The sequence below is a fragment of the Aythya fuligula genome, chromosome 1, assembly GCF_009819795.1.
Source record: "Aythya fuligula isolate bAytFul2 chromosome 1, bAytFul2.pri, whole genome shotgun sequence".
Classification (NCBI taxonomy): domain Eukaryota; kingdom Metazoa; phylum Chordata; class Aves; order Anseriformes; family Anatidae; genus Aythya; species Aythya fuligula.
In genome coordinates, this window is record NC_045559.1 from 150,530,091 (window position 1) to 150,817,394 (window position 287,304).

The 287,304-nt window shown below is 38.0% G+C and overlaps 1 protein-coding gene across 2 annotated transcripts; it reads left to right on the forward strand.

Annotated features, from left to right (window-relative positions):
- Positions 1-9,233: 9,233 nt before the first annotated feature.
- On the forward strand, positions 9,234-240,058 carry NALCN (sodium leak channel, non-selective). 2 transcript variants are annotated; one of them, XM_032197441.1, is made up of 44 exons: positions 9,234-9,473; positions 17,961-18,107; positions 20,463-20,645; positions 40,199-40,282; positions 41,900-42,039; positions 44,779-44,907; positions 61,508-61,662; positions 97,329-97,471; positions 97,585-97,689; positions 100,478-100,564; positions 131,791-131,922; positions 138,812-138,979; positions 143,739-143,930; positions 150,894-151,031; positions 154,494-154,568; positions 184,885-185,021; positions 186,686-186,827; positions 198,695-198,768; positions 205,989-206,090; positions 206,531-206,600; positions 210,293-210,384; positions 210,530-210,652; positions 212,913-212,969; positions 213,340-213,460; positions 213,559-213,690; positions 215,472-215,639; positions 216,809-216,913; positions 217,632-217,738; positions 219,638-219,758; positions 219,844-219,942; positions 222,860-222,953; positions 223,485-223,591; positions 223,997-224,071; positions 226,822-226,941; positions 228,049-228,117; positions 229,836-229,984; positions 230,680-230,773; positions 231,610-231,742; positions 232,257-232,372; positions 233,954-234,111; positions 234,806-234,956; positions 237,065-237,214; positions 237,885-238,002; positions 239,471-240,058. In XM_032197441.1, the coding sequence occupies exons 2-44, from the start codon at positions 18,000-18,002 to the stop codon at positions 239,662-239,664; spliced, it is 5,217 nt and encodes a 1,738-aa protein (XP_032053332.1). In that variant the 5' UTR covers positions 9,234-9,473; positions 17,961-17,999; the 3' UTR covers positions 239,665-240,058. The 2 variants fall into 2 exon arrangements, with proteins under 2 accessions (XP_032053332.1, XP_032053340.1); XM_032197449.1 differs by lacking the exons at positions 9,234-9,473; positions 17,961-18,107; positions 20,463-20,645 and adding an exon at positions 38,841-38,881.
- The last annotated feature ends 47,246 nt before the right edge of the window (positions 240,059-287,304 follow it).

Genomic DNA, 287,304 nt, shown 5'->3' on the forward strand with positions numbered 1-287,304 from the left:
GCGCAGCCAGATGGTTTATTTTGATGTTTTAAAAGTGGCCCGTGCGCAGATGTGAACGAACTGTCTCGGTCTCAAAGCTCAGGCACCGTAAATATTTGAGGTATGCGTATCCCCACGTCCTTTGATAGATGGCTGTTTGGGATAAGTGCTGCGAGGCTGTCAGGGAAACATGCACGGCTGAGGTGTTGTCTGTAGGGACTACAGAGAGGACAGGATGGGTGATCCCTAGAGGCCCGGGGCTGAGTGGCAGCAAGCCCGGGCCTGGGTGCCAGGGCTACCTGCTGGAAGCCTCACCCTGTGCCATGCCATGGGCTGGCACCTGGCTGGGTGACCCTGAATAAAACATCCTGAGCGAGCTGAAGCACCACACCTCATTAAAACACAGCACAGTGCTGCATCACACCAGTGGGTGGTTTGGGAAGTGGCTTAAAACTAAGCTATAAGGAGGGAGGCGCACTCAGAACGAGTGAAATTTGGCAGGAATGGCCACACACATTTCTTTGGAAAAGTCATGCATAGAGGAATAAAAAAGTCTCTTCTATGAGGAGAAGCTGAGAGATCAGCTCAGCCTGGAGAAGAGGAAGCTCAGGGGGGATCTCGTCAATGTCTATAAATACCTGAAGGGAGGGGGCAAAGAAGATGGGGCCAGGCTCTTTTTAGTGGTGCCCGTTCACAAGACAAGGCAATGGGCACAAACTGGCACACAGGAGGCTCCCTCTGAGCACCAGACAGCACTTCTGTGCTATGCAGGTGACAGAGCACTGGCACAGGTTGCCCTGAGAGGCTGTGAGGTCTTTTGCTTGGAGATCTTCAAAAGCCACCTGGCCATGGTTGTAGGCAAACTGCTCTGGGTGGCCCTGCTGGAGCAGGGATTGGACCAGATGGCTCCCAGAGGTGCCTTCCAACTTCAGCTGTCCTGTGGTTATCCGGCTGATTGCCTGATACTTCTCTGATATGGAAAGCTCTTAAGGAAACAAACTTCCACCATGTAAGATGGTATGGCATAGGTGTCCTGATCTACGCATCCATATCTGCATTTTTGAAGTAGGCAGGTTCACAGAAGCTTTCACTGGTTCCAGGGCCTGAGGCAAAAGCTGTCCGTAGCTTTCACAAAATGAATAACTTTTGGTTTATTCTCATATTAAATATCTGGTATACCACAGATTATACTGTTCTGGAAACATTTTAAGATTTGGTTAAAAATCCTTCTAGTTAGATGCTGCCTTTCCCAAAAGTGTAATTAGGCCTAACATAGTAAACTCAAGTGTACAATTCCCAGGATTACTGCTACCAGACCTAGTTCTGCTAGTGCTTTTCCTGTGAACAGTAAGTCAAACAATTGACTTTGCTCTGCTGGTCTTATACATGCCAAAAGAACTGTTTTTAAGTTCAATTTGGGGCCTGTAAAGTCCAATTTTTAGACAAGAATGCATTCAATAGAAACATATTTTCACTGAAACATGAAATAAGAGGTTGGGAAAAAAATGTTCGAGACTAATAGCAAATATACATTCTTACTTCCTGAAGATATAAAACCAAACATGATTCCAACAGACTATTTAAACATAAAACTTCTGCCTTATTTTAATAGATTACCTTGAAGCTATGGCCTGTAAAACTTGCTGTCTACTTGTAGTGTGCTATCCTCTATATGACACATAATTTTGCCCTGTAACATGAACAAGAATATTTAGGAGGAAAAAAAAAAATCTTATAGTCCTGTATATAGCTGCTTATTGTATACTAATTTTGTAATAATCTTGCTGCAATAAATGTATATTTCCCATTGCAAATATGTTACAGAATTTTCTCATACAATGCTGATGGTAAAAATCTTGTATTAAGTCCAATCTACTGGTTTCAGTCTTGCAAATTGCTTACCATTGTGCTAAGTTCTTGCATCTGACTTTGATGGATCTAGTGAAAAGGTAAGTAAATTGGCAGGCTTTTATTTTTGACAATCCTTGAATTTTGAAGTCCATGCTTAATGCAGTAGTATGTGCTCTGTGTAATAGTTTTTCAAATTTATCTGTAATGTTACAATAAGAAAAAAATCAAATGGCAGCACTTTTAAGAACAATGTAGTTGTCAGAAATCATACTGCTAGAAGTCTGGAGTTACAGAGGAATAAATAGAAAGCTTTGCATTTTAAACAATAGTAATTCCCTTTTGGCACTAAATTTATCTTTAATCCACACACTAAAATGTTGCCATCTGTTCGTCTTCCTTCTTTTTTCCTGTGCAGACTGGTGGTGATAGGTGTGTGCAAGACCTTCGAGCAGCCTGCAAACTGTAACTTCAAACGTACAAGGAGAAAACATCTGTCATGATATGTTGACCTTATCACTTTCTTATTTTTTATTTATTTACATCTGTCAGGGTTTTAAGCAATACACGCATTTTGGCTGTGGATCTTTTGATTTTGGAGAAGGCAGTTAAAGAGCCCAAGGGTGGAGTATTTAAAATGTGCACCCAGAGCTTAAGTTTAGTAATTGCTTTCATATGTGCTTGCCTCTATTACTGTATCTTAGTGCTTCCTTACTGGATTTTAACCTTTGCTTGTGTCTATTATTTAATCTTTTAAGCTTAGAATGTTTGTGTGCATGCACATATATATATACATATATGCATATACATACACTATGTGCATATATGTACAATGCATGCATATATGTGTACTATGTGGTCTAAGAGGCTCCCAAACAGAATGTAAAATCAATTCAAAAGGAATCAGTTTCTTTCTAAATGAGAACCTGACATGCTGTCATGAGGACAGCTCACTTCCTTTCAGCCACTCCTGTATGTAATCTTAAAGAGCTTTGTTCTTTTCTGGATAACATACACCTACACTAAGTACAGTATTCATAAAATGCTAGCTTTCCTACACATTGGAGTTTCAAACGAAGGCTTTAGACCTGTAGGTGCTTGGTACATGTACACTTAACTCTTTGTAATATCACCACCTGCAGAGAAAAAAAGTAGAGAAGAGAAAATCAACACAATGCTGAGGAGGAGGAGGAGGAGCTGGAACATACTGCTAATATTGAACAGCCTTCTGAAAAGTAGGCAATAGGTTTAAGTAACACTTGTCAGACAAGAAATGTCTTCAAATAAAGACATGGAACCAAGAAAATATGTGCTGCTAAACACACCTACACCTGAACCTCAGTTTAAGTCTATCACTATTAGTGTTCTTATTAAAAACATACAGAATCTGGTATGGATTTTTCTTTTTTTGGAGGCAAGCAACATCGTAACTGTCACTGTGCCAGAATTTTTCCAGTGTTCATTCTAACACTGGAAGAGATTGTGCAGAGAGGTTGAGGAGTCTCCCTCCTTGGAGATATTCAAAAGCCGTCTGGACATGGACAACTGGCTGTAGGTGACCCTGCTTTGAGCAGGGAATGGACACGATGACCTCCAAAGGTCCCTTCCAACCTCAACTACTGAGTTGATTCTGACACTGATTACATACTCTGCTGCTAAATGAGATTTGATTTGCTGCACGGAAGCAGATGGACTCTTCCTACTCTTCTATTACAGCCTCTTAGTGGCCAGCATAATTTTGCTGTCACTTTAATGAAGGCATTAGGCAAACCAAAATTTCATGCTATTTTTAAGTGTTTGTTTGTTTGTTTTTAATAAAACAAAACAAAACAAAATGTGCATCCAGTGAAGAGTTTAAGCTTAAAATATAACTGGAGACCACCAAAATTTGCAAATACTGTTCCTGTGTTTCCATGGATCCCAGTATAGTAACACCACCAGTTTTTCTATGAGGAGACTTTGCGGAGGCATTAACTTCCACAGCATTTTTCTAAAATTAACAAGAAGTTGAAAATCCCACATATCACACAAGTTATTACTTCTCTATAAAACCTGTAATGAGGAGATTTGGAAGCTCTCAGTGATTTTGCATCACTTCTGTCACTGAAACACCATCACTAACTAGACAGCTCTAAAGACCTAACCTATGACAAGCCACTTTAGCATCTGCAGACTAAAATACTTGATGAAGATAACTGAAATCTGTCGAAATTAAACAGTTTGGAAATACACTCAGCTCTTGAGATTCATTGCTGTAGTAGCCGATGGCAGCCTTGGAGCTGAGCAAGAGACAGAGGATGCCAGAGCTGTGCAGAGCAGAAAACCTTGTCTTCATTTTGCTGACATGAGATGGAATCTGGGACAGCTGATGGTACCACACAGGGAATAGAAATAGCTTTTAGAGTTATAGGATCAAGGTTAGAACAAGATTAAAGCTGCACTGGCCTGAATGTTGCTGCTCTGAATAGTAGTGAATATAAGCTATCCAAACAGTTCATAGGTCAACATTAATCAAGATGTTATTGTTTTATACTCTAGTGTAAAACCTTAGCTTACTCTTTCAGCTCCTAGTCAAAACTTTAAATAGTAGATAGGTCTTGTGTTTGTTTAATGTTTACAAGCTAATTCCCCAAAACAGCAGCAGTACTCTGCTTTTACAGAGGCCTTACAGCAGCATGAGATTTTTAAGCATGAGCTTGCAAGACAGCTCAGAATGCCAGAAAAAAACAGCATGTTTAAAACAAACAAACATACTATTACGTTCTTAACCTTTTTGCACCTATTTTAGAAAGCAAGTCAAGGTCTGATGCAATCCAAGCTAATAATATGAAGCATTCTTGAAGAGGCCAAGAAAAGATATAAATGGACATTTTTTGGACATTTTTTGACATGAACCCTCACTCTGTGGTCACACCACATCTTATTTTTCAAAGGGACTATGATACTTGCTGCTGGGAATCTTGAAAAATCTAAAACAGTGTCAAATACAGTAAAAATAACAAAACTATGCATTTTGTATTTTTTTTACTAATTACCAGAATTAATTATATAATGAATAGTTCTTGTCTCTGTGACTGAAGAGTTGTTCCTAGGGAAAGTAAATTAAAAAATGAATATTGCTGACTTCTTAGGGGAAAACAGCAGCATCTCAGGTTTACATCTGAGGTGAACATATACACATCAAATTCTCCAGGCAACAGCAACCCCTCTTGTATGGTTTCAGTGCTCAGTCACTGGGTTCTGCAGCTTGTTATTAAACCAAAAAAGAAGGAGAGACCAAAATGAAGAGAAAGTGGGGTGTGACTAGTATTGCCCCTCTTCCACATACTAAGCATTTTTGAAAAGCAAGCCATATATATACACAGTTGTAGATTTAAGGACCCTACTTAAGGTCTGAAAATGTGAAAAGCATACTTTGTATAATCTATTTTGGTTCTTCAATGTTGACACTGGTCACAGACACTTAAGAATGGAAGTTTTGCAATCCTTCCCAATCAAAATCTCTCATGAATACTAGCTGACCTTCTCTACCAGTCATTAGCCTGATGTTGCTCTGTGCTGATTTTTGTTATAGTCATATGGTTCCAAGTGAGAGCACCTCTCAGCCTGAGCCATACTGAGCAGACAGATGGAGGAAAGCCAGACAGCTGTACCACTTTTAATCAGGCGGAGCCCTGCCATGATGCTGTGGTGCTGCTTTGCATGTGCAGAGCAGACTTAAGATTTCTGGAGAACTTTGTGGTAACAGCCATTAAGATGACTAAGCACTTCGGGTGCTTTGGGGTGAGACAGCAACAAAGCAGGAATCTAGCACTTTTTGACTGTTATCCCATGCCTAAATGATTAAATCTTCCTTTGGGTCTGAAGTTTAATTCTGAATTTCTAAATGACATTTTATGACCTTTTTAAAAGCTTAACCATCATTTCAAAATGAATATTTCATGAATTCTTTTACTCATTATGGAATATCTGAAATCTGATCAAGCAGTGAGTTCTTTTCTAAGTGGTAAATCAAATTCCAACAATAGCATTTCCACTAAGCTCAGCTCCTTGGGATAGTTTCTTTTTTTCTTTCCCTAAAAAAAAAAAGCTTAAAAAAAAAGCTCTTCAGCTCCTTAAGATATGTATGAAAAGTGAGAACAAGAGATGTACAAATAAAGCTCAAATACATTCAGAAATAAGACTGTAATTTCACTATTTCTAACGTGGCTTTTCCCATTTTCAACTACATAAAATACACAAATTGCTGTGGAAATGTGTATTTATATAGATATCAGCAAATGAGAGAGTAGCAATTGGATTTTATAAAACAGAAGAGTTGGTGCCTAGCATTAGTGCTTTCCCTTCATAACAGTTGCTCTTTCTCACTGAAAATGGGGAATATGAGATGTCCATTACTTGCCTGCTTTGGCGTACCCTATTAAAACCATGACACTATTTTTTATCTTTATAGATAAAAACTCTTTAGCTTGAGTCAGCTGCATTCCATAAAATAAATAAATATATAAAAATAAACCATGGGGCTTGTGGGCTAAACAAATTCTGCAATGAAATACATAAAACAAAGCTTTTATTTTCTCCTTGAGACCTGCCAAGAGAGCAGGCCTAGAAAACTTTGGTTTCACCATCACCTTTTATCCAGGAAGACCTTACTGTGTTTTCAGATCATGTTACAGAAATTAATAAAGTGATAGGTAAGGCTGAGAACTGTCACCTTGAATTCTCAATATCAGTCTTCTGGAATCTTCTACAATTCCATTTTAAATGGAAGTTTCCTCATGGCCAGATTCAACTGTGTTGAAGTTTGAGGAAGGAATAAGAAAATTCCTTTTTCTATTCTAGATTTAGAGAGAATAAAAGTAAATACTTACTAAGATATATCTTTCCTTTTGATGTATTTCACATTACAGTAAAGTTATATCTTCTACTTAACCCTCAAATTCAGTCCTTATATGTACATTTTTAGCTTGCCCTTTAAGTCAATGAGAACTTTCTAAATCAAAATAAAACCACGCTGTAGCCCCAAATATTAAATGTTAGCATGGATTTTAAATGGCAAAATTCGATCAGCAACTTTATAAATATTTACATTTTCCACTTTATACTCATACAGTAATATGTGTAACTTAATTTTTAAATGTTCATAATTGCTTTTTCTGTGGCAGTCATGAAGGTAAATTTGTGGTGAATTACCAAATCAAAAAAGGGCTTTTTCAAGCTAACAGTAGACCTTCATTTCCTCCACAAATCTTCAAATTAAAGATATTACTATTTTTTCCTCATGCATAGCAAGCATGTCAAGGTATCAAGAACTAAACCCTTTTTCCAGCAGCAGCACCACCTGATGCAAGTCATGCTTATAGACAGATGACCCAGAGAAACCAAACTTCTGCTGAAAGCATTGGTCTCTGTTAACAGCCTGCAGTTCACAGAAGCTTCGTATGGATAAGGAGGGCAAACTTTAATGCTGTGTTACCAAATCTGATCCCAGGTTAAAGTGTGAAATAAGTATGGAAATTTGTATTCTGTACTACAAACTATATGTCAGGAAACATCCCCTTTTAGTTGGCACTCATTAAACTGCATGTAAAATACTGCATCCAATTCTGAGTCCAGATGTTAATACACTGGGGTAATGTGAGTTACATGCCACCAAGAGGGCTTGTACTGGAGCACTTGCCCCATGTCTGAAGGAGCAGTGTTTGTTCAGCCTGGAGAAAGGACGGCCTTGGGGATACCTCAGAGCGGCCTGCCAGGGCCTACAAGGATGGTATCATGAGGATGGAGTTGGGTTCTTTGAGATGTATGAGGGGAGGAGGAAAGACAGCAGACAAGAGGGTCCAACTGGATGTTAAGAAAATTAATTCTTCTCAATGAGGACAGTCAAGCACTGGAACAGTTTGCCCATAAAGGTTGTGCAGTCTCGGTCTTGGGAGGTTTTCAAGGCCCAACTGGATAAAACCCTGGTGTGATCTAATAGCTGAGTTGTTTTCAGCAGATTGGCCAGACAAGGTGGCTTCCCAGGGTCCCTTCCAACCTGAATTGTTCTATCACGTATTATTTTTCCTAGGCCAGTATGTCCATAGAAAAGCTCCGGCACAAAATCACATCTGCTAGCAAATGCTGATTTCTTTTCTTTAGATATAGCTGCTATGCTTCACTTTTTGAAAATGTCACTTTTCATTCACAAGATGCTTTCACCACCAGCATAATGCTGCCTAGCAACTTATTCCAACTAATAAACTATAATAGAGGAAGAGACAAAATATGAAGAGTATTATTTGTAAACACATTTATTCCTAAATTGATCTGCTTTTTTTTATTTATTTTATTTTATTAGTTATCAGCTGGCTGCTTGCTATTAAAGACACTAGTTCTGTGAACACTAAAATTAGGTGCTTAAATTTACTGGAATTGCTAATGTTGTTAATGCGGGACATAAGCACCAGCAGGGCTGCATCCATAATCCTGAGGCCAGCTCCCTAACTGGCTTATTAGTTTTTTGTTGTAAACATCAAATAGATATAATCTAACGGGACTTAATGCAATTTATGCCATATGTTTTCCTTCTGTTTTCTGTGTTATTTTGCTAGGGGTTTTGTTTTTAAAATACTATTCCATGTCTTTAATACTATCTTCACAACAACTGTATTTGCAGGATTACCTCTTTGCCTTCACTAATTTTACAGGCCCCAGGAAGCTATGAGTTTGTCTAATATCACACCAACTACAATCATGTAAAAACGAAACAATAATATACTGAAATTTAGGCTTTTTTTTTTTGGCCCAAGAAGATAAAAATACAGATTGGAACATGGTGACTTCACACATAGAGGCAGTTTCCCAAGTACTTATGAACTTATTTAAGGTATCCCTTTGCTACTTTATGGATGATGCTACTTTGTGAATTTATTTTACTGTGGAGCTCAAAACCCAGCTTTTATTTGGATCTTCAGTAACCTGACAAGGAAGAAGACCACCTAGTTGATGTGACCATTGCTGTAAACTGTGTGGTCACAAAGAAGTGCGCACCTACTAGGAGAGCTCTGAGATGGACACATAAGGTTCCTTACCAAAATAAACAACTGCCATAGTACTTGATGACCATGCCAAGCAAACAAACAGAAGCAAAAGAAACACAAAGCCAACATCCCAAGCCCCACAGAGCTGCTGCACAGACACACTTGGATGCCATAGTGCTGCTTTCTCCTGCTGCTTCTTGCCCAGCTACTGCTTAGTTTGAGCCCCTAGGAAGCATCCTGGCCTCCTTCGTACTTCCTTCACCCGTTATTCGTCTCGGGGCTCGGTGAACAAAGCCAGCCCCCCACGCCAGAACAGCTGCGAGGGGCCGAGAGGCAGCGGGCTGCATCCCTCTTCCAGGCTGCGCCTTCGCTCTGCGTGAGGACACCGCCGGCCGCCTCGGCCGCCTCTCCCCTCGGCACCTGCCGATGTGAGGCACCCGCCTGGATCTCGGCGGCGATTCCCCCCCTTCCCTTCCCTTCCCATCCCTTTTTTTTGCCGCCCCACCCGCCGCCGCTGTTGCCGAGAGACCGAGGGCGGCCGCCGCCGGGGCCCCTCCGCTCCCCGCGACACCCCGGGGCCGGGGCCGGCCCCTCCCGACCGCGCCATGAAGGCGGATGCTGGCGGTAGGTGGGAGGCGGCGGGCGCGGCCGGCTCGGTACGGGGGTCCCCGGCTCCTCCCCGCTCCCTCCCCGGCCCCCCTCCCCCGAGCACCCCGGGAAGACCGCGGCGACAGGGCCCCGGCACCGAGCCCCGGGGGCCGCGGCGGGCTCGGGGCCGGGGGAGCGGCCCTCGGCCTGGGCAAAACGAGCCCGGGATCGGTGCCCGGAGCGGCTCCATCCGGGGGGAGCTGGGGGGGACGCCGGGAGGATGGCCGGGACCCCCCGCGGGTGGTTTTCGGGGGGAGATGCTGACCCCGAGGGAATCTCCCCGGGGTTAACGCGCAGTTTCAAGGGCCTCGGGTAGTTATGTGAATGGAGACCTGCTTATTATTATTATTATTTTAATTATTTTTGTCTACGTCTTTTTGTTCGAGTGCTCCTGACGTCAAAGGCGCGTTTGTAGGAAGAGCTGAGCTTTCTGGTGGCCTTTAGCTACGAGCGTGGCTTTTAAGTTAGCTGAGGTTTCTTCAGTTACCCATCCTTGCGTTCAGAGTCACTGATATATAGGAAATATTCACAGTGAGAAAATACAAAGTGTATGCTGTTTGAGTCTTTTGTCTTTCACATCTTCAATTTCCTGGTTCATTGCATTGTCCCTCTTTTCATTTCCTTCTACAGCAGCCTCATCCCACCTGCCCCCTATGTGACCAAAAAAAAAAAAGAATACCTATTAAAAATGGACTAATTTTTACTGTATAAATCACAAGAAACTTCAATGGAGGGAAAAAACAAATACCACTTTGAGCTGATCTCTCAGGCTGCTAGAAGACTCCGGCTTTCTGCAACTTCATGAGTATACCTCTGGGAACATTTAGGAACAGCTAGGGGAATCATTTCCTTAACTGTTTTAGCTGGGTGCTGTGTTCTGAAATGAAATATTAAAGCCATAACAATTACCATGTCATTTGTTATGTAGTAATGTAGATCCATAGTCTTTTTGTTTGGCGTGTCTTTTTTTTGTTAATCTGAAATGTGGTCCACAACAGATTGTTCCCATTTGATATACGTTTCCTGGATATACAACCTTCTAACATACAAACTCTGCTTTGACTTCCACCTTTTGGGCATTGCTGTTACCATAGACACCATGTGGCATTCATCCAGACCCAGATCATGAGCCACGTAGATCTCGAGCCTGAAACTTTCTCCACGAGAAAGTAGTATCAAGCTGTGTTACAGGCGGTAATAATGGGCTACTGGACCAAATTCTGGAAGAGGTGCAAAGTCACTGATTTTCCAGGATAAGAATCTCTTCTTAAGAAGTGTCATGATGAGCTAGAACTATTATTGGATTCCGGGCTTTGGGGTTTTCCTCCCCTCATGGTATTCAGGCTGTTGAAAACAAAATTTTATCCATGTTTATGAGAAAAAGAGAAGTGTTCACATTCATGAAATAAACTTATTTTTACTGTGTTACTAATTCAGTACTTCCATGGCTGGAGAATTACTTGGTTTTCCTGTAGATTTTGAGCATGAAATCTTTTTTTGAAGTAAAAAGCAAAATCAGCCAAATATGCCAGTTATATGTCAAATCACATTTTAATTCCTTTTCAGTCTTTTTCTGTTCTTCGTTTTATTTGAACCTCCATTTGAAGTTCCATGTATCAGGTTAAGTACTAGTAAATGTCTTATTTTTGATGATACTACCTCTAGACGATGCTTGCAAATTACATTGTTACTACTAGTTTCTTTTTGTTTTCCTTTATTTTCTATGATCTTTTCGTCTTTCATCCCTGATATTTTTCCCTACTGTGAGAATACTCAGGCAGTGGAACAAGATGCCCAGAGAAATTGTACAATCTCCGTTCTTGGTGGTTTTCAGGACCAGACTGGAGTAACCTGAGTAAACTGTAGGCTTGTCTGACATCTGACTCAAGCACCCTTGGGCAGGAGATTGAACTAAAGACCTTCTGAGTCAGTCTGTGATTCTATGTTCTCAGTTTTCCAGTATAATTTTTCCCAAAAAACTTTCCCAAAGTTTGGCCTTTTGTTCTTGGCCATTACATTCAGTGTTGTGTTTATGGAGATAGCAGTACAATACCAAAGGTTGTGGCTGCAACTTGTGGGAACTGTCCTGCAACAATGAGAGTCTGTATCACAGGCCAACTTTTTTTTTTTTTTTTTTTTTTTTTTTTTTAAGAAAAGAAGATGAGAAGGAAGAGTCCTGATTGTGTTTTAAGGATTTCCAGCTTAAAATACATGGGTATTAACAGTTTCTCTGGAAATTCTTAAAGTAGTATATATAAACAGAAGAATTTGGAAAAGGAAAATCATCTAGAATATTCAATTTTTTTAAATAATTACTTTAGTAAAATTGTAACAAGGCTAAAAGTAAATAATCACTGTTTATTTTATTTTTTAATGTATCAATTTAAACTCTGAAAAAAATGTGTATACAAGGTTCTAGGCACTGTAGTGTGTAATTAGTAGTACAACAAAATCCCAGCAACATTAAAATAATCACTTAAGCAGGCATCTGCCTACAGAGATGCTCCTTTCCACCCTTTCGTCTTTCTGGGAAGGGTGCCCTCAACCCTTGCTTTAAAATCCTGCAAACTGTATCTCCTGAAGCATTCATGGGAGGTTAAAGAATGTGGGATCTTTTAAAAAGGGTGGGTTGCTCACTGAATCCTCTTGAAGATTGGTCTTCTCTTGCTTTCACTGGGGGCTACAGTTGCCACTTCGCGATGAGTAGACCACAAAAGCTAATCCCAGAATATTGTTCTTGTAGTTTTTCTAGCATGGTTCTTACTAAGCTCATTGATGCATTTCTTCGTCAGCTTTTAAGGATTTTCATATAGACAACATTGCAGTAGATTAGTCATAATGTAGCAAGTGATAGGTAGGTGGCCTCCCTATTTGTTTGTTTTTAATGCAATTTCTTAATTGAAAAATGTTAAAACACCAAACTTTGTATAAAGATATGAAGTTCATTATCTGTCTTTATCACAATACTGTGAGCATGCATAGGTTCTTCAAACTTGTGTCTTGTGGTTGTGGAAAGGCTTAAACGGATTTGTCCCATGACATTGTGTGGTAGTAGTGGTAGTCTGTATATCTTGTTCATGAGAGCTCTGCCTTTACATGCAATTTGATACTTGATTCTGCCTGATGATTAGGCCTGAATCATTTTCACTAGGTCTGAGAGGAAGAACTTCATAAGAAGTAAATATGGTGTGACACTGTCCTTAGCTGCAAATAATACGAGACATGTTGGGAGCAAAGAACTAAAGCCTGGACACCTGTCTGTTTTCACACTAGATGCTCTGAACACTGGTGGCCATCAGCAAACATTAAGCTTTCCCTGGCTGTTGAACCCCAGTATGATCTTTTTGGCCAGGGGTCCTGTTAGTATAAACAAGCTGTCACCAGCTGTTCTTTCCTACTTGTATCCAGATGATTTGAAATTGTGAATGCAACTACTTACTAGGGTATTTCTTTCAGTAGACCTTCTTTGTGAAAAATGCTGTTTGTTTTTAATAAGTACTGAAGTTTGATCAGCTATTAGGTGTAAGTTGTATTTAAATTAGTAAGGGAGATCTTTTAGGGCATTTTATCAGATGAAATAACAATACAACATGAAGAGAAAAATTATTGACATAAGCTTTTCTTTGAAACTAGTTATGAGTTAATAACATCCATAGTGGTATGTGCCATGTGATTGTATCAATTGGAATCCTGTCTTTACCCTTATAAACTTAAATATATCTGTACTATCATGTCTATAATTTGCTCACTTCAAATGTTCTGGTACATGAAAGCAAATCCTGAAATACCTTGCACATGTAAATACACCAAAAAGGAGGGATGGAAGTAAAAGTTGGTACAGCAACAGGGACAGTTTGCTAAGAGGGAAAGGAAAAAGGCTATTGAGATAAAAGAAGGAGAATTTATATTTTTCCTATAACTGTAGTACAGTGAAGAGCAATTTCTTCCTTAACATCATCATGCTATTTGAATGTGTGTCAATGCCCTCCCTCTGCCACTCATTATATATTTGGCAGGCTTTAGATTTTATAGACAGTAAAAAGTTCAAAGCTAATAATTTTCTAACAATTTTAGGAGTCGCTTCGTGTGTCCCAGCTCTGGGAAGAGTTGGAATTGGAGCTGACATTTTCAGACAAGAGAGAATTTGCATTGAAGGGAGTTCTTGTAGGTGGCCAGCCATGGGAGGACCTTCAGTCAGTGCTCACACAATCTCAGGTGACAAAGTCAACAGACTGAGACAGAAATATGTTGGAAACCAGACATAGCTGATGCAAAGGATTTGTCTAATTTTTGAACTCTCTCCATAAAACTTAGATGGGTATATCTACTTTATTTTTCTCTTTATTTTTTTTTTTTTGGTAAAGTCATTTTTCTACTGCTTTCTTAATCTACCAGAATTTATAAGCACATTTTCTTGAGTTTGTAATAGAGAATGCTTGAGCAGAATATGCTGTATGCAGTGAATTTCTTTTTTCTTTTTTTCTTTTTTTTTTTTTTACAGACAACACACAGATTTCTCAGGTTTTGATGTTGTGTAGGATCAGCTACTTTTTTTTTTTTTTTTTTAATTTGTCTTTTGATTTTTGTAGGAAGTGCAAACTTCCATTAGCAGAAGTGTCGTAATGGCTAGTGTGTCTATTCTAGATCTCACAAACTGGGATTAGACTTTCTTCAGACTTTTTCTTTCCCTTAAGTGCACAGTGGGACTTGAGTTTACCAGTTATTGTGCTTGAACAATACTCACATTTAACCATAAGCTGAAAATGTATTGTGATGCTGATATTGTAGTGATCTAGTTTATTGTCTAAAAGTTTAGTTCTGAGATAGTGTAGTAGTTGTTGAACATGTTGAAGTTCAGAGGAAGAGAGGGAGAGCAGGCTGACCAAAAAATGGATCAGAAGGGGCACAGTGCATGATTCATATTCTGTTTTCTTCCTGTATTTTTTTATTATTTTTTTTTACATCTTAAAATAGGGGAGAGTTTTAAAAGCAAAGAGGCTACTTTCCTGCCTGAGTAGGTTGACACCTGTGCTATAGATTTTCATTGCTATTGTAAAGAAAATGCTCCAAAGAAAAGTGATGTGGGTGTAGCCCTTAAAACTCCATGGTATTTTCTTGTCTCAAAACCTGTCTTTGTCCCGCACCCAGTATTTCTTAAAAACTCCGGAGCTAGAAATATATCCTAGGGAATGCATTAAGCCTTTCATGTTAATAACAGGTTGTGATCAAAGAAAGACCTAACGATGTATGTCGGAATCAATGTGGGAACTGCAGGGGTGGATTTATAGTCAGGGTTAGGGAGGACTGCAGCCTCCCCATTAGCACAGCTTGGTGTGGTGCTCGCTGCACGTCACATGCTGCAAGGAGTGCCTGCACAGCTCCCTTCCTCCCGTTCGTCTTTCAGCTAGTTCCCTCTTAAAAAAAAGGTGCAAAAGGGGTTGTAGGCCACACGTTAAACTTCTTCAAGTATATGGACCAGAGTGCAAAGCACCAGGCCTTGTGTTCTGCTGTAACAGACACATGTAAAGCTGTGGGTTCCCTGGAAAAATGTAAGCAGTGTGAACAACAACAACAACAACAACAACAAAATGCATAAAAGCTTCAGAGCAACCTTATTATACTTTTGAATAATAATCTTGCTAAAGACCATTTTCAGAAGATTCTTGACTTGTGGTCTTTATTGTGGTGTGTTTGTCTGTTTGTTTCATGGGCATTTCTGTGCATTTCAAGTAGAGAAATAAACAAGGTGGTTCTTGTATTCCATAAATGTTTATTCTCTTCTGTTAGATTTATATGTATGGCAATTCATTCAAGGCTACTGCATAAAAGGAAGAATTCTGATCTCTTTAGTTGCAACACTTAGGAATGTGAACTGAATCCATTATTAACAGCTAAAGTTCATGTGTCCATATCAATTCCAAAAATAAAAAAGTTGGTGTCACTGGATAGAAGGGTAGATGTGAATTTCATTGGAAGGATATGGCTCACCTTCCCACCTATCAGATGTATAAATAAGCAATTATTTGGTAATTGTCTACTCTCTACCCCAAAAGCTTGTTAAAGTGTCATCTTAAACCAAAAACAAAGAAAGAAACAAACAAAAAACAACAACAACAAACAGTAGTGGCTTGTCTGTGTTTCATATCCTGAGACTTCTGAGACTTTTTTCATAATTCTCTTATTGTTTGTACTTACCTTATTCAACCTCTATTTATTTTTGTGTATTTTCTTAAGAGTTTATTAGGAAATGCAGAAAATGGAAGCATAAAATTAATATTTTATTGATTGAATAGCTTTTGAGTAACAGTTTACAAACGAACATATGTGCAGGAAACATTTTAGATTTTGTTTTCCAAGGTCTCAAAAAATGCAGCTCCCAAGAAATTGCAGTAAACTTACCACTTTACTAAATGTAGCCATTTTAAATCTTCGTGACCTCAAAAAAATACCAACAGCTCCAAGGCTTTGAGAGTTTCTAGTTATGATTTGGTCCAAATAGAGAAAATGGGTCGGTACATTAGGCTTGGAAATAAATAGGAGAAAGCAGTAAAAACTGATCAAGAGAACTGAGTGATGAAATCATTTATGGGAAGGAAGTGGGAGCATGGAGCTCAAGCATGAGTTGAAGGGGCATATGGCTTGTATGGGTATGTTTGCAACCCCCCATTTGTTAGAATATTAATCTATAATGTTCATTTTACAATATTTGCATATATTTAGTGTTACCTTATCAGTTCCACTTCCACTTGGTGCTGTGATTCACTGTCCAACACAAATAAAGGTGTCAGAAGTTGCCCCTTATTTTGTGCCTTTATATCATTTGTGTTTCTTTAAAAAAAATAAAATACTGTGTAACTTCAGCTCCTTCAGCTGGGATTGTCAGTGTAGGACCTCAACCCTATTGCTTTTGGGTCTGTCCAGACTCAGACCAATGGTCCAGACTTGGCTTTTAAATATTAGGCAGCAGATAGGAGAAAGGTGCGTGCATTCAAGTCATGATGATGACACAAACATCATGCTCAGGAGTTTTAATTTACTGACAGATATGAAAGAGGAAAATCCAAAAACGTCACAGAAGCTTGAAAGGAGGCCTTTACGTATGGAGAGACACCATGGGAGAAAGCACTCTTCTGAAAATAGAGCAAGGGAATTACTGAGATAGGAGCTGACCTCTTGAATCTGAAAGAGGGAAAATAGAGTGGCAGTAGACTCTGAGGGAGTTGGAATAGCATGAATAGGTTGTTTGTCATGATAGCTTAAAGAAAAGACAGCCAGGGATGAATAGGTGCAGAGTGGACTTGAAGCAGTGGCTGGTGTGGTGGAAAGGCCAGTTGAGACAAAGCACCTGGGCACTTCCATACTCTTGAACCTCCTGCTTCTTCCAAGGACAGTCTTTCTGTCACTCATGCTGCAGTCATCACCATGCCTTGAGATACCTGATGGTCAACTTGTAGCTTTCAAGTATTTTGTACTAGTTTTGACAAACTTTTTGGAAATATAGTATCACCTATGAACCAGACTTGGTCCAGGGTAAAGATTCATGACAAGGCCCAAGATCCTGCTTTCTCCTTCCCCCTCACCTTCCTGAAAAAAAAGCATCCCTAAGAGACTGCATTTCATGAAAGACAGTTCTTGTGCAAGTCCAGTGCTCCCTGCTGTGCTGTTACTCCCTGCGCATATTCATCTCTTTGCATTTATTTTGATTCTGAGACTCTTGCCCTGTGTTTGGGGGAAAGTTGATGCTAATATTTAGCTCACCTTAGCTCTCGTAGTGCATCTGGTGGTTGCTGCTTTGAGTACTGAGGTGTGCAGAAGGCTCAGCCTCTGTGCCAGCAATGTTGAAACTCAACCTAATCTTGGGGAAACAGCACATTTTCCTTTGTGCTCCCATGTGCCAACAAAAGCCCCAGAGAAAACCAACTGTCCCACCGTTGGATAGATAATTACTGACATTAAAGAAAGGTATTAGAAAAAATGAATGTTAATAGTAGAAGTAAGTAGGAAAAAGACTTCCAATTTCAGTAAAGAACAATAAAATCTGTTGGCTACTTGGCATTGCCTGTTTGCCTTTGGCTTATTGGGCTTTATATTAGCCTAATATAATAAATTGAAATGTCACCATTAAATTAAATGGCTTCAGGAAATCCATCCAATGATTTCTTTCAGTTTAAGTTCACAGCAATAGCTGCCTTCGCATATTGGTCAAAATTTTCTGCCAGTGCTGCTAAATTGTAGTAATTGGGTTGTATACCTTTATGTAAATTGTTGTAAACTGAGAGTCATGTCAGTGATTTATATAGGCAAGGCTTTTTAATAAAATGAAGATCCTGTTAATAAATACCAAGTCCCTTTGCCATAAACCCTGAATGCTTTAGGTTATTTATAAAGCTGTTCAAAAGGGCATTATAAAATGGTTTCAGTGAATTAATATCTTTTCTCTTTTTTTTTTTTTTTTCTCCCAAGGTGGTTTCATGATCATAGATAACAAAAGTTAACTTCAGGATGCTAAAGAGAAAACAGAGTTCAAGGGTGGAAGCCCAACCAGTTACAGATTTTGGTCCTGATGAATCTTTGTCAGACAATGCAGATATTCTGTGGATTAACAAACCAGTACGTATCTCTTCCTGTAGTCGCTAATTGTAAGTTAAATGTAATTTCTGATGTTGAAATATGACTTCTAAGAATGGTTATGAAATAGGTGTTTGTCAGAGACAAATACCAAGCTGTAGTTGCTGATCTACCAGTTCATTTCTAACAAAAAGTCCAAAACTAAATACAAAGGTGGTTTTTGGTTGTTACAAAGTGATGGGGATGATCAAGCAGTGTTTTTCAACATTCATCTACTGACTGCTTTTTTATTAAGTAGCTATCCTTTCAATGTATCTGTTTCCTAACGTTTATTGAAATTAGAAGTTTGTAAAGTGAACTTTTGAAGAGAATGTCAAAAAGAGCACTTCATTGCTAAAGCACTGGCCAGCAGTTTCATTTTGACTTGAAAGTTTTTACTTTCAAATCTCCCTTTTTACATCCCTTATGAACATAAAAGTGTATTTTGGTTGTTTAGTTTCAAGTTCAGCTCATATTTTTCTAGTATCATTTCACCTACAATGTGCCTTAAAGCAATAGATAGGTGAAGAAGTGTCTGTCAACTTGAAACTGGAGATTGTTTCATTGGGAACAGAGTTATTAACAGAATGTGCTGTATTAAGAAGATACCTTTACCACGTAAAGATGGTTGTTATGATTAAATCACATATTCAGCTGTCAGTGAGCATCCGGGATTCCTGTGTTTTGAATGATTCATGGTTTTGTAGAGAAGGCATTTTTGTTCTTCTCTCAAAGGAGAGCAGAATTCTTTACTTTGTGAAAGCAAAAAGTCAAATATTCTGAAATAAATTAATACATGTTATTGGCATGGCATTCGTTTAATTCAACTATCATCTCATTTGCAGTATGAATCCCAGATCTCTAAGATTCACTTCTGAGTTTTAACACCTAAATCATTTACAAGACAACACCCATGAATTAATTATTCATGCTAAATAATTTAAAATAGAATGTTCCTATTGAATGTTGTAATTAGCTCAAAATGTCATTGCAGAAAGATACGCTGAGTTATTTACATATGTTTCTCAGTGCACAGCATTCAGCTTTTGGATGGAATCATTTTTTTTCTTGTCATGCTGGTATAATAGTTGCATATTGCTTAGCAAGTATAATATTAACATTTAACTATGGCAGACAACACATTTATCTATAAGCCACACTTTACTACTGATGTTATTTCTTTTCAGTTTAAACAAGGTTTGAAACAAGGCGGGTATAAAAGGGACATAAGAAACAATACATCACATGCCTTCCACTTCCAAATTATTAATTTGGGCTGAGAAACAGTAGAGCTATTCAGTTTAGGTCAAATTTCATTACATTTAGGTGAGCATATGGTGAGTGTTAAAACAGGTGGGTTTTCTTACGGCTTCTTCATATTGAAATGTTCGAGTTGGTGTAAATGAGTGTATAATTTTCTTTTGTTTGATGAATTTTATTTTTTTTTGCTTGCTGAATTTTTTTTTTTTTTTTTTTTACAATAGACATGACCTTATCAGCTCTGATTCATTACACTTGTCTGGCTTTAAAGATGTTTCAGTGGTGTTTTGATATAAAAGAGAAAAAAATCCAATGCTAAACCCAGGTACTGATACATTCTACCTTCTCATTAGACCTCCCACTGTGCCTGGCACTGAATATAGCCTTATTAATAAAGACTGTTTTGAGATTGAGACCTAAATAGTCATAGAAATGAACTGTTCTCTTACAGCAACAAAACTTCTTTGGAACAAAAGGGAATCCTGATATTAAGAAGTAGCTTTCTTTGACATAGTCTTTTTATATTTATTCATTTCATAAATGGAAGGATGATTTTAATCCCCGTGCCTCTCTTCATTTTTTGAATTGTGAACTAAAAAAAAAAAAAAAAAGTTAAATATAAAATAAGTAAATGAAAAATCAGTTCATCTAAATGTGAATTTTTTTTTTCCACAGATATTTTCATTTAATATATTCCCCCAATTTATAACATCAACTAATTCTACTTATTGTCTGCATAAAATATAAAATACAACAAGTTGTCATTTGAAAATAAATTGGACTGCAAAAACTGCAAAGTAGGAAGGATAGTATCCTGACTCTCAGTTTCCTGGCTCTTGAAACTTGGTTTATGAATTATGCAACCTCCCAAATTAACGAATAATTTATTTTTTGTTTCATAAAATCATGAGAGCTTATTTTTGAGATGAAGACCTTAAATACATGGATTATTATGTAAAAGAAAACTGCAAAAGAGTGTTTACAAAAAGTGCCCGTACAAGTTACGAAGGCTAAATATTTGAGCTGTTTTTGAAAATTAAAACAATCTTGCAATGTCTTGGTTTTCTTGTGTTGTTGTTGTGTTTTTTTTTTTTCCAGTGGGTACACTCATTACTACGAATCTGTGCCATAATCAGTGTTATTTCTGTTTGTATGAACACTCCAAAGACCTTCGAGCATTATCCTCCTCTCCAGTATGTGACATTTGCTCTTGATACTCTATTGATGTTCCTTTATACTGCAGAGATGATAGCAAAAATGCATATCCGTGGCATAGTTAAGGTAAGCATTTTAAAAATATTCTACATGTGCTCAAGAAAATGGATCTGAATATGTTCTAGTGACATTTGATCTTTGTTAACTTCTTACTTTTCTTTTTATGATTGTTTTTAATGGCAGGCAATGCCATGGCATATAAACAGAAAAGACAGGATGAGAAAGATGGAGCTTTGCTACCTATTTAATCCCCCCTAAATTTATTACCAACATTCATAATAATGTTTTCCTTCTAAGGAATGTTTCACATTCAGTTCAGAATGTGTGTTCATGTATGTTCATGTATGTTCAGAAACATACATTTTCACTGTATTATTATAAAAAAAACGAAAAGCAAAATGAACTGCATATACATTAATAAGGATCTTTTGTAAATGTCTGGAGATGCATATTTGGATATATGACTGATTTTAATTTCGCAAGCCTGAATGTTTTGTTGTGTGGTTACTTTGTTTAAAGAAGAAAATATGTTTTAACAGTGAGCTGAATGAAAAAGCTATCTTGCTTTTCCACATTTTTTTCCTTAATATAAAGAACACTGGTAAACAAATATTTCTCTTGTCATATGTTTACTGTTGATATTGGACTAACTTTTATTAGTAAATATGATACAATAGAATATCAACCTGCAGAGTTTTTCAGTGGTCATCATTATGCAGTATTACTTTGCTGATTGTTTCCAGTCTTTAGTGAAAAAATATGAATTTGGCTTACATATAGAAAAAAACATCTGTGGTGCTTATCAACAATATAATTTTGTAACTACTGCACAGAGTAGATAATCAGTGTTATCTTTCCCTTTCACTACTGAAAGGTCTTGATGACTCTAGAGACATCTTGGGTTCCACTTCATTCTTAGTTAGTGGGTGGCATTTTATAATAACTATATTAAAACTTATAACTATATATATGATAACTGACAAACTAGGCTGTTATATCATCATATATAATGAATATTAATAGCCAAAGTTAAAGCGACATTAATGTTAGTATTTAGGAAATTACTGAAATAAGATGATTCTAAGAGAATATTCTCAAGTTGTTTAAAAGCCAAAGCAATCCTTTGTGAAGTGGTATTTCTGGTGTTGTGAAGTAGTACTTCTGGCCACAACCTGTACTCTCTTATCCAGAGATGTCCTTTAAGCAGGTGAGTACAAGGACACATAAGCTCACAAATAGGGAGGTAGTGACCACTGTGAGCATTTGAACAGTGCAAGAGTAATGAGTTATTATTACAGCTGGTACAGGCTTTGCAAAGAAATGGGCATGTGAATACTAGAGCAGAGAGAGGAAGGGACAGCCAGCAGTGTAAATTTTGTACAGAGTTGATTTCTTAGTCTTTGTGTATGGAAATACCAGCTTCAGTCACAGTAAGCACCTATGGGCAATGGCTACCAGAAGTCATCTAGACCAGCCTGCTGCCCAGAGCAGGTCCAGTTAGATGACATTGCCCACGGCTGTGTCCACATGAATCTCAAACTCCTCCAGGGATGGAGCTTCCACAAGCTCTTTAGGCAGTCTGCTCCAGATTTGATCATCCTCATGCAAGAAATATTTTTTCCTGATAACTAACCAGAATTTTCTGAGTTTCAACTTGCTGTATTGCTTCTTGTGTTACCATTTTGTACCTCCAAGAAGAGTTTGGGTCCATCTTTGTATTTTGATGATGCAGCTGTGGACAGCAGCAAGGTCTCCCACTCACCTTCTCTTTTGAAGTCTGAACAGTGTCTTTCACCCTCTACTCCTGCATCATGTGCTCCAGCTCCCCAACCTCTTTGGTGGTCCTCTGCTGGACTAGCACAATTTCCTTTCTGTGTTTCTTGCACTGGGGAGCCCAAACCTGGACTTAGCTCAAAACTGGAGTTGTGGATGTGGTCTTAGAAGTGCTGATTAAAGGGAAAGGATGACTTCACCAGACCTGCTGCCTATGCTATTAATGTGAGTAGAGCCTAACTGTAGGAGAACAATTTGGGCTTGTATTATGTACAGTAAACTTCATAAAACGGTAATAGAATAGGATTAGCCTTAACTTGTTTCAACTGTCAAATTAGAACTTTTTGAACATGCTATCCGAGTGTTTCTTTGAATGCTAATCAATGAATAATCCATTTTTAGTGAATTATTTGACTCGCTCTTGGGGTTATTGATTCTAAGGAAAATGTTGGTTCTATTGTTAGTATTGTAATTCTACCAAGAAAGTAATGATCCATGGACTTACAAAGATAGTAGCAATCAAAGTAAAATACGGCACTGTTTAAAAGCCTATTAACATTTGTTAAAGATATTTGTATATGAAACGTCTTTATAAAAGGGAATTTGTTTATGAACTGTGGTTCTAATTTAAGTGCACTCAATACTTTTCATAGAATCACAGAATGGTTTGGTTTGGAAGGGACCTTAAAGATCATCTAGTTCCAACTCCTCTGCCATGGGCAGGGACACCTCCTACCAGACTTGAACACCTCCCACTTGGTCTTGAACACTTCTAGTAATTTTAGGTTAAAGAATCATGCACTGCTATGTGATTCTACTGAATTTTACCATCAATCAGGATTGCTGTAAAGGCCCTTGGGTTTGAAATGCTAACAAACTTTTGAACCTTGACTAATGCAAAATTTTAGTCCAGAGAGAAATCTAATTTATGGAGAAGGTAGGTACTACCCACTTAAGTCTCAATTAATAACAATGTGAGTATAGCTGAGCTAAGAAGATTTTTGAAAATATTAAGTCATGTCTAATTAACACCTTCTGAGGAGAAGTTTTAAATTTCCTTCCTCTGATTCCCAGGGGGTTTTAGAAAAAGAAAGTAGTTTCTGAGAAATCTAGCCTTTCCTCTGTAAAAAGTTTCTCTTTACCTATGTGAACTAAGTGGCAAAATAAAGTGATACATCCATCAAAGTGCTTTATTACCCCAAAAGGAAAGTTAAACTGAAATGTTGCTGTGACATTGTGCCTTTTATTACTCTTGTTTCCTCCTGAATAATTCTTAGTGTGCTAGCAAAGTCTATTTAAATTTAGGGCTGCCTATACCTTGTGAGTAATGGTTGTTGCTTGTTCCGTTTGACAAGACAATTGATTCAGTCAGGGGACTTTCTGAATTACAAAGGCACTGCTCATATTGATATCCACCACTTACAAAGAAAATATACACTGACATGCATTTAGGCAAGGGGCATGAAATACAGACATTAAAGAAACCAGAAGATGATAGTATAGGAAATATATGCTATAGGATCTGAGGTGCTTTTTTTTTTTTTTTCAAAAGAGCATATAGATATTTATTACCACTATTATACAGTATTTGCTTCTAATTGGTGTTACACTAGATTGACTCTTTTAGAAGAATTAAAATGGGCATAAAGGTGCAGTCTAATGGATTGTATTCTGTATATAGGCAATACTTGGGAAGAAATGACTGAAGGGCTTGAGATGATATTCATGTTATAGTTTGGGGGATAATAGGCTATTTCTACTTGTCATAATTTTAAACAGATGATAATAACATGTCTGTCTTTACCGTAGAAATTCACCTCTGAAAAATGAAATACAGGACATAATTTCTTACTAACTGAGGTCTTCTAAAACACAAAATTCTAGGATAGTCTTCTATAATGCGGCCAGCCAACATTAATAAAATATATGCACAAACATCAAACCAGCTTGTAATGGTTTGTAAGAATTAGACCAAAACAGGTTTTTTTTGTTTGTTTTTGTTTTTGTGTTTTTTTTTTTTTGTTGTTGTTGTTGTTGTTGTTTTTTTACAATATACTTTGATACTTGTATTCTAAATTATGTTCTAAACTGAAGGATGAAGGTCTATGTTAGAAATCTCTGTCAAATAATATGAAACTTCAGGAAAATACCGTGTACACACTATTAAATCTATTTCAGATAGATTTGAAATAGAGACTAGAGAATAACTTTCAGGTATAATGCCTGGCCTCCAGCTAAATATTTTGATGACATTAGAAGATAGGTGTTGATTACTTAGTCAAGTAAGTTATTCAAATAGTTTAAAAAGAAAGTATGGTCACTCACTGTTTTGATTTATGCATAACCTATTAAGGTTTTATGAGCAAATAATTTTTAAGGTGGATTTCAGTCATGAAAATTTGTTGTAATAAATACAAGAATATTTGAATATTGTTTTTAAAAAAGTATTGTCTTCCTAGATATGCATGTTTTCACATTTAAAGATTCTTTTTTGTGCAAACTTTATGTGTAAATCTCACATTTTAAAGATTTTAAAGTAATGTAAATTCTGTGAATTAATAGATGTGACTTACCCACATGAATATTTTTGTAGAAATAACAAAGGAAATATGTTAGCAGATGCCCACCAAATTGTAACATGTTTTAAAAAGACCTAATATTTTAGAATTTAAAAATTCTGATTTCTTTGAAAGTCATTGAAGAGATGAAAAATATTAATGGTAAATATCACAGACATTCTACACATTAAAAAAGCTACGGATTGTGTGAACCAAAAGGGACATTTTTATAAAACTGTGAATACCGTTCTTTTACAGTTAGTACATACATATTACTTCTTTATCTCAAATCTAGAAACATTAATATAAAGGACAGCTCTGCTTCAGGGGTGACTGAAAGTAAAAATTAGGGCCAGGATATCTCTTTGACTTGTTAAAACATAAAAATGTGATATGCAAGCAAAGACAGGGTGTTAAAGCATAGAATCCATGGAATTTAACAAAATCAGATGAATGTGAATTTTAGGAATAGGAATGTTTTAATTGAATGAAATCAAACTTCTCTTTGTAATCATTGCTGTCAATAGAGTCAAAACAGTAGCTATCACTGTCATGGACAGAAGGTTTCCCAGTCTCATGGTGTCCAACCTCATCGTTCGGTCAGCTCAGTGAAGAATTCAGACGTGTTTCAAGAGATTGCTTAATTAAATTTTGGTTCTGATCCTCTCATTTAAGATCGTCTTCATGGTGAAATGTTTTCCACAGCTACGCTTAGGTACATCTGCTCAGAAAAAATACAGGCTAAATCATAATCTCCTGAAACACAAAGTTCCATTAGTACTCAGGTGGCCAAGTAACACTCTGTCTTATCAGAGATTTAGCAGAAGTCAGGGATGTCTTTTATGATGGTACAGTGAACAGTGATAGGTTTTGTTATCAATCAGACTCTCACAGAATTCATTTACTTCTTTGGCAATCAGCTTTTTATGTTCTAAGTAGCATTTTATTTGATCAGAAATGTTACTCGATGTTAATTGGAGTTTATCAGGACACATAAAATAAGGTGATTGCCAGAATATCCAGATTATGCAGATTTGCAGACCTAGGTAAATTGGGGTAAGTGACTAACCTCTGATCTGTTGGAATCAAGAAACTGGGACTGTTACAATGAGCTGAAAATTATCTTATTTTCTGCAACCACTGATTTAGATTTGTATAAAAAATCCAGAAATTAAACATTGTGCGCTACCATAATATATATATATTTTTTTTTTCTGTGAGTGAAATTAGTTTTCTAACGAATAAAGGCATTTTTTTGCCACCATATTCCCACACTATGTATTAATGTATAAAATGTAATAAATTTAGTGCAATAGTAAAAGTTACTGAATTCAATTTCACATCTCTTAAATTCAGAATTACACTTCCTTCAATTGATCATAGATTTTGAGTTTTATTTCTCAGACTGTAAGTATTGTTCAGTGGTTCTTTGGTTCTGATTTATTTTGTGTCTCAGGCTCCTTGGTCAGAAAGAGCCCTGCTATAAATCAGCTGTGTCAAGGAATATTAAAACTGTTTAAAAGAAAGCAGATCAGTCTCCCCCACTGTATCTTGAATAAGTTTTGAATTGTGCTCCCCATTATACGTAGTTTGTGTCTTCTTTGTAACTTACTGATTGATTGGCAGGATTCTGAGAGCACCATGAATTCACTAATGTTTGTAGCTGCTGAAAATAGTTTGTGAATGAACTTGTAAACTCACTGACAAGACTTGCAGTCCTGTCGAAATGAAGCTCACATTATATATGCTGCTCAAATGTCACTTATGAATATGGCTGTATGTGCATTACATAGGTCTGTTCACTGGTTCAGGAAAAGTTTCCAAAATGATCTGCACATTGGAAAAGGAGGTGGGGTGGAATTGTAGATAGAGAATTGAAAGGTAAGTCTGAAACATTAAACAGACGTGGTATTGGCTCAGCATTACTCTTAGAAAAGAAAGCAGGAACCCTAACCTCAGATGGAAGGACTTGGTGTTTCTTTTAATGTGTGATACAAAAATTATCTTTTGCTTTCTAATAAACTGTCTTCCAAAAGTCATATCACATGGGAATGAGCAAGGTAGGGATACCTTACTTTAAAGGTATATTTTCTTTATTAGAAGTTTTTACTTTCAGACTTTGTATGAAGAGAGAGAAAAATACTTCAGGTAGACTGCTTGCATTAGACATAATTACCCTGTTGGCATTTTAAATTACCAAAGAGGAAAATGTGCCAAAGTCTGAGAAGGTTCGAGGAAACTGTCTAGGTTGCAGAAGAATTCATGTCCATGGCAAGAAAAAGAAACCAAGGAACAGATGTCTCTGCTGACAGTTCTGCCTTTAGGGAACAAGAGACGAATGGAGATGGTTTCACTCCATGGACACTGTAAGGGTATGTGGAATTATCTTCACTATATCCCATACTCACTGCAATTTCTAATTGCAATCACAATGGTATTACAAAATCTACGCTGAAATCTTGTTGTGACAAGCAGGCATGGTTTACTCTGTCCCTCTGCTAAAAGAGTAACACTTCGAAATAGAAGGTGTGAGAGTTCTCTCTCTTCTGTCTGTTAAAAAAGTGTAGTTGTCACCTAATTTAGTACCATCATGCTGAAAATAAGAAATCTTATACAGAATTTAATAGAAACGTCTTTCTTTTTGCTGTGTACTTGTGACACATGCCAGCTAGCAAAGGAGATTATAGAGAGTCGGAAGTAATGGTCCATGACATTTTCCCTATTGTTAAATCAATTACATTCACAGCAAAACTTTTGTACTGACTAAAGAAGTTGCAAATTGGATTTGTCAGACTTTGTTTCAGTAGCAATGGATGCCATTCACCGACTTCAGTATTCTTGCAAGAGTTTGAAGGAAATAGTTGCATCATTAGCTTTCAGCACTGCAAATTCATACAGGAGCTTAAACAAAGCCTGATCTTCTCCCAGCTCCATCACAGATAGGCTGGAGCTGTTTCCCTTGTTAAGTAGTACAGCCAGGATCCCTCCTTAACTGAAATCAATGGCTTTCAGCATGTCACATGTTCCCAGGCAGCATTAGCTCTGTGAGGACAGCACGTTTTCATCATCATTTTTCTGACGGGTGCTTTGGTTGCTGTAGTTGCTATCTGTCAGCTCCAGGTGAGAAAAGCATGGACAGAGCTGGCTGGAGCCTTATCTGAGCCGTGTGGACTCGCTGTTATATTTGGTTCTCTGCAAACACACAGCTTTCCTCCTCCAGTACAGGCAGCGTGAGGTGGAGCAGGCACTTCCACAAGGTAATGAAATACTCTGGTTGCCATGATCAAAGCTGGGATCTGCCATGGTTTCCAGGGGCAGCTGATGGCCACTTGCCCACTCTTTCCTTTTTTCCATCATCTTTGCTTGCATGAAATAGTTTTCACTTCTTAGTTTTAGGGCTTAAAATAGAAACACATTTAGTAGGACTCATCAAAGCTAATTTGAGGGTCTGCAGTAATTAGCTGTTTGTGTCCAAAATAGACTCTTCTGAAAGGTAATTCATCTGACCTGTTTTTCTCCATTGACTATAAAGGAAGCTTAAGGGTAACAAGTCTGGATGGTAGCACCTAGCCTTTAGGTATCTCACAGTGAGGGGTTAATGTAACTCATTATTTAGAGATTTGTTGTTAATGGACAAAGGGCACTACAGAAAATATCCAGACAGCTGGGTGCCAGCTTCTTCTTTAACTCCATGCCATTAACTCATTTATGCTTAAATGAGTTTCTTCCATAATCATCCTCATTCAGAAGTTTTTGAGTTATGGATTACTTATGTGTACTATACCTTATTGCAAGGACCTTTTTTAACCTTCTTTTCAGTATTTCTAATATTAAGCAATCCACCTTCAGCTAACAAGAATGGAGAGATTACAAAATGAATGTAATCCTTCTGATAAATGATGGAAATGCTGATTGAATTATAGTGAAACACTGTCAGCTTGCTCACCAGCTTTTAATAACTTGGTCAGGTCAGTCTGTGCTGTGTTACAGACTGAAAACAGAAGATGGAAATTCCAAAATTAATGTTCTCTGTGTCTTTAGATAAGCTGTATACTCCATGGCATACAAATGAGTTGAGGATCGGGAAGTTGTGTCATTTTCAAAGGTCAGGTAATAAAACAGAAGATAAGGTTCCTGTCATCCCGTGTCAGCACACTCTGATGGCTTGTGATGCCTGGTGGTGAGAGCTCAGTCGCAGGACGTGCACATCACAAATGGGAGCAAAAGCTCAACCTGGAAGACAGGGATACAACCAGTGAAATCACTGGTGGGGATGAGAAAATGCTGAGATGCTTTGATTAAAGTGTAATTCGGCAGAGGGGAAAAAATAGAGAGAACTGCTTGCCCTTCACAGTAAAAAATCTCACAAAGCAAACATGAAAGAAAGATCCAGTTAACCTGAGATTTGAGTTTCCCCTTTGACTCTATGACTTGGGACTATAAGTTGAATATTATTTGTCCTTAAGAATAAATTATTTTACAGATGTATATTAAAAATCAGAATTCAGTACTATGTATAATGCTGTTGGAAACCTAGATGTGTAGTACAGGTCCTATGTTAGTCTGTTCTGGCAAACTGTATATTATTGCAAATTGTCTTAGCATTAAAAATACTGGAATATCCAGTTAAACATCTGTGGCAGCTGTGATCAATAGTCCTCAAATGTTATTTCATGACACTTTTGATATCCATTACTAGAATAAGACTTTCAGTCCTGTGTTCATCTGTTGCTGTCTTGCTAAGCACGTCTGTCCATTGCAAGGACATCAGTTCCCAGTCTATTGGGATCCTGTTGCTAGCAAAATGCCCTGATGCTGTTTCCAGTCACAGGAAATTAAAAAAATTAAAACTGATTATCATGAGGAAAACAAATAAGAAGTTGCCTGCAGCATGCTGCCAGGTCAGTGTCACTGCTTGTGGGCCAGGGAAGGGTAGAGACCACTGCTCTAGAATATACGCACCTGTTTCTATGGTTACTTGTGCCTGTTTTTGTCGGAGTGTTTATTACAGGAACATAATGACTCATTACACAGTGGGGCTTTTTGCACAATTTTTACGTTTGAGTATTAGAAAATCAAAGGCATTTAAATTACTTGCTGAACTTACAAGGGCAGTATTTCTAAAATAAAAATGGCAAATTCTCGAACCAGTCAATGGGTGACAGAAATTTTTAGTGAGAAATTATTTGGGAGTATGGATTAACATACATGTCCAGTGTATTTAGTGACTTGCCACAATGATCATAATTTAACTTCGAAGTTGCTAAAAAAAAACAAAAAACAAAAAAACTAACTTTCATAATATATTTTGAAATGCTCTTTCAATATACAGACCAATTAGATGGACAAAACTACAAAACTTTACTTTTCAGTGATGTTATTTTTTTCCCTTTTTTATAGCAATCTCGAGGATTATTTTACTCTTTTTATTCATGAAAGCAGCTATCATCAAGGCACGCTGCTAGTCTATCAGTTCATATCAGGATAGAATGATACAAATACGGGGATAGCAGTGAAATCAGCATACTGATTAACATTTTATGTATTCAGGTCAGATGAAAGTGAACTTTATCCCTAATGTGCCATTCTGTGTTGCAACTTGCATTTTCAGAGAAATGTGCTATAATTAAACAATATCTTTTTTATTATTATTTTATGCACATTTCTGTCTTTAATTCGAGGGAATAAAAGAAGCCATCAAGAAAAATCATAATGGCATCCAAATCCCTATGGAAGTGAATAAGACCATTTCTGTGAAGCTGTACTTCCATTAAAAAAAAAAATTAAAAAAAATGGGAGGGTTTTAAGGTAGTAAGCTGAATGAAAAAAAAAAAATCATTTCAGAGTATAGTGTTCACTGCCACTAATGAGAATTTTGAAAATACTGCTTTCTTATGGCTATACTAAGATTATCATTTCCGTAAACTTTTTCTGGTCTTTTAGCATAAAATGGCTTCATCAGCTTTTAATAATGTTAATTACCGAATAATAAAATCCTCTGTCTGAAAATTGCCTCCTCCTTATCTACCCCAGCTTTCATCATTGTGGTTCTTTTTTGTTGAGGGAGATCTGCGAATGATGGCTATAAATGTGGGTTTTGTGATGTGAGATCAGACCATTTGCATATCAAGTCTCTTGGCACAATGTCCCAGCAATATCTGATGATTCAAAGTGTGAGCTTTCACCTTGAAACGTCGCATCCAAACCGGTACATTGCATCCACTGTGAACTGGGAGCTGTGGGAGGGCAGGATCCTGCTGGCTAAAGCAGCTGTCTTGTTACCAAACACTTCAGCACAAGAGCATTTAACACTCATCACCCTCTCAAGGCTTCAGAGTGCTTCCAAACACGCACGTGGAGCTGGATGTAGAACTGGAGTCTGCCCCAAAGAACTGGCATCTTGAGGAGGTTGTCCTAGAGGCACAGAGTCAGAGCCAAGTCTGAACTGGAAAGGACCTATGGAGATTGCAGCAACCTCCAACTGAAAGCAGGGCCTTCAGTTGTGTTTTCCAGGGGCCTGTGAAACTGTCTTGAATATTTCCAGGAAGGGGAGTGCTAGCACACATCTGGGCAGCCTGTTCCAACGTTTAATCATTCTCACAGTGTAGATTTTTTTTCCTATGTACTTCCTGGAAACAGTGATTGCAGTTCCATTGAAGGGGAATTGTATTAATACTGCTCCTGATTACCCACTTTCAGAGTTGGTGAACCATTAAGACATCCAAGGGAGCCGAATCAGCTCGTAAGGCCATACTTACGGCACTGGATACAGTTCGCTAATGAGCAGATGGAGAGGGAAATGAAATTCAGGCTTTCTGTGTAGTAACCCATGAAATCTCTCTGCAGGGCATGTTAGCACTCAACAGCTGTGGTGGAGTGGTGTCCTGAGAAAGCAGCCGTGTAATACACCTGTGGAGCTCCTACATGTTCTGTAGCCATACCTGCTGTTGGGCATTGATAGGAACATGTTAGTCCTCTGTGACTATATGGTATGACAGTGCCTGGCAGTTCTGGATGTTGGACTCTCTGAATTACTTATCCTTCAGCTGAATTGAGGTGCCATCTGCTGATTTTGTTTATGAGGGAGGTGTGTTGGGCTATTTCTTTCCAAAAGGAACTGGGGGTGCTGATCAATGCCTACCTAAACATGAGCCGGCAGTGTGCTGAGGTGGCCAAGAAGGCCAACGGCATCCTGGCTTGTATCAGGAATAGTGTAGCCAGCAGGACCAAGGAGGTGATTGTCCCCCTGTACTCTGCTCTGGTGAGGCAGCACCTCAAGTCCTGTGTTCAGCTTTGGGTTCCTCAGTAAAAGGACATCAAGGCCCTGGAGCATGTCCAGAGAAGGGCCATGAAGCTGGTGAAGGACCTGGAACACAAGTCTTGTGAGGAGTAGCTGAGGGAACTGGAGTGGTTTGGTCTGGAGAAGAGGAGGCTCAGGGGAGACCTCATTGCTCTCTACAGCTATCTGAGAGGAAGCTAGGCGGAGCTGGAGATCAGCCTCTTCTCACAGCTAGCTAGCTATAGGACTAGAAGGATTAGTCTCAAGTTGCACTGGGGGAGGTTTAGCTTGGAAATGAGGAGACATTTCTTCTCAGAAAGAGCAGTCAGGCATTGGGATGGGTTGCCCAGGGAGTCCCTGGGGGTGTTCAAGGAAAGGTTGGACATGGTGCTTAAGGACATGGTTCAGTGGGTGACGTTGGTGGTAGGAGAATGGTTGGACCAGATGGTCTTGGAGGTCTTTACCAACCTTAATGATTCTGTGATTCTATGATTGTTCTGTGGAAATGGTCAGTCGCTTTGAAGCCTTTTGTACTTGAGGAAAAGAGCATTGTGTAATGTTTTCATGTCTGTTTCTGTGTTGTGTTTTTAAATTTTCATCATCAGTTTTGTTTTAAAACAGCATTTGTTAACTCCTCTCAGGTTTTTGTTTGTTTTACAGCAAATATGGTTACAGGATTTTTAGCAAGCAAAATGGTCCTTGTGTGTGTATTTGAAAGTCTTGTTTCTTAGTTCACTATAAATACATGTATTGTTTCTTGCTTTTGCAAATTCCGTATTGCCATTTGTTCATGACATAGGTCACTGATTCAAATGAAACTGAACTGCATTTTTTATTGTCTTTCTCTGAACAACCCAATAAAAATTCTATTTCCAATTATTTTTTTTCTTTTGTTTTGTTTTATTGTTTTTATTTTTATTTTGGCTGTCAGTAGCAGCAAGTGAGATGATGAATGGTAGAGCTCAAAAACCTCCCATTACAATATAAAAAGTGAAGTACTAAGTTTGGTGAAATTAATTACATAAATTAACAAAATTCAAACCTTAAAAATGCATCTGAGACTTTTTTAATGAATGAATTGGTCTTACATTTTCATGGGTAATATCTGAAATAATCAGAAAATCTCAACTAATCCCCTTTATATCTTTTTAAAAATTATTTATTTTATTTTATGGCAAATGATGAAGTAGTCTTTCTGTAGTGATTATAGCTTTTTTTTTTTTTTTTTTTTTGTAATCGTAGATTGGAACTGTGTGCGTTCTATGTCTGTAACATATATAGAGTCACCTTGTAATTCAAAGGACAGCAAGAGCTGTGCTTCCATTTTTTATAAATAGAGTAGCTTTGTTTTGTTTGTTGTAACATCAACACATTTTTTCCAAGATTTTTCTAGTATAGAATACAAGATTACTGTACATAGTACAATACGTGTTATCACAGAGGTAAATCATGCACTAAGTGATGTGTTGGAAGCATTTGATGATGGAGCAATTCAGTGCAATACACAAGTAGGTACAAATTGAACTTGTGTAACTCCATGATGATAAAGTAATACTACACCCACTATAAACATTTAGAGTTACATTTCACAATTCTAATTTTATTGGCTGGTCCAGATGAACAGCTGTTATGTGAATGTATTTTAGGATATATTTTAAAGAAGTTCCTGCCTTGGGTAATGAAGACTTTTTTTCTTAGAAAAAGACATACAGAAATAAGAAGTGGTGGCCTCATCTTTTATTGTTTCTTCTTTACTCAAATACAGACTTTTTAAAAATAGATTTTGGTTTGTTCGGAAGTGATACTATCACTATTGCAGAGGGATAAATTGGAAGTGACCACCCATTTAAAAATAAGCCAGGCTTTCATTGGTTGTCAACACAGATAAGCAATCATTCTCAATTTCTTTCCTTTCCTGCATGGACCATCATTTTAGAGTTCCACAAGTACTTTGTGTTAAAGGATGACTAGTACATAATTTGCTAGTTTTTACATAGTAAATTTTTTTTTTTTTCTTTTTTTTCTTTTTTTTCAAAACACAGAGTAAAAACAGAGTAGAGGCTGGGCTTTGAGTGGGTAGTGGATCTGGGAGTCATATGCTTGTCTGCATTACCGCCTAAGCCAGGGCAGTTTAGGAACTGCAAAGCTCTGAAGAAGAGAGAAGGGGGCTGATGTTTGACACATGAGCTGACTGGAGAAGTCATTTTATTTGGGGGACAGGAGAGGAGAATTGAGAACAGAACTCAGAGACAGCTTTCCTTCTTTGCTAGGCTTTATCTCTTCATTTTCTCATCTGTGTAAGGGCAACATTGGAAGTATGCGTAAGTCTAGGGGCTGGGCTGGGTTTGTCCACATCATTCTGCTACTAAATAAACCTGTGAGCAGCAGGTTTTAACAAAAGGGGAGAAGTTTGGATTTGAGCCAGAGACATAAGGGGTGTATGTGTGCACATGGTGGAGTAGGAATTGGAGTTCGATACCCTGCATGTGTGTATTTTTATTTGCCTCTGCAGAGGGGAGAGAGGTTATGCAAGATGATCCCTTGAGATCTGTTTTCTTTCTCTGTCCCATTCCCTCTTCATTGTCCTACAAGTGCTTGTGTACAGTGAGGAAACGGGGAGGGAAGATGATTCTTCTGTCCCTGACTCAGCTCTGCCCTCTGTTCTGGCTTGCTCTTTTTGTGTTATAATGAGCACAGTGGAGGGGGGAAAAACGATGCTCCCATTTTCTCATTACCTCTATACCTTCTATTTCCTCCTGTGTATTTATGCTGCTCCTAAAATGCCAGTAAATGTCAGCTTCCATCCCTTAATGCTTATTTGTAGTGCTACACAAAGTAGCCCGCAGGGTGATCTGAAAAATTTGCTAGTGTTCTTGATGTGTTTTATTTATTGCCAAAACATGCAGGATCCAGCAACCATGATAGAATAGCAAGCTAGCTGGTTTTTACTGAGCTTGCTGGTCTTGTTGCATTTGTGCCATCTTTCAGCTGTCCTGTGTCAGAGACTGTGAGGAAAAGTGGGAGAATAAGGTTCTGCTAATGACAGAGCCAAGACTACAGAACTGCTTTCCAGAGCAGATGATGATAAATCTGATTACTATCAGAGCAAATGTCAAGTCACTTCTTTTTTGTTTCGCTTTCCCACAGAGGCAGCTGGAAGAGGCAGGAGGAGAGGATTCAGAGAACAGGTTGTAGCAGTGATGAGAGAGAAAAAGAAATTCCCAAAGGCAAGCAGAGAGGCAGAGGAGGCATTTCACTTGCAGTGATTTGTCCTGCAGCCTTCCTGAGATGTTAAAAGAGAAGCAGGGCAGAAGTGACCTAGGCGATAGACTGCTCTATAATCTAGCTAAGCTGTCTCCTTTGCCACTCAGGTCCTGAAATTGCTTAACAAAATCAGCAGGCCTAATCAATCTTCTGGGAGGCTGTTTTGAGCAATTCAGATGTTGATTTCATAGAGCAATTTGTCTTCTGCAAGGTTGACAACACAATAAACTTTTATTAACAAAACAGCAGTCTGGCCAATCTTCCCTACTGGTGGACACTAAAATGCAACGGCTTTCATGGTATGATTTTCTCAAGTGTGATATTGATCCCAGCTATGGTTCTATCAGTATTTTATATTGGCTTACATTTCTGATGAGCTGGATCTAATAAAGTGTGGGGTTTTCTTCGGTGAATGTGTTTAACTGCTGTTTAGGGCACATAATAATGTCAGTTGCTACTTTATCTGCAATGTGGTGGTTACAACTGAGAAAGTGTGTCTTTCTGTATCTCCATGCTGTCATTAGTTTATCAGTATACCGAGTGAAAATCAAAAATGAAGAAATGAGCTAATATGTTGTACTCCCTTGATGTAAAGATGCTAAAATTGGTCAAAAAGTGGTGAAAAAAAGGAGAGTGTAGGGAGGGGATCTGTTTCTTTATTCTATTTTCAAATACTTAAAGGAACCCTAAGACCTTATGCTGAATTTGAGGTATTCTTCCTTAGTTAAGGCAGCATTGACATGGTAGGACTCATTTACATTCTTACAGGGCAGAGAATATTGCAATTACAGACTGTTATGTCAAGCTTGCCTGTTCTTTTGGGATGTCAAATTTCAGATTAATTCAGATGAGCATCTCTGAGAGAGAAGCAAACCTCTGATTCATTCCACATGGAGTGTTTACCAAGAATACCATTTACATGGTTGTGTACTAGCCTCACAGCGGCACTGGCGTAAATAAATGCTGAGGGAGAAGCTGGTAGTGTTATTAGGAGAAACTGTTTGGGAAGACCAGGAAGGGTGCTTGCAAAGTAATGAATAGGCCTTTAATTAATGAAGAAAAGATTGATCCATCTAGCTAAGCTTTATTGCTACTTTGGACTTGAGATTTTTTGAGGATCTTAAAATGCTTTGTGTTTAATAGGTGTTAGCTATTAAGCTAGCTGTTAGCTAGTCCACTGAGTTCAAGTGGCACCCCTTAGTTTGCCTGGCAGAGACATTAAGTGAGGGCATGGCTTACTGCACAAAAGCCTTCTAAAGGCTGTCCCAAGCCTGTGGTCATGGACTGTGTAAGTGAACTTGCATCCACTGCTCTGTCAGGAGGGATTTTTTTTGTCTGTAAGTGTGCTGGAGAAGCTTTCATTACTTGCTGTGTACATTAAAGAATCCAATGTCCACTGCAAGCAATAGGGAGCCAGCAACTTTAATGGCTTTAAGAGGTTTGAAATAGTCTCAGCATGAGGTTTTAGCCTACAGTACTAATTCTTCATCTTTTGCAAATATTTGTACCACATTTCAAAGGCTTACAAACCGTGATGTAAATAGTATACAATAGCGCATTCACAGAAAAATGCTAAAACTACCTTACAAATAATTTTCAGACTGCAGCAGTGCAGCAGGCATGATGAAAAAAGGGTGAGGAATTAACACAATCTTAGGTGAGAGGTAACCACATGTATTTAAATTTCCTATATATGTATTCCTTTCCTGGAACAGAATGCTATTGTCTTCATGAGTGTAGTATTTGAACCCAATAACAAAGGTGGAACAGAGTGAATGAATCTCACTGTTCAATGCTATTAATACATGAGTATTAGCCTGTGTTTAATCTGAATTAGATTTTCATGGAACTAAGTAGCACCAAAAGTTAGTATCCAGATTCATAGTAAAAAGTATATTCTGATTTTCATTTTAAGCATGTTATGATCCTGTTTTAAAAATAACTTCAACAGCAAATAACAAACAAACCATAGACCTATACACAGTATAATCTAATTAAATATTCCCCAACATGTCCACTGTCAGCCAGATGACAAACGTGAAAAGGGTTTAGTCAAGGCATGTAAAGCAAATAGGACCTGAACCTCTCCAAAAATGAGTAGTCTCTGTAAATGTAATTCAGATGCCATAGGTTTCTGTGGGTGATCCAGTGAAAGCCCAGCTCAATGGGAGGATGAGTTGGGGGGGAAGCTGGCCTGGACTGGCACTGAGAAGCAAGGTGGAGAAGCAGTGTAAGTAGTGAGAAGACTGAAAAGGGTCATGACATCCTCCTTTGTAAGGAAAAGGATCAGAGCCGATTCAATCATGCCACATGTATTGTGGAGAGAAAAAGCAATTTCTAAAAAAAGATTTGGCTTTTAGTGAGTGCTTGAGGGATTATTCAGAGGAGGGTGAATACAGGAACTAAGTTCCTGCTAAGATCTGTATAGCATAACTCAGGTAAAACTTCTTGCTTTACACAAATGGTGCTGAAGAGAAGACAAGCAAGTTTCAAAGAGTTCTTCAGCTAGAGAAAGACCAATCAGCATCTTTGTTCATAGGTGCAACCGAAGGACTCAGGCTGCATGCTGAAACACCACCGGGGATTTGTGTAGTAAGTGGGAACAGGGATAGCTTGTGTCCGCTTCGTTGTTACTGAACATAGCAGCTGAAACAGCTACGTTTGTTCAGCCCCAAGTGAAGAGTTTCTTTGTTCAGAATTTACCAGGGAACTAAGTACTCTCTTCAGGAAGGACAGGTTAAAATTATGATGCACAAATTCTGTTATTTCCTGATTTGGAGTCTTTCTTCTCATAATTCTTAGGTGGAGGAGAACTTTAAGGTCCTTATTTGCTAGAAAACCTATCTGAAAAGCATTAAGGTTCTCCGTCCTTTATTTCTGATTTGAAAATAATGTACTGTATTATTCTCATACCTTTCCTTTTGTTCACTTCTGCCTTAAATAATTTTTGCAACTGAGATAAAACAAACAAAGAAAACATATTTTATCTCTATTTACACAATACATCTTGCTGTCACCTACTGCAAGGAATGATAAATCCTTTTTAGGAGAGTGTATGACATTGAAAATATTACATTAAAACAAAACTTCTTGTCCGCGCTTTTAGAATTGATGAAAATGCTGAGACATTTAAAAGCAAGCACAGGTTTACTGAAATAGCTATCTCTCAGATAGGAAACAATGCATATCAAGCCAGGAATCACAGAACAGGCAAAAGTCCAGTAATGTCTTCAAGATTTTTGAGACCTGACAGATCATTTTCTTTCAGTTATATCTGTGACAAGTGGATGCAAAACACTGTACCTGGAAGAACACAAAATAAAGAAAGAAACCAGAGAGTGTATAAGGCAGAGGAGGGCATGTTCAATCCGTTGTGAGAAACCTGATTTGGAAAGTGGAACAGGAACATGGTGTTCATGTGCCCTGAGGTATACTACCAATGTCTCTGCATACATTTTTACTGCTATGTAACATAAAACTGGATTATTCACATTCCTTAGGTCTAGTCTCATCTTACCTCTTTTTTAGCAAGCTGCATCTGAATGCATTTGCTCTACAATTTCTTCTATGCTCTGGGTGGTACACAGAGCTCTATAACCTTCAGACAAAATCTACCTAAAAGTGTAGTTTTTTGTTTGTTTGTTTGTTTCAGTTCAGTGTTTGAAATAAAGTGTGAGCCATTAGCAGTTTTTATATTATGTGGTGGAGACAGTGTTCTGTATGTCTTTGGGAGTGACGTGAGATGTCGGGATACCTAAGCAAATAGGTATCCCCATACCTCTTCAAACTGGAGCAGTGCAGTATGGAAGAAACTGAGCTTTGCTGCAGTATTATCCGTGCTGCCTTTTAGGAGTGGTCTCTGGATCGAACTATCTCCAAAAGCAGGCTATGGTCTTATTTTAGAGAGCTGACTGAAGAAGTATAAAACAGAGACAGAGAATGGGTAGGAAGGCATATGGGTGATTGAGGATGCAGTGCTCAGTTTTCTGTCCTGAGTCTCTTCTATTCAGTGGTGCAAAGGTATATATACTCTGAATACCTTGTGCTAGACAATAATTGGAGTGCTGATAATATCAATGATAAAAAGTTCAACGTGCAGCTTCTTACTGAAGTTAAAAGAATGATTTATCATTTAGAGATAATATGGAGCTTCTCAAGAGTCTGAAAAAAAATTGAAAGCCTACATTGTGATGAGATAGTGATTACTTTCTAGTGTTTTGTAAATGGTGGGACTAGAAAAGTCTAGAGCATGAAAAATAATTTAAAACTTATGAGAAATGAATGTAAAATTATACTGAATTGATTGAAGCTTTCGAAAAATACTGAAGTAACTGAATGGCATAATACTAGATTGTATTGTACAGATTGTACTAGATTGTACATTTTACCTTCCTGTGCAAGCATCACTTATTAGGCAAGACGGTGGAAAAGCAAGTCCTGTGTTCATTTTTGTGTGTGTTTTTTGATGTATGTTGAAGTAAAAATAAAAGGTTTCTTAATAAGTTCTTTTTGACACAAGCTGAAGAGAAGTGCTGCACAAGACTGAAGCTACCATTTATTTTTACTCACTAGGTGTGTTTATATGTTTTTACTAACACTGGGCTTTTGGAGTCTGTCAAAAGTGGCATTTTAAAAATGGTACGGAGAAGACTTTTCTTTCTTCCAAGAACTTTAATTTGTGGTATTAGTAAATCCTGACAGTCAAACAACAACAATAAACCTCTCAGCTTTTTTCTCTCTCGTAGGGTGATAGCTCCTATGTAAAGGATCGTTGGTGTGTGTTTGATGGATTCATGGTCTTTTGTCTTTGGGTGTCCCTGGTTTTACAGGTACTTATTTCAGTTACCTTTTTCAATGAATAGGTATTTGATTATGGAAAATATGTGGCACAGACAAGTAATTATGAGCTGTGGAAGAATGGGTGTATAGGGGTCAAATTATTTTTGATGTTGAATGTTGAATTCAATAGCACCGTAATTGCACATTGCAGCATATCTACAGTAACAGTAGAATTTATCTTTTAGTATTTATCTTGATTAATTTTTATCACTGAGAAGTCATTAACAATCTGAAGCTTGCTACCATAAACTCTGCATAATCAAAAAGGAGAGAGAAGTATCTTCAGAGAGCCATTTGTCCCTTACACATTATGACAGTTGTGCTCATCTCCTTCCATTGAGTTCGGCTGGATGTAATGACGATTAACATAGGTAACTAAAGGGAGACTGATTCGTATGGCAGATATTTGCAATTTTGTAGGCATATTGACTGGGTAAGTGGAGGTTGGGTCACACCCAACAAAACCTTTTCCATAATAGAAGATAAATATAAAAATATAACAAAAAATATAAAAAATACATTTGGAAACAATGTGATAAGTTTCCATAAAGTAATGAACTCAAACTTGTTGCAAAAAAATGTATGGCCTGTTAAGGTACAGGTCAAATTGTGTCCCGTAAAAAAATTGGTCCTTAAGCCAATTTTTTGAATGAGAATAGATCAAGGACGGTGAGATTTGGCCTTTAATAATATAAGGACTGTAAAAGGCCCATTGAGATTGCCATTAGACAAAGCTTAGCCATTTCTGAAAAAAATTAAGATACGTTGTCATTTTCTGCTTTATACATAGTGAAGACTTTGGTACGTCGTGTATATGTGTACAGTCAAGATAGGCTGTTACAGATAAGCACCACAGGTTACCCAACCTCTGCATTGTCAGGTTCCCCCTCCATTTTCTTAGTATTTTGAACAAATACTAAATTAAGCAGTAACTCTCAGAATGGAGACAAGGGTAAAGAAAAGATATTTTTACCCAATCATTAAGATAAATAGTCCTTCTGGAGTGCCTGCCTTGTCAAAGTGTTAAGGAAATGTTTCCCTAATCTGTGGCTTGGCTGAGAAATTTGTGTCCTAGGTAGAGCCATAGGAGAACATGTGCAGTTTTCTCATGCTCTTGGAATTAAATGGAGAATTAATAAGTGTATTGCAATGTGTAAGGCAATCAGAATGTATCTACTTTTATGTAATATAAAAAGCCTTGGTGGTGTGCCTCATTATCAGATACTGATTTCCATAATGGAAAATGTAAATTATTCACTTTTAATAAAGTTGTGGGAAGTCTGTGAGGTAGCACTAGCACACATGCATGCCGTTTACACGAAGTTGCATGCTGTTCTTGAGTTATTTGAGATAGAAGCATTATGAACGTAGGCAGAGTATATTTTTAGAATTTCATTAGGATAACTTAGAAATGGATTAAAGGATTTATTAATACTTTTCTTTTAAAAAACATGTTTAAAATGAATCATAAAGTGTACCAAGAGATGATTGAAAATTAAAATGAAAATAAAAATCATATATAGTGTTCGTAGTTTTAAAAATTGTGTAAGTACCAAGAGGAACAGGACAGAGTTGTCAAAAAAAAACATGCTTCTTTTCTTTGGTAGGTGTTTGAAATTGCTGAAATAGTTGATCAGATGTCACCTTGGGGCATGTTGCGGATTCCAAGACCACTCATTATGATTCGAGCATTCCGGATATATTTTCGTTTTGAGCTGCCAAGAACCAGGATAACAAATATTTTAAAGTAAGTAAGTCTGTGTTATCTAAAGAACCACAGACTCAGAACACTGAATAAGAAGCTCAGAGAATGACTCTTAATGCTTAATGTGCACCCGAGTTGTAGTTCTGGCAAAAAAAATCTTGCTCTTTTCTATATTTAAGGAATGATCAGGTTTCTATAAAGTGATCAAAAATGACAGGTATTTAAATAAATCTTAAATCATTTTGCTAATAATTGTAGACAGCAATTTTCAACCAGTTGGAGTAAATTCTCTTCAATTAGTGTGAGCATATAATAATCAAGGTGAACAGCTATGTAGTTGTATTGGTGTATGTATACAGACACATACAAGCATACACTCATAAGTATATTCTGTCCAGCATATAATGGTAAAAAACACTTAATGGTAATGTGAAAGGGTTTCTTCTATTTATTTGATGTCAACTTCGTCATCTCATCTTGCCTGTGCAATTCATTAGATACTATTTTACGAAACCTAGACTTTCTACATTTGATTTACTTACTTATTTTTATTCTGTTCTTTGTAGTTTACAGCTGTTTTAATTACTCTAACTTAGTTTAGAAAAAAATGTGGCTTTTTTTTTTTTTTTTTTTTTTTGACACAGCTCTGGCACAGAGCAAGAGATCAGTACCAGGAACATTCTAATGGAGATTAGGCGGAAACAGAGAGTGTTTCGCTACTGGAAGGAGGGCCAGGCGTCATGGAAAGAATACAGGGATGCTGTTCGTGTTTGTAGGGAGAAAGTTCGAGTGGCCAAAGCACAGCTAGAGTTGAAGCTGGCTGTGTCTGTGAGAGAAAATAAAAAGGGTTTTTTTAGATATGTAAATGGAAAAAGGAGAACTAAAGAAAACATAGGGCCGCTCCTTGATAGGGAAGGTCTCCTCACAGACGATGACGTAGGCAAAGCAGAGACGCTTAACGCCTTCTTTGCCTCTGTCTTCAATGCCGATGATGGGCTTCGGGACCCAGGGTGCCCTGAGCTGGAGGACCGGGACGGTGGGGATGACAAACTCCCAACTGACCCTGAACGTGTGCGGGATTTGCTACTCCACCTGGATCCCTACAAGTCCATGGGTCCGGATGGGATTCATCCCCGGGTGCTGAAAGAGCTGGCGGATGTCATTGCGGAACCTCTATCAATTATTTTTCAACGATCCTGGGAATTTGGAGAGGTCCCAGTAGACTGGAAGCTGGCAAATGTTGTGCCAATTTTCAAGAAGGGTCAGAAAGAAGACCCTAGCAATTACAGGCCTGTCAGTCTCACGTCAGTGCCTGGTAAAATCATGGAGAAGTTGGTTCTTGGACTCATTGAGGCGCACCTGGGGGACAAAGCAGTTATTAGTCCCAGCCAGCATGGGTTTGTGAAGGGTAGGTCCTGCCTAACTAACCTGATTTCCTTTTATGATAAGATCACCCGTATGGTGGACCAAGGGAAACCAGCTGATGTGATTTTTTTGGACTTCAGCAAGGCTTTTGACACGGTTTCCCATAGGATCCTACTGGACAAAATGTCCACCATAGAGCTAAATAAAAACATCATACGATGGGTGAGCAATTGGCTAACGGGCAGGGCCCAAAGGGTTATGGTAAATGGAGCTGCGTCAGGCTGGCGGGCGGTCACCAGTGGGGTCCCTCAAGGCTCCATTTTAGGGCCGGTACTTTTCAATATTTTTATAAATGATCTGGATGTAGGAATAGAGGGTATTTTGAGCAAGTTTGCTGATGACACCAAACTTGGAGGAGTTGTGGACTCAAGTGAGGGCGTAAAGGCCTTACAGAGGGATCTGGACAGGTTGGAGAGCTGGGCGATCACCAACCGCATGAAGTTCAGTAAGAGCAAGTGCCGGGTCCTGCACCTGGGACGGGGAAACCCTGGCTGCACGTACAGACTGGGCGATGAGACGCTGGAGAGCAGCCTAGAAGAGAGGGATCTGGGGGTCGTGATAGACAGCAAGTTGAATATGAGCCAGCAGTGTGCCCTGGCAGCCAGGAGGGCCAATCGTATCCTGGGGTGCATCAAGCACGGCATCGCTAGTAGGTCAAGGGAGGTGATTGTCCCGCTCTACTCTGCGCTGGTGCGGCCTCACCTCGAGTACTGTGTGCAGTTCTGGGCACCACAGTATAAAAAGGACATGAAACTGTTGGAAAGTGTCCAGAGGAGGGCTACGAAGATGGTGAAAGGCCTTGAGGGGAAGACGTACGAGGAACGGCTGAGGTCACTGGGCCTGTTCAGCCTGGAGAAGAGGAGGCTGAGGGGAGACCTCATCGCAGTCTACAACTTCCTCGTAAGGGGTTGTCAAGAGGCAGGAGACCTTTTCTCCATTAACACTAGTGACAGGACCCGCGGGAACGGGGTTAAGCTGAGGCAGGGGAAATTTAGGCTGGACGTCAGGAGGGGGTTCTTCACAGAGAGGGTGGTTGCACACTGGAACAGGCTCCCCAGGGAAGTGGTCACTGCACCGAGCCTGTCTGAATTTAAGAAGAGATTGGACTGTGAACTTAGGCACATGGTCTGAACTTTTGGGTAGACCTGTGCGGTGTCGAGAGTTGGACTTGATGATCCTTAAGGGTCCCTTCCAACTCAGGATATTCTATGATTCTATGATTCTATGAGTTTTGAGGACAAATTTTCTGTGGGCTGAAATACTCCTCTGTGTGTGATCATACTTTCTATTCCGCAGTTTTTCAGAGGTGTCTTCACATTGCCTGGGCACTCAGTGTGCTGTTTCTCTTTTTGCCAGGCGTTCTGGAGAGCAAATCTGGAGCGTTTCAATTTTCCTTCTCTTTTTTCTCCTCCTGTATGGAATCCTGGGGGTGCAGATGTTTGGAACTTTTACGTACCACTGCGTGACTGATGACACACAGCGAGGGTAAGTTGGCCTGGGTAGGCATAATGTGAGGCCGTTCTTTCAGTGCATATGTGTATTTTTAGTTAGCATCATTGTGTGTAAAATGGAATTAACAGGCTAAAAATGGTCCACCAAAATCAATTCCCCAGGATTTTTTTTGAAAAAAAAAAAAAAAAACAAAAAGAAAAAACACAAACAAAAAAACAAACAACATGAATTTAAAATGGAACAAAGATGACAAATGGTTTTGAACACCAGTCTGATTTAGGGGATGAGTGTGTGGGGATGTGTGTGGTTAGAGTATAAGTGAGAGAGATCAAGACAGTAGGAGGACCTTTAGGAGGAACATTGCTGTTTGTGGCTGAGTCAAGTCAATGATGTTTCATCAGCTTTTGCTGTATTCTCCTATCTTTTCCCAGAATGTCTGGGAATGGGGCAAGACTTAAGGTAAAGGGCAGAACTTTCCACAGAATCTCACACCCTTGTTGGGATGAGAGGTTACTGGGACCTGATACTCAGATGTAAAGCTAAAGATCCTTTCTACCCAGCCTTTTGAAAGTGCAATTAGTATTTTACACTGGTTATCAAATGTACATCATGTTTTTGATTCAGCACATACTTAAACAAAAGGGCAACTTGAAGCACAGTATATGTAGCCTCTTGTCATTGGGATGCCTCATAGGATTACAGTTAAGTATACGCTTCTTCGTCCTGTTGAGTTGACGGCTTGGATGTATGCTTGACCACCGTTGTTCTATTGCATCTATTTCTTTGTTGCTTCTCCTTCTTTGGATAGGGAAATGTTAGCTCTGGAGTTGAAGCCTTTGCATTAGTCAAAAGTGTATCCTCTTATTTCTGTATTGAATTTGTCAGAAAGTAAAATAAATAGAATAGACATTATAAGAAACTCAAAACACTGCTTAATCTGCTACTGTGCTGAATAAAAAATCAGACTGTTACAAAATAGCATGTTAAAGATTTTTCTGAACTAGGATCTATAAACTATCAAATTCAAAATGAGATTATTAAAAGTGGCAAATATAAAAAAGGTTACAAAATTACTTGTGAACATGTTAGACGTTACATGATGCTTTGTTAAAGAGGTGATTGTATTTTGGATATTTTCTTATGCATTGAGTGTTACATTGTATGGTTGTTTTTCACTTAGAAAATGAGATATTTTATTCTGACTTTTTCTCATTTTTAAAAGAAAATCTTTATAGCACTTTTTTTTTTTTTTTAGTTTCCCATAGACATGGGAAAAAATCTTTGTGAAAAATGTATTTGTAATATCTGTGATTCTGTGATTTACCTATGTAGTTTGGGAAAACAGGAAATAGGGTTGATAATACAGGAAATATCATACATCTTGAGATACAGGCTTGACGTCAGGAGGGGGTTCTTCACAGAGAGGGTGGTTGCACACTGGAACAGGCTCCCCAGGGAAGTGGTCACTGCACCGAGCCTGTCTGAATTTAAGAAGAGATTGGACTGTGCACTTAGTCACATGGTCTGAACTTTTGGGTAGACCTGTGCGGTGTCAAGAGTTGGACTTGATGATCCTTAAGGGTCCCTTCCAACTCAGGATATTCTATGATTCTATGATCTTATTGCTTCTATCAGAGAATGTAGCCTTTCATTGAATTCAATTGAAAAAGATAAAATGGGACATTATAAGGTGTGGTTTTGATACAAAATAATGAGTCTATAATTTTAAGGTTGCCCATAATTTTAGTTTCTTCTGTATGTACTGGGTTGCTCTCTGAATACTGCATTATTGAAAAATAATGGGAAAGTGGTTATGGTTCAATTTTAGGTTGTTGAAAAGATGAATTACAGGAAAAGGTTAAAATGGTCAAATATCCAGTACAGAAAATAAATAATAATAATAGGAGCCAGTCTAAAATGTGTTAAAGATGTAAAAGTGAAGTATGCAGAAATAAAGAAATGTGAGACCTGAAGTTGAACATCAAGTCTAGACTTAACTCCTTGTTCTTTCAGTATCATCGTGTATTTATTTTTAGCTCTTTATAAGTTAGGCATCTAAAATAAGTTCTGTTTTAGATACCTAGGATAGGCATCTTCAGAAAGTAATTAATCCCTTTTGCCTTTTCCAAAACTGACTTCTAACTTTAAATGGCTCCTATGTTTGTGTATGAGGAGTACAGTTACATTGAAAACCACTTTTTCCCTTGATTTACTCTGACAGATGAAGGATGCTCACACAATGAACAATATCTTTTTTTCTTTTCTCCCTGACATGTGGATTCACACCTTACTTGTGACACACTGCTCATTCCTACTCTGAAAACACTTATTTCTTCTTCTTTCTGTAAAATTCATCATTATGCTTTGTGAACGCTTAAACATATGTGATTGTTTTTCATTCTAAGGAATGCCAGGCAGGAACTCTGGGTGGAGTTAGTCTATCCCCTCTTCACATAAGTCAGGACTGGCCCTAGCAGAACTGCCTGCATAACTTTTCCGTGGACTGGAAAAATAAAAAGAAGTAACAGTTGTACTGCCAAAAGAGGACAAGTTGGAGGCTGGCACTGGTGTCCAGAATGTTCTTAGAAAGAAGGCATCACTCCACCTCTCAACAGAGGAGAGTTTATTAGCTTTGATGTAGTAGAGCACAAAAGCATGAAAATTACCAAGAAAAATCTGACTTCTGTCTTTGAGGTTCAGTTTCTCAACTTCATAGTAAGGCTTCCCTCAAAATTTGAGTCTGGCTGTCTGTGTCTCTCTACCTCAGGTGGTTCTGTTCCACGCCATGGAGAATGGCCAGTGCTGACTGTACTTGGCATTGAATAACTTCAGAGACTAAAGCATAGCCCCTAATGAGTCACAGCTGTAAACACTCAGTATTTCTGCAAGCCAGATCTGAGGCTCCCAAGTCAAGCTTTGAAAATGAAAAGCACACAATTAGTGGCCACCTTTGAGAACTTACATTTCGTGTAATTTATCTCGTACTAAGCAGAATTGTATGGCAAGAAAAGCAAGGGTAAAATCTAATTACTGAGGTCAAGACTCATCCATTTTAGAAAGCAGTCTTAGTAAGCCTTCTGATTTATACAGGAGACAAGCATCTCCTGCAAATGGCATCTTAAAATCTTGCTATTCCTTCCTATTTGAAAGGACGTGGCAGCCTCATCAGACACTCATTGCCTCTTTGACTGCTGCAAGTTCTTTTATCTTTCCATCCCTCTTGACGCCCACACTCCCTGACCTCCTGTCTCTCCACCTCCTCAGTCAGTTTCTAATGTTAACTCTGACAAACAGAAATACTGGAGTGAGCTAACTGCAGTCTTAAGTTTTTCATTCCATCTGTGAAATCAGCAAAATCCGACTTCCTTCCAAAGGCTGAAAAGTTTTTTTGTTTGTTCATTTTATAAGTCCTTTTTTTCCCTCATTTGTGTGATCTTCTTTATTTTTCCCGACTTACTTTTCTATATGGGGAACACTGTCACCTTCCTAGGCAACTCTCTAACTCAGTGTTCCCGTTGTGATTATTACTTATCTTTTTTAAAGCTCTTCTGTTACAGCTTTTTCCTGATGATTTCTCTGACTGGTGTATCTGTTTTCTGCCAAGGAGTGCTATACTGCGTAGACTTCCTTATCACACATCTTCTTTGGGGGCAGTCCCAGACCTGAGCACAGCCTGGGAGAAGAACTCACTGAGAGAAGCTCTGCAGAGAAAGAATTTGGGATTCTGGAGGATGAAAGGCTCAACACAAGCCAGTGGTGCATAGGCTGGTTCAGCCCAGCAGGCCAACTGCGTCCTGGGCTGCACCACCAGAGGGGTAGCCAGCAGGGGAGAGAGGGGGTTGTGCCCCTCTGCTCTGCCCTGGTGAGGCCCCACCTGGAGTGCTGCGTCCAGGGCTGGGGGCCCAGCACAAGAAGGATGTGGGGCTGTTAGAGCAGGTCCAGAAGAGGGCCATGAAACTGATCAGAAGGCTGGAGCACCTCTCCTGTGAAGGAAGGCTGAGAGAGCTGGGGATGTTCAGCCTGGAAATAAGAAAGCTCAAGAGCGGCTTCATTGAGCCTTTCAGTACTTAAAAGGAGCTTATAAAAAAAGATGGAGGGGGACTTTTTACATCAGCAAATAGTGATAGGACAATGGGGAATAGTTTTAAACTAAAAGAGGGGAGATTTAGATTAGATGTTGGGAAGAAATTCTTTACTGTGAGGGCAGTGAGACACTGGCACAGGTTGCCCAGAGAAGCTGTGGATGCCCCATCCCTGGAGGTGTTCAAGGTCAGGCTGGATGGGGCTTTGGGCAACCTGGTCTGGTGGGAGGTCAGTCTTCAATCAGCTGATCTCCTACTCTAATGGCAGGTGTCTCTGCCCATGTCAAGGGGGTTGGAACTGGGTGGTCTTTAAGGTCCTTTCCAACTCAAGCCATTCTATGATTCTATGATTGTTTCTTGAAAGACATACAGTATGGTTGTAATGTAATATATAGACAATTATCTATATAATTTGATACATTATAAGCAGTTTGACAGGTCTTTTTGTTATATCTGCAACTAGTTTCAAAGAAGTGAACAAATGTGGGGAAAGTAGGTTGTTTTCCCAAATCTACCCTATTTTATTCTTGGGCACCTTCAGTGTACAAAAGGTACTTCCACAAGAACATGTTAGAGAAATTATTTCAAAACCTTTTCTTTGGCTCTTTTAGAGAGGTTTATAAATCTTCACAGACATACTACTAAGTGTTTTCTTTATTTTTATTACCAAGTTATGTTTGACTACACAAAAATACTTTTGTAATGTATGATTAGATTATATTTATTCCACAACAGCGTATTTTCCTTTTTATAGGGGAAAGAAAGCTTTCCCTCAGTGAAAGGAAGGAGGTTAGCATGGCTAGAAAACATAAAACATACCTAAATTACCTAATTCTCCAAACTCACTCTTTAAGGTCCTTTATTTATACTACCAGTAGGATATGGGATGAGTATTGCTGTAGACCTGTCTGCCTTGTCACCATGGCAGTCAATTTAAAATCCTTCATGCAAGGTTCAAAGTAAGAACTGACCAGGAAAACAGATAAGAAAAATAATTACCAAGTAATAAAAAGATCTAAGAGGTTCTTGTCATCTTTCCCTCTATCTATCGATAGCCACCAACCCCCCCAAAATGTCAGAAAACAGCTTCAAAGACACTGGAGCTTAAAGCTTACCACAATATCTAATAGAAGAAATAAATATGTTTAAAAAGAACAAAACGGATTTGGGATAATGTCTTACATCAGCAGTGGGAAAATAAGTATGAGTAAGCAATCGAGTTTTGGAGAAAGGGGAAAAAGCAAAAGCCAAACTTGAAAAAACAACATAACAAGACTTCTTTAACAGGGCATATTAATTTGTTGGTGCAAATTAAACAACCAGCACTACTTTATTATTGTGTTTGGGGTTTATTGAGAATCTTTGTAATGGTAATATGTCTGGCATTTCCTCAGGGAAAAGAAAACTGGAAGAAATCTTGTTTTTTCCAGGCCAGATGTTATTTAGACCCTAACCAAAATCAAGACAAATACAGCATCAGACTAAAACAGAACTAATCCTATTCAGATGGGATCCTATCAAAAGGTGGAAGACAATGTTAAGGTGACGGCCAGTATAGAAACCCAAGAAAAGTTGTCTTCATCCTCATTTTCAAAGGGCGCATGATTTCTGAGCACAAGTCCTGATTTTGACCAGAACAGTTGAATAGATAGTTATCCAAAGCAATTGAACTTTGATTTCTTTCATATAGGCTTCCCAGAGCTTCTGTTTGTCCAGCTCCACCTGAGCCTACCAGAGGGTAGATCCCGCTAGACCTGCTGTTCATGAACAGAGAAGGACTGGTGGGAGATGTGGTAGTAGGGAGCTGTCTTATGCAGAGTGACCATGACATGGTAGAGTTCTCCATTCTTCATGAAGTCAGGAGGGTTGTCAGTAAAACTGCTACCTTGGACTTCCAGAGGGCAGACTTCAAACTGTTCAGGATGCTGTTAGGGAGGGTCCCTTGGGAGTCAGTCCTGAAGGGCAGAGGGGTCCAGGAAGGCTGGACGCTCCTCAAGAAGGAAGTCTTAAAGGCTCAGGAGCAGGCTGTCCCTGCATGCCATAAGATGAGCCAGCAGGGAAGAAGACCAGTGTGGCTGAACAGGGAACTTTTGCTCTGTATTTGGGAGAAAAAGAGAGTTTATGTTCAGTGGAAGAAGGGACGGGCAACTCAGGGAGAGTACAAGGAGGTTGCCAGGATATGAAGAGGAAAAATCAGGAAGGCCAAAGCCCAGCACAAGCTCAACCTGACCACAGTGGTCAAGGATAACAAAAAATGTTTTTATAAATATATTAATGGAAAGAGGAGGGCCAAAGAGAATCTCCATTCTTTACTGGATGCAGTGGGGTTCATGACGACAGAGGATAAAAAAATGGCTGAGGATCTTAACACCTTCTTTACATCTTTCTTTACTAGCCAGACTGCATATCTTCAGGGTACTCATCCTCCTGACCTGGAAGTCTGGGACAAGGAGCAGATGAAACCCCTCATAGTTCAGGTAGAAACAGTTAAGAGACCTGCTGCTCCACCTGGACTGTCAGAAGTCTATGGGGCCAGATGGGATCCACCCAAGGGTGCTGGCAGAGGTGATTGCCAAGCCACTTTCCATCATAAGTCAGCGGTCATGGTCATCTGGAGAGGTCCCAGATGACTGGAGACTTGCTAATGTTACGCCCATCTACAAGAAGGGTCGTAAGGAGGAGCCAGGGAACTACAGGCCAATCAGCCTGACCTCGGTGCCAGAAAAGGTGACAGGAACAAGGTGCCAGGAACAGGTCATCTTGAATGCAATGTACGCGGGACCACCAGGGGATCAGGTCCAGTCAGTGTGGGTTCATGAAAGGCAAATCCTGCCTGACTAACCTCATTTCCTTCTATGACTGGGTGACCTGCCTGGCGGATGAGGGAAAGGCTGTTGACGTAGTCTACCTAGACTACAGCAAGGCCTTTGACACAGTCTCCCACAGTGTTCTCCTGCAGAAGCTGGCAGCCCATGGCTTGGACAGGTACACTCTTTGCTGGTTTAAAAACTGGCTGGACGGCCAGGCCCAGAGACCAGTCACCAGTGGTGTTCCCAGGGGTCAATGTTGGGGCTCCATTCTCTTTAATATCTTTATTGATGACTTGGATGAGGGAATTGAGTGCACCTTCAATAAGTTTGCAGACAACACTAAGTTGTGGGGAAGTGCTCCTTCTTCTTCCACCTGAGGGCATCACTTAAACATTAAAGGAGGAGATCACTTAAACATTAAACATGTAAATAAGTCTAATTTGATTCCCTTTGTTGAAGTGCAGATTCATGCAAGCTAGATAGATTTGTTGTTAACTCTTCATTTCTATTAGCACTAATATTGATAGCCTTCTTTGTTGTGTGAATTCCATTTATTCATGTTGTTTTAATTCCTATGAAATGTCTTGCATTAACATATGTACCTTGCAATTGCTATTTGAATTCAGTTCCCTCTTGAATGATTGTAGCAGCCACAAAGATGTGCCATCACAGAGTTGTTATGCCATATGGCATTTGGTAAAATTTCAGTATAAGTACTGATCCATGCATACTACACATGAAAAAATCCACACTGGAACGTTTGCATTGTCGTTTTTGAGCTCTGCTTTCTCAAGACTGAGTGTACAGCAGTGTCCATAGGAAAGAGTTCTTCTTTTAATGACTTTTCTGTGGCTAACTTTGGTGGCCTTGTTAGTCTGAAGGGTAAGGATGAAGTGAATTGAATGAGATTTTCTCTAATTTTGGTAACAAGTGATCAAACCAATGGACTGGCAAAGCTTTTAAGTAGCTGCAATCATTCTGTTCTCATTCACATGGTGACAGTGTTGGCTTTGGATAATGTAAGAGATCTGTCATAAGTACAGAGTCATCTGGTTTTGATGTCAGCACCAGTGTTAGGAACCTAAATGCCTTGAATTCCCTTTCTGGCTTGTGGAGAGAGAGAGGTACTTCTGGAATATTATGGAACCCACCAGCCTCCAAACCCTTGGAGGTGTGTTTCAGTCTCTTCAAAACTCACATGAAGTGAATAGTAATAGATAACATCAACGACACAGTTTGTACACCCTTACTTAGGTCATGTATGAAATGAAAAAAGCAACAAGCCCAATCAAATCAGTGTTTAACTAGTAGTATTGCTTTATGTAGTAGGCAGTTTGATTTAATCGTACCTTATGACTGATTATGGGTGGAAGAGAAAGGGAATAAAATCAGTATTTAAGTTAATTTATGAAATAAACATAAACCATTTATTTTTTCTTGAAAAGTTGACCAAAGAAGCAAAATAAACTACCAGTTTTGTCTATAAAGATTCAAGCTTTGACACTAGCAGACTATGTGAAAACTACCAAAAGATAACGAAACCTGAAACTGAACATGGAAAAAAATCAATAAAAAATCAGAACTGAATGACAAGATATAAAAATCTATGTATTGTGGGGTAAATATACTGAAAGACAATGTATTAGCAGGGGTGAAATATTACAGTATCTATACTTCAAATTTATAGTCAGAAGAAATTATTGGATCATCTAGTCTGATTTCATTATGTTTCTCCTGAAGGGAGCTTTATAGCTTGCATCTGATTCTAGTGTGTGGCTTGTAGGTAGGCATCTATTCTTGGTTAGAGTAGGAGCAGAAGAATGCTTTATAAGCAAGGGAACTTTTTAGTTTATATCAGAAACTGTTCCACCGTTAAAAACTATGTTCCTAATTCATCATCTTAATTTGCCTGGTTTCAGCTGTTAGCTTTCTATTCATGTTACACCTCTTTATGCTAGATTACACAGAACTGTAATTCCCAGTACTTTCCCTGTGTGAATCCACTTACACAAAATAATTTAGGCACCCTTCAGTATGCTTTTTAATGAACAAGCATTATGTAGCTCTTTAACTCTGTTGCTGCTAAGCATGTTCTTTTCTCTCATTTTCATATTTCTATACTCTTCCCTTTAATTTAAAAAAAAAAAAGAATATAAACAAAAAAACTGAGCACAATATTGATCATAATTGGTGTGAGTGCAATGCAGAGAGATATATTAATTCATTATTGTTCTGATTGTACAGCCTGGGAAACACTGGCTCTTTCTTGCCATGATCGTAGAATTGTGGAACAGTTTGGGTTGGAAGGCACTTTAAAGATCACACAGTTCCAATGCCCCTGCCATGGAACTAGAGTTCCATGCCACTAGAGTAGGAGATCAACTGATTGAGGTTTGACCTCCCACCAGACCAGGCTGCCCAAAGCCCCATCCAGCCTGGCCTTGAACACCTCCAGGGATGGAGTATCTGCAGCTTCTCTGGGCAACCTGTGCCAGTGCCTCACCACCCTCACAGTGAAGAATTTCTTCCAAATATCTAATATAAATCTGCCCTCTTTCAGTGTAAAGCCATTCCGCCTTGTCTTATCACTACACTCCCTGACAAAGAGTCCCTCTCCAGCTTTTCTGGAGGCCCCCGTTAGGTACTGCAAGGCCACCATGAGGTCTCCCCAGAGCCTTCTCTTCTCCAGGCTGAACAACCCCGACTCCCTCAGCCTGTCTTCCTGGGAGAGGTGCTCCAGCCCTTCAGATTATCTTTGTGGCCCTCTGGACTCATTATTAATACTTCCATGTACTGGGGTTCCCAGATCTGAATGCAGTGCTCCATGTGAGGTCTCTGGAGAGCAGAGTAGAGGGGAAGAATCACCTCCCTTGACCTGCTGGCTACAATTCTTTTGATGCAGCCCAGGATGTGGTTGGCTTTCTGGGCTGGAAGCACATACTGATGGCTCTCATCAACTAGCACCCCCAGGTCTTTCTCCTCAGGGCTGCTCTCAATCCATTCTCCACCCAGCCTGTATTTGTGCTTGGGATTGCTTCAGCCCAGATGCAGGGCCTTGCACTTGTCCTTGTTGAACTTCACAAGGTCCACACAGGCCTCCCTCTCAAGCCTGTCCAGGTCCCTCTGGATGGCATCCTTTCCCTCCAGCTTGTTGATCACACAGTACAGCTTGGTGTCATTAGCACAGTTGCTGAGGGTGCACTCTATCCCACTGTCACCAACAAAGATGTTAAATAGTGCCAGTCCCAACACTGACCCCGAGGAACACCACTTATTACTATCTCCACCTGGTCACTGAGCCATTGACTGCGACTCTTTGAGTTTGACCAGCCAGCCAATTCCTTACCCGCTGAGTGGTCCATCCATCAAATCCATATCTCTCCAATTTAGAGACAAGGATACCATGGGGGACAGTGTCAAATGTCCAAGTCCAGGTAGGTGATGTCAGTTGATCTTCCTCTATCCACCAGTGCAGTGGATAAAAAAAATATTGATAAAATAATATCAGAAGTGATGTATTATTAAAAATTATGAGAGGATGCCCTATTATATCCCCTTGTTTTAAACTCTCACATAGCATCTATATTCTATAACATAGCATTCCTATCCTCTTTTATCCTCTTTATTCTGTAGGTTATAAGACCTAACATTTGCTGTCTGTGATCCTTCCTGTGTAGCTTTGTATTTGTCTGTACTAAATCACATTTTGTTTTATTGGATTCAGGTAACCAAGTGATCCCAATAACCGTATTGCCTTGTCCTTATCGTAATTTATGTTTTCTATGCCTCTTCTTGATTTTATACCTATTTCTCCCTCATTGATTATGGTAGATCATGGTGATCATTTCAATAGCAAGTATTTCTTAAGATGTTGATTAATCATTTTTCAGCCCCTTTATCCTGTGTTTTATCAATACTATATAATGCCAACTTTTTAACCAGTTGTGTTATTGAATTAATCACTTTACAAAGTCTAAGCTAGACAATTTCATTGGGCAAATTTGCAGTCTTATCAAAATCATGCTAGTATGATGATAATTATTTTCTGTATTTGATGGTGCTTGCCTTTAATTACATTCAAGTTCTTTACTCTTTATCAATTAGACTGTGTAACAGCTCATTCTTTCTTTTGTCTCAGTTGATGTCAGGCTAGCCAGTCATGCTGCTTGTCCTTTAATGGCATATTAGCATTCTTCAGGGATTCCCCTGCTATTTCAAGTTTTATTAAAAATTAATAGGGAGATGAGAGATGCCCTCAGTTATTTGGGCCTGTTGATTTGAATATAATTATCCCTAGCAGATGCTATCTAATATTCTCCTCAGTTACTAAATCTTGAGAAGTGAAATCTGTGTTTGCCAAGTTAAAATGTAAAAATATGGCATGTTGCCAAAGCTGAAACGTTGTGCTTATACTGTCCGTAAAGTCATGAGTCCTTGAAGCATGCACTATTTTATTTTTTAATGTAATAAAAATAATAAATAAATATCAGAGACAATCTGTTACCAGACAGCTTAGAGAGCTTTATGGTTATAATTACAGATATAATTATGAGAAACATTAAATATGGATGATGTTTTCACACTTACAGTTTAAAATATAAAACAGATTTTGTTCTCTGATTAAAAACGGGAAACTGGTTCTGTAAATATGGTTCATGATGACTTTAGACCTGAGTTTGCCTGAAAGTAAAATGTAACATTAAAAAATTACCCTTGGGAAGGTCATAAAATATCAGAGGGATAGTGCCTAGACATATGTGTAATCCTTAAAGCCAGCAGGGTACTCTCTAAAATTTCTTTATCTCTCACCAGTGATTTTGGATGATACTGTAAGTGGATTATCTAGAACCTGAAATGACTCCAGCAGCAGCGTTGTTCTAAGCTGCAATCTTTTTCTGCAGAAACAGGAAGATCTAGTGAATAAGATTTTCAGTAGAAATTGATTACAGCATGACTCCCTGCTTTTGAAGTTAATGGTTATATATGTCTCTGACTTTGGTGACAGACGGGTTAGCTGACAGTGAGTGTACTTTGAAAAGATATGCTCAATAATAATCGTAAACTACAACTGTGAATGTTAGAAATATCAATATTACTGATCTATATATTAATATCTACCTTGTTAAGCAGAGGCCATAGTGTGATAAAAGCTATGAAAGCGGTCAAGAGAAAACTTCATGATAGAAACAAAATTCTTATAAAATAATAAATAATTTATAAATATTGTTACAAAATATTATTACTCTAACTACTGTGCAGGAGTGCTGATGTTATTGTTTGGTCCTTCCATAAAAAGAGCAGTGGTGTAAGGAAGTAGTCTAGGAACCATCTGTTAATAGCAGTTGTGTGTTCAGAGCTCCCACTGGAGGAAATGGAATTGATTGGGTTAGCACAGTAAGAATTCAGGTATGGATTTGGGAAACAAGTTACATTTAAAAGGGCAAACTGAAGGGATGAAAGGGGGCTTTTGGCTTTTGTAGTAGGTACTTAGATTCTTTTCATGGTCACCAAGAAAAACAAAACAAACAAACAAAAAACTTAACCCTTTTCTCCTTTATTTTTTTTCACAAGGAGACAGCTAAAAAGCAAGCACTTATCCTTTTAGGTTTCCTATCTTTCAAATTCCCAGAGTCTCTGAAAACAAAAATAACTTAGAATATCAAAGAAATATTTTAACTGCCTAGTGATAACAGCAACTGTACATTGGCTTGAGCTGTCTGACCTTTTAACGGGACATATTCTAAGTAGAAAAGTTCATATAAGTGTTCTTTCTATGAAGTGTTACTGGTATAAATTGGTCATAGGAACCTTAATCTCAAATTTCCTGATTTTTATAAGATTACAGCCATTAATTATAGGTATACCAGGAGTATTTTTTTTCTATAATTTACCTTCTTTAAGGAAAGTCTCTTGAGTAGAAAACTAGGCTCTGTGATCTAAAACTGGAGGATGATATAAGGGTAAAACAAACCAAGACTGATGAGTTGGTTTATTGACCATAGGAACCATCATTTTTTGACTTTGAAGGGTTTGAAGCAGTTATCCATCTGTAGTCATTCAGGACTGGACCCAGTATTGACCCTTGGGGTACTCCATGTTGAAACCTGGGGTACCCTTTAGCCTGCAGCCTTGAAATGCCTGTTTTTAGTGTGGAGAGAATTGTTCTTGTCTAACATAGAAGATCGTTCAGCTGCAGGTAATTCATATTTAATTATTGAACTCTTTACCTAATTCACTGTTTGGAGCAATATTTTTATACCTTATCAATAATTTTTTTTTTTTCTGTAATTTTCTGGGTCTGGAAACTGCATGAGTAAGTTGGTAATTTCAATTAGCTTTCTGGTGATATCTTTAAAAAATAATAAAATACCAGAATAAACAAAAGACTTTTTTTTCTTTTTTTTTTTTCTTTTTTTTTTTCTTCTCAATTTCTGTTGAATAGATGCCATAGAAAAGGGGCACATGTACTGCCTCAAGTTCTTCTTGAGATATGTACACCATATGCAGTGCATATGTAGTCAGGAAGCTCTTCAGGCAGTTAAAAGCATATCAGAGAAGTGCTCTCATGTCTTTGGCAACAATCTTGGTATTGATGGATTCTGATCAAGCAATGTGGAGTCAATTATCTCCTGGTGTGTACTTTGCATTCCTGTGCTGAACTACTTTCTCAGCTCATCTATTGGATTGATGCTGTACTCCACACACGTTGAATACCATGCAGAGAAGTACTCAGTATATTAGGACTAATTGTTTCTTCACATTGCAAGTATATATAATTTTATCTAGGCACCCTATTCAGCAAGGTATTTAAGTACATTGCCTAGCAGAACTTCTCAGATGCTTGATGCTAGTTATGTGCTGAATCAGCACGTCAGTCTTTAGTTAATGTCAAGTATGGTCTATGAAGGTGTAAAATATTTTAAATCATGTTGTATTGGAAATGACTGGTGATATTATAGCCAGTTCTAGATTAGCAGTCTAATGCTGTCTATTCCATGTAGACTAATCTATTCTTATTGCTATCCTGAACCACAACATAAACTGCCTAGTGACACTTTTTCTAACAAGCCTATACCTGTATAGGTACAGGTACTATAATCAGAGATTCCTCCTTTTTAGTATAAGTCATACCTGGTGCATGGAAACCATTTTTTTTCTGGAGATTTGAAAACAAAATACAAAAAGTGACTTGAAAACCATACAAAAGTGACTTTCAGGGTAGTCAGGCACTGGCATAGGTTGCCCAGAGAAGCTGTGGATAACACCATCCCTGGAGGTGTTCAAGGCCAGGCTGGATGGGGCTTTGGGCAACCTGGTCTTCTGGGAGGTGTCCCTGCCCATGGCAGGGGGTTGGAACTGGGTGATCTTTAAGATCCCTTCCAACCCAAACCATTCTGTGATTCTATGAACTTGGTTTAAATGAACCCCTTAAAACGAGTGCTTTGCATTGTAATGATGGAGCCAGCAATACTTTTAATAATAAGCCCTCACACAGCTAGCCTTTTGAATCTGAGGGATTTTCTAATGCAAACCATAATATAAAATTCATTAGGTACCAGTAGCCTGGGCTCTGCATCTGCCTGAGCCAATGAATTAATTTACATTTCTGATAATATTCATAAAATGTTGTCTTATGATAATCCTATATTATAATGGCTTTTGTATCACAAACCTGAAGTATTTAAAGCATACAAATGGGTATGAATTAACACATTCTAGTATAAAAAAAATTAAGGTGCCCAGAAGAAGTTCTGAATCCTTGAGTGATGTATGCTAAACATGTTTACAAAAATGGAAATGGGTACACATGTGCCTGTATATCTATCTGTCTTTCTAGTTAAGCAGATAGCAAAATTTTTGGGGAGTCCTTTATAGTGCTGGCTGGAGGCGTTTATGTGTCTGTGTGTTCATCTATGCAGATATGTGTGGCTCTCAGGCATCATGAAGAAATAGCTACAGAATGGGTGCAGCCACTGTTCTCTGTATTTGTAATTGCCTAGGAAAAATTGTGTAGGAAGCTTTAGTTTCACACTGACAGGTTTATAGTAATCTATTGCTATCGCATGCAGTGCATAAAGGCAAGAAAAATAAAGTAATTATGACTCCTGTTCACCCAATTTAGCTGTCAAAATGCATCTGTGAGTTAGATTAAAGGAAGAGGACTTTCAATAAAACAACAATAAAATGCTAATTATACTAAAAGGCAGGCTATAAATTTCACCTGTTCTGTGGACAAATAAGATTAATTAAAGTGATGAATTTTAAGGCATTGGTCTGGAGCCTCAGGATAACGGGGTGAATACTACAAGATTTTCTCTGTAACTTTCAGTAATTCATTTTAAGTGTTTTTATATCAAAAGTCTGTGCTGTGACTAGAAAGTCAAAATCAGCCTGAACATGAATGGAGAAATGCTACAGACTGTTTTTTTCCTCAGACCGGAACTCTCCCTGATTAGCTTTCCAAGTCTGATTCAAAATTGCTCTGGGACTGAGCCAAAAATCAGGATTTCCATTTGTTGGAAGAGAAAGTACAAGCAGGGAGAAAAATGATGTTGCTCGCTTGTGTGCCTGTTCAATGCAGTTGGAGCTGTCATATTGCAACCTTACTTCTCTTTGGTTTACCCAGTTGGCTCGTAGCACAAGTAACGTGAATCCTTACTTATGTGCTGTGCTGCTTTGTGGGCCCTAGCAGAAACCTGCTCAGAATGAATTTTCATTGCTAAGGTGTACCTTTTAACTAAACCGCTTCTTGGGAAATGGGATGAGCAGGTTTTAATTCTCTCTCTTCCATATTTACTGCCATTATCAATGGTGTGCTGTGAATGCCTATGAGGAGCCTGAGCTTCTCCTTACAGAAGTTTGTGAGTACTTCTTGTGTATATGCCACAGATACAGACCAGGGAGCCACAAATTTGTCCTCCCTCACCTTTTAACTTTAAAGTCTGCTTGCACTGGAACTACCTAAAATCCCATTGTAGTGCAGCTTGACAGAGCCTCTTCAATAGCTCACACAATGTGCCAGAGGAGCAGGGAAGACAAGTGATGCTCAGCATCTGGCAACAGTGAAAAATGGGAGGCCTCTCACTGGCTAGCACACTGTGTTGCAGTGCTGTCTTTCCATTTTTCAGTGTTATATTTACCAGCAAAAATCAGTTTGAACCAGTTTGAATATTTTTTTATTTTTCCACCTGTTTTACCAAACCATTATTGGTGTTGTGAATCACATCTGTTTCAGTCGCATCAGTACTTACACTAGATGTGTAATGATTTGACTTTTTCTGTGATCATGGCTATATGTGTGCAATATGAAGGATTTAACTATCTGTGGTAGAACCCTGGCCCAACCAAGGTACAAGAAGCTAACACATTCTTACATGGAAGACAAGTCATTCACAATGATCCTGTTAAAAGATGTCAAAGCTAGCTCAGCTAGTGTCTGTGGAACTCAAAATCACATTTTTCCCTAGATTTGAACACATTCTCAGGATTTCCAAAGGTGTCTGAAGCAGTTAAGTGTCCAAATTACATGAAAACACAGTTGGAACAGCTCTTATGTTAACTTTTGTATGTCTTGAAGACTCTCCATTTTTGTTGAGGTCTCTAAGTATTAGTATGAAACTTCTGTTTATATTTGTACTGTCATTTTATAGGTCTGAAGTCACTTTAGCCCTCTTGCTTTCAAGCATTTAGTATTACTCTGAGCTGAATTTATGTAACACCGTAATTTTGTATTTTTCACAGAAACGTAACCTGGAATAATTTAGCTATCCCCGACACCCACTGTTCCAGAGAGCTAGAAGAAGGTTACCAGTGCCCACCTGGATTTAAATGCATGGACCTTGAAGATCTGGGACTAAGCAGGCAAGAGCTGGGCTACAGTGGCTTTAATGAGATAGGTCTGTCCTACTGGTAAAATCCATTTCAGTATCCATTTAAAAATGTTTATGAAATGAGTAGAACAGATAGCTCATGTCTGTGCTGAAAAGATATCAAATGCAATCAGTATTCTGCTCAAGTAGAGCACATGCCAGAAAGAGAAGCTGTGCTATTTGATTTGGAATGATGAAGTTATCTATTTTTACATTGCTTGGGTTCCCAGGATTTAAATAACTTTAAAACAATGTCTTTATTTAAAAAGAGTCAGCTGTTGATTATCACCAATATGCAAATGTGATGACTAATTACTGTGATTTATTTATGATCCATTTTAGAGTATATATTTCACCTTATTTGTCTAATTTTAGTAGTAATTCCTATGCAAAAAAAGAAGAAAAGAAGGAAAAAAAAAAAGGAAAAAGGAAAAACACACAGAATTACTTGGTACTAAAGTTATCCTCTCAGTCCTAAGGAGGAGGGGGAGAAAGTGAGATCATATTTGTCTGTGACAACCTGGATCCAAACTGCGTTAAGTCAGAATAGCATTCAGTAAAATGACTGAGAGTCAGACAGATAGATATTGTACTACCAGTGCAATTTTTCTCCTGTGAGAAATACCTCAGAATGACCAGCACAATGCACTCTGCTAGTTGGCACGCGTCGTGCCATCCCCACAGGGAACACAGAGCAGTAATTCAAGAAAGGTGGCAACAGTACAGGCATCTGTGGCAGGATTCATATCCGAATGGAAAATGTGCAGGTTACCCTATCAGAAAATTGTGGTTATCTCACATTTATTTAACAGACAAAGGTCCAACAGGAGCCTGCAGCTGAACATTTTCATGAGTACAGGTAGGGAGTTCCTTTCAAATGAAAAAGCGTGCCTACAGGCCATATTCTTTCTGATGCCTCTCTCTTACTGATAAGCTTATACTTCGTTTTTCCTGGCTTGAGCTCTAGACAGTAGACTGTTATCGTGGCCTCAGATGAACTTGAAGGTAATAAAAAGGTTTACTGATGGAATGACTACAATCCAAAAGGATTTTTTTGAGAACTGAAAGCCCTTGCAGCTGAAATTACTTCAGTTGTTTCCCAGGCCACTTAATGTACACAATGAGCCAGAGACTTAAAAGAAGTAGTCTCCTATTATGACAGGTACTCTGTGATACCAAAGAATTTCTGAAGAGAAACTGCCATTTCTGTCCTCTTTTTTTTTTTATCCCTTTCTGAGGAGAAAAAAAAAAAAAAAATGATTTCAACAAAGTTGTATTTTGTTTCTTCCAGAAGCCATGAGTGTAACAGTTGTACCAGTACTGCTAGCTGTATAGCAGTACCTGTAGTACCTACCTTTTGTATGAAATTTTTCTTCAGTGGATCGCAAAGGACAACCTTGTCTGATCTGTCAGTCAACCGTCAGATTCTTAAGTCATAGTGCCATGCCTGGGTAAATATGAGCTGAGTTTACACTAGAAGCTAAAAACATCCATGTGCAAGTTCTCTAGTTCTAGTATATCACCAGAAGAATTATGCCTTAGATAGATTGAAATCACCCTTCTTATCTTGATGTACAAAATCAGTTGTGGCATTGAAGGCTGTTATTCTAGCTGCCTACCTGGTCACTAGGGAAAATAGTTGCAACACCTTAGATAAGCTTAGTTATATGGATGATTTGAACAAGGCTGAGTGCCTTGTTCAAAAAATAAACATTTTTTAATGATGGCAAGGCATCCAAAGGAAACCAAAGGTTGGCAAAGACAGGTGAAATAATTTGTCCAACAGTGCCTTGATTGATAAAACAGGTTTAAAAAGTGGCTGAAACTCCATTCTCCTGAGGCATAGTCCTGTGCTTTATTGATAGTCATTCTGACTGCTGTGTTTGAAAGCCCAAAGGTTGCTAATAGATGTAGGAAAATTGTCATTAATACACTGTTTTTGTCTAGATGTTGCTAATCAGGAGATAAACGCCTCTCAGTACAGTAGTCAGAAATTGACAATTGAAAGCTGATTGCTAAACTTTAAAATACTGGGTAATTTACAGCAGCTTTGCCACAAAAATAAGCCTCCTTAAATTAGGAATGTTAAAAACATGTTAATAACCAGCAAGTTTATCAATATTTTATAAATCTCCATTTTGTGATGTACCTTTATATGTAGTTAACAGGTAAGTAATGAAGTAGATCTTTCCTGTGTAATTACAGTATTTTATTGTGTACATTCATTGATGTTTTATTTCTGCATATTATTATATGCAGCCTGTCCTGTTGGTTCCTGAAATATATCATTACAAAAATCATAAGAGCATAGCAGTTTGGCAGCTACTGTATAATTAGTGCCACTTAACTTGCAGTATATAAGTACAAGTTATGAATATTTGAAAATTTCTCTTCTTTAAACAGAAAGGGAAAGCTTTTTTACAATTTTATTATGGGGTGAAAACCACACTGTCCTAATTAGATATAATTTAATTTAAGAGTTTTTTATACTGTAAGGATATGCCAAGTAAGTAATATATTTGGAAAATCCCTGAATTTTCGCCATACTCTGTTCCCACTTTTACAAATACCTCGGCTTTAAAGAGATGAAAGTTGGAAAGATAGCATAAGTTTTGGTACTTCAGAGTTTCCAGGTTTTCTATATTTGATTTTGACATGTTATATTTATCTGTTTTATGTATACTTGTTTGCATACATGTATTTTTTAAGGAAGAACATAGTTATAGATTATTAATAAATAGTACTTGAAGTCATCTTGTCAAGATAATCTAGTCTATCTGCTTTCTTTCTGAAGCAGACAATCTTTCCAGGCAATCTATTGCACTGTTTCATTGTCTATACTCATAGGAAGAGTTTCCTAAAGTCTAACCTGAATCTTTCTTTCTGTGCCTTAAGATTGTAATTTTTCATTTTATTCAGTATGGACATAGATAAAACATCAAAAAATATTTTCTGCATGTCTGAAGACTATCATTATGCCTCTTCTACCCTCTACGGAAACATAGGCAATGTAGTTTTACATGTTTTGGACTTTTGCTATATGACTTAAATACTATGCATTAAATTATTCTTGTTGGCCTTCTACAAGACTTTCTCCAGCTGATTCACCTCTTTGCTGAAGTGCAGTACTGGCAGAATATTCCAGTAAAGCCTTTACTTCATGTATTTTTAAGCTTTATTACAGATTCTACATCCCAGTGAGATGTTTTCCATGTTCACAACAGCATGATGTGGGTGATTCATGTGTTTTTCTGGTTTGTTACAGCCCTTGTGTCCTTTCGTAAAAGCTGCCATCACTGTTTCCCATCCTGTATATTTACTTTTTTTTTTTTTTAATGTAGAACCTTGCACTTGTACTCTGTTGAATACTTTCTTTTTTCATACTATTTCTTCAGTTTGCTAAGATCTTTTTGAGTTTTAACTCTTTCCTCCTGAATACTTTCAGTACCTCTTAAGTCTATTTTTATCTGAACACTGATGCTTATAATTTATTTATTTTTCTATAATTTATCAACTTGGTCAAAAGTAAAAAAAGTAAATAACCCAGATCAAGAACAGAGTGATGGAACCTCATTTGATAGTCTTCCATTCTGACAATGTGTCATTAGTAGCTGCTTATAAGGTTACTTAGCAAAGGGTTTTGCACCCATCACAGAACAGTTAGTTTCACCTAGCCATGTTTCTGTATGTTGTCATAGTGAGACAATCATAGAATCATGGAATGGCCCGGTTTGGAAGGGACCTCAAAGATCACCCAGTTCCAACCCCCCTGTCATAGTCAGGGATGGCACCCACTAGATCAGGTTGCCCAGGGCCCCATCTAACATGGTCTTGAACACCTCCAGGGATGGGGCATCCACGGCTTCTCTGGGCAACCTATTCCAGTGCCTCACCACCCTCTGCAGAATTTCCTCCTAACATCTAATCTAAATCTCCCCTCTTCTAGTTTAAAACCATTCCCCTTGTCCAGTCATTATCTGATTGAGCGAAGAGTTGCTCTCCTTTTTTTTTTTTTGTAAGTTCCCTTTAAGTATGGAAAAGCCACAATGAGGTCACCCCGGAGCCTTCTCTTCTTTAAGAGATGTTTTAAAAAACCTTTTAAAATGAAGATGCAGAGGACTGAATGCTTCTCCTCTGTTTATAAAAACTGCTTCCGTTTTGTGTTTGTATAGCAGTAATACAGTAAGATTTGTGCCATAAGTTCTCCAGTGCCTACAAAACGTCAACGTGTATTAATATTATAATGCTTAGGCCTGATGTTTGTGATAATTTTTCAAACATGGGCCACATCAGCATGTATCTACAGCTAATGCCTCTGTTTTTCTTCAAAATACGTATTTCTAGTTAGGATGTAGAAGGAAATTAAAAGCACTGATCGGTTTTGATGAATTTACAAGTGTAACCTCTAATGAGAGTGAAGTTATTAAAAATCGGGGCAGTTCTGTTTGGCTACACCTCTAGAAAAGTTACAGGCAACAGTTATGGAGGTATGTTTTAGACCTGTTTATGAAACCAGCAATGAATGAAACATGGAGCAGAAAATCGATTAGTTAAGGCCTCAGTACCCAAAGTCCCTTACTCTGAAGTTCTGAGACAGGAGGAAGTAACAGCAGAGAAAGAGTAATCTGCCCCCTAGGTAAGATGGTTTGAGATACATAAGGTTCCAGCTGATGGGAGGCTACAAGGAGTTACTGCTTTCTTATAGGAAGTTGCTCAGGAACTCAGTAGAAAACCAAATACTCTTTCCAACAATTTGACACACAACTTGACTTTTTAAGTAGGTGTTGCTCCTATGCAATGGGAACCTTCATGTTAAATTAAGTCTTTTATCCGTCAGGATGCCTGAAATGTTTTTTGAATACTACCTGTGGGGCTGAGTGGGAGTAAAAGAAAGGGTATGAATGAAAGGCTTGGCTGACTGTGTGGATGTGGGAGGCAAAACTCCTTACTACTGACTATACCTGTATAGTACTGTCAAGCTCTTCTCTTTCTCAGACTTCTTAGCTGCTTTTGATTCAGGCTGCTATAAAAAGGTTGACGTTTGCTTCACATTAGTGCAGCATTCAGCCTTGACTCCCACTGAGAGCATCAGGTGCATTCACAGTTGGCCTGTTTCTTCTTTCTGATTTTACTCTCTTCTTGTCTGTGTTTTTCTTAGCAATGTTTAATCCCATAGGGTGTAGCTGACAGCATGACAGTACCATGAAGTGTTCAAAAATCTTGGGGTAAATATTCAGAAAAATGACCATACCATGACAGTACCATGAAGTGTTCAAAAGTCTTGGGGTAAATATTCAGAAAAATGACCTTTGTTCTATGAATAAATCCCAGTTACTGTACAATTCATTGGGCACGTGATCATATTTGTGCAAGTATTTTCACCTGATATATCTCAAAAGCATAAATATAATTGTTGAGTTAGATAAGAGCATGGAAGACTTGGCAGTTGGGGAACTATGACAAGTAATTCTGCCTTCCATGTCACTGTCTGAGTGTGTGTCTACATTCAGTCAATTACAGCAGGAATTGCTGTCAGGGCCATGCTAAGAAAATTGGTATGGTTGTCTGCTTGGATGCTGCTGGAAAAGGTGCTGTATAAGCAGAAAAGTACCAGGCCCTACCCTGTTGCTGGATCTTGGGCAGTTTTTATCCTTAGCTATGCTTTCCATACAATGCAGATCCTTTTGCATTCAGATTTTTGTAAAATCTGGCTAGTGATCATTTCACATGTCTCATGGGTGCAATCATCTGTAATCATCTACAGATGTACACTTGCAGCTACATTACCAATTTTACTCTTCACATAATCCTAGAGACTTACTTTCTCATGATTTACAGTGCTTAACATATTCTCAAAAGGAAAAGAAATTTCAGAGATGCCTAGAAGTTAAAAAATACTCTGCGAAGGAAGGGAAAGAAGTTTTATGCTATGAAAGATCATTCTGAGGAGAGAATCAGATCTTATTCTATACTCTAGCACCAACAGCCTATTTGTTATTTGCTAGGGCCAATACCCTACCAAATGATAATAATTACCTCCATTACCTGTGGAGAGTGTTTGCCAAGACTACCATATTAATGTCCATTTTACGGATAGGAGATAAACACATACATGTTGCATCTCGGAGACAAATAATAAAATTTCAATGGTAAGGAGTGCTTCAAAGCACACATAAGAAAGTTAAACCTGAATTAAACATTACTCACAGTAACAATGAACACTGTTTGATGGTACAATGAGCCAGCAAAATCGTCTCATTTCATGGGCTATAAAACAGCAACAGAGCTTTAGGTCTCAGATATTTCACATTCTTATTATAAGGACTTTTCCCTTATAATATGTGACCCAGAATTTACATATTCTTGTCTTGCCAACAGTAGTCTTTTTTTTAAATTGGTAATTAGGAGTAATATATGTCATTGTGAAAAATGTCTGCCATGAATAGCTTAAAAGTGAACCTAATTTAATATTTGTTAATGGAAATATCATTGTGGGGCTGAAATCAACTTCCTCCATTCACTTACAGCTATTGTTTTAATAAAAGACTTGTAAAAGGATCAAAATAGCTTTCTGTTTAGCCATTAATTGGAATTTTATTCACCAAATGATGGAGTTACACTAGTTTCAGGTGTGACCAGCAGGTCGAGGGAGGTGATTGTCCCCCTCTGCTCTGCCCTCATGAAGCCCAACCTGGAGTGCTGTGTCCAGGTCTGGGGCTCCCAGCACAAGAAAAATGTGGATCTCTTAGAGTGAGTTAGAGAGTGTGTAACAGGTTTAAATTAAAAAGGCACAGCACTTAAAATGGAAGAAGAGTAGGGTGCCATTAGTTCTACCATTCAGAAGGAAGGAATTAGGGTTAAGATAATATGCCATGAATCTGGCTTTTGCACCTCACTCTGCCACAATCAATTAAATATATTTTCCATGAGATATTTCATGTTTCTGAAAGGTTGTGTGTCTGTCTGTAGGGTTGGAATTCCTAGAGGCTGAGTTGTGTCTTGGGTGGTGAGGTGTGATGTTCACATGAAAGCCAAACTGGAAAGGGAGGAAAGGCTCAAACCAGCCTGGAAGAAAAGCTGAAGTCAGCCCAAATCTCCACTTAGGTACTCCTGGAAACAACAAGCATTAAAAGCTACAAGTCCATTTGCTTGTGTGGACACCTATATCATAAATTTGGGTGCAGAAAACTCAGGAAAGCGAGGAACAAAGACACAGTGACTAGAGGGATTACTATAAAGACCTGCTTTTTGTCATTCTTTCCTGGAGTTACGTCCAGTTTTTCTCCACTGAAAGTGGTTTAAAAGCACCTTCAACATTTAGGAGGCTGAATGCTAACAAGATTCAGCAACATAAAAGAAAATATTGAAAAATCCAACTTGCTATTCCTGCTGACACTGGATGAGGAACAGAGCCTGTTACTGGTGACAGAGGCTGATGTTTTCTTTTCTCCATCACTCACCCACCTGACGAAGCCATCTTGTCTGTTGGGGGAGGTATTAGCAACTGCTTGGTCTTTCCTGACATAGATGAAGGAGGCAGCTGATTATGAGTGTAGTCTTGGGCAACTACTTATTTTGCCCACTTTGAGCTTTTCAGGTCTGTGAGGAATGGTTAACCTCAAGTTAATGAACAGAGTAAAAATATTTGTGGGTTATTTGTTCAAAGTAGGAAATTTCGATAGTCAAAAGGATTACAAGGGTGTTTTCAGCCGCCTAAGCCGCTTTCCTCCCACACTGTGCTTTCACGCCAGCAACCCAGCTTGAATGAGAGCAGCGTTGTTTTAGACAGGCATAGAGGGCCAGAAATGCAGAGCAGTATCACCACCGCAGCCTGAATCCCTTGGCTCTGAGTCTGTTGGTATCTGGGATAATAAAAAGCAATGAGTGGATGTAATTAAGTCAGAGTCTCCACTTAATTGTACCAGTCAAAGGCAGAGCTTTTAGGAAAACCACTGGCTCAGTAATGATTTCATCAAAACCTGGGGTCAGACTTTTATTCTATAGATAATGTGTACATTTGATAGTATGTATTGATTCTTAGTGCTCCATTTTATCCAAGCAAGTGCATCACACTATTAAATACTTTGATAAACAAGTCTAATGCCATTCCATTTATATGGCTCTTTGATTCAAGTGCTTGCATGTGAAGAGCCTAATAATGAGGCCTTCATCCATGACTGTGACCTGTGTGATTATTGTGTGGTAACATGACAAGTGGTAACGATGCTAATGTATAAAGGTGCCAGAATGTAGTTAGGGAAGCTATAGAGGGCTTAGAGATAAAAGTCGTATTTTCTAAAGGTGAACCCAAATGACTTAAAGCATGCCCCAATAGTCCACTGACTGAGAAACCTGTGAAAACCATTATTTTAAATATGGTGGTAGGTTTTTGTTTTTCTTACTGGATTTCCTACCTAGACCTACCTTGCAGAGAGCAATAGGGCCCTGATCCCAGGTGAGGCACTGTTGTGCACAAAACAGCCTTTGCTCAAGGAATTTCATTTAATTTCTTATTCCCATTTCATTGCCGTAAACTTCTTATCACTGATTTAGGTATTGAGAAGCGAAAAAGACACTTAGTGAAGGGAAAATACCTTCCCTCCTTCTCCTGTCTCAGCTTCAGTCAGCACACCTCTCGGGCCAACATCCTTGTCCCCAGCCCCTGCTTTCACCGCATGTGAGGTGAGGGGGGGCACTGATTCAGATTATGGATTCAGAGTAGCTTCTTTCTTGCCTCTCTTTGTTTTGTACTGTTCTTCTGTTGTTCCTTCTTTATGCATGTCCTCTGCTTCAGAATGAGCTTTCAGGGGTGGCCATGCTCTTGCGTGCCGCCTGCTGCCACAAGCCCTGCAGACACTGCTACCTAGCTAAACCCTGGCATGTAAATAAACCTATTTTAGACTTAGACTGCCTTTGAATAGGCAGCTTTAGCAGATGATACATCTTTTTGGTGACCACGAAGGACTAAGGAAAGTGGTTTGATTGCCCTGTGTACAGAAGATCAGAACAGTTTAGATTCCTTGTTGTACTTTTCCTCTTGGGAAATGATTTGAGTTACAAGGATGTGAGCACTGTGGGCAAGGAGCCATGGCTGTGTAAATGAGGTAAACAAGTTCAGGTTGTTCCTTAGGTAAAACAAACAAGGTGAAAGGGAGTAAACTAATAAATCCCTCTGTAGGCCTAAGGCACAACAGTGTTTTCACTGCATACAGCTTCTTAAGGACTTGCATACTAAGGCCATCTTTAGTTTCCCATCAGAAAGAGTTTAATGATAGAAGGCCTTAGGGGTTTCATTTTTGTTCTGGGGTTTCTTTTTATTTAGCAGGAAAAGTATTTATGCAATACAGTGACTGTAAGTTGAACATAAACAAATGTAATTTAAGAAAACGAAGTTTTTTTTATCACTAATTTTCACTACCTATAGAAATGACCACCAGGAAGTCCTGAAGTGAAAACACTTGGTATCTTTCCTAAACCCATGCCAAAGCCCAAGCAGAATGTACTTGTTTTGGCACAGGAATTACTTGATGAAAATCTCAGCCTTTTTGTTTTTTTTCTTTCTATGCAAATTAATATTAAATTCTTCTAGTTTAGTTCTGAATTAAATCATCTCAGAAGTATCTTTGGGTCTATATATTATTTAGCTGGACAGTTTTGTCTAAGTCCTGTGTGTTGCTAAGAAATTAATAACCTCCAGTCATAGTATAGGAGGAACGGTCATTGTCCTTTGCTTTATTTTCCCCTAGTTATTCTGACACTTTTATTCTCTAAACAAAAGATAACAGAAGATAAATAATACCAAGCAACCATGGTCATCGGTAGTGTTTTATTTCATTATAAATATCTGTGCTGTATTTTAGCACTTATATTCGTGAGTGCTGTTTGACTTTACTCTTAAGTATACATTTTTTTCTGTTCTCCAAATATTTCTTAATGATTCTAAGCCTGTTCTTCCTTCCTGCATTTTAAAGAAAATGTATATGTACATTATATTCAGTTTTTACAAAATATGAAATAACACTTTTTGACACAACACTCCTCTCTCTTCATGATCACCTTTAATGCCATTCACTGTTTAGCCACTCTTCCCCTTACTGAGGGTCCAAACTGAGTTTCCATAGAGTCTTGGCTTCAGAAAGTGCAATAATGACCTTCTTTCTACAAGGATTTTGCCCACTAACATGCTATTGCATTATGCTCTTCAGCAGAATGTGTAATTCTAGCCATCATATGAGTGAGATTCTGAAAGTGTCAGAATCTCCGTTAATCTTATTTTATGCTGTTTTGTGTTCTTTGTTAATATTATATCTTTATACAGACTACAGGATACATAGTATCTTCTAGATCAAGTTTTCCTCTCCCAGAAATCTTGCTATGTCACGTCCAGATAGCATTTTAGGGAATCTTGTCATGATCCAAAGTTATTGAGGTATATTTTCCTTGATGTTTTTTCTCAGAACTTCAGATTTTTTTATTCTGTTTGCCAAGTCGTGACAGTTTTGATGCCTTGTTCATGTACTGCTTCTCATACTTTTATGTCACATTGCACAGTAAAGCACAGTGTAACAAACAGCACCCTGCAGATGACAGCAATAAGCTTTTTCCCGCCACCCATCTCCACATTCTGCAAAGTGAACGTTATATATTAATCCCATTTCTTCCCATTTTGAATGAGAAATATTAGCAAGAATATTAAAATTAGCCACAAAAATCTCCAAGCAGGTCACCAATCCTATACTTCTTATGGCTGTGTTGTTGAGTAGTGCTGTGGTGGTCTTCCAGTGGAAGGATATCCTTATACTAGTCACTTGTCCCCCTTAAATGAATGGTTATAGTTTATTGCTACCTGTATTTTAGCCCAGCTCTGAAAGGAGGTCTCTGTTTTGTTCAGATATTATGTTTGTAGCCCTTATAATCAAAATACCAAATTTTAAGTCATTTCTCAGTTTCAAGATGACTGGCTAGAAGCAGACTAGTTTTAGAAATACAGATAGCGTCTATATGGAGCTTTCTCCTGAGCAGACACAGAGTGATTGGCCCATACTGGTTGACTTCCTTTGGTCATAATTGGGTTGGTTGTCCTTTGAAAATGACTTGCTCCTGCAGTCTGACAGGACAGGGTTAAATACCTTCTGTAAGCTATCTACATAAATGAATATCTCTGGACATTATGCTTTGAAAATATATGTACTGAGGCTTATGAAAAGTAGACAAGTACATGTAATTCACTATTTCTTCTTGACAGAGATGAGATATATCAGTTACAAAGTATATGGGGGCTAATAGTGGGTCTAAGGTGAGGGATCATTAGCTGTGTTTAGCAAAAATTCTGAGACACATAGCAAAATTGTTATTGCTATAGAAGGACTGAAAATGCCTTTCAAACCCGAGGGCTTGATGAGCCTTCCACAGAAGAGGTATACTTTGCAACAAATCTTCAGTTTATTTCAATTTTGTTCTTTAGTATGACAATTCCACTTTAAACAGGCAGTGTCCTTTTAAAATAGAGGTTCTCTAATGTAGGTCAGTTAAATTGCATGGATTATAGATGCATGTGGAAAGGAGAAAGCCAGTCATTTTTCACTTGAAGGGAACACAATGCCAAAGATCAGACACTTATCTGGGAGTGTGTTTCTTGAAAATTTTCAGTCTCTTCCAGGCTCTGAAATGTTTTGTGTGTGATGTAGATTAAGTTTTATCAAGGAATATGCTAGTAAAGAGCCTTTCATGAGGAAGTTTCAGCTGATTAGAAAGGACTGTATCTTAAATACCCTACAAGTAAATAAGTGGCCTGAATTTGGAGTAAAAAAAATATATAGTGGGATGCTCCAGCTAACTCTATTAGCCATTCAGTGTTTCTGTGTACTTGCCACTTTCCTCAGTGATGCCATTTTAGTTGTCTCATTAATTAAGACCTTTTCTACTTTTTTTTTTTTTTTTTTTTAATTAATGGCTCATAGACACACAACAAATAGCACAAATAATAGTTCTGTTACACTAACAAATGGTTTGTGGGAAGTCGTAAGAGTTTTGGGAACTTAAAAGTAATTTGATCAATCCTCCAGAATTTTAATTTATTGCTGTGTTAATCCCACAGTAATTGAGTCCTGCATTAAACCAGGCAGTCAGGTGAAACTAATGTGAATAGATTAGTACAGTTGTCTTGTACTGACAGTCGAAGAAAACTTTACTGCTGCTAAGAGAATTTGCTGGAACACACTTCCCCTGGCATTCCAGGGTATTAGGTGTTAGTTTCAACAGCCAAGTAGTTGGCTTTGTAAGGGGATAAAACAACTTTCCAGAAAGACTTTCCAGAAAAATGTACTTTTTTTTTTTTTTTTTTTTATTCTGATCTCAATTTTGTTTGTAACCATGGGTCTTTGCTGGTGTCCATCCTATTCTGCTATGTATAGTTTGATATATCACTCATGTCAATATAATAGTACCGTACATGGCACACCTGTGCTCTGTGCCTTGTTCTTTCTTTTATTCTCTTTTGTACCTGGGAAGGATGAGAGAATGGTTTGCACAGTGAACCAAAATGTTTTGGTTAGTTTTCATTTTGAAAGTAGTTGTTTTTAAGTTTTCTTTCTAATATGCCTTCTGATAAATATTTGTGTGATAGGGATGGTGGTGTTAAAAAAACATACTTGCTGATGTTAAGTTGAAGACCATAAACCGTCACTGGTCATAAGGTGAAGGGATGGAAGAGAGAAGTCTTATGAGAAGGTTTTAAGAAAATGAAAGTAACTCTTTCCACTGTAACTTATATCAATCACCTCTTATCAATCCCTTATTGACATGGAACTTCATGCACTGTTTCTTAATGTATCTCAAACAGTATAAGCTTAAATTCTGTGTAAGTAACTTTTTCCCTGTGATTACAAGGAGACCACAAGTAGAATCATAGAATCATAGAATATCTCAAGTTGGAAGGGACCCAAAAGGATCATGGAATCCAACTCCTGGGTCCACACAGGACCACACAAAAATCAGACCCTATGTCTGAGAGCACTGTCCAAATACTTCTTGAACTCCTGAAGCTCAGGGCTGTGACCACAGCCCTGGGGAGCCTATCGCAGTGCCTGAGCACCCTCTGGGTGCAGAACCTTTCCTTAACACCTAGCCTGACCCTCTCCTGATAGCTCCATTCCTTTCCCTCGGGTCCTATCTTAAATCTCTTAAGAAAGTTCATTGATGTTCTGCAGAATTTCACAGTTCATTCCTTCTCCAATAAGCATGTAAACTATGATGACATCCATCTCAGTCCACTTAGTGGAAGGAAATCTCTTCCTATCCAGCTTTATGACACTGAACTGCATTTCTTCATGCAACGTGGAGTATAATAATGAGAACACATACAATTCAGTAGAGATCACTTGTACCAGCAGTAGTGCTGGCTTCTTACTAAGCTAGCTATCCCTTCCCCTGCTGCCCTATGGCTTTGTGTCTCAAGAGGGCTTATTTGCTCCAGCATATGGTTTTAAGGAGTCCTGGAATGGAGACTGCTGGGGAATGTGGTGCTGGTGACATTGTAACTGGCTGGACCCAGGCTCCCAAAGGGAGCCTCTAGGAAGCCTTCACATTGTGCTGCCTGAGAGTCTTCTGTGTGTTAGTACCCACTAGTGCCAGTTAGGAGTTAAATGTAGTGCAAATACTGTTTCCACAGATGCCCACCTCATGTTTACTTTCTGCTGCTCCTGCTCCAGCACAGCAAAGCCTCCCAGTGTGATTCTGAGATGATATGTACTCTGTGAAGGCAGAGGAGGATATTTGCTTTTGTACTGCTGCTATGGTTTACTTATAATTCCTATGGGAACCATAAGTTAAACACTCAAGTCTATTATCTACAGTGACATTTCTTGTTCCTGTAATGCAGAATGCTAACCAAAGGGTCAGGTAACTTTGAGAAGCTAAATAAAGCAACCTGGGAGCATGCATGATAGGCATGTTGTGGTCAAAGGGAAATAAATACACATCTTCTTAATGAGGATTTACTAAGAAAATTAATAGAAATAGCTTTTTCAAAGCAAAACAGACCTTCTGTCCCATCAGTGCATGAGTTCTCACTCATACACTATGCATGGGAATTTAAGAAAGACTTGTGTCAACCAGTAGCTGTTTGTGCATGGATAGCTGCTCAACAGCTCACAGTCTGGCAAGGAAAGAGAACAACAGGAGAAAATAAAGGAGTTACAGGTGTAACAGCAGTGTGCACTGCCCTGAAACCCAAGGCATGACTGATTTCAGCCGCAGTATGGAGCAGAAAACTCTTAGCCAATGGGCAAAGCGTGGAGTTAGGCAATTAGAAACCTGTCATTCCATACCAAGAAAATTAGATCCTATCAGTGTAATTATCAGTCCATGCCATTAAGACAATATAGCTCTGCATAATGAAAGCTGCAGTTACTGGGTAATAGAGGTAATTGTTTTCTCAGTGGAAGATTTTCACTTTCAGACAAGAGCTTCAGTATGTGACCACTTTACAAGCTTTGACCTTCAACACTTGCATAAAGCATGGGACATGTTGTTTTACTTTGCCTTCTGAGATTTGATTATTTTATCCTAAACAGCATTTTTGTGAAGCTGATTGAAATAAGCAAAAACTCACTGTGAATACAATCTGTGATAGTCATGCAACATTCCCCTCTGCTATTGTAATTAGAGTGATTTACCAAATCATCTTTGATTTAAGATTTGATAACACAGGGCCAGATTGCACTTGGCTTTCTCACTTCTGCTAGGGAATAAGGGGGAATAATGCAATTCCAGAAAATCTGGATCACAGATGGTCACTCTAGAGGGGGTAGCACAGAGATAGCAGAAGTTTAGGTGTGAATCTTCAGCACATCTGTGATGACTGGCTTCACGTGCTGCCACTCTGTATTGCCCTGTGGCAAATGTGTCTATTTACTGAAAAATACCTTTTTTCGGTAAATAGTGCACAATCTCAATTTGTTACTCTGTAACTCAATATCTAAAGATCATATGTTTCTTTTCCTAAGTGTCTTTTCCCTACTGTTCTTGGTTACCTTCAGTAGCTCCTGTATCGTACTGTACAAACTGTCATTAAGATGTCCTGTGAATAAATTCTTGCACAATATCTATTATGCACTGTATTCAGAGAAGACCTTGGTTGCAAGCTAAAAGATTAGTATAATACTTTGTATCCATTGTGAAAATGGATATTCTGTAATATTCTGAAAATAGTAGTATTCTGAAATACTACTTCAAATAACTGTAAGACTGCAATTCCAGTTCCTGTCCTCATAGGAATTGAAATAGAATAGAAATCACTTGAAAGAATAAAAGCATGTGAACTAAGAACATTACATACTGTATGTATTCTTTACATTGATCATAAATTCTGGTTGTGATCAAACTGGGAGATAGATCTTGCAAAATCTAGTAGGTGATCTGAATAAATACGTAACACATCTAATGAAAAATTTAATCTAATGAAAAATTGCCACTTCTCTATTTTTCTGTATTTGGGGCACAGTGCTGGGAAATAGATCTTGATTTCTTTGCCACAGGGACATTTTTGTGCTGTGAATTGTTTGGATATGCAAATAGTTGTTATTCTTCCTAAAATCTCTGTAGTCATTTTCAATGGTCAGGGTTTCAGTGGCACAGGCAGCTTTGGATGTTCTCCCTAGTACTTAGCAGTATTGAAGACTTTTTGAAGACATGCTATTCCACCTCCACCAAAGGTGGGACAGGTCACCTTGGAAAGTGTCAAGATGCTTCTACTCCCATACTGTAATCAGCATTTTCCACTCTCATCTAAACACTCCTTTAAAAGGTTGTCTTCTACTTTTCCATCAGAACTGCACTACTGCCACATAGAGGGTTACCATAATGAGCAGCACTTTGCCTCATTTTAGACCACAGTTTATGCCTACTAAAAATACATAATTATTGTGAACCCTTCACTTAGGAATCTTATTTCACATCTGAAAAGGAGTAAACCACACAATATTATCACCTTTTTATTTCCTTTGTGAAAATTGCAGTAACTAAGCTCAGAATTTTGGCACTTAATTTAAACAGCTGCAATACGTGGCACAGGTTTCCAGCTAAGTTATATACTTTTATAATTAATGAGACTGGAAGAATTAAAATAACTTATTGCAGATATTTCAAAAGAAGTGAAAACAGCAAATTTCCTGTCAGAACACCCTGTCGGTCACCAGTGGGGCATGGTCATACATACAGCACAGATGCTATGTCAATGTGTACAGGAGAAAAACCTTCAGTAAACTATTCTATTTCTAGAGGAGCTGACTATACAGCACTGATTCATCTTGGCAGAAGTTACCCAGGGGCTTACAAATTTAAGTAAAATAGATTAGTCACAACAGGACTTCTATATGTCTCTTCTGATAAACTGTGGTATTATTTTCTTTTAATTACCTGCCTGTGGCAGGTTTTTTTTTTTTTTTTTTTTTTTTTTTTTTTTTATAGCGGTATGTGTACTACTTACATATCTTTCTGTATTAGTCAACTTTGCTACACCCTAGACATAATATTTTTCTTACATTTGCTTTTCATCTGACATTTCTGTATTTTTAGGCATTGCACTTACAATTCCGAGGCTAATTTACAATTAATTAAATATGTTTATTATCGTCTCTCAAACAACAAAAAATTCAGTTGTATTTAATCCTCTTCTCTGGAACAACCTCTATTTTTGTTTTATTTTTCATATTTTATTTTTTTTTTTGCAGTTCATATATAATCACAGTTCTGCCATTGCCTGTATTTTTTTTCTTTCTCTCCTCAGTATCTTATATAGAACAATGGACCAATAATGGTGATTCATAGAGGAGTAGCAGCAGTGAATGGAAATTGCATATTATGGAAGCCATTTAATAAGTCATCTTTCTACGATTATCATAGCATAGACATGGATATGTATCCCACTGACATTCACATATCAAGATGATAAATGGTCTGGAAATAGCTAAGGTTGGTGACTGAGGTAATTGGGGTGCTAAATTCTCACAGAGAAATTCTGAAGAAAGTTTGGAGTACTGAGGGAGAGTACTGTTTTTAAATAGTTGCTCTTGAAATCTTGTAGGATTCATTTATTTCACAATCAGATTAGTCTTTGCAGTCTTTTACCTGGTCAATCTTTTATCCAGTGAAGAATGCTGTTTCTGCTGTGCAAAGCTGGTTAACCTGCTCTACAGTAATTTCACAAGCATCTTAATCCTAATCAAAATAGACTATGTTAGCTGCTTCACACCTATCTGCTTTCTGTCTTTTCTCTTCTCAAATATTTTGCCAGATTTGTCAAATATGATGCTTTATGTTATCATACTACACTAGTTAGTCTGCATCAGCTTGTCTTTCTCCAGATGCTTTCTGATTTCAATCATTCCTTAGAAATGCTATGAAATCCGTAACACATATGCTTTTAGGGATATGCAAACTCTTGGTATCTCCAAGAGCTATGATTTTTTTTTTTTTTCTAAAATTATGTTTAGTTCCTTCTGGTCCTTAAGCAGTCCTTCATTTCAGTTAAATATTATAATCAGCAATAGATTTTACCCACTATGCTGACCGCAGTTTTGCGACTAATAAGTGTTCAAATGGTTAGGGCTGCTGTAGTGAACATTCTTGACTAAAACATGGGAGATAGTATTACTTTTTAAAGTAATTCGTGTACTGTGAAAGATGCAGGATTGCAGCTGTGTCCACAGTGTCCTCAGGCACAATGGGGAATGTGTGATTTAGGAAAAATTTACTCTGGAGAATTTCAGTGCAGTTCAGAGTAAACGGGTATTTTGTAACAACATCATTTCCAGTACCAAAGAGTGACCTTCTCTAGCTGTTGTGTAGTACCAGCCCCATTGCTGAGAACCTCCACAACAGAGCATAGTGTTAATCCTTCCTGCAGAATCTAATTAGATGCATTCTTAGAAATTTCCCCTGTCATGAAGCCAATGAAAGTGAAATAATTAACATTTTTGTATTATTTGCTAATTAAGGGTTAGGCCTGCATTAATTTGGAAAATATAAAATAAAACAAAACAAATAAACAAAACATGGCTGTTGAACTCAGAGGATTTTTCTTTGGGATTTATATCATCACACTTACTGATATGAAAAACATCGCTTTTCATGACAGTGCAACACAACTGGAAGGACCCTTGGTGGGTAATGCTATTGTCCACTCCTTCTCAAGACTACAGGGAACTGTGCCAAATAAGCATTGTTCATAAAAATGTCAAGTCTCAGCTGGAAAACTTAGGAATGGAAGAGGCAAAACAAATGAAAAACACTTTCAGGACTTCATTTCCTTAGTGATTAGAAAACACCTGCAATACACTTATCTCATATTCATGGCCACTTGTTCTAATGCCAATATTGCCTTTTACACTTCTTACTATGGCTGGAGACAAGTGTGTAGTGATACTTTCCCTCTGTATCTTCTGTATTATGGCAACCTGAAATTGGGAACTTCCTACTATTTACTAGAGGTTGTATTTGTCTTTAGGTACTTAGCCATATGTCATTCGGATGTGTAGCACAGGTGAGCCATACAATGTGACAATGTGTGAACTGTAGAATTCAGACAGAGACAGGATTTACACTAACAAAAATAATCTATTTGGTGTTGATTTTTGGTCCACAAATAACACAATATAGTCACAGAGTCACAGTCACAGAGGGGTTGAGGTTGAAGGGACCTCTAGATACCATCTGGTCCAAGCCCCCTGCTCAAGCAGGGTCACCTAGAGCACATTGCACAGGATCACGTCCAAGTGGGTTTTGAGCATATCCAGGGAAGGACACACCACAACCTCTCTGGGCAACCTGTTCCAGTGCTCTGTCACCCTCAAAGTAAAGAAGTTTTTTCTCACATTCATGTGAAACTTCCTGTGTTTCTGTTTGTGCCTGTTGCCTTTTCTGTTGGTGGGTACTAATGAAAAGTGTCTGGCCCCATCTTCTTGACATCCCCCTTAAGGTATTTGTGCACATTGATAAGTTCCCGTCTCAGCATTCTCTTCTCCAGGCTAAACAGGCCCAGCTCTTAGCCCTCCACTGCACTCTCTACAGGCTCCATGTCCTTCGTGTACTGTGGAGCCCAGAACTGGACACAGTACTCCAGATGTAGCCTTACCAGGGCTGAGTAGAGGGGAAGGATCACCTTCATCAACCTGATGGCAACACTCTTCCAGTAGACTCTTCCCATATTGACTGACTCATGTTCAAACTGCTCAGGCCTAGTGCCTCCTAGAGCAGAATGGTTGTGTATCCACTTGTACAGTGGTTGGTTTTGATCCCCACTGGGCCATCTTTATGAGTCATCTTTATGGCCCCAAGACATAACTAAAACATTTTATGGAATTGTTCAGTGACAAGTTCCTGTGAACATTGTGTCGCTTTCATGTTGCCATAGCCCACCAGGGTTGTGGTTTCATAATCCAGTATTGAAGGTATATATTGCATGAGGAAATGCCAGCCTATGGAGGATGTTGAAGATGTGAGCTTATTTGGAATTGTGCTAAGGGTATGTATAGGCTGGAGGGAGCTACACAGAGTACAGGCACATCCATGGGAACACATCAGGGAACAGGAGCCACATTATTTGACAACATAAGTGCTGTCAGAAGTGCTGGTTTGCAACACACTGAGGCTGTGGTTTGACTTCTGTTATGACTCATAGTACAGATTGTTTAAGATGAGGCAGGGTACGTGAATGTCTTACTGTCAGAGTCACAGAGGTACGTGGTACTGAATTTACACCAGCTTAATACCTCTATGTGGGAGGTAAGAGACCAGACAATACCTACTCTGGCTGAAATTGAGGTACCAACAGACAATACATGTTGCAGTGTGCAAGCTTTCATTTCAAAATGAAACCATTAAAAATTAGTATTTTTTTAACTGGCAGTACCTTACATCATGGTGCTTTTACCATAGTATTCAGAGCCTTACAGACAGATTAAATCACCAAATCACGGCCTGAGTGGCATTTTATTTATTCACAGTGTTACTTTACATTCCTGCGCCCTAACCTGTGTAAGAAAAATAAGGTTCCTTTGTAAGCTTAACACTTCGCTTCTGCCAGATGATTCACTGTTAGAAATGGGATTCACATGAGTGTTTTCAGCAGAAGTCAGATCTACAACCCATGACTCATGAATGCTTCCCATAGGAAAGAAAAAAAAGAAGGGGATACTTACTGAAGAATATGATTTAGCCAGTTTAGAAGTAGTGGAACTTGGCTCTATGCCATCACTCCTACAACTGTTTTCCAGATGAAATGTAAATACAAGCTGCTTTTTGCACTTTGTACTCTGCTTTAATTTGTAGGCTTTATGTGCAGCATTTGGAGAAATCCAAGCATATGAAGGGCTATGTCAACACCTGATGATTAGGGTCAAACAATTCATTTTAAAGTCAAGAGAGGCTTGATTTTTGTTGTTGTTCATTTTATTTTATTTTATTTTATTTTATTTTATTTTATTACCTGTCAGAAAGCAGATTAAGTTTCATTCTGTTAGCTTCCCAACAAAAATATTTTGAAAATTACTTTTTTTTTGTCTTGTAAAGAATACGACATGCTTATGGTCATGGTCAACATGCAGATTTTGATGAAAAGGCAATGAGCAAGATAGTTTTTTGTTATGCAACTGCATAGATTTATATGTGGCAATTTTTATTTCTTTGTAGGAATCTTAGTTGTTTACAACTACAATTTAGAGAATAATGTAACAATACTAATATTTGCCACTTCTATTTTTTTTATTTTATTTTTCTTTACTTACTATTGCTACGTATTATTTTTCTTATACTATGCTCCCACTCAAAGAAAAAGACCTCATTGGACCAGTCCTGAACAAACTCAATTTTCTTTATGCACATTAATATCACTTTTTTATAATTACTGAAGATGAGACTTTGTTCTGGGTTTACGTGGCTATGAAAAACTTGAGAGGATTACCTTTCTTTTCCTTTTCCAGCCTTAGTTTCCATAGTGGTTTTTTTTTTGTTTGTTTGTTTATGATAGATCAGTAGAAAATGGCCTTGCAAAGCTTCCTTTGCTGTTATGGCAAATCATGGTATGTTAGACAAGGAAGCCATATGCTTGCTAGGCCAAATAATTTGAATTGTCAGCACCATAGAGAGAAGCTGGATAGCTGTTTGAAGCCATTAACTATAACAGTTAAGAAAAATAATAATAATTTTTGAAAATTTTTAGTCAGCAAAGTTCTTTATCATTTGAATTCCCCACAGATGCAGGTTTCATTACATGCCTTTTCCATCTTTCGTTCATTGTACAGATAATAATTTACAATATTATCAGGTGACTGGAAGTAAATACTTTTCTTTTTGTTTTGAATGTTGCTGTCAGGATTGAGTATGAGACCTGGCTAGGAACAAATTTGATTTTAACTAGCTTTATCACAGAATCACAGAATCACAGAATTTCTAGGTTGGAAGAGACCTCAAGATCATCGAGTCCAACCTCTGATCGAGGAAGACAATAGTTGCAGGTAAAGGGGCCTCAGTCCCAGATGTTCTTTGTGAAACAGAAATCTTTAATGCTGAAGAAAAAAAATATATAAATAAATAAATAAATGAAGAAAGCTACTTTGAGCCTCAAATCTATTTGAGGGTCCAGCTCGTTACGTGGCCTCTCCAAGATTAAGTCACCTCTACTTACCATCACTCTTTACAGATACTTATCTCATCTGCTTTTAAACAGCTCTTTCCAGACGAATTCTACAGTTCTCTCAGTTATTTCAGTGTTTGCTATTAACTACTAGCAGTTTTTCCTCTCTATTTCTGACCCAGGCATGTTAATCCTGCTAAAAGCATTTAATTGGTACTTCTGCAAGTTCCTAGGGAAAGTTGAAGAAAAAGGTTTTAATGCCAGAACAAGACAGATCTGCCTAATGGTCAGTTTTGAAAGCACACTTTTTTTGAGATTTTCTGTTGCATTCATCTTCATTTAGGAAGCCCATCTCCCAGATGCTGTAAAATAAATGGGTCTGGAAACAGTCGTGCTTTCTTCTCTGATTGCATCTTACAGAATCAATCTCTAGCTTTATTTTTAATGTGGCAGGCAATTTAATAAGTTATTTGAAAACAACATATTGATCAATCTACTATTTCCCCAACATCTTTTGTGTTTTCCAGGGACTTCAGTTGTTGAATTGCAGAACCAGAGATCTAATCCTGTCTTTACAAAAGGAATGCTAAAATTCCACCTGGCTTCAAGCACTGGCATTTGGGCCAGGACTAAAAATTTAGAACTTGTCTCCATCAGCATCTCAAAGAATCAGACTAGTTTTAGTTATCGGAACATCAGCTCACATGCCTGACTTTGGGCAGTGCAATTCTAAAGTTGTGAACATAGGTTTCTCTTTAAAAAAAAAAAAACACACAGGTTTGTTGGCAGAGCTTCCAAGTTAGGATCAGGATTTGTTTCCTGTTCTGAAAAACATGGGAACATAACAACATAAAACCCTATCCAAGCCATGGTAGGACCTGCAGACAAATTACTGAGGATAACAAGCTGTGTTGATTATAAATGCCAGCAGTAGCTGTTCTCATGTATGCTTTTACTCCAAAGTAAATGATAGATAATTAGAGGTGCCTTAGAGTTCAGTGAAGGGAGTGGGTAGACTTCTAGACATCTTTTTCAGGTCAAAGTGGGGAAAAAAAGTAGTCACAGAAAAGAAAATGACATTTAGAACATCATCCCCGGATTTACACGTCACTTGTTTGTGCCTTCATGTCCAAAAGCCCTAATTTCATTGCACCAACTGAAAATTGCTTTCACATGGAGAATGAGGTCTGTTTAGCTCATCTATTGATAAAACGTTGTTGGGGGTAGGTCTGATCTGTATTTCTTGGAAAACTCTTTCACTGAGCAATGCCAAAACTCATTTTTTTCCACACACAGTCCCTTTTTTTCAAACCACGTGTTCATGTGGCTCAGTACAAAATGCCATGTTTTCCTCTTTAGCAAAAAGCTTTGAAGAAAAATATGTTAAATATCATAGGTCTACAAGATATTAAAGCGTCTTTGAGTCAAAGCACAGAGCTGACACGCATATACACAGAGAATAAACATCTTTCCAGCAAAACTTTATGCTGAGAAAAAAGAGAAGGCATATCTGAGAAAAAAAAAAAAAAAAAAAAAATCATTGATTTGACAGTGAAAAGTTCAGGAAATTTCTCTTATGGGTGTGTTGAACTATCTCCAGTAGTGCATAAACATCAAAAAGGGTTTCTGCAGAAGGAGATAATATTGAAAACAAGGTTTAAACAGAGTGTATTAAAATTTTGAATGTTCTCTCTCTTCCCAAATACCTGGCAGTTTATAGAGCTATTCTTGCCAAAAGGTTTTGATTTTCATCTCCAAATAAAACTGGTAGCTGCTTAGTCTATTAGTGCTAGTCTTGCAAGAATTCTTTTGATAACCAGTAGATCTCTGGTCATGCAAACACTCTATTTAAGACAGTCAAGAATAAAAGGAGTGAAATGTTACATGAATTATTCTTCTTTTCAAGTTAACTTTTCATTTTCTGAAGGAGATCTAAAAAATAGTTGTCTATTCTTGCTGGCATCTGTGTATATTTTTTATTAAATAAATTTGGGCTCATTCTCTTTGAACATCCAGCTAAAGAACAAAAATTTTGAAAATCTAATCCCTCTTTTAAAATCAGAAACCTTTAAGTTACAATCCCATTTTAAACATTCCTCCAGTTTTCTGAGGAAGATCTTAGAGTCTCTAAATTATTATATCCATCTCTGAAATGGGATTAAAACTACACTTAGCTCACAGAGGTGCTGTGGGGTTCAGTGAGCTAGCAGCATACTAAAACACTTCTCCCTGTCTGCTCCTCCTCCTCCTTAACACGTTAGACTAGTGGACAAGCTTCTTTCTCTCACATCAGCAGAGTAAATTCTTTTACCTCCAGTGGCATATAGCAGATACCAGGGAATACTCTTCAATGGCTAAATGGGTCATTGAATGACTCTTTTGTTGTGTTTTTTTTTTGTTTGTTTGTTTGTTTGTTTGTTTGTTTGTTTTTTGTAACAGTCACAGAGCTCCTTTCTGCCGTTTGAATATTTTGTCTCCTCAGATAACACTAGTCTTTTAAGATGCATTTAGCACTGTATATTTGTTCCTGTTACTCAGATGTGTGGAGGCTAATGAGATTTCTAACATGTATCTGTTTTATAATGCCTCCTTGGCTTTCAAGCCTCTTTACAAGCTTTACTGTTGGTTTTTTGTTTGTTTTGTTTTGTTTTTCCTTACAGAAATGCACTGAGCTAAGTATTACTACTGTCTTATTTCTAGCCACCAGTAGTGTGTGTGTATATATATATATATATATATATATATATATATGTATATATATACTCAATAGTGAGTATTCAGCAGATCTTGCTAGTTGGGCTCTTCTACTGTTGTCATTATTCTCAGGTGAAACTTATGAAAATAAAAAAAAAAAAAAAAGAAAGAAAGAAAGACTTGTTCGGACATACACTATACCTACAGCAAGGGGGAGATGCAATTAAATTAGGATGCTATGGGGAAGCATCTTCAAACACATTCAGCATTGGCCTGATTCATATCTGATTTAAGATGATGGCTGTTCTATCACTGATTGGAGGATGGACTGAATTTCATGCAACTGCTTTTGAAAATGTTATCTTTGAAAGAGGAAGGGGCTGATCTTTTCATTATATCTCTGATTATATCATCAGAGAAATGCATACATGTACAATTCATAAGCAATGCCCAGAGGAATCACTGAATGACACTGAAAGAGAGCTTTAGGGCAGAGTCATAGATTTGTTTGTCTAGATTCCTTTAAATTGTTGAGTCTCCTGCTCTATGATAAAATAAATAATATAGCCTTCAAAGCTATTGAAATGATACACTGTGGAATTTTGTCCTTGAATACCGTCCTGTGTACTTAACCTGCTGTTACTTATTATCAGACTGAGCAACCACTTCCCACACACAATCAAAAGTATGGGTTCTTGTATAGTAAATTAAAAGCTCTCTTTGGTTCACCTTTGTCTCTTTCAGCCTCTGCTGGGTGTGTGGAGGTTGTTTCCTTTGTTAAATATTTGTACTGTTGTGGGTGGTGTTTTTTTTTCTTTTTAAATTGATGATTGGTTGGACAGTTCGAAACTTCAGGATAAAGGAGTTGCACTGCCACTGGAAATAATGAAACATGTTGTCATGGAGGTCAAATAAAATACACTGCAGTAAGTTTCAAAATCACTTGCAAGAGCTTTTATAGCACCTCATAGACATGATCTTCTTTTCTTCTCTTCCATACCAGCCTACTTCTTCTATAAGGCCTTTTGTCTTGAGCTTCTCTGATTCTTCGGTTATTGTTAATGTAAATACTACATTGTTAATGCTCCACTTAGGTCAAGTAACTTCTTGTAAGCCTTATTTCCCAAACATGCACACAATTTTATGCACTCTGTGCGTCACAAGCACCCCCAGTTATTATTCTGTTCAGCTGAATCACTTAAGCATGTTTTCAGTAGCTCCTACATTTTTTCTTTTAGTGAACTTTTTCTGCTTTCATCCATTTTCATGCTTTCAAGACAGTTGCTATCAGTTGGCCAGCCTGAAGACACGATGAAATAATTACTCATATGTAAAATGTACAGTCATGGTTCTTATTTAACTCTGCTTTTGAGTAAAACATAATCGTGGTCACGCTAGATATGGAAATATTTCTATAATATGTGTTCTGCGGTCTCATTCTTCCACACTTCAATACGTGACTTCTTTCTGCTTACAAAGCAGGTGCATTTTTTATTAGTTAAGCAAATTAGTTGACGCTATGATACATGCTATCTTTGCTGTTTCATGACTGCTCTTAAAATGAGTTGGATTACTCTGACTATTGGAAAAAAAAAATAATGCAAAAAGTGAATGGTTTTGATTGACAGTATGAAAGTAAATGCTGAATTTACATGCCTTATGTCAAGAAAGATTTGCATACTTAGTTTTCTCTCTAACAAAGGAATCCATCACTATCTTGATTTTAATAGACATTCCTAATATTTAATATATGACTGAATGACAATCCAAATACATAATGTCTGTAGCATGAGCATTCTTTGAATTTTCAGGTTTAATATGATAACCCTTTATGTGTTTCTTAAATTTTAAATGTAACAATGTGTGATTTTCTGAATGCTTGGGTTTTGGACTGTCACTTTTACTGTACAGTTTTAGAGGCATCTACATACATAATGTATTTTAAAAGAAGAAAAAACAGTCCTATAAAAAGATGGCACATTTTCAAAGGAATAAGTTAATATAAATTATAGAGCTTCTTCTGTTTAACATGTTTTATGTTACACTATTTTGTCATAACATTTACTGTAGCAGTCATTTTCTCTTCTGTGACTGTACTTTAAATCAGAGGCATTTCATTAGAAAGACTGAGGTGGTGGCAGGCCCATCTTCACAGAATTTGTCAGTTTTAAAAGCAAGGCCTAGGGTTTTCTGTATTCTTGCTTTCTAGGTCTGAAAGTGATTTTTATTAGTGTTTGATAGGGAAAAAACATATTCAGTTTTAGTACTCCCTGAAGCCAGCTGCATGAATCCAGTCCAAGCTGCTTGTCCAAGCATGTGCCTTGGAGTGCCTGGTCTTTGCTGGTGACCCTGACTCCTCTGTGATATTCCATGGGGTTTATCAGGATAGCACACCCAGTTATATGTCCACCTTGAAACTGTTCCATCTTAATACTGCACAACAGATGTTTCTCCTGAGAGGAGGATGGGTTTTGCATTTGGCATAATTTCACCGTGCTTAGCTCTAGACTACTCTCCTGGATTTCAAAAACCCTAAAGGACCAGAGCCTGGAGGCCAGGTGGACTCTGCCTTGGGTTTCAGGTAGCACTGGATGCCTGTCAGGGACAGGTGAGTCGAGCCCTCAGTCAAAGCACAGCTACGGCAGTGTCCTACTTCTAGGCTTCAGCCTCAAGTTCTGCCAGTGCTGCTGAGGATGGGAGCGTAGGGATCTGGGAGAAGCTGCCTCCTTAAAAAGACTCTCTAGGGAGAAGGAGAGGTGGGAGTTGTTGACTGTACTGCAAAGCTTCCAGGTAGTGGTGTGCGAGGTGTGAGCAATTCACAGTTCAGCATTTCCTTGATCCTCATCAACTGCCAGTACATTTTTGAAAGTTGCCACACACAAAAAAGCTGTGATTCTATGAGAGTGTATATTAGCACTACAGCTGTGTGACTGCAAAAAGGGGAAAGCAGACTGTACTTATGCACATAAAACCAGCTTTTGAGCTTTGCTGACATTCTGGATCTCTATTTGCCAGTTTCTTCATGACCATTTAGATGAGGAGCATTTTAATTAAAAAAGTGTTAAAGAAAAGCAAATATGAATGCTAGTCTGGTTAAATATCCATAAATATTCACACCTAAAGTCATTTTGAAAAATGATTGTCTGATTTACACCATGGACTTGTTTACAAATGTAAAGTAGATTTTAAAACATAAAATATTAAAGCAGGGAGCACAGACACTATCACATGTAAGATATTAATGGTACAAGTAAGTATGAACTGCAAAGCTCCTATTTACCCTGTGCTGCCAATATATATGCAAACATTACTACATTAATATTAGCAAGCTAACACTTTGCAATAGTGAACAAAGTTGTATTTGCATGTGCTGTGTAATTGTCTAAGTCTGTCCATCAAAACTTTTGCTGAAAATTGTCTGACTTTCTATCTTTCCATCACCAGGTCTGTAGAACAAATCACGTTGATTCTAGCACTTACATTTGCAGTGTTTCATCTCCTTATTTGAAGAATCAATAACATCAAGAATAAACACCAGTAATTCAAAGTTACTGCACTTCCATGGGTTAAATACTGCGTTCAGACTGGGAATGGTGTGGGTTTTGTTGTTGTTGTTGTTGTTTGTTTGTTTGTTTGTTTGTTTTTTCCTTCTATTGCAAATCAGTGCTCTGTACAGGTTCTGTTTTGCCATCTTTGCCACAGCTCAGTCACACATAAATCACAGTGGGCTTGAGGTTTCAAAGGAGGAGCTGGGTGTTGGTATAGTTTGTTTTTCTTCCATTCCTCCTCATCTCTACTGGCTGGCAAACTACCTGATACAAGTTGGTTTGGGAGAGTAAAAAGGTCCGGATGGCTCACTCAGAGACAAGCAAGAAACCCCATTAAGCCGTACAGGATTTGATCTTTTTCACAGTGTCAGTCATATCTACTGTCTGCTTCCCAGAAGTGCAAAAAATTTTGTCATTGCATTTCTGGGCGATTTTTACTCCTAATTTCACCAAAGCAATAGGGTAAGATAGCTGGAAAATCCTGACTGCATGCAATGCTTTACAAATATGTTAATGCTGAAGGATGACACATAAACTAAAAGCTGGCTGGTCAGTGGGAATATCCACGTGTTCATTTTAGGACCATTCAGCTTCATGATTTCATCAGTGAAAGTGAGCAGGGACAGAAACCACGTTGGTAACATTTCTGTAGCTAGGAGAGAGGTTGTTCTTTATGGGCACAAAACCATCCTAAGGAAGGATACCTTTCAGGATTCAGCACAGCAGAGATAAATTAGCACCAGAAGGTTGCTTCGTTTTGCCGGGAAATAGAAAAATCAATCCTTTTGCTAGCTCAATGGGAGGTTATCAGCCTACACGGTCTGGGGTGGCAGCTTAGCTGCTGCCTGATGTTCCAGATGTGCTCGAGGTGCATGATCGCCATCTAGTGGATATTATAACACGACGAAAACGAGCGTGTTCCTATCTGGACACGGGCGTTTCACGGGTGAAAACATGTAGTATTGTAAGCTTTTAATAAAAAGTATGCATTTTTACTTGCCTACAGCTTCCTCATTAAAAAGAAAAAAATACAAAATAAAACCTTTACCATTTTTTTTTTTCAAAACTGAACTGTTCTTGCATCTGTCTTAAAGGAATGGTGAATGTTTTATATCCTTTTGTTTTTCCTAACCATGCAATATAGGAGTCTCCTGCTAGAGGCTACCCAGACCACTAGAGGTTTGTCTCACGGAAGTTCACCCAGTTGGTGCGGGTGGCCTCCCCTGTACATTTTCTTTCTCAGCAGCTTCACAGCAAGGCACAGCAGAACTGAGAAAACCCTGATGTAGTGATCCAACACAGCCAGTAAACATAGAATACATACGCAGAAAATGCTGGAGCTAGTGGTGTTCCATATATTAGGCTTTGTTTTTGTTTTCCACCTGGAGTGGCTACAAATGCCATAGGGCATAGGTATTAATAAAGGACTACATCTTGACACAGTTTATTCTTTTCCCTTATAACATGAAGTTTTGAATCTTGAAACAAGAACATAGAATAGAGTTAGGAGGAAAGTGTTGTGTTTCAGATCTGGTAAATTTTGCATATGACGTTTTAGTTCGGCTCCTTTAATTCTGTAGTCTCGAAGTGACAGCCTTAGTGCACTCCCTTTTTGCTGATGTCCATGCACAGGATGAGCTGATTATAGCAAGATCTGATGTCACAGATTGTGGTGGTGTCACAGAGGCTCAAAAGAGAGTAGGAAAACCTGTATTTTTGTAAAATATATATAAGTATAAAATATACTGTATAGAATAGAATCCCTGCATAATGATGCTATTGTTCTCTTCTGTCAAGTTTTGTTTTTTTTCCATAAATAACTTTTCCTTAGGTATTTGAAAATCATCAACCATGTGCACTTGTAATTTTAATTCCTTTTTCTTTTTTTTTTTTTTTTTTTCTCCCCAGTACACTATTCATCTGCGTAGCATGGAAGAGCCAGGCAACTTTGCACTCTGTTAGGCATGAAAACCAGTAAAATTTTCTTCAATTATAATAATTTGTAGTCATTATAATCATTTGTCCTTTGGGTGGTAAAGCAACAATTCTTTCTCCATGCCCCTTCAGGCTAATGCTCCCAGCTGGTGGATTTGAAAGAAACTTATGTATGAAGAAGGCATAAGCTCCCTACATTTCAGTGCTGAATGCTTATATACCTAAATGAGCATAACTAGTAGTGATACAGTTTTTCCTCCTGATTACTGTCTTTCTTCTTTAAGTTATGAAACAAATGAAAACTTTGCACAAGTTGAGCAAGATTCTTTTTTTTTTTTTTTTCCCCATACTTCATTAAATCTTTCATTTTCTGGACCTTTTCTTTTCTTTTTGATAATAACCATGTGCAGTTGTAGAACATTTCCCAAGGTAGACATATGTATTGGTTGTATAAAAGCAGTCTTTTGAGTCTGACACAGATTGTGATATTGATGTATTTATTTGGATCCGTGTATTGAGAAATGTTTTCCTTCCTTGTTTTGATGAACCATCCAACTTGGTTAAAGGAAGTATTTTATTGTAACGTAAAAATGTGGAATGTATTGGATGAGTTCAAACAAAATCACTAAACCAGAAATTTCCAAGCATATTCCTTTATTTCACCTCTGTTCTCATCAGAAAGTTCCTCATAAATGACTTTAATCTTTCTTGCCACCAAGTTTTAGCCATCTACTGAGACACACAATAGGAAAATTATCCTAAATATTTTGTCAATATTTTTGTTTACTAATATTTAACAATATTGTAGATGCAGCTGTTGAATTCCTAGTCCCAAATTTGGTGTTACCCATGCCTGCATGCCTTAACTGTGCCATTACAGTCTTGTGTTTAACCATCTTTAGAGGGTGATATTGGTGGTAGAGGGATGGTTGGACCAGATGATCTTGGAGGTCTTTTCCAACCTTAACGTTTCTCTGATTTTGTGATCTTTATGGCCCAAAGCATTTTAATGACTGAAATGTCTCACTGACACCTATAGTTAGATTAGATTAATCTTGATTAAATGTCTAGAACGTTGACAAGGGATGGCCATATTTTACAGTAAATGGGGCCTGTTGTGTATTCAAATGGCTAGGCTCTGCAGGTTTTCCAAGCCCTGATGCCCATATTCCTTCTTGACTTGCACAACTACACGAAGTCCTCCATTCTCATGTGCCTTAACCATGGGACTTCTAGCACTATGTGGTCAGGGCTTAAGCCCTCTGAACTAGTAGAGGAAGACATTGTGTCACTGATGGACAGAATACTGACAAATACTGACACCTATGGAAACGGAGAATTTTGCTGTTTGATGTGAGGCATAAGTTAAGTTTCACAAATGGCTGCATTGCCACCTCAGGTTGTTTTGTGATGTATCCTACTGTCACTTAAAACTCATAGTGAGAAGAACAGAGCTGCCACGAAAGGAGAATCTTTTCAATAGCTTATGCATTTGCTTTGGGAGAAGAAGTCTAGAGACTCACAAAGAACAGAGTTTGTTGCTGACTGTCTTTAAATGGATGTAACTTTTAGAAGAGCAAAGAACATGCAGTAATGAAGTTGTTAACCAAAGGAAAAAAACAAACAAACAAACAAAAAAACACTTTTGAAAGCAAAATATTTCATTGTTTTGGATCCCTTACTGTCATGCCTTTATTCTACATCCAGATGAAACAGCATTTTTAGAGGTAATTAGCAGCATGATTCTTGGCATTGATTTTGAAAGCAATGTTTCCTTCTAGTCACACACATTAAGTAAGAATGTGTCTTCTTAGGGGCAATTGCATTATAATGGTTAAAGGAAGTGTTTTATTCCACATACAAATATGTGGAAGGATTGCCTTAAGAACACCTGTACCAGGTACATACAAGGTATGCTATTACTCTAATGTCATATATAAACACATCATTTCAAATGGGTTAATTTTGCATTTTTGTCCATTCACTGTGTTGCCTTACTGTGGCAGATGGCCCAGTGTGTGTGTTATAAATACTTTGCATGACATCCCCGCTATTTTACTAATCTTCACTGTGACTTTCCCATTGGTAATGACTAATTACAGTTTCCTAGCCAGCAACTTTTAATAGATTTCTTTTTTTTTCTTAATCTCTGCCTGTCCTTAACAGCACTGTTTTGTTCAATAATTTAATCAGTTCAGCAACAGTATAATATTAGATAATTGAACCATTACTTTCTGAATTTTTGAAATGCAAAATACCCATGAAGTGATCACTGATGAATATTTCAGTATTGATAGAGACCATACTCTTTTCTGAAGAATCTGGAATAGTTTTGCTATATATGCTTGATTGCTTTTTCTTTCCTCTTCATTTTTTTTTTTTTTATTATTATTATTTATTTCTGTCCATTGGTCCTGAGAAGCACATGCAATAAATAGGAAGGAATTCAATAACCAAAGGAATTAATAGACTGGATTAACATTTTTGCCTACCCACTGTGACTATATCAACCACTCTACACCTATAGATCAAACTAGCAAGTGTTTACAAAGAGATTCCATTCAGCCTTGTCTCCTCTTTTCAGTTAAGATCCATCCATAAAGGAGACTCCCTAAGGGAAAAATACTTCCAGGTTCGTCCCACCTGTGTGTGGGATCCACATCAATATGTGGATGGTACAAATGTAGAGGGATCGAGAAGTCAGCTGGTTCCTGCTCAATATCTCCATGTCGCTAGCAGCTGCTGTGTTTTGCTAAGGGCAGCACTCCTCAAGCTGTTCTTCTCTCTTTTATGAAGGATTGTTCATGAAATGAAGCATGGAGCAGAGTTAAAAGGTGACTGTAGGACAATTCTGCAATTTCACAGCAGTTTGTGAGATTTCACAGTTTAATTTCACAGTTTAATTTTGTTCCTTCTCAGGGTAAAACCAAGAGATTTAAAATGTACGTAAATGGAATAGAGCTAAAAATCCAGTTTTGGATTAAGACCTGATTGTTTCCGACCTGATTGTTTCCATGTGGGACACTGGATTACTGCCGTTCACATCGCATGTCTACCTAAAATTGAAGGAGATTTCATGCCAGAACTCTGCAGTTGGAGAGAAATTGTGCCTTTAACTCCATTCTGTGCCAGTCATATTGAATAAAAACTCTTGTTCCTGGAAGAGTCTCCTGCTTTTAAAGGACCTCCACAGAATCAGATACAGCTCTGACAAGCATTGTGGCTTTGGAAAACACTAATTTTGATGACATTTCATTCAAATGGTGAATGCTTTGGCCTGCTCCACTCCTGTCTCATTCTCTCCTTTCACCTCTGCTCCACCATATACATGCTGTTCTCAGGATGTGCACAAGACAAGACCTGCCTGAAATGTTGAGGAGTAGGAGTACAAGATGAGCATGAGTGCTGTGATGAGGACAGGTATGAGAGGAGGAAATGCTCAGATGGGTCAGATAGTGTGCGAAGCATAATCAAATTGGTACTCAACATGGAAACAATGCAACCCTCTAGGAATAGATATATCATATGAGAAACCAGGGTGAAGGAAATTTGGTCTAGCTGTAAAGGAAGGAAAGGATGCTTGTCTGCTCGAGGCATTAGATGTTAGCATCAAGTTAGAAAGTCACTGCTGTATTGTTTCTGTGCCAGTAGGGTAAATCAAGACTAGAAATTTTCATTCCTAATCTTTTCCCTTCAAAATAATTACCGTATCACATAGACTTTTTCTTTTAAGCAGTCTCCTCTTTCTTTTGCCTTAGCTTGCTTGTTTCCTTTACCTGCCAAAGAATACTTCTAATTTCTGCAGAGGTCCATGCTGGAGCTCTCCAGTAATTCCACAAAGAGCTCTGAAAACAAAGAAGGTGCATTCTCCCCTATCTTGCCTGGCACAGGAAGAATCAGTGTTGTATAGACAGACATCCATTGGCAAGATCTATTTAAATGCAGGTCATGTATTTGGTCCAATTTAGGTCTAACCATGATTCTCTGTAACACTAGCTACATTATTTATTTACTTGTCTTTATTTATTATTACGCATTTATTTCCAGGACTACATAGTGAGAGGAAGGAAATCAATTATATATAACAGTTGTGCAAACAGTCCAATTTTCTGTACTTAAAGAGGACCAAACTCTTTCTCATTGTAACTCATGACAAATTTATCATTGAATTTTGGAGACACTCACTTTAGAGTGTATTAGCAGATTTAGCACTTTCCAATTACTGAGACTTTTTAAGTATCTCTGTTTTCAGTAAAGCGAAGCTGATCTATCATCTCTTACTGGCTTCACATAGGGAAAAATTAATAGGTAAGAAAAGTGATCTCCAACAAGTGTTTTCAATCATATCAGAATATTATTTCTTATAAAAAAAAGCTACGAAAATCTCTACTCTCCATTTATTTCTGCATATTTCCCTAATTTCTATCTTTTATAGACTAATATAGACTAATGTAATAGACCTATTATTCTGTTCCTTTTAGGTGGCAAAAACAGAGAGGAGGATGAGCAGTATGTGGCATTTCTTTATTTTATTTTATTTTTATGTATTTGAGATTTTGAGACCTACCCCTTCTCAAACCTTTTGTGTCTTATAGACTTGCCAATAGCTAACTGATGGAAGGGATGAAATCAAAATCAGAAGTGCTTAAATTTAGCTGTTGTGTAAAAAATGTTGTCAACTTAGATGGGAGTTGCGTTGTGGCTGCCAACAAATTGCAGCCTCTAGTCTCTGCAACCCCAAAGCATAAAAAATAAACAGATACTTCATTTTCATCAATCCAGCATCCATTTCTATAGAATAAAGGGCTGAAGGTCTGATGTTGTCTACGTAGTCTTTGGAATAATAAAACAAGGAGACCAGATGCATTATCCCCTGGTGGCAAGTGTAGCTGTGTGTGGGTGCTGCCAGCTGAGTGCATGTCCAAGCGTGCTGCAGTTAAGACTCACCATTCGGTTTGCACACCCTGGTGCCCATACCAAAAGGCCATCTAAGTCTGAGCAGCCCAGCTCCCTTTGAGTGGAGAAAATTTCTCTTTGCGTTGTTATTGTGAACTAGGCACAAGCATTTATTGCACAGTTATTGCACAGGCACAAGCATTTTAGCATCCCATCCAATACAAGTAACTAGCTCTTATTTTGCTAAGCATAATGTTTGTTGAGCCAAATTACAGCTAGTGGTGGAACTGAGAGAGACGTGCATCACTCAGCATACTTAAATCTGCTCTATAGTCTGCCCTGCACTTTGCAGAGTATCTGTACAGACCTTACAGTGGTTTCCACACACATAAACCCCTCATAACTTTTCTTCCCCCTTTCCAGAATGTTATAGTAAGATCAACTTAAAAATACTTTAACAGCTTTTAACACAGAACATCTATGTTAATGCAACTGTCATGGCTACCTGCCCAAGCTTCGACATCATTCAGTAGCTTCTTGCAGACACTTAATGGCACTGACTAGTATCAAGCACCATTTTGGTGTATTGCTGCTTGTTCAATCTTGCTTGTATTAATAGTGATTCCTTTCACCTACTGAATGTTGATCCTGATAGTTTTAATTAAATCTGCCTTTTCTCACAGGTGCTGCTGAAATCACAAGAGGGGAGAAATTCTACCTTTGGAGACATTTGCATAGTCCCAATGAACCCATCTAAGGGATTATGTATGTGTGTCCAGGGAGAGAATGGAGTCTGGTCTGATATAAAATCAATTCATATACAATTGCAGAAAGAAGAAACGTAGAAATGCGCCTGAAATCTTCTCTTTGAAGTGGGGAGAGGAGGGCTGATATCCTTCCGAGAAAAGAAAAATAGATAAAAGATGATTGTTTTTTAATATTGAAAAAGTTCAAGGGGCTTAATGGCAAACATTTTCATTTTTCCTTAGGCACAAGCATATTTACTGTTTATGAAGCTGCTTCTCAGGAAGGCTGGGTGTTCCTTATGTATCGAGCAATCGACAGCTTTCCCCGATGGCGTTCATATTTCTATTTCATCACCTTAATTTTCTTTCTGGCCTGGCTTGTGAAGGTACTGAAAAATTTCTTCTTTTAAAACTATCTGAAAAGCAGATCTGAATGAATTTCTTCTCTTTTCTGCTTGCCGAGCTTTACGTCAGCCATTCTTTCTTTTCCTTTTTATAGAATGTTTTCATCGCAGTTATCATTGAAACATTTGCAGAAATTAGAGTGCAGTTTCAGCAGATGTGGGGATCCAGAAGCAGTACCACTTCAACTGCCACCACCCAGGTGAAGTACCCAAATACTGAGCTTCTTTGGGAGCTTGATTGGTTTTAGTTTAGGAATTAATAATAAGCCAAAAATTCCTGTGAATTATTGTTTCATCCCACTAGGTTCAATTTTACTTCACTTTACCTATTACCACTTATATTTTAAAGTTGATATATGTATTTTCATATAAAATTCTGTTCTGGGGGATTTTATCCTACTAGACTTAAAAAAAAACAAACAAACAAACAAAAAAAAACAAGAATGGTAAAGACTTTAAAGTGGTTCTCTGGGTGTCTGGGTATGATATGGAAGAGTTTCTATTTTCTTTTAATTAAGATAAAGTTTTTTGTTGTTGTTGTTTTTCTTTTTCTTTTTTTTTTTTTCCCTCATGTCATTGGAGGGTTTGGAATTAGGGTTGTTAGTGAATATCACTTTCTGTGCTAAAGAAAAAGAGCTGAAATCACAAACTGTATCTAGAAGAAGAGAGGTCAGAGTGTAGCTGAAGTGTCTGGGGAAGTGAGTCCTGGAACTGAGAAGATCATGTTGAGAGCAAAGAGGAATGAGGTGTTAAGGCAATGAAAGAGCAGTGCTGAGATTTGAGGTTGCCAACCTCAACCTGCATTTGAGAACCTGGTTATAAGATAATGGGTGGGAAGAAGCTATGACAGGAAGCTTGGATTGTGTACTGTGAAAGACCCACTACAAAAAAAAAAGGTGGGCTAACTTGTTGAGATGTTAACTCTCTCACTTATTATTCTGAAAATCATATTAGGTATCCTGAGTGTACAGGTGGTCAGGCTTTTCCAGGCAGGTGCTGTTTGCCATCTGTGAGGGACCAGTACAAACTACCGGCAAAAAGCCCTTAGGAAGCTAGATAGGTGATATACGAATGAGGAAAACTGTTATAACCACTGTAGCTAGAGATTATTTGTTTTCTTAAACCAGGGGATTTAAGCACCTTCAAAAATATTTATTAAATATTTTCTGATATACCTTTGGATATTCTTGTAAACCTTGTGTAAATCTATTCCCTTTCTACTTGCTGCTACATTTTTGGCCTCAAATAGACTTTGTGGCAATCATTTCTACTCTACCTACTGCTTTTTCAAAGCAGGCTTGGTGATACCAACTTAATGCCACATAAAAAAAGGACTTTTCCACATCATACATACTTTACCCCAGGGATGTTATGTTTATGTCATGGGACAAATACCTCAATCATATAGGCTTAACCTACATACTCTGAATGAGGAGCTGGTCTATATATGGAAATTCAAGAAGCAGCCAATGCTAAAGAATTCCAAGAATAAGAGAAATTCCCATAATAATGTCATTATGCTGAACAATATGAACATGTTGAATATAAATAGAATCATGTGAAATAAAAATGGTATGTATGCTGGAGACAAGTAAATGGTTACTTTGCTTCTTGAGTCACTGGCTTAAAGAGACATAAAAGAGTCCAGCCTACTGAACTACAAAAAAAAAATAAAAAAAAATATATCTTTTTCTGTATTAAGAAGGGCAGAAAATTTCTCACAGAATTTCTTGTTCAAAGCACCAGATGCAAGTTAAAAACCTTGACTATTTTGTGCATGAAATAACCTTTAGAAAGAGCAACGGGATCTTGTTTTCCCACTTCATAAATCATTGATCTAGTCCCAAAACTTAGTCCTATGGAAAAGGTCTGAGAGTCAAAGAAGGGGGCTCTAGAGAAGGATAGAAAAAAGGTTCTTGGAAAGCCCTCCAGCACTGCACACTAAAGCATGGTACAAAGAAGAATAACTCAGTGCTGATCTGAGTTAGCAACTCTTCCTAGTGCTATGTAAGGACTTAGCAGCATCACAACTATAGTTGTGTGACATTGCCCTCAGTTTAATGAGCACTTCTCTCTGAAGGGTTTTTAAGATTTAGCCTTGCTGTGGTGGCTGTGTTACTGTGTAGAAGTAACTTTTTTGGTGTTGGGTATCAGGAAAAAGGTGGGAGTAAGACGGGAACTTCTCCACACTTCATTACATAGTACATGCAGACTCTCAGGTGACATTTAAAAATGGTAGAGCTGTTCATTTTCTTTCAAGGACACCTTCAAGGACAGTGTTAATTACTTCCAGATATGATTTCTCACCCTTCCTTAAGCCCAGCAGTCTACATGTTTTATGTCCTAATTTCTGGAAGGAAAAACAAACAAACAAACAAACAACAGAATTAGTAAAATTTGAGTACCGCTGTGTTTATGAGATTTTTTTTTCCATTTACATCATTTAGAGCTGGCATATCATTCAAATATTTACAGCAATTAAGAGCTTTGGATAACAGTACAGAAGAACTGAACAGCTACTGTTGATATGCATCAGTGCAAGAAAAGCAAAGTCTGATCCTTGGAGTAAAATAATTTTGGCAGTAAAAAAGATGAGGGTTGTCTCTTGTTTGCAAATGCACCATGAAACATACCTGTAGGTCACAATGTGTTTGTGTTTCCTTAGGATAAGTTTACTGAGTAAGAAATTTATTCTGAACAAGTACCACCATCTAATGATACTGATCAGAGTTGAATTGAATTAGTTTCTATGTTAGGACTAACAGAGACATTGTGTTTGATGTTATCTGTGTAAAATTCAGAATCTATTTATGTTGGGAAAAAGAGCACGTGTCTTTTCTTCTGCAGAAAAAAAAAAAAAAAAAATCTTTTCCCCTTTTATTTTAAATTAACTATGATCAAAATGTATGGAGGCCCGTAAGGGGAATATATTAGACTTCAACAGTATTTATCAGTACAACATTTCTGACAACTATTTTCCTTTTCAAGATGTTTCATGAAGATGCTGCTGGAGGTTGGCAGCTTGTGGCTGTTGATGTGAATAAACCCCAGGGCAGAGCTCCTGCATGTCTACAGGTATGACATTGCTTTTTAATAAATCACTGTGTGTAACCAGCACCACTCAAATGTTGGCATAAGGAGACTGTGGTGAGAAATAGCAGCTACAATATTTATAGTCATAAATTGTTTTAAATCTATTGCTTTCAGCAGTGTAGGCTTGTTCTTCAAAATCACAGATTGGCAAAAAAAAAGATGTACCACACCCAAAGTGAGAAGATTAGAAAAATGTGTTCCTTATAAATGGTCTGTACTCAGAGCGTTGTGTCCTCATAAGAGAAAAATTATATATATATATATATATTTAATTTAAAGTAACATAAGTAATCCTCCTTTACCTATCAAAATTTAGGTACAAACCAAGTTCACTCCCAGGTTATTCTCAACAGAAATGCTTGTTTAGTAATTACGAAATACAATAACATAGAACAAGAAGCCTGACTGATCACATTAAAAACAGAATTCCTTCATTCCTCTTGAAAATAGACTTACTGAAGTAGGGGAAGATGCATGTAGGTAGTACGCCATACAATGTTTCAGACTTTGAGATCTAATATTATCACTTGGATATGGATGAATTTATAAAAATGTGTCCTCATTTTTTAAATAATTCTAGACTAATATAGGTAATGTTTTTATATATCCATTTTTATTAGAACACATTGTACAGTAGCTCAAATTTTTATTTGCATGTTAAATAATGACACTTTTGAATTAAACAAACTTGCTTCAGAGTAGAAAACCAAACCTACTCTAGCAACATGATAGCTTGATGGTTGATGGCAGTTTTGGTTATGTTTGGTTTAACATGTAAACTAAAATACATGTACATGTTGGCAGCATGTACTCTGCTGAACGGTAAGCTTTCACATATGTTTCATTCACTCCACAAGCTGTTCATTCTCAAATTTCTCTGTTTTGTCAAACTACTGGCATATATTTAATTATAGCATATGTTTTAACTGATGACTCCTTTTCGCAAGTTTAATTCTTGTTTTTGAAAGCAACAGAAATATCATTCTCAAGTAACAGTCTCAGGTATGTAGATAAAATGTAGCTCACAATGAAAACTCCTCCAGTTAGAATCACAGAAACATAGAATGGTTTGGGTTGGAAGGGACCTTAAAGATCTCCCATTTCCAACCCCCTGCCATGGGCAGGAATACCTCCTACCAGACCAGGCTGCCCAAAGCCCCATCCAACCTGGCCTTGAGCACCTCCAGGGATGGGTTATCCACACCTTCTCTGGGCAAACAAATGTTTGATGATGAATGTTAGGATAGCATTCTGACTTACCTGGTCTTCCTTTGCCCATTGTATTGCATTTGCACCCCTTTGGGGTATCATGTGAATGCATGGTAAAGTGTGTTCCAGGAAATGTAAACCTCCTGCATTAGTGGGTGCTGTAACAGTATTCTTGCAACTCAGCTCACAGTTCTCATCCTTCTTACCTTTGTCAACATCTGAAGGCTTTCCAGTAATCTAGGACCTTGCTGGATGTGAGTGACAGCCAAAGGAAAATGATGCCTTAAAATACTATTTTATTAGGATAGTACCCCCCAAATGCTTTATTTTAATGAAACAAAGACAAAAATACAGAGCAAAGAAAGCAAAATCTCAAAGTCTAGATAAACATACACGCCTTTATGCATCTCACCATGTGTTATTCTTTTAGTTCTATCAGTCCAAAAGTAAAAAGAAAATAGGCTTTCTAAAAAATCCACGTATTTAAAGTCTTTGCAGTATTTTGGAGGTGTTCTGAAGTCCTTACTGGGTGCATGAAGTCCTTTCTGAGAGATGTGGTTGTTATTTTTTATGGGTTTGGGTGGCTTTTGCTCCTTAAAGGGAACATGATATATAAATTTGAATCTGGGAAAGAGTTAATCAGATTGGAGAATATAAGTCCTGCCTTTGGCTTACATTCAATTCATATGCATTCTTCTGATCTTTATTAGTTAAGTATGTTGTCATCCAATATCCTGTGAAGGATGGAATTCCCAGAAAAAGGTACTCGGGATTCTATAGTTCTATATCATTTTAATTAAATTTCTTAGTAAGCTTGATTTTATTAATTCCTCTCTGGGCTCTTTAAGTATTACTGCCCAAAATGTATAAGGGTATGCTATTAAAAGTTCTCTTTTAATATGGGTGTTGGTCTGTGCTTTGGAGAAACTCTACTTATTCGATGTATTCAGTAATTTAGAATTTACTGCTTCAACAAACTATATTGTGCATTGGGAGAGGAAGTACCCTAGCAGCTCAGGAAAAGGAGCAGGACTCTGGAGATCTGGGTTCAGTTTATTGGCCAAGCACAAATTTCCTGTAGACCTTGAGAAAGTTATTCAGTAGGTGTCATTGCTTTGCTTCATGTTTGTTAAAGTGGTAAAGTGTATCCATCCCAGGTTTGGCTACTGTGGTGTTTAAACATACTGACTATTTGAGAGGCACTTCAATAAGAGGGGATGTGCCATCTAGGTAGGTAAATGGATAGAGCCAGCTCTCTAAAGCTGTGAGTGATGGGAGAAAGAATGATGTGATGTGCGTGCTTTAAGTATCATAAAACCTTTCTAATACAGCTTTTACAAGTCACTTTACGTGCACTAGTTGGATCTGTCAGGTTTTAGTAGTTTTACTTTTGTACAGCCATGCTTACTCTCAAAGACCAGTTCAGGTGTTTCAGCCTGGCAGGCCTTGCTATCTTAGGTATAACATTACAATGGCATGTAGACCAACACAGGTCTGGTGCTATTCTTGATCTAATAATAATTCAGACAGAAAGACCATGCAGAGCTATTGTAACTTGCTTCATCTCACTCAAACGTGTCATTATTGAACCAAATTGCCCAATTAGGTAAAATGAAATCATCAGTCTTTATACTTCTATCACCACTGATCTGCAAAAAGAGGATTTCAGGCAACTTTTGAGAGAGGCCATCTTCCTCTCTGGTGGTTGAATGGCATACAGGCAGAACAGAAACAGCATGTATGTATAGATCTGGAATGTGCACTTGGATACAGGAGCATAGCAGTTAAAAGTGGTAAGACTAAACCATGAGAGATGGGCAGAAAAGATGGGTATTAATCTTGTATTTTAGAAGAACCTTTAACTCAGACACATATCTGCTAAGTTTTCTGTATTTTTTTAGAACTGCCTGGAAGTAGAAACATGAGAAGTCAGTAACAGTAATGTTCCTGATTTTGATTTACAAATCTAACCTAATGTGGGGCAAAAAGGCATTTATTTCAGTATAATGTGTTGTGTTGGTTTTTTTTTTTTTTTTTAATTTATTTATTGCATTTTTCTTTCAAGTGTTCCCAAAGGTGCTTTGTGGTCTTTTGTTGCTTGTTCTCACTGCTCCCCAAGACTGTCATTGATTTTAAATATTGATTTTCTTTTGTCACTGAAAAAAAATCTTTGTGTTTTCCATTTCAACATGTACCATTTGGCATGAATGCATGCTGAGGCTCCCACATTGCCACATTATTTTGCCGTTGTTGATATTACTTTAACACATTGCAGTGTGTTAGAACTTCCTGCCTACCATGATTTACTCCTACGAGCACGGTAGGAAGCTCTCAGTTCACAAACAAAGAAAAACTGAGTACCAGGTTCCAAAAAAAAGCACTAAAAATCTTTGGAGATGTATTTACCCTTTAATATCATGTTAAAGGCACATGTTGTTTTTTTATTATTATGATTTTATTATTTTTTTCCTGCTTGTTTTAGAGGCTCTTGAAGTTTTTATTATTCCTTCGCTCTCTTCTAAGTCCCCAGAGACTTGTGTATGTATACTGATTTAAAGAACTGGGAAATTTCAACTCACATGTTGTTCCATGAAACTGGTTGGTATTGTAGTACCAATAAATGACGTCTTCTGTCTTCTCGGTACTTGGATTTGTAATAAACAGAGAAAGTCTGGAAATGTGTTCCTGTGGAAAACAATGAGAAAGACAATAGTTCCATGTTTGTGCTAATATTTGGGGGTATTCTGTCCAACAGAAATGAAAGACAGCTGGAAATTGAATGCCATTTAGAAAACGCCAGGGAGCACTGTGTGTAATGTGTAAGCATGAATGGAAATGGTCACCTACTCACAAGCTGTGTGTGCACTTATATTGTGATAGTAAAATCTTTCACAAATTAAAGATAGCTTATTCACTTTTAATCATAGGCACTGTCTAGGGAAGTAGAAGGTCACAAAGCTATGATCTGAACAAGCAAGGGGCATTATTATGATTACAGTGCTCTTGAACGTATGATTAATGTCAGAAATTTAATCATGTCTTTTTCCCTCAAAAAAGTTATTCCTTTATGCTGTGTGTTTTTATCAGGATGGTTGTATATATTACAGAAGTTTGGAGAACCTTGAAGGGGTGGACAAAGAAATCAAAAGTAATATAGGAAGACAGAAAACATATGGAGGGTGGAGAAGACATGATTAGAAAAGCAGGAACTGAGTCTTTTAGCAGTTTCATAATGGATAAATGTGAGAGAAAAGTGAGACAAAACAGTATTTAGGGATTTTCACTGCTGGAGTAAGAAGAAGAGCACAAATGGGTTTTCTCCTCTTCTTTTTTATGGGACGCAATTCTTGGTGAACCAGAAAAGCATGTTAGTCTATTTATGTACTAATCTGCCCTTTACTGTAACTTTGGGATCCAGTAAAAGGTATGCCTACTCACTCCTATTCTCTTCTTATTCACAAAATGCATATATAAATGACTTTCCTTCAATTAACTGAAGTCCTGTCTTAGAGTGGAAGAAAAATGTTCTCCTTCAGTTGGATAAAATGAACTTTTGATTTGATTGAGTTCATTAACTTATTCAGGTGCTGATTTAATTGATTCCAAATCCTAAACTGCTGAAACTCTTCATTAAAAAAGAAATAATCTACCTTTTTCTATGCCTTATTCTTGCTTAGAAAATCTAGAGAATGCATCAATTAACAGAAGCTTCAATAGTTTGGTGATGTGCTTGGCACTGAAACAGCAGTGAAAAATAGCCATATTAGTTTTACAGGGGAGACTCAGGAGCAGAACATGCAAAGTGCAACGTAAAAGTAAGCCATTAACATTCTGGTGAGGTAAAACAGGGAAAAAATGAGATGGAATGTAAGACTGTGGGGAAACTAAAGATTTTGGCAACAGAACATGCACAAATAAAGTCCAGTCCCACAGTACCATCCTACCTTCAGCTGCATGTAGGAAGATAGTAAATCCTGGGCTTTATGTAAAAAAGAGACTCCAAGTATTCCCCATTTGTTCATAGAGTGTGGGAAGAAGATATGAAACTGTGGAGCAGAGGGATAGAAATTCTATCATCTGGCTAACTCTCAGACTCTGGTTGAGAATTCACAAAACAAAACAAACAAACAAACAAAAAAAACACAAAAAAAGTGTTCAATGTGTGCTCAGTTTCAACTTTATGACATGACACATGAGAAGTTCAAGCTGTGGCCATCCTCTGCTGCCTGCTCCCTCTTTTTCCAGGGTAATCACAGTAGCAATGGCTACTAAAGAGGCAGTGAGTTTTATCCAGGTTTATACCACAGTTCACTGTCTCATCTAGGAATGTAAACTGGCATTATCCAGTTTCCGTTATTGAAAGAAGTTATGAATTCAGACAGCTGAAATTCAGACAGTCCATTTAACCGGAGGAAGGAAGGACTGGACAGGCCAACTATAATGTAAATTAACTGCTATGCTGTTGAGAACCACTATTATTTTCTAATATGAATTCATGGAATCATAATGTCTTTTAGATTGGAAAGGACCTTCAAGATCATCAAATCCAACTGTCTGCCTGACCTACTGAGTCCCCTCACTAAACCTTGTCCTTCAGTGCTACAAAACGGGGACCTTTCACATATTCAGAAAGATTGAGGATCCCATTTTTAAGCAACATCTTTAAAGAAAATCCAATAGCACTGGAGGATCAAACAGTTTTGCCCAAATACAGTTTTTGCATGGTTAAGTTTGCCATTTTTGACTAAAAGGAATCTGAAAAATAATAAGCCTCATAATGTAGGTATTCAAGTGCTCATAAAACTAACAGACAAACAATGCATTCGTCTTATCTTCAACAATCGCCATTACTAGAAATAGGCATATACAGATCATCCTTCTCTGAGCTTCTGGATACCCATTTATGCCCTCAATCTCTGTCTTGGACTTCAGCAATCATTCATTTAGGGACTTCCTGGAGTGGATGTTAAATTTAGGCCATTATATTTAGTATCCATTGATGGATTTGTCGGTTATAAATTTGCCCAGCCTTTTTTTGAACCCATTTATCGTTTTGGCCTCCAGAACAACTTGCAGGAATAAGCTACATAAAGTAACTATATAGCATTTCAGTTGATTACAATTGAGGAATTTGATTTTCCTGAGATTACTCAGAAATAGAAAAATTTTAGTACAAACATTATTGTTTGTAATTTTGAGATTGATGCTATTTATTTTTTTCTATGAAATTAAGTATTTGAAATTCCCTTCCTTCCTTCCTTCCTTCCTTCCTTCCTTCCTTCCTTCCTCCCTCCCTCCCTCCCTCCCTCCCTCCCTCCCTCCCTTCCTTCCTTCCTTCCTTCCTTCCTTCCTTCCTTCCTTCCTTCCTTCCTTCCTCCTTCCTTCCTTCCTTCTTTCCCTGCCTGTCTTCTCTCTCTCTTTTCTATTTTTCTTTTTTCTTCCCTGCCTGCTTGCCTTCTTTTCCTTTGTAACCATTATAACTAAGCACATTAACAATGACTTAGAGACATAGTTCTTCTTTGTTCTTAGTTTCTTCTCCTTAGTTTTCCATTTACTTCACCTGTCTGTTCTTGTTCATTGCAACTGAAGTAAATCACCAGCCACAGTTCGTAGCAATCTAACTGCAGAAAATAAACAGAAAGAAGGAAAACACATTACTGATTTCCCTGTTCTACATTTGAACAGATAGATTTCATGAACATGAATTCCTCAGCTTGGACGTGTAATTTTCCTGCAGACTTAGAGTATCAGAATCCCATCACAAATACAAAACAGATAGGAGTTAAACTATGATTTAGGCTTATGAAAGGATAATGGTTTTCCTTGGCAGGATTCTTTATTAGAGGAGGGCCTGCTGCAGCAGAAGACATGGTCACATGAGGCCCTTGGCATCTGCTTGGGAGATTTAAAATGGAGTATTTGGAATTTCTCTGAGGCAGTATGTTTTAAAAATCTTGGTATCACAGACTTAAGAAAGCTTTGGCTGACACTTACAATCAGTCAAGATCTCTGAACTTCTCCTTATTTTTGGAAAATCTGAGAGTAGAACCTTTTGCGTAACCCTGATTTCAAATGGGGCCCCAGAAAAACTGTATGCTGCAATGAAAAGATCATTTTATATATATATATAAATTTTGACTCTCTTTTGCATAGGCATTGACAGTTCACCCATAAAGTGGCATTAGGTAGTGACATTCAGCCCTTCCAATGCTGTGGTCAAATTAACTAGCAAGAAATCTCACATGCTAAAGATATGCAAGTTGTTATAATATTTTTTAAAAGACTGCTCTGGGTGTATGCTTCTTTTTTTAACACGAGTATTTTTGCTGTTATTTGAGCAGGCAGAGGGGGACCATTTTTTTTCGCGTTCTTTTCAGTGATGGACTTCAATACAGCCTGTAGTCATAATTTGCACTTACAATTTGAGGGGCACATCAGTGTCAGTAGATTATAGAAGCTATTCAGTAATGCCACTAAAATTAAAGTTCAGCTGAGTTTCCTTTAGAAAAAAATATTTCTGGGGTTAAATATGTCCAGTGTTTCAAATCCCATCAAATTGAAAACAGGTATTTAAATTGTCATGTAGCTTTTTTGTGTTTAGCACAATTACAGCAATCAAATTGTTGGAAGCAGCAGCAGCAGCAGCATGACTTCCTTTAGAGCTGTAACTCAGATGACAAATCTGAGCAAAGTGGAAGACTGCAGAGTGTTAGAATAAAATTAGCAGGGATTTTTTTTTTTTTTTCATAAGAGTTGTTTTTGACCCATTATTTTCCGTATTTCTCAAAGAAAGGTCTGTTTTCACTAGGACTGCATAGAACATTGGGTACTACGGCTCTATAAATTGGTAGATTTAAAATCTGGGTTCTTTATAGAATTTTGAAACTTTAAAAAATATCTCTGCAGTGTCTTTTTATTATTGTTGGGTTACTCAGTAGTCAGTGAAGAGAGTGATTCGTATCATGAATCCGAAAGTGAATTTTCTATACACATGCTGGGGGTGCTGAATTGCCTCTTGTATTGTCTTCTTCTTGCCTCTTCATTTCTACAGAGAGGTTACATGAACTGAGTGGCCTTCTTAGCTCCTATGAGTAATTCGGGTGAATCTGAGCTAAGCAAACAGCTCTTGGTAAATCCTGAAATATCTAAGTGTCTATTTCATATTCATATGACAAAAATTATCTTCAAGGTTTCCTAAACATATCTAACCTCATAACCACACTTCTCATAAGTATTTTTATGAGAAAAAGTTTTTGCCTTATCATATTCTTAGTATTCTGAACACTGACTGTAAATTCTCTGAGAGCCAGCAGGGTCCTGATTCATCCCCCATATCCTTAAACCCTTAGCAGGTGCCTTTGTTACGATCATAGAGGTACAGGGTCCTCATACAGCCAGTGGAGGAAAATGGGCATTGCCAGAGGGCACCTGAGGATCTGACTCTGGTGGTGTCCATTGCTCTACAGACTGCATCCAAGTGGAAGGGCTTTACTTTCCTATTCTGGGTGTGCCAGTGGTTTTAGGATAAATCTGTAAAGCCAAAGTCTGTACCTCCATTTTCTCCAGTACTTCATAATAATCTGTTTTTAGAGTCTGTGTGTCCTTGGAAGCTTAGTAAAATTTATATAGTGCAAAAGCAGAAAAGCTTTTTCTTAGAAAAAAAACAAAAAGTTACTATTTCAAGCTCTATCTCACAAATAAGCTTTTATAATATACAGTCCTGTCTTTTTTTTCTTTTTTTTTTTTTTTTTTTTTTTTTTAGAGGGGACAGCTTAATTACCACTGAGCAGTGCGAATGCATTGGTTCTTTAAAGATGTTGCTTCAAACACATCAAGATCATCATAAGGGGTGTGGTTTAGTGATGTAAATTGGTAGGTCAGGTTGATGGTTGGACTTGATGATATTGAAGGTCCTTTCCAACCTAAATGCATCTATGGTTTTACATATTTATTTTATTTTATATGCAGATTTAAAGCAAAATCGAGTCTTGTTTCTGGAAGCATGCCTACTGAATTTTCATATGTATTTTGCACCTATTAAATCCTACTGAAAACAGTAAAAGGTACCTAGAGCTTTGAGAATCTTTTTTATATGTGTGATTTCATTGACATGAATGCAGTTATTATATAGAGAAGTATTTGCACAGTCATATCATGGTAAAGTCTATATCCTTTATGCTTTGTTAATCTTGAAGTTCACCAGCTGGAGAGAAGCATCTTCAGCTGACCTATGCATTTTTACAAGCTAGAAAGCTGCAGTTCAGTGTAGTTAATTCAGATCTTCGAGCTGATTCCCTCACAGATTTGTTTTCCCTTCCTAGGATTCCCCTTCCCTCCTACACTTACCTCAGATCTTTGAAAAGAGGGGCTTTGAGGTCCAGGAGGCAATGGAAATGTGGCATATGGAGGAAGGCTGACTTGCTTGGTGTTTACTGTATGTAAACTGAGAGCAAGTGTTTGCAGCCATGATTTGGTATAGATGTACTTTGACTTCTAGCCTGAGATTTAGTTTGATGTTCAGGGTATTCTGCAGTCTGAGGTCTTTTTTATTGTCTGTTAATTTAATTCTTTCATATTAAAAAAATATATAGTTTATGTTCTCATCTCAGAGGTTTTGGAAAATTTATAAAACTCAACTGTCACAATAGGAGTGCAATAAGGATGTCACAGTAAGGATGGATACCTAGCCCAGAGGCTATCTGGACTGTGCCTTTCACACTTGCTTCTCTAGAACAGTGTAGTCATGTCCACTGTACACTGTACTTGGCCCTTGTTCTTTTCTGAACCCTGTGGCATCCTTCTGTCCTTCTGGTGCAAGTGTTTCTCCATGCGTTTTTCATTTCTGAGTGTCTAAGATGTTAGGAAGGTTATGTTGCAGCTCACCAGAATGGTAATTCTGTGGTCTGATGCTGAGATCAGGCACCACGTACCAGTAGGTTTGGTATTGGGGTGAGGGAGGTGGGTCAAAACTGAAGATTTCTGTGACAACAGAAGATTGAACAGAATGGAGGGAGCCATGGTTGCTCTCAAAGAGAGCTAACTGAAGAGGCCTGAACCAGAGCCATGCAGCCAGCTAACAATTAAGCATGCTGGTCATGGTGGTCAGTTTTTGAAGTTGTGTCTTGGCTTTCTTCCATTTCATACAGCAAAAGCACCAGCTGGTACTAGAGAATTAATTTTCCTCAGATGAAAGCTTTTTAACAAACTCTTTCATAACATGGGTAGGATAAAGCATAACACTTAGGCATGGAAAACAAGAATGCCTGGTTGTTAATGCTGAGTATTTAAAAGGAGTGAGTAGAGAAGACATAAAGCTATTCTAGGGTAGAGCAGAGTGTACAATATATGATACGAAGGATGTATGACTAAGAGTAATTAGGAAACAGAAAATGTATGGTAAACAATTAATGTTGTAGGCTGTCTGAAAGAGTTTGTGTGGTAATAGGGAAATGCCCTCCTATGATTCTTGTCAGGCCAGGCTGGAAAAAAGGCTAGAAAATAATTCTTCATTGGTAGGGATAAAGGTTTGATACAATGGAAAATTCTTTTACTTTCTTATAAGATAAGAAAGATAGAAATGAATCACAAAAAAAGTGGCACTCAATTATGTTGGATTTTTTTTCCCCAGGTTTGCCTGGTAGCCATGATAAGTTTCCTAAGGAAATTCCACTTTGAATAATTGAATAAAGCCTGAGACTTCGTACTTTAAGTGCAATACATTATTTTGCTATTAATGCCACCTGTTATTTATAATGTATGTGTTGACATTTTATTAATTGCCCTGTGCTCAAAGTACGTTCAAATCATACCATTTGCTCTAGCACAGACTTTTCAGAAAAGTTAGACTCAGGAAAGCAGATACATACACTAGCAGGCTTGATTTCAGAATCTGTCTCTGCTAATCTCTGCTAATATAGCAGAGTTGGCAGTATGTGTGCTGTGCTCCTTTATTTCTGGCCTCCACTTTCCTCTGTAGGATCCTACATATTCAGAGGAGGAACTGGAACACTAATTAGTGAAAGCTGACTGTACACTCAATTCTCTCCTTCATGCTATCTTTATCTGCATACACTTTTGCCATCCAGTCTGTTATTCTGTTGGCTCAGAGCTATCGTCTTGGATATCTTCTCAGTTTTCTAAGATATCTTCTAAGCCTTTTCTCTTCTGCTCAGAAACTGCCTCTCACTAACTACTCATAGTTGTTTGTAAGAGAAGCCTTACTATTTTTACCCTAAGTCAGTCAATGTCATCCCATGCCCAAAGTAAGATTTTCTGGTTCTACAGAGCTTAGAAGCCACCACCAGTAAATCCATCCACCAATCCTTAATCTCTCTTTTTTTCCCATAGCCTTCAGTCTATACTGGCTGTCCTTAACCAAGTCTGATAAGCCTTCACTGTTCAGACCTACTTTCCCTCATCCATTTAGTTGCTGCCACTCAAGCTGAAGTCTTAAAGTTGTACATGCTTCACTCTTTTACTGAAAACAGTTACTGAAACAGGGCAGAAATAAAGCAACTTTAACAAAGCAACTGAGCAACTCCATTATGGATGAGCAGTTCCATGCTCCACCTCTGGAGGATAATCTGAATCATTTGTTCTGGGCGTCTTTATTTTTCACTGTGTGCAGGCTAGTTGTATGCTTCATGGAGCCAGAATAGCTTCTGTACTACTACTATACTGTACTCTTTTTTGTATTGATTAACCCTTTCCTATTAAATCAAACAGTATTTTGTTTGCTGCTAGGTATTGAGTAGACTTTAGCCCTACCTACCTGTAGTATAAGGTCAGAATACAGCTGTTATCTCAGCACCGTTTGCTTGTTGTTGTACCATTACACTCTAATAGCAATCATTCTACTAAGCACACTCAAAGAGAAGCTTATTTGAAAGGGAAAATTTAGCAACGATAAATTCTGCAAACCAAACTGTTTTTCCTATATTTGTACATTAACTCCTTTAAGTAAACTTCCCACTTTTCTGAGCATTGCTCAGTTTCTTTCTGAGTTTCTCTCAGTTCAATAAAATGACTTTGTTGAACAAAAGATTGAAATTCACCAAAGCAATTTAACTAAATGCCCCACTCAACTATTTGCATGGCATGGCTAGTCTATAAACCAGAGCTGTTGCAAGGCTGCCTTCTGTAAAAGACAAAAAAATAAAATAAAAAAAATACAAGCCACCTCCTCTCCAGGGACTTGTTTAAGAAACAGCAGTAACGCCTAAGGAGCAGCAGCAATTTCTGCCATGACCCGACCATGACAGCAGAATATTTCCAGTAGCACTGAATTAAAGAGAGGGTAAGAGAAAAAGAAAGGTGCTATGGCACTAGTAAGGCATAACCATAATGCACAGCCACCTGTAACTCACTACTCAGCTCTACTTTGGAAAAGTGTGGCAGGACATGGCAGGCAACACACTAGCAATTCATATTTTCACCCTATTGAGTCAGATACTTATAAAATGTGGAACACAGTAGTAATGACAGGCTAGAAAAAGTTTCTGGCAGCTTGGTTAGCATCACAGAGTTTCAGCAGATGCAGACATTGAATACAGTTCTCTAAGAAAGTATTGGCTGCCTTAGTTTGAAGCCATCCTTCTGGTTATGCCATTCTCTGCCTCACTCCACCACGTTTTACAGGGGTTTTCATTTACTGAGGTGGATCATACAGCTCATTCAAGTTCACTGAAAAGTTTGGAAACTTTGTTCAGCGCTTTAGTGACCATGTCGTTAAAGATTGAGTTATAGCATGCACACACCAGACGTACACGATCTTAATTCCACCATTTTATAACTTTATATCTTTGGAGATTTAATACTGTTCTGTTGTTCCCAGATTTAATTTTAACAGGAAGAAAATTTCAACGAAACCTATTGAGCATATAGGTCTGTCATGGTTTAACCTGGCCAGCAGCTAAACACCACACAGCCGTTCGCTCACCCTCCCCGCTCCCTCTCTGGGACGGGGGAGAGAAATGGAAAGTGAAGCCCGTGAGTTGAGATAAAGACAGTTTAATAAGACAGGAAAATAATAATAACAATAATAATTAATAATAATAATAATAATAATAATAGTAATACAATGATGATAATAGTACTACTACTAATAATGTGTACAAACAAGTGATGCACAATGCAATTGCTCACCACCCGCTGACCGATGCCCAGCCTAACCCTGAGCAGTCCAGCCACCCTCCCCCGGCTAGCCACCCCTATATATTGTTTGACATGATGTCAGATGGTATGGAATACCCCTTTGGCTAGTTTGGGTCACCTGTCCTGGGCCTGTCCCCTCCCAGCTCTTGCTGCACCCCCAGCCTGCCCGTTGGCAGGACAGAGCAAGAAGCTGAGATGTCCTTGGCTTGGTATAAGCACTGCTCTGCAACAATTAAAACATTGGGGTGTTATCAGCACTCTTCTCATCCTAAGCCAAAACATAGCATTCTACCAGCTACTAGGAAGAAAATTAACTCTGTTCTAACTGAAACCAGGACAAGGTCCTTATTTTGTCTCCTGAATATGTGTAGTTTATTCAGCAAAAATTCAGTTTAGCAAACATAGGCATATGTTTGAATCTCATTAAAGCCTTTGAAACGTGTAAAGATTTTGTACCCTAGTCCTCTTATTGATGCCATTGGGATTGTTTGTGGAAAGGTAAGCATGCAGGCATGGATGGGAGACTGGCTTACACTATGTCATACACTATGTCTTATTTTGTATTATTTTTTTTTTTTGTGGTATATTTGTTTTATTTGTGTGCTTCGAGTGAGAAGGATTCCCCTGAGAGGAGAGCACTGACCTGTTTTCAAGGATGCCACAGAGCACGCTTCAAATGGAAATGGTTGCAAAGGATGTGGATAATGTCAGGCAAGGCATCATTCCATTAAAGCATTAGGATCTTGCAACTTATGCCATGAGACTTGGAGGTGGCAGTGAGCAAGAATCCTCAGAGAGGTGATAAGAAATTTCCTGGGGAATAGAGCAGGCTGAGCAGAGTTTATTGCAATTGAGAATGTCATTGAGTTCACTAAAACAAAGCCTGGAACAATGATCTGTCTACAAGGACACTTGGACAAGGAGAGAGCCATCTAAGAGCCTTTTGAATTCCTATGATTTCTAATCAAGTTGTTTTGTGTTTTGTTTTGTTTCATTTTTCCTTTTTTAAAGAGTTAACTTTCTACTTTTCTTTCAAGTAAAATACAGACTTTTTTTTTTTTTTTTTTTTTGTCATTGATGGTAGTATTGCTTAAAAGCTTTTTGGTCTTTTTAGGGCAGATTTCTCTAAGGAAAAGGTCTGAGTAGATCCATCACAAAAGGAGTACTGAGTTGGAGTCAGTCAACAAACCCTTTAAAGAGAAAACTGATACAGAATACAAAGAGCTCTAGGATTACCTCAAGTGAACATTATTTTAAAGAATGAAGTAAAGCAGTTTAGCTTCAAACTAAACTTTGTAAGAATAATATACAATATTTTTTATTAGAAACAGCTTTCATTCTCTGTTCAAAATTCTATCCCCAAATCAGCTTCATCTGGAAACTATTCTACGGTAAGAAAAATTAAAAAACAGGTACAAAGACATCAACTTTGGCTTGCAGGTCTTTCATTTGAGTGTTCTGAAGCAGGTTGTTATTCACTGAACAAGCTGCAAAAGAGGATGATTCACTGCTTTTGGTCTGGATTTCTGAAAGGAAATTGGTGGGGAATTCTCAGTGTTTTGCCATGCTAAATAGAGCCAAGTGACAGTGTTTAGAGACCTTGTTCTACCTATTCCTACCCTATCCCTCAGAGAAGAACATCCACTGAGGAGGACAGGGTGTGTGGCCAGTGCAGTTTTTTCCACCCTCTCTTCCTCCAAATTTTCTCTCTTTCCATTTGGGAGAAGCGCAGAAGATAAATAGTAGAACCCTGGCATTATCAGACACAGCAAGAGCTGTGCCACCAGTTGCAGTGGAGAAGGATTTCATCTCTAATGTTCTGAATATACAGTATTGTTTTGGCAGTCATTAAAAATTGGTTGAAATAGATTGGAATAAATCAGATATCAGACAGTCTTGAAAACAATAAAAATGCCATAAACCCGTGAGGCAAAAGGGACGTGCTCTAGGGGGGTATGGGAGAAACTAGCTATTTATTTCTCCCAGCTATAAATATGATGAAAAAAGGAAGTTCCTTAAATTTACTGTAGCTATAAGAAATTCATTTTCCTGCATATCCTTAATCTTGAACACATTTCTACAGTACTGTCTAGTTCTTGGAATTAATGATGTTCTGTACTTTAGCGATTCCAAGAATTGTTTTGTACTTACTTAATTTCTTCAGAGGAACTTACATGCTTAAATCCTCTGGCTGTTTGAAAATCTTGATCTCTAAGACTATTCCAGATGTGAGTCTGCTGTGTTTTCATAAACCAGTAAGAAGCTTATGATGAGACATTTTAGTGGACATACAGAAGACATAGTAAATGCTACAAACTCTTTTCGGTGGATTGTGATTATGCAAATGTCTTAAGCTAAAAACATTAGGAACTTGCATCATCATTTAAATTAAAGGCCAGTAATACCAGTGGGTATATATGAAACAGTGTAGTTAGTCTCACAAATCATTTGGAAAATTGTCTGTAATAATACGAACACTTAGGTTCCTTAGGCACAGAATGGAAAAAAAAATAAATTGTAAATGTATACTTTGTTTCTATTCATTATTAATCATGACTATATAGCGAGTAAGATTAACCCTACTGGCTGTTTAAGAGAAGAATAAGCTTTGTTATGCAAAGAGTGAACAATAGAATTTAACTGTGGTTTACAAAAGGTTGTGGGTGGGATAACATTATTTGAAATTGTAAATTAGCAACATTAACTGAAAATTAATTTTAAAATTACTTAAAAGTCATATGGGTGGGAATGGGGGCAAGGATAGATATTTATGGATAGATATTTATGTTGATACAAAGGTTGTACAACAAAGGTTGACATAGAAGGGAATGGAGGTTTTTTTTGCCAATTTTCTGACAATTAAATGTACTGATCAGACTTGATCACCTTAGGCACTCTTATCATTAGCAGAAAGAAATCTATGGAAGGTGATTCATATAATTTGAAGATAGTAATTGATAACAGCTCAAATTCCAGGTGATTTAAAGGTGATTTGAAGTTCCAGCTATATTCACTCTTCAAATACTGAACCACGTACTGAGCCGACACATTTTCACTGGGCCTTACTCTTCATATATTAACAACAAGTTTTTGAGCATATTCTAATTTGCAGGCACACAAAATTTCATCTGTTAGAAATAAAGCTATAGTTTGCCAAAGCTGAAAATTGGACACATATGTCTGTATAGTCTGTAATTCATAGGTATTTAGAATGGCATATTAGCTCAGCATGCTACAATATGACAGTGACAGCAATTCCCTCTAAATAATTTGTAGAGGCTAAAAGTACACTGGGAGTGTGTATTTCATGATGTCTTACAAACAGTTCTTCAATTTTGCATGTATTTCAGTGGCCTTCGGTTTTGGTAAAGACAAAATAGCTTTCTTAATACCTGATATAATCAAAATCATATAAAATACATGCTTATGAAATAGCTTGAATTTCTATATTTTCCTGTTTTTCAGAGATGACTGTATACATGGAAATACTATTGTATTGTATATATCAGTGTGACCTTTTATAAAAGAGCTGTAGATCTTCTTCCTTGGAAAAATAAAATCAACTGAATGATTTTCAAATGAGAAAACATAAATTTGCAGAACTTGCAGCAATATTGTCAGATTTATGTTATTAGCTTGTTTTATCATTTAATTACAGCATACTTCCTCTTTCCTCAAGTCTTATGAGATACCTTATAATTCCATTGAGAATTATCAAATAAGAATTATATGCTACAAATATAGGACAACAGAATTTTCCTATCAAAGGATATTCCTTTGTTGCTCCAAAAATGTTTGATGCTAACATTTTTAGAGAAACCCTTTGAAGTTAACTTCAATGGAAACTCTTACCATTCAAACTAGAAGAGATTTAGTTTACTAATTAGCTCCTTCATTTTGATTTAGTATATATCAGAATCAATTCACAATTATAGATTATTTTTTAATTAAACTTTTTAAAACAGCTGTGTATGTGCTGATGCCAAACTTTCAACCTGCCTTTCTCTTTTATTTAATTTCTTTTCTTTTCAATTCCCACCTTGATTTAACATTCTGCATGTTTAAGCAAACAGTACACTCACCAGCTGAAAAGCAAGAAGTCTCATGTAAATTCTTATCCTGGAATGAGTTACACTGTCCACAAATGGCAGTTCCTGTATCATTGCCATCAAGGTTACATCAGTACTCTTAACAAGCTCACTATGGTTCTGAAAGCTTTGTTCTCCTTTGCTTCAGTTCTGCTTTCCTGTCCTTCACATGAAGTGAGGATGAGATTTTTTACGTTCCACCCCATGTACTCTCACACCAGGTAAATATTTGTGCAATGACAATTCATGAAGGACATATGGGAATAATTTTTTAAAGGATGGGTTTTAGGGAGAAGAGCATCATAAGAGCTATTTTGTATTTTTTATGTATTTTCTTTTTACTTAAACAGCTTTTTCCTATCCATGTTGTTTTTGTGTATTGAGGGTACACCCACAAAATTTATTATTTTCATACAAAATCACACATTACCTTGGGTGTCTTTACTGCTTTCTCAATCCCACTTATTTTACTGTAATCTCATCCATTTCTAGCAGCATTCTGCAAAGCGGCTCTTAACTAGGTAAAACTGACATTGTTGCAAATAGGGTCTATCTGCAGCTAAGCAGACATGCAGAACCTGTGCTCAGCAAACTAGAAGAGGCAAATACAGTTCCAACAAGTTGCGATGGTGAAAAGAGTCCAAAAAATGGAATTGTACACCCCTAAAAATGGTCTCCCAGCCTTTGAAACAAGACTTACCTCCATTTGATCCATCTGTTGATTTGCCTTTTGAAGGACCTACTGGGTTTTCTGCAATAAGTATGACCATAGTTATGACACTGTGTGGTATGTTTATCTCTTTTCATATGTCATCTACATTTTTAACTCTTCTTAATCCTATTTGGAAAAACAGTAAGAAACATGGGAATAATATGCAGGTTTGGGAAATACTATTTTTCTTTTTTTTGGGGGGGGGGGGGGAGGTAGCAGAATGATTTTCAAAGAGGACTGAAATTTGGATTAATGATGGTTTAGATTATTAGGCTTGAGACAATCTTAACGTCTTTTCTCTCTTTTCTTTAAATAAAATTATTAAAATAAACACTATAGAAGACAGCAACATTGAAAATGACCATTATAAGTCACTTCTGTGTATCGTTACAAAAATGAGGAGCTATTGTGCAACTCATTCAATTACCAAACTATTTTTGTGTGGATATTGAACTAAATTTGTAATGATGAACTACAAAATAACCAGAAAGCTGCAGTCTCCCATGTCTTATGATTCTCGCCTCATCAAGATTCCTGTGTGGCCCAGTCCAAATCCAACCTTAATTCCATTAGCGTAGATTTAACATATTTTTATTCTGAAATGCTGTTGTATTTCATCAAGGCCACATTAGTTTGAGTTGCCTTTCCATGCCTACACCTCCAGTTCTACATTAGTGAAGGGAAGACAGATTTCATAGCTGTAGCTCAGTAGTGGGTGTAGCAGGTGGACGTGGAGAATGGATTCCTTTTAAGAAAAAGGAAAGGGCATAGGCAGTCACTGCCTCTTGCCCTACAAATTAATGGCAGTCAAAATCTCTGATTAGCTCTGCTGTCCCCTGACTAAAGGTGACAGAGCCTATAAGTAGTCAGCAGTTTCCCACACTACTCCAGTTCGGTGAAAATACTCCAGTGACTCTTCTGTGAGTTATATTTTGTTTGAATGCAAGCTGCTTTATTAGAAAGTAGGTTTTGAGTCTGAGTGCAAATTCTTATTTCATTCTAATTATTCATCTGATCACTTCTTTAATGGAGCATTTGATTTATTTCAAAGTAATCTCTGCTTTTATATGTAAATCACAAGTTTTTGAGAAGAGTGTGGTAATTAAATTATGCAAGGAAAATGCAAAGAAAAACTGTTCTAATCAAAAGGTGGAAATTCCATCAAAATGTTTTATATTTATTTATACAGCCAAGTAACTCATTTTAGAAAAACATTATTTTCTAAAAATGAGATTTTCAGTAGCATGCTGCTATGGATATGTTCTCTATTTTTCCCCTCCCATACCTGAGTAACTACTTCTGAATGTTCTAAACCTTTTTGTATGAAGCAGATGCATGTGTGTTTTGAAACATATCCACTGTGTGCTGAATTTAATTCAATTACCAATTTCCCGACACAAAAACTTCTCCCACAGTGTGAAGTTTTATTGCTTCATTTGGGCACATAAACACTGTTATATAAAGGTGATAGAGACCAGAACCTGAAGCGTTTTAAGAAAGGTAACTATTGCCTGTCCAAACTATATAGTACTCTGTGTTCCTAAGACAAGTAAATATAGCAACCCAGAAGATTAATTAACTGTTAGGCAGGGCATTGAAATCTGAAATCAGTAATCAGTACAAATGAGCAGCACAACCCAGGAAAAGATTTTCATTAATTCTGGGTAGAATTGCGCAAATTTGGTAGTTTTTGGTTAGGAAGAGAAGTTCTCAAAGAACTGAAGTATTCTTGTACTGCTAGTGCTGTCCAAGTACTTCTGTAAGTTTTAAACAGCTTGACCATCTAAGAGCTATGAAAAAGCACTGAAATTTAGCTCATTAAAGAATTTCAAAACACTCATGCTATAAGTGTTGTAGTAAGATAAAAAACTGTAATAAGACCTATGAGAAGATAAGTAACTCTACTTCAGTTTGGCACTTTTCCATAAAGGATGGGATTCCCAGTCTTTGTCTGGGAAATTCAAATAGCATAATTCAATAGTAGTAAAAAGAAAACCAACTTAAAAAAAGTTCCTTGAGGATCTGCTTTCTAAGAAGCTCATTTTTATACTGTTTGGAAATTATGGCAGCAAGATCTCTGAAGGGGGAACTAAATGCATAAACACACATATTTTGATACTGGAAAAGAAGTTATTCAGAGGGACATATTTATTGCTGTTCCTATATTAGACAGCCTTTGAAACATTTGGGTATTATTTCTGCTTTTTCATCATCACTTCACCACAGAACAGGTGGGTTCCAAATTCCTTACCTACTCACTCATCACCCCTGCAATTTGGAGGAAAGTTGAAGCACATGTGATAATCAATTACTAGTCAAAGTGAGAGTTGATATGTTGCCATAGGAGTGATCAACATTTTATGTACTACTGCTTGCCTATGGTACAGCTTTTGAATAATGGCAAATAGATTTAGTCTTAGAGATGGAGCTGTCCTGCATAGTAAACAAGACATTTTTATGTTGTTGTTGTTTTCCTCTTTGTGGTTAAAATATTTTCAAAATAAAAGTATACAAAAGTAGGAATTGTCAACATTATTGATGTGCGTGAAATAGTACCTAAAGAGTGCTCTTAAAGTACCTAAAGAGGACCTAAAAGAAAGCAGGAGAGGAAAGCTTTGTCAGGGAGTGTAGTGATAGGAAAAGGAGTACTGGTTTTAAACTAAAAAAGGGTAAGAAATTTAGATTAGATATTAGGAAGATTATTTTTTTTCCTATGAGAAAAAAATGGTGGTGAGGCACTGGCACAGGTTGTCCAGAGAAGCTGTGGATGCCCCATCCCTGAAGGTGTTCAAGGCCAGGCTGGATGGCGCTTTGGACAACCTGATGTAGTGGGAGGTGTCCCTGTCTATGGCAGGGGGTTGGAACTGGGTGGTCTTTAAAGTGCTTTCCAATCCAAACTATTCTATGATTCATGATATGTAGAGGATTCAGAAACAATATGTAAATACAATGTTGTATAGCAGATTCTGAAGCAACTTGAGGTTTCAGAGAAAATTAGAAAATGTAGATTAAGAATGTGAAATGCATCCATTATAACACGGCCAACAGAGCACAGCATCAAAAATTAGCTAGAAATTTGGCCTACTCTCTAAGTGTGTATATATATACAGACACACATATAGAGATGTGTGTACATACTTTTCAAAGCACATTTATGTGGACATATGGTGTATTAATCCATAATGTAACGTGGTGGGAGTGTTAGGTTGGGTCTTTACCTCTTCCTGCATCTGACATTAAGTGCATTTACCACTGTGCTTTTAAACTAATTCAGATATCTAAGCTACTGTTAAGAGAGCAGTGATAATTTGAAAATGTAGATTTTTTTTTTATTATTATTTTGAAAGGAAAAGAAGCTGAAGGCTTTATTTCTGAAAGTACTATGGTGCTAGGAATCATATGAATTCACATAGGACAGATGGGCGATTAATTATATCTTGGTAAAGTACAGGGTCCTCTTCATTCCTACAGCTTAGATGAAGAGACTGGTAATAAACCAAAAATTATTTTGGCCTGTTTTGTTTTATTTTTTATAAAATAATTCTTTTGACTCATTGTGTTTGCTGAATTGAACAGTGTTGCAATGTTTAGAAAAAAAAAGAGTTAAATTTCTATTCATCTTCTGTCAGTTCTGTTTTGAATTTCAGAGCTTTAAGAAAATTACTGGTGAGGTGATGATAGACTTACTAAGAGTTTTAAAATCTGAGAGGAAGGTAACAATCCTTATGCATTATTGTTGTCATGAACAATTTAAGTAGTATTTTTAGGTTTCTTTTATGTTGCAGCTGCAGCTTTCCATTTCTCTAAGTCAGATTGCAGGCACTGAAAGGCTGCTTACTTCCTCTGTATCTTTTGCAAAGAAAATGACATATCTGCGCTAGCTGATTTATAAACTGGTGAGGAGGAGGAGGTTCATTTAGTTTCAAAGAAGCCATTATTTCATGGATTTTTAGGGCAGAAGAGTCACCATTTCTCTTATTGACTGTTCTCGTGGAAGTTTGTGGAAGGAGAAAAGTGGCTACTGTTAGTGGTAGAATATCTATACTACTGCTTTACTCTGTTATTACAGGAATTAACAGAATGCAGCTTGTCTGAAAAAGGCATATGCAACACTCTTTTGCCCTGTAGCAAAAATAAGGCTTTGGCTATCGAATCTAGAATGTGGAGGAAAAGAGTATATAATTTCTGACAGAAACTTTTCCCTTTAAAGTTTGGTTAATTGTAAGTCATATCTTACAGGTTTCCATTTCTCTTCAATAAGCTTTCCGCCATTACTTCCATTCATTTACTTCCTAAGTGCATATTCTCTTTCTTCTTGTTTTACTGACTTTACTTTGTTTCTTTGACTAGAATTCTGTTCTCTTCTTTTTAAGTACATTTTTATTTTCATCAAAATTTGCTGAGCAAAAGAAGACAGGAAGGTCTGGTACAATATGACAGATTCATGAACTGCTTGTATTTTCAAACAATTCAGTGAATTGCTTATATTAAAATCCATTTTGATTATTGGAAGATAGACCTTGACAACTGCTGAATTTTGTGTAATTTTAGCTACAAATAATCTGAAAGTGATATGTGTTGCCTTAAAAAATGTATTATGATAGCATGAAAAGCAGGACTGCGCTTGCATATTGGAGCACATATTTGCATCTTCTGGTATGTCATATTGTCCTGTTCTGATATGATGCCATTATTCAATAATACTCCCATTTGCAGCTTATTTTGAGGCCCCAGAAGTAGTACACCATGTAAAAACAAATAGATCCTCAACCTTTACGTGCTGATCAGATAAGGTAGAAGGTGGAAAAGAGAAGCACGGTAAAGTGAAATGCGTATAATATTTTTCAAGCCAGGGCAGTTTTCTGTCTACACTGTTCTTTCTGCCAGACTAGAGTCACCTCTGCAGCAGCCAGATATATAGTGTTTATGGAAAGGTTTCTGACGGCATATTCTAAAGTTATTACTTGTTCTGTGGGATTTTGTCCTTCCTTGAATATCTCCACATCTTCTGCATTATCTCCTACGACTGGGAACAAAGGTTCTCCATGATGTACAAGATCATCTTTACGTTACTAGAGTTTTCAAGGAGATTTGCCATTAGACTATTGTACCTGAAAGGGTCTTTATATCCATCTCACTGCCCTGAAAAGTCCTCTGCCTTCATGAAGAATGCTAAAGCAACCATTTCCGTTGCCTAAACCGGTGAGGAATTGTTCAATTCTCACTTCACTGGGACAGGCAGCTTGTATTTGAAAGGAGGGACTACCTCCCTGCTTTCACCGAAGTTGTGAATGTCTGAGCTGAGATTTTCTTTGCACTGTCTATAAGCCATCCCTCTCAGTGTCTTTCAAATTCACCCTTCACCTTGTTTCATCAATGAAGTTAGATTACTTGAATTTCTCTAGCACTTTGAAGTTCCTCTGCAATACAGATGATATTTCAGATCTACAGTGGTTTATAACGCCCTACATTGATGTATAACTGCATCCGTGTAAGATATTAAGAAGTCTGTTCCCTTAAAATTTGTGGTTAATGCTTAATAATTCCCATAAATGTACAGATTGCAGAGCATGAGAATAATTTGCTAAATTCTCCTTACAAGCATATCTTTGTCAGGCAGTCATAAAGTAGGTTGAAAGCAAAATGGTTTATAGAATTAGTTACACAGCTTGTAAAATGCTCTACAATATTCTGCAAACAAAAGGGAAAATTTCCTGCAATTTCACAATTTTGTACTTGCTCAGATGGCCATTAACCAACAAGATGAAAATCAAATTTATCCTATTCATGCTATGAATTATCTATGATTAGCAGTGTATAGAATGTGATTTTCTAAAGCTCCTTTCATAGACAAGGTATCTTCCAGCACTTCATTAAAAAAAAAAAAAAAAAAAAAAAAAAAAAAAATAGTTAGAGAAATAAAAAAAATAAAAAAAAAAAAAAAAAAGAAAGAAAAAGATTAAATAAACACCACAAGTATAATAAACCTGTACAGGATCAAACCTTGTTTTTTTCTTTAAAGATGGAGTCTTTACTCAGCTACTCTTAGAAATCATGTTGCATAGAATCCTAAAAGTCAAGCTTTCTTTTTGTTATGTCTAGACTTCTTGCAGGACCTGTACCTTATAATAGACTCTGAGGCATATTACGTCTCCTGCTGCCAATATCAAACCAAAATTTGCTAGCATCTTGAATGACCATTTCTCATGTTCCTTTCTTAATTTTGCACATACATCTTAACCTGTCCCTATTGTACAAAACACATGATCCCTCTATATGTATTTTGGTGTTGTGGGTCAAGCTCTGAGGAGAATGCCAAAAAGTATGAGAATTCACTGATAATGCTTTTTTTTTTTTTTTTTTTTTATTTGACTTACTGTTTTCTGTGCTGCCGTAACGAACTTGAGTAATGTTCTGTTAGCTTTTCTGAACAAGGCTTTTGTATTCTGTGATACTCACGTAACTCCAGATAGTGGTGCTCTAAGAAAAGTACCAGGTACCATAAGACTTAAAGAGCAGTTACAAATTCTAATGGCACCACAAGTTCCCAGTGGTGCTGCACATGGAAATGAGCTAGAAGTCATACTGCCTTCATGCCACTGCATTAGCGCAATCTAGGCTGCAAGAGGCCTGTGAGCAAAAAAGATTGGAGTAGCATAAATGTAACCTTTTCAATCACAATAACTATTTTAAAATATAAAAATAGAAACTCTTTTGTCCACATGTAAATAACAACTTTCATAAGCCAAAAGTTATTCCAGCTACCTGAACGGGTTGTGTTCCAGTAGGCGTGTGTAGACATTAGTACAAATAATTCACAATGCCACTGTAGTGATAGGTGCAAAATTAATCACAATAATCATGTAGCTAATGTACAGTCTTTTGATAGCCATATCTGCAAGCTTTGCTGGAGTATTTTAGCAGGACCTAGCTTCCTTAAGTAAATGGCAAAAGCTAATGAAGACAAAAAGGGAGTAAACAGCTTGCCCAAGCCATCCTATTAAAACATGGGAGGAGGAGATGCTGATGTTTTAGGAAATGTTAAAGTATATCTAAAATACAAAGGTAGAACTGTATTTTTCCTGTTGATGGATACAACCTTTGAGAGTACTAAGTTAGGAAAAAGACTGCATATCCATACAGAAAGTTATCAAAGTATTTTAGTTAAATGATGTTTACACTGCTCATTAATTTATCTGTTACTTTTAAGAGCTGCCAGTCTGACAATTACGTCCTCTGAGCTTTTAACACATTAAATGGCTTGTTTTAGCAGAACTTTTTCTGTGTATGAAATTGTCACCATGTCTTGCTTAGTAGTAATAAATGTAAGGATTTTGTACGTATTTTGTTTATTCTTCAAGCCAATTTGTCATCAGCGTTTTTTCCTTAGGTCATCACCAAGAGTTAATTATTGTCAAATGCAGTATGAATTTCCATAAATCTGAACTAAAACCATTGCCCCCTCTGAAGACACCTCTTTCAAGGTTTCACATGATAATATTGAGCATTACTGGCTTGGCCAGTTTTGAGCTAGTAACATCAGGGTAAAATAGTCCACATGTTACTAGTAGGTCAGTCAGACCCTAGAAGTTTGCAATGCATACCTCTTCACTTGGTAAGTAAGGTCTGTTATAGACTTGAAATAAAAATGAGATGTAAAGGATGGTGGTATAAGGAATGACCTGATACAAGTAGAGCCCCCAAAAGGTGTTTAGCATCAGGAAAATATACTTCCATTTCATTTAGTTATTCTAGTTTGGATTGTGACTGCATTTTGCATGGAGTGCTGCTTTCCTAATTCAGGGCGTATATGGCTCTAGCTGTGTAAGGTGGCAGATGTCTGTGGATATCCTCCACGAGAGAGCTGGCAAAGGCCAATTTGTGTCACTCATCCTCCCTCTGCCATGTAGGAAGCTGGAAGGAGTATTAGAGCAGTGTACTATGTTCTGACACTGCTGGAGTGACAAAAGCCTGCTTTAGGCCCACGTGTGGTAAAGCTCTGTCAGACTAAGTGACTCAGGTATTATTCTCTAGTCAGCAATTCATTTCATTGCTTACTTGATCTTTTGGGTGAATCTGCAATGTTAAATATCTGGGGGAGGGGGGGGATTTGTTTTGTTTGTTTTCATTTAGAGTGCCTCAGCTGTAATAAACACATTCTTAATGCAAAGAAAAAGAAAAATGTAGAATTTTAGAAGGCTTTTCTGCTCTCATGAAATTCCAGTCTACTCACAAAGCAAATGTTCAACTCCCTTGTGTGTTTCCAAACACTGAAAGAGTTTGGATTGCCAAAGGGTTGTCCTACACTGGTTTTGAGGGCCCTGGAAGTATTAATGCCCTGTGCCATCCACATTTATCACACTGTTGTCCTGGACACTGAGAACCGTCATCCTGCATGAAGCCAGATGCTGGCATTAGAAGTGACTCACAGTAGATGTAAGAAATTCTTCACTGCTGTAGCTGACTGATGGCAGCAACAGGACATTTCACTTGAGACTGCTTCAGCACAGCTAATCGTACGTCCAATTCAATATTAAACTCAATTTTCCCGTCATGCAACAGGCTGACAGCAACATCAGAATATTTCTCTCATCTTATTCCTGCACAGTTTAAGAAACGTACATCCAAGGGCTGAAAAAGGTCAGTAAATTAAACAAGAACAAAACCTGGCATTATGTCTCTTTCAAGTTTGCAAAGAGAATTTTCCATGGCTGTGTGCTCTGAAAAGGGCTGTACTCCAAATGACACACTGCTAATCTGGTGATCCAAAATAATTTTTAAGGCTTGGGTAAGTGCTGTGGGCTAAATTCAGCTTTTTCTTACACTTCATTCCAAATGTCCTACAGAAATTTGTAAAGAGACAGTGAAGACTTGTGGTCAAACATTACAATAGAGGTGCAGCTGAGCCACTTCAAGGGTACAAATCCAAATTAAATTCTGTGATGCAAAAAGAACAAAATAAGACAGATGAAAGTAGGGGGGAAGCTGGGCACAGTAGGTGTGTGGGCTACATTGATCTCCTAAGGATATTGCAGTCTGTTGCTGAGAGGCCAGCAGGAAGGAAGCTTATCATGTATGGTGTTCATGACAGGTGAGCAGCTAGATTTTGCAGTGCTAAAGAAAAAAATAAGAAAGTAGCCCATTCAATGTTTCAAGGCACAGTAATAAATATGTCATAAAGGGTCACACAGCTAATGTAAATCCAGTTATTTGTTCCTCCAGGAAGAATATTTTGTGCTTGTATATAATGAGCTTATATTCACCTTTGATACCAAAAAGTTATAATAGAATATGAAGCCACAGGATGCATATATGGTGCCCATGAGCAGCCCAGTCCTGGGATTTAAAAGTAATGAGTTTCTGGTTCGGGTCTCCTCAGCATAGTGTTTTTGCTGTGCGTGTGCTCACATACTTGCGTCTTGCAGGCCCTTTGGGCTTTCTGTCTTTCTGCTAGCAACAGGCTGCTTCTGACATTGCCTGCCACAGCCATCTCCTAATCTCCTGCCTCATCCAGGTGTTGCTGCCTTTATATAGCCAGTGCATAGCTTGTATCCTGTCTGGACCTCTTTCATTATTATCTTGGTGCTAAATTGTGATATGCAAACATAATACTGTTAGCTAAATTGTCTACTTTCAGTTTAGCTGAGAGGGGAAGGCAGCATTTAGTAACTGACAAGAAGCTTTATTGAATGTTACTGAGCTTATTATACTACTGTTAGCATATTATTTACATTTTTGCATTTTTTTTTCCAGAATTAAATATAGCACTGGAAAACCTTTTTATGAGTATCCCAAGATACAGACTGCAGACTGTAATGAGAAAATATACATGATTATACATGTATACCAATACCAAAGTGGTTTATGTATGTTTATTCTTCTTCTAGTACCATTTTTCTTTCCTGATTTTGTTTTTGCTTTTACAAAGGGAGAGAAAAGTGCATTTTACAGCCTGATCTACTATTTTTTTTAGCAAGTCCTGTCACAATTGAGACAGCATACTTTTTGTTACTATGAAGGAAATTTTGACACTTATTAAAAATACAGTGTAAAATATGCAGAGAGACTAGCTGTTTAGAACTTGTGTGAAATAGAAATGTAACAGATAAGATGCTACCTGTTTTGAATCATACACTTAAAAAAATGCATGCTTGAAACCAGTAGTCATGTCTTTTATTATCTTATCCTGATAGCATGCCTTGTGCTTTAAAAATAAAAGCAAGACCTCATTTAGCCACTCGAGTTTTAGAGACTTCACTGCACTTCAGGCATTGTTATTAGCCAAGGCTTGTTATGTACATTTCTGCCTGTCAGGCTTTATCTCCTAAGCCTCCCTTTCTTGGTGGGAATACATAAGCATTTTTTGTGCCACTAGGGTCTAAAGAAAGCCAGTTGGAATTAGTGTTGAACTGTCCTCCGTCTCCAATGTTAACAGTGAATCACAGATTAAATCCAGATGTTAAGATGGCAAGAGGCACTCCTGTTAGCTGAATGCATGCAACTGTGCAAATTCTCCACTCCACTGCAATTTAAGTGGGATCCAAAGAGAATGAATTTTAGCAAGTCTGCTAAAACTCTGAACAACTGCTGGTCCTTGCAGTCTTCCATATATACTGTACTGTGTTCTAATTTGACCACCAAAAACAAACAAACAAACAAAACAGTAGGTAAAACACAGTAGGACTGTAGTTAAGTCAAGACCTTAAGCTCCTGGCAGGGTTAAACATAAAATGTAAATATGTCTTTGTCAACATAGCCTCAGCTCACTGAAGACCGAGTTAGTATTTTACAAATATGTGTAGAAGTCTTCTAACAGTTAATATATCCTTACAAATGTAAATGTATATGTTACTTACTTCTACTATAACATTTTCACATTCACAGACCCCCATATTTTTTTCTGGGGCATTTTAAGCTCCCTGATATTTGTAGGAGGTGCAACACAGCAGGGAGCAAACAATGCAGTAGATTTCTGGAGTGCTGTGGTGGTAACTTGCTAACACACAGGCTAAGGAGATGATGATGGCAGGTGTTCTGGCTGGACCTCTTACAAACGAAGAGGAACTGGTTGGGTTGTGAGGGTCAGAGCAGCCTTGGCTACAGTGACCACGAGATGTTGGAGTTCAGGGTTCTGCAATGAGAGAATAAAGCTAAAAGCAAGGCCACAACCCTGGAGTTCAGGAGAAACTTACTCTGTTTGGGTATCTGCTTGGAAGAATTCTGTGAGATACAGTCCTGAGGAGGAGAGTCTAGAACAGCTGGCTGATTTTCAGGGATCTTCTGCAAGTTTCAAAACGTTTCATCCCCAGATGTGGGAAATCAAGCAAATGTGGCAGAAGTCCCACGTGGATGAACAAGTAGCAGCTGTCAAAACTCATACATAAAAGGAAGCACACTTGAGGTGGAAGCTGGACCAGGTATCCCATGAGGAATACAGAGCTGCTGTCTGAGCAGAGATGGGGTACTGCTACTATTGGGCAGAGATGGGAGTCAAAGCCCACGTAGAGTTGAATCTGGAACATGAAGAGCTTCCATGGGTACAACAGCAGCTAAAGAAGGACTAGGGAAAATGTGGGCCTGCTGCTGAATGGGTTAGGGAAGCTGGTGACATGGAAACAGATGAGATACTTTGTGCCTTCTTCACCTCAGTCTTGATGGGTAAGACTGACCTTCAGGAAAACCAACTCCTGAAACCCATGAGAAAGTTTGAAACCATTAGTGGAAGGGGATCGGGTTAAGAAACATCTAAACAAAATGGACATACAGAAGTCCATGCAATCTGATGGGATACACACATGATTACTGAGGGATCTGGACAATGTTCTTGCAAGGCCACGCTTCGTTCATTAACATCCTCTTTAATGACTTGGATGATGGCACAGAGTGCACTTTCAGCAACTCTGCAAATAATAGAAAACTGGGATGAGTGGCTGATCAACAGATGGTTGTGTTGCCATTTTGCCATTCAAAAGGTCCTTGTTAGGTTGGAGAACTGACCCAACAGAAACCTCAAGATATTCAACAAGGGGAAGTGCAAAGCCCTGCACTGAAGAAGGAATAAACCAGTATAGGCTTAAGACCAATCAGCTGGAGAGCAGCTTAGCAGAAAAGTCCTTGCAAGTTTGAAGGGACAGGTTGAACGAGTCAGCGATGTGCCACAAAGAAAGCGAACAGCTCTCTGGGCAACATTAGGAAAAGTGTTGCCAGCAGATTGAAGGAGGTGATCCTTCCCTTCTACTCAGCACTGGTGAGGCCACACTTGGAGTGCTGGGTCCAGTTCTGGGCACCTCAGTACAAGAGAGATGTGGACATACTGGAGAGAGTCCAGCAGAGGGCCACAAAAATGATTAAGTGACTGCAACACCTCTCCTGTGAGGAAAGGCTGAGAGAGCTGAGACTCAGCTTGGAAAAGAGAAGACTTGTGGAATCTCTTGAATGTCTATACATACCTGAAGGGAGAATGCAAAGAAGGTAGAGCCAGCTGGCTTTCACTCTATTCACCACCACTCTCTGGGCCCAGACATCCAGACAGTTTTTAACCCAGCAGAGAGTGTACCTGTACAGGCCATGGGCTGCCAGCTTCTCCAGGAGAATACTGTGGGAAAATCCCATGTCACTTGTCTTTCTTGGAGTAAAGGCGGTGATGAAGATAGAATTTATGTTACTTGATCCTGAACAACAAGTCAGTAAGATCTGCATGAAGAAATCAAAATGGAGTAGTAACCAAGGGGAACTGAGTAGTTAGAAATATGGTTTAGGCTTTAAACTTACTAAAGTAATATATATCACATTACATCATAAACCTCCAGTAAGAAGTCAGTTGGCAAATAACAAACTGAAAAGTAAATATATATATATAATCTTGCATACATAAACCAGCTGAAGCAATATATTGGAATATTTTTAAAGATTAATAATTTAGAATTGTGTAAAAAAGCTATATAAAACATATTATTATAGCTGATTGTATTTTGACAGTATAATAAAGCTTTATATTGCATGTGGTTGAGTCACTTCGATGATAAAATTTTCTTTTTCTTTTGCAGAAAATGATGAGGTCATCAGTGTTTCATATGTTCATACTAAGCATGGTGGCTGTAGATGTGATTGTTGCTGCTAGTAACTACTACAAAGGAGAAAATTTCAAGAGACAGTATGATGAATTTTACCTAGCTGAGGTGAGTATGCTGAAACAACTATCTAGATGTTTTTCAAGATAAGCTAAAGTAGAAAATGTGAATGTCAAGCACATTTAAGTACGTAATTTTTTTATTCCCTTAAGCATTCCAAGAATTCTTTGCTAACTTGTTCAAGTTCCTCTGTCTGACAATGTCTGACAGCCCTATTTTACAACCTTTTGAAAGGTAATTTCCTCAAACAAAATGTCAGTGGTAATGAGCTGAGGCTTAAGTATAACATTTGCAGGCAATGCATGGCTGCTGAGTTGCTATCTTTTTGCACCAGGACTGTAACATCCGTAAGAATTTAACTTTAAAAAATGGCAAAACTCTGTCTTTAAATATTGTATTTCTTTCTAAATCATCTTTATTTGACATATATGTGTCTTCAAGATGGTCCTTGAGCATAACCAGAATAGTGTTGCGAGTAGCCTAGCTTCAGTAACCTCAAGAGCACAATGCAAAGGAACATTTATTCAGTCTTAAATTCAGTGAAGGAGAAGGATGTGCTCCTGAACCAGTGTAGCAGAGGAAAACAGTTTCTTTTTACGTGGCGTTTTGGCTGAGAGCCTGCTTGACTCTTTAGTTTGTCAAAGATATTGCTGTAGAGCATGTGCTAAAGTGCCTAGAACATTGCTTACATGACTTTTTAGTTTTTTAGTTTAGTTCAGTTATCAAAATAAATAAATAAATAAATAAAAGTTTTGAATTATGTGGTAGTAATATATAGGTATAGTTTCAAATACATTTTTTTCCCAAATCAAGAGTGAAATCAGTACTGTAGCATTCCTTATCAACAATACTTAATTCCATGAGCACTATGAATGGTCACTTTATCTGAAGATAAAGCTACCACTGCTGAAATTCACTGAGATGGGTTCTCTGAAGATGCTGATCACTGTTGCCTGGATTGTACATGTCTAGCTGTGTGGTTACTGCAGTTCCCCTGACTTCAATAATTATTACACCGTCCTTTGGAGCCAGAGGGTCCAGTTGAAAAGAAGATGCCCTGAAAGTAATTTATGGCCTCGCTTCCTGGGGCTGACATTCTTAGGCTAGTGCACTTGACAGCATGTTTTGACTTGTGATTCTGCTGCCTCTGGTATTGCCTTCAAGGCTGACAATGACAATGGCAGAAGAATTGCAAGTCGAGAAGTTTGATGGCTTGTACTCCTGGGGTTTTAAATGTCTAAATAGACTTGTGAGTCATGCTCAAGTGCTCAACTTTAAACCTGGTAGTGCTTAACATTATGGTGCTTAATGCATCTCATTGTTTTAAGGGAGGTTGAGTTGGTACTCATTTTTAAATTTCTGTTAGTTTTAGAATTTGTGTGTGATCTCTTAAGGTCCTACAAAGCAGAAACCACCAATTCTGAGACAAAAACATGAAAACAAGGAAAAATTAAAGGTAGCACCAGAGTCCAAGCCCTCAAAAGAGTGCAGGTTGCATCAGTACTGAACCATTTCAGCAGTATATCCCATACTGCTGATCAGCAAACGGTAGGACTCATCAGATCTCAAATATGGGATTCACCCTACATCTCAGAAAAACAAGTTCTGGCTTAGTTTCACTGTTTAGAACCAGAATACCAGTCAGAAGGTAGCTAAGTGGTGGCTTCATATTTTCAAATTATAATCAAGACTAAACAACCTCCTCCCAAAGAGTTATGAAACTACTTTGTTCCAGACATTAAACAAGTTCTTAAGAAAAGCCCACACATTTAACATACTGAAATTATCTCAACTTTTAGACAGTTGTCATAGAAAGAATAATTGTGAAATGTGTTAATGTATTATCTTTATTTTATCTTGAGTTCTGAGCATATTCTAAAAACAACATGAATGTGAAAGAATATGATCCTGGGAATAAGATGTTGGAATAAAACCAACAAAGTCTGGATTCTCTTATGATAACCCCTGCAGGGTTGACAATATTTTCACTTCATAGAAGTGAAGACAGTGAAACTCATTTTAATCTCCAGGACAAAACGAGTAATTAAATCAGCATTAAAGCCTGAGACCATGAACTTTTCATGGAAGGCATTTTTTCTTTATGCCCAGGATACAGCAAGTGGAGTCTGGATTCTTAACAAAATAACTTTAATTCTATTTATATTCAAAATAGGAAACGCTGCATGTGCTATTTCTATTTTGGCACTGAATATATAGTATAATTATGCTTTTATTAATCAGTGCTAGAAATACTCTCTTCCACGTCTATTTGAAGTCTAGGTTTTGGGCTTTTTTTTCGATAGAAATACTTGCCAGGGTTTTATACTTCAAAATGAGTGTATTGTGTAGATTAGTGTACTAAATTTCTGACCTATGAACAATGTCTCATTTTCTTTAAGGATACATTTTTCTGTCTCTGCATAGCTTAGATTGATCAGAATACCAATTTATTAGTGAGGAAGCTGTCAGAAAAATAATTTGCTTATATTCTACGTGTTTACTTTTCTATAAGCTAAAGTAGTCTGGAATAGGGAAAGGTATTCTGCTGATCTGTAAGGCATACTTGTTTGTTGTCCATTTGGCTTTTGTTTCTTTTGTTGTTTGTTTTTTAACCTGTGATTCTTTCACTATAGAACCTATAAAAATCAAATAACAACCCCCTAGTATTTTATGGCAGGTGGTATAAAATGCAGCATCAGAAGAGCCTAAAAAATCCTAAGAAACAGGAGAAACTGATAAGGTGGTTTCATTTCCTACTCAGTTATTGTGAATCTTATTATTCACAGCACAGTGTGTACAAATAAATTGTTTTTAAGAGCCTTAAAAAGGCTGCATACTCAAAGAATGCAGACTATTCCACAGTGGCTGTGTTGTTTCCTTGGTGAGGGAGACTGGTTCGTGCAGGATGCACTGCTGTTGCTTTATATTTTTCATTAAACTGGTCTGGAGAACACTTTCCCTTCAGAGACAGCTTACCAGAGCAGCCAACAGCAGTGAGGATTCCCTTTGCTTAAGGAAATAGCCAGACAAGTTAAAGCAAACACATCCAGCAGATGCCTTTTCCAGAAGTCATCCTGGAAGCTGCTGGCTTAAGGAGCAGATGCGGTCTAAAAAAGTAGATTCATTCTCATGGTCACAAGTTGTAGTGGCCTATAAATGCACTACTATGTCCATTTAAACTAAACAGACAAGCCTAAGTTAAGTTATTGAGATATTCAGTACCAAGAAAAAAATCCTGCTTTTTTGTTGTTGTTGGAAAAAGACAGTCTCAAAAGAAAGCAAGGCAAAGGTGAGGCAAAAAGAGGGTAGAAATGAGTTCTAAACCCAGGTCCCATTGGTTGCATGATTTAGTATATTCAGTAATAAATAAGAATTTGGGATGCATTTCAACTTAGATACATCAGCCCTGCAAGGAAAACAAAGAGAGACTTTTAACAGGATGAGTCAAGAAAACAACATAGTATGTGAGAACTTGGAAAGAATAGAACTCCAAACTCATTTTAGTAGTTGTGGCTGAGGATGTTGACTTTACCTGCTCAGCACCTAGACAGAATAGTGCTGAATATTTGTCTTTATGCCACTGCATAAACTGCATGTTCCATCAACGGAGGCTACACATTAGAAGTCTTACCAGGCACAGGTGGGATTCCTACAAGTACTGTTTTAAAGGGCCTGAAAATTGATGCATTAACACCATAAAGCTTCCAGGTGGCTGGGTGGGAGGCAGCCCTCAGAGAGCAGCCAGGTCGTTCCTCTGTTGCCTCACTTGCCTTCCACCCTTATTTCATCATTCAGAGCAAGGACAACCAGGCGTTTTGGCAAAGTTTGTAAACTGGTGGAAGGTGGCCACTCATGTGTTACACCTGTTTTTCCTGTGCAGGTCTGTTCTGGTGTCTAAGGTGAATCTGCTTTTCCCCTGTCTCTACAGCAATGGAAGGAGTGATTTCAGTTTTTAAAAATGTCTGTAAAATTGCATTGCATTTCACACCTAAGAAAAAGTTCTACTCAGATATTCTCAATCTTCTCCTGTAATTAATTACAAGGAAGGAAAAAAAAATACAAGCTCTGTCAGCAGGAAGACAGGTGTATAAATGTAATCAGATGTTATGCAAACCATTTGATACATTTTTAAGTGCTAGTGGTTTGAATTCGTTTGACAAGCATGTAAAATGCAAATGATCCCGCCCACACATTTTTAGAATAAATTAAAATACACTTAACATCATATTTGTTAGTCTTGTCCCTAATGGGAAGGCTATGTACTCTGAAGTATGTATGGTGTATTTAAATAGTATTGTTATTCCACCTGCTCTGAAAGTGAATTCCAGCAGCTTTCTACTCCCCGTTCCTAATTTGCCCCCCTTACTCTTTTAAGACTTAATTAGATCTGTTTTACTTTAGAAATGAGCTTTCATTTTAAAATTTTTGATATAGCATTTTCCTTGTGTTTTAGATTGGGATTTTCATGTGGAGGAGTAGTTTCTTCAGATTTGGCATATTATTCTCCTGGAGTTCTTTGAACTATAAAGGCTGAAAAAATAGGTAGATACATTCAAGAATATGAGCATCTTGTGTACACTAATGTGTGTATATATGAAATCACACAAATATTTATTTGCAACAGTTGTTTCCTAATTTAATGAAAGGTTTGGAGGGCTATGAAGCATTTTGCCTTGATTTAATCATTCAGAGGATATTTGAAGACTGGTAATTGTTTTGAATGCCTTGAGAAAGCCATGTAAGTATAGATGGTAGCACCACCCATAAACAGCTATATGGTCTAGAGGAATTAGCATAGGACATACACTTCAGTGTTTGATTTCCATCATTATTCCTTCTTGTGATAGTCCTGTACACATAAAATATGTATATTTTTAATTATCTGTCTCAAAAACAACATCTTTCATGTTGATAAATGTATTTTTGATGGACTGATTTTAAATAATGTAAGTACATAAGGCAGAATCCCAGAGACTGTGACTGTCAGATTCAGAATTCAAATATTAGTCTCTAATTTTGTTACCACCTACCAAATCCAATAAGCCTCAATGCGATCAGTTAATCTCTCCATCTTTTGCCATAACATTCTGTAATAAAAAAGACTAATAATACTTTAGCTCAAAGAAGGCTTGAGCTGTACTTTGTTAATGTTTGCACAGCACTTGTAAATTATTAGTTGTATATAGATACCACCTAATGTTATTTTAATGGCTCCTTTATGCCCCGAAGCGTGTTAAGGGTCAGAGAGCAAAGCTGCTGAGAGAAGGAAAAACATCTTTTCCGTCTTGGGTTTCTTGGCTGCTGGGAAATGAGGGAGAGAATATCTCAGAGTATGTAGAGAAGTAAATGAAGAAAACAAGTGAGAAAGAAATGTGTCTAGCCAGGATGGTTTTTGTTAATGAGAGAAGAAAGAGAGTAAGTTTTGAAGATATAAATCTATACAGAATTGTCTCACTTTTTTGAATATCATGCATTTCACTGTGTAACTATTTCAGGAAAGGCCTCTGTAAGAACCCCACGGGTTATCCTTTTTTTTTTTTTTTTTATCCTATCCCTCTGCTCAGCTTCTTTTATATCATCTCTTTTTTAAAATTGTGAAAAAAATATGCCAATTCTGGATTGAGCTTGAATTTCCTCTTTTTTGTTTTTGTTTTAATGATTAAGTCCCATCATCCTTTTTTTTTTAACCTGTTTCAGTTGTTTTATTACTATGGAAGTTTTTGAAAATTTGAAGTAGCAATTTTGATCTTACCAATGTATATACATATCTTAAGGGAGGTTGTTAACACGATGGGGGCAGACTCTTTTCACTGGTGCCCCATCATAGGACAAGAAGCATCGGGCACAAACAGAAATACAGGAAGTTCCATCTGAATATGAAGAAAAAACGTTCTGTACTGTGAGGGTGACAGCACTGGAACAGGTTTCCCAGAGAGATTCTGGTGTCTCATTCTCTTGAGATACTCAAAACCCACCTGGACGTGATCTTCTAGGTGACCCTGCTTGAGCAGCGGGGATTGGACTATATGATCTCCAGAGGTCCCTTCCAACCTCAGCCATTCTAGGATTCTGTAGTTTTCAAACAAGACACCTTCTAACTTTGGTTTCTTAGATCTCCTAATTTTTTTCAGACAGCTTATATATGTTGCTTCACATTTTGAAAAAAAATCTCTTCAGGTTTTCCTTCTTGTACATGTACACAAAGTGAAAAGTTAATTGGATCTGTCTATTATTTCATACCCTCCAAATTGTGACATCTACATGTCTGGGTGTTAGGACATCAGAAATTTTCACAAAGTGTACATTTTAAGGAATGATATGGGCAAAACAAACATGAAAAGACAACATAATATATAAAAGAAGTCTGATCTAAATTTAACATTGTGGTATTAATCAACAAATTTACAATTTGAGCATAGAACTCTTGAAAACTTAGGTGTCAGATTGTACAACTGTTTCTATGAGTAAGTCAAATTTTGAACTATTTATAAGGGAAGCTGAATAAAGAATTTGACTAGTTTTTTGGCACCACGGATGTAATTATTTAAAGGAATAGTATATACATGATTTGTCAAAAGTTTATTTTCATTATATTATCAATTAAAAAATCATTTTAATGGTTATTTATCAATAAGTGTATTCACAGAAAGCTTCCAAAATATAACAATTTCTGTAAATTTTTCCGAAAATGTAAAAATTCATTTCAGTTCTATATTATTCATAGTTGACCAATGAACAAATAAGTGCCATGCAATCACAGAAATTTAAAAAAATCTATTATTCATTGTTTATTATGTTTAGAGAATGATTGTTTTTCCTAATACAATGAAGATCTTTATTTTTACCAAACAAAACCTTTATGGATGTTATGACATAGAAAGTTTTAATTGAACTCAGTGGTTTGAACATATCTCTCTCCTTTTATGTATTCGTCTAGGTTGCTTTTACAGTTTTGTTTGATTTAGAAGCTCTCCTGAAGATCTGGTGTTTGGGTTTTACGGGATACATCAGCTCATCTCTTCACAAGTTTGAGTTACTACTTGTAATTGGAACCACTCTTCACATTTATCCAGACCTCTATCACTCTCAGTTTACATATTTCCAGGTACGATCATCTGTGTTCACATTTTACCCTAAATACCAATTAAAAACATTATCCATCAAAAGGAGTATATATTTCACTGTCATTTACTTATATTCTCAGATTACTGATGTTCTCACAATATTGACTCTTGTTGAAAATGTCTTTAAAATACCAACTAAGTCTGTTTTTAACTATGTTTCTTGTGTGGATTTACAGAAAGAGGATTAATTCTAACTTTGTCTAGCAGTCCTGCACCTTTCTGTTTTCAGTAACTCACATTTCTTATCTAGGCTGCACTGTTCAGTAGGTTCTGGATTAGTTTATTCCTCGTCCTTCATTCAGCTTTGACCTTGCATACAGCTGCTTATTTATCACCTTCCTATAGAGTCCACCACTGCTTTCCTGGTTTCCATCTCTGACACCTCGACAAACATGCTGTTGCTCCTCCAAATCTTAATGTCTACAGCAGCCACATCTCTAACCAAGACAAGTCTTCACTCCAGTCATTGTGGGTTTTCTCCAGAACCATTTTAGAGTTTGATTTATAGCTCTCTGACCATTCCTAATTGAGAGGGAAAGTGTGTTGAGGCTCTTCACACATTTTTACTTTGGGGAAGAGTAGGGAATAGAGACAGGGAAAGACTGATTAATTAGACTTCTGAGTTTTTCTTCTGCAAACCAATACAACCAATTCCCTGATCAGCCTCATCAGAGTGCTTAGGGTTGCGCCAGTTGTTGAAGAAGGTGTTAAGATTCATTATAATGTGCTATATTCTACACTGCTGAAGAAAGTGATTTTCTTTAATAAAAATAAAAAAAAAATAAAGGATACACGTCATGTTTGTCCGTTATTTAGCAGTGGATTGTCATGATGAAATATTAATAATAAGTAAAGGCAAAGAATGAATGGCCTGACAGAATCCTGTTGATATATGTGATTAGCTCCAGCAACACCCAGTAATCAAGTGAGTACACTATGAGGGTGGCACTCTCCCCAGGTGTGAGTTGAAACATAATGGCCTTTTCAGACTTCTGCAAATCCCATCTTGTATTCTTTCTAAACGGTTCTACAAACCTGCTCAAGAAGGATTTCAGAATTTCAAATTCTATTTTTCTTTCACCTAGAACCATTTGAAGGCTTTTACATGGCTATACTTTTTTTTGCTGTCCAAATATGTGATTTTTTAAACTTTTTTTTTTTTATTATTCAAACTTGGCATGATATTCCTAACATATAAGAAAGGATGCATGTGCAGGAGAATGCCTTTGTACTCCTGTGCAAAAGCACCCAGGAAACCTAACTGGGAGCTTTCAGTTATATTAGTTAGCCACTTAGTTAACACATTGGTACATAGTTACTAGGGCAGGGCCCGCTCACATTTGTTGATTTCTTTCTAGAATTTTAAAGTATAAATTATGGGCACTTTGGACTAAATACATAATATTATCACTAAATCATAGGACTGAAAGTATAATTAAAATGTAGCCAGATGTTGGTAATAAAATCATAAAAGAAGTTATTTATTTCTAATGATTTTAAGTAGTTTCCCTTTCTTTCTTTCTTTTTTTTTTTTTTTTTTTTTTTGGTTGGTTGTTTTTTTCTTCTCTAAGTACTTACTTTTCTGACAGAAAATTTCAGGATATGATTTTTATCAAAATACATGTGTATAAGAGACATACATTTTACAAGCAGAAACAGTTGCTATGATGAACGATTTAGGTTGTCTTTTGCAATCCAAATCCCCAAAGAGGCGGATGACAGTAAGGTTGGAAAATACTTTACCTTTGATGTCAGTGTGTAAAGGAAGTACACACCATATTCTCCAGCAACTAAGCTTCTTGGCAAACTAGATAACACATTTTCACATCATCCAAGGTCAAAAAGTATTTTTCACTTGGATAAATCTTGATGGTAGGCAGATTTCCAGGCCTTTAGATATTAATAATGACAGGTTAAATGTGTTCCTTGTCAGCCAACAAAACAGGTTACTGAAAACACAAGTCTTATTTGACACATTCCAAGATAGTAAGCAGACATATTATTTTCCTTGTCTAGTCTTCCTTAGCATATATTTCAGTCTGCATTATTCATTGGCTTTCATCATTCATTACCTTTTGCCAGCACATCATTTGCTCTTCACCACATTGGCTACTGTCCAGCTTCCCACCTGTCTTTCTTACAACATACAACATACTCGCTGTATGTTCATTCAAAGCACTTTGCAAAGCTGTCTGTGAAAGAAAATGTCTATGAGTTACGGCAAAGCACCATTCTGTGGCCATTATCTGTAGAACATCTCATCAGTGGACAAATGGCAGAATTTGCATATTATTGCAGATATCTGTAATAAACTGGCATTCTTATGCCAGTTTATTAGAGATTTAAACAGAATTTGACCTACACTGTATTGAAGAGAGTATTTGTGTCTGGGAAAATATTGCTGAGTCATTTTCTGAATAAATATCACTTTTAGGAAATGCAGCTATTATTTGGGACAGAGCAGTGGTTTCTCTTGTAGTTTTCTTCTTGATTCAGTTTTTACATATTTTTACATTTAATCCAGATAAGGTGCCTTCTGCATCTTTCATATTTAATACAGCTTGCCACCCAACTACGTGGAATGAATAAAATGTTCATTACAATGTACTTTTGCTAGATTTAATTTGTTGCCTAATGAAAATAAATGAAAAATACAGTATCAATAAGATTAGTGTGTTGCTTAAAGGTCAATTAAAGTTCCCCAAAGGAAGGGAAAAAAATAAGGCAGTTAGTAAAGTTTATCTAAAACAGTTCAGAATACAGACTAGCATGAAATCTTCACTCCACTGGGGTAAGTGTTAACACTAGTACTGAAGAACATTTACACACAAAGTAGATATGCTAGCATTTACACTGCAGGTAGATCTTGTAAGTAAAGACACCATGTTTAAATGTTCATAGTAGTTAGAAATCTCACTAATGTCTTTGGCTGTCACTGTCTTAGTAACCAGTTTTATGTACTTAGATTATTTGTAATGTGAATACATTACCAACGTGTTTAAGTATCTCACCTTATTCTAACAATGTGAAATTTAAGCTGTCTTAAATATTGAAGGCAGTGAAGGCTCCCCCATCTCACATTAGGGGTTTGGTATGTTTGGAATAAGTTGCTCTCTGATGTTAACTTTCCATCTCCACTTTGACAGTAAAGCCTATTTGGAGTCCTGCCAGACATTAGAGCATATTCTGGGTACCTGACGGATAGGTAGGGAGATAAATTGCATGTAAAATACAAAGGTGTACAATATTAGCAACCTACAAGGTACAGTGAAGTCTTTCTGTGAACGACTGCCATATCCTTCTGTCAACCTTATTTTCTATCCAAAAGAGCACAGTAATTGTATTTGACTTGCACATAGGGTCAGTCTCTAATTGCACTGTAATTCCTACCTTTCAGTTTCAATGTGATTCGTGTGGAGTTATGGGCTATAACTTGGGCTGGAGAATCATTTTTTTTAGGAACTGCCAAATGTCATTTGCCCCGCAAAGAATCAGAGTCATAGAATCCTGTCAGTTGTCTCCAGCAACTGCTGTGGTTTGCCACTGCCTCCTGTTGATATTAACATTCATGTCACTGTTTCTGCCACAGTTTTTTGATCTACATGGAAGGATCAGAGCTTTCACCAGCTTTCCCAAGGTAGATTCAACAGTGAATGGGTCAGGCGTCCCACACACACAACAGTTCTGCTGCCACTAATAACACTGGGAGGTGTAAAATATGTCAAATACATCAGTGGCCCCCAGTGCTGTTTCCTCTGATATTGAGAAATACCACCCCAAATTCCCTTGTTGTTTAGAGTATGAAATAGCAGCGTGTTTATTATGTGTTTATTACCAAACTTGGTAGTTTATACTGTACGCAATGCCAAGCAATTTCACTTTGGGTCACTGAAATGGAAAGATGACCTGTGGAAGAAGATTTGGCAGTTTTCATGCAGATATGTAACCTGCAGTAACAAATAACAGAATCACAGAAAAGTTTAGGTTCAAAGTAGCCTTTTAATATCATCTTGTTCAGCCTGCTGCTCAAAGCAGAGCATTCTTCAAAGACTGTTCAGGACCTTGTCCATTTAAAATAAGTGTGATTTTTTAACTGTGATGATAAATAAGCTTTGGAGCAATTTACCTAGCATTGCAATCAATTCTCAGTTGCTATATCAAGACATATTATTTTGTCCTCTGCTGGAGACCATTCTTATTATTCTGGAATTCCTCATTACATCCAGATTTACTATCTATAATATGTTTTGCATATGTTTTTGTTCCCTTTTTTACCCCTAAAAAAGCCCCAGCTGCATTTCTGTGATGACCATGAGTCACTGGTGAGTTGATTTTAGCACTGGGGCCTTCATTATACTCCTGTGCCTATACTTTCAAGACCTCTGCTGTCATACCATGCCTGTACACCTTGATGCTGCATTTTATGAAAGGACCATACATAACTTATTCTATGCAAAATTTCAGCTTTTTATTACAATATATTAGATGCAAAAGATATATGGAACAATAAGCATTACAGCACACAATTTTAAAAGGCTATGCAAAAGACAAAATAGACAAAATAATGACCAGTCACCTGATCATTAGGTAACTGCTGTTACTAGCTAAAACAAAGCTGAAGGCATGTCTAGATGAGTACAAAGCCTGACAGGTTCCTCTTGCCTTGAAGTCTCCTGAAAAGTTGTTGGTTAACATAGTAATCAAATAATTAATGCAGTTGTATTTTCTCTTTCTTTACAGGTTCTTAGGGTAGTTCGGCTTATAAAGATTTCTCCTGCTTTGGAGGATTTTGTGTATAAGATATTTGGACCAGGAAAAAAACTTGGAAGTTTGGTTGTATTCACTGCCAGCCTTCTGATTGTAATGTCAGCGATCAGTTTACAGATGTTTTGCTTTGTGGAAGAACTGGATAGATTTACAACCTTTCCACGGGCAAGTATAAGACGCATTGATACTTTGTATTATTATTTTCTTATATTAATTATTACATGACCAGTTTGCCTTTTCTTCTAAGAACCATGGAACAGGATCAACTTAAGTAGAGAGAAAATAATTCGCCATGTGTAATAGTCTTCCACTACTCCTTCAGTAGTGAAGTTTGCATTTTGGTTGAGTTTTGTGTTCTATTTCTGTTGTTCAGGGAATATGGATAATTTTTTATGTGTGGACATGGATGATGATAAAACAAAGCATATGGCTTAACAGTAGTCTAGCATGCCAAAAAAAAAAATCGATCTCATAATCATAGGTATTATCCACAAAATTTATGTAAAATGTTTTCATGTGATTTACATGTATATCTACATATTGTGAAATGGTTGATCTTGATTCGTATTGGAATGCTTGTTTTACACTGGGTTATAAAACCTGTCCGCATTGAGAAAATAAGTGTTTGCCTTTTGGGTATAAATAGTGGATATTTATGAGCATTACGTTAATTCAGAACAAAACACTGAAAATCAGTGGAAATTGGAGCTAATGTATTTATTGAAGAACACTGTTCTGAATGAAAATACTGCCATTTCTTTAATAATGTATTAGACTGAATGTACATGGATTGGTTCCAGTCACAATTTATTTGTTTCTGTCATTACAGCTTGGTTATTCAATGTATCTATTTTGGTGAAAGTGCATTGGTGGGAACAATTAAACAACAATTAACAAGACAGCCTCAAGGATCATGCATTTAGCAAACAAAATGGCTAGGCAACAATTTGTAATTATCAACCTGGATTTGATTTACGGGATGCTAGCCATCGAATGTAAGACAAAAAATACCTACCCACAGGGAATAAAGTAACGCCATGCTTTCTAGTTTAGAAAATGTGCTTAGAAAAACAGCCAGTAGGATCATAAAGAATTCAGTATAATTCATTTTTGAAATGCTGAAGAAAGCAAAAATAAGATAATATAACTTAAACTTTACTTATGAAATCAGGCCTCTGTCTCTAAAGTGAGTGATATTACTATCGTATTCTATGTCCAAGTCCAATGCATAACTTCTGATTAAAAAATTCCAGCTGCAGAAGGTTGAAAGTGCCATAGAATTTAGTTTTAGTATTGCTTTGTTTTTTAGGCAAAATGGTGATGACAGTCCTGAAGGAGTTATTGTAGTATAGTTAAAATAGGAGACATTCACAATGTGTGTATTTTAACTAGATTAACTGGTATAAATATCTGAGAAAGATTGATTTGCAGTAAAATGTTGCCAAGGTATATCAGGATGTTAGGAAAGTTTTAAATGATTTGGGGTGTTCAATCTGAGGCCAGTTAGGACTTAATATGAACTTTCAGTGTATTGAATTTTAACACATATATGTATATACCAAAATACATTTGAAGAGTGAGAAAATATTTTCTCCAGTAAATTATACATTTAAAAACAAACAAACGACAACAACAAAAAAAAATCCAAGGTTGTTTTCTATCTTCTGATAGAATTTTCTGGGAAAAAAAAATGCAAGGCCAGTTACTGATAATAAAGGAGTGTTCCACTAGTAATGAATTGAAAAATTTTCAATAGTTTTTGTATGATAGCCTACAGTAAGAGTGGCTGCTTGTTTTTTACATATTGTTTATTTGTATACATATTCAGCTAGTCATAAATGATACAGAAATCTAATCTACAGTATGTTTTCTTTCTGTAATTTTCTAGTGAAGCAGTTTTTAATAGTTCAATAGAGTCAGCGGAAATTTTGTACTAAAGAAATTTTGACTGACAATGCCCCTCTAAAGTGTGTCTTCCTACTAAAGGCTGGGGGATTACCTCTAATGTTGTCTGCTCTGAATAAAGAGCACAGAATAAGACAAATAATGCAAGACAAGTAAGACGAGTTTGCAGTAAGGCAGTAATAAAACATGCAGCTCTGGGTTTGCCTGGAACATATTCTTTTCATAATGTACTGAAGAAATGCTTGCATTACTATATAGCGGAGGAGACAATATGAGGTCTGCATCAGCAGAATTTGTGACAATGAATTTTTAGGGGCTTACCCCCAAATAAGAGCAAACCCCGAATGGCCAGCACTATTGCTGTGGGCTTCTTTCACATCTGGATATGCAGAGGACAAGTACACTAACAAAGTGGTGGCACCAGAGGTTAAATTTGGAGTTTTTACTTTGAAGTGCCTTCCACAGTGAGACAGACAAAACGTAAAATCATTTTTGAAGCTGTTAAGTGCTTTATAAGAAGGCACAGTATGGGTTTTGGAACAAGGAGACCTCCTCCTTTCACTAATGCCTATAAATTGCATGTTTTCACATGGTTTCCTGACAACAGTCAATAGGCACAGGCTCGGTGTTGCCATGGTTACAAATTTCACTCTTCTTTTGCCCATTGCAACTTTCCAAATGGACTGGCTTTCTCTCTAATACTAAAGTATAAAAATATAGATGTTTGCTCTCCTGTTTCTAACTGACCCGCCATCTCTATTTTTGCGTGTCTTCTTTGGCTGCACATACCAAGCCATGAAGGGAAATAAAAAAGAGGGTGGCTGAGTGTTGGGCCCTAAATGAAGAAGAAATGAGAGGGGGAGTTCTGTTCAAAGACAGCAGCATAAGATGGCTGCTAAGAAATTTAAGCATTCACTGTGTAGACAACAAAATATATTGTTAGTGCCTCTGACTTCCATGCCCCAGTTTCTCTTGAAGTCTGGGGCCATGTATTCGACTACCCAGTTTCTCAGATAAATGGCAAAGCCAGGAACACTGTTCTTCTGTTAAATGGGTCAATACAAAATGAAATCCAGGCCCACCATATCCCAACAGCAACAATCCCACCATCTTCAGTAAAACCAGGACCTAGTCTTGAGCTTGGAGGAAACTCCGTTTGTGACTTATTAGTTCAATATAATTTTAAGTTCCCTTAAAAAAGCTAAACCACATAGTCTTAATTCTCTGATGCATTTACAATCTTAGTGCTGTGGACATGTTTTTGGAGGGTAGCTGCTCTTCTCAAAGAGTGTCATGGAGCACTCATTAACGTGTCAGGAGAAAAAGGATAGTTCAATGTGGGTAGATGCAGTACAAGCATTGCACAGCATTGGCGTACATCCTGTTATTTTCATTTGCAGAAGTAATCCCACTGATTGCAGGACAGCTTCCATGAATTAAGGAATTTGGGAACTGATTACCAAATTCCTCAGGGATTTGGTCCATAATTTTCTAGACAAAGCAGAAGTTACAAATCAAGTATATTATAGCTGAAAGTAGTTCTTTGCGTGGCACCACCCCAAAATAGATGGACAGGCTGTCAGACCTGGCACTTTTGCTTGTACATACCACCAAACATTCGCAGTCTTTCACTAAAAATAAAAAGGTAGTTTGACTTCCATCATCAAAACAGCTAATTAAGTAATAGGGCATAAATACTCAAAGAAATTGACAGCCTTTTCTATAACATAAATTAATTCAGAAAGTCACCATTTGCATAAATCTCTAAGTCTCATCTTCACAGATGTTGATTCTGTCAGCTAGATAGTTGCATTTCAAATTCATTTTAAAATAAACAGTGGGAAGAGCACCTTTCAGCTAAAAATAGCTTGCTCTGAAGGAGATTGCTGGGTGCAAAACAAACTCATTGTGCACTGCCGTGTTTTCTTAAAACTAACATTTTTTGGTATACCGGAATTTAACATGATAATTAAATATTTAAATTAGATTGAAAGGCCACTTTAAATAGCTACATGCTTTATGGACAGCTGATTTAGATGGAAGATTAATCTTTATTAAAAGATTAAAAAATTTGTTAAAAGTGGGCTTTTTCCAAATTAATATAGTGCCTGTACTAATATGGGGTCCACAACAGAGAATTGGAGGTATTTTTATACCTAAAGAATAAATTAAAATACATGTTTTTAAAAAGCAATGAGATGTAATATTTTAATATGATTCAGAATGAAGAATACAGCACTGGTTCAATTACCAAGTAACCCAGGTGTTTTTAAAGCCAGCAGTGGGGATGTATTACTTAATGTAGTATCCCCCTATCTTATATTTCACATAAGAGCATCACACCCATCAGGTATGGCCACCACTGTCTCCAGAGATGCTCTGAGCACAGTGAAACAGCAATTGTTTCTTTTAGCTTTATCTGCACTTCATAACAGGAGGCTGAGAACCGGTGCTGTGCACTGATGGGGTCATTGTCTTCTTGTCTGTAAGGACCACTGGCTGATATAAAGGAGGCTGAATGTCCTGTTTGTTTCAAATATGCACCCCTGTCTACAGCCTGTCCACAGCCACAGGTCCCAGATGTCTCCTTCTCTATGTTTTGCGCAGGGAGGGACTTCAGGGATTTCACAAAGCTAGATAACACTGGTTGGTATTTTGGCAGGGTCAGGGGTTAGTTTTGTGTCTGTTTTTTTGCAGGATTCTCAGCATGATTTTTTTTGTGAGGAAAAGAATCACTAATAGGATTCTGTCTTGGCACCATGCAAGGAGTCTGCAGTTGTGGCTGGGAGGGGACACGAGTTCAAAGGCGTTGTGCCTGTGGAAGGACCTGGGCACAGGCCTGCAGCATGCTGGTTAACACCTAGCCTACGGGCAGGAACGTGCAAGTAGAGGGCACTGTGCAAATTCCAGTCTGTATTAGGGCTCTTCTAACACATGACATAGAAAAGATTTTAGCTGACATAACGGATGTATAGAAAGGTAATTGTGAACAGTTTTCTAGTTTATACTAGCCTTTGTTCTATGTGTTGAAAGGAAAAGCTGGGACATGACATTTGGTCAAGATGTTGCTGACACAGAAATTGCAGTCATAAGTTAAACGTCATCCCCCAGTGTGTGCAATTGCTCACTTGGATGCTTTGATTTATTCCTTGTGCACCTTAGCTTCCCTTCTTATGAGTGATTTGGACATGTAGGCCTAATCATCTCTGAAAATTTGGTTAGTGTGATTTAATTCTGAAAAACAACTGTCAAAATAGCTGCCTCACTCAAACTCCATGGTCTTAGCCTGACTGCTTATGCTTCTGTTTGCTTCAGAGAATCCATTTCATTGTTTTTCAAGTGAAAAAGTTTGCATCTACATATTTTCATCTTTTTCCACATGCATTTGGGCTTAGGATAAGTTGATATGAAAGGCTCTCCAGATAAAGTTTTTTCATGGGTGTAACATCTTCAATTTCTAGCACTTTTTTGGTATGTATTATACTTTAGTAAGATCTCAGCTTTGATCTTTGCTGTCTGGAAAGACAGTACCTCTGATGCCAGGCAAAAGCAAAGGAAACTTGTGTGATGGTTTGTCATTGTTGAAAGATCCATAAGGATCCACACATCATTCCTACTCTGTAGTCAAACTTCTGTGACTGAGGCAGAGCAGTCGTCAGTGCCTGTGTATGATGTACGTTTCATGCTCATGGGTTTGTCATACTGAGTTAGATTCTGGTCTGTGCCATGGTCTACGGATGCCATTAGCTCACCTACCTTCAGCCAGTGACTATGTAAACCTCTGGATCTATGGGTTCCGCCATACCTTTACAGTCAATGATGAGATGGAGACAGAGGGTGATGAATCTGCTTTAGCTATTTATGTTAAGCAAGCATTTAGTGAATGCATGTAAAAGTCTGTAATGATTGTGGCTGAATCTGATCCAATAAATCCTACCCCTGACTCAGGCTCTGTTTTTTTCCTGGTGATCCCCAGTTCCATGAGCAATCAGTCCTTCGGTAAAACGGAGGTGTCTCAGCTTGTCCCAGAGGGCTCATTTTGAGAGTGTGTGTGTCAGGTACCACCTTTGGCATCATTCATTTTTATCTCTCTGAGCCTGTTTCCATATTCTGACCTGGAAGGCTTTTAACACACCTCCAGCAGTTAGGCTGCATTAATGGATAGTGACCACTGATCTGCGCCATAAAAGGATAATAGTTTTGGCATCTCATTGGCATCTTACGGTCATCCTACCCTTCATGGATTGGGATGTAACTTGTCTTGTGCTTTACACTGCTTAGTGCTTGCATTTTGATCTGTGTGCATATGGGGTTTCAAAGTTTTGAGATATCTGGGTTCTAGGGCTCATCTGGATTCATATCCTGTTACCAAAGATAGGAAAACATTTCATTTATTCCTTCTGTTTTTGACATGCACCCCTGCTCTGAAGGAATTTGAAAATGTTACAGAAACAAGTGTACAAAGAATGCTACTGCCAAAACTTGGTTATGCATTGGAACGGGTTGCCCAGGGAGGTGGTGGAGTCACTGTCCCTGAGGGTGTTCAAGGAAAGGTTGGTCATGGTGCTTGGGGACATGGTTTAGTGGGTGACATTGGTGGTAGGGGGGTAGTTGGGCCAGATGATCTTGGAGGGCTTTTCCAACCCTAATGATTCTGTGATTCTGTAAAAAGTGTAGGGAAAGGGTATGACTGACTGAAACAGATGGAAGAACTGGGACCTTGTTTTATATTGCTTAGTTTCATCAAGTAGGATGCCTAAAGTGCTTCTGCTGTTAAAATAACATAAATGTATGATCTCATTTAACTTTTACATTTTATTGTAGGCATATTTATAGAGAGGCAACCCTGAAGAATGTGTATAAACAAAGAATTACAATAGTGTTGTATTGTAAACAATGAGCTGTGATGCTGAGGTTATCCTTCCAATTTTGTTACCCCACAAGGCAACCAAAAAAGTTTTTATATGGGCTAATGGAGACAAGACTATACTTACAAGTTGCAGATTACAATGCAGTCAGAGGTTAAGCTATTTCTTTCTGCTTGTGCTCTGAAATAGCATTTCACCTGACCTTACATATTGAAATACACTAATTTATTAAGATTTTAAAAGAAAAAAAATGTTTTGCTCTGTTAAATCAACTTGAGGAATATGTCTATAAAAACATATTTATATAGTTCATGAATTGTTAATATTTATGTGTGTGTTTTTTTTTTTCTTGCAGGCGTTCATGTCAATGTTTCAGATTCTCACACAGGAAGGATGGGTAGATGTCATGGATCAGACACTGAATGCTGTAGGACATATGTGGGCACCAGTAGTTGCCATTTATTTTATACTATATCATCTTTTTGCTACACTGGTAAGTTTTGACTTGCAAATACACTGTGCTTTTCTTTGTTTTAAATTACTCCCATACCTATTCAATGCTTTCCTCATCTAGTTAAAACTAATTGTGATGCTAATTTTCAGCATAGGGGGCTTTTGCTTTAGTTCTTTGATGTAGTAGAATTTACCCTACAGCCATGTGGCATAAGTGGGGAGCCTTTGTTCTGGTGTGAGTTGTCCTTCCTAAGATCCAAGTCACACTGGTAGACTAATAATATAATTGTTAACTGTCTTGTGCCTTCACAGTTCTGATGATTGCAGAGTGAAGCAAGCGCTTTTATTTATCATGTTGAAATGGTCCTCTCAATTTCCATTGCAGTCTCTTTGCAGCTGTAATTAAAGTCAGAAGTGTTAAGCCTTAGGATGCAAACTCCTAACTATAAAGCAGTGCTTTCCTGTTGTCTGATGCAAAATCAATGCATAGAAAATATGTGATATAGTATATCAGGCAATAAAAGGATGAGAATTAATGAAGCGGTTCCTGCATGTGTATGAAAACGGGTATTATATATAAAAAGATGTTTTTTGTGTATGCATTTCAAGTGAGATGATTACATTTTTCAGTAGAGACAATGGTATGGAAAACATGGTTTTGGAAATCCTATATCAATACGGGCTTGGCACCATATTTTGAATACCAACCCAGAGAAAATACCACACTCAGGGGAATAACCATTTTATCCACTTTTATTTCACTTCTACATTTTGTATTTTGCATTCACTGCAGTTTTTGATATACTTATTCATAGTTTCATTTTCTTCATTTCCTTTTTTTTCTCAGTTGCCTACTTAGTTGAGGTGCTAATTGTATTTATACTATCTCCATCAGTTTCCTGTTACATTTTTACTTTATTATGTGTTCTGCTTCACACATAATGACTGACTGATCAGACTGTAATTGTGGGTGCAGATTTCTTCACATGGGTTGAAATCCTCAATAAGTGGCAGTAAAGGGAATTCAGTTCTCTTGGAGCCCCTTAACCAAATCAGAATATAATCAGAGCAAAGGTACATTGTCAGCAGTTACATGGAACTTATACTTGTAAGGCGTATTGGGTCTAGAAAAGTAACTTCTTATGCCAAAGAAAACTTTAAAACTCCATGGGAAATGGGGAAAAAAAGCAAGAAGGAAGAGGAATTTGGTCATGAATTTTCAAGAAGTTACTAGTTAAAGAATCTTACTGCTTTTTTTTCCAGTATGATCTGGAATCTGTTTTGTTTTTTTCCTCTTAGATAAGCATTAAACAAGTAATAAAGTAGTGTCAGATGGCCTCTGTGCTAAAAATTCATATCTTAATTGTAAAATAACTTAGCTGTAAGAAATTTTTAGTATTCTGCTTTATGTGTTATGTTTTGAAAGAATTATCTGGGACTCTTACATTTGTTTACTCAAACTACTTATTTTGCTAGGAGCTAAGTCACCTGTCTGTACACCGTCCTTCAGTCCTTTTCCAGGGCATTCACATTTTAAGTCAACAGTCCTTGCTTTGTTCCATAAGTATATACTTCTAATTCACCTGTGCAAATTTTATATGGATGAAGAAACTATTTTTAAGAGCACTTTGCAAAACTATCTGGCCTTATGAAATTGTTAGCTTCACTTCTAATATTTTACTCAGACCTTGGAAGAGAAAAGCTATGTAGGACAAAGTTGTCTAGAGGCAAAAGACAGGCTTAAAGAAAGAAAATATCATGGAATTGGTAAAGTAGCATAAAAACAGTTGGGCTGCTCCTGAAACCAAAAAGAAGAGATCTAAGAATAAACAGCCCTAAGTGAAAAACAAAAATGAAGTCAAATGGAGAAATAACTTTCACCAGCCAGAAGAAGGGGGAGGATTAGAATTGAGAAGTGATAATTGCCGGCATTTGGCAAAACAGACTATAGAGCTTTGGAAAGAAATGAATAGGTTTCACATGAGGAAGCAACAAAAAGTTGAAGCTCAAAAAACAAAACCTCTCTTGGAAGTGAAGACTGTTATTAGATGAGATGGCAGTGGAGGAAGTTAAACAAATAATAAGTTTGCATTTAACTTTTCTTTTGTGGTACGAGGTCTTCGGTTCTTGTTGAAGAAAGTGAAAATGGAGTTAATGAATGTCTTGATGCCTTGATACAAATCTGTGCATGAAGCAGCTGTAAGCAGTGATATATTTAAAGAGTACTGCATTTTTTTTTGTCATGTGGAACGTAAAATAAATTTCCTTAACTTTCCTTAATTCACTGAGCTCAGGTACTAGACTATCATAGGCTGTATAAAGTATCTGAAGAAGAAAAAGACCATACTGTAAAATCCTGACAGAATGATAGCAAAACCTTTCATTAGCAATTAGGGATCAAACTGCTTTGTACCACGGATTAAGTATTTTATCAGAACTCTGTCCTGTTTTTGCATTCTGAAGGCCATCTTAACTTTCACAGTTCATAGTAATCAGATCATCAAAAACAGTTTGAAGTCCTGTTTAAGTATGTGGCATATTTAATATGTGTTTTCTAACAACTGCAGGAAATTCTAAATATTGCCAAAGACCGTTCCCTATTTAAAAAAAAAAAAAAGAAAAGAAAAAAAAAAAAAACACTTTTCTGAAGACTGGTATTTTATAAGTTTATGAGTGAAAGTCCTTTCTTTGTCTTCTTCCCAGTATGCTTGAATGACAGCAAACATCAACAGTGGTGAACAGATACAATTGTCTGCTCTGGTTGTCAGTCAGTGGTTCAAAACCAAAGAAATATTTTAGACCTGTAACACCTGTAAAAGAGATGAAATTCTTACTGATATCCCTAGGAAATTGGTGCTTGCCTGTAGAAGCTTGATATGTTTGTAAACATTTCCCTTGATCCTCGGAGACTAAAACCTTGGCAGTAGCTGTAAAGCTACATCTGTATGCATTTGCTGCTTTAAGACTTAAGTAATCTGAAGAGAGATGCTGAATGGAGGTATCCTCCCCCACCTATATCCATTCTCTGCCTGTTCTGTCTCCTTCACAGCTATATCTGTGAAATTTTCCCCTTCTTTGGCCTCTAGTCACTACCTTTAAAGGAAAATATAATCTGATATACACATACTTTCTTTTTCTGTGATTCTTCCTCCTAAAGGCATATCTACACAATATTTAATGGACAATAAATGAAAATGCATGTGTTTCCAACATTGTGGCTCCTGATGCAAACAATGACACAAATTTACTTCTCTTTCCAAGTGGAGTTAGCTACTTTGCACAGAGACATCGTGAGCGTTAAGCAAGTCAAATAAGCCAGAAACAATTTACTACTTACAAAATGACTAGCAGGCATATATAGGCAAGCAATATTAGTTCAACAACTGTCGAAGGCAGTACCCCCTTTTACATGAATAGCACCCTCATTTTTCCACTGTATTTAATAGTATTTCTTGAGAAATATAAGGCAAGCTTTAAAAAATAATTTGTAATTGTTTTGTAGATTCTACTCAGTTTGTTTGTTGCTGTTATTCTGGACAATTTGGAACTTGATGAAGATCTGAAGAAACTTAAACAAGTAAGAACATGTTTTTTCTGTGCTTGAAAGTATTTTCAGTAAAACATTTCTCTACCGTTGTTCTTATGGCAAAATATGTGAGACATTTCATGAGTATGAAGAAAACAGATGTTGAAAAAAATAGCCATACTTTGATGCATAGTTGGTCATTACACAATATAAGGTAGAAATTAAGAGATTATTAGAAGAAAAAAAAAAAAAAAAGATTTAGAAAATAGCTTACATCATAGAATCATAGAATGGTTCAGGTTGGAGGGGAACTTAAAGATCATCTAACTCCAACCCCCCAGATTGTCATATATTTGAAATGATGTAAAAATCATAGCTAGGTAATCTTTTTGCTTATAATCTACTTATTGATAAAATGTTGTTTAGCTTATTTTTGTGTTCACAAAGGTTCTACCATGTGACTGCTGTACTTCAGCCTAAGTGGTTATAGGTCTGTATTTGCACTCCACTATGAAGAAAAGTGAAAATACAGTGTTTCCCCTATACCACATCAGACATGAGTAGGATATGAAGCATTAGCAAACCATGGACCCATTTCTGCAGAGGGTAAACTTTTCTAAGATGTAGTTCCCATAGCCTTTTGTAAGTAAAATTAAGTAAAAATACTTGATTCACAGCAAGGCAGACAATCTCCCTGACTTTAGGCCTCAAATGTTAAAATGCTGTGAGCCATATGGCAATATATGAGCACACTGTGGAACCACTGCAAGTGAGAGTACTGGCAAGAGCTGACAGACAGGAAGTGATAGAGGGGCCTTCGTTGAATGTGTTGGGTGAGTCCTAAAGACACTTGTCAAAGTTACCATGCTTGCTTGATTCTCCAGGTTTGAGAATCAAGATTACCTAGAAGCCACTGTCACCAGCTTGAACCCCAGAATGAAAATCACATAAAATGAATATAACTAGTGGGTTCATGTTGGCCATTCTGACCTTGTGAGCAAATCACCACAGAGGAAGGTGTCTCTATGTTTTACGTAAATACACAGGTGTGATTTTATTTGTGCAGAGATGCAAACTAATAAGCATTTGCTTATTTCATGTGTGAGATAGCATACTGAGAGCTTAATGTGTCGAAAGTGCTTTTGAAATATTTGGGTTGTAGCCTTCTTTCACCCATCATTTGTTGGTGTTGTTTTTCTTAAATGTGCATCAGCAATTGGTGTAGAATTTTATTCTTTTAATCCTTGAAAAATAATCTCCCATACAATTTACTTATTTTGCACTGAAGCCAATGTGCCAAATTAACTTTCCCTTATTTTTCCATCCATATTATTTCTCTTTTAGTTTTAAAACTAAAGTTATGCATTTCTTCATTTATTATGTTTGTATTGGTTGTGCTTATTTTCTACAAATTTCCCATTTCTCTAAAAATGTTAAATGTGGATTTAAGGATGGTATGTTTCATGTATGCTCACTGAATAATAGCAATGTGTCAAACTACTATTCCTTCCCAAAATTCTAATATTCAGGGCACTACAAAATAAAAATATAGGCACTTTAAGATCTTCATTATATAATTCAATCTAAAAATCATTACAGCATTTGCTGCTGCAGTATTGAATATCAGTGTATACTGCAAATGCAGTGAGTTAGAAGAGTAGGCATTTTCTGGCACAAAGAAATATAAATACTGGGTATCAGTTAATCAGCTCACATATGTGAAATGAGAGATCTTATAGTAGATTCTGGGATGGCCAGACAATCTTGAGTTTGCAAATTGAATAGACCAAATCAAGTTTAGTCATTTTGCTCCTTACCAGTCTCAAGAGGTAAAATGATCTGAAATGAAAATGACTCAGATATACGATAAGCAATGTGATATCATACTGATAATCTTACAGGAAAATTTTCATAATGTCTGCATGAATTAGGAGCACGAATCAACTTTCTCAAGTGAACAGCTTGAGACGTAAAATCCTGTGGCTTTCCTGTGACACTTAACTTCTTTGATTCATAAACCACTTATAAATCTACACCTTTGCTTATGAGATGACAGCAACATGACTTTGTGTTTTAGGTGCACCCCTTTGAAACTGGTGAACAAAAAGCAATGATGAGAGGCTATGGTGGTTTTACCCAGCTGGGCAGCTAAACTCCACAACTGCTCTCTCACTTCCCTTCCTCAAAAGATGAGGGAGAGAAGAAAGTATGATGGAAATCAAAAAAAAAAAAAAAAAAAGCTCATGGGTTGAGATAAGGATAGTTTAAGTTTAATCAAAGGAAGGGAAAAGGGAGGAAAAATGAGCAAAGGACACACAGAAGCAAAGAGGGGGAAAAAATATTTTCTACTTCCCATCAATGAGCAATGTTTGGCCATGTCCATGGAAGCAGCACCACTTGCAGTGCTTGCCGCTGTGTTAGCCCAAAATCTTCTTAGCGAGGTAGGAATCCTGTCTCCATAATAACTATAAATAGACCACACTCTATTAAAAGACATAAATATAATTATTGGAAAAAGTCCCTAAATTTCATAACTTTGAGAGTGGCAGCAGCACAACTACACAGGTTGGATGCTGGGCCATAGTAAAACAGATGCCCAAATGAGCAGACCTAGCTGCCAAACTTTCTGGCTGCATTGCAGTGTGGCACCATCACTTCACGCACAGTACATTTTATTTCTGTGACCAAGCCAGTATTTAAGGAAAAAGTCTGCACTTTGCCATTGGACATGCCAGTTTGGTTTACTCTGGCATAATGGTGCGTTCATTATACACCATTTTGACGTATGAACATGTCCAGGTTGGCTGACAGCGATTCCCTTGTATTCATGCTTTGAAATATTGCTTTACACAGTAGCCTCTTCTTGACTATTGCTCAATACTACCGAATATATTCTCTTCTGGTGTTTCATCCAAACAAATTCATATGAAATGAGTGTTATGGTTTAAAAATGCTTAAGATGAAAGAAAGTAAGAGATCGGTTCTCAGAGCTGAATCACAGGGAATTATTGGAATGATTGCACACCTGACTAAGTGACTAGAATAGAAGAGGTTTCCTGTGGGGTAAATGTGATGGTATCACAGGCTCAATGCTGATAGTGGCTGTGCACTATTATACTGAAATATTGGTTGTCTTATCTCAGAAGATAAAGCAGGAAGAGTTTTTAATTCAATGATATTTTGAATTCTCCACTAAAAATAAACTATAAGAAGAAGGAAGATTGTGAGGTAACTGTTATGTTTTAATCAAGACCATTTCTATAAGGAACAGATCTGTATCACTGCAAAGGAAGTTTTTTGACATCTATAATTCAAAGCTCAATGGTGCCAAGGGATAAATCAATCATTCAAACTGTTAATGTAAAAGACATGGATTTGTTAAAAATGGTCAAACTATAACGCTTTCAGAAATATTTCTGTCCTCGTGTTTGCATTTTTTTTTCTCTACACTTAATGGCTGTTAACTTGGGGGCATTTTCAAATTATGAAGTACTGGATGATTTTCAAGGAAGGAGGGAGAATATGACACCTAGCTAATAATCCATTTGGGATGTATACTTCTTAATTATAACTTATTTTCTTGATCTTGATAACAGAAATATTATTACTTATCTTTCAGATTATTGAGAAGGGACTAATTAGCTAATATTTGCAATGTACTCTAAAATGTAAAGTGATATATAAACACTTGGTATTCGTGTTGGTTCAGTAAATGTGTTTACATATGAATAAATCCAAGCAAAGAATACATTACACAAGTAGGAGATTATAAGTAAGATTGTAAAATAATGTAATTAAAAGCTAGTAAACTTTTAGAATTAAATGTACCTGTGTGAATTTATATCCTCAATTTATTTAAGGATATACATCATGATTCAGTTTTCAATTAGATCACTATATAATATTCTTTCCAAAAGTCTAACCTCGTATAGGGCAAAGAACACATACAACTCACTTTAACAAGCAACTAGCTGATATTTTTTCTCTTTATTGTACAATGTGTGATGTGTGTATTATTTATGGCACAGTATTCAAGCTGTGCTGTGAAGACAAAACTATTAATCGCCTTCCTGACTTTCTATGGTGCTCTTCATAAGTATCTAGACCAAAAATAACACTTGTAAAAGATTGATTTAAGTGATTTACTTAGCTTCACAGGTGTACATAGGAATAGAATCTATTTTTCTAAGACGCCATTCAGTTGGTTTAGGAACAGAATCATTCTTCGTATTCTTACAGCTCTGTGTTTCATTCACAATATGTCTCCCAGCCCCTGCCACATGTCTCATCTTGGCTTTGTTTGCCTTGATAGCTCATGTCAAGTGAAAAGGGGTTGTACAATAGCTCATGTTCACTAGCTGTCTGTACAATAAACTTGATCCTTTGCTGCAATACAGACTGACCCTAACACGTTAGCTCATCTTCAGATACGAGGTTGATCCTGCTCATCCTCCAGTGATGCCCTCTTCTGTGGTGTTCAGTGTTCAGTTATGCAGATGACAAGGATCTAAGGAACAAGAAATCTATCAGCTACAGTCTCTCTTTCCTCCCCTTTTATTCCTTTCTTCTGCCCCCGTCCATAAACTGTTGCTTAAAATTTAAGAAGCTGAAAGGATTTCTTTGAAAGCCAATTTTTGGACTTTTCTTTTTGGATATTCAGTTGCATTGTGTGAGTTATAATCCAGGTGTTGTTTGACTACTTCAAAGAACTCTTAACAGATTGTGAAGCATAACTTTCCTTCACAACAGCTCTGTTAACTTTTCCCATTATATTTTCCACATATTTACTGCTTACAGGTTTCAGCCCCAGAGGTTGTCAAAGCTGAGAGAGTATGCAGTAAACATAATTGCTTTGTACTTGATCTGTTCTTATACTCATTTCCTAGACATCTTCTGCTGGTCATATCAGAGACTGGACACTGGTGAGATGGACCTTTGATCCAACCCAGTGCAATCATTTTTAAACCTCTAATTTTCCATAATCTGAATGGGATTTCAGAAGCAATTTGCAGGTAGCACAATGAAGAACTAAAGTCATAGAGCTCATTGATGATTAAAACAATGTACCATTTAAGTGTGTTGTGTTTCCACAAGGGAAAGAGCAAGCTTCTCAAGCATCTCTAAATGTAAGCAGTTGCCTAACTTCTTTGGCCATGTTATCCTACTTCTGTAATCCTATTTTCTGGAACTCCATAGTTAAAATAGATGTAATTTCAACAGTAGTAGAAGATAAAATATTCTTGATACGCTTTATACTTATGATAACAACCCCTGCTTACCTTACTAACTTTGAAGGGTTCATTTTAAGGCTTGTATCAGATGAGATTGTTGTGTCCCTATTTTAGAACTAGAGAATCAAAGCTGAAGTGTCATCTTTGGGTTCATATATAATTTCACAACATCTGGATTTTCATACACGGAGAGGAGGAGAACAAAGTCCCTCCAGTGCCTAGGCCCCTCAAGTCAGACAGGAATATCCATCTACTTTCAATTACTGAAGTCACACATAAGTGTAGTCCTGCTGCTTCAAAGGAATATTCCCTTAGGGAAGGTCAGATTTCTGTCATACCATCACACAGATGCTGTCTTTGCTCTCTTGTGTGCATTTAAACATGAGTACAGATTGCATTCATTACTAAAAATATTTTCTCAATACATGCATTACTACCTAGCAACAGAAATTCTTGGAGGAGTGATTAGGAATATGCAGTAAGGACATTTTTCTTCCAACTTAATGAAATTTTTATTCTCACCAGATATACAGATATACCAGATATACATTCTCCTTTCCCTCCCCTTCTGCTCCATACCATAAAGTTGATACAAGTTTTTTTCCCCTGAATCCATATCTAAGCAGTATATGCAGGAGGATGCAAAGATGTGTATAAATATATATATATAGTGTATATTTTTAACAAATCCTGCCTTTACAAATGCATTATTTTTGCCTCTGTGCTTTTAAAAACAGCAGATGTTTACTATGTTTAGTTTCTCTTTTTTAAAGTCTCAATGTTAACTCTTTGATGTTGAAAACAGAAACTTTCATAAACAGAGAAGCCTGGAGATAAAGATAGCTTCTTTGTTTGTTTTGTCTTTTGTGATAGATTCTTTGTTTTGGCAACAGTTAATGTCTGAACAGCTCAATTTGACGTCAGTGACTTAGGGTCAGGTTTTAAAATGCTTAGAAGCTTTCCAGAATGAAACAGTTCAAGAAACATCAGTATTCTTGACAGGACTTTCATAGTGAAAGACAAGAAAGAAACCATTAGGTACTCTGTTTGATAAGAAGGAGCAATTGTAGCAGAATAAAGTTAATCAAGACTTGGGTACCATCCATTTGATGATGGCATCTGGTTCTGTAGTACTCCTTGCTGTCGTTTTTGGTGGTGGTAGTGATGGGGGCATAAGGAGTAGGGAGGTACTGCTACTAGAATCCACTACCACCTGATCATCCAGAACTACAGTACAGCACCAGAAGGGTACAGATGTCTTTAAAAATAAACAAAAGAAGAAAAAAAAAAAAGTTTTAAGTGTTAATCCATTTAGTCTTAAAATCTGCCTTGGTTTTTCTTTGATTTTTTTCTAGTTTTGTTGTTAGGGAAACAGAGCAATTAACACTTCTTTTTTTCTCACTAAGCAGTTACTTCTGTTCCTTCACTATTCTGCTTGGTACTAAGGTTAGAAAATCCCCAATTTATAATGACAATTTTGGCCTCCTACTATGTAAAAGAAGAGTACCTGGTGTTTACTGAACATTATACAAGATATTTCTGGGGACAATATTCTAAAAATGATTTTGTTACTGATCCCTTTTCATGCAAGAATGCATACATAAAATTTTGGTTAATGTCAGTGAAGACAGGGTAAGTTAGTCTTTAAAAAATTGCACTTAGTCCTTCCACATTATTCTCTAAAGTAGAACTAATTCAAATAAAAGACTCAAATCAAAGATTTATACTAAGTAGGATAAAGTAGTTCTTCAATATTGTAGGATTCTGATCACCATAGCATCTCTTTGATTTTAAGAGGGTTACTGGAACTTAGTTGCTTGTAGAGTTGTAATTTTTATTCAACTAATAGCAGCACTCACATGCCAGAGAATTCCAACTTACATCCCAAGAACAAATATAAAATTTCCTTTCTGTGATTGCCATAGTTTTCAGGTTTGTTTGTCTGTAAGCTGGAGAAAAAAAAGCAAAATATATACCTTTGATCTTAAGTTCACATGCAATCAGTTCAAAGAATCATAGACTATGCTGAGTTGGAAGGAACCCACATGGATCATCAAGTCCAGCTCCTGCCTCTGCACAGGACCACCCAAAAATCAGATAGTGTGTCCCAGAGCATTGTCCAAATTCTTCTTGAACTCTGGCAGGCTTGGTGCCATGACCTCTTCCTTGGGGAGCCTGTCTCAGTGCCCAACCACCCTCTGGATGCAGAACCTTTTTCTTATAGCCAGCCTGAACTTCCCCTGTCCCAGCTCCATACCATTCTCCCGGGTCCTGTTGCTGTCCCAAGAGAGCAGAGCTCAGCACCTGCCCCTCCGCTCCCCTCATGAAGGAGCTGCAGGCCGCCATGAGGCCTCCCCTTAGCCTGCTCTGCACTGAACAAACTAAGTGAGCTCAGCCTCTCCTTATACATCTTCCCCTCTAGGCCCTTCACCATCTTTTCTGGCCCTCCTTTGGACACTCTCTAACAGCTTTATGTCTTTCTTATACTGTGGCACCCAAAACTGCACATGGTTCTCGAGGGGAGACTACACCAGTGCAGAGCAGAGCAGAACAATCCAGTCCCTCAACCAGCTTGCAATGGAGAACCTGATGCTCCCCAGGATGTGGTTGGCCCTCCTAGCTGCTGGCTACTGGTGGCTCATATTCAACTTGCCATCGGCCAAAACACCACAATTCCTTTCTGCAGTGCTGCTCTCCAGCCTCTCGTCCCCCAGTCTTGTACTCATTCAGGATTACCCCTTATCTACTTGCTTTTGTTAAACTTTTTATTATTGGTGATTGTCCAGCCCTTCAATTTGTCAAGATCTCTCTGCAAGGCCTCTTGACAGAGTCAACCATTCCTCCCAATTTAGAGTCATATGCAAAATTGCATAGTATACCTTCAGGTCCTGTGTCCAAGTCAGCATGAATACATTAAACAGAGCTGGCCTTAAAATTGAGCTCTGCAGAATCCCACTAGTTGTTGATTTTACAGTTATTATTTTTATGCAGATAAAAATATTTCCATGGGCTTTTCATATCTAACTTAGATCGATTAAATACATGTTTTGAACTCCTGTAAAAGAGATCTCCAAAGAATAAAAAGAAACTTCGTGCACTTAAAAAGATAGATTTATTTTTGAGACAAAAGTAACAGCATATCTTCTATTCAGGAGAAGCAGAGGACACTAGGTTTGTCTAGTTTAAAGGAAAGGAGGTTGAGAGGCAACCTCATTGCTCTCTACAACTTCCTGAGGAAGGGAAGTGGAGAGGGAGGTGCTCGTCTTTTTTCCCTGGCATCTAGTGTCAGGACACTTTGGAATGGATCAAAGCTGCATCAGAGGAGTTTCAGACTAGGCATGGATAAACTTCTTTACCAAGAGAACATGGATAAACTTCTTTACCAAGAGTAAAGAAGTTGGGACAGGCTTGCTAAAGAGGTGATTGATGTGCCTGCCTGTGTTAGAGAGGCATTTGGATAATGCTCTTGATGATGTGTTTTAACTTCAAATCAGTCCCAGAGTACTCTGATATTTGATTTTTGTAGGTCTCTTCCAACTGAAACCTATTCTATTCTATTCTATTCTGTTCTGTTCTGTTCTGTTCTGTTCTATTCTGTTCTACTCTACTCTACGCTAAATACACACTGAATAAGTAAATAAATAAATCCTTAGAATTCTCTGTGCTTATGCAGTAAGCAGCGTAACAAAACACTTTCATGCCTTTGTAGTTTATCTAACACTCAGAATTTTAGAAGCTATTATCCTCAAGTTTTAGAACAATTATGTACCAAGAGAACAAATTCTTACTCTTTTAGATAAAGGTTACAATTTTCTAAAATGTCAAAGGACAAAATTCATGTTATCTTGTTAGCCATGCAAAAAGTTAGACATTAGTCTAAACTAGTCATCTCTGCTTCCCCTGTAGTCATAGTCACCCTCTGAGTAATGATTCATACCTTCCAAAATGGGTGCTCACTTTTTCTATTTATTACAGAGGGAGTCTAGACAACTAATTAGGCAGTGTCTGACTTCCAATGGATAAAGTTTAATGACATGAATCTCCAACATTGGGAACCATGTTTCACTGACATTTAATAGTATGGGTGCTTCTACATTTCTGAGGCCCAAAATCACCACCTGTAATGTTAAGTATCTTACAGAAGTTTCTTGGTTGGGATCCTAATTTAGGTTAGGCACTCACTTGTTAATAGAAAGAAAGAAGCACAAAAGTCAACATTTAAAGCTGCTTATCTCTCTCCATTTGCAGCAGAGAAAGAGTTAGTAGTTTGCGAACTTAGCTTCATAAAGGTTCCTGGCTTTGGCACTTCAGTTAGTTTTCTAAAGGTGTTGCAAGAATCCGATAGGATTTTTGCAGTTTCCCAACTTCCATCTTGATGGGCACAGAAGGAAATACAGACCTTATTCAATTGAAGAGCAAAAGCTATCCACAGAAAAAAAAGATGGGATGGTCTGTGTGAAACCAGATATTCATTGTTTGCCATGGGAATATGTCAGAAATGTGGCTGTCATGGGTCTTAATGTATCCCACTAAGTTTTTTTAGTTATATTTGGTCTTGAAAGGCAAAGGCACAAATAATTGCTTCCCCAGAGAATAAAGCTCTAACTGTACCACCAATGATGTTGAGGATATCCATCTTATATTCCCTGCACTGACACATTAGCTTGTGTTGCTACATCAATGCCAGGATTCTGCAGGATTCTGGGATTTTTTATATATATATATATATATATATTTTTATTTCCTATAGTACTTCATTCTTCTTCTTGTCAATATGCTCAGCACCATCATTATGGTTCTCATTTTTCCACCTGTCGTTTCTTTTTCTTTCATATCTAGATGCAATAAGGATAGTCTTTTGTTTACATTAGTTCATATGTTCACATCTGACTGTATTCACTTCTCCCCACTCATTGTTGAAGGAATTTGTCCATCCTTCCATCACTGAAAATTTGCAAAACAGACATCTCTTTATTAAGAGAGCCTCCAAAAATTCAAAAATGCAGCACTGGTTTCCTTGCAGTCTTTCATGGTTTCTCTCCTTTCTGAACTTGGCTGTTGCTCTGGGAATGATCACTGCTGTCTTGAACAAAAAATTCCTACTGACGTTTGATGCTCAGTGTTTCTGTGTCCAAAGCGTGTAGTTATTGCTGAAGTTTGTGATGTGAGAAAAAGCTTTCACTCAAACCAGGTTTCCAATATGGGAGTCACACTGGCAAAGAGATAAAAATGAGCAGTACACTGATCTTTCCCAGAGCTAAACACAAAAGTCCATTCTGCAACTTAGTCTTCCATTAGCATGCTTTTTCTCTGTCTCACATACAGCATGTTTCTACTGTCAGTGCTGGGGAAGGTTACAAATTTTAACTCATTTTCAGGCTTGGGTTATTTTTTTTTGTTGTTGTTGTGTTTTCTGTTGAAGTCAAATGAACAGAAAGAAAAAGCCAGGGTACTGCCACTGACCTGAATCACATGATAACTTTTGTTTTGATGAAGCACACGATGTTTGCTGAGACTATTTATCAGTGTATTTAAACCTTTCTAGGTTTTGTTTGCTTTGTAACTGTTCCTAGATACTAAGATACGGAATTTGGTTTCCATATGCTTTTGCCCTCCAGATACTCATCATCTCTATGTAAAGCAGTTCTAACAACTGAAACAGCACATTGGTTTTCTTGCTAGTGAAAATACATGCTATTTTTATAGCTTCTGCTAGACACTCCTGCTGCTGTCTTTCTGTATGATTGTCTATAGAACAAATGAAGAAACTAACCTGAACTTAGTCCCCTGCTTATTTTCCTTTAACTTTTCATTGTGAACTTCTAAGATTAAATATTTTACATTGGTCTTTGCTATGTTTTTGTCAATAAATCTTCATAATTAAACCCCTCTGATAACTTTACAGAGGTAAGGGCTAACAAAGTAATTTATTCAGCAGAATTGGTTATAAAGAGAAGATAAGTCACAATCTGACCGTCAGCCAAACTGAAGCCTGAGTGGTGTAGTACAGTGAGTAAGGCTGAGAAGTTCTTCTTCCTAAACTTGGTTCCAAAAGGAGAAGGAAATCTAGATTGTCTGGCATCAGGGATAATTGAAATGGGATTCTTGAAACAATACAAAAATTAAAAGGTTTCCTTAATGTGGATTTGGGAATTGAGAAACTCGAGTTACATACTGTAAAAAAGCTCTAGAAAACAATGATTTTCATCTCTGTTAAAAAGAAAACACATAAACCAACTAAGGCTCTACAGGGCTTGTTTTCTCTATGTAGAACCTTGCTTTCCTACCGAAGACGTTCACATGCCAGCTAGCCAGTATTCTGTGAACTGCTTGCCACACTAGCATGCATGGTTTGTTAAAAGCAAAGTACTTTCCTTTTTTTGGAGGGAAATAACTCTTTGGAACACAAGCCATTTTTAAAAGCACTCTAAGGAAAAGAAAATAATGATTTGGAAGAGTCCTTCATCCTCCCTTTCACCTTATTATGAAAACCAAAGCATAAACAATTCAGGTTTCAGAACACTGCACAGGTACACGGCTATCTGCAGCCCAAACTATCTGTGAATGTGTATTTAGAGTGCAAGCATCTGCATTATTCTGAAACCAGAACATTTGCAACTGTGAAGCTTTAAGCAATTGGCAGTTTTAACAGCATTAACAACAACAAAGGTTGTATCAAACAACATAGCTATATTCAACAGCCTGTCATTTTAGAATGCTCCCTGTGCCTTATATGCCTTAGCCTTTTGGATCTGTATACTCATATGGATAACAGATGAGAAAAATACAATGCATTCATTTGTTCAGTCTGTATCTTAGGTAAGTTTCTGATGTGTATCAAGTAATTTTGAAATCATGAAAAGATGTAGATGAGCTTGGAGAAAACAAGCTGCTAGCAGTAGCTGCAAGTAATTTTAAAGACTTGCCAAAGCTACTGTAGGAACTAAAGCTGTTAATGCTAGCTGTCATTTTTAATCTTTGAATTGTGATATCAACAGATATGCATAAAGCTTCTCTAAAAAGACTTTCAGTGTCAGCTTTTATCCATATACCACATTATGTCAAGATATCATAGGCTTACATTAAAGTCTTTCAAAAAGCAATGGACAATAAATTTTGATGGGATACATAGGATACAGGATGAAATCCCACATGGTGTAAAACAGTACTTTATCTCTATGGTTCTGGACTATCCCTCATCCTCTTCCTCTTTTTGTTCTTCTCCTTTAAAAACTCAGTGAATCTCTCTCAAAATTCTTACAGTATTTTTCTATTTTATATGATGTGTAAAAATTATTTTCTGGTTCAGTTCTAGGAAAGAAGACTTCTCCTATTTCATTTACTGAATCCGTATCTTATATTGGAGTTTATAGTTATATAGGAGTGGTAACAAATTGTTACTAGACTTTCTCCATGAGTGCCTTAATGTGATCTTCATTTACATTTGACACCACTTTTATTTTCCTTTCTTTCAAAATGTGTCTGTCTAGAAAATCTGATGTGACAGTCTTTAATGCATTTAAGATTTCATATTAAAAAAAAAAAAAAAAAAAAAAAAGTAGAATATTACCCATGGAAACCTGTTGAAAATTTTAATTACTTAGAGATGGTAAAACTTTCAGCAGATACCTTTTATCCACACTTGATGTGATACAGAGAATGCATGTTCTGTGCATTTGTGTGAGGACTTCACTGGCTTCCTGTAAGCTCACAGGAACATGGCAATTTGGGTTCAGCATGAGCAGGGGTGTGCAGGAGGTTATAAAGGCCTTTACAATGAGGTGGCCATTGCTTTCTATTTTCCAATGTATAACAACTAAATGTTCCTTGTCTTGTTAGAGTTACTTTGAAAAAGAATAGCATATACTCTTGCTTTGTATGATATTGTTCTCTCAAACCTCCTCTGTGTTAAACATGCATATGTGCACAGACACACAAACATGTCTGCTACATTTTTTTCTGTTAAGAACCCTACTACCAAAAAAAACAGTTATATCTGCCACTGCAAAATAGTAAAGCTGACTTACTGGTGCAAGTGGCAGGGGCTTCAACATTGACTTCAACAGAATCAAGATACATAAAGCCAAGGTGAACTGCAGTACAACCTAGATAATGACCATCATCTCCACTCAGAATCATTTCATGTGGAAATCAAATCTGCTAGTTCAAGGTCTCCTGTTGGCAGCTGAAATGAATGTACTTGAAAATGGAGTTTCCTATCCACCAGAGAAAACAAAATCTAGAAAAATGAGACATAGCCATGGTAACACTTACTGTCTATTGGTCATCACAGTGCAATGATGATGAATTCCTATTGGTGAAATGTGTCAATAAAACTTCCACAAAATGGTCAAGCAGCAGCTGAGATTTCTGAATTGCATTACCAGCTATCTGGTTGCTGATTTTTTATGTCAAGTATAAACTTAGGTCAATGTTGCATCATCATTATCACTGCCATTTTTCAGGACTGTCCTCACGATGTCATGCCCAACTGAGCAGAAGTGATCTCTTGCATGATTTCAAATAGCACAAGTGACCTTAGGCCTGATTTAATCTTTTTGGACATTCATTTCTTTCATTCCCCACCCACTACTTTTTTCATTCCTGAGCTCCATAAGTCTTTCAGTGTCCTTGTGAAAACGTGCACGGGGGGGGAAAGGCTTTATTTAGTTGAAACCTAGCTTCCTTTGCTAATTTGGACAGGTCACTAAGGACCATTCTCTATTTCTATGGAGGCTTCTTATTATCACTTTAAAGAATAAAACAAGTTCAATATGAGTGAAATGCTAGCCTTTTGCCAAACGGATAACAGAAATTCTTACAGTCCAATCTTCCTGTGTCTTGGTGAATTCAAATTCTAACATCATGAAGACAGACAAGGCATGTTTAAAGTGTGTTGATACAGATAAAGTCTGGCACAGTGTGGTCCCAGGCTCTGCTGAAATCTCTAAACACTGTTGGAATATCTGTAATAATTAATAGATGCTGGTGAGGGCTTTTGCTAGGAGATAGCAGAGAAAAGGGGTCCACATACTTTCTCCTTCTTTGCATAAGTGTTTAGATTGTGATGACTGTGTGCTGAAGAAAAAGGTGCATGATACATGCAGATTGAATTTTACCCTCACATAACCAGGTAATATAATTTACATTTTTATGAATAGAATCATAGAATATCCTGAGTTAGAAGGGACCCACAAAGATCAAGTCCAGCTCCTGACTCTGCACAAGACCACCCAAAAATCAGACCATGTGTCTGATATTCAGGGTTGCCTTTTCCAAGGTGCAGAATCTGTCACCTGCTCTCATTAAACTTTATATTGTTGGTGGTTGCCCAGCTCCTTTGAAAGCAGTAGGCAAAAAAGTAGATCTCAGTTAATGGGTTTATACTGCCATAGTAGGAACAGTGCCACTAACTCAGCATAGTGAAATGATACTGATTTGGCTCTGCAAGCTATTCTAGAAACCTTTCAAGGTGTTTCTTTTTCCTGATAGAAAAGAAACAAACAAAAAAACAAACAAACAAATTTCTATTTTACACTGCTAGAGGTAGTGTAATCCTTACCTATCTTACCTTAAAACCAGTGACATATCTACTAGATTGAGCCGGTCATGTAAATACTTAAACTAAATAAAAGCCATCATAAAATGGTATACAGAATTTTAAGTTATAAATGCTCACAGCTAATCATTTAAATGTTAAAGCCCAAATCTTGATAAAACTCACTGACACTAGTCCTATAGGAGCTGACTTTTAAGGCTTGGATTCACGGTCTCTAACTTCTGGCCTTGTCAATATAGCTTTTGCCTCCATTCTGTGAGCAACAGAGAGGAATAGACTTCCCCAGAGACAGCGTGAGATCTTAGGTATCCTAAACTGTCTTTTTCAGATTTCTCTTTTTCTCCATCTCATTGTTTCCTGCAGCTAGAGTTCACGTACCTAAGGTAGGTTACTTAATTAATTGCTTACAGTTGACAGAAATTAATTTAGTGTCACAGAGCAACTTTTACTGGAGAAATAATTCAAAATTCAGTCACTTTAGGTTCATATAATGTCCCTATATATTGAAGCAATATGTTTGTAGAAGTACAGCTATTAAACATACAAGCAAATAGCAATTGATTTCACTAACTTACAGACCAGAGGGTTCCAGGAATCAGGCTAAAAACTAGGATGGGAGAGCAGACTAACACAAGGAATTAGTAGAAAAGGTACAATGCGGTCACAACGAAGAATGGAGAGGCAAACTGTCACTTGCATTGACCATATCCTTCTGAAAAGAAACGTACTTCAGTCTTGTTTAAAATATCACACACAGTTTTTAAAAAAAAATGGAAAAAAAATGTCAAAAAAGGTAAAGAGTCTTAATATTTGTCTTTAAAACCATTCAAAAAAGACTCTGAAACAGATATTTTTTGGTTATACCAGCAGTGCCTTGGGGCAGGTAGAATGCTTACAGTGTGCTACATTCCATTCTGAACTAAAAATAACATGCGAGTTCTGGGAAGATGAGGTACCCTCTGGGCAGTGGTGGAAGCAGTTATGTTCGGGGCAAAAAAGCACTGATCAAAATGTCAGGACAAGCTCTTGTTTTTGCAGTTGTTTTTATGCTATTTGAAAAGAGTAAAGAATACGAAGACCTCCTAAGTGTTTTTGCAGATGCATGTTTTTCTGTTCTAGGCATCTGATTATTGTATCCTAAATGTATATTTTGTGTCTGCTTTCCTGTGGAACCATAAAAATGTAATATATATTTTTTCTTTCAAACGTATAAACATACTAGCAGCTTATATGATTTTGAATTTACTGGCACATATGCACAGATTGTTGCAGAATCATTAAAGTTTTCCTTCATTTCTGCTCCTACAAATACCTTCCTTATGTATGCATATGTGAATGCAGGTGTGCACACCCACACACACACAGTAAACTTGTCAAATATACAGAATTTTTCAAAGTGCCCCGATTTTTGCAGGTTGCAGAATGACAACAGATCCCTTTCAAAATCAGGTCAATTTTATGTAAGTGCTGAACGTATTCCCAAAGCTTGAAAGTTTGTATGCATGCCTTATAAGAATGCTGCTTCTTAAAATAACAAAACAAAACAACAACAAAAAAAATTCTCGAGTTTTAACAGCTCCTATGGTGCCATATATAACACAGCACCTCTAATGAGCTTTCTTGTGTTTAGTACTTTTTTTTTTCTTGTTTTTTTTTTTTTTTTCACCAGGCATGTTGTAATTCCACAAGATTATTTTATCTATTGTCGGTAACAGAATGGTGTGTGGTACTTACATGCATCTCTTGTTTATAATGGCAGTGGACTGTCCTTAGAGAAAAAGTTATCATTAAAATAATTTATTTTGGTCACCCAACTATACCAAGTTCAAATATAAGTCATGCTGTGCCTCTACCCTAAAACTACTGCTCTTGAGTACGATTTTGCTTGATGTTATTCCTGCAAGATGATGGTCACTGACATCAGAGGGAAGCCTTCTGCAGCCCTTTCCCTTAGGAACCCCTATTTCTGAGGCAAGGGTAGTTCCTGGTAACCCATGTCTCCCTGTTAGCTCTAGTTAGATTGGTACCAACATTGCAGTCATCTGAAAGGAAAACCAGGAAAGGAAAGTCAGACAGTCACTTGAAGGTTTCTTCTGACCAATGACTGATACAATTTCACTAGCAATATTTCTGGTAAAAAAGTAACGCCACTATTGTGCTTAAATGTCTATTATGAGAAGGTTCATAATGAGAAAAAGGTTATTATGAAGGTTCTTCCAAGGAAGAACCTGTAGGTTCAGAATGTAACAACAGCTGTAATGGGGGGAAAAAAATATCGTTCTGGTTCAATATCCAGTCTCTGGCAGTGGCCAATAAAGATGTGTGGGGAATAGTAGAAGAACAGCGAAGGCACACAGTGAGTAATATTTCATTCTCCAGTGATATTTCATACTTCAGTGATACTCACTTTCTCCAGGCATATGTGGCTTGGGAACTTCTGTGCCTAACATGGTGTATTTTTGTTTAGTAGTTCTTGCACATACATGTATTTGTTAAATCTATCTTCAAATCTATGTACATTTCACCATTTACAGTGTGCAGTAGCAACGATAAATTTTACTATGCATTATGTGAAGAGATATTTATGAATCTGCCACTTGACTACAATGCCCCTTACAAAGTGTAGTCATTCCAGTCAAACAATTCCTCAGTGCTCTCTCCTTCCTGAGGTGCCTGTTATTACTTCCACTGTATTCTCTTTTTGTATAACTATATATACAGCTTTACAATCGAACCAAACTTTCAGTTCACTGGGTAAGCCTATTTAAAGTGTTCTGCATTTGCAAGAACATTTGTCAGTTTAACTAACACATCTTGGAATAAGTCATATTTAATATCCATTGCAAAACCTCTAAGATTTTTCTAAGCATAGGATAGAATTTCTATAACACCACTTCCTGGAAAATGCATTTTTTCAACAAGAAATACAAACATCTTGTCAATAACAGAAAAAAATATATATTAGCAAGACAGTCTGAAATAATCAAAGTCCTGCCTCCCTGCATTCAGCTTGCTGTTTTCTAGGGAGTCCATCTTTTTGCCTCCTCTATGTCTCCATTTCCACTCCTCAGATGTATTTCTGGCGAAGCAGCTTAGTATTTGAAAGCACGCTGTTTCTAGGGGAAGTCCAGACCATCCAGACACAGTCATTATTCATTCAGTTTTGACCTTACTCCTGTTAATACTAAGGAGTGTCACTATCCTGGCAATGCAAGCATCATTTTGGCAGAACTATTAACAACTCCTTTATTCAGTGAGGAGCAAAACCATGTTCACACTTGGTGACCCAAGTGTGAATATGGTTAACACTTTAAGTGTTAAGGGAGTTTTCTTTTTTGTTTTCTTTTTTTTTTTTTTGTTGTTGTTGTTGTTGTTTGTGTTGTTTTTTTTTTCTTTTTCCTTTTCCTTTTTTCTTTTTTTTTTTTCTTTTTCCTTTTTATCTTTCTTGTTTCTTTTTTTCTCCTTTTTCCTTTTTTCCTTTTTTCTTTTTAGTTTATCTCCTCTCCTCTCCTCTCCTCTCCTCTCCTCTCCTCTCCTCTCCTCTCCTCTCCTCTCCTCTCCTCTCCTCTCCTCTCCTCTCCTCTCCTCTCCTCTCCTCTCCTCTCCTCTCCTCTCCTCTCCTCTCCTCTCCTCTCCTCTCCTCTCCTCTCCTCTCCTCTCCTTCCTTAGGATCCAGTGAAGAGCTAAAAGGCAAAAAATCGAGGTACTCCTAATCCAGCCCTGATAGGGCTGGGCTGGTCAGAGCACAGAGCCTGATCCTAATGCCTTTCCCCAAGCACCACCAGGCACTCAGCAGTTCTAGGAAGATGCCAATGACAGTTTCAGCAGTAGCATCGAACTTGCCACTTCCAAATTTTGGGTGCTGAGGTTTCATCACTGAAGTAGGAGTTTCAGCATATGGATATTTTTTTTGTGAACATATTGTGTGAACAAGGTGTTATAATTGGTATATCTAATTTAAACACACTCTTGGCAAGACATTATATATATATAATGGAGTGTGTGTGTGAAAATCAAGGAGCTTTTTAAAGCCTAGTTACTCTTGCCTCCAGAGTATTATTATTCTGAGGATAGTGCTTAAGGTAATTCCAAATGGGAAATAACTACAAAATAGAATAAAAATGAAAAATTACCTTTCCATTATATCTGATGCCATGTAAATGGATTTTTAACAATTGGTAGGAAAGATAAGTGTTGAGCACATTTTATTAACAAATGGAAAGTGCAATAATGGTTCCAAACTGAATTTTAAGTACTACATAATATGGATGAAATCCATCTTTTCATCATAGAGGGAAGATACTAGGAAGTTCAAAAACACATGTTGGTCCTCCATTCACAGGCCATATACAGAGTATTTAAAGCATTGCTATTTTAAAACTTAACAGAGAATGTTTCCATTTCTAGAAAACAAGCTGTCCTTCCAAAACTGAAAAATGTGGTCAGCTGGAAAACTACTTGTGCCAGAGTCTTTACTTTTGAGTAACTAAAAAAATTTTGAAAGTCTCCCTGAAGGTTGTAGCTTCCACCTTTGTTTATTCCACCTCTTACCTTATCTACCATCCTTTTTAAAAAAAAAAAAAAAAACAGTATAACTGGATCATAAATTCTGGCTTATATATTTATGCCCAGTGGTAAAATAAACATCTGAATGTTAATTCAGAAGTTGCCACTCCCTGGTGTTTGCAGTACTGTATTATTTATCAAGAACACACATTTGATTCAAGAGGGTTTCTCTTGGAGGAAGGTTTTATTGTATCAAATAAGGACGTTTGAAAATTCTAGTCAATGATCATAGTCAAAGCACACACTTTTCAAGGAGGAGAGATGGGAGTTCAATTGGCTATGAATGTGTGAATAGCAGTAACAAAAATATAAATGTAAGTTGCTGCTGCTTCATTTTATATCAGTAGGGAAGGAAATATTTACCTGGCTTTTATATCACCATCTAATCTTTATTTTTTGTTTTATTTCATTGATACCTAAGAAAAAAATGCAAGTGCACATAGTGATTCTAGATGCTTCTTCCTCTGAAGCAAGGAACAATCCTGTTGGTCTTTGGAAGGAAGGAGAGGGCTTATATAGCATTACTCATTATTTTGATGGCAATTGCAAATCCATGCTGTATTTTCTTTGGCGTTCATTTGTGTCATGCAAGTTTGCATTGCCTTTTCTGAACTGTGTCTTAGGCCCATAGGAGCTTGTGGATCTGTGTACTTCTGTAAACACTGTACACAACAGCCTTTGTATCCTTTGTGCACTTGCAGCCCAGAACGCCAACCATGTCCAGGGCTGCATCAAAAGCAGAGTGGCCAGCTGGTCAAGGGAGATGATTTACCCCCTCTGCTCTCGTGAGACCCCACCTGGGGTGCTGCCTTCAGCTCTGAGGCCCCCAGCACAAGAAGGACATGGACATCTCAGAATGAGTTTAGAGGAGGGTCACAAATATGATCAGAGGGCTGGAGCACCTCTCTTTTGAAAACAGGCTGAAGGAGTTGGGGTTGTTCTGCCTGAAGAAGAGAAGGCTCTGGGGAGACCTTATAACAATTTTCCACTACCTAAAAGGGAGGCTACAGGAAAGCTGGGGAGGGACTCTGTCAGGGAGTGTAGTGGTAGGACAAGGAGTAGTGGTTTTAAAATAAAAAAGGGTAGATTTAAATAAGCTGTAAGGAAGAAATTCTTTACTCTGAGGGTGGTGAGGCAATGGCACAGGTTGTCCAGAGAAGCTGTGGCTGCCCAATCCCTAGAGGTGTTCAAAGCCAGGCTGGATGGGGCTTTGGGCAACCTGGTCTGGTGGGAGGTGTCCCTGCCTACAGCAGGAGGAGTGGAATTAGATGATCTTTAATGTCCTTTCCAATCTAAAACCTTATATGATTCTGTGATTCTGCGATTCTATAATCCTTACAAAACTGGAGGCTTTGCATGAGATTTAATTCTTTGCTCACTAACTAAAAAAGCTAGCTGCTTAGAAGGGTGAATTCATTACTTTTTTTGTTGAGATTTTTAGGTTCCTGAGTGTAAGTCACTTATTTTCCACTTAGAATTCAGAGGACTTCTCTTTACAGCTCCTCAAGAATGAATCAGGCAATCTTTTAAAAACATGACAGAAGATGAGGAAGCACACACAGTTTTTGCTGCATAATATCCAACAAATGGGAGCACTATTTCAGAATTAAGGGAGAATTCATGCCATATCTTCCTCTCCAAAGATGCAATCCATCATCACATGAACACAAATAGAACCATCCCCACTGCCAGTGAAAGGGAAAAGCAGGATGCATAATTCCAGCCCCAGCTAAAATTTCATCAGCAAACTTGTATGGTAGAAAGGCCAGCTAGTAACACCAAACTATCTTTTCATCTAGTCCAGCCAAGGTTTCTGAAGTAGCTTGCATCAGCCTCTGTGGCCTTCCCATCATTACTCATATAGGTTTGCTTCTTCATGTCCTTTGTTTAAATTGATTTTCTGTGTAAATTTCTGTACTGGAGAAATACTGTAAAACTGCAATGAATCTAAAACTCAGGGCAGCTGTGTCAAGTAAAATGTACTGCCTCTGATTAAAAACAAAGAAACCACTGAAAAAGCAAGGGGCAGCTCATTTGTGCAAAGACGAAGTCGTTCTTGTTTAAAGAAATATACTGTATTCTGGCCTCAAGCTTCAGCGATGACTTTTTTCTCAACTTCAGTTATTTTTGCTCGGTGTTATGGATGTCCAATTGCAGAACTTGGTTCACCATGTTGATTGCAAATACTAGCTTAAATCTAAGTTATATAAATTGCCCTCTCAAAGAATCTAACAGAGCCCAGTAATGGTTTGAATGAAAGTACAAGTTATCAGGAGATGGCAGATGCAGGCATAAAACAGTGAAGTTGAAGGCAATTGAAGAATGGTTTTGGGTCAGATAACTATCACCAAAAATAGAATCATAGAGAAGCCCAGGGCTTCTGGAATATATCAAGTTGGATATGCTGTATTTCCACACCAGTTTACTCATGATCCATTCTGTGTAATTCCCAGGACAATGAATTAATCAGCCTATATGAATTACAAGGAATACAATTTTTGCATCAAATTCCAGTCTTCCTCTAATTTGGTATCGAAAGTTACTTTTTTTTTTTTTTTCGTCAGGCTGTGAGCAGAGACACACAGATTCCCTGCAGACTGAGTCTTTTATCCATGTGACCTCAGTACCATTCTGCATTTTTTATGCTTCTCACTGTCTGTACCTTGATAGGAGGTCAAGATGATGACTTCCTTGGTCAATCACAGCCCAGTTCTCTTCAGCTCCTTTTTAACTAAATGGGAGCTGCCTGTGGTGAGAACCTTTGAAAGTCTGTCTGTAATTATCATTTCCCAGATTGGCCCTATTTTTCTGTGAACCCAGCAGGGCAGATGAATTTGTATGTCTTGACATGTTGGTAAGCACCATTTACAGAGCTACCTCCATGAATCTTCCTTTGTGCAGGGTCTGGAATAGGTAAGCAAACATTAAGAGTCTCTGAATTTCCCTGCAATGCTACCTCCTTTGCTTCCTAGACAGAAGCACCCGTTCAGATTGTAATTAATCTTGCCATATGTCTTGGAAGATTAATACATTGTACCTAGTCAATATTGAATGATTCTGTTTGTACAAGAGCAGAAATCATACATCTTGTGCATTTGTTCACTTGAGAATGTATTAGTTGCTTATTTATCAGGACATATAGTTCATAACAAATAATGTTGCCTAGTTTTGGTGGACTCAAGCAGTTTCTTCTGATGAAACGGACCATGTAATGCATGTTTTTATTGTAATGGATATTCTTCTGTGACTCAGTAACCTTTGTATGGAAACAGATATTTCTGCTACTTATCACAAAAGAAATTGCCCTATTAATATGTAAGTGGCAAAGATGCAATTTATATGTGAAAAAGCTATTAAAAGAACAGTTAGCATGTTAGCATTAAATGTATGTTTCATTTCCATTGTCTATTTCACTGGGCATCACACATGTGACTTAAAGAACATACTGGATTTAAGTTCCCTGTTTAGTTGATGAAAAAAGATAAGCATGGCTGAAAGACATAGCAAACCCAATATCTGAACTGACCTCTAAGAAGTGTGTCCTTGTGTCTTTTGGCTGTAAAGAGAGACTAAAACAACCAGAATGCAATTAACTGAGGTAGGTACTTCAGTCTGAAGGCATGGAGGTTGAATCTGGTCTGGTAAGCACATTCGTAGGCCTTGAATCTGGTCACTGACTATGCAGAATCACAGATTTCATTTCTTTGATTAAATACAATTCTTGTCACCAAAAGATAGGGTAAAAAAATGGAAGAACAGCTGAATTTTAATCAACATAGCAATGTTTGTCCAAGCTTGTAGAGAATATGAAGTAATAGCTCTGGAAAAATCATTTATCTCAATCAAAGGGAAACTTTCTGACACACTGGATTCCTGTCCTCTATTAAATAAATGGACTAAATCTTAGCCGAGTTTTGCCAGAGGAGTTTTATGCCATTTGAATTGCAATCACATCTTTTCAGCAGCATTTGTTCGTGAAGAACCGATAGGAGTTACAATTACTGAAAGGAAGTTATTAAGAAAACACATTTGTGATACTTTCCTCAATATCTTATTAATTTGGGAGACTTCATGCAAAATTGAGGAAAAAGTTACTTAAATGAACAATTGGGAAATAGCAATCACAGCATCCAATCATGCTACACACAGCATATAAACCCTGTGACACATAAAAGTTGTTTATTAAAAAAAAATAATCTTGTGCATATGAGAAATACATGTGCAATCTTGTTCCTCCATAAGCTAGGAACTTTTTCAGTTTATTTTACCCTTTGATTATCAACAGTGCAGTCTCTGCTGTGAATGCTAGCACCACTGTAATCATATTTTTTGGTACATTTCAGTGAAAATTCCCCAAGGCACCACAGAATGTGGTTAAAATCAATTTAGGTTCTGTTTTATAGTTGCTACATGGGAGAATTTTTTATTGCCTGCAATGTCCCCATTTGTTTAGGTGAGCCCAAAGGGCAAAATGCAGAGTTGGTACATCTAGATTGTTAACTAAAAGAGGACAAGACAGCTAGAGCAAGCTGAAACACAGAGCCCTTGTCTATGCATTCTGCTTAACTGTTTGCTCATGGCTGGCTCTGTCTTGGGCCTCCATCTGGATTTCCTGGACTTTCTCCCAGACAATGCGTTGGGAGTAGTTTAGGGAATAGTTTACTTGAGGGACTGCTTTCAAAGGAAGCATGGACAAGCTTTCACCAGGTTTATCACCTCTAAGCCACTCAGTCCTTGTCACGCTCTCCCAGCAAGCCTCATGCTTTCAGGCAAACTCGCAAGTTCTTGTCTCTCTTAGAGTAGGCAGTTCACAACCCAAATTTCATAACACAGAAATGTGACTCAGCTGAATTGCACATAAAAACTATCACTTTATTTCAGGTGCCTTGAAGAACTGGAAAATGCATAGAAATGTAACTACTGTAATTATGTCTCAAGGTCATCCCAAGGGACCCAGAGAAACCAAGAGCCAAATATTATGAAGTATGATTGAAGTCAGCTGGCAGCACTCTAGGCAAAGGTTAGGCCCTTGGTAGCCTTTTATTTAGCACTACAGACAAACCTAATAGGATCTACATGTCATAAGTGCTGTGGTTTTTTTTATTTTTTTTTTTTTTTTTTTTTTTTTTTGTGTTGAAAGTGTTACTTTTACCCAAATTCAAACTACTGCATTTTGTCAGTATTTTTTACCTTAATTTTCAGATCATTTTTTGCCTTTCTATTTTCATGTTGCAGTTTGCTCAAACAAAATTGAGCTGCTTCTTCATTTTTATTGGAATTACAGGTGTAAATAGTAGTAGTTCTTACATTACATTACAACTTTTGATTTCTCTTGAATCTGAATCCAATATAGGTACAATGTGTTGGCACAAATTTATGCCAGAGCTGAGTCTGGGCTATGAAAGCTTACCCACATACATGTTTTCTTGTCTCAGCTCTCATTCATGTCCAGAAATTTACCAGATCTATATGGCTTCAGAGTAATAACAGAAGGGGAAAAAGCAGCTCATTTAACCCACCGTTCTGATTTTTAATTGTTTAATTTAATGTGTCATTTAATGCTATAATTAGCATTACTAATTACTTGGATTTCATTTCAAAGTTGCTGTTGACAAATCAGGTGTTGATAAATACGAAAATTTGGATGAGAAAAAAAAAATCTGGAAAACTGTTGGATAGGTGCTGGTATCAGTCTTTAATGTTGTTCATCCCCTCCTGTGTTTGTATCATGCTCAAATTGTGTGGTGCAGAAGCACAGAGCATATCCTACTAAGAGGGTAGCACAGATAGTGTATAGCAACTGTATGCTTCAAATATAGCCCCTAGAGGATATTTCCAGTGAAAAAAATGATATATAGCAGTGCACTCTAATGTACCAAGCAATATTAATTTAAAGCTATCCTGTAGAGAGACCCCCTGAACTTTCTCCAACAGCTTGAACTTTCCACACTCACCATGAAAGTACTCTGGGCAGCTGGCCAGTTCCTAAATAAACTGTGTGTACATCAGTTGCACAGCTTTTAATTTTGAACATGATTGATCTCAGCCTGTTATGAAAACTGTCAACTGAAATGACAAGAGTTTGAGCAACGCAGTACATTTCTCATAATTATTTAATTTCATTGAGATATTTATGCAATATTTAAGTGAATTTCACAGACTACATGAAAAGCACATCTTTCATTATGTTTTGCATGTTACTAGCTCTTCTTCCACAATCAGAATTAACTGAATAGAGAAACAAATAAAAGTTAGGAAGGGTAGATCTTATCCCTTTGGATATGATTAACTCTGTTTTTCCTCTGGCATGTTCCCACCAATGTGTCAATGTCCTAGAAACTCAATGACTGTATTAAATTTGAGCTTTCAGTTTGCCTTGCCAAGAACATTACTTTTAAGGATGTTTCTGTCTCTAAATGCAAATTGGTGATATGAACAGATACTCACCTTAGCTCTTTGAACTGTTAAAGTCATCACATTTATATTACCTGACCCCAGAGCACTTCAATGTCCCAGGCTGTTAGCTCCTGCCTATCAAAGAAGCCGCAGTACACACTTGAAAAGAACTTGCTACTTTTGCCCCAAGCACAATTTTGGTGATTGAGATCTGTGAGATTATAGTACTACAGTCCTTTAAGACAGAAAAAAAAAATATTTAGATGCACCATTTGTTGCTTTACTGGTCTATTCAGGTTCAATATAACAGTGTATAGTGTGTGACTTGATTACTTTAATACAGCATATTATACAAAAGTTTAAATGTCATCACTTGAGTTTCTAAGGCATGGATGAGAGAGTCTTTGTAGCTGGCAAGTAGGAGGGATGGTCTTGTGCTGTGGCTCTGTTGGCCTGGCTGGACTAGCATGATTATGTGGGAGATGCCAGCATCCTGCTGGGAAGGCTGTTATCTCCAGCTGGGCAATTGCTTTGTTGACCATCCCAGCTCACATGTTTGACCATAACTGGTGTGGGTATGTGCTAAAGAGCTGACCCTGCCCCTATTTCTCACTAGTCACTACCTGATGTCTCTTTTATTCCCCCTGCCTCTACCTTCTTCTTCCATTTTCACCACCATACTTTATGTGTTTAGAACAACTTCTTACAGGTTCTCTTTGGTTTTAAGGGCCCAGGTCTTGGTGATTTTAACAGTCGCCCTTTTATAAAGAAGCCTTGAAGACACAAATAAATATTTTGTAGTATTATGTAGTATTATGAATGAAGTCATCTCCCATTAATGCCCTGAACTGTGTCATGGGAGAGAATACCAACAATGCAGCAGCTGATGCACCACAGTTACAGGAGATGCAGTTCAGGGTGTTTGTATGTGTGTTTGCTAAATAATTGATTTGGTGTAACACTGCACTAAATGCCCCATTACACAAAGGGTTTGAAGCTACCCTAACAAGCAGCCATTTGTTCTGATCCTTCCATCAGTCTTAGTGATTGGGATTGCATTTGTATTCAACAAGGGTGGAGTGGAGCTTGCAGTTCTGTTTCCTCCAAAAATAATCTGTTTTGCTTACCAACACAACTCACAAAATCACCAAATAGCAAGTAAAGATAGTTGGGGATTCACTTCAAACTGCTCTGAACCAAATGGAGGTGTGGCCATCATGTCTTTCTGGAAAAAATAAAAATAAATCTAAACACCATCAATAAGTGTACCTTTCTGTCAGCTGCCTTTTGTACTCATCTGAGATAGTTACGTGAACCAGATCTAGATATCTTGGTGCCTTGGGCCTGTATCTGAATGTGTTATTCAACTGCTATTATCCAGTGGAATCCCAATTTAAGATTTCCTCTCCATCACTCCCTACCATTTAGGTGATGTTTTAATAACTTCTGATCTAAGGTCAGAACAGACAGTAGTACTGTATGCATTGTGCCATTAAATCTGCCCTTATAAACTTAAGCACCATGGAAATAGTGAAAATAGACATAAATTCCTTCTGTGGCTTTACAGGAATTGTTCTAGCAGGCACACGAGAATTTTGCCAACCCAGGCTGACAAAATGTCATTGAGCTGCTTCCAATAGGCTCTTAGGAGCTGGAGACAAGAGCCAAGCAGTACCAATCAAGACCATGCACATTTCCTTGCTAATTATAATAATAATAATAACTAAAAAAATAAAAAAAATAAAAATCATAGAAACAAAGTCCTGGTATTTTATTTTGGGTTTAGCTGTTGCTAGAAACATTCTGCACCACCATCACCATATTTCAACATAATCCTGTACCTTTAAAACCCTGTACCTTTAAAAATATATGTGTTTGTTATGTGTTAGAGAAAGTTGAAATGTAAAGGATTTAAGCAGCAATACAAAATGGGATGTGTGTCATGCAGAGCAACAATTACACCCTAAATGTGTAGAGAAGAATTCAGTGAAGCTAAATGCTTCACGCTCCCCAACATGTAATATTATCACAGCATGAGTAATTGGAGAGAGATTCGGTAGAACTGCTCTGACTTTAGGTTATTTTAAAGTCTATCTTGGATCATTCTCCTTGTTAGGAGGGGGATATTTCTGTTCCCTTGCTTATCACTTCAGCTGTACAGTTCCCTGTTTCCAAGCTCTCCCTGATCTGTTCTGCACTGAGACTTCAGGCAACATTGCAATCTGTGGTGTGTGCTCTATTCTGCGTACGCTGACTTCTGTGAATGGGAGTCCATAGCTGCAAGGGACATTATTTGTCCGTGCCAGAATCTGCCTATTTATACAGTGATTTCTCACTAAAGCAAACTAGCAGAAACTCAAAACTCTTTATTCTTCTAAAAATTACTCCCTCCCAAAGCTTTTCAACAGCACAATGTAGCAGAAAAGCCCTGGTAGATAATTTGATTCATTTCCGTGACAGTGAAGGATTTCTTTCTGTGGTACGCTGGCATTTCAAGGGTTCTGTCTCACCTGAATCTGGAATGATGAGGCACTTCCCTCCAGAGACCTTTCTGAACACTCCTAGATTTCTTTGTAACTATATTAATCTTTATTCTCAGCCTAAAAAATCCCTATTTTCATCCTTTAATTCCTATACTTGGGTCACGCTATCATATTCTTGAAATAATATGTTTTCAAATATTTCTTCCACAATTTTACATCTCCTCCCCTTCTTTTACTATCAGGTGTGGTTGCTGAAATATAAATATCTGTCCCCTTTAGTCTTTCACTCCTTTTTTCTCTCCCACTCCAGTTGGTTTCTGTAGCTCTCTCCTTTTTTTCATGTCTCTCTTCTGCACGGTTTTGGCTTGTCCGTGTGAGACTGCTGAAATGGGCTTCAGAATAGAATGCTTACCCTGGTACAGGCTCCTCAAAGCAGCAGAGGGAGGAGCTGTGAACTTCTGTACAATTTTCTAAGACTGTATAATGCATAACCAACCTTTGGCTGGTAACATAATTGGTGCCCGAATTGCCCTTTTGATGCTGTATTGAAGTACAAGTTCTGGTTTAGTTTCTGCTCTTATTCTTGCTCTAGAATTATTTTCAGTCTTTGTTATTTCCTGCCCCTACTTCTAAATCTGTCCTCTTTTTTCTCCACCGTGGTATTTTACTCCACATTTTAATATCAACTGAATTTCATTAATGTCATAATTTCTTCCTTTTAAGGATCATTAATGAAGCAATTAAGTAGGACCGAACATAATACAGATTTATACAATATTCCATTCCCCTTCTCTTCTGACCCTGTGCTTTACCATTAATCATTAATCTTTGTTTGTAGCACTTCATACAGTTTTCTGTCCACATGACAACTTGTATCCAGCCGAATATGAATCGATTTTCAGTTTAAGCTGTCCTGTGGCTGGAAGTGGTGATGTTGCTGATAGCATGACAGTGCAGCAGAGCAGTTGTTCTTCTATAGCATGCGGTGGAAGCATGGATTACACAAGGCAGTGCAAATAGGAGTTAAAACTTCATTCAACTTCCTGGGCAGTTCACCATGGTAAAAATCTATAGCTGATACCTATCAGCAGTATTCCCTGCAGGTGCTGATTGGGCATCTCTGTTTTAAAGTATAAGCTCCTAAGCTTGTGCTCACAAGCTGGCATGGGAAGAAGAATTAAACTTCGTATCTAAATAATCTCAATTAGACGTGTGCTAACTGAAATGGTACATGATATTTGAATATATAGAACTAGATAGAAATTTAACGTTTAAATTCCCATTTAATATAAACATAAAAACAACCATGTTTCACTGAATCCTTCTGACTTGGTATTTTGTTGTTATGACACAGTTGAGTTGCAAATGCAGTAATCACAATTCAGGAATCACAATTTACAATTCATATCTCCATATCAAATCTATTTTATCTTATATCATTAGATGTATCCATTATCTGTCCACATCGGTGTATCTGCCTTATCTGTATTTAAATGTGTGGTATTCCTTGGCATAACTGTTTGTGGATATTTACAAGTGCAATGTTCATTATTAGATTTGCTGCAGCTCAGTATCAGAATTGCTGACATAGATGGATTCTTTTGAGTCTTTTGATATTATTTTTAATACTCATCTAAATGCAATTTTCCTGTTACTTCCATGTTCTGAAAGCTGGATTTCTTTAAAATTACTCCCTTTATAAATGCTGTTTTCTATTGGAATATTTTAGGGCTGTCAAGAAATACAGAAAGATGTGACTAATAAGAAAAGAGCATGGATGTTTATTTCCTTGATAAAGTGTTAGGGAACTGTGAAGGAAACATAGAAACAACCATATTGAATAGGGCATTAATATGTTTCATATTTTAAAATTAAAATTATTAGCAATCCTCCCATTTTATGACTTTCAGTCAAAGGCATGATATTGTTTGGAATTTGTCAGCTTCTAGCACAAGCAGACCAATAAACCCGAGTACCAAATTTATCCTCTGTAGTTCTTTGCTGCCATCTTCTGTTTCTTTATATAATTGCTGTTATTATTTGAATTATGAAAAACAAGGCTGCAATATTACAGAGCAATTTTTTTTCTTTTCTTTTCTTTTTTTTTTTTTTTTTCATTTCCGTGTTTTTAGCTGAAGCAAAGTGAAGCAAATGCAGATACAAAAGAGAAGCTTCCACTGCGTCTACGCATCTTTGAAAAATTTCCAAACAGGCCACAAATGGTGAAAATCTCCAAGCTTCCTTCAGATTTCACAGTTCCAAAAATAAGGTATTGAAATATTCCCATTGCTGGTCTGGTGCCACAGAGTTCCAAAAATATTTAACTGTTTTGCTTATGGATGAAGCAGATACTTCAGAAAATCAGAACTGAAACAGCATTAACAGAGTTGAAAGGAGCTGACATTCTATTTTTATCTTACTTTTACTTAAAAAAAATAAAATCCTAGCACTCATTATAACATTCATGAAAGGAACTAGATTGACTGAAACCAACACAAATAAAATATGATTGAAAACTACATTGTTGTTCCTCCCTTCCCATTTGGGTTTTAGGTTCTTGGCTGAAATGGACAGCTAGAAGTCTAATCAATTCTCATGTGGCTTTTTAAAGATGAGATCAACTGGCAGCAAATCATTAAGAGTGGATAATGCAGGCCATCGAACAGCAGTTTCATTGTGATGACCTTGTCCCCTGTTTGGATGTGCACTTGTTACTACTTTCCTGTAAAACTCACCTTAACAAAGGATCTTTCCCCCAGTTGGCTACCGGATCATCAATTAGTAATACTGTTTTAATTGGTGTGGTACCAAGAAAAGAGAAGTATTACAGAAGTCTAAGGGCTGTTGCTGCAGATACAGGCTGATGAGACTGCTGAAACAGCACAGGCTGGCCGAGTAGGTATCCCAGTCTCCCCAGTGAGCACATGCTTGGAGACAGGATGCTGTGAAAGATGGCTGTCATTCTTATTTGTCTTCTGAAATTACATTACATTCTGATTAAATTCACAAGGATACTAGTACAACTGATTTGATCTGTTTGTACCATCTTATATGAATGCAAAGAATAATGTTGGTGAACAGGGTCAGGAAAAAGAGTTCCAAACCTCAAGGAAACAGTCACAGATAACTTTGTTCTTAGTACCAAAATACTGCTTAGTTATATATTGAGTGTGCTGTCCCAGTCTCCCTCTTTTTTCTTTTTTTAATTTCTTTTTAGCTATGTTTTTTTCCCAGTACCCTCTAAATGTGATCATGCTAAATCTTTAAATATGAAGCTATTGTACTATATGAAACTACCTCTCCAGATAAAAATTAGTTACAACATAGTCAATTTACGCTTAAAACAGGGCAGTGATATTAAATTTAAAAGACAGCAAGATAAATGTATGTTTCTTGTAAACAGAAATACTTTTTAAACGTAGCATATGCGAGCCACAGAATTGCTGAAGTGCCTTAATACTGGCATTCAAAGCAGTTATACGAACAGATGTTGTTTGAAATCTTGAAGAAACAATTTCTTGCAGGAAGTATGTTTCCTTTGGATTATACCAGCATTTGATTTATATTGCAATAACAACTCACTGTGTAATGAGCTCAAAAGAGCCAAAAACTGCAAAAGGCACTTCAAATATTTAGCACTTTATTTGGTAAATAAATAAATAAAATGGTTATTATAAAATGGAGTGAAGCTATTTTCTTCAAAGCTACATGCAAGCCACACAGGTCTCAATTCAGCTGTAGATTCTTTTAATAAACTGAATGTAAGTTTTATCAGTTGTTTTTTCTTCATTCTGTCCATTTATACATCTATAGGTCAGTACATCCGTTTCTCACAGTTTATCTTAGCACTAATGGGTTGTGACACATTGTAAAGGAAAGCAAATAACTGTTCCTGGGTTTTTAATCTATCAATATCCTTTGTTTGTTCACAAGGGAAAGTTTTATGAAGCAGTTTATTGATCGCCAGCAACAAGATACCAGCTGTCTGCTGCGAAGGCTTCCTTCAGCATCCTCTTCCTCATGTGACCACTCTAAAAGATCAGCAATTGAAGAAAACAAATATATCGACCAAAAGGTAAATCAAGAATTCACAGCAGTATATGTCTATCCTTGAGTATTGTGAGGAGAGACCTCAGATTATTCAGTTTGTCAAATTACATAAAAGCAAACACAAGCTAGGGCAACTGAACACAGAATAAAATGCTATACTTAATTTAGGTATCCTAAAACTGACATCATAGTAGAGCCTTATTTTGTTTGAATTCTCTCTCCTTTGACTTCAAAATTTAGGATGTGATACATAGTTTTGTTCAAAGCATCCATCTTATGAACCTATTTTTTCTTTTAAATGGTCTTGCTGTTAATCACTGCAAAGCTAGTAGAAAATTAAAATTTATGAATATCAGAGTGGATTTCTGAGTGTCTTGCTACTTTTACAGTGCTTTATACACTCACTGAAGCAAGGTAAAGTGTAATCAGTGGAGATATGTAAAAATCTAAGAATTATTCTAGTTACTTAGAGGGCATTAACCTCTGCATAGGCCTGGGAATTCCTAGGAAACAGGTGATAAACATACAGTTTTGAAACTCGTTATGTTACATGGTGATAGTCTCCCAGCTGGACTGGCATAAATGTTGGGTTTGAAAAATATCAGGACTGCTTGGAATGATGATGACAACAGTGCAGCAGCATGAATAAATGTGTGTGGCTTCTGGCACCTTGCAAAACTGCAGGGTCAGAAAAAAACTCAGTGTGTACCATGGAAGTACATGGTTTGCAACTAAAACTCAGGATAGCATTCATACAGGCAGGAAGCAGAGTTAGGGAAAGCAATACTCATCTGATAGTGTATGTAAAGAGCCTATTTACAAACTGCTAATTTTCACTCCTAATGCAGTGCAAGAACTCACCCCTGTGGCCAATGTAGTCTATGCCATCAGTAAGCCAAAGCTGAACAGCACAGCCTGAGAGGGAGGTCTCTGATGCAATATTATTCAGAAAACAAGTCCATGGGAAGGAATCAATCTGTTCACATTAATATATAGCTGAAGTATATTAAATTGGAGTTTTAATTTCTTCTGCCTGCTGTTCACAAAAGTGAATCATTGTTGATTGTCTTTTAAGATACGTGAATAAATGGCTTGCTTTATTCAATGATATTTTGAAATATGAAAATGGAAAGTTACATTTTTTTCAATTTTTCACTTCCCTTTAAGAGCAAATATGCATGATCTGACTTCACTTTTTTAATTGAAACAAGTTTTTACAAATTGTTTTTGCACTATTCAACCTGCTTTTAGTATGTACTTTTGTATTTCCATGGCTCAAAGGTAGGATTAATGATGAGTAATATTTCTGATAAATGTAGCTTAAAATGAGGTATTTACACTTTCCTATTAAGAGGGAGAAAACACTAGGTAGGATTTTGTGAAAGTAATTACTATGGCTTCCTATAGTTACAGTTGCCAAAGCAACCTTACTTTTGTATGGACAAATCTTCTTAAAAATATCTTATCCTTAAAACAAGATTGGAATGACTGGTTGCATTTAAATGTAAACCTTACATGTATGTAAAAAAAGAAACCTGAAAAAATATTTTACTGATACCATTTCATACTAGGATGCTCTCCCACTGCTCATGATGACAGTGGCTTCAGAAATTTTTTCATGTCTCATTTATATTGTAGTTGCTAAAAAAAAAAAAAAAAAAAAAAAAAAAAAAAAAAAAAGGTAGAATCAAAAGGTGGGATTCTGCTGGCAGATTTGACTCTTTGCTTCCTTTGAGGTGCCTGAAATATGGCTGGCTCCTCCAATGTCTTCTGGATGTAGATAGCATTTCTGCATTGCATATCTGCTGAAGTGATTGGAAGTGTATATGATGCATATGTTCCCTTACTTCCACTTCATGAATGTTCTTTTTTTCTCTCTCCAAAAATGTGCAACTATATTTATGGTATTTTTTTTTTCATTCAAAATCAATCTGACCTATAATTTGTCATTATCAGTAAAGCAAATCGTTCTATGTTCTATTATATAACAGCTTTAGTAAGTCTTTTCAGAATTGTAATTACCTACTTCCTTGAAAAGCAGCTTTAAGTTGTAAGTGGGGAGTGGATTTTCATTTATCTTCTCAAAATAATAGTATTTATTTGTTACCCATAACCAAAATGAAAACCAGTTTGAAATTATTTTCATCTATGCCAAATCAAAAGAACAGTTTTGAAAAACAGGCATCTGTAGTGCCTTTTTCTAGTCAAGTCTGTGAGTTCCAGAAGTTTTTCTAACTCCTCCAAATTTATAAACCAATATCAAAGAAATAAACTAACAAAAAATAATAGAAAAAATGGCTTCTGGGTACCTTAATGCCCTTAAAGTTGTATACCTCCCCTAAGATTTCTCTCTCACTGTGTGTGGTTAGGTTAAGTTAAATGCATGAGTGGATGTGTGAGGACAGACCACACCACATTCATTCTTACACATCACATGCCAACTACATTTGGGCTGTCTCAGTTACAGACACTTGGTAGGCAGCTTCTCCATGATGCTTTTGTTGAGCTGTTTATGACTATATGTGACATTATGTGCAAGACTGGGGTTCTCTGAAATTAACACTGCTGGAAATGGAGGATGGTCATCCTTTGCTCCTTCCTTGAGCTGTGCTGAGCAAACTTTCTTAAACCCATTGATCCTGCCACAGATCTCCTCTAGACTTCTCTGATGTGGCCTGCAGGCCACAAGTTGAAGGAAGGGGTTAAAAAATAAAAATAGGGAATTATGGCATCACATGAATATTGTAGATGTTGGAGAAGGGGAGTTTTTCAAAGGCAGAGGGAAAAGTTCTTTTATACTTCCACAGTCGTATGAAAATTATTCACAATATGATGGGAAATTCCTTAGCTAACCAATATTTCAGTGAATTCTTAGAACAGGATGAAATATGTGTACACGGATAATTTTTGTGTGAGTGGGTGGATGAGAAGAAAGGAAGTTGTCAGAAAATGAAGACATCTCACTGTGATGGCTCTCACAAGAGCCTCAGGGACAGTCACAGCCAGTTGTAAGGGACAAAAGCGAATAAGCTGTAAGATTTACATCAAATCAGGTGTCTAGTAAAATACAGTTGAGTTGGCTGTTGAGCATTGGACTTGGGTTCTTAACTTCAAGACGAGAATCAGAGGAAGGCACAAACACCTCAGAGCACTTTCATAAGAGACATAAAATGTTTAGTAAGCCATGCTAAAAAATGTTGCAAGGAGGACGCTCCTGAACAGGTTACTTATCTTTGACCACACAACACAGCACATCACTGTTAAATTATATTTCAAATCTGACAGGCTTATGAGATGAACTTTAAAAATGCCTGTGGCTCATTATGTAGATATGCCCATGTGCATGTCTACAGCTGTGGCACAGCAGGACTGAATTACAAAACAAAACAAAAGAGTTTTCAATATATCCACATTGTTTTTAGCATCTTCCATTTAGTTGAAATATTATAAACAAGCTAGTGCCTTTATTTCTGCATTTTTAAGATTAACTGGATAGTAGCAAATGTATTTTCTCTTTTCCATCCCCTTTATCATCCTGTTTCCTTTTACTTGTATGAGTTTTGTTTTTAGTTCTGCAAGCATTGAAGTTCATAGCTATTCCTTTTTCCTGTGGGACCAACATCCATAATTGAGGTCTAGCTCTCATGGAAGCTCATCCTCCCACACCATATGCCTCTCCCACTGATTTCCTAGTTACAGCAGCGGCCGTATGACAGGAGGTGATGGTCAAAAAGGGAATGCTGATCTCAAAGGTAGCCACAGCCATTACCATGGAGGACAATGAATATTAAGCATCAGACCTCGTTCTGGATTCTGCATTCTTTGGGGAGTCAATGCACAGAACAGAGCACTAAGGTGATGTGTTCATGATGACCTGTGTTACCTAGCAGGTGGGCTGCTGAGCTTTGCATCTGCTTTTTTATAGGCTATTTGGCTTCATCCCCAGATGTGATCCTTCTGGTATCTGTTAAAGCTAGATGGAATGGGACAAAAACATCAACCCAATTACAAGCCTCATCCTGGAAGGGTCTGAGTACTCCCTTGGAAATTAAGTCCCCTTGGTTTATGTAGAAATTAGTGGCTTTCAACACCTCAGGGAAAGGTTTTATTTTTATCTGTTCACTATTTCAAACACACATTGAACACACAAGATTGACCACAACTGTTAATGCATGTTTGGTTAGCATCATAGATGCTTCATTTGTGAGCTGCTGAGACATGCCACCTATTCTTGATAAGATGTTGTTGTTTAATGTGGAAATTTGTTCCAGCATGTCTTTTAGTGGCCTGTCCTTTCATTAACTATTTTGTGTTTTGTTGTGGTTTGTTTTTTTTTGGCAGAAAGAACCATATGTATTCTGAGAGTATTCTGAAAGGAGTTCTTGCACAAGGTGTTTGTAATTGTTAGAACTGAAATTACTTTTAGAATCAAAAACAGGGTGTCCTAAGATATTTTTCAGAAAATCATCAGGCGTGAAGACATGCTTATAAACTTTATTCCTATTTTTTCTTAGAAAAGAAACAAGGGTAGAATATTTATTCATAAATCCTCATTTCCAGAGGTGAATTTGTACTTCTTATGCTAATGAACTCACGTCCCAAGTTAATCAGCCTCTTCTGAACTTTTCTTTGGCTATTGTATTGTGCAAAGCAGAACATGGGCACAAAAAGTACAATAACATTCTGTTGTGTTCCTGGTTCTTCTTTTCCCTATGTAATTTGAAAGAATGACTATATCACACTACTTTTGAATACAACAGAAGCTAATAAAGTGTAATTGCACATGAATTCCAAGCACAAAAGGGTACTTATTTCTAAACACTAAGAGTACATTTTTTTCTAAAGTATTTTTTTGCAGAACTCTGTGATTAAGTATCAACAAAAATCACTCAGACTTTTTCTACCCTTACTGAGTATCTGAGTAGATCCCCACTCACAATTTCAGTTTCCTGGTACCTCTTGTTAATTAAACACAGCCAAGTGCTTCAGTCTTACCTATTTATGTCATTCACAGGATATTGCCAAAATCTGTCTAGTTATAACATTCAGAAAAGCCATTAAAACAATCTACCTGATAGAATAAGAGTGGCTTATGAACTTATCATTTTCTTGGTCATTACAGCCTTGATTTTCAAAGGAGATGATTTTTGTCCCATGTCTACTCTTATCGAGATCTTTCTAATGAAGTTAATATATGGAAATACATTGATGCATTTCAGGTTTTTTGAAAATTAATCAGGAGGCCTCTTTGTCTATTTTGCATTTTTCAGATATTTTGTTTATTTTCAGATAAAACAGAAATGTAACAATGTCCCTATGTTGAAATAATAAATTTACAGGAAAAGAAAAACTTATGAAGTACATTCTCATAAAGCGTTTTACCACATACACATTTCATTTGTTAATATTTTACTTTTGTGACCATGTTTCAGAGCAGAGAAGATAAAACTGCAATAATAGGAAGGCACTGTTCTTGTTATGGTCTGTCTCTAGCTACTGATGATTTTGAATTGGCATTCTTGCCTCTACATAGTGTGCTCAAAATTCTGCCTGGAAAAGAACAATTTTCAATTACATTCTGAAACAAAGGAAAATGGGGATTGGGTACTCTGCCATTTTCAAAGTGCCAAAATTCAGCACTTCTTTCTGGTATTAGCTTTCTATTTTCATCACTTTTTTTTTTGTTTGTTTTGTTTTTGTTTTTGTTTTTGTTTGTTTCCACTTTACAGATTGCAAGGTTTTGATGCAAAGTCTGGGAAAACGCAGGGGGCTGATCATACCCCTCTTGTTTCTTCAATCAACAAAAATTCATACATGGCAAAATTTTTAGGGCTGATGGATTCTAACAGATAAGAGCATACATAAATATGGAATGAAGGAAGAGCTGATGAGGGACTAGGTTACAGACAAGCCTTTAAAGTAGAGCCTTTACTCTCCCTTTCCGTGATCCTACTGAATATCCAGATCTCCTTCTCTAAGCCCTTTGATCTGTTACCCACTTATAATACTCATTTACAAAAACTGATTAAATATAGTCATTATCACTTTTTTCTAGTGAAGGGAATTATATGCTTGTACAACCAGAAGCAATGTTCTTTCTTATTCCCCCAACCCAGGTTACCCCAAACTTGAAACTCTCACTCTATCTCAGTCTTCTTCTGTTCCCAGTCCAGCCCACACTAGCAGTATCTTCTTACCTAGAAGTGAAGGTGTGGAGTGGGGCCTCCAGCCTCATTGCTGTACACCAGCAGAGCATATCACAACCCCATATCGGGTTGGCCAGAAGTCCTCACTTTTCACCCTTCTTTTGGCAGCCATCAGTAATCTACCCAGCCCTCCTTACTGGCTTTTCCCCTGCTTTCCCTGTCTTCTGTCTGGTGTAAAGATGGAAAACAGAAGAAAACAAAAGAAAGCAGTGAAAGTAAAAAGCTCAGATATGTCGAAGACAGAAATCCAACCATATTATGACAAAATGTTAAAGAAAGGGATTCTTCTCACTTCCTGGAGCTGCTCCCCTGTGTGCCTGAGATGGACTATTAGCATCCTCTTTAAGTCTCTGGGGGTTTTATGACTATGTCGATATTAGCCCTCTCCACATTCTCAGACTTAACTGAAAAGTGTTCCTGGTTATGAAAGACCATGTAGATTTTCCAGACCGGTAATCAGCTAATTAGAAGAGCATGTCTTTCCTTAAGAAATAGGCAGCAATTAAGGTCTACAAAAGGAATTAAGACTATTTCAGGTCAATGGCTCAAGAGAGTTAAGGAGATAATGCCCAATTCTCACTGAAGCCTTCTGATCAAAAGGGACAGCCCTTGACTCCTTGTGGCACATAGATAATGGTAGGCCACTTTCTTGACTGTTCTGTGAGCCTGTTTCTTATGTAGGACAATCTTGCCAAGGGCCAGATTTTCAAAGTCAAAATGAAAATAATTAGTTCTACTTTGAGATAGGGATATGGATCTCTAGAGATCCATAATTACATCCTTTATGATTCTGTAAGTATTAGGCAAAGTTTTCAAAAGAGCTGTAGAAATTTCCCACTGATTTCCATATGATTTAAACATTAACCTGCACCAATTATTTGAAAATGTTGTTAGGTGCCTACCAACAACTTGCAGTCTTGCAGTTTGGCCTTCCATCACTCTTCAGGTTTCTGTCACATTCATTTTGATACAGTCTGATCTCTTCAAGCTGAAGATGCATAGACAGGATGTTGTCGAACAAATGATTATGTATGTATTTGAGAGGCTACATATCAAATTCATTTGGGCCCAAAATATCTTGTATTTAATGGAATGCTCAAATCTTTAATAGATTCAGCCCAAATAAACATCTCCTCACTGTTTCTAATAAGTACTTCTAAAATATCATTTACTGTAGTGACTCTTCATATTTTCCGTAGAAGCTGTACATGTTTAAATAATGATATCATACCTAACAATCTGTTCATTCAGCAGCTCTACATAAACCATCAATTGATGTCCAACAAATTCCAAATTGAAACAGGAGCTTGGGATGATTTTTTTCACTTTGCTTGGAATTTCTGTCATGGTACAGAAGACTATTCCTGTATGGTCCTGCAATTACCTATAAAAGCTTGTTATTAGCAGCACTAAGCTAAAATTCTAATGTTCTTATAACACTTGAGGGATTGACTTAGAAAAGTATGTTGTGTTCACTTTTTTTTTTTTTTTTTTTTTTGTTGTCACCTAAACATTTCAGATATTTATATTTCATTATTTTCCTTGGGACTTAGTCTCCCCTTCTGTTGCAGAACACCTAGCACTTGTCTCTTCTGTCAGCTCTGCACCTGATATAAAAATAATACACTACCTCACCACAGTTTAACCTCTTGATAACATTCTATTTATGTCAAATTCAAGTTGAAATTAATTGATTTATGCAGTGCTGGCTGCTGTTGTGCACCACAAACATGTCACTTGCAAAATATATCAAAACCTTGACAATGAATAGCATTTCTCAAAACTTAAAACTAATGAGATATATCTTAACTGTTATGACTTATCGCAGATCTCCCTGAAGTCAGCAGTGCTGTGCCAGTACACCTAGGTTGTGGGACCGATCCGCAATCATTAGCAGTCATCTAGCAATGGTACTGTGTTGTGCTGCTTTCCTTTAAAACTTCGACAAAGAATTTTCTTTTTTCCAGGATAGAAAGCCTAGGAATTTTACACAGACTACTCAATAAAGATTTTCATTTAAAATGTCTGCAGTACCTTTTAGAAGCAGCGGGTGGCACTTGCAGAGCAACAATGTTCTGAGCTTTAGCTGCCTTTGCAATGGTTATAGTGGTTTATTGCTTTGTCCTTGTCATTTTGGACAAATTGCATAGGAATGCAGAACTCAGATCAAGTTCATACTAACAGGAATGAGTCATTTTCTCTGCCTGAAGTCTGTCCTACCAACAGCAGCAATGAAAGATACCAGTGCTTGTGGAAGAAGCACTACAAACAGACTTCCTAATTCTGTGTCCACAGGCATACTTGTATAAATAAACTGAAAGGAATATGGGAACCATGCTGTTTTATTCATGTTTTGATAGGAGTACACACATCCTATCTAAAATATTTTCATCCAGGAAGTATTATTGGTAGCTTGCTGACCTGTCACAGCTGTTCCTTACAGATCCAGGTAACCTGCAGGAGTTCCTTAAACGTGTTGTTGAAAACATATTTAACAGTAACAAATAATGTTAGGCGATTTGAGGACAGTGTCTTGTGCTAAGAAAAAATGCTTTATAACAGAACATTAGATGGCATTGTTATTTATGCACTAAGTGTACTTATAGCCTGCATAAATAAGTGAATAAATAAATAATGGTTAATGATGATACACTGAGGGTATCCTCAGTACATCACAATCTATAATAAAAAAAAAATCAGCAGGCTACATGGATATACAATAAAATAACCTTGGTATTGTATACTTATTTAATTTTGTATCATCTGATCAAGTAATGTGTTTTCCACATTAGCACTGCCAGTAATTTCCTCTGCAACATTCAAGAACTCGGCAGGTACCACAAGTTTTTAATTGCCAGCCTCCTACACCAGCATGCTGTATCCAGGCATTATTAAACAAAACAGTGATCATCAACCCCATTTGCTGTTTTTACAGTTCCATTGCATTTGCCTGGTGTGCAATGCAAATTTTGGAAATTAAATGGGAAGCAGTTTTTTTTCTTTATCTTAGAACTAAGGGCACTAAAATCTATATTGATGTTTGATTTTCTTAAACATGTTGCTATTTGATTTACTGCTGAATCCTTTAAATATGATAAATGGATCATTTGTACACATTTAAAAATACTGTCTCATATTGCTTCGTCTGGCTTAAGCAAGGACTCCTAAGTCTTAAAAGCAATGAGGACCGTCATCTTCTAAAGGTGCAATCCGTGGAAGTGCCTGAGTTGTAGGTATTATCAGTTCCATTTTGGAATCAGTCCATCAGTATGCTTAGACCAGTTAATGCCCAAGTACATACTGCTTCAGGGGTGAGTTTCACATCTATTCTTTTGTTAACCACACTGTCTAGAGAAAGGATACAGAAGTCCCTAGAAGCCTAGCGTGCCAGATGTATGTAGTCCTCAGTCTAGACCTGTTAGCAGCTTTTCTTGAGATGTTATTACTTGCTGGCACTTGATGGCTTGGAAGGCACTAAATGTATCTGCACATGTGCCCAGCCTCCCTATGAACTCCCACTTTTCCAGGGCACCTGCCCTTGTTGACAGGCTGGGTGAATTTTCCTTCTTGGACCACATGATTAATGCCAAGGTGTTCTGGCATCTGTTTTAAACACCTAAAATAAGTCATCTATGGCAGATAGCAAGCTGTAGAAATTTTCAGGAAAAATTATTTGACTCAGCTTTTTTTCTGAAATTGGATGAATAAAAACTGGATTTGGAAGGAAATTAATGTTTTCAGTATTTGAAATATTTTACATTTCTAAGACACGTCAACAAGCAAGTAATTGACATTAAAAATAAATGGATTACACTAGGAGAAAGTACCCTTTTTCCCCCTGATGTTTGATGCAGTTGTAATTATACTAAGACAATTATTGATAAAAGAAAAAAAAATCAAAAAAGCTTTTTTTCCATTTTCATTATTGCCTAAATTTTAAGATTTTTAATTAAGCCATTAAAAAAAAAAAAAAAAAAAGCTAACATCTCACAAAAGGATAGGTACTCCTGAGGTTTGGAGTTTTATACATGAAAAAATTAATCATCTGGGATTTCAGCTTCTAATCACTGACATTAGAAGAAAAAAGATGTGAAAACATTGCCCTTGTACTCACCAGTATGAGTTATATCTAAATCCATAGTAAGGTACCATGCTGAGGTACTGTAAATAAGTGTAAAAGTACTGAAATATTTTTTGGTATATGAAATATTTACTCCTACACAGCATTTAAGTGGTTTATATCATACTGTGATTTTCAGTTTATCTTGATGTTAACGATATATCCTGGTAACAGAACAATTTTTTATTATGTCCTATATTATACTAACATATTACGTTAGTTATACTATACTAACAGTGCTGTTAGTATTTCTGGAATAGTTCCTGACATGCCAATATCTTATTTTCTAAACTACATTCTGAAGTGTTCCGTACCTTTTTTCAGTTTTCAAGCTGCAAGATTTTTTTAAGAAAACCCTAGAATTCCAAGAATAGTGGTATTTTCAATTCATCCATGTTCTTACTTCCACAGTCTATACAGAGATGAGTTAGGACTCAGTTAGGACTCAGTTAGGACTGAGTTAGAAGGGTGAAAGGGATCACACTTTAAAAAGGCAGGTGTTAGGAAAGAGATTGTAGTTTGCTGTTACAAGTGTGACTTAAAAGTCAGTAGCCATTATATTAAGGACAGCCAGAATAAGTAACAAGTTTTAAGGTAATTTTTAGGCTTCTACTTTTCTCCACTGTGGACATCCTACCATGAATCAGAGTTGATCTAAGTCTTGAGAGTTCTAGCAAAATTGTTTGTTGAATGACTCTGGACTTGTGGTATCTTTTTAGAAATCTGTAAGTAATACTTCTGTAAGTAATACTTACATCCTTAAGTCAGACGCACACAAATTAAATAAATTGAATAGTTATAATAAACAGTTTTAAAGAAACATGCTTAAAGATTCCATTTCAGATTGATTTATTTGAAAAGTGCACATTTTGCTAGAAGCTCCTAATATCTGTCTCAAACATATGTTTCAAGATAATAATCTCCAAACAGTTGACAGAATTATGTCTTCTAAGGTACCAGAGGCTTTCTGGTCATCACAGGTCCAATTCTTCAGCTAAATTCTTCAGCTGTGATTTGTTCTTTGATTTGCCATGTTTGTTATCACTTTCTCAAGAATTGTTTGCTTTTCTTCTAGCCCAGTCCTTTCATTTAATGTCCAGGAATTCCCAAACAATGTTCGCAAGTAGATGCTTAAAATGATGATCATGACCAGAGGCAGTCAGGGGGAAGCATAGTAAGGATTAAGACAAAGTAGTGACTTGGCCAACTGGGGAAGAAAATGAATTTGTAATAAAGGGAATAATATTAATGCTAATCAACAAAACTATCTGCTTCTTTGCACCCAGAACCAGCTAAGGATTGGCATAGGAAGGCCAAAAGCTGCAAGATAAGACTAGGATTTTACATATTCCTCAAGAAATTTGCTCTGTATGACCATTTTGATCTTTTTCCACTAACATTTTCCTGTAAAAAAATACCAGTGCCACAAACTGTGAAAAATATCTGTATGACAGACAACATTATGTGTTTAATTTTATATACACTCAACACAATGTTTCATTGGTCTGTCAGTGTGCATGCTGTTTTATGGCAATTAAAAAATACACTTTTTTCTTAATTTTATAGCTCCGTAAATCTGTTTTCAGCATCAGAGCAAGAAATCTTCTTGAAAAAGAGACAGCAATCAATAAAATTTTAAGGTAGGAATCAGCAGTGATTTGGTGTTGTCTTGAATGTCAACTGATTTCTCCTAACTTTGCTTCTCATTAATATTACTGCATGTACAATATTTATGATAACCTGTCCCTTTGTAGTACATCTGTTGTCTTCATTATCAATGATAAATTGCTCTTTGGGTATATAATGTGTTTGAACAGCAAGGAGAGAGAGATTTCTTCAACTCTGTGCTGTGTAGAAGGATTGTGTTTCAGTTCCTTTCACTTCTTCCTTCAAAATTAACCCAAACATATCTCTTCAGAGGCAATGCTACTTTGCCTAAAGAATTCCAACCTAGTTCTTGTGTAGACATGCAAATAAATATTCATAGGGATTGTGCACTTGAAAGCATAGACTTCAGATAATCATATTCCAAGTAGGAGACATACAATGAAAAAGACTTTAAAACTGTGACTTCTGTAGAAGATATCCATGAATGTTTTAATAATAATCACTCATTTTGGTACTCCATAAAAAGTAAATACTCAGTACTGTAAGGAAATAACACACTCCCAAGTCTCTAAGACCCAAGTTTAAAGCTATTGTCTGTGTAATGCCATGCTGCAGTTTTTCATGCCACTGTTTCACTTTAGAATGATTATCATTGATACAATATGTATTAGCAATGTCAACAAATTATAGATCATTTGTATTTTATATTCACATTGTCACCAAAGCAGGTTCCTTTCTAGAATGCTGTGACTGGGAAATGACTTGTCCCAGGGAAATAATCAGTATAAGCACGAATAACTGATTTGAGAAGTACAGCTGTGGGATTAGATGAAGTATGGCAGTGTTTTATGGGAAGCAGTGCACTAAGAATTCAGTGTGAGTTCTGAATTGTGTTGTTTGAAAAATGCCTTCTACTTACATGCTATTTGAGAAATATTACAGCTCTTCAGTTCTTTTAGTATTCTGTAAGAATACAGCACAGAGAGAACTGTAGAAATCAATGTGCAACTTTATCTGTCTTGAAACCCATTGTAATGAAAACACAAACAATTACAAATTCAAGTGAATGCTCTTTGTCAAAATATTAACAAGAAATATAACTGAAAGGCCATAAGTATTAATTTTTAAGAAAACTTAGGGCTCTCTTTATGAGCATTTCAAGTCTGTGAATATACTTTGATTTTATGGGCATCGCTGTTATGGATGAATGAATACCTGTTTTTTTGTCTTAATCAAAAAGCTTTAAAAATATGGTTTTACTGAAACACTTCATGGCAGTGTTTCAGTAAAGAATTCATAATAAAATTCTTTGCTATATTCTTTGATATTAAGTTATATATATTTATACATATGTTCTTTGCTATTATGTTATATATTATTACATTATCAAAATTTTATTGATGTTTCTAGGGTTACACAAATTTCAGTTTCTTTGGCATTTTCCTTACACTATACCACAGAGAAAACATGGACAGAGAGAATACCTCACTTTATATATACATATATATTGTTTATTTAAACTGTCACATCTGTAGGGGCTCAATTTCTGGTGAGTTCTTCCATCAGCCCTGAACTTCCTCCTTTTCAGGAGAAGTCTGAAGCAGAGTGGGAGGAGAATCCAAATGAACTTTTGTTTGAACTTCACAAGGTTTTCAGAGGTACCAGGACAGAATCAGAAATCAGTCCCTCCAATTTCAGTCCCACTGACTTCCTCTTGGTCCTTTAGAGCCTGGCTTCTGCCAAATCTATTTATCAAGGAGGACTTCTCATCAATTCATCTCTGAATTCTTCTGAAGAAAAGATTCAGAGGCAGAAGAAGAAAGTTTTAATCTAATAATTTGTTAAACTATTATTTTAATTATTCTATTTAAATTGATAATTTAATCTACATTTAATGTACTTTCCCATCTACTTCCTGTGTCATGATTGATGAATTTTCGAGGAACATGGAGAAAAGGAGAGAACTTCTGTCAACTAAGCAAAATGTGGGATCGTATGTCCTCCAGTGCTTTATAGGGCTGCACGTAAATCACTTACAAAGAAACAGTCTTTAATCTCCTCAGAATCGTTTATTCGCCTCAGAATTGTAAAGTAGGCTCTGAACTGTGACATATCCACTGCATGTTCCAGCATAAAAAGGTTGTGTTCATGGTATATCTATTTGGTGGGCGTGCTGGTAGAGAGCATTGCCAATGATGGGCATGCTGGTGCTGAGCACTGCCAGTTTTTCCATGATAATAGTGCAGGGGAGCTTTATAAACAGAAAAAGAAGTGATAAAAAAGGATAATCTTTACACCTGAAAATTTGGATTCAGCTCAAGGAACACAGGAAAACCCAAATGTGCAAGAGATGGGAGATTCTTTTTCTCATTTTTACTTTCATCATAAAAGCTATATACTCTGAACCTCAGCCATTCTGAATATCTGACAAAAAAAGAAATGACATTTATGCCAAGAACAATAAGAGAAAATTCAAGTCATCCCTTCTGAAAAGATTCCTTCTAAAAGTCTTTTTAGTTTTTGTCTACCTGAATTAAGTATCATTTATCTAAAGCAATGCCTCTTCAAGGTAAAGCTGCCTACAGGCAACTTCAACTTGATCAGATTGCTGTAATAAAAAGAGCATTTTAAGTCTGTTCTGGCTTAAGCCCACCTCTTACCTTTTTCCCCTTAGTTTTTAAACCTGGAAAAATTACATTTTAATTGAATTCTACAGGTTTCAACATAACCAAGTAGGAGGAAAAGAGGTATGGTTACTCTTCTCTTGTGCATCTTCCTCTATCCAAAGTTTGTTTTTCTCCTTGTGTGAAACACTGAACTGCTGCTTGACATCTTCCCCCAAGAGGAAGAAGAAGGGCATAAACTGTCCTAACTATGCAGAGTTACGGTTCATACATTCAATTCTAAGTGTCTCACCTGCTCATCTATTCTTACATTATGCAACAAAAGGGACTGCAAGTCCCTCAAAGTAGAGGCTACCTCAGGTCTTTCCATTATCCTGTAAGTTTCTTACTCTATTTCAGGTGAACCACCTATTTTCTGAAGAGCCTTGCTTGCAAACAAGCCTTCACTTTTTCCTCTTGAGGTCTTGGTGCAGTCAGCCCTGGAAGCAGAGTCACCTCTGACAGTATCAGAGCACAGAGCAGCCTGATTCTTCACATAAATCAAGAGCTTAACCCTTCTGAGGAAAATGAAGGAATATAAAAGTGAGTTATAGCCAGTTAGCATAACTTTTTCAAAACAAGATCACATTTAGTATGAATTACAACCAGCTCCATTTTTTCCCAAAAATGAAGATGCATTTTCCTCAGCAGCAATAGCCACTTCTAGCAAATTTCATTCCTCCTGTGTATCTTCAGTGTTTCCCACGTTTTATCAGTCTCTCTTGATATGTTCACTGTTCTAACTGAAACCAGGACATTATCTTAAAAGCAAATTCTGTGCATACAGTTCTTTTGACCTTCATTCCTTGTGGGATTATCATCTAAAAATGAGTGTCTAGTTCTTGATTGTTCCCACTGGCTTTTTGAAGTGGTGGATGTGGAGAAGATCCAGTTGAAATCTTATCTATAAAGTAATCTATTATTTACAGTGCTAAGGATAAATTGTGAATGAAGTAGAACAGTGGGGAAACTGAGCAAATTAACAGTAGTCTCACATAGGTCAAAATATAATCAAAGTATCCATAGTGGTGCAGAACATGATTCTGGTGTCTATTAAACCATACTTCATAGAATCATAGAATAGTTGAGGTTGGAAGGGACCTCTGAAGGACATCCTATCAAGCCCCCCAGGCCCTGTGCTCAAACAAGGCCAACCAAAAGCTGTTTTCCCTGGACCATGTCCATCTGGCTTTTGAAGATCTCTGAGGAGGGAAACTCGACAACCTCTCTGGGCAACCTGTGCCAGTGATCAGTCACTCTCATGTACGGGCTTATGCCCATGTTTTCTAAAACACAAGGAATAACTTGAAAGTTTTATGGTCTGTTGATAAGGAAATCAAACTCACTAAAATCACCAAAATTCAGTGTATTATAAAATATATTGTGACAGGTTTGGAAACTAGCATTTTTTAGACAAGTAGCTTTTTATTTGCTTTCCGTTATAGCTGATGCTATATATAGTGAAACTGTAAACTGGTGCTAGGCATCTGCAACAGGATTTTCACTGTTCTGGTCAAAGTTTGTCTGATGCTTTTACTGGGCCTGAGGGAATAACACAACTTATGCCTAAGTGCTTAAGTTTCACAAACAGCTAATTCAGTGAAGTGAATTTATCATATGTCTGAAACTGAAACTGCCATGAATGCTTCTAAGGGAAAGAAAAACAAAGAATTGCTTGAATTAAATACCCAGTTCTGCTAATTTGATAATATGGTACAAGATATTTAATCCAGGCTGTGTTCATACAAATATATCATTAAAATACAGTGATTTTTTCTGAACAATGAAGCAAGCAAAAAATGACTTTCAGTGTGCTTCTAGGAAAGTTATAAAATTAATCTATGAATAAATAGACAGTAATAGAGTGATATAATACACCTCCTCCCATAAGGGTATGAGCAAACATTTATCATTAGTTTGTTTATCACAAAAACACAGACGTATTGGTTGGAAGGAAACTTTAAAGCTATGTTGTCTAACCACCCACTTGAAGTAGGTCTACTGCTAACCTTGATTCAGTTTTACATTTTCCATTTTTACATTTTTACAGTACTTCATTACCCTACTCTTGAGAAAGGTTTTCCCTATGTCCGGTCTGAACCCTGCAACCCACAGTTTCTGGCCAGTGTTGACTTTTCTGTCATCTTTGATTAACAAGAGCTTAGCTCCATGCTTTAACATCCTCTTTACCAATATAAAGAAGCCCAACTCCCTCAATGTTCTTTGGTAGTCTCCCTGTATTGGCCACCTGCCAATTGGGTAACCCCAGTGTACATGCTCCAGTGTTTCAGCATCCCTCTTGGAGTATCCCGAACTGTCCCCCAGGTGCAGCATCTCCAGCTCAAACTAAAGGAGAAATAATAACTTCCCTCCATCTGCTGACTACACTCCTCCTTAATATAGTAGGCAGTTCGCCTTATTCATGGTAGGAACATATTCAATGTACATCCAGTTAGCTCCATCCCAGCCAGACACAGTGCACAGTGTAACTCCCAGATCCTTTTCCTTAGCCAGTCATTCCACAGCCCACATGGATGCATGGAGGTATTCTGCACAAGGTGTGAAATGTTGCACGTTTCCTTGTCAAACCTACTGAAGCTTTTGATGTCTATTCCTCGTGTTTATCAGTTCTAAATCACTTACGAGAAGTTCCTCTGCATATAATTTACATTTTGTCTTAAGTGTGTGATTTCATTCTTCCTAACTGCCAGGCTTTAATACTATGCATTTCTCAGGACAAATAATCTAGTTAAGCTCAGATGATGATGATTGTCATGAGGTACAACATCCAGATTTAGTCACTACCTTCTTAAATCTCCATGAGCATATGACATCACAGGATTTCTTCTGTAAACACAAGCAGAAAGAAATACCGGGATGCATATATCCATTGGAAAGAAGTTACCCTGATTTATGTTTTTAGTGCCAAGTGATAGACCCACCATATTATAGATCACTGTGATAAATAGCATTGTGGTGACATTGGGCTAGTGGGCTGTGAAGGCTGCAGGTATTGCAAAGCAAGTTAGCTAAACATCTGCCCCAAATAGTGTAGATACCATCCATTCTGCTTTGAGAGAGATGATAAATTAGTTAACCCCTTGAGATTCCTTCTGCTCAGTTGATTCTATCAATTCTTCTATAATTCTCTTCTGTAACCCAAGGGAAATAATAATTATTCTAACAACTGGTAGAAGAAATGCTGAAACAGCAAGGCAGGGACGACAATGAGAATACAAAACTCTCTCACACATGTAGCACAAAGTATTTTTCTAGTATGACAGTATGATTGAAGGTGATGGCACTGAAAAGCATTCTAAGCTTCTCATTTTTGTTCCAGATCTCACTTTTGATCTATACTCCTATTATTTAGGTGTCTTAATTAAAAAGAAGGAAAAATACCAGAGAAGAGTGAAAAACAGAGTAATAGTGGGGAAAGTAGACAGCCTTTTGCAAGATGATGCCATGCTGTCAAGAATAGCATTTATCCAACCATAGGTAGAGCAGAATGGTGAATAGAGTGGTCCCTCCAATAGCATATGGGTTTTTTGTGTTTTAAAAAAAAAAAAAAAAAAAAAAAAAAAAAAAAAAAGGAGATTAAATTCATTAGAAAATATGAAATATCACCAGCTGGGTCTTGTGTGAGCTTCTCCGAGTAATCATTTGCATAGCAGAGAATGAGCAATAAGTCACGCACTGTGTCAACTTAGAATTGCAATACCCTTGGAAAGTGAAAATATTTTTCCAAGGTTGAAATTCCATTTCTCAGTCATCAGAGGAGTTCTGTCAACTATCTTAATGGAAATCTTCTAGCCAGTGAAAGAAAGATATGGTTGCTGTGTTTAGCTGTAGCACACTTACTAACCAAATCTCTGAATTAAATTAAGTACTAATTTCTGGCAAAATAATGTACCATATGTGGTTGCCAAAATTCAGTAAAAGCAAACTGAAACAAATGAGCAAACAAGTAAAAAAAAAAAAAAAAAAAAAACAAAACAAAACACCAAAATGCTGCAAGTTCAGTGCCTTCCTGGAAAGCAGATGTTGCATATTACAGGATGTCAGCAGTGTGCAGTGTTTCATTTCAAACCGTATTTGGTCCCTGTTACATGGAAGACCACTCAAAGACATGCTGTAAGTCTGGAGCATGTACATAAATATTTTGCTTAGTACAGCCCTGGAAGGAAAGTACCCAAAAGTGACAGCTGCACTTGTACTTTCCCCATCCCTGTTGCAGAGAAGCTGGTATTACTTACTGTTGATTGGTGCATTGCTTGATCTTTGCACACTTAGAGAATTAAGTCTTGTGGGAACATAAATTCTACAGAAAACTGAAAAAATACTTCAAAGATAAGTCTTGCTAAAACATGGAAGAGGCTCACCAAATAACTGGTTATGGTGCAGAGTGGGAGTCATTACCTTGGAAATAACATATTTTAATGGAAAATCTGTTGCTGTTTTATCGTTTTTGTCTCTTAAATCATGCTCTTTTTTCCCAGAAAGCCAATCTGACTTGTCTGAACGCACTACCTCAGAAATTATCATATATGCTGAAAATTCTATGCCATCACCAACATATTTCTTCATAGGGCCTGCACTAGGCAACGCATGCTGAGCGGATCCTTTGAGGGGCAGCCTGCAAAGGAAAGGTCCATTCTTAGTGTCCAGCATCATATACGACAAGAACGCAGGTAAAAACAGACAGAAAGAATGGTTTAAAAATGTTCTTAACATGAGGGTGATGAACAGAGTTAAATTTGAGCAATACCTGGCATGTGTAAAAATGAAATGAATTACATATACAGAGAGCTGAATTCTACATTCTTCACTGTAAATGTAATGAAATTCATTGTAGTGTATAAATGGAAAAAAAGCCTTTTTATTTCAAATGTCATTTCCTTTGCTGACAACAAAGCTATCAATTTAAAGATCAGAAGGAAAGAAATTGGCTTATGTTAGACCAGATTGAAAACAATTGAAGTACATATAAGCTTCTGATGTTAGCAAGAAAAAAAAATGATAAGAATATGAGATATTGTATGGCTGGAGAACAGTGCTTTATAATGGCCATCCTATAAAGGTCAAAGTTTCATCTTGAGATATATCGTTAAATTGATTATGATTGTTTCAGGTCACTAAGACATGGTTCCAACAGCCAGCGAATCAGTAGAGGAAAGTCTCTTGAAACATTGACTCAAGATGTAAGTCCTCACAAAAAAAATGGTTTCAACTTGGGAATACAAGAAATATGAATATGTACTAGATAGTAAATGCTTGTATAAGGCTAATATTTTATCTGTGATCTTGCTTACAGTTTGTCTTTTGAGATCTTGAAATCACAAAACAAATACTGTAATTGCATTTATATTATCCTCAGAAAAATTGCCAAGGTTTTATCACTGATAGGCTTATTGGTTTTGGGGCACTTGCTGAGATAGATTTGCTGAAGCTGTAGACACTACATTAGGAACACAAAAATCGCTATGCGGGACACCTTAAAAGGCCTTAATCTAGAATTACACAAATAATTCAGCATGGCAAAAAACACTTCAAAATTCACAGTGAAAGCTTAACAATATTTTCTAAACACATGAACTGTCAGACAAAAGGACAAAGACTAAAAGGGAGAATGGTAATCAAGGTTTTCACTGTGCTATAGTTTCACACAGTTAAGTGCATTTTCACTCATGCTAATTCATAATGATATTATGTGGATCTCTGTGATTATCATAGAATCATAGAATATCCTGAGTTGGAAGGGACCCTTAAGGATCATCAAGTCCAACTCTCGACACCGCACAGGTCTACCCAAAAGTTCAGACCATGTGACTAAGTGCACAGTCCAATCTCTTCTTAAATTCAGACAGGCTCGGTGCAGTGACCACTTCCCTGGGGAGCCTGTTCCAGTGTGCAACCACCCTCTCTGTGAAGAACCCCCTCCTGACGTCAAGCCTAAATTTCCCCTGCCTCAGCTTAACCCCGTTCCCGCGGGTCCTGTCACTAGTGTTAATGGAGAAAAGGTCTCCTGCCTCTCGACACCCCCTTACGAGGAAGTTGTAGACTGTGATGAGGTCTCCCCTCAGCCTCCTCTTCTCCAGGCTGAACAGGCCCAGTGACCTCAGCCGTTCTTCGTACGTCTTCCCCTCCAGGCCTTTCACCATCTTCGTAGCCCTCCTCTGGACACTCTCCAACAGTTTCATGTCCTTTTTATACTGTGGTGCCCAGAACTGCACACAGTACTCGAGGTGAGGCCGCACCAGCGCAGAGTAGAGCGGGACAATCACCTCCCTTGACCTACTAGCGATGCCGTGCTTGATGCACCCCAGGACACGGTTGGCCCTCCTGGCTGCCAGGGCACACTGCTGGCTCATATTCAACTTGCTGTCTACCACGACCCCCAGATCCCTCTCTTCTAGGCTGCTCTCCAGCGTCTCATCGCCCAGTCTGTACGTGCAGCCAGGGTTTCCCCGTCCCAGGTGCAGGACCCGGCACTTGCTCTTATTGAACTTCATGCGGTTGGTGATCGCCCAGCTCTCCAACCTATCCAGATCCCTCTGCAAGGCCTTTCCACCCTCATTCAAGTCCACAACTCCTCCAAGTTTGGTGTCATCAGCAAACTTGCTCAAAATACCTTCTATTCCTACATCCAGATCATTTATAAAAATATTGAAAAGTACCGGCCCTAAAATGGAGCCTTGAGGGACCCCACTGGTGACCGCCCGCCAGCCTGACGCAGCCCCATTTACCATAACCCTTTGGGCCCTGCCCGTTAGCCAATTGCTCACCCATTGTATGATGTTTTTATTTAGCTGTATGGTGGACATTTTGTCCAGTAGGATCCTATGGGAAACCGTGTCAAAAGCCTTGCTGAAGTCCAAAAAAATCACATCAGCTGGTTTCCCTTGGTCCACCATACGGGTGATCTTATCATAAAAGGAAATCAGGTTAGTTAGGCAGGACCTACCCTTCACAAACCCATGCTGGCTGGGACCAATGACTGCTTTGTCCCCCAGGAACGCCTCAATAAGTTCGAGAACCATCTTCTCCATGATTTTACCAGGCACTGACGTGAGACTGACAGGCCTGTAATTGCTAGGGTCTTCTTTCTGACCCTTCTTGAAAATCGGCACAACATTTGCCAGCTTCCAGTCTACCGGGACCTCTCCAAATTCCCAGGATCGTTGAAAAATAATTGAGAGAGGTTCCGCGATGACGTCCGCCAGCTCTTTCAGCACCCGGGGATGAATCCCATCCGGACCCATGGACTTGTAGGGATCTAGGTGGAGTAGCAAATCCCGCACACGTTCAGGGTCGGTTGGGAGTTTGTCATCCCCACCGTCCCGGTCCTCCAGCTCAGGGCACCCTGGGTCCCGAAGCCCATCATCGGCATTGAAGACAGAGGCAAAGAAGGCATTAAGCGTCTCTGCTTTGCCTATGTCATTGTCTGTGAGGAGACCTTCCCTATCAAGGAGCGGCCCTATGTATTCTTTAGTTCTCCTTTTTCCGTTCACATATCTAAAAAAAAACTTTTTATTTTCTCTCACAGACACAGCCAGCTTCAACTCTAGGTGTGCTTTGGCCACTCGAACTTTCTCCCTACAAACACGAACAGCATCCCTGTATTCTTTCCATGACACCTGGCCCTCCTTCCAGTAGCAAAACACTCTCTGTTTCCGCCTAATCTCCATTAGAATGTTCCTGGTCAGCCACGCCGGCCTCCTGCCCCGCCTGCCTGACTTGCGATATTTAGGAATTGCCTGATCTTGTGCTTCTAGGAGGCATCGCTTAAAGAATGACCAGCACTGGTGGACATCGAGGCCTTCAAGAGCAGTTTCCCAGGGGACCTTATGTCAACCGGAGATTTTTGTCTCTCCATTTGCAAACTATGACAGCCATTTTCATACTTAAAAACAACTGCCTAAAAAGTAATTGTTGACTTACTCCCCATAGTGGTAGAAAGTTGTAGGTATCTAATATTTTAAACCAGGGTGTGGCTTTGACTGTGCCTGAAAGGACACCCAACATTACCACTCCAGAAGTGGTCCAAAGAATCATTTAACTCTGAGCAGTAATATTGTACCCTCCATTTGATGAGCTTAGGCTACCATCTTCACTCAGCTTCCCCCTTCTGTGTGTCTGTGCGGTCACTCCCTGGGTGTTGTGCACAACTTGCTGTCTTCCTTTGTTTTGTCCAGCAGTTAATCAGAGAATGATAGAATCATTAAGGTTGGAAAAGGTCTCCCAAGACTATCTGGTCCAACCATCCTCCTACCACCAATATCACCCACTAAACCATGTCCCTTAGCACTATGTCCAACCTTTCCTTTAACAGCTCCAGGAATGGTGACTCCACCACCTCTCTGGGCAACCCATTCCAATGCCTACAAACTCCTTCTGAGAAGAAATGATTTCCTAATTCTAACCCGAACTTCCCCTGGTGCAACTTGAGGCCATTCCCTCTAGTCTTATGGCTAGTTATCTGCAAGAAGAGGCTGACCCCCAGCTCCTCATTGATGTAGCAGGCTCTAGAAAGCAAAAGTGTGGTTAAAGCCTTATCCTTCCCAACTGCTGTCCTTGGTAGCTTTGATGGTATTCATTCTAGTTTGGACACATCAACTGTGTTTCCAGAACCTTTGGTTTTAATGTTAATAGTTGCAGGACTTCTCACATGAAATTAAAACTGAAATGAACCTTGCTGAAAATAAAAACAACCTTGTTCTGTAGATAGAAAATACTGCACGAGATGATTGGCTGAGTTGATGTGCTGTGTATCTGGAAAGAAAGATTTTTCATTAGAATATTCCTATGTAAAATACCATATCTTACTTTCATCTGAAACATTAAAAAACAATAATCCATGAACCTCATTGAAAAGGGATCATTTTCTTTCTAGCACTCCAACACAGTGAGATACAGAAATGCACAGAGAGAAGACAGTGAGATAAAGATGATCCAAGAAAAAAAAGAACAAGCTGAAATGAAAAGGTATTTAAAAATCAACAGTCTAAGTGCACACTTTTCTGCATTAAGTATTTTCTATATGAAGGAAAAAGTATTGATGAAAAAAAAAAAGAATATTTTTTGCCGGGTATAATGCATATCACTTAGTAATTACTCTGTATTTTAAAAGGAAAGTCCAAGAAGAGGAGCTTCGAGAGAATCATCCATATTTCGACAAACCACTTTTCATAGTTGGTCGTGAGCACAGATTCAGGAATTTCTGCCGGGTTGTTGTACGAGCTCGCTTTAATGCGTAAGTTTATTTCATATCAACAGTTGGGTCAGACGAGTGTTTGCGTTCTTTCATGTTCTCTGAAATCTAGGCATAACTTTTCTTTTGAAAGGGAAACTGCCTACCATGTGGTCACAACAACAGCTGGCAGCCAGTTGCCTTTGGGGGTAGCCTTGCTCTGGAGGACAGGAACCAGTAAAATGCTGTATAAGGATAAACACACTTGAGTAGTCTGCAATGCAGAGATGGAAGAAGACTGTGGGGAAACTGCAGGGTAGTGTTTTATACTTCCATTTTTAGGCCTTGGTGAACCAATTTGCTGTTCTGTTCCTGTCCTCATTATAAGGCAAGAAGTAACACCAACAGTTATTCACAGAGTAGAAAAAAGTGAAGATAAATGAATCCCACCTGTGCTCACCTGAGACTCCTTAGCCTAGAGACTGAGAATGGGATGGGGGAGGTGTTCAGCTGTGGGAGATAGAAGCAGAAAAGCAGAAAACAGCTGAAAACCAGGAATATTCAGTACCTAAACTGTAGGTGTATGTGAGTCCACACTCAGTCCACAAGGAACAGGTGTACAAGTAGCATGATACAAAGTTATCTTACAACTCTTCTTTTGAACTTCTGTCTGTGGCTAGCACCCCTGTTGAGGGTGCACATAATCTTAAAGGGGTTAATGCACATCATCTTACCAATAAAGTGTGAGACAGAAGATAACTCAAGGACATGAGCTTGGCGCTTCGAAGAGATTTGAGATTTTTCTCTGTGCCCTTCAACAAATTACTTTTAGGTAGAACAGGAAGGTTAGATACTCAGCTTTACAGTATCTATATTTAAGTGTTCTGCCATTTATGCAGGACATCCTTGAGTAAGATGCCTAGCGTTTCCATGCAGCCACTAACTTCATTGTGGTCCACTGGCCCATGAAGCACTTGCAAATTGAAAAAGCAAAACCAAATGCACAAACACACATCTGAAATACATGTCAGTGCCTGCTAGAATTCTGGACTGCCTAAAGGTAACAGGATATTTATATTAACAGCAGTTTAATTAAAATGGTTGTAATTATGTGAGAAAATATGATTTTGTTAAACAATTTTTGTTTGTTTAAATCATGCCTAATTTATTAATTGCCACACCCAGCTTTCCAAGCAAGATACTCTTAGAGATCTTTTCAAACTGATAAGGTACATACTTTTTTTCTAGTAAAAAAGGCTGAGGAATGCCATTGTATATAAAGTGGGAAAGAGGTATGAGCTTAAGAAATCACAAAAATCAGTGGGTTCATTGACAAGGCACCAAAACAAGTATATTCTGTATACTGAAGTGTGCAAGTGGCTGAGCCTGTCTGTGGAAGATATGACTTGTTCTCCTTGTATGCATCTTGCTATCTTGCAATCCATAACCATGAAATCTCTTCTAGTGGTAATGCCTCAAGTCAGGTCAGTCCTTTTTTCACTTTAAGCTCAGTGAGGAAGTGATGGCAATTTCACATCCCAATGCCTAGAGCCCTCACATGGGATATAGGATTCCTCAGTGCAGATCCTTTCTCTGCATGATTTGCTACAAGGATTTGAAAGATATGTAAAAAGTGCCCTTAACAACTGGGACAGAGGAGAATTCTTGTATAGGATTCTTACAGCTTCTCCTGCTGAAGCCATTCTGCGTTATATAAAAAGCCTAAATAATTGCTGGAACAAGATCTTAACTCATGTCACCTAGATACGTTATTACATACAGAGCAGTTCTTACCCTCTGAGGCTGCCTAATGGGTGTTTGGATATTGTAGGTGAAGCAAGACAATTTTGGAGGAAAAAATCAGATGTGGAAAGTCTAGAAATATTAATCAGGAAATGACTGAATGGGTAATAAAAGAAATGAGGCTTGTGGAAGAAATTTTATGTCAAGTCCAATAGGTTTTGAGGTAAAAGGAAAGAACTCCTGAGGAAGCGCTTTGGAACATAAAATTCAGTAGCAGGTCACCCCCAAGCAAAAGAGAAAATTAAGTCCTTTGTTACAAAAACAAGACCTAAAAAATTAGCCAGCTAAACAGTCATTACAGAAATTACATGTAGACCATGAATTGGTACCAGCTATGTTGACAATATGACTAAAATTGTGTAGAATTAAACAAAACTTATACAGACATTTGAAATTAAGCCAATATAAAATGTGTCCTTGATTTTGGTTATGAATTATGTTGAGGTGATGGATTCATGGTATAATGGCAATGCTGATGAAAATAAAATGTAAATGACTGTATCTTTTCTTCTTTTTATAGTTCTAAAACAGATCCTGTTACTGGAGCTGTGAAAAATACCAAATACCATCAGCTTTAGTAAGCACTGCAAAAGTAACTTTGCTTGGTCACATAAGCCTGCAATATAAGTGAGCACACACATGCATGTGTGTGTGTATGTGTGCATGCACATATGTATATCTCTTCTTTCCCCAGAAAGGTTTTTCTCTCCATGGATTTGTATGGGGAGGAAGATGAATAGGAAGAGGATTATTTTTTATCAGTCTTCTTTCTTTAGTTGTTTGTAATTTCCCTAGTTCTACTACATATTTGTGAAATAGTGAAACCTTTGACATTTCTCGGTTTAATTTACTTTTCATAGGGAATTGTTTAACTGTGGTATAGACAAAACACAAATGACATAGTATTCAGCCTTTCTGTACTGCCTATCCTTATGTATTTTTAACAGTGACTTGCTGGGTTTGGTTACTTACCTGGACTGGGTCATGATCATTGTTACTATATGCTCCTGCATTTCCATGATGTTTGAATCCCCGTTTAGAAGAGTTATGCATGCTCCAACACTCCAGGTACTGACAATGAATCATATTACCTCTAATGAAGCACAGCCACCCTGTGTTTCTTCACTGCTTTTGCTAAATTATAATTTCTCTGCTTTGATTTTCAGATTGCTGAATATGTTTTTGTAATATTCATGAGCATTGAGCTTAATCTCAAGATTATGGCAGATGGCCTGTTTTTTACACCAACAGCTGTCATAAGAGACTTTGGAGGAGTTATGGACATATTCATATATCTCGTAAGTTTTTATATTTATGGGAGTTTTATGTAGCATTCTTAATTTTGATCTCTTTGCATATATAAATGTTGACGAGTGTTAAAAGGTTTGGCTCAGCACCCTGGTGCAAATGCAGTAGTGTACTTTGTGTACAAACACAACTGTATTCATCTGCAATACTGTCAGTTATGTGTACAAATATTTGTTCAGATATTTAAGAATACCCAGACATTTGTTAAGTGTCTGGCAACTCAGTGTAGGTTTTACATTTTATGGTCCCTTTTAGGTGTTTATTTGTTGATCTGTTTTAAGTATTAGATCTCATTTCATTCCAATGTAAGCTCAAGATCTCTGACCTTGCTTTAGCATTTTTATGCAGGAGAATCTGCGTATCTATTTCTTTGTCATTCATTGCTTCCTCCCCTCTTGACAGTTCTTCTGCTTTATAGAAGATATTTCAAAAGCCTCCGCTATTTGACAGAAGGACATATCCTTCTTGTTGGTGTTGCTGTAGCAGAAGGAAAACAAAGCAGTCGTTCTGTTATTGCATACCTATCAAAAACTGTTCTTAAATTGTTCCCCAGAAATTTCTTGCATTCCTCTTAAATTTAAGAGAAGAGCTTCCATTTCCTCTTCATATATGACAATAAATACCAGAGAATGTGTCAAAACCAGTGCTCGGTATAATACAGTATGAAATATTTTATAACTGAAGAAATTACTAAGTAAAATTGCTTTGATGGATTTAGATTAAATCTTTTAGAGATTAATCCACCAGACAGATGTGCTGCATAAAATTTGTCACGATCAATTTGTATCAAAGATTCCATTGTTACCATAAATAAAAATATGCATACTTACACAAAGCTTCTACTGTAGTATGCATAATCAGTAAGTGCCTTAGTCTCTTGAAATCCCTCTGAATCCCTTTGTTTGTTTGAAGAAAAAATTAAGCAGTGTACCTTGGTTATTCTAGACGTGCCTGTGATTTTAAAACAATATGAAAGAAAGTCGAAAGCACTGGCAAACGTTTTTGTTTTGTTAAGAGTGTCTGTCTCTTACCACTGTTTTTTTTTTTAACAAATCCTGTTAAGTTTTAAATCATACTGGTGGTATCAGGTTGATCCGTCATTTCTTCATGCACGTACCTCTGTGTAACACTCTCACCTCTGTCCCCCTGTAATAACACCGGCTTTATAAATGCTTATTAAAAAAAAAAAAAAAAAAAAAAAAAAAAAAACAGAAGTAATTAACAAACTTTCTAATAAATATCTACCTATCAGAGATTGTTCAGGCTACAAAACATAGCTACACTTTGGAATGCATATTATTCATATGATAAAACCACAGAATGACAATGCTACCTATACTTGTAACAAAGTGGTGGGAAGAACTGGTGAGGAAACTGTTAACACTTTCAAGGTGAGGATATTTCGATTTCAGGACAGAGTCTCTGAAATGAGAAGAGGAGGGAGAGATGATACTCTCTGGTCCAGGAAAAGAGTTCATGTCCCTCCTCTGAATCAACCAATTTGATTTCTTCTTTTGGAACTGTTCCATCTGCTGAAAAGAATAAAATAGATTTTGAGTCAAAGGGGAAGACAGAGGCTGAGGCTGGTGCCCATTAGTTAGGACAATCAGCCAGGCTACAGATCTGAGTCCTTTTTCTAAATTAGTCTTTTTTTTCCCTTAATCTTCCCTTTAAGGAAGGGAAGCATTTATTGATCTTCTATACTGTTTTATGTCAGGTAAAACATTGTAATCCTGGTCCTTCTTTGCCTTTTCTGCTCTGTCTTTTCAAGGTGAGCTTGATATTCCTGTGCTGGATGCCTCAAAATGTCCCTGCCAAATCTGGAGCTCAGCTCTTAATGGTACTCCGCTGCCTCCGACCCCTTCGAATATTCAAACTGGTCCCTCAGATGAGGAAAGTTGTACGAGAGCTGTTTAGTGGATTTAAGGAAATCTTTTTGGTATGTCCTGGTTATTTTTTTTTCTTGTTTTAAAAAACAGATGTAGAGGAGTAATAAGATAACCATTTCTCTATATTGTTCATGTTATTTAATATCCATTGCTGTCTGTTTAAATCTCATTGTAGCTACCACTACAGATGAGCACAGAACAGGTTAAAAATTAGGAATATAAATAACTCATTTTCATTTATACTGAATAAAGCTACTGTAATAATTATTTTCAAATGATATTTTTTAGCATATATTTGGCCATAATTACATAGAAAGACTACTAAAAGGAAATCTACCCCCTTTTCACTGGTCTGTCTGGGGAAGGAAGATGAAAAGTAGGGTATGACAGCTCTTCAAGAAAAAAATTAACCTGGTCTCTGAGCTGAAGGTCTATAACTCTAATTTTTCTCAGAAGGCAACCAGAGACAATACAGTTGCTTATCATAGATATGGATCTCATTATGATGTCGTTGTTACTATAAATGTTCATGAATACACAGTTATAGTAAAAGTAATGATTATAATGGAGTCTTTGACTGCTTTTTTAAAACCTAATCTTTTGTCTTGGGACCCAGCTTTTCCTAAGTGGTGTGTATCAGCCTAAATAACAGGCAGTTTGTGCTGGAACAGTATTAGGTCAGGTTGTTACAAAAAGCTAAGCTACAAGATATTTGTAGTCAGTTAGTAAGAGAGCAGCGACAAAAAGTACAAAGCTAGTTAGCATTTCATAGATGCTGTAACTTGTTAAAGATATTTACATCATAATTTGCTCATGCATATCTTTATTGTAGATATACTAGAATTAAGTATCCAACGATGGCTTACTTAGATTAATTGGTAAAGCCTGATTCAGCAAAGCAGAAGATGCACATATTTAAGTACTTGTAGAATTCTCTATAAAGAGAATGGAAATTCTTATGTGTGCAGAATTTAGCAAGGTTGTACATTGAGTGCAAGAAAGGTTTGATCCTTATCTACAATTCTTAGATGCTATATTAATAATATTAATAATAACACAGCACCTGGTTACTGGATAAGAACCTGAAGATACATGTTATGAAAGCCTTATATCCAGCTTATGTAACAAAATGATTCTTCCTGCATTTCACTGAAAGATTTGACCCCCTTTCTCAACTCTGCAGCAGGAGAGCTTGACAAGTCTAACTTCATCTTTACAGGTTTCTATTCTTTTGCTGACATTAATGCTTGTTTTTGCAAGCTTTGGAGTACAGCTATTTGCTGGAAAACTGGCTAAATGCAATGATCCTCACATCATCTCTAGGGTAAGAACTGCTTTCCTGTTTCAAAATAATAGTATGCTGTGCCATTTCTGCCTGCTGGGGAAAGCAAGTGGGGCAATCAGAGAAATCATATGAGAGATGGAGATCTTGGGCACTTTCTGTTTCAGAAGCAGGATGACAGAGGGAAACGTGATAAAGGAAGAAATGAATGAGGGTAAGGCTGTGTTTTCATGTCAAAAAGGAAAGTAAGTCCAGATATTGGGGACTGTCTGAAAAAGCTGTGGAATTCATTCCATGTTATTTGGAAAAGACTGTATGTCACATGGAATTAACCATGGAATATGGCACCTTTGCATTCCTAAATCAGTGGCTGAAAAATAGGTTAGGCTGCTGGATATCAAAAGTACCGGGAACGTTCTAGAGGTTCCATGAAGAAAGTTAGCTGTGTTTCTTACTTAATTTGGAGAAATATCATAATCACTTAAAGAACACAATGGTCTGTAGGAAAGAGGTGAAAGGCTAGGTGGGCTTGCAAAATGAAGAGCGCTCTCAACCCTGGAAGGAAGAGAGTCTTTTGAATCCTTTCTAAGCTGCATTTTTCCTTTGGGTAAAGGTCCATGACTATTAATCCCAGGACGGTAAAAAAACCTGTCATTTCTATTTACACTGGTTCCCTGTGGTGGCAAATGTGCTGTTTATATTGGCATTATAGCCTCTCACACAGGCCATTATTTAATCTCTGTGGTTTATTTTACTATAGGAAGATTGTCATGGCATCTTCAGAATAAATGTAAGTGTTTCCAAAAATCTCAATTTAAAGCTAAGACCTGGAGAGAAAAAGCCTGGATTTTGGGTGCCACGAGTCTGGTGAGTTGCTACATCTTGGCCTGTCTTTCTTCAAAATCTCAGCTATTGATGTAGAGTATGACTCAAATCTCATGGCATTATACTGCTAATGGAGGGTGTTTATTATAAGTAAAATGTCTAAGAATAATCTTACCATTATAGGTAATAAGGGTAAGAATTCTGGTATATTTAGTAATAAACCAGGCATGTGAAAGTTTTCCAGTCTTAGCCAGCTGTTCTATTCATAAAGCAGAAAGAAAAGAAAAAAAAAAAAAAAAAGAAAGAAAAAAAAAAGCATAGTTTGTGAATTCAGGAATTAGACATATTATTATTATTACAGTGGGAGTAATTGGCTTGAACCAGGATTGTCACTTCATTGTGCTTAGTGATGTTATGAAGACATTCTAGGAGCTATTCTTCATCACCAGAACATCAGAATAAATGGGAAAAGCTAGGAAGAAAAAGAAGTGGAAATCAATGTGCCACTAGAACCAGTGAACAAGTCATGCCTGAAACCAACCTTTCCCTTCTATGGCCCTCAGTTATGCCAGCTGCCAGCTGCTTCTTGTGTCCCATGTAGGGAATGTTTGGGGTCTATCTGGCATAACAGAGCAGTGATAATTCTTTAAGACCTAATATTATACTTGTGATTAATATTTTGATACAGTGCACTTAATATTTCCTAAGACCTGAACAGGCAAAAAACCTCTCTTTAATTGTTTATATTTTTAAGTTGATTGGCATTTTGCAAATTCAGCTTAACAGCCACAATTATTTTAATTGGCTATATATGTGGGTAAAGAAAGCACCAGCAATGGTATATTCAGAGCCATCCTACAGTAATGAAATAATATGCTGTGATTCAAACAGTCAGTGAAACTCTGACATCTGCAGAAGTCTTTGTTTCTGTATGCTTCAGACAAAATTCTTCCTCGAGTAAGCAAATTCAATCCACTTCAGCTTGATCCAGAAATAAGCAAAAACTGTCTTCATCAGCATAACTGTAAACTTTGAGGAATGTTTTGTTATTGTAGAAAAAGATTTTACCTCAAGGACATTCATGCCACCTGTTGGCCATGTCTGGCTAGATTTTCAAGAGCTGGATGACACATGAGGGCTACAAAAAGGGCAATAGTAAAGGCCACATAAAAACAAATATATATCAACATCTGGGAGCTCTCTTTTTCACTGACTGATTAGATTTTCAGAAGCACCAAGTACTCAAAGATTCTTCTGGAATCCAACTATTTGCATTTATAAGTTTTTGAAAATTAATTCAGCTCCTTGGAGTATTCATCTGAGATTGCAGAGGCAGAGCAATGTGTTAACCTAGCCCATAGAGGGGACTTTTAATGTTCAGCTGGAAAAATCCTCTTGAATCACAAATGATAGACAAAGCCAGAGCATATGGTATGGGAAAGCCAAGAAGATGTGATTTCCTTTTAGCATGTTTTGCTTTAGACCATCAGTTTGTGATGATAATGAAATTATGAATAACATTTGCAAAACTATCTCTTTGACTTAGAAGTCTGAATCATTTATGTGGCTTTGAGATTGATCTCCTTAAGGTAAATTTAGGAGAATCTGGCCAGTGGCATTAAATCCATTTTTCACAAATACTGTGTTTTGCTTTATTGACAAAAACACCAAGATGCAGCAACATGTTATAGATTAATTACTGTGAATCAGATTATGTATAACAATATAAAACATACATAGGGATCAAGAAAAACAAAGCTATTCATATTTATTACTACTGCTATTGTTTTATTATTTCTTGAGACAACTTTTCTTATATTTTTTGGTCTTTCACACCAACTTTGCAAGGTATTTAAATGTTAGACTATAAAGTATAAAGATAGCAAATAGAAAGAACAGCCTCATTTCAGGAGTTTACACCTATTTGTATACTCATTTCAGGGCAAATCCTCGGAATTTTAATTTTGATAATGTTGGGAATGCAATGCTGGCACTATTCGAAGTTCTTTCATTAAAAGGCTGGGTGGAAGTCAGAGATGTTATTATTCATCGCGTTGGGCCGGTAAGAAAAAGCATCAGAGTCTTTGAATTCTACAGCGAGTACTTTGATTTGTTTGGACAATTAATCATGTTTTTCTTCTATTCAGATCCATGGAATCTATATACATGTTTTTGTATTCCTTGGCTGCATGATTGGATTGACCCTTTTTGTTGGAGTTGTCATCGCTAATTTCAATGAAAACAAGGTACTGATTGAGATGATTTATTTTGTATAGAACTAGCACTGCAATAAATATTGAATGTGATTTTACACATTCTACACTAGCTGGTGGTGTAAGACTGCCTTTAAGATGAACTTACTAGTCTTACATTCTACAAGCATGGCCTCAGACACAACTGATCTATATCAGCTACAAAACTCAAGCCTGGGATGATAGCAGTCCGTCACATTCTCTTTCAAAGCTCTTTTAGTTTATTTATGATGCAGTCATATTGGCAGATGGAGACTGAACCTAAAGCACACTATATTTACAAATGCTCCAGAGTCTGCTCTTTTAGTTTGATGCAGGCATACATGCAGTAGCAGGTAAAAAGTCATGCTATGTTGTATGTTTTACAACTAGAGGGTCTCATTATAGCCCTGCAATTGTAGTATTTCAGATCCAGAGAAAGCTACATGGCTTTTTCCTGGCAGAGAGCAAAGCACACTGTAAAATTAATTGTCCATCACACAACAAAAAGACAGAAAGTATTCTAGGAAAAAAAAATGTGATTTAAATGGCCTTTGTGGATTACCCTGAAAAGTAGAAAAAACAGTCCCTTTTTCTCTGAGTCTCTAGTGGTGCTCCTGTGACACCAAGACATACTTAGTAATTTTTATTATCTTTCAGTTCACAATGCCCCAAAATAATGAGATGACTGTGCTACAGCTATGTAGAGTGATATTTTTATCACTCATGGTACTGGAGAGAAAGGATCATTGTGTCCTCTGGGGCTTGGGGATGCAAGACATCCTGGTGAGCTATAGCTGGAGACAGACTGGGTGCTGGCATTGCCCCTGCTATGGCCCTGGCCTGAACTCTGCAGCAAACACAACTGTCAGGTGTGCCCTTTGAGGAAACCACTTGACTCCTTCTGCAAGGGAGCTGAGCAACACGCTACCTTCTCTTCAGTGTGGGCAAGTACAGCATCATGAGCTGCAGTTAAGGAGTAGTAATGTACTAATTCTGTAGAATTTACTATGAGGAAAAACAAAAATTAAAATTTGAATTGAAAAGATTAATATGTTGATTATGCAGAAAGAAAAAAAAAAAAAAAAAGCAGGATCAAGTAGAGTGAAAAAAATACAGGAACTGAAAAAAAAAAAAAAAGTGCAATAACACATAGAGAAGGATAGAAATTAGTCCAAAAAGAATAGAGCAAAGCAGTCCAGTGGGGACTGTTTGAGGTTAGTGAAAGGGAGTAACAGTGTGAAGTTAATTTTCATCTTCTTAAAACTAATTACTTGGCCAACTATTGTTTTTTTAAGTAGGTGCTGGCTTTAGAAAGTTCATAGCTGATACATGGTTAAAATAGTACCAGGAATTGTTGAGGAGGGTCAGAGCTGGACAATTGCTGAATAAACTATTTTATATGAGAAGCAACAATTTTCTGAAAGAAATAATACATTTTCAGATATGCCATAGTATTTCACAGGATGTCTAGGAGCTTCAGGCCTAGAGATGTTGGACTGGAAACTACCACAGGTGACTCAGGGCTGGGTCTCCAGCAATCCCAGCATTGCAGCCCAAAGCACCCCAAGCCCCCTCTGTTGCACAGCCCCCACGCATCGCTTGCCATGCCATGTGTCCAGTTGGCAGCAAAGATGCGTCTGACTCAAACACTGTCTAGCAGCTTTGAACTGAGGTCTGAATGCAAACATACAGTAGAGCCACTCACAGACCCAGCTGTGCTTTGTGACCCTTTGTAACAATCCAGCTGGTGGAGTGACAGTTTTTGAGAAACAGATAGACTTGTCAACTCTGTTTATAAATTTTATAGAGTTTCACTTTTTTGCCACTTTTTGTCTTCTTTGTGGTGAAAGCTCGCCAAGAACATAAAACAGACACACACACTTGTATGAAAGAGTTGCCTTTAAGCTTTTCTAAGCAGTACAGTTTGGGACCTGAAACAAATAACAGGTATCCTTGTATCTGTTGCTTTGTCTGCATCATGTTTGAAGGCACCTGCTCCCAGGGTGCCATTTGGGGATGCAGCTTCATAAAGAGATTATGTCTGCTACAGAGGGAGCTCTCCTGACCTTATTAGCAGCACAGCCGGCTGCGGTTCCAGCGCCTACACAGGCCAATGCCGAGGGAAGCCCAGACTTAGCGCGGCCTTGTACTACCTGGGCAGGCCGCCTCATGTCAGGGCGACGGGACTCTGACATTTACCTTGAAAAGGTCTCGCTTGTGCCTGCAACTCCAGACTCTTTCCCTGAGATTTTACAGTTCTCTGAAGTGATGAGGACCCTATTTTGCTTTGAAGGTCATTCTGTATAATGTTGAATTCTGTTTAGGGTTTGCATATTTTTTCCTATGTTGCGAAAACACATTACCATCTACCACAACCTGTCCTGAAGGTGTGTGTATCTCCACCTCTTCTTGCTCTTCCTTTGTGGAGAGCTCCTGTAGATTCACAGTATACTGTGAATTTACTTTATTTCAATTATACCCCAGCAGAAGAGCTGTGGAGAGCTGCAGCAGACTCTTAGAAGGCTTACTATCTGAGAAACTATAGCAGCACTGACAAGCCACAGGATTTTTTGCAGCAAAGTCCAGACAAAATCGACCACTCTAAAACAGCTCTTCCTGGCAAGTGATGTTCAGTCAAATGGAAGACATCCTACAGTGCTTCACTGGCCACACTGGGCTGCTGCTACAAAGAGCAACAACTGTGCCTGCTGAGTTGAGTCCCAGAAACTCACGGCTAATGCATCCCGAAATCCTCTTGAGTACAGGCAGATACTTTGACTCCTTTACCCAAGCTGCGTGTTATTTAAGGAGAGTTGTGTATGTAACTTTATTTCAGACACCAAAGAGAATGTTGTTTTCATGTTTACAGCATTAAACGTTCTTGCTTTTATATGACAAAAGCTTTATACGCTTCTCTTTGTTTATTAAGGGGACAGCTTTACTGACTGTAGATCAGAGACGATGGGAAGATCTGAAAAGCAGACTGAAGATAGCACAACCTCTTCATCTCCCACCTCGTCCGGGTATCAAAGATATTTTGATTTTATTCATGTTGAGCCCTAGTGTTCGTAATTCCCCAGGAGTCCAAGATTCAAATTAAAATTGTAATCGTGAGGCCACTAGGAGGTTGTGCATAAGTTAATGTGGAAACAGGCTGCAACCACAGATCTCTGTGTAAGGCTATTAAAATCAACCCAAAAAAGGTTGCGCTTCGATGGTTTTAGGATAAGCCTTAATGAAAAAATGAATTTTTAAATGAAATATATTTGCAGTTGGCTGTTAATGATATGAATGGAATGTATTAACCTGACAGCAGTTGAATGATGCACTTGCCCTACAAGTACCAAAGCCTTCATGCAACACTGGTGTTCAGTATTTGAAATTATATGTTCAGAAGACCTATTTGATATGGGAAATTGTAGCAGAAAATTAGAAATGTATTTCAAAACTGGTCAAGGATTATGTTGCCACTAATGAACATGGAAAATATGTCAAGAAGTGGAGAGGGAAGAATACCACTGTGTATTTTAACTCTCCTCCTGTAACTCTTTCAGATAACGATGGCTTTAGAGCTAAGATGTATGATATAACTCAGCATCCATTTTTTAAGAGAACTATTGCTGTGCTTGTTCTGGCCCAGTCAGTGCTGTTATCAGTTAAGGTAATTGTGTTTCTTTTTAAGTGTTTTATTATAGTCATGTAGAATGTATTGCACATTTCCTAACACCAATTAACGATCAATTGAGCCATTACTGTGATGAATGTAGTGAAACATATGATTTCTAGATACAGAAATCTCAGTTGGCACAGATCGCTGTAGATTAATTGTAACTTGTGGTGCTGAATCAATTTCTGTTTTTTTTGTAGTCTGGTCAACTATTTTTACTTTCCAGCTCAGCTGTAAATCCATGAGAGAAGAATACACCCAATGCTGTTCCTATCTGAATATGTTTTAAAGTGAAATCTATTCATTAATAAATTCTTCTAAGAAAAGTTAAGGCAAGAATAGACATTTATTTCTGTTTAACATCAACTCTTCTATGAACAGATTTTGTTTGCATTTCAGTGGGATGCTGCAGATCCAGTGACTGTGCCTTTAGCAACAATGTCTGTTGTTTTCACCTTCATTTTTGTCCTTGAGGTAAAGTAATATACTTTATGTCTTCTCGAGATTAAGAATAGTATGTGTATATTTTGTTTTGGTTTTAGGAATGCTGTCTCATTCTTCCCTAGTTTTATTTCATAATATGTACATTTGGGATTCTCCATGTTGTTTGTCCTGAAACATGTATTATAAGAATAACTTTTCATTTATTATAGTCATAATGTTCTGGCACCTTGAGCTTGGGGGTTTTTATATATGTTCAGCTCTCATCACTTCAAGTTGTGTTTTTGGTGAACCCAGTGAACTCTTTTTTTTTTTACAGAACGTCTCAAATTAAATTCACTCTACAACACAATGCCTGTCTGTCACAGGAGTTCTGCTTGATCCATTTATATTTTGCCTAAACCTTCAAGACAGAGGACATTAATCCCCACTGTTGTGTAGCTGTAACATCCTCAAACCTCTCACAGTTGTTATTGTTTTTCCTTTTAAATTATTAATAATATTATTTTATTTTAATACCTTTCAATAAGCTATGTCAAATTCCAATGTTGGCTATCTTTTGTTGTATAGATCTGGATCCTAATATGGTAACTGTTCTGTATCTATGACAAAATTGTCATCAGAATCAACTGAGCAAGTTGCAGTTAGCCTGCTTTCATAAGACTGGAATCTAAGGACCTAAATATATTTTAAAATGCAATTATAAACTGTAAAATGTATTTTTTAATTATTTTTATATATAAGGATATCCATAGCATAGCAAAGCACACATTTATGAGGTTAAAGAAGGTGCTTCCTCTGTTAATACAGAATTATTTTATAAGTTTGTTGTTGAGTATCTTTCTTTTCAGTCCCTTCTGAATATCTGATACTGACCACTATCATAAACAGGACAGTGGACTAGATTTCCCACCACTCTAATCCAATATGACAGTTCCTATGTTCCAGTGATAGGTTTTGCCAGCAGTGATGAATAAACAATGAAGTAAATACCTTGTAGCAGCTGTAGATAGAGTATGTCCATGTTGTTGCTTCTTTTTTCTCTGCCCAGGAGAAATCAATATCTCCTGAGAGACTGAGCAAACACAGAAAAGTTTGATTTTTATCATATATAGACAGGTTTTAACTTACCTAGTAACTATGTCTTCATAAATACTTTTCCTCTCACAGTGCCAGGGGAAACAAATGCACTTCTAGAATTTCAAAGGAACTTTTTCAGAGCCAGGAAAAAAATGTTGGCTGTCTCAACAGGCAAGCTATCACATTACAAGTGCACTCAATTTATGAAGATAGGAAGCAGCTTCCTGCCCAGGATCTTCCCTAATGCATCAGGATGATGTTTCAGACTCTGCTATGTATGTTGTCTGCTACCACTAGCAGATATGGTGCTTGAGGAAGGCCAAGCCTTTCTATCTTGTTTATGGCCCTGTGTCCAGTTTAATGAGTCCTGGTTCTGTCCTAAACCTCTAATGCTCACATCCTTATATGCGGTGTAGAAGAACAGGAAGAACTCAGAGATCTCACTTTTGTTGCAACACTGATGACCACAGAATAAAGCAGGATGTGATTTTTTATTTGCAGGGAGTAATATTCAGTTCAAGACTATAGACACCCCAACTTAGCTATTTAAATTATATAAATGAGGTAGGTGTTCAATTTGTTGCTGTAATCAGGAGAGATGTAATATGGGATTCAGTTGCCTAAATAACTGAAGGCATCAAGAGCTATTATGGATAGCCTAGCTGATCTCCCCTTGCCTCCAGAAGCTGCTACAGGAGGGCAAGGTTGTTTGCAGGTCATGTGTTATCCCTGACAGCCCCATGCAGCTCTCTCTGATATTCTAGGGCATCTAAATTGACTGGATAGAGGTGAGGCAAGACACCCTTGGGTACCTCAAATGCTAATTAGAGAGTCAGAGGCTATATTCTTTATATGGGCTTCAGAAAATATACATTAGAAAACTAACCAAAGAAACAGATTTTTGCTACAAACTAGTGTCCCTTTATATGTAGTTTAGTTTTCAGAAATTTCAAGAATACTGCTAAAAGGCAATGTTGCAAGCTGGGATGGAAAAAAAAAAAATCACGTAATGAATGCCTGGCAATTATTCCCTTTATATAGTAACACTTCAATTGCTTTGAGATTTGATGTGAATTGTGTATGACAAACTCTCTGGTGTCCCTTCTGCATGCATCACCCTACTTCAATATCTGTTACTTGTTGTGAGTTTCCTACCAGTATCTCTTCTTAAGCTTCCTGTCTGCACTTCTGTTACCTATATTGGAAATGTCAAGCACTTTCGCTGCAGTTTTTACCAGGAACATTTTGAAATGTACTGCCTTTACTGTTGTTAGCTTTCTTCTCTTATACACTGCTGAGTACAGATGGTGCTGAGTACAGACAATTCTTCAAAGAAATGAATATTTGCAATATGGGAATGCTTTTTAATTAATTTGAAATACAGGATCTACAGAACACAACTGTGTTCTTGAATTCAAATATGATTATGTGATTTTAGCCTACTTGTTTAGACAGCTATATAGCATATTACTACCTCCTGTAGCTACATATTATCAGCATAATCATTTTTAACTTCATAACTTAACTATATGAAATCTTAAAACCACATTTAATTCAGTAATCTATACATTAATTATTCAGTCTGACATGGTCACCTGCACTCCTTTGGTATTCCATCAACCATTTTAGAGAATGGAAGAGGTTTCTATAGTAAGAAATAGTAATTTCTTCAGTACAACTGAAAACTTGTTTTTTATGTATAGGTCACAATGAAGATTATTGCCATGTCACCTTCTGGCTTCTGGCAAAGCAGAAGAAATCGGTATGATCTCTTGGTGACATCTCTTGGAGTTATATGGGTGATACTTCACTTTGCCTTGCTGGTAAGATTTACAAAATGCAGTTCCAGTGCTTAAGCTTAATTTTATCTGTTAAGCACCAGCAGTAGGATCACTACTGTGCTACATCCAGATAAGCCCTTGGTAGTTTAACAAGTAAAAGGCTGAAATATGGATGAAACAAATTAAGCTTGTTGCTAAGAAGGAATCCTTCTCTTGGGCAATGATGAAGTAAGACAATTGTCTGACTGGTATGAGGTAGTGTCTGTAAATATGGTAGAAAATTGAAGTCTTTAGGAGGAATGTAAATGAGGAGGGGAAGGAACCTGAAAAGGAGGAAGGAACCTGGAAAGACTGAGAGCTCTTGTCAGCAGGAGTCTCATGAGGAGCGAGGAAGTAGACCATGCACAGAATCCAGATAGGAGTAAAGAAGGCATAGGTTCAAAACTGCTGAACGGTACAATCTGTCCCAAACCCAGCAGTGTTTCTGGCCCACTGATGTTGGTTAAGAGGCTATGTTTAATCCAAGAAAGTAGAATAAATCATTCATGGAAGAGAGAAGAAGAAAACAGCTTTCCCTCTATCTCATCTTTTTTTCTTTTTCTTTTTTTTTAAAGTTGGCTACAGCCCTAGTTCCCTTATATATGAGGGAAGGAGGAGGGATTGTTGATGCTTGTCATTAATCACCAGCTGTGGAAGTCACCACCATATAACGGCTGGGGCTTCACTTGTTTGCCCTAAGCTCTGTTTTGAGGAAAACCTGTTTAGTGTGGCTAGTCCTTTTGCTCTGACATCCTCAGTTTGCTCCCTGCTGCAGAGTAGTTTGAAAGGCCTGAGCAGTTTCTTTAAACAAGCAGCCGCCTAGACAAGTAGACCAGGGGAGCTGGACATAATTACTGCCCAGCTAATAGGAGGACTGAAAGCATTTTTGTTTTATGTGTGGGGAGGCTGGGTTAGTGTTTTTGAAGAGGTAGAGCATCTTCTGTTATTTTCTTACTGTTCCATCATTCTTATTGGAATATTGGTGCTCCTAGTTCATGGTTTCTCTTATTTTATATGGTGACTTCATTATTAAAAGACAGATTACCCTTATCTTTCTGTGAGATCACTGGGGGAACGTGCTGTATTCAGTCTTTCATCTTTCTGTTCCAGAATGCATACACATACATGATGGGGGCATGCGTAATTGTCTTCAGGTTTTTCTCAATTTGTGGGAAGCATGTAAGTATAAATTAGCTACTACAGCCATTGCAGTGCTCATGTGTAGACTAAAGGAGTAGTTGCTATGTGTCTCTAGTGCACATTCTATAGGGATCAATATTATATGCCAACAAAGGAGACTTCCAGCAGCAGTCTCCAATTTTACATGCCGTCTTATAAAAGTCAGAGTTTTAGGTATTGCATAATAACAATATATTATAATTACTGGAAAAGCTGCACTTTCTTAAAAAAAATAGAAGTTCTACATTTTAAAATGTTCTTTAAAGCTCTGAACATATACTGTGCTACTCTCAGTCTTTTTCATTTCAGTATGGTGTGATGTGCATGCCAGGTATTTTATTTAACTAGTGGAGTGGTGGAAGACCCACTCGTCTTGTTATGATTGTGTTCTGCCGTAGAAATTTCTTCCTCTAGAATGTAGGTCTGTGTCTGTGTCTTTAGCACTGTATGTCTTACCACAGTAAAGGATTTATATTCAATTTGAAAAAAAAAAAATATTGATATTCTTCTGGAGGCACTGGGATGGCTACAAAGCAAGTCATTTCTAAAGTTTACATTTCTTTCGTGCTTGGATTTACTCTGATGTAATTGACAGTAGACTAGCAGAATAAGCATAGACAGAGAACAAACACATTTGTTTAACAAGTGGTGACACTGCATTCTCTTGCTGTAGAACTTAGATTATCCAAACATTTTCTGTGAAGTCTGTTATATTAAAGTAAATGCATTAAAAAGTAAAGATTGCTGCAGTGGGTCACCAGGGTTAAGAACAGTGAGCCAGAAAGTTTGTTGAGTAAAGATAAAAACTTTTCCTTCAATCAAACTACACAGAGCCTGTAGAGCCTTGGAAGTCAAATGAAATATCCTTCCTTCTTCTAATGCAGCCAGACCATGTAATTGCCTTCAAAGCTTTCTGATTGATTCTGAAGTTTTTTCAAAGCTTTAACATAATCATTTGTGCTTTTGTGTTAGGAGCTGCATCAGTCTCATTAATTTATCTGCTGTGATACAATGCAATACCTAACAGTCAGTATGATTTACCAGTTTGGCATGATTCTATAGAAAACCACTATCTCAGTCCCATTAAAGACAATTTTATATAGCATCCAAAGTGTTTAAGGGTGTTAGGGCAATCTAGAGTAATAAATGTACAATATGGCTGCATGGGAAAATAATGTCTATTATCTAGACCCATTGCATATGTAATTTCCAGAATTATGGTCTCTTCTTAAGCTCTTTGGCCGACTTGCATGAGAAATTAACTAGTTAATCAATCTGTGCTGATCTTAAGGAAATCCCCTTCTCTGTACATTAGCCCATTTCTTCAGATAAGCCCAAAGTAGTTTACTGTACCACCATTTGTACAATGCTAATTTTGGTACTCCTGGCTGATCCTAGAATATTACAGTAAAGCATATGCGGTAGTGTTGCTATATCATCCTATATGGTATTACCTTATACATACTGCTTGAGGACCAACATTTTGACATTGTTAGGTGGATGTGGTGATATCTTCAACGAGTAAAAGGCATACTGAATTTCAAAGGAAGACACAAAACGTTCAGTTCCAATCAGATTCATAATGTACCATTTCACTGGGTTCTTCCATTAACTTATGTGTGTAAAGAATTTGTTGTCAAAATGGCAACTGCAATAGCTCTCACTTTTATCTCTGCTTTCCTGAATGACGTGATGGATTGCTTTTTCTGTCCTTCCAGGTGACACTGAAAATGCTACTCCTGACTGTAGTTGTCAGCATGTACAAGAGTTTCTTCATCATAGTGGGAATGTTCTTACTGCTCCTTTGTTACGCTTTTGCTGGAGTGGTTTTATTTGGTACAGTGAAATACGGAGAGAACATTAATAGGTACAGTATGTACTATCTCATGGGGATGTTCCTTAAAAAGCACCCCCAAAAAATCACATTCTGTTAGAAGCTTATCCCTGGTAAAAAACAGACATGTCCCCCGGTCTAGCTGAAGCACTCCGAACAGGATTTCTGATAGGAAGCACTGAGCCATCTTTCCGATCCTTGTGCGTTGGACCAAATGACACCCAGTCCAGCCCAGAGCAGACTGAGATCTGCTCTTCATTATACCAGCTGGAATGCACTTCAGAGCAGCAAAGCACTAGCCACAAGCTGCAGAAACACAGTGTGCTTACTACATACTCTTGGCGTTATGCAGCAACAGGATCTATATACCAGATTGATACAGAGGGAACAATTCTGTCAACTTAGCATTAGCAGATTTCCCAATCAATATCGTCATCAGACTTCAAGAAGAGAACAGAGAGAGGAGAAAGGAACTGGCCTTGAGTCTACTTTTGCTCTTTAAAAGAATGAGTCTGAATATACAAACCTGTGCCTGAGCTAAATTTTAGTTGTTGTATCTTAAGTCACAGAATAAATAATTTAATGAACTCACTCAGATAATACTGTAACTAATTTCAGTTCAAAATAGTAGAACAGTAGAAAATGGAAATGGTTTTCCTTTTTTTTTCTTGCCATAATTTAGTTCTGGGACATAAAATGATCTCTCTCTCTCTTTTTGTTTAAAACAGACATGCAAATTTTTCATCAGCTGGCAAGGCTATTACTGTACTCTTCAGAATAGTTACTGGAGAAGACTGGAACAAAATTATGCATGACTGCATGGTAAATACACTAACAGAGATAAAGTAGGCAAGGAATGGGAAACATTCTTGCATCTCACTGTGTTTCCAGTACCTTAGGTGGTACAAAGAGTGATGTGCTTGCTTTTAGCTCTTCAAGAGACCTAGTTTGGTAAACCTCAGAATATGACATAAAAATTGCAGTTTCAATCACAGACTCATAATGTAATATTTCATGGGGCCAACCTATTAAATGGTTTTAAAATAAAAATGTGTTTTCAGATTTGGAAGCATGGTAAAACACTTTTCCACTGTTATTTCTCCTTTGATTGTGGCAAGGGGACTTTCAAATAAACTTTGTCTTTAATGCCTGTGCTGTGGTTCGTTCCAAGTGAATGCTGGTCTTAACGACCTCAGAATTTGTTCTTGAATCATTTTACATGGCGTAAATAAATTTCTGCCCGTGGTTTCTGTTGCAATGAAAATCAAATTTTTCACTTCCTTCTTAAAATTAATGCACAAGGAAGCTTTTTGAAAGCCATGTTTCAGAACACCAATTTGTTCCTTTCCAATGGTATAACTGCAGAGTGCCTTGCATGTGTTAGTGAGATCCATGCCTATTTTTTTTTTAATCATGCCTCTTTCTTTTTCTGATCTCTGACCACTAAAGAAACCAGAAAAAAATGCCCACAAGAGTCAATGAAAAAGATCTTTCCTTCTTTTCTATAAAGGGAAATGTCCCCCACATCTTATGTTCAGCATTATTCCTTAATTATGAAGCTTTAAAAAAATGATAGTCATAAGCCATAATATGGATTACAGATAAATTAATGATTGTCTTTTTAAGAATAACTGACTTTGTTTTCCATTGTTTTAAAGGTTCAGCCTCCATTTTGTACACCAGATAATAGCACCTACTGGAAAACAGACTGTGGAAATTATGCTGGTGCTCTTATGTATTTCTGTTCATTTTATGTCATCATTGCATACATCATGCTAAATTTGCTTGTTGGTAAGTGAAATTATGAAATAACAAAACAGTCCATCTTGGCATGTAGTGTATTAATTAGACTTTATTCTGTTGTGCTGTTCCGGTATGAAGTTACTTTGTACCTTCACTTTTACCTTATATACATGTCATGCTTTTGATACTTCTCTAGTGTGGTGTATGCTAAAACATAGGAAGTTTGGGAACACACGCTTTTTGAACAGAGATGGGTTGTATTCATAGTGTGTAATTATATATGTATTATGTTCTGACCTTCCCTATCCTCCAGTTAACATTTTCCAATACTATGGGAATTCTCCTAATTGATTTTAGAAAATGTTTGATTAGGCATCTCTCTAGCATTTAAGCACAGATTTTTAAAAGAAAGCACAATGAATATTTATGCAGCAGCCCATAGGCTGTGAAGCTTGCACAGCAGAATTCACATTCTGTTGAAATTCATTGTTGCTTATATTTCATCAGTTAGAATGTTACTACAGGCTTTCTTTACAGTGTATTTTGGTTTTGTGTTTTTTAGCTATCATTGTGGAGAATTTCTCATTGTTTTATTCAACTGAAGAAGACCAACTTTTAAGTTATAATGATCTTAGGCATTTTCAAATTATTTGGAACATGGTTGATGACAAGAGAGAGGTAAGAAACTTGAACATGAGCACTGAAATCCAGTAAGTCCACATTTTTCATTGAAAAATCATATGGGAAAAAAGTGTGCTGACAAAGCTCACTGAATAATTACTTTCCAGGTTTTGAAAGCTCAGTAAACATGATCTAACATTGTTCATGATCCATCAAATACTAACCTGTAGTCTTTACCACTGTGAAGTACTTACAACAGCAGTTTTAAAAACAGACGTAAATATTCATAGTATCAACACAGTCGCATTCGTACTCCCAGCTCCACAACAGCTGTGGTTTTTTTTTTCAGTCTGCAGACCCACAACCATTTATGTGTCTGATATTCAGAAGAGCTTTGCTGAGATTTTGGCACTGTCTCCAATAAGGTCTTCATAGTGAAGCAAATGAAGTATGGGCTGGATGAGCAAACATCAAGATGGATTGAAAAGTAGCTGAATAGCCAGGCCCAGAGGGTGCTGATCAGGGGCACAAAGCCCAGTGGGAGGCCAGTAACAGTCTGGATAATGGGGCAGAGTGCACTCTCAGCAAGTTTGTAGATGACACAAAACTCAGCACCAGAGGGTCATGCTGCCATCCAGAGGAACATGGGCAGCCTGGAGAAATGGGCTGAGATGAACCTCATGAAATTCAACAAAGGGAGGTAAAGAGTTGTGCACCTGGGGAGGAACAACCCCAGGCACCAGAACATGCTGGGGTGACCCAGCTGGAAAGCAGCTTTGCAGGAAAGAATGTGGGATTGCTTTTGGACACCAAGGTGGACATGAGTCAGCAATGTGCTCTAGCAGCTTACAAGGCTAATGGTATCCTAGGCTACCTTGAGAGTGTTGCCAGCAGGTCAAAGGAGGTGATCCTTTCCTTGTTTTCAACATTGGAGAGGCCATACCTGGAGTACTGATGTGGTGGTTTTACCCAGCTGGGTTGTTCCTCCCCAGTGTCATCACTAAGTTATGAATATACGGTGACAGAAGTTGGTTGTCTGCAGGTGGCAGGTGGCTGTGATGGTGTTGGAAGCTGCAGTCCATTCTGATGGAGGTGGAGAGTTGTGCATCTGTCATGCCCAGAACTGACAGTATCTCTCTGTGATGTGGAACAGCAATACAACAACAGCAAAAATACTTCCAGTTAGGCTAGGTTGAATCTTAGAGCAGAAGACCTATGAAAAGACAGTGAACTACAAACGTTATCCTGTCCAAAAATTCACACAGAAAGGGAGAGTTTTACAGCTAGATATAGGCCAGGCTGTGAATGTTTAAACTGTAATTTAATTTCAGTTTTTCAAAGGCAGCTTTTTGGGTGTTATAACTCATTTCAGATTAATGCAAATGGGGAAACTAAATCCCCAAAGCAATTTCTGAAAATTTCTGACAAAATGAACAGCACAGAATCTCATTATGTATCAGTCAAATAACAGCAAAGTTCCATGAACTACAAGTGATGTGCATGTGCTGAAGAGCTGGCTGCAAGGTTTGACATGGAATCTTTGGAGAAATAGTATTTCTCTCACTGATCAAGTTGAATGCCTGAGTTGGTTGTTAGATCACTGTAATAATATACCAGCTATTATGCAATTTTACCCAGGGAGTAATTCCTACCTTCCGAGTTAAATTTCTGCTGAGGCTTCTGCGTGGCAGGCTGGAGGTGGATCTTGACAAGGACAAGCTGTTGTTCAAGCACATGTGCTACGAAATGGAACGGCTGCATAATGGTGGTGATGTCACTTTCCATGATGTGCTGAGGTACTATGAGATTTTCTCTAAATTTGTAGAAATCATATAATGTCCTGTATTTCTTGCTAGGCTAAAAGGTATTCATTAATCTTGGGAAAAGGGAAGATCAATAGCCACAGAGGCACTGCCATTTAAAATGTAATACAAAAATTGGATTTCCCTTTTTTCCTGAAAAAAAATATTTATGATGGAAAACATGGGTCTTAGGGAATCAGCTGTAAGTGATTTTAACATTTTTGTCTGAGACAAATTGTCTTAACCCGCAGTCCTATATTGACCTTGAATCCCAAGAAATGCAAAGTTGTTCTAACACATGAAGTACTCAGACAGTGTATCTGACTAGAAATAAAATAGAAATGAGAACATTACAGAATCACAGAATTATCTAAATGTAAAAAAATATCAAAAAAAAAAAAAAAAAGAAAAGAAAAAACCACCAAAACTACAAATGTTCTAGTTGCTTACAGTTCAGTGAAACACCTTTGTTGGATTGTTAATATACCTGCTAGGCTCTTCATTTGTTTCAAGCACCAAAAGTCTCTTCTAGAATCATCTTAGCATTTTTTAGCTTCAGATATGAATTCAGTGCATGTGCCAAAATTGCATTTGTGGTTTTTTTTTCATTAATTATGAGTTTTGATTTTCTAAATTCAATTAGCTGTACATCAGCATTTAAAAAAGACAATATGTATGTTTCTTCCAGCATGCTTTCATATAGGTCTGTGGATATCAGAAAAAGTCTTCAACTGGAAGAGCTGCTTGCTAGGGAGCAACTGGAATATACCATAGAAGAGGAGGTAGCCAAACAGACCATACGCATGTGGCTGAAGAAGTGCTTAAAGCGAATTAGAGCAGTAAGTCAAGCTAAAACAGATTCTAAATGGCTGCAGTAAATTGCAACAAAGCTGGAATTTGCTGTCACAATGCTTAATTTATTCTGGAGACACAATAATATTTATATGAAAAAGAATGTAGCAGTTGCTAACTCAGCAAAAAAAAAAGTCAACAGATCAATTCAAAGCATTATAAAAATAATCATCTTTTGAAAGCAAAAAGCTATCTTCCTGACAAAAATATATCTGTCTTTTCAATACATCAGGAAGATGTATGTGCAAAGACCAAAGTCAAAGGAATAAAGGAAAAACAATGTAATTTGATGAAAACTCTTCAGCCTAGTCCTGCCTCTAAATACAATTGTGTTATTTCCTTGCCTCTGTTGACACAAGATACCACTAACAGCTACCAGCATATGACTCTTCAAATGGAATCAGTATCAAGATTCATAATTGGAATAAGTTTTGAGATTAATTGTGTGCAAATGAGCAATGTGTACATGCAAACCAGGTCTACAAACCATGGCCCACAGTAGCCATGTCTATGCCAGTAGATAACTAGGGCCAGGTCACTGGCCCAGGACTGGCAAGGGATCACCCATACTCACGTTCCTTGGCCCGGTTTTGGTCCATGCAAGTTCCTGCTCTCACAGACTGCTGCCTTCCAGATCACTGCTACAGGAGGCACAGTTCAGGGCAAGTAGAGTGGGGACTGTTCCCAGTCAGCAGTGAATTTGAAGCTTTCTTGTAGAGGAGGTCAGCCAGATCATGCAAGGCCTGCCGCTTGGCTTCAGCACTGCAGGAAATCTCAGTCTGTTTAATTCACTAGCACAGATACAGCCAGTGCTTCTGTATTCTCTTTACACAGTGCTGCTGATTGTCAGAAACATTTTTGCCTTTGCTCAGCATAACTTCAGTATTTGCTGATCAAACTTTGTCTTGGAAGAAATTTGTATTAAATATTTTCAGGAAATTTGAATTGGCCTTTGCAATTATTCTCCTCTTTTCTTCAAAAAACAAATCATCCTTTATATAAAAAGTTTTATCCTGGCTATCTTAATGAGTGATTTTTCAGTGGCTGTAAGGCTGAGTCCAGGTTTTGTTATTTTTTATTTTTAAAAAGGCTTATTTCTTGTGTGGAGGTTTTCTATAAACATCTGTGATCATGGGATCTCGCCTTTCCTGTTTGCAAATTTATAAAAAGTATAACTGGGCGATATGAATGTAATGCAGATTCAAGCTGAAACATGAGCGTTCAAGGCATATTCAGATAAATAGTTTCATTTTGGTTCCATCTCCGTAATAGCAATGACAGTAAATTTAATCTCAGCTCTCAGTTCTGGGTTTGTTCAACTCAGATGTTCATTTCATTATGATATTGAATTACACTATGTTAAATATGCTGTTCATTTCATTCTCTTAATACAGTTCAGATCATTTCACATTATATGAACCCTTTATAAACTGAATATAATTATGGAAGTTAAGATGTATTTTCAAATTCTCTTGTTAGTCTTTAAAGAGGGAGCTTGTGAAAACTACCCAGGCAAGTGAAACCCTTCCTAAGGGCTGTTTATTTTAATTTAAAAGCAAATTAGATTGTATGATTATAATAGTAGTGGTTTTGTTTTTCTATTTGTACTGTAATTCTATACTCAGTCCCAAGGTTTCCTCTACTGTTTTATTCATTGTTTTTGGAAGTCTGTTCCAAAGTCCATGAAAACAATCAGATTTTTTTCATTGCATTCATGTAAATCTTATGGTATCTCTAGCAATTTCCTTGTTTCTTCTTTTGCAGAGAAGTTAGCATATGAATTAAAAACTTTGTGTATTTTTAACCTCTAGGTTTTTATGAGCAATTTGTCTTCCACTTAATGTAGTTTATAAGTCCTAGCCTTCAGTTTATACATAAAGGCTAGATGTGCTGGTAGTCACTTTATTTAAATAATGGCCATCTGATACATGTGGCTTTATTGATGCACCTGGAATCCACATTTGGCACTCACTATTTGGTTAAATATTTAAAAGTTCATGGGTTTATTTTTGTTTTGTTTTGTTTTTAAATAATCAAACACTGAGATACACCAATGAGATACACATTATTTTCATCACATATTGTACCTTGATAGAAACAACAGCAGTCGTGCAGCATTATCCATAGTCTACGAGAGAGTCAACAGCAGGAGTTGAGCCGATTTCTGAATCCTCCCAGCATTGAGACAACACAGCCAAGCGAAGATATGAATGCTATTAATCAAGATAACAGCGTGCAGCCAGAGGTATGTTAACTGGGAGACTATCAGCACTCAGAGCAAATTAAAAAATAAAATAAAATTCAGTGTTTCATATTTGTTCTTTTAAATATCATTTTCCCTGGAAAAGTTGAAAGCAATATTTTATTTTGCTTTTCTCTTTGCCTTTAGATGTAAAGACAAGATGACCTATGGCAGGAATACCCCAGTTTATTTAGCTGCCTTGCTAACACTATGTAGGGTGAACTCAGCTGTATGACACTCAGCACCAACTTCCAGCACTAGCATGAGCTGTGTACAGGCTCAGGGACATGAAGTTTACCTTTCCAGAATTCTCAAGTTGTTTTCACACTGGGAGTGATAGCACTGGGCATGCTGGGTCCTGTGAGTAGGATTCCTGGGCTTTTCCAGAGTAGGAAGTGAAGAAGGTACTCTAGTGTAGAAGGCTGAGAACAATTTTGTACCCTTCAATGCAACTGCATAATGGAATTGAGCCCAAACGGTCTTTATTTTCATATCAGTTGTGGAGTTTTGGGGCAGTAAAGAATAGAAACTATATTGCCTTAACAAATGGCAATATATTTTGTTTGGATTTGTGTACAAACTTGGAAGTAGACTAGAAAGGTTAGATAGCCTTTCTTGGGATTATCCCCATGTGATGCAGAACTTTAACTGAGGTTCTTGTTTCTCTGTTCAGACAAGTAGCCAGCAGCAGCTCCTTAGCCCAACGCTTTCTGACAGAGGTGGCTATCGACAAGACTCTGCAGATGCTGGGAAACCTCAGCGGAAATTTGGACAATGGCGTTTGCCATCAGGTAAGTGAAAAAAGTGTTTCAGTAGAGTTTCCATGTGCCTGCTGTACAGTAATAAGACCATAAAAAAGTATAAAGCATTACACTAACATAGAGCAAACACCAGGGAGAGGCTTCATAATTCACAGTTCTACCTCCTGTCTGTAGCTTGCATTCACATCAGACTTTTCCAACCCTCATCTGTGCTGAAATACAGCAATCTCTCCCCTTTCTGCCAATTCTGAAAGTTTGGAAGATGGTACATTAAAGGAGGCTGTAGTGAGATGGGGATTAGTCTATTCTCCCGCATGCCTGGTTACAGGACGTGGGGGAACAGGCTAAAGTTGCACCAGGGGAGGTTTAGGTTGGATATTAGGAAAAATTTCTTTACCGAAAGGGTTGTTAGGCATTGGAATAGGCTGCCCAGGGAAGTGGTTGAATCACCATCCCTGGAGGTCTTTAAAAGACGTTTTGATGTAGAGCTTAGTGATATGGTTTAGTGGAGGACTGTTAGTGTTAGGTCAGAGGTTGGACTAGGTGGTCTTGGAGGTCTCTTCCAACCTAGATGATTCTGTCCACTTCAGAGGTAACTATGTTGTGTATGTAGTGTATAAGGTGCCACGTATAAAGTCAGAGAGGTGATCATGCACTGAATACCATTAACCCTACTTTAGTGACCAGAGTACTTGTCCAAGAAATGGAATAGCTTACTAGAGAGCTTTCAGTCCACATTTTCCGTTTAAGTGTCACTGAGAAAAACAGAGAGGAACAGTAAAATAGGGAACATGCTAAGGAGGGATCATTGGGCTATAGCCAGCTGGATACATTTTCCAAATAAGAATGAGGAGTTCAGGGTTCCCTTTCTTAGCACTGCTCTTGACCACATGAATACTGACAGTTCGATGCTGGACAGCAAATGAGGGACACCCCCATGCACAGTAAAGTCTGGCATGTGGTAAGTACTCTGTTCCCAGTCCAACAAAGATTGTGAATAACATCATTAATATCAATTGTGGTTTTCATATACTTACATTTGTTTTACTGCTTTCCAAAAGCCATGCCAGCACCTTGCACTGGTTTCTACTCCAAGGCTGTTGTCAAGTATCGCTTTCTAGGCATAGAAATGCTCTTTTCCTCCATTTTTCTGGTTGAAGTGGTAACACTTTCACCATTTTTCCAGTACATCAGCTCAAGTAAGTACTACCTAAATCATTTAGTTTACAATCAGCCAGGTAAGAAGAGACCTATTGCTTCAGCTATCCCAGCAAAAGGAAATCAGGCATTGCTTAGTTAAACTGCTCTACCAGCAGATGAGTGGGAGTAGGGGGAGCAGCTGGAGCTGAAAAAATCATTGGGATAGAGTCTTTCTGTTTCTGCACTAAACCACTTCAAAGCTACCCCAGTCCAGCTAGTTCTGTACACCTGAATTCTAAGCAGAAATGTTCAAGAAGCAAATGTACTCTAATACAGAGCCTTCTGTTTACTTTCATAGCCCCCAAACCAATAAGCCATTCCGTGTCTTCAGTAAACCTTCGCTTTGGTGGACGTTCAACTATGAAATCTGTTGTATGCAAAATGAATCCCATGTCTGATGCGGCATCTTGTGGATCAGAAGTCAAGAAGTGGTGGACAAGACAATTAACTGTGGAGAGCGATGAAAGTGGAGAGGACCTACTTGATATCTGAGAAAGACTTATGTAAGATATACAACAACCACTTCAAACACAATCTAATTTTCTATGTTTAGAATTGAACACACTGTAAGTGATGTATGATTTATTTAAAATCAGTGTCATAAAATCTTTCAATTGCTTATCCTTCTGCCATATGAAACATAGCACATACTTACATGTTAGAGTTCACTTCTATAGGTATTAACTGTACTTTAAGAAACCTGTATACAATAGCACTACTAATAAAGCCAGAGAGACTGTATTGCCTTTACAGAGCTTTGAAAAATTTCATGTTCTGCAAGTACATAATGGAAATGCATTTTGATATACGCATCTGTGTTTTTCTTCAACCTATACTGTACTTTAAAATTGCAACACTTTACAATACAAAGGTAATATATTTCTTCTTCTTGTGTTTTCCTTCAGCTTATTTATTAAGATTTCTTTAGAAAGATTTTATTATTCACAAATGACCTGAAGAGGTCAGCACTGACTTCATGTTAAAGGGAAGTATTTTTACAAAGTGCAGATTCTGAATTACAAATCTAAGCTTTTTCTGGACCTTTTTTTAAAATATGCAAGATACAAGATAACTCATTTTAAAATCAGATGGTGAAGGATTGGCTTTTAAAATGTAAATATATTTGGGTTTTGTTTAATTATGTGAAGAGCTTGATTTTCATACAGAAAAAAAGAAGAAAAAAAAAAAAAGACATGAAAACTGTGCATTTAATCATCCATCAAAAGACTTCCATGTGAAAAAACATAATTTATGCTACATTTTCAGATTATGCTGGTTACATATATGTATTATGCTGGTCATGTATGTCATTATTCTCCTGTTAGTTGGGTCCCATTTCCTTGTGTAGCCATAAGATAACTTTGTTCTTGTCTGTGCAATAGAAATTAGCATGTTGGGGGTTCTCTTTAAAGAGCAGTGTTGTATGGCTTTTAAAAATATGGTTCAGTTTATCCTGTATAGGTAGAAGTGAATTTTACTTACCCATGATACTACTCATGCTATTAGCTGTGCACTGCTGAAGCATGACATAGTACTGTGGTTAGGTATCTTTGTCCCTTTTACCCTGATATTTAATATTATTACATGTTAGCATTCTTTTATTTTATGAAGCACCAATAGTGCTAAATTATCACTGGTGAAAAAGCAGCTGTCCCTTTCATAAGTTTTTCCAGTGAAAGGCCAATGCTATACCGACATGGAGGTGGAGAAGAAAAGCAACACAATACAGGAGAGCAGTATTGCACACATTAGTCTCAGAATTTAGGGTGTCTAGAAATGTGGGCTAAAATTTGCCCTTCCTTCGAGGAAGAACTGCGAGATTGTACATTTTATAGCTTGGCCACTGACTGGGTTTTTTAGCGTAGATGGGACTTTTCATTACCATTGTTTCCTATGGAAATGATAGGTTGCTCTAACATGGCCTGATGTGAGATCTTGAAAGAGGCTCACAGCTAATGTATATCACCACTTAAAATATATATCCTTTAAAAAGCTGACAAAAGACAGTGCTTTGTGATGTTTTCTGGCCAAAATATTAACATAGGGTGGTCAGAATACAGAATTGTTTTCACAGATGCCTTCACTGTAAATGCAAAATTAGCTTTGGCCATAAAATACAGTTTTCTTGGCATCTATCAGTGTTTTGTTCTCGGTATCCAGTTGAACATTGTTTAGATTTTTTTTTTCCAAAAAATGTCACATTGCACACATCTGTATTTTGTGGTTACTTTATTTGCTTTGGGATATATTTAAGTTTAAATCTAGTCGATTCTATATATGTAACAGAATCTGTGCATTCTCTTGTTTACTGGCTAGATTATGAACCATCAACAAAACCTCATATGGAAATCCATGATTTTGTGTTCTATTCTGTGCTTCTTTAAGTTCAGCTTTTGTATATATGACAATAAGATAAATATTGGATTTATAAAAGACGGTATCTTTGAAATTTCAATAATATATTGAACTGCAGATCTTTCTGAACCATTCTTGCTGCAAATCTTCTTTTTAAAAAATCTGGCAGACATTTTTTCCTTGCCTTACAGTACTCTGTCAATAAAAGTGAGTTGCTTTAAGCAATATTCCTCCCCCTGGCTTTCATTCTAACTGCATTTGCTATATCTAGCTCATCTGTGATAATGCTGCATAGTGGCTAGGTGTGTGGTTTGTAGAGGATCACTTAAAGCGATGCTTTCAAATTCCTCTAATTGGAAGGCCTTTGTTTTTTTTTTAGAGGGACTTTCAGTGACTAACCTCAGCAGTACTGCCACAGGGTTTCTCATTCAGAAAATGGGACTATATAGGATTGTTTATTTTTTATTTCTGTTTAACTCTTTTTCTTTGTTTAGCTCCAAGATGTGAACATGCTTGTGTGTGTGCGTATGATGAGTAAGTTTGTGGTGGAAAGGGTGTGATGGTTTTATAGGCTGCCTACAAACATTTTACAAAACACTGGAGGTCCCTGGACCATTCATTTAACCTGCAATCTGGTTCTAAGAAAGCAGTGCTCACCTGCTGCCTCCCTCACTTTGCTTTTGTAAAAATATAGGAAGTGAAATGCAATTACATAGACATGAAAATAATATACACCAGAGCACCCAGGGGACTAGATTAGGGTGAAAATCTTCTTAGGATGGCACCCCTGGCATAACTAGAGGAACTAATAACCTCCTACTTTACCACAGAGCAACCACCGCACATTTGCACATGAAGGTGAAGAAGCAAAGTTCAAAACAACATGCACAAACAATGGAAGAGAGACACGGAGGGAATAATACTGCATTAGGAAATTAGAGTCAGTCCAGACAGCCCTGGAGAAATGTTCAAACAAGAACAGATCCTAGACAAAGGTAAACAAAAAATTGCCAGGGGAATATCACTACCTGCAGCGCTCTTGGCTCATAGCATTAAATGCAGTATTATCCCATAAAAATAAAAAGAATAAAGTGCTTAGACCTCTTTTCATCCCAAGGAGAGCTCTCTTCCATAGGAAGCAAGTTATAAAAGTCTTCATGGCTTGGTTGGGGCAAAATGAGTGGTCCATGTTGTCACTGCTCAAAGAAAAATGTTCCTGTGGGAAGTCTGAGAACACGCAGCAGACTTGTATCTTAATAGCGTTCCAAAGTCAGGTCCTTTTTCAGACAATCACATTTAGAACGAAGAAATTAATAACTTGAAACCATTTGCTACTGGATGATATCCAACTGAATTAAGAGCTAAAAACATAAAGTGCACTTTATCTGGCAAGCTAAAATACCATCATTGTTTTAACTAATCAGGACCAATCAGATTTAAATATCTTCCAAATAACTTTACGTTCAGTGTTGTCTACATTCAAAGACCAGTATCACAGCTTCTGAGAAGCCAGAGCTTTGGATGCCAAAAGCAAGTGACTGACTTTGTAAGAATAATCTTTTTTGTTCTCTTCTGTTATTCACAACATGCCCACTGCTCTTGTTATTGTGCAGATAAGGATGTCCATGAATAACCAAAGCAGGAAAAGAGCTCGCACTGTTGTAACAGTACATTTGGAGCCCCAGCAAGCAAGATCTGTGCTAAGCCTCCCATCCAGAATGTCCGCTCTTCTCCTCCCACAGCATTTCCACACAAGAAAATAAACTCTGGCCTGAGTTGTCAGTCAATGTTTCCAATATGATTATCTCAGTCTCACTGACTTTAGTTTTAGAAGGCTTAATCCATCCCTTCTACTGCAGTCATTTTAATCACACCAAGGATGAACTTGCTGATGATGCTGGGAAGTTGGCTGCCCTGCTTTCTTCAATTGCTCTGCAATACAAAGGAAGCCTCACTAGAATTCAATTAACCTTCCTCTTCTTCCCAAGGGTGCTAGTGTCGGACCCCATTAGCAGCTGTTGCCCATTGTTCTCAATGACGAACCTCTAAGCACCGAGTTATTAACCCATCAGCGAGCTAAGTGTACAGGCAGTGGCATTTTAGCCCCCTTCCACAGGTTCCTTTCTCAGGTAAGTGTCTCAGCACCATTACTGGCTTCGTGCATTTATCTGCCTTGCATACCTGCACTAGGGAATTTGGGCAAACTACTTGGGCACCTACAAAATTGCATTTCATAAAATGATAGCTTAGTGGATGTCATATGGAAAACTGACAGTAGAAAAAGAGGACCACTGCCTTTGTTATCAGTATGTCGCAGAAAGAAATAAAGAAAGAGAGAGAGAGAGAAAGAGAAAGAGAGAGAAAGAGAGAGAAAGAGAAAGAGAGAAAGAGAGAAAGAGAGAAAGAGAGAAAGAAAGAAGAACATTTTGTTTTATTTGCTGGAAGTGATTTTGCCAAATGCTGGCCACAGAAGGTGAGCAGATGCAGGGTCCAGCTGACTGCTCCACCATGGAAGGGAAACCTCCAGCACTGTGGTGCTTGGGTACTGTGGGTGCTTGGGTGCTGTGGAGCAGGCAATGGGTGCAGTGAGGCTCACCTGAGCTTTTCTGCCAAAACTTTTAGATCTGTGATGTTAAGTGTGCGTGTAATCCACTCTTGTGCTGTGGATGCTCCTAGGGGCATGATCCCATGAACGGTTTTAGCTGCTGTGAGTAAGAAGTTCTTACACATGGCCGCTTGTAACCAGGTCCAGCTCTTCTCCCACTGGGAAGTACAATGCCCTGAACTTTGCCAGTTTAATCCTTCACCCAGTTGCGTCGACTCCTAAGGCCTGCCAAGTACTCCTGGTTTTAAAAGCCAAATAGTAAAACCTTCATCTTAATTGGATCAGCAACAGCAAGAATGCATCTCTGACCTTGGCCTATAAATGTATTTCAGCTTCATATGCATACTTCAATTCAAAGTATATCTATAAGGGCTTATCTACATGAGGAAGTTGCACCAGTTTAAATTTAACCTGTTGTAGCAAATTGATTTCACTAAATCAGTTTGCATACCCGTGGAAATGCTTATTTCACTTTAAAGATTTTTTTTTCTATTGATCTTTGTTAAAACCCAAATAACCTTGGTTTTATTCTAACAGCAAGAGGGCTCCCACAGGTCTATGTATCAGCTATCTTAACTGGTTTTAAAAGCCTCACCTTTAATTATATGGCTGTAAATTCTTTGTACAGAGGAAATCTTTCTTTGGGTCTCTGGCTAAGCTCAGCTCCAGCTCTGTGTCAGGCCACCCTAGCCTCCTTGCTCCAAGGCATTGCTGGGCAGTTTGGGTAATTCCCTCTGGGAACACCCCACCCCACCCCCAGGAGACATTCTGGATGAGATTATGCTGTGTGTTTCTCCCTCTGCCTTGCACAGCCCTCAGATAGGGCATGAGCAGCTTTGTGCTCCCAGGCATCCCTAGAAGCCCCTTTCCATGGCATACACTATGTGGCATTATCCTCTCAACTTCACGCTATGGTCAGTGCGACATGTCTCTTGCCTTATTCCAGACAACTGTAATGAACAAAGCACGCAAAGAATATGTGATAGCTGCTCACGAGGGCCATATAAACACTAAACATGGCTCAGGGATATTCATTTTATGGATGTGACAGGGCTCTTCCCCATGCAGTGTGGCCGTGCAGCTCTTGCCACATGCCATTGGAGCCAGGGACACCAGGCTCCTTCTTACTTTGCTGTTCAGAAACAGTTTGTACAAATGCTACTAGCTTGGGCTTGGGTTGCTTTTATAAGGTCTTTCTTCTTTGAAGTGGTTTTCAGTGCTTTTCAGTAGAAAAATCTCTTAGTACAATCTGTACAACTGGTTTTCTGAGCCAATCCAGCTGCAGAGATATATTTTAATAGATGTTCTGTCAGACACAGTTCTAAACAAACATTATAATGCTCCTGAGCTGGACAGTCAGAAATGCCAAAGATAGGCTATTTCAACAATTTTCAATAGCTGAGCCATCTTTTAAGATATCTCAGAACTGCAACAAATTTGAAGGTTTTTTTTTTTTCCTAACACTAGAGGGCTAGTGCTGCTTTACACAGCCTGTCTGCATGTGCGTACACACACACATTCAAGATCAGTAGGTTGATCATCTCTGTGGCAAAATTTTATTTTTCTGTTTTGCACAGCATTTAGATATCACAATGCCAAGGAATTTTCAGCATGATTATAGAACAAGGGATCTTTCACTAACCTTGTGTTACATACTGAAAAAAAATGCTTTTATTTTTGTTTTTTGTGGAAGCATGACTTTTTGGGAAACTTAATGACGTTTGCATTCCCACCTGTATATGATATGCAAGGAATTTGTAATAGAAGATTGCATTAGCAATAGCATTTAATTTTTTCTGTCTCCAGTGATTGCAATATTTGCATGTCAGTTGAAGTGGAGCTTATCTTCGTATTTCGACTCCAAGGAAAATTCAGGAGTGACATAATTTTCAAAATCTAGCACCTCAAGTTGAAGAAACAAGTAGCTGTCAGAAATCTTATGCCATTAATTAAATACACTTTTTTTTTTCTTTTTTCTTTTTTTTCTTTTTGAGACAAATTATGCTCAATAATTTGAACTGTGACACCTGCTTTTTATGATGTCTGATTTCCATGTCTGAAAGTCCTTTTTTTTTTTTTTTTTTTTTTTTTTTTTTTCCTTGACTCTAAGCATATGTTCATTTACAAGCTATGGTTATGTGGTGGTTTTACCCAGCTGGGCAGCTGAACTCCACCACAACCTCTCTCTCACTCCCCCTCCTCAAAGGGAAAGTGGGAGAAAATACGATGGAAAGGGCTCAAGAGGTGAGATAAGGGCAGGGAGATCACTCAACAATTATTGTAATGGGCAAAACAGACTCAGCATAGGGAGATTAATATAATTTATTGCCTATCACTAGCAGACTAGAGCAGTGAGAAACTAAAAGAGAATTAAAAATACCTTCCCCCCATCCACCCACTCCTACCTCCTCCCCCTGATTGCCGGGGAACGGGTAATGGGGGCTGTGGTCACTCCCTGACGCTTCATCTCCACCTCTCCTTCATGACCACTCTCAGCCCCTGGCCTGCCCACAAGCAGCAGCTCTTCAAGAACTGCTCCCACACAGCTCTGTACCATGGGGTCCATCCATCCCCCAGGAGCAAACTGCTCCAGCACGGGTCCCCCACAGGTGAGCGGCAGATCCTCCCAGACCCCCTGCTCCTGCGTGGGCTCCTCTCCATGGGCTGCAGCTCCAGCCCAGGGCCTGCTCCTGCGGGGGCTCTCCATGGGCCGCAGCGTTGAGATCTGCTCCATGTGGGATCCATGGGCTGCAGGGGGACAGCCTGCTCCACCAGGGGCCTCTCCACAGGCCGCAGGGGAACTGCTGCTGCATACCTGGAGCACCTCCTGCCCTCCTACTGCACTGGCCTGGGGGGCTGCAGGGCTGCTTCTCACTCCCCTCTCCCAGCTGCTGTAACACAACAGGATTTTGTTGTTGTTGTTTTCCCTTTCTTCAGTCTGCTCTCCCAGAGGTGCAAACAATATCCCATATTGTCTCTGCTCTGGCCAGCAGTGGGTCCCCTTTTGGAGCCAGCTGGAGCTGGCTCTGATCTGATATGGGGCAGCTGCTGGGCTCTGCTCACAGAGGCCACCCCTGCAGCCCCTCTGCTACCAAAACCTTACCACATAAACCCAATACAGATTGGATGAGAAATACCATTACAGATGACATTTGTTGACTAATAGTTAATCATTTGGAGAAACATTTTGAAGCACTGCTTTCTTTCTGTGCTTTAACGTGAAAAACAGAGAATGGTGTTATTTTTTCATAACAGTTTTTACATCAAGAGGGAAAGGGAATGAAAAAGCACAGGGTTATATGCAATGTCCATTGAAGCCAGCATGAAGTTTCCCTATGGCTGCAATGATCCTGTGGTGCCTCTCCTTAATGGGCCCTTGAAGCTAATGTGATTTATTTCACAGTTTCAGGCTGGCTACACACATGCCCACATGCATACTCAGCTGCGTGCACTGATTTGATCAGCTGTGGTTCACCCACATTTGGTTATGTGCCCACATCTTTGCTTAACATTACTAATTATGCTATTTAGGGCTTCTACCTCAAGGATTCATCTAACACAAACCACAGGATTTTATGCCATGTTGAAATATTTGCCAGGTAAGCTGTTTTACCAAGGGATTAACTGACTCAAACTGCACATGAATTAGTTAAAAAAATTCACCACTGCACAATGCACAACATCTGAAATTCGCTGCATGTGCACTGCAAAGTGATGTTCGGGAACTGACACAGCCTGTGAGCACACAGCGTACTGCTGCTGTCTTGCAGCGAGGGCATGGTTGCCATTCACTATGGTGACTGCATATGGCATTTAGCTTCATGGTTAAATGTCTCTTGCACTGCTCAGCTTCTGTGTGCTAAGACAGGGGATGCAAGAGAGAGAGATTTTCTTTCCTGTGTGCTGTGGGATAATGCTATCAGGGTACAAATCAAAGTAAAATCCTTCCATTGCTCTTTTCCATCTTACCCCAACATTTAGTTGGGTGGGAAGGAATTAAGGGAGTAAATTCTGGCAATTTCTGTCATCATCCTGCTAATAACTACAAGTAGGCTGCTGCAGACTTGGAATCATGCAGTCAGTAGAGCCTCGGGGCAGCAAGGACACTCTCAGTATGAAGAGCAGGTTCACCACATCAGCTTAGCAAGGCTGAGAAATCAGGGACAGTAGTGGTCTCAGATGTGTCGCCAGCAGATTCCGTACAAAATCATGCTGAGCAGCCCAGGAAGGCAGGTTGTGCCACTGTTTAGTACAGAACTGTCCCCAAAGCTGAGGTGTAGAAATAAGAAGGAAACAAATTCTCCAAGCAGGAGAAAAGCAGCTTGCAAAGCTGTATGATCTCTGTGCCAAATCAGACCTTTAATTGGCACAAAAATTATCTCTACTAACACCTGCAAGTGCGTGTATAGTACACTGTAAAATTAATAGTCAAAGGGAGAAGGAATTCCTCAGAGCTCACAGAGAAAAAAAAATATCTTGCAAATGATGGTGTAGCATGGTATCTCAGGCTGCTTCAAAGCCAAGGACATTAATAAAAACAAGAGTTGGAACAATGACACCCTGCTTTATTTCAGCCTCTTTGGTAAAAGTGCTCTCCTGGCTGAAGCTCTGCAAGCTTGCTGTCAAGAAAGGTCAGGCAGATGAGGAGCAGTTCACAAGCACTGCAGAAGAGAAGTCCAGGACATTTTGTGGTAGTGTAAAAAGAAGGAGGCTGGTTTCTGGTAAAGTGCTCTCTGTTGAGCAGTGGGTAGAAGGAGTTGTTAAAAACATAAGCAGCAGGAAAAAAAAAAAAAATCATTAAAAAAAAAATCATTAATATGACAGCTTCCTAACCTAAAGTACTTACAGCTTCCCTGTGTAGCTGTCATGTATGCTTCCTGCTGTGGCTTTCCCTGCTTAGCCCTGAAAGTAGGACCAAGAAGGATCTTCCAAATCCTTCCATTTTCCATGGTCTGCCTTTGTGCAAATTTTCACAGGTGATTGTGACCAAAGGAGGTTATTCTCTATGCTACTCTCATGAGACCCCACCTGGAGCACTGCATTCATTTCTGGGGCTCCCATCACAAGATGAACATGGAACTGTTAGGTCGGGTCCAGATGAGGGTCAGGAAGATGATCAGAGGGCTGGAGCACCTCTCCTTTGAAGACAGGCTGAGAAAGTTGGGATTGTTCAGCCTGGAGAAGAGGAGGGTCCAGGAAGACTTTACAGGAGCCTTCCAGTACCTAAAGGGGGCTACAGGAAAGCTGGGGAGGGACTCAGTCAGGGAGTGTAGTGACAAGTCAAGGGTGAGTGGCTTTAAACTAAAAGAAGAAAGGTTTAGATTAGATATAAGGAAGAAATTCTTCACTCTGAGGGTGGTGAGGCACTGGAGCAGGTTGCCCAGAGAAGCTGTGAATGCCCCATCTCTGGAGGTGTTCAAGGCCAGGCTGGATGGGGCTTTGGGTGACCTACTCTGGTGGGAGGTGTCCCTGCCCATGGCAGGGGGCTTGGAACTAGTTTAAGGTTTCTTCCAACCCAAACTTTTCCATGACTCTATGACACTGAGCACTTGTCTATATGTAAATTACATTTCCAAATGCTCTGCCCTTCATGTGCTTCTAACCCCCAAGGCTGCATTTGTGACCAACCAGCATCCAGCACAGTAACTCATCTGGGGTGTCTGAGACACCTCATCAGTCACACAGCCAGCCCTTCACCAAAGTGACCCCCATTGCAGTTGGGCTTCTTTCTTAGGCCGAACCAGCCTGGTGTTTGAGACCTGGGATAGGAGGGACCAGTAAGGTCTCACCAGCTGTGTCTGCTTTGTTTGGCTCTTGCACTTGAAACAATTAGACATTCCCCAAAATGCAGTTTGTAAGCACTGGGCCCATCAGCATCTATATGGATATATTTTTTGCTGTAATGCAGGACTCTAAGGCTTCTAGCTAATAACTGAGTGAGAGTTTGCAAATTTACTGCAACAACGGACACCAGATGCGATCAAGTTCACAAATCCTGGATCACACAAAGTAGGAGTGGAGAGGTGCGTTGTCCCAGAGTTGCATGGTGTGTCTGAGCTAGTGGAAAAACTGAATTTAAAAAGGCATATCTCGGTAACAGGCTGCCATGGGGGCTGACCAGAGGCTGTTTAGGTGAAATACAGCTTGTCCGTGGCTCCAAAATACAAATATTTTTGTAAATTGTTTGGGACATTGTCTTTTTTTCTCTGTTTTTTTTTTGGATCTCTCTTTTTTTTTTTTTTTTTTTTTTTTTTTTTTTTTTTTTTTTTTCTGGGGACAGGGGCATAGTCCAAGTGCACCCAGCAATGCCATGTTCAGATCAAAGCTGATCAACACCCCTAGTGGATTTCTGGGACGTGAGTGGTTAAATGGACCCATAACACCCTTAGTGGGTAGCGAGGACTTTCACAAGCAAATATAGCGAGGCTGTTAGCAGGTCTGAGCACAGAGAGAAAAATAATGGGAGGGGAGAAGAACACTTGGATTTATTGAAATTGGATTTATTGAATTTCTTCTAGAAAGTAGTGTCCTAGACCTAAGGGAGGACTCAGTCATTTAGTCATTTGAAACATTCATAAAGAAGGATGCTCAGTTACTGGGAAACTACTTCAGTAAACCATGGGGAAGTGTGTACAGGCTTTACTTCTTTTTTCCTGAAACATACACAAAATTACAGCTTTCCAGCAGCAAAAGTTACCGTGAGGGCTTCTGAAAGTGCTCATGTTTCTTTCTTTTTTCTTTTAATTGTCATTTCACCCCCAGGAACACCACCGCTGACCAGGGCACCTGCACAGGGGTGAATCCAAGGGATGCTGTGCCGGTGGCTGTGAGGCCGCACGCAGAGGAGTGGCAGGCCCCCTGTTTGTGGGAGGAAGGGTGCCAGGTGGGAAGTTTGCCCCTGGGACTGTCCCTCAGAGCCCTTTTTGGGAGCTGTCTGGATGCTGCCCAGCTCCAGCTGGCACAGAATTACCTGGTACCTAATTACAACAACCTGGTGACAGCCCAGCAAGAAGACTCCTTCATTAAATGTGACGGTTTGGATGCCACAGCCGGCTTGGGAAACTCTTAAATGGTTATTGCTGGAAATGGCGAGTGCATACCAGGGGAAAGATCACTCCATAAATGCACTATTTCTTACATTTTTTCTCTAAGCATCTGTTATTGCTCTCTGCCAAAGACAGGATATTGGATCCCTAGCTTGGCTCAGCATAGTCAATCTTCTGGTTTTATGGTCAAATCTGCAGCAGCAGCTACAAGGAAAACTTTAAAATACTTGAGTGAAAAAATCCTTTAATAGTGTTTGTGTCTTTTTGTTAGGCTCTTGGAGTATTAAGCAATACAAGCAAGATCTGTCAGTGTTGATCAATATGTTCCTATTAGAAGTATTTGTTTTCTACTTCCATTATTGTTATTTCTATTCCATGTAATGACAATATTTAACATAAGTATATTTTTTATATATTTAATACTTTACAAAGTAGAAGAAAACCCTTTTCTGACACTGTTAGTTGTGCTGTGGTGAATAAAAGCTCTCACATTGCGTGGCATGAAGGGGAAAAGCTTTTTGCCTTTTAACTTTGATCAGGTAGAATAAAGAATGGGTCAAACCGGTAGAAACCTGTCTGATCTAAAAATAAAGCAAATGGCCTAAAAGTACTACACTGCACCCAGGGACCTTTGACAAGGTCTATTCAGGAACTGAATGCATGGCCTCTGGATTTCAGAAACATTTTTTCCCTTTTCACAATTTGCTTTGCAATTTTTTAGAAGCCAGTTTGGTGATTTGGAGTGTGAATAGCTCATCATCGGCCAGAGGAGCAGTGAGAAGTCTCTCCTTGCCTTTGGTTGGGCTCAGAAGGTCTTACATCTCCCTTGTACATTATGTACAGTGACTCTCTCCAGGCCACCATCAACAGATATGGACCCTTGTTCATCCTTCCCCACCATCTTCAAATCTGGTGTGTCCTACAGATCATTACCATGCAATTCCCTCCAAGTCCAGTTCTGCCTCCTGCTTTGCCCAAGCTTCCTCTCCTTTCATACGTGCAATTGTCCGAGTCACCCCTTCATTGATCGTGTCCCCTTGGGTGTTAAGTTTCCCAGAAGCAACAAAGTGTGCCATTTCTGTGATCTGTGATAACATCGCTGGAAGTCTGCTAGCAGGAGTTTCTGCAGGGATGGTAAGCCTTAGCTGCACTGACTTGGAACTATCATTTCATTGCTAGTGTCACAAATAATTAAAAATGACCCGAAGTCACTCCAACGGTTTTTAATTGCTACTCTTCTCCTGTGAATCTCTGCTAGCAACAATAGTCAAAACAACAATGCAACATAAAAGCAGGCTTACGTTTCTTTTTTTTTGTTGTTGTTATTTTACCGTGCTGTTTCCTTCTGAAGTGGGGCACTGCAGGGCACGTAAGCATAAATGCAATATGAACTACCAAACATGAAAGCCCTGACCACCTGTTCTTTTGCTGAGATGAATGGTTAAAAAAAAAAAAAAAAAAAAAAAAAAAAACAGTTAAAACAAACTTTAAAGTAAGTTTACTTTAAAATGACCCCCAACTTTGCAAATCCAAGTTTCCTGGGCTCCAAATAATAATTATTTTAGTATCTTCTTGTTTTCAGATGAAGTCTTCCTCTCCAAGAGTCTTCTTTTGTTCTTTATTTGTGAGCCATACCAAAGCAGTACTTTCCATTTGATGGCTTCCACTAAGCTCAGGTCTCCTTGGTGTTATAAAAATATGCACAAAAAGGCAGTTATTGCCTGAAGGACTTTCGAGTCTAGAATCTTTAAGGTCTTGCGGAGAAAAGCCTGAGGCCACACTGTTGTGGGCATGGAGAGCCTCATCTCCAGCAGGAAGTGAGTGTTTTTGAAAATCCTGGTGTACATGGACATTTGGAAATGTGCTTGCCAAAGCCTCCCCCACAGAGCAGTGCTGGAGATGCCCATAACCCAGTGATACCTGTTGGCTCCTGTGTTATGAAAAGTGACAAGGCTGGGAAAAGATTTAATTTAGGGGAGGCTGGAGGCATATGGCTCTGTCTGTATAATGGCTGTGTGTTGCTCCTTTGTAGAATGGGGTTTATGGGACTGCACATGATGCAGCATGGTGTCTTGGGGTCACCTCGTACCAGGCTTGCCAGGTGCCACTGCCAAGTGGGAGGGTTGACTAGGTGCTTCCTACTTCATGTGACTACGCCACAAGGGCTCTGCCTCCTGCTGTGTTCCAGGCTTCCTCGCTATGTCATTCCATACACAGAAGTGTCTGGGGTCTTTGGCACAGCCCTGTGTTCAAAACAAGTTCATCTCAGACCCTAGCTCTCAATAACAGCCTAATGTGATGTTGCCTCCCCCTTAAAGCAACAGCACACAGTCAGACCCTTATCATACGACCCCACATGGATGTATGACTCCCAGTGCAAGTCCAGCCACGGGCTCCATCTGGCACACAGAATATACACCAGCAGCATGGGTCATCTTGTAGTATGTCCACCAGTGACATGCAGCAACCTGAAACATAACAGATTAGTCAGCTCCTGAACTTTGGAAAGAGACATGCCTTCAGATGTGCATAAAATCTCTGTTCTTAAAACTGGCCTTCCAGCTCAAGTGGTCCATTCCTCTAAGACAAAGTCCTGGCACCACAAGTCCTGCCATATGAATCTGAAATGGTAGGAGTCAGCCTTCAACAGGAACATCTCTTAACTTTGCTGTATGCACTTAAGTAAAACTATTTATTATCCAGCTCACTTGCTTTGCCCAAGCTGATAAATGACCCATACAAATAAATATTTTTCCAAGAGTTCTGCTCAGTCTTTTTGATCTGGTTTCATATCCACAAACAACCATTTCATCTCCTCTACATTTTAAAAGCAGAACTTAAAGTGTAAAGGTTATTAATTTCCTAAACCTCCTGTCTCTGGGCAGTCTTCTAATGTCCATGACTACCAGCAGCAGCTTGCTGCTCGTCCTTGTTTTGCTGATGTATAAGTTTATTCAAAGTCCCCTGAAGAACTGGAGGCTTGTTGCACTCGTAAATTTCCCAGGAAGTCTGCCAGAGGCATAACATGCTCCCAAGTATCTGAAAATCATCAGTAAACTCTGAGAAGACGATTCTTAAAAACAAAACTAGACGTGAGTGTTTGCACTTTATACAAACTTAGTAAAACAATCTTCAAAATAGTTTATTGATGTGCTTTGGAAAGCTGAAAAACTATGGAAACAATTTTACCCTCCAGGTCAGAGAGAGAGAGATGACTTACTAGCCTGAGTATAGGTAGAAAAACTGTTGAAGAATACCCACTTGTTAAGTAGTTAAATACAGGCAAAATTAGATGCTATGAGCAGAAATATAGGACACAAAAACTGTGAGTCCAAGATGGGGAGGGGAGGGCGTATCTGTGAAGGCACCTCCAGGTTTATGTTGTTTGGAAGGAGCAGCAACAGCTCTGGGGGTGATAATAAGAAATGGTGTCTTAATTTTGAATTCTTACGCTAAATTTTGGAGATACCTGAACAAGATGGTATCCTTAGGTTGGGGCAATTAAATCAGAGATTGTTGTTACCATTAGTTTCAATACTGTTTGTGCCAGGGAAGCCTCTGAAGACTTAGTTTAGCCACACGTCATGAAAAGGAAGAAAATATCTCTCCAGAAGCCCAACAACTGTATTCTGGCCATGCATGGAAATCAGATTTTTCCATCAGCTAAGAACTGATGAATATATTAAGACAAGTGAGAAGGCAATGTGCTTGTGGGGGAATTTAGCTTCTAATTTGCTGAGTTAAGAATTCTTGCATGCAAGATGAAGTGATAAGCTTTCTCCCTTTCCTTCCTTCCTTCCTTCCTTCCTTCCTTCCTTCCTTCCTTCCTTCCTTCCTTCCTTCCTTCCTTCCTTCCTTCCTTTCTCTCTCTCTCTCTTTCTCTCTCTCTTTCTGTCTTCCTTTTTCTTCCTTTCTTCCTTTCTTCCTTTCTCCCTTTTTTTTTTTTTTAAATGCTAAGTTACTTTTATTTAAATCTGCAGATGAAGAATCCACTTTTTCCTGGAGATTTTCTTTCTTCCCTTGGAAACCATCTTACATCAGGTGTGGGAGACATGATAATGGCCAAGGAAAATCAGTCTTACACTCCCAAGTGAAGCTAACTGGGTCCCACTGCATGTAAAATCCTGTATAATAATGCATTTATTGGTTTTCATCCAGAAATCTTTCCTACTGTTGCTAGTTTTCTCCACCAGCTGAGAGCCTGGCTTCCATGCAGCTCTCTCACCCAGCCATTCCCCCATCCTTGAAGAGTTCCTTGAAAAATGGATTTGGGATGCCCGCAAGTCTGTCTTGTTTTGGGGGCTCCCTACCAGGCCTCCTGTGCTGCCGCCTGCAAAATAGCAGTTATTCAGAGTAATGAATGTCGCTGGTCCAAGAGCCAGTGGGTAGAAAGTGGCTGTGAACATGTTTAGGATGGTAATTAGACAAATATTTCCGAGTCTCAGAAGAGGACAGTTCTGGAAAAGCCTTTTGTTGTAGCTGCAGTAGCTAAATCCTGAACAAATTCAATTAAAAATAGAAGTTCGAGCAGTTTACATTCCTCCTGAAAAATGAGAGGCCAAGCCAGCCTTTTCAACTGCTGTGCTTCCAAGCCTGGATATGAACTTGGGCACATCAGATGTCCCCGCACTGCACGGGGGTTATGTCAGGCCGAGCCTGTCCAACAGGAGGGGGCGAATGGCTCTTCAGATGTGATATCCCCTGGGTTGAAATGCCATTTCCAAAATGCTGCTCAGGGAAGTTTGGGCTCCCTCTGTAGCTGGGCAAGCTGTGGGGGGCAGCAGGGCTACCCTCAGGTCTGGGATCACAGAATCACAGAATTGAAGGTGTTGGAAGGGATTTCAAAGGGTCATCGGCTCCAACACCCCTGCCAAAGCAGGTTCCTTACAGCAGGCTGCCCCAGTAGGCATACAGACAGACCTTGAATATCTCCAGAGAAGGAGACTCCACAACCTCCCTGGGCAGCCTGTCCCAGTGCTCCGTCACCTTCACCATGAAGAAGTTCTTTTGCATGTTGGTGCGGAACTTCCTGTGCTCTATCTTGTGACCATTACCCCTTTGTCCTGTCCCTGCAAACCACTGAAAAGAGGTTGGCCAAATCCCTCTGTCTCCCACACCTCAGGTGTTTATATACATTGAGGAGATCCCCTCTCAGTCTTCTTTTCTTCAGGCTGAACAGATTCAGGTCTTTCAGCCTTTCCTCATAAGGAAGATGCTCAAGGCCCCGTATCATCTTTGTAGCCATCTGCTGGACTCTTTCCAGGACATCCCTGTCTTTCGTGTACCAGGGAGCCCAGAACTGGACATAGTACTCCAGGTGAGGCCTGACCAGGGCAGAGTAGAGGGGGAGGATCACCTCCCTTGACCTGCTGGCCACGCTCCTTTTAATGCACGCCAGGATCCCATTAGCCCTCTTGACCACAAGGGCACAGTGCTGGCTCATGGTCAACCTGTCGTCCACCAGGACCCCCAGGTCCTTCTCCTCAGAGCTCCTCTCCAGCAGGTCATCCCCCAGCCTGTACGGGTACATGTGGTTGTTCCTTCCCAGGTGCAGGACTCTACACTTGATCTTATTAAACCTCACTTGGTTTCTTCCTGCCCATCTCTCCAGCATGTCCAGGTCTCGCTGAATGGCAGCACAGCCTTTTGGCGTGTCAGCCACTCCTCCCAGCTATGTGTCATCAGTGTACTTGCTGAGGGCAGACACTATTCCCTCATCAAGGTCATCGATGAAGATGTTGAACAAGACTGGACCCAGCACTGACCCCTGGGGAACACCGCTAGTCACAGGTCTCCAGACTGACTCTGCACCGCCGATCACCACCCTCTGAGCTCGGCCAATCAGCCAGTTCTCAACCCACCTTACTGTCCACTTCTCTATCCCACGCTTTCTTAGCTTTGCTATCAGGATGTCATGGGAGACAGTATTGAAAGCCTTGCTAAAGACAAGCACTACTCTCCCCTTATCTACCCAGCTTGTGATGCCATCACAGAAGGCAATAAGGTTGGTCAAGCACGACTTCCCCTTGGAGAATCCATGCTGACTACTCTTCATAACCTTCGTCTCTTCCAATTGCTTGGAGATGGCATCCAGAACAAGCTATTCCAACACCTTTCCAGGGACAGAGGTGAGACTGACTGGCCTGTCATTTCCCGGATCCTCTTTCTTGCCCTTCTTGAAGACAGAAGTGACATTGGCTATCCTCCAATCTTCAGGCACCTCTCCTATTCTCCAGGACCTTTCAAAGATGATAGAGAGTGGTTCGGCAATCACCTCTGCCAACTCCCTTAGTACACGTGGATGCATCCAATCAGGACCCATGGATTTGTGTGCGTTGAGCCCACTCAGACGCTCCCAAACCACTCCCTTGTCAACAAGGGGAGAGACCTCCCCTTCCCAGACTCTTTCTCCTCCCTCCAGGGTTGAGGAGTCCTGGGATGGAGTTCTTGAAGCAAAGACTGAAATAAAGAAAGCATTCTATGCACCTAATGCACCTAGGGGACCACCAAGGAGACTGTGTGATGGTGAGGGACTGAAATGTCCTGGGATTTGTGATGGAAGGGTTTTCAGGAATGTGTAGCTGCTCATCTACATTGTTTCAGTGCTGAGGTTTGCCAGTTGTATTGCTGATACTGGTCCTAGACATGTGCTTCAGTGGTTGCTCATCACTTACTTGTCAATAATAAATAAATAAACCACTTTGATCCTGATCAGGTGTAAACAACATGACCATTTCCCTGTGACACAGCAGTTGAAAAGATGGTCCCCACCTAAAACTTTACAAGGGATGGATAAATTGGATGTAGAAACACAAGAGACCAGTGAACCAAAGGGATGCTGCCAGCCATAGTGCTGGGCAGAGGTCTCTGCTCAGCCGCAGCTCGACCACTGCAAAGTTTTGCTGCTGGCATCACAGAAGAGCAGTGTTTTAAGGAGGGATCAACCACCAGAGCAACTTCCTTCTGCTTCCTTTTGTGCTTTTGTGCTTCAGCTCCAGAGCAGCAGGTAAATAGCGCACATTATTGTCTGAGTTTTTCATGCTGTTATTGATGATCTGCAGCAGCACAATGAGAGCAAGCGGAGCCTTGGAGAGTAAACCTCCAAAGAAACAAAACTAAGAAAATCAATGTTTGCTAACAGAGAAAAGAAAATCAGGTGCACCAAAGAGGACTGACTGATGGAATGGAGTTTGTGAATCCCTGCTTCAGCTCCCATAGGCAATCACCCCTGTTTAAAGAGAGAAAGCAGCAAGGAGAGGGAGAGGAGAAAGGTAAAATGCTGCTCTTTGAATTAGGGCAAATTCTTCCTCCCATTCTTGGATGTTTCAGCATTGCTTGTAGAGTCTGCTGAAGTCCCTCTCAGGTGTGTAGTGAGCATGAACTAAGCTGTATTTAAAGCAGCACCAAGAAGTAAGCTACTGGCCCTAATTTATGGTGATGGAGAAAAAAGACATCCCCCCCTCCCCCCCCTTTTTGATTATTATTAATATTTTTATTATTATTAATACATTGAGTTCATGTGAATGGGCCCAGAATGGGGTGGTTAGTTCTTATTCAGAAGTGTGCACAACATGGGATTATTGATTTCTTCTCTGCTTGGAGATAAAAAACGGAATAAGCAGGAAACTGTTTTCACACTTGACCTCATGTGTGTTCGGTGCTGAATTGTTTCCTAGCAGGTTCATATGCATCCATTTTTAACCTTTAGATGCTGCTGTCCTTACAAACTCAGCAAGGGCACTCCACACACTGTTATCTCCTCCTAGCCATCAGCTAATTGGTCTTTCCAAAATACACCTCGTTCATCCCCAAATTATTAAATCAATGGAGTTTTTTGAACAAATCATTAATCATTTTACCACCGCTTGTCTGCTTGGTTTTGTCTGCTTTTCTCCACCCATTCACAGGCTATACTTAGCTATTGTTTTGAATTATGCCTATTTTTCATCTTCTGTTATTAGAATAGGTGGTGGTCACACAAATCTGGAAGAAAAATGATTAATTAGAGCATACATCAATAATCCCTTGGCTTTTACTTACTGTGATGTAGCTGTAAGGGATTTAGCAATCCTAGAAATAATAGCTTATGAAATAAATATAAGTCCCTTTTTATTGAGAAGTATAGTTAACTTGCAAATTTCTTTTAAACTATACAATGCATTTACCTGCTCTGTAATTTCAAAATTGGTTGTTTTAGAAAAAGAATAAAAAAAAAAAAAAAAAAAAAAAAAGCAATTTTCCTTTCTTGAACTGTTGATACAAAACTGTATGTTATATAGTGCAGAAAATGATGTGGAATTATTCTTGTTAGCTGGAGAGTTTGATTCAAATATCTCTTCCACATCTGTATGTGCATGGTGCTCATATTTTGTTACCTACAAGTGCTCTCTGTTATGTTGTTCCACCAGCCCCGGATGAGAAGCAGCAGTAACCAGCCTTATGCTGCCAGCAAGAGATGTTTAGTTCAAGGTCAATATACCCGAAGCATTTCTGCAGTGTTTCTCCATCATCCTTCTCACTTGCAGGAAACGTGTTTTAAATGCTAAGATGGAAATGCAAAATCCTCAATGGTCACAAAAGAGCAAAATTCATCAATGATATACTTTAAAAACATAAGGGCACAAGCTGCCAGGATTAGTGTATGTCCTTTAGTGTCAAATCTCAGTTTGTACTCAAAGATACAACAAAAAGCTAAGGAAAATAAAAATATTTTTGTGTGGCATCCTTTTGACTTTGTACTGCTTGTAACAAAGTCTTTTTCCTGTACTCATACTTTAACTCCTCAATTATTTTAATCCAGCTGATCCCATCTCTAGCAAATATTTACAAAGGAAAGATGAATTTGCTGCAGCTAAAAATCTGGTGTTTAAGGCAAATAAATAATTCCAGATAGTTCCTATTGGTTTTCTAGTGGTGTCATATTTCCATGAACAACAGGACATTTTAAAAATATAAAACAACAATTGAATTGTCACAGTATGGGTGGCATTTCAGTTCTACACCACTTTCTCACTGGACCAGAAGAAAAAAGGTTGAAATATTAAGGGACATGGAAACAGACGTGCTTCATCTGTTAGCATCCCAGCATGGCACTAGAAATGCATCTGCGGAAAAAAAAAAATAAAAAAAAAAAAAATTAAAATGACATCCAAGCAATGTTAACCCTTGTGTCACCATTCTTCATCTTTAGTCTATGTATTTTTTCCTCTTCTCGGAAAATGGGGATAAAGCCACTGTGGTGGCAAGTGCCAAAGGACGTTGATGCTGAGGACCTGCACCTCTCACCAAGGGCATCCTCTGGGTTCAAAGCATGTGCACAGGTCTCCAAGGCGTCCTGTGGCATCATGCCCTTGCAGATCCACCACCCTTTCTGCAGAGCAGCTGACTGCACCAGAGTGCCTGGACTCATGATCTGACACTTCTAATTTTCCCAGTGGGGAGGCAGCCTGAATTTATTATTTAGTCACTGACTGCCTGTATCTTCATCTGTATAGGGTTATGATGTTGTTTCAGAAAAGCCCAGTTTGCTTGCCATTAAGAAATAGTCTCTTCGTCAAAGATAGAGAAAAACTTGTCTGGTTTCTAATTGTTTCTAGGGGGAAGAGGAGTGAGAAAATTAAATGGGACAGAAATGTAGCATAAATAATAGGTTTTCGATTGCTTTGGAATCTTAAGTTAGATGTAAAACGCTTTTTGAAAAGGTCACGTAGTAGAAACCATCAATTTTAATAAGACTTACTTCTATGCTGTTGAGGCAAAAGTGTCAACATGCCACCACCTCCTAGCAAAAGTGCATGAAGAAAAAGCCCATGGTGTATTTAAATACTCTTGGAAATGATGAGAAAATATACTCTTACGAAGTATGCAATTTATAGCTTAAATAAAATCACATATAGAGAAGGTCACACTTGGTCTTAGTAAGGCTGAATGAAAAAGGAGCTGACTAGTGTGGAGTGAATTTTCAAAGCAGTGCCTGAGCAACTCTTTTGTGGGACTTCATGTCTTGCATGCAAACAGAAAATATTCCTCAGTAGCATATAGTGAAGCAACTGCAATCTGAATTTCTGAGCTTCCCTTTATGGTAATCAGGTACATGCACAAAATTTACCATCAGTTGAAGGGCCCTGGAGAGTCACATTAATTAGAACAGCCTGGTCTCGGTCAGAAACAGAAGAGGTCAGAGCTCCCATGCAGACTGCTTCAGACCCTCCAAAGTTTAATTGATGTTTAATCAGACTTCACTGATTTTTGTCCATACCTTAACTTGCTTTTCCTTCTCCAAGTCAGTCTACCTATTAACAGGTCATTGTGTAGTAAATATAGTCACCCACCTTACTTGAAGCTTGTCCCTCCTTACTATACACATTTGCAATGAGGCCTTTAACTGCTGCATGTGTGGATTAAAGATATAATTCATTTTTTGCTACTAGCTGCTGTTGATTTGTGCAAAGGTAGTTTATGTGTGAGAAAATGTTGCCTCAACAACTTACATGAAAGATTAATTTGATCAATGTGCTTCTATAATCTATTGACCAATCTAAAAAATAAAAAATAATAATAATTTAAAAAAAAAGTCTCAAATATAAATAGAGGAGTGTTCAGATTGGTCTAGTCATTTGTCTATGTTTGTGAAAGCAGTTGTTTAGCTGATCATATTCTGGTGTATACATAAGCCTTCAGTACACAACTGCTGGTACTACCAAGAATAGAGCTAATAATATCTGTTACTGAAGTTATTGTGTTCCTTGAGTGTCTGCTTGCACCTACTGTCATTGCCACTGGTGAAGAAGATGGAAAAATTAGAAGGCAGGAAGACAGCACGAGAGAAGGAAGGGTTATGGGAAAGAAGTCATCGTGGATATGTAAGAAAGCCTGGATTTTTATTGGGGCTGCTAAAATGAACCACTTTCCAACAGAGAAGTAAAGAAAAGTCTTCTGCAGATTTCAATGTGTCCAGTTCCACTTCAGAAATGAAAACATGATAAAAGGGGAAAAGGGCAGCTCATGAGAGGATTTTGAAACAAGGGTGGCATAAAGAATGAAGCTGATAACAGCAGACACCAAAATGCAGCTGCTCCTGTGTATGATTTAAAGAGTGATACAACTTCTCTTATTCTCATAGTTCTGCTCCAGAACTTCCTGATGACAATCATTTTTTAAAAGAGCTCGAATCTTTGGGTCCTGCTCACACACAGACCCAAGTCACATTGCAGAGCCATGGTTCATGTTTTTAAGTGATTACTTTGTCACTTACAAAAGGAGGTATTATAGCCATTTTAGTCTTTATGTGCAATTTTTTAAGGACCTTGTTTTACAGAGGCTGAATGTAGGATCCCTGCAGGCTTAATGAACAAAATTCATTCTCAAGATTACATATTATTGCCATCATCCAGCTGTCATCTTGCTGTCTATTTTGTGTGTTCAGTCACTATTTTCTTTCTCTAATTCCTTGGATGGGGCGTTTTTCAATGTACCAGGAAAGGAAAAATATCAGATTTCCCTCTGGCTAATGGGTAGCAAAACTAGCAAAGCACAGCAAGCTTCTGATTTTAAGGAACAGAAAATATCCTATCTCTTGTTGATTGTGCTTTTATAGTACTCTGGTTAAAAGTGAACAGAAAAGTAGCAACAAGGCTGAGTAAGGGCTGAATAATGCTTACATCAACTGTCTTCTTCCAAATACTTTAGAAATAATAAAGAGAGGAATAAAGACAGTGATGGCTCCTTTGATTAGTGTTTAACAGTTCTCAAGCCCAGCTTTTGGAGTGTTTGTGTCAGCTGCGCTGCAAGAGCTTTCTGCAGCCATTGCACCAGCCTCCAGACACCAAAACGCTCACTTTGGAAAGATGCATAGCTTGGCCAGGGATCATACTTACACAGGGTTGCCCAAGACATTGGTTTTCTAGAATAGTTAATTTCTGAGAGTAAAACAAACCCTGCACAGGAAACCTAGCACTGCTCGCTGTTGAAATGGCTATTTAGAAAATAATCCTTGCCTGTTATGAGATCTCTGTTACCCTGTGACTATTCCTGAGATTGTATGCCACTCTTATGCAACAAATCAAATTAACCAACCTTTTTCACACTAGCCTTATCACAGGATTATACATTTGTGGGTGGACAGCTGTTATCACAGTCTGCTGAGGGGTACAGTCTCAGAATTACAGCAGAAAGAGAGAATGGCATTTATGCATTGTTTGCTTCTCACCTGGGGCACCATAAATGTGATTTCTTGTGAGAGCTGATTGTCTGTCTTAACCAGAAGAAAAGAACATGTAAAAATGTTGCAATTCTGTTGTTCAGCAAAAATCAGGTGGAAATTTTTGCTGGTATCCAGAGAAAAACCTGGCATTCTGTTTTTCTCTCAGTTAACGAGAATCTATACAACTGAATCCTTGACATTATTTTTTTCCTACCCTTTGCAATATTTTTTTTATGGCTGACTGGCTTCAGAGAGTATCCCTTCACTCTTCTGCCTTTTTCAGAGGTATACTTAACTTATGGGATTCCAGTTTAGTCAGGGGAGATCTCTGTTTTATCCTTACAAGGTGGAATGAAATCTCTCCTATGTACACAGAAATGACTAGAACATTTCTACGAGAAATATAGTGACCTTCACAGCCACACCCGGGATCCTGTAAAGTAACTGCTTTCATTGGTACAAGAAAGACTTAAACTTGTCTAAATGTAGTATCTCAGGATTGCCTTTCTGTAGCAGAAGGGGACAGCCAGATATTTCAGGTTATTTCCTTTTTAGTCTGTGATATTTGAGTTTAGTGGCGTATCTACCTCTTGCCTACCTGTGACTGATGCACTGGTTCTTATATTGGAGACTACTATCACTATCTGAAAATGACATTAGCACTTATTAGCATGCATTAGCCTTAATAAAAAGCAGCAATGTATTGGCTGTTTTGCTCCTTCATACACGAGCCACTGGTTCAAAACAATTTTTGAAACTCTCACAGCAAAACCTTAATATAAAAGTCACACAGTAGTGAGTAAAGTAGATGCATCTTCATGTTTTACATAAAATGCATATGCTAAGAGACAGATATGCATCTTGCCATTGAAAACCCATAATTTGGTGTGCTTCTCTAATGATACATTTGGGAATTCTGGAAGTGTGCTATACAAATTTCAGAATTCATCACTGAAGTTAAAAAAATAACAACACAGGCATACCAAGGCAAAAACTAATAATCTGGAAACCAAGCCAAAACTCTCTGTAGATGCAAGCATTATCTTTGACTTTTTTTTTTACATGAAGAAGAATGTCTCACCTTTGTGCAGGTGGGTAACAAAAAACACTCTGCAGGTGTGCAGTGCAAATGCCACCGGTTGAAATATCGATGTGAGTTTTAAATTGCATATTTGTACCTTACTATATGACAACCAAAGAAGGATTCTGTTCACAGATTAAGACAGTTTGAGCCATCTTTTTGTGAGCTGGGAGTCTTAGTTCCCTATATATTCAATGGAAATCCAGACAATATATAAAGATTTGTTCATTTCCCACACAGTGATATGTAGGCCCATGAGAGATACTCTATAGGTATCCACCCTGTCTCAAGCCACTAATCCACACTATGTCCTCAAGGCATGATCCTCACAACAGCTCTGTCAGCCCAGTGCATCTATCTCAGATTGCTTGGGGTGCCAGAGATATGCCAGATGCCTCTATTTAATATATCGTGTGTGGAGAGGGATTCATCTGCCCCTAGAGCAGACACCCACACATCAGCTGAGCAGTTCCCTTGGCTCCACTGACTGTGCTGGCCAGACAGGGACACCCCTAAGAGTCTGGTACCAATGGAGATGCTCAGGAGCACTCCAGATACCCAAGCAAGGTAGGCAGGCACAACACAAGCTTACTGCTTTTTTTTTTTTTTTTGAAATAGACTCAGGACACTGAGTGGCCTAAAATGATTCTGTACTCCAATGTTTAGTTAGGGCAATTCCTTCAGAAATCTCCAACACTTGTAACAGAGATTTGACACCCTGTTCATATGTAGACATGTAAGTGAGCACACTTCAAGTTAATGAGTCCACATTAGACTCCACAGTATAAAACAAAGTAAAACATTTTTTTACAGGTCATGTTAAATAGCTAGGGATTCCTTTTGTGATCATTTATACATGTATATGCATACCTGTAGCAGATTTAATCATATTGTCAACCCATGGCCTACAGGGAACCATAAACTGATCTCACAGACTTAACATACTTTATGAACAAAGTTATCATCCCTCATTAAAAAACATAAACGAAGACAGGCACAAGAATAACTCATACTCTTTCCCTTCACTGTACATAATGTCAAAACATAAAATGGGGCAGGAATCATTCTTACCCTGTGTTTCACTTAACCATAAATAGAGAAAGGAAGCATCATTCCTCTAACACCATGATCAGAAGGGCAACTACACAGCAGCCTGGGGACCCTGTCCAAAAGGGTAAATTCCAGTATTGCTAATGCTCTGGCTTTTATTAACAGTTTTGTGACATTTTTCCTTAGAGACGAGGATCATATTATTTTTGAGAGTCTCAGCTTCAATTACAAATTAAAAGAAAAAAAAAATGGACAGGAGAAAACGAGAAAGGGAAAGAGAAAGAGGAAGGGGAAGAGAAAAGGGATATGAAAGGGGAAGGGAAAGGGAGGTGAAAGGCAAGGCAAGGAGAAATACCTAGAGCTAACTTTTATGGACAAATCCTTATGATAGTAAGTCATATGTACCCTAACAGCTCATAAAACAGAAAGAAATAAAAAAGCTCTTTCTTATTTACATTTTTTCCCTAAAATCTCCTGGGTTCTAACTCAATATCACTTAAGGGAGCGTGATTTGTGAATTCTGATCATTTGGGGTCAGCAATATTAAAACACATATGGATCAAGAGTAATGGAGGATAATCAGAATGGTATAATGTCTCTTCAGATTTTACATCTGATGAATTCCACTCAAAGAGAAAAACATTAGAGGGAACATCGCTGGTAGTAAAAAGCTGAGCACTTGGATGCCTGCCATGCCCAATTCCCCATTGACACTGAAGTGCCTGAGATAATGCAGAACAGTACCTAGCAAGACTTGCTTTAGTTCTCCTTCGCTGCATGTAACTGTTTCTCTTTCTTCCTACGGCAACCACTTAAAAAGCTGAGTGGTTATGTTACCCAAATGTTTCAAATATAAAAACTTACCGTAAGGTTGAGAACTTACTATAAATATCTCCTGACTGTTTGGTCTACTTAACGCTGAAAATGGATGTGCACTTTCAATCTATTAATATGCAAAGTGCCACCTTCCTCTCTTAAAGATGAATAAATGGCAATATAATCTGAACAAATACCTCCCTTGTGCCCAAAGAGGTGGGGAGGTGGAAGGTGATTTTCCAGGTGCTGGGTGAAACAGTAGAGAAGGAGACTCCACCACCCTGGACTTAAGCCCTCCAAGGCTTAACATCAGAGATCTGTAGGACAAGGAGCGGTCACACTCATCCATTTTGTCCCTCTTTTATAAGAGAGGAATTCTCAGTCAGGACCAGACTGATTATCTGAGATGCTGCATGCAGATCTTTCCAAAGTCCCAAGATCTTCACATCACACTTGGCAATGATGTACTTTCATGGAGGATAAGTGCATGCCTGCTCCTCCTACCTGTTGAAGCCGCCAGTCCAGGCATGACAAACTGTTCCTGAAACCATGGATCTCCCCTAGGGTGTATATAGATCATATGAGTCGATTTCCACACGAAACAAGCAATTCTGAACTGATACATCCCCTGTCTTCCTGCTCTGGAGCGATGATCATCTGCTTCTGAAGTTATGACCCATTCTTGGATGAGTAACTTGTTCAGGTAATTGAATAGTCCATGCCATCAAATTTCAAGCACCATTGCTTAAAGGCATCCCACATTTTGAAATAACTTTACAGCAGTCATTCAAAAAAGACATCTAGGAATTTGACAGTAAATAGCTGCTGTTTAGAACAGAGAGTGTTGTCTGTTTGTTTTTCTTTGTTTTTCTAGAAAACAATAAACCCCTGCTTCCAGGGGATGCAGTATTCCAAAAGCCAATCACCAGTACAAGATGACCGAAAAATTATCTGTTGCCTAGGTAGCAATGATCATGATCTGATTACATTTGTGTTGTACAAACAGGCATGGCACCAACAGATGATGTATAAATTTAAGTGTTTAAAAACACCAATTTTCTAAAAATTCAACAGCAACTGTTGGCATAGCTGACTAGTTTTAAATGTGGTTCAAGAATGCTTTAAAAACAGTGTGCATAAATGCCATGGGCAAACAGCCCATCACTTAAAAAAAAAAAAAAAAAAAAAAAAAAAAAAAAAAAAGCATTAATAATTAATAAAAAATTTGAAGCAAATCAATGCATAAAGAGTGGATAAAAGGGAATGCTGAAAAATACAAATAAGGAAAGCAAACAACTAATACTGATAAAGACACTGAGTACTCAAGATGTACTCAGAAGAAAATGAGCCTTCCTTCAGACACTATAGATGCAGATGGCAAAATGGAAAGCAAAGGTATAAAAATATTCAGTATATATATCTATTCTGCATTTTAAATCAGAATGATGTATCTACCCTATTTGATGCTGATGGAGAAAGTTACTACTGACATCAAAAAGGGTCATGGGGAAGTAGGTGGTGAGGTTCGTGTTTTCTTTCACACACATGGACAATCTAAATCTGAAAAAGTAGGTGAGGAGCTTTCTGAAACCATCAGCTTAATCTGGAACATATAGTGGAAAATTGTGACATCTTCCAGTTGCAGTGCAGAATATCAAAAGGCATGTCAAAAAGTATACTGTTATCCTGGATAATACTGATAGCACTTCAAGGATCTCATATAAAATAGTGAAAGCCCTAAACACAACCAGTGTAATTCCGAATATTAAATGAGCTCAAGGGGTTTACAAGCCAGTTTGCCTGATATGAAAAATGAAGAAAATAAACTAAAGACCCAAGCTAAATGATGGTTAACTGTGGATTCTGGCAGTAAGGAGTTAAAGGCTAAGGGTGAGATGCAAACAATATTCAGGACACGAGGAAAATTTGAGAAAAACTTTAGGCACCTACCTTAGACCCCTTAACACTCCCTTAGACCACTTAGATCCCATAACACTCCTCTGACCATACATACACAGAGCATGATGTTTTTGCTTAATCAGTGCTTTCCAAATTGCAGAGATAGGCTGCGGTCTTGGAATCTGTTGTTTAATTATCTATGAAACTTGTTCCATCCATGGAGATAGTACAGATGTAGAAAATTACAACACAGGCATCCTCAGACCTAAGTCAGAAAGCAGAGACCCTTGCCAGGTATTCCAGAATCTGTCTTTACATACTCAGGCAACAGAGATCTCAGCTCAAACCTGGCAGTTCAGCTGCCTTTGCCTCTTACGAGATGGCCAAATGGTTAGGACACTTCAGTGGGAAAGCAGGATGCAGGATACCTAGTTCCTCCTGACCAGGTGCAGGATTGCCCATCCAGGACACCCCTAGTTTCCAGGCTATCAAGAATAGCAGGTCCTGAAGGGCTGAGCTGTTTCTGCATTTTATCAGATGACAAACACTGAATAAGAAACTTCCAAGTGGAAGTGCACATGCTTGGGCACAGCACTTGGGTGAGGTCGCTCTGCTGACTCTAGGTCAAACCTGGTTCATGCTCCTCTCACCAGTTTTTCCTAAAAACTTCAGGACCCTGATTACTGAGCCAGGTGAAGAGATATAATGAGATCTAAGACAGGAATTTGTAGGACATTGAATGATTCAGTGGGGTGAAAGTATGCAGAACTTTGGTGAGAAAATGCTGAAGCGCTGAATTGGGGCACCAATTTTTTGTCTGAGGTCTTACTTTAAATTGCACTGTAATGGGTCTTGACTGTAATGCACTACTTCTGACTGACTTCTCACTCAAGCATTCCAAAACATGTGGTTTGCCTCAACTCAGCTCTGAATGAGAATGAAATCACTTTCTGAAACCCACCACTCCTACGACCACAAATTGCAGACTCCATCAGGAGATCGACAATTTATCTGTCTCAGAAAACTGGCACCTTATTGCTAAAGGCAGGCTTGTCACATCAGTGCTGAAAAACTTGTCCTACTGCCTCCCATGCTGCACCTGGTCTGCAGATAATGAGAAGACTTCAGGCTCCAGGACTGTCAGACTGACACCTTTGACAAGCTGTAAATCTTTGGAGGGGAGGGTGGATTTTTTATTTTTTCATTTTGTAAGCAAACACTTATGGCTACAGCTGACCACCTGGCCCCAGCTATAGTACATTGTCATTGTTTACAGCCTGGCTTTTCACTTTTTGGAGTTCATGCAGACTGCCCAAGAACTACCAGTAAATACCCAGGTTGTTTTGCTGGCATGCTCCCAGCATTACAATCCCATACCTCCAATGTGCAACAGCTTTTGCTCCAGCTGTGACAAATGCCGCCTTGTGTTTCTGGGCTGCAGCCAGGACACCACGGCAAGGATTTTTTCCCTAAACCTATGACTTTGTCAGCTCACCCCATCTGCATATCCTTTCACAGCTTTGCTGTGTCAGACAAAGGCCATGCCTTCCTCCCCTGTGGCACTCTTCTTCCTCTCTCCCCCTTCTTCTCTTCTCTCCCTCCCTCAGCATGGACAGGTCAGTTCCTACCTTCCCTCTCCTGGAGAGATGCTCAGCCTGCAACCTCTCACCCTTCTCAGCATTTTTGTTGTTTCATTAAGGTCCCAAGCTGTGGGGAGAGGGGCTGTCTCTTTGTTCTGTATGTGTGTAACACACACTGACAGACAAATACCTCCTGTTTCCAGCTGCTTTGGTAATACAAATTAAATGAGAGTAGTGGCATGGCTGCCTAATTACCCTGTTTTCTTCCCTGTGTCAGCAGCCGCTTCAATCAGTTGCATTTTGTAATGATGGATTTAAGTGTAGGCACCATACCAAGTCTCTTCTTCTGCCTTCTGATGGCTGAGAGCTTCTGGGCATGGGTCTTTAACGAGCTAACAGCACCAAGGAAAGTTACAGACCACTGTTGCATACCCCTTCGAATGACCTGGAGATGTTTTTCTTCTCCTTTTTTTGACTTATTTCCCCTGCCCAGCCCTTTGATAGGAGGCTCTAGGGATCTCCCCCTTTGCTCTCCCGCTGGGGGAGACAGCTTCTGCCAGTGCCACCAGCCATGTCCCAGGCTCAGGCCACTCGTGTGTTGTCCTCCTAGCACCGGCTGCATTGACGCACTACAGCTATTAGATGTTCTGCCACGTTGCGTTTTTAAAAATGTGCAACTTCTGCTTTGATCTTGGCAACCCAAGACACTGATTTAAATGCCTCCTACTTCCTTTCCTTAGCGAACACTTGAGCATCACTGCTAAGAAGCGCGGCTGGCTGACAGCTCCTCAGGAATTGGCCTCTTGAAACAAGTCCCTGGGAGAGGGGGATATGGCATGGTGCCCTGCTTGATTTGCAGATCTGAAAGACACAGGGGCTCAAATGACTAATTCTTTAAAGATTTTTTCATTTTTTAAATGAGCAGCTTTCTAAACACAGCAGGAGCCCTCAGTGCTGATTCTCACCCAAACAGCTTTTAGGTACATTCCACCCAGGACCACCTCTCCTGTGGCTTTATTTTTATGATGCTGGATGTCCAGGCAAAGCCCCAGCACACACACACACACCCTTATGACACTGCTTGTGCAGGATGCCTGCATGGTCTCCAGGGGCAGCTCTCCTTAACAGGCTTTGAGAACTCCCTGCAATAAACTCAACAGCTCCCCAGATGAGAAGCTTGCACCAGTACTGAATAAAACAGCTAATCATCAGTTATCATCAATAGCCATCTATAATTCAGATCTAAGCTTTCTTGTAACCCAGACTGCCTTTTGGAAGGCACATCCAACCTTATTTTTATTGCTCCTAGCACAAACCTAAGAAAAAGCCTCCACGAATCTGCAAACTAATTGACTTTTGTATTAGCTTAGGATGTTTAGTATGACTGCATAACTAAGTAAATATTGAGTTTAGTGCTCTCAAGGGTATGAACTTTCTGCAGAAATTTTGGTTAGAGCTTTGGAACGTGATATGATGGCAAACAAGGGATGATGACAAGAAAGCATATGTAATACAAAGTAGACTGCACATAAGAAGCTATTTAAAATAAAAAACAAGAACGAGAGGAGCTGAGTGGTTACAAAAATAATTAATGCAAAATTCTTTTTTTTTTTCCAGGTTAAAATTATAGGAATTTTTGATATTAAGATGTAATTGCAGTTTGAAATAACTTCTGAAGTACTTTTGTAGACAAGACCCCTGGCCCTACAAACAGTGGCTACAGAGTTTTGTTTCCTTCATCTGACATAGACTGTCCTTTGTAAACAGAAGGTGATCATACTTAATGAGTATAGCCCAGTCAGTTGTTTCTGATGACATTTGCAGAATAATGCCAAAATCCCCACAAAATTGATGTGAAAGCTTATGCATACTGGTAGGCAGCAGCAATGCTGACTAGCTATATGGGCATCTTCTTCTTCCACAAACTAAGAACATAGAGGCACAAAAGGGCATCCTTGAACCTTCAGCTGGGAATTTGGCCTAGAAACCAAAATACCCCTTTCTGCTCACAGATATGGTCCAACACTGGTTTTGACCCTCTGTTTTCCTTGTGACATGGGGCAATGCTTACAGCTTAATCTAGTGAAACCAGACACATTAAACATGGTTTGTGTTTTCTAACACAACGAACTTTGCTTAGGAGATCTCAAGTTCATAGCCTGCCTTTTCTATTTCAGATACAATTTAGGTTCTTACTACTATAGGAATTGCCATGCTGAACTGGACCAAAATCCTGTCTTGTCCGTTTCCTTGTCCTTGACAATAGCCAGTGAGCAATACAACCCTGGGAGATGTAAGTGCAGGATAATGTCTTTTACTAAGACAGCAGGAACCCTTTTTTGCACATGCAGTCATTTAGCACCTGACGAGTCTTGCAAGACACCATTTTCAAGATGACTTCTCTGAATTGCAGCAATTTACCTTACTAGGTTTTCATTACATAGCTAACTTTACCATGCATATGTGAGCAGTATACATTTTAAAAGCTGCATATTTTACAGCTATTGCTCATCTTTTTACAAGGCTTATGGCTTGGTCAAATGAAACCAATTCCCCACACAACAAGTATAGATAGTTCTTTTCAGCAGAAGCTGTTTGCCTGCCAAATTCCACTTACAACCCAAAGCCTTTTCACTCATCTCAGATCATTTTATACAGCTGCTTAAAACAAGAGCTTGTTCTAAATCTCCCGAAACTCAAAAAATTCCTCATCTATTTTTCCTGTTTCTTTTATTCCACCCCCTTAAGGCAGAAAAGAAATATTTGACTCATTTTTACTTTTTACTCATCTGATTCTGTCGAACAACACTTGCATAAGCCTGGAGTAATGCTCTAGTGGGTCCTCAAAGGGGGTTTCTAGAAATAGAAGTGCTTGAAAATTTTCAGTAACTAAAACACAAAGATGAAATGAAAAGTCTTCAGCAAGTTTAACAAAAGGGGTTAACACCTCTCTTTTAATTAATGAAAGGACCCAGCAATGTAAATTGGAAGCTAGGCAAGTAAATGCTTGAGTGTGATCCATTGTGGTAAGTTTCCGCCCCTTAATGAAGATAAACCGATGCATATTTTGTGAAACACAACTACTTACCCTGGGAGAATCAGCCATTATCATGCACTACTAGTCTATGACTCTAATTCTTGTTATTACAAGCCTGATTTGCTCAAAATAAAGGTGTGTTGAAAGCCAAGAAGATTAGACCTACTTTTGTTATGATGCTGAAATAAATTGACTGACGAGACTATGAAAGCTTTGAAATGAAGGCTGTAGGGAAGGATTATCCTAATGTGTATAAATCTTATTGTAACTCTTCATTGCATTAGAGACTATTTTTTGAAGATCAGAAAAATAAATGAAGAGTGGCCCATTACATACCAAATTGATTTTGTCTTTCTCTTTGTTGAAGAGCAGTATTATAAACAGATCAAGACAGTGCTCCCTGTGTTATAGCCTTCTAAACATTATCTGAGCCATAATTAAGCACTGTGGCTCCTCAGTATTTTCAAGGCAGGACAGAAAGTCAGGGATTGCAATCTCTAAGTGAAACTTCCAGTCACTTCAACATGAGATGCTTAAATGAAATTCACCAAACATAGCACTTGGCCAAATCAATCTATGAACCATGGGAAAGCTAGAGAGCAAAAGAACTTGAATCATATGACTTAAAAAGTCATTTTCTTAGCTCCTTAATAGCTATTTACCATCAAACAGACATTTTGCAGTACAACCAACCTGGGAGGAAGACTGGAATTACTTTCTGATCATGCTAAATAAAATGCACAATACTTGTAGTAAGGCTGATTTCTACTGAAAAAATATTTCTCAGTAATGCTAAGTCTTACAGCTATGTGTGTGGACCCTTGTTAGTTTATCAGAAAATTCAGGAACTGAATTTTCTCTGAGTTGAAAGTTTCTGAACTGAAGTTTCTCTGAGTTACTGGATGCAGGCCTTTTTGGTTGTGGTTAAAATTACCAGCAAAACACAGAAAAGAAATTTGTGGATTAGTGTCCTGTTTCAGTTTCATGCGACTGTAGACCCAGACATCTAATTTGCTTATTAACAAAAACAGTTTAAAATTTCACTTTTGTTTTAAAATAGAATTGAGATGCAAATCAGCATTCTCAGATTGGCTGGGAGCTGAACTATGAAGGAGGTTAGGAATTTCATATACTTTCTAATGATCACTGACAAAGTTTGTCTCTAAAATGTTATCAAAAGAAGGTAAGAAACATACATTTGCTATATTATAACCAACTATAGATGATCTGGTAAGTCCTGTCATTCTCCTGAGGGTGTATATCAGTTTTGGAAGGCGGTGGATCACACAGCACACACACACACCAAACAAACAAACAAACTGAAAGAAAACCCCACACTTCCCTTTTTACAAGGAGCCACATGGGAAAGACAAGGGGCAATGGGTGCAAGTTATACTGAGATAGTTTCTGATTGGATGTAAGAGGATTTTTTTAATTATTATTATTTGTTTATTTTTTTATTTGTGAACAATCAATCACTATAATAACCTCCCCAAGGATTTGGTGGATCCTCCAGCACTGGATAATTTTACAGCTTGGCTAGATAAGGTGTTAGAAAACCTTATGTAGGCCCTGTTTTTACCATGAAAGGTCAGACCAGGTGATCTCTGAGACCCGGGCTTTTCAATTATTTCCATCATTTCTAACTTCCCAGTCCAAAGATAAAACTTGACAGGCACCTCCTCCAAAGGAAGAGGACCCCAGTTAAGTGAAGTCATCTGGTGCCATCTCCTGCATGAAGGCTCTAAGCCATCATGATTTACAATGGCTAAGGATCTGAACTATTGGTTCTATATCTTTCTTATCTTTCTTGATGCACAGTTGAAATGAATTTAACACTTAGTAAAAATATTATTTCATATTGTTTACTTTAAAAAACTGAGCATCATAATTTTTATTCACTTCAGAAAAAAGCAGGACACCACTTCCCTAAAAGAAGAAGAGGTTCTTCCCCTTACACAAACTCTCTCTAAACAAACACTCCATCTAGAAGAAAGATGTGCTGACATTTGTTGTGCTGACATTTGTTTGTAGGGGAAGCATCTGCCTCAAAAGCTGTCTCAAGAATAGAAAAGATAGGGCTGTCCACCTGGTAGATAAAGCAAATTCCATTTGTGCAGGCAAGCTTTTGTATGTGCCCTGTTTCCAGTCTCAGTTCAAAGGACTGCTCCAACCACAACAACATCCTTGTTAAGAGAGATGTTGAATGAAAAGCAAGCAAAAGTTTGCTTTTACTCACGTTGCCTTGAAAATACTGATGTACCTTGAATTAGGCAGTGTGAGGTACAAAGTGTGTTCTTTATAGCAGACTTTATGGTTGATGGTCAATATAGCTGTCTAGTGTGAGAATGAAGCCACTGGGGACCTTCGATCACAGAAGATGGAAGCGCATTGAGAAAAGCCTTGCAATCAAACGTCAGAAAGTTGTATATGACCCTCACTCTGTGTTTCATAACCAGCAGCACAAATAAAACTAACTGTTCCCTGAAGACCATGCACTTTTGTTCTATTTTTTATTAACTAATAAAAGTACCTCACCTCCACTGTCAAAAGATTCTTTGAATCTCAGCATCAAACAGGAAGATACAGAGGCACTGAAGAGATGTAACTCATCGTTTGTCTTCCACAAATATCGTGACTAAATGGTAGAAATGGCAGCTTTTTCTTCTGGGAAAAATCATTGATGCTCTCTTTGAAAACTGAATGAAACCCATAGGTTGCCTAGCTAATACAAAGCAATAATATATTAAGCTTCTATGGCTTGGCCTTTTATCATTGTCTTTTTCCTTCATTGAACATGTGATTTTCAATTGCTCGGTGTCAATCTGAATATACACATTCCTTATTTGACTATAAACATGAAATTAGTGAAGGTTTAATAAAAAAAATTTTGGACAATTTGTCTGAACCTGGACCACATTCTTGATCCAATTTAGAACACAAACATATATATATCTGAGCAACATTAAAAAGGGGAAAATGGTTTGCCTTCAGGGGATAGGCATGTGTAGCGTGGTTTGAGAGGAGGCAAGAACTTCTTTAGTGAGCTTTATCACCAGGAAAATCAGAGCATCCAACCACTCCTTGGTGTTAAAGCTTATAGTTAATGCAATTAGGCTGGCTTAACCTCCAAGTGAACCTGTCACCAGCACAGAATAAAGACAAAGCAATGCAATGCAGAAATATAATGGAGCTACTTTTGTTTAAACTGCTGTTTTATTCCCAGGAAGGAATTGAGAAGTAGATGGATATTAATAATTATGCTGGAAGAACTGAATAAAAGAGAATCAGCCTTTTTAATTATAATGTGTTTTTACTAACCGTGGTTTCTTGTTAGTCATGGGTAAATTTGGTTGTGCCTTGTCAGGAGCATGACAAAGGCACCCTGTTCCATTTCTGTTCAAAGAGGTGACTTGACATTCTCGATCATTTGACATCGCTAAGATTGGTGAAATGGGAACTAGGGAACTAGGTTTAATTTTGATACTGAGTTTGAAAAAAAAAAGTGTCACAAAGGTATTTGAACCTCCATTTCAATGTTATTTTGGAGAAATAGAACAGTTCATTTTAGACACTAATGTGCACAGTAAATGTACTGCTAACACATCTTACAACTACAATAATGCTGCAGGTAATTAGGTCTAAGAATCACTTATTGTACGTGCTAATTTATAACATCCCCTTCACTATCAGTTTAATCCTGGGCCTGCTGAAGTTAAGAAGAAAACCCATTTGCAATATTAGTGCTTAAATTCACACTGTACCCTTGTCACCTCTCAATGAATTGTAGCATTAAAATTCTCAAATGTGTATTCCCTCACACAGTAAATGCACTTCTTGTTGCTGTAGTTAACTACAATATTGTTTTAAATGCCCATTTGCACTAATGCAGGGAGAAGCAATTATTTTAAATTCCTGACCCATTTCAGCCTATTTTTCCATAGAAGCAGTCTTGCATGACCACTGTGGATGGGATTCAATCTACTTAAATTCAGCTATCTACAATGCAGATATTTATCTCTAGGTATTCTTGGATACACATCTGTCTTATAATTGGTTTTAATTTCTGTGAAATTGGGCAGCTAGCCAAAGAAGATAGATCCTGTAAGTATCCAAACAAAGGGAAAAGATACAGTTATAGTTCCTTCATTGACAGATATCAGAAGAGCCACAGAGATGTAATCTGGCAGAAATCCCAGGCAGACAGGGGCAACTATTCCCCCAAAATAGGCACCTGTCACAGATGTAAATATTAGATATCTATAGTGAGAGAAAACTCAACCTTGGAAATCTCCTAGCTTTGCAATATGTATATTTGCACTTGAAGTAATCACCTAAAATTCCTTTTTTCATGGAGAAAAATAAAGATATTCAGGGTCCTGTTCATATGACCCGTTTTAGAAGTCTACGTGAAGCTGAGAATTGTACCCTCGGTATATCCCTGTCCAGGGATAATAAATGATTTTAGGATGGCTAGCTCAGATATCCATTTTTGTAATGACTTTCTTCCTAGTGTCTTAAAGATGATGCCTACCTTTCCTTTATTAGTAACAGGGAGTGGAAGATGCTATCAAAGGATTAGAGAGGAAATGTGATCTACCTAAATAAGTTGCCACTGATTATACGGGAGCCTGGGGCATTTAATTCAGGTGTACTGCCTCACTCCTTCTCTAAATTTTAAGAACCTGTTTGATCTCTGAATTAGGTAGACTAGATCTCACCACTAGCTTTCTTGATTCTCCTTCTTAAAAAATAAGTTGTTAATTTTCCTCTCCCTCCTGCATTTGATGTAGCATTATGGAATAATTAGGAAACCACTTACTCATATTTCTTAATGTGAGCTGCAGAAGATCTTAATACTTGTTTTGTCAGGGTAGTAACACACAGTGAAATGACCCTCTTGTTTGGTCTGCTGAAGAGTAGAGACTCAAACTAGTGGACAGGCTCCCAACAGGAAAAGTATAAGTAAAGCAAGGTTCAGCTGGTAGGATCTCCAGCTTCCTGGAGAGTCTTACCTAAAGACAACTCAGTTACTCAAATTCTTTCAAAGTATTTGCTAGACATTTTGCAAATAAAGAAAGAGAAGTGGATGAAACAAAGTCCAGAAAAGAGACACAAGCTCCATGTAAAAGAATAAATATTTAGTGTAATTGACATCCAGAAAAGCCTATTTATATTTGGAAACAAATACTGGATTAACTCCCAGCAAATGTATAACAGCTAGTCATAGCTTTCCCAAGAAACTGTATCACTATTAACTGTTTCTGACAGCAACTATGACTGTAGTTTAGATGTTACTCTATACAAAAAAATAGCCAAATATTACAGTATTTCTGTAGTAAGTTATTTTTAGTTTCCCAATTAAAAGGTTAGATTCATCTCACCCAGCTTCATCTCTCTACGCCCTAGCTGGCTACGTTTCCTATAATTACAGGAAAGAAATAGGAAAATCTAAACTGATATTTATCCTGGGAGGTTGAAGTTTCACAATAATCTTTCACCAGCCCAAGGCCATGGTGCTCTTGTGTTTCTGCCTAACCCATGCTCATCCTCCAGCCAAATCCCTAGTGTTGGTGATGCTAGTTGTGATATGAGTCAAATCAGCTTGATGGACACTGGGTGTTTTTCTTTTTCTGGACAAAAAGAAAAGCACAGAGATCGTTTTCGCTGAGCTGTGGTCTGTTTGCTAGAGACACCACAGGGAGGGCAGTGCAGCTACTCAGTGGGAGGGAGATTGAGGGCAGCCATTTCAGCAGCATCACATCTCATACAGGCTTAGACTGATCGTGACACTGCACCCTCAGACTACTGTCAAAGCGGGGATGAATTGCCTTCTTGAGGGCCTCTTTTCCTCTTCTGGCTGCAGATGGAGCTTAGGTTTATGCATTTAATCCACAGATGTCTAAGCTGAGTTGATGAAATTGCATCAGGACCTAGAATGAAGATACCATGAGAGAGAAAAAAAGTACTGTTCTCAGCACGTTCTACCAGTGGAAGGAAGTTATTCCTTCCACAGGGACAGACCAAATGAATGCTCCAGGGAAGCTTCACTTACCTGCCATAAAGAATTTTTTTTTTCTTTTTCCTTTACAGGAACCTGCAGTATCTTGCTCAGCAGCAGCACTCATAGAGGGGATGTGGTGACATTCAGCTCTTCAGGTGACAAGGAAACTCCCAGTCAACCATCTAACCTTGTACTCATGGATTGCATAAACAAAAATGTTGCCAGCAAAATCTACCCTTTCGCTACCTTTTTTTTTTTTTTTTTTTCCTCCTGATTGTGGCTTCTAAATCCAAAATATCCTTCAGACACTACTTGTTGTAACTATAGAAGGTATCTTGCAGCATTAGACTTGTGCACACAGACTGCAGAAATAATGCATTGCATTTCTATAAGCTTTTACTAGTCTGTTGTAATGGAAGTAAATCAGACATGAGTTAGGTCCTGCATAAGAAATCTAATTACTGATGAAGTAGTAATATAGGAAATTCAAAATTTTCTGGAGCACCGTGCTCAAGCCTTTCAGATAGATTCTCATCTCACTTATCCACATTTTTCAAATCCATCAACTTAAATTGTTTATCTCTTGTTCATACTATGGTAAGTAAAATTAGAAAAAGAGAAAGAAGAAAAAACAGAAAGAGAAAAGAGAAAAGAGAAAAGAGAAAGAGAAAGAGAAAGAGAAAGAGAAAGAGAAAGAGAAAGAGAAAGAGAAAGAGAAAGAGAAAGAGAAAGAGAAAGAGAAAGGGAAAATGAAAACTAGTTCATTTGTGGGGAAAAAAAAAAAAAAAAAAAAAAAAAAAAGATTAAAGAACCTGCTCATCTACAATTATCATTCATAGGTGTTGCAGTTTAACCTGGCAGGCAGCTAAGCACTACAAGATCCCAGTTCACTCCCCCTGGTGGGGTGAGGGAGAGAGATGAGGGAAGGTTAACATGTGAGAACTTGTGGGTTGAGATAAGGACAGTTTAATAAGGAAAAGAAGAAAACAAAAATATAAATAAATAAATAGAATTAAAAAACAAGTGATGCACAATGCAATTGCTCACCACCAGCCAGCTGATACCCAGCCAGCCCCTGAGCAGCAGCACCCCACCAGCCAAGTCCCCCCTTTTATTTGTTGATCATGATGCTATACAGTATGGAACATCCTTTTGGCCAGCCTTGGCCAGCTGTCCTGGCTGTGTCCCCTCCCAGTTCCTTGTGCACCCCCAGTCTCCTCACTGGCAGGGCAGCATGAGAAGCTGAAAATCGTTTAAATTAGTGTAAACACTGCTCAGCAACAGCTAAACCATTGGTGTGTTATCAACGTCATTTTTCTCCTAAATCCAAAACACTGCAACATACCAGCCACTATGAAGAAGATTAACTCTATCCCAGCCAAAACCAGGACAGTAGGTTAAGTTGCAATCTCACAGACAACTTATTGATTGACTGATAAATGTGATCATCTTGTACTGAGGAAAAAGAATCCAAGGAAGTGAGAAAATAAAATTACAAAAAATGAAGCAGTTTGATTAAATTAGAGGCAAAAATGTTTAGAAAAACATTTAAACCTTAGCTAAAGTATCTAAATCTCTTTACTAGACTCAGTCCCACATGATCTCACATGGTGCTCATGGATCAAGCTTTGCATTTGTGCATCTGCTGAACTTTTGCCAAATCAGTTTTGCAGCATCTGCTGCCAGTTGCACCCAGAACATGGGGTGAAAGAGAAAGCAAAATAGGGGAGAATATTTTACTGAATTTTTAAAATTTTCATTGAAAAACTTCCATTCATGTTTGGTTTCAGTTTTCTGCAAAATATGTTTATTTTTATAGATAAATCTGAGTACTAGTTGCATAGATGCTGGCACCAGATCAATTAGTAAAGCCTTGGAAAAATAGAGACTGAAATATAGAAACTGCTTTCAATTTTCCCCTTGCAGATAAAAGAAAAGCAGAAACAGATCTAAAGCAGAAGAGGAAAAAGTGAACACTTTCCTGTAGTGCTACATATTAGCCTTGTGAAATGCCTTTCATAATGATTACTGGCCCTCTCCCACTGTTTCTGAAGGTTGGGACATTAGTCATCAAATGAACAATTGTCACTATGAATTCATGTGGCTGTAGTCCAAATAGAGTTCTGGGATAGTTGCGGAGTATTATATACAAGAAGACACAGGAGCATTTGCCTGGTTACTGACCATTTCAGAAAATCCCTGAAGACACCTTAAATACACACACACAAAACACCGCCACAGAATATATACACGGGAAATTTGCTGAAGAAAGGTCTTTTCCTCACACAGATCAATACCACTGTTTGCAATAAAGTATGAACAGGTTTCAAAGAGATATTAAATCAGAAATCCTCCAAAGTATGTGGTATCCCAGGCCATAACTTTCAAATTGGAATAACTATGATCAGACTTCTGAAATCAGTGCCAGTCACTCAGTCCTGAAATTTTCTCATTTAGTCTACATATAGATTCAGAGATTAACGTCTGGACTGCAATCAAGAAAAGAAACAAAAAACAGAGGACAAAATGAAATACTTTTAATTTATGGCATACTGGAATGCAACATAAACCATTTCATATGAAGACATAATAAAATACAATCTGGCTCTACTCTGTTTTTACTGTAAGGCCCTTCCTAACATAAAAAACACATTTCAGAAATATATAGGAAAAAAAAATGCTAAAAGTGTCTAAGAACTCAAAAACTATTCTCCTAAGACCTGATCCAAAGCATTCTCATGTTAATGGGAAAGCTGATTGTCAAAGCACAAGATGTTATATGGTCTCAGTGAAGCTATTTCTAACTTTTGTGAGAAATGCATACCTATGGAGTTTTTTCTTGTTGCCTAGGCTTTGGCAGCTAAAAGCATAAAGTTTAAAAAATAAAAGATGGTAAAATTAACTTGCACTAAGACAAGTAATGGCTCTACCAAAAAATTCAAGTAGCAAGCCAATTTATCTTATAAATTGATTTAAAGCTTATATGCTAACTTTGTCCAATCTAATGAACCATTGAGCTCATGCAGTTTAGGGTGATTTTGACAGTTAATTTATAAGTGACTGCTCAAAACAAGCAACTACGACTTTTGGTCTCTCTGTGCCAAAAAGTAATTAGCTTGAACCTACATGAGTTTGCTAGCACTTGAAGACAAGCTGAGCTGTTTTATATACTCTGTAGAACATAGTCCTTTCAACATTGTGCAAATTAGCTTTCTTTGCCGACTTACACAAGTCTATTGTAAGCTAGGACCAGATTCTGTCTCAGAGGAATTCTGTGAAATCTGGGGACAAAATTTGACCTATACTTTCTAATCACCTGCAAAATTAAAAAATGTCATCTCTTCCAGGCACAGATTTGTCATCTCTTTTCAAATTGAGCATCTACAATAAGCCGTAATGACACAGTAAATTATAGTGAATATCATTGTAACCTAGCATTAATTAAACACATGTGTGAATTCTCTCATAGCAGAAATACAGAGGCACTCTGATCTGTGTAGCCAACGAATGTGGAAATTAATGCAAGTTCTACAATCCCCAACAGTCTTTTAACAATGCGTGGGTAGTTTGATAAAATGACAGGATGATAAACTATTACATTTTACTTCACAGCTGAATCGGTGCTTTAGGAAGTCTCATAGACTGTAACGTTCCTAGCACGTAATAATAATAATAATAAGTCATTGTGAGATGATGATACAGGTTTCAGTGCAGCCTTTGGCCTTTAAGGATGTGCACTTTTGTTTCTCATAATCACTGTCATTGAAACTCTGTGTCAGGTCATTCTTGCCAATTAAAACACTGTGAACCCTAAAGGGCTTCACTGAGAAACGAAGGGAAATTTATTTCCTTCTGAAGATGCATAAAGAGCATGATTGACTTGAAAAAAGTTTTCTAGTGTTGCAAAGTCTGCAAAGTTTGCAAAGTTTGAGTTGCAAAGATTGGACTAGGAAATAGTCTTCTTCTAAATTTTCATTCTTTCTGTTTCCCCTGGATCTCTCTACTTTTGTATAATAAGAAACCCATGGGACAAACTTCTGAGCTGCAAGTCACAACACAAAACAACGTTTTTTTATTGAAAATAACACTTTCTAATTGAAGTGAAAGAGTGTGTGCACACTACAGCAACATAGTTAGCAACAATAATCTTCCATCAGTATGAAACATCAGTCACTTGAAGACATGCTGGTACAATAAAGAAATAATTAGGTCATTGCACTTTTCAATTTCTGGCACAAAAACATTGAACAAAGGAAGAACATTCTTTTCCATCAAGTACAGAATGAAATTAGCAGCAGTGAAGACATTCGCAAGTGTTTCAGCCTTGGCTTCATTCACTCTGCTCTCCTAGTCCCATTGATGTGACAAATCGCCACTCCTGCTTAAATGTAGCCCCATTTCAGTTTCTCATTTTCTCCAGTGCATCTCAGTGGAATAAAACCCATGTAAAGATTTGCTCTGCAATATTTCCTGAAAAATTTCATTCATATATTATGAAAATTAAAGATTGTGGTTGGTGTTAAAGAAAAAAAAAAAAAAAAAACAGTTTCTGTAACTCTCTGACTTCATAAGAGATGAAGGTCCATTTGTTTAAAAGCCACAAACTTCAAACCTATGTGTATAGAACTTACCTTTGAAAAGAAGATACAAACAATACTGCCTACACTCAGATGCAGGCCTAGCTTGCAGCCTGCGAGCTTCAAAAACTTGGTGGAAATGCAAAGAGATAAAGTACATTTTTCATCTTTTAACAGAGATTTCTTCTCTTCATGGTATTATCTGTTCTTATAGTTCAAAGCATAATGGACTTTTAAGTACAGCCAGGTAAAGTGGGATCCAGGTGATTTCCCATCAAATCTAGTATCTATCAAAGAAACAAAACACATTTTCTGTCATAGCCATGTTTTTCCTCTCTTTATCTCATAAAGAATAAACAGTTCTGCAGTTACAGAAAGAGGCATTTGGTAATCTATGACCAGCTGATATTCCACAATTGACAAACAGATAAAATTATTATAAAAAATTCTCTGAGGAAAAAAAATATATATACATATATATATAAATATATATACATATACACATAAAGGCACTTGTTAGTTTCCATTTTATACAGAATTTATGGAAAGAGACCTGGTTGAAATTTCTGTACTCTTAGATAAACACAGTGGCAGATACAAGAGATGAATGGAGTAAAATACAGGTTTTCCTACTACACTTTCCAATCACTCTTACTGTTAATGGAATTACATACACTTACTGAAATGCAAATACACATCTCTTCAGTGATGTCAAAAGAAGGAAATAAAAAGTGTGTTTATTGCAGAAAAAGATCTGCATGCAAACTATGGGACTGATATTTCTAAGGTTGTTCCTATGACAGCTGTTTGGTATTACCTTGATGAACAATTAGGGTTGTCAAGACCTTGACGGAGGAACTGCCCACCATTATTTGTGGACGCATTCCTTATTCACACTAAAGGTCTAAAGGATGGTGTAAATGACAACAGGGTAAGAATTTTATTTTATAAATAGCAGGGGATATTTGAACATAGCTATTGTGTCAGCTCCTATAAAGGCATCACAAATCTGAATACATTTAGTATTACTCTGAAGTGTTCAGCTTCAATTATGTGTACAGGAATTGGAAATCTATGAGAATATCATCTCTCACTTAAAAAAAAAAAAACACAACATATTTTAACTTCTCACAGTGAAAAATCTGCTGTTTTGAGGTGTTTGCTTGCTTGTTTTGGAATCTTCATCTTGGCTTAAGATTTATACTTTGGCACTGTTATACTGCTACAGAGTTTGAGAGTGGTATGCAACCAACAGATTAAATGTAAGTTATGCTTTGGTTTTGTTTTTTTGATTAGGCATTGGAACGAGTTGCCCAGGGAGGTGGTGGAGTCACCATCCCCAGGGGTGTTTAAGGAAAGGTTGGACGCGGTGCTTTTGGACATGGCTTAGTGGATGACATTGGTGGTAGGGGAACAGTTAGACCAGATGACGTTGGAGGTCTTTTCCAGCCTTAATGATTCTATGATTCTTGGTGCCTCTGTATAGAAGTTCAAATGGATGTATCTGAACTCCTGTTCTAGTTAATAAAAACCTTACTGACAGTATTGGTATTGTCAAAGGAACAAAGAGATACACTCAGCTGGTGGAGGGCAAACTGAACCACTCTCTAGACCTCAGTGACAGCACTGATTAGAGAGTCAGTTTTATGGAACCAAAGGCACCCAGTGATATTTGAGATGTCATATGGCATCCTGTCTGGCCTTCCAGCATTTGGATCACCTTAATGTCCCGTGTTGTGTCTGCTAACCCCATACAGACATCTTGCAGCCGAGGCGTCTCTGAAACTGCTTTCTGACAGCAACTTCCTGCCTGCGATTGAGCTTCAGAAAGGCAGTATCGAAAAGTAGATGTCTAAATATCAGTGACCAAATGGGAGGTGGTTGTCTCAGAACTATTGGTGACTGGAGAGCTCCATTAACAAACATGAATGCTAGAGACATAGCTTATTTCTATGAGTACCTGACAGTGAAAACCTAAACTTAGGTGCCATAAACTACAAGGAAATCTAGACCCTTATATGACACACTTTCCCCCAAACATTCTGCTCGTTTCATGTTCAGCAGTACCTGCAGTCCTCCCCAGGAGCGAAGCAGATACTGTTTCAGCAGCTCTTTCCCACTTCAGTAGGAAGACGTGAACAAGAGATGCAACACAAGATACCAAAGGGAACTGCCAAAAGAAAGGGCAATGAAAAGTACACATGAAAGTACAAAACTCATACCAAGGAGGGCAGAGAAGGTGAGATGGCAAGGAATAAGTACAGGCAGCAGACTGCACACACTGTTGCTTCGGAAAATGCCCTTCAGCTGGTGTTGGCAGATCTGGCTACCTAATTACAAATGATATGAAACATTGCAAGTTTCAAACTCAGCACCAGAAGGTTGCTCTCTCAGGGCCAGGGAGCAGGGCACTGCCAGGACCCCATGGCTGAGTGCAGCAGAAAGAGCCAGGACCAAAAACAGGGCCACCAACAGCCCCCAACACTTTTGGGGAGTGCTGAACTGGGACCCTGTCAGTACTGAGATGGGGCCAGGCACAGGCAGCCCTGTGGTGTAGCTGGGGATGGACTGCAACGTGGCTGAGCCAAAATGGGACCTGAGATTCTGAGTGGGAGGCCCACTGAGGACTATAAGGCCTAGTGGTACCCTCAGGGCCCTGGCACAAGCTCTCAGAGGAAATCTATAATAATGTGAAACATTTCTTTTCTGAATGCCTTTAGTGTCCCAGATCTACTAGGGAGATGAGTACTGATAAGCCAAGATACATGCCAAAAAATGACCCCATGAAATCTGCATATTGCTATGTTCATTTTCCCACTGGCATGTCTGTTGGAAACTGCCCTCTCTTGCTACACTTCAGACTCTGAAACAAAGGAAGTTCAGCTGGTCCAACTGGAAATGAAAGCGCCTCTTAAAGGCTGAATAATGCAAGTGGTTTTAGGCCACAGAGAGACTTGCTTTTCCCCATCCAGCTCTAGAAGTGCTGACTGCCCCTTGTCAGAAACCATTGCCCAGTCTGACAGTAGAACGACTTAATTCTTTTCAGGCAAACTCAGGCTGATTGTCTTAGACAGTTTAAATCTTTGGTCAAAGCTTACCTGACTGATTTTGCCTATAGCAAATTATTAAGCACATGCATGTGTCACTTTGCAGGTCTATGGGCCCAAACCTTGCTCTTATTGACATAAATGCCTGCCTTAGCTGATTAATTTCTGAGAATGAGAAGGCCTGCCAAATAGTAATGTAGAGAGATATAATGGAAGTGGCTACTTTTGCCTGTTAGATTGTGAAGGAAGGTATCGAATAATAAGGGTTTTCTGTGTTATTTCAGTTTCACATTTAGATTGCCACTTTAAAATTGACAGATGATATTTATTTTATTTCTGTATTCTCAGTTATTTGCTATGCTCCTCAGCAAGGTGGTAAAGGAAATTACATGGGGAGAAGGTTCTTGAAGCTGCAGGGGATGGCAGAGAATAGGGGGACAGACAGCAGAGAGCTGGGAGCTTGTACCTCCTCCAGAAAGCCAGAGAGTCTTCTGTCGTATCCAGAAAGCCAACGTCAAGGCTTGAGAAGGAACAGAAGGAATTTCCCAGGGCACAGAAGGGACTGGGAAACTCGTATTAAGGCTCAGAAAGTCACAGAGTTAGTTGCAACTAAGCCTGAAATTAGAATCTGCCTGCAAAGACACAGGGGCAGGAAGGACCTGTGCATAAACCAGTATTTTTTTTTTTTTCTGTCTGACCTAGTTGTTTGTAGTTTTATCTATTTCAAAAGCTAAGTTTCTAGTTTTTATTCCAGTAAAGAATGACTTTTTCTAAGTCTAAAACATTCTTAGGTTTCTTGGAGAAAGAAGTTTGTTATAGAAGAAAGTCTGCAC

Bases quoted from the DNA above. Each gene is read 5' to 3' on its own strand.
- NALCN (XM_032197441.1), top strand. From the start codon at position 18,000: ATGCTAAAGAGAAAACAGAGTTCAAGGGTGGAAGCCCAACCAGTTACA. The intron at 40,283-41,899 runs GTACTTATTTCA...TTTCTTTGGTAG, and splicing joins GGGTGTCCCTGGTTTTACAG to GTGTTTGAAATTGCTGAAAT. The intron at 151,032-154,493 runs GTAAGTTTTGAC...ATTGTTTTGTAG, and splicing joins ATCATCTTTTTGCTACACTG to ATTCTACTCAGTTTGTTTGT.